Source organism: Xyrauchen texanus, chromosome 16, assembly GCF_025860055.1.
Source record: "Xyrauchen texanus isolate HMW12.3.18 chromosome 16, RBS_HiC_50CHRs, whole genome shotgun sequence".
NCBI classification, from domain to species: Eukaryota; Metazoa; Chordata; class Actinopteri; order Cypriniformes; family Catostomidae; genus Xyrauchen; species Xyrauchen texanus.
This window is the reverse complement of record NC_068291.1, coordinates 30507775-30796132: the sequence shown is the minus strand read 5'-3', so window position 1 is coordinate 30796132 and position 288358 is coordinate 30507775. Positions and strand designations below refer to the sequence as shown.

At 39.3% G+C, this 288358-nt stretch overlaps 5 protein-coding genes across 7 annotated transcripts; 3 read left to right on the top strand and 2 right to left on the bottom strand.

The window, feature by feature from the left end:
* Window positions 1-79781: 79781 nt before the first annotated feature.
* LOC127656852 (sodium/calcium exchanger 1-like) lies at window positions 79782-194115 on the top strand. 2 transcript variants are annotated; one of them, XM_052145368.1, is made up of 7 exons: window positions 79782-79962; window positions 81361-83207; window positions 162788-162900; window positions 168490-168635; window positions 170850-170949; window positions 176332-176607; window positions 185722-194115. In XM_052145368.1, the coding sequence occupies exons 2-7, from the start codon at window positions 81382-81384 to the stop codon at window positions 186096-186098; spliced, it is 2838 nt and encodes a 945-aa protein (XP_052001328.1). In that variant the 5' UTR covers window positions 79782-79962; window positions 81361-81381; the 3' UTR covers window positions 186099-194115. The 2 variants fall into 2 exon arrangements, with proteins under 2 accessions (XP_052001328.1, XP_052001329.1); XM_052145369.1 differs by lacking the exon at window positions 162788-162900 and adding an exon at window positions 162446-162552.
* A 20364-nt stretch (window positions 194116-214479) lies between these two features.
* Window positions 214480-237943, top strand: LOC127656857 (ectodysplasin-A receptor-associated adapter protein-like). 2 transcript variants are annotated; one of them, XM_052145377.1, is made up of 7 exons: window positions 214480-214780; window positions 215472-215674; window positions 222348-222406; window positions 224117-224168; window positions 226080-226150; window positions 232557-232608; window positions 234847-237943. In XM_052145377.1, the coding sequence occupies exons 3-7, from the start codon at window positions 222404-222406 to the stop codon at window positions 235221-235223; spliced, it is 555 nt and encodes a 184-aa protein (XP_052001337.1). In that variant the 5' UTR covers window positions 214480-214780; window positions 215472-215674; window positions 222348-222403; the 3' UTR covers window positions 235224-237943. The 2 variants fall into 2 exon arrangements, with proteins under 2 accessions (XP_052001337.1, XP_052001336.1); XM_052145376.1 differs by lacking the exon at window positions 215472-215674 and having other exon boundaries at window positions 234847-237942.
* Window positions 237944-238124: 181 nt separating this feature from the next.
* Window positions 238125-244901, bottom strand: LOC127656850 (neuroblast differentiation-associated protein AHNAK-like). The gene is made up of 5 exons (XM_052145367.1): window positions 244812-244901; window positions 242407-242468; window positions 242188-242299; window positions 241929-242062; window positions 238125-241829 (listed from the first exon to the last, which is right to left on the bottom strand). Exons 2-5 carry the CDS (start codon window positions 242407-242409, stop codon window positions 238383-238385), a joined length of 3696 nt encoding a protein of 1231 aa, XP_052001327.1. The 5' UTR covers window positions 242410-242468; window positions 244812-244901; the 3' UTR covers window positions 238125-238382.
* An 11372-nt stretch (window positions 244902-256273) lies between these two features.
* Window positions 256274-273121, bottom strand: LOC127656853 (exonuclease 1-like). The gene is made up of 14 exons (XM_052145370.1): window positions 273067-273121; window positions 272502-272667; window positions 272201-272320; window positions 271946-272069; window positions 271525-271662; window positions 266761-266973; window positions 265880-266067; window positions 264621-264723; window positions 264308-264530; window positions 262902-263136; window positions 262125-262677; window positions 259494-259577; window positions 259121-259308; window positions 256274-256482 (listed from the first exon to the last, which is right to left on the bottom strand). The coding sequence occupies exons 2-14, from the start codon at window positions 272660-272662 to the stop codon at window positions 256365-256367; spliced, it is 2448 nt and encodes an 815-aa protein (XP_052001330.1). The 5' UTR covers window positions 272663-272667; window positions 273067-273121; the 3' UTR covers window positions 256274-256364.
* A 1461-nt stretch (window positions 273122-274582) lies between these two features.
* LOC127656856 (protein YIPF4-like) lies at window positions 274583-288090 on the top strand. The gene is made up of 6 exons (XM_052145375.1): window positions 274583-274803; window positions 275025-275178; window positions 283773-283944; window positions 284140-284217; window positions 284308-284421; window positions 287100-288090. The coding sequence occupies exons 1-6, from the start codon at window positions 274746-274748 to the stop codon at window positions 287235-287237; spliced, it is 714 nt and encodes a 237-aa protein (XP_052001335.1). The 5' UTR covers window positions 274583-274745; the 3' UTR covers window positions 287238-288090.
* The last annotated feature ends 268 nt before the right edge of the window (window positions 288091-288358 follow it).

The window sequence follows — 288358 nt, the reverse complement described above, 5'->3', positions numbered from 1 at the left end:
CATGTGTGTGTTTACCCTGAAAACAGCTTTCTGCTGTGCGTGTGTTCTGAGTTTGTGACTTAAATGCCTAAATTGGCACTCTTCCTCCTTTCAGCCAACAAGATTTTTTAACTCTAATGATCCTTTCGCCTGGCACACATCACAGAGTGAGCAAGAGAAACGGCTTTTTGAAAGTGCTGTAAGTTTTTCTAATGTAGAGTTTAATTTTATTCCCTGAGGTCCACTTATAATGTTAGTATAATTTTTCTTTGTGCTGAAACATAAGTCATATTTTAGTTTTTTGTAACCAATTGTGCATCCTCTCTTTGGCCCTTAGAATGGAAAGGTCCGCATTTTACTTCTGCACCTTCATAATGCCCCCAAGTTGAGAGTAGATCATAGAAACATTAATGTGACCAAGTGTAAATGGAATGCGCATACCCAATCAGAAAGCAAACCGATCATAAATAGGCCCTTGTTTCAATAATTTTACATTGACATTCTATGACATTCTTTTTCACTACAAAATTAGAAATATGGGTTTGCGTTTTTTTGGGGTGAATTGTCAGTATTTTACATTATAATTATTACAATATAATATGTAATAATTAATGTTTATTTATAGATATGTGTTGCAAATGCAATTGCAAATCCAGCTTGTGACATTTCCCTATCTTGTCTTCTCCCCCTATCATTTCCGCCGTTCTCTCTAATTTCCTCCAAAAAATTTGTCAAAAAGCAAAAATACTATAGAATGTATCAAAGTCTTAAATATGTTATAAATTAAACAAATGTACATCAAAATGTAAAAAACAAAAAACAATATATATATATATATATATATATATATATATATATATATATATATATATATATATATATATTATTTATTTATTTATTTTTTTTTACATTTTTGTTAGTGTCCACATGTGGTTACATAATGCGCTCATGCAGGACATACAGTACAGCACTCAATAAGACACTGAGGTCACCCCCGCCCCCACACTCACCCACCTCTGATTCAAGGTTTGCAGCTTTCAAACTAGACTGTTGCTTCTGATGTGTTGTGACAGGAAGGCATAGACATGTCTGATCATGACATTTGCTGTGAAAGGCTTCCAGGATGTGGAAGTGTGGCTGCATGACTAATTATCATGAGAAATATGTCCAGAGGAACACAGAATGCAGATATCTGAAATGGATGGTGGTCCAACTCTTGGCTCTACTGGACAGAATGAAAAGCTCTTCAACAAGATGTGTTTTTTTTTTTTACTGTCCTCTCTGACCATCTTAAAATAAGCCTGTGATCTATCTGTCTGTCTGTCTGTCTGTCTGTCAGATAGATAGACAAACAGACATAAAACCTGCTGACTCCACACCTGCTGCGCTGTAGTGTTGTCAGATGTAGTTTGATGGTGGGTGGGGGTTTGCCCTGCAGGCAATTTGTGTTTAATGCCCTGAATAGCTGAAGTACAGGTAGATAAAGGTGTAGTGATATATCAGCCTGATGACAATCTTCACCACGGCTGTGCAATAAAATTATCTTGATGTTTATCTGAAATGAGATGTCCTCGATCAAACCTTTGAGTTGTTTTCTATATTTAGCCTATGTTATATATCTAGAACAGGGGTGTTCATTACATCAATCGTGATAATAAGAGCACCACTGGTTGGTTGATCTAGATGAAATATATAAGATTGACTTTTTATGTCCTTACATCTGTCACTGCGTACTGTTTGACTGACAGGTGGCTAATGTTTGAGCGTAAATGCGGTTCACGAATAAATGATCAAATACACTTTATAATTCCGCAAATGCCCGTCTTGATGAGGCATTAATGTAAACATAAACATAAAAAGTTGTTTATGTCTAGAGTAAATTTGCACAGTGGGACAAAAAGCATATTTGCCTAAAAATGTCAGACTTGAAGTTTCCTGTACATGTAACCGAATAGAGCACTGTCTAGTAGGCTATGTCATAAAAAGGCTATTAATCAAACTACATTAACCAGGAAACGAGAAAAATACTCACTACTTTTGGCTGAATATAGCTTTAAAAGTATTAATGTAATAGAATAAAACAATGACATTTTTAAAAATACAGTTTTTCTCAGTCGCTTTGGTACATTTCTCGAATCATTCTTAACATTTGCAAACCAGTAAGTCGATTTCTCAAAACAATTAGTACAAACACACAATGGATTACCTGCAAAAGCCTGTAACTTGCTTAAAATAAAATAAAAACCACTTGACTTGACTTGAAAATCTTTAGTCCATTCCTCAAAAATAAATCTTTATGTCAATGAACATATCAGTGCCATCAGTGTTATTGTTCACAAAAAAAGATGCTTAGTCGTGTTGTCAATATAAAAATTTACTTTGTTGGTATTTTCTGATGTACACTATGGCTACATTTTTGATGACAATGATTGAAAATGCACAAGGCTGCATTTTTTCTGTATGGCATTTATGGCTTTAAACAGTACAAAGTCACACAATGCTTTATGTGAGATTAGGATTGCAAGAGATTGGACAGGATTCACATTTCAGCTTTTACTTTTGACACTTGAGCAAAGCACTAGATGGCTCCATAGGAAGTGTAATTGTGCTTGAAATCTGTCAACAAATTACTGTGCCATTGCGATTCAAAATGAAAAAACACAAAACTATTTTATAGCACAAAGGAAAAAAAACTATGTAAACATAGAAAAGGTTACCATAGGAAATACTTCTTAGAGAGTTCTGTACAATCAGAATGGTGTGGGGTCCTGATGTTCCAGTCTGTCGGGCCAAAGATTCTCATCTACATCACAGCGGATATCTTCTCTTAAGATAAATAATCTTTTTGTGTGTCTTATCTAGCCTCTGCAGGCGTCAGCTGTGATGTCCTCACATGCTGCATTCATGGCAGCCAGCAGGGTCATTTGAGTATGTGGCTGGTGATCGCAGACCTTCCACCTCCATGCTGAAAAGGACTCCTCAATTGGGTTAAGGAATGGGGAATAGTGTATGATTCCATAATCATCCTGTGGTGGGTCACAAACCATTGCCTGATTGTGTTTGAGTGATGGAAACTCACATTATCCCAAAGTACCACATACTTTGGTAACTCATCATGAACCTAACCTCTCTCATCAACCGGTATGAGATTCCTGTATAGGGTGTCTACATTTAAATGTATTCATTTGGCAGACGCTTTTATCCAAAGCAACTTACAAAAGAGGAAAAAATAAGCGAATCAGGCAGTGGTACAAAAGTGCCATATTACAAAGTTTCACTAGCATCAGAATAGCATTCAAAACAAGTGCAAAATTATTTTTAAAAAATGTGTTAGTGACTATTTAAGTGCTCTTGGAAAAGATGCATTTTAAGTCATTTGTTGAAGACAGAGAGTGAGTCTGCTTCCCAGATGGAGTTGGGGAGGTCATTCCACCAACGTGGTATGATGAAGCTGAAAGTCTGAGAAAGTATTTTAGTGCCTCTTTGTGTTGGTATAACAAAGTGATGTTCCTTAGCCGAGCGCAGGCTTCTAGTGGGTGTGTAGCTCTGCAGAAATGATTTTAGGTATGTTGGAGCAGACCCAGTGACTGTTCTGTATGCCAGCATCAGAGCCTTGAATTTGATACGTGCATCAACTGTTAGCCAGTGGAGAGAGACAAGGAGTGGTGTAAAATGTGCTCTCTTTGGTTCATTAAAGACCAGACGTGCTGCTGCATTCTGGATAATTTGCAGAGGTCTAATTGCACATGCAGGGAGGCCTACAATGAGAGTGTTACAATAGTCCAGTCTAGTTATGACAAGTGACTGAACAAGCAGTTGTGTGGCATGTTCAGATAAGAAGGGTCTTATCTTCCTGATGTTGTAGAGTGTAAATCGACATGATCTTGCGGTCTTTGAGATGTGGTCTGTGAAATTTAGTTTGTTATCAATGGTTACCCCTAGATTTCTGATCGTTTCTGAAGGCGTTACTGTAGTTGAACCCAGCTGCACTGTGATGTTGTGTTTGACAGCAGGGTTGGCTGGAAAGACCAGGAGTCCGGTTTTGTCTTCATCCAGGCTGAGAGGTCTGCCAGGCACTCAGATATTCGAGCAGTCACGGTGGTGTAGTTGGAAAGACAAGTAGAGTTGTGTGTCATCGGCGTAAGAGTGGTATGAGAAACCATGTGCCTGAATGATGGGTCCCAGTGATGTTGTGTATATAGAGAAGAGAAGTGGCCCAAGCATTGATCCCTGAGGTACCCCAGTAAGTAGTTGATGTGGCTTGGATACCTCACCTCTCCAGGTTACCTTGAAGGACCTACCAGAGAGATAGGAGTTAAACCAGTCAAGCACAGTTCCTGTAATACCCAGCAAGGAGAGGGTGGAAAGCAGAATCTGATGGTTGACTGTGTCAAAGGCTGCAGGAAGGTCCAGCAGAATCAGGACAGATGATCTGGATTCAGCTTTCGCCCATCTCAGAGACCCAGTGACACACAGCAGGGCAGTCTCAGTGGAGTGTCCACTTTTGAAGCCTGACTGATTGTCATCCAGCAGTTGTTCTGTGAGAGATAGGCAGATATTTGATTGAAAACTTTCAAGTGTTTTTGCCATGAATGGGATGAGAGAGCCTGGACTGTAGTGTTCTATTTGTGTGGGGTCAAGTGCAGGTTTCTTCAGCTGTGGGGTTACTCGAGCCTGCTTAAATGTAATGGGGAAAGTGCTTGTAAGTAGAGACGTGTTGATTATGTGTGTGAGTGCAGGTAGGATGGACAGTGAGATGGCCTGGAAAGGTGAGAGGGAATGGGGTCAAGGGAACAGGTGGTGGGGTGGTTGGAGAGGAGGAGTTTAAAAACCTCCTTGTTAGTAAGAGGAGAGAATGTAGAGACAGAAGGTGAGGAGACGCTGTGTGTTGTACGGCCCTATAAGGTGGATACGCGTTACCACACCATTCTCTGACAAAGCAGCACACATAGTGATGTTTCCTCCCCGTTGGCCTGGCACATCCACAGTAGCTCTGGGTCCAATGACATTTCGACCACACCTTCTGATTTTGGTCATGTCGAAGCTAGCTTCATCCAGGTATATGAAGATGTTAGGTGGTTCACTTGATTCCAGTTCCATTATACGCTATATCCCAGAAGATGCCAAATTAGATTTATGAGTTATATATATTTTCATTTTAGACAACATTAAGTTACATCAAAAATAAACATATTTCATGTTCTTTTCTACAGCCAAAGCAAATGTATACAGCTCACACTTACTGTAAAATATTTACTGTATGCACATATTTTACCTGTACATACTGGTACTGTATCTCCTTCATTCTGTCACCATTCCTTTCAAATGGTACATGGTACATGTTTCATGCTCATATGGTTTAATTAACACTTAATTTGTGTTCTGCAGAAGAAAGGCACACACATCTGGGATGGCATGAGGGTGAGTAAATGATGAGACAATTTTCATGTTTGGGTGAATTATTCCTTTATTAGCATGATGTTCCAAACAACTTTTCACATGCCTGCTCTACATCCTCTATTGTGCAGGGCATGACTTGCCAAGTGATCCTGCTTATTTAGCATTTCTTTGCATTCCTTGCATTGTTTGAACATGTTTTATGCACAAAAATAACGCTCTGTCGGCATTAAGGGAAATTTAGACCCTACACATAAACTGATTTTAATGTAATTTTTTCATACATTACGATATAAAATGGTGATCAGTGTATTGAAAATACCTTTTTAAACTTTTCATTTGTGTTATCATGTCTCCCTTTTATTTTTTTATAAAAAAAATGAAGAGTTCATCACAGATAAGTGATGTATTTTAATATACATACAGTGTTCGTTATAATGTGGCATAGGTTTTGCGACTCTTGAAAAAGATGGTGTTAAGCAAAGGCTCTTTTATGTGCTTAACACTGCATTAAAACACACATCAATAATCACAATTTCAACAGCATATAAAACGCGGAAGTGATAAAGGATTCGCTGTTTTTCGGAGCTCAGGTAGGGATATAGAAAAATCTACTCATTGTTAAGGTGTGTAAATTCAATGACAAAGTGAAGATTCAGGCATCCAGAGCATGAGAGTTGTTATCAGGACCACGAAGAGAAAAATTGTAATGAAATGGCAAGGTGCTCCAGTTTATATGCCCGCGATGAAACACAAATCTGGGGCGGAGCATCAAGCGCCATCTGCCAATAGATTGGCGAGATTTGAAAAGGGCTTCAGGGAGTGTCACTCCTGGGAGGAGTTCCTATAGTTCCGTCAGCTACTGAAGCAATGTTGAAGTGACCGACTTGAAAGGGAACAAAAGCTACAGAGTTGTAACCTACCAGGAGAGTAGGAGGTGGGGTCAGGCTCTGAAGTTTATGGATGTTTTTCTGTCTCTCCCACATGCACAGACACACTTACAAACACACAAATGCAGTAAAGAACTTGACCACAAACCAGTATAGCTAATGTCACCATTTGATCTGGTGCCCCCCTCATCTGTTATGTGTTTTGTGAAATTGTGTGCATATGTATACCCATTATCATTTTCCCCAGATGTAATTTTCCATGTGTCTCTCCTCTCAAAAGAAGTCAGAGGATTCTGTCCATTCAGCCACTGATTGAACCACCATTGTGACACAAACGAATAAGCGGCTCAATCAACATTACAAAGCAATAGCAGCATAATCTCCTGTTATGGTTAGAAAGTCTATCAGAATGAAATGCATTAATGAATGAATGAGCATGAACTGATAAAATCACAAACTTGTAGACCTCATCAGAGTGGAAATGGCCTGTCTAGCACAGCATCGATGGAGTCTGATCACGAAATTAGAATATAACTCATTCATTAACATAAAAATTTGATTTTACTCTACAGCAGGGCAATTGAACTTCACCAGTGAGTGGGCCAAATGGAATTTTTTTGGGGGGCATTTGGGACAAAACTCTTCTGTCTATAGTTCAACTATCCAGTATAATATTTGTTCACAACATAAATTAAGCATTAGTGTTTATAGCTTTCATTTTTTATTTGTCATGAGAAACATTTCCACCTTACAGGAAATTCAAACAAAATACAATAAAACCAGATGCAGTTAAAAGAATAGTTCCCTCAAAAAAGATAATTCTCTCATCATTTACTCACCCTAGTGCCATCTCAAACTCGCATGACTTTCTTTCCTCAAACAAATAATGCCAAATATGACCTGCGGGCAGCTAGTTGAATAGATCTGCTCTATGGTTCCCCTTCTGTCGCTCTCTCGACGTTGTGTCAGAGAAGCGACACTAGGGGTCACTCTTGAGCACCGAAATATGCCTCTGACTTATGAAAAAAGGTCAATGAGAAGTTGGCAGACAGTATTTGCATACCCCGCCCCCGGACATACGGGTATTTTGGTGGGCAAATATGGTGAGTTCATTCAGAAAATTTCTTCGGAGCCGATGGTAGTGCATGCAGTCTGCTGCGAGTCACACATACCAGTTCCTGCTTTTTCCTCTGACGATTTGCATGCTGTTGGATTGACGGACAGCGTCCTTCTTTCATGGCTGTGCATTGTTGCCCCTGGGCGCTTCAACAGTGCAGACAACTCGAAAGAGTTATTCTATAAAAGAGTGATTTTATTTAAAAGAGTAATTTCCTCTAAAAAGAGTAAAACACAGCGGCGTTGAACGTCCTTTTCAGGACGCGTCTTTTTAAAGACGTTTTTCCATCCCTGTGTAGTTTCTGGATGCGGTTGATTTCTCCCCACCTCTGACGGTCATAAAAGCTGCCTCGTGTACCTGGGCTACGATCACACGCAGGCAGCATTTTATGAATGGTTATGTTCTCAGTGCAAGAACATAGCCATGGCAGCATTGCGGTCGCAGCTTTCTTTTGTAATGAGAGAAAGCCACTTCAGCCACTCCTTCCTACGGGATTGGGGCAGGCGCCGCGGGCGATGAAGATGATCTGGGGATAATGACGGGCTCCGTTTCACCGGGTAAATCCCCTCGAAACCTCCCACTTCCCCGGCACTCTTGCTTGCTTCCCCCGAGCTCGGGATGAGTGTGGTCCGCTTAACGGCCGGCCGTCCGGTCCCTTGAGCTCCCGGACATTGCATGACGACATCACCGCTGCATCGGAGAGTGCTACAGCGGCGTCTGATGCGGATAACTCACCTGGGCTGCCACCTTCGGATCTGCATGCCCAGTCTGAGCCTGACGCATGGAGGTCCGCTATGATTCCCCGGGCTTGATTGGTTCCGCGGGCATGTGTGCCGCTCACAGCCACGCCTCCCCGGTTTCTTTCTTCCCGGACGTGCATGACGAGCTGTGTAAGCTACCCTCGGCAGTGGAACGGTCCCAGACCGCTCTGCCCTGCACGCCATGGCCCCATCCTGCAAGTCCACCGGGCCAAGGCACTTCAAAATGTGCACTTGGGTAGTCCTGTTCTTGATGTGCCACAGGAACTGCACTCGAACAGGCGATGGCCACCCTCGTGGTCCGGAAACGTAACACATGGACTGGACCTGGTCGCAGTACTGGAGGTAGACAAAGCACGCTTTCTCAAACGCTCCCGTATCCCAGCTCCGTCCATTCGGCGACACCATTTGACGACTCCGCCCAGCAGTCCTCAGCGGTGAAGAAACAGACGGAGGCTATTTCACACGTCTTGCCCTGCCACAAACCTGCTGCCACGGGCCATGCCCTGTCTGCTTGCTGAGGGCGTCCTCCTGCGGCTTTCAAGAAAAATAGAAAGTGTTGCTCCGCCTCAACAAACAAGAGTGGGCCCAGCGTCGAGCTCCCCGCAGAAGGTGGACGCCCCTCGTGTCACGGACCCCCTTGAGGACCCGGAAGGCTCCCAGGCTCTCCTGAGATGACCGACCCAGAGACCGAGATGTTAGCTCCAGAGCTGGTAAGACCACTCCGTTCCCCGGTGGGGGGCCGAGAGGAGAATCTTTTGTTGAATTAATTTAATTGGCCGCACCCCCTAACGGGGGCTGTGGTACTCACATTCTCAATAATATAGCTATTTCCTTTTGTCTCTGGGTCAACTGGCCAGCAAATGCCGTTCTCACGGCACTCTGTCGCCAGATTTAAACAGTCCTGGCACACTGGACGCGGACCACCGCCCTCAGCCCCACAACTGTTCCCCGGCCGGCCAGATCTGACGAGTCTAGAGGACGCCTGCACTGGACCTCCTCCTCAGTCACGAACCCGCCCCCTGCCGGGCGTGCGGAGCAAAGTTAGTGCTTTGAGTTTTTTCTCAGCACCAAAGCCTCGGGACGCACCCTTGCCACCCGACACCACACTACCTGCTCCGCCCCGCTGCGAAGCCCCGCCGGATATGTCCAAAATACTTGTCCCCTTAGTTTAGAGTTTAGAGGCGAGGTTTTCACTGCCCAACCCGTCACGCTGGCTGCACCAGACCGTTCAACTCGGTTACTCAATTCAGTTTGCCTAGGCCCCCACCCCCTTCGCGGGCGTCCGTTTTTCCGCAGTACATGGGGAACATGCCAATTCCCTGCGCATGGAAATCACTACTCTTTTACTCAAAGATCCCTCCCACCGAAATGAAGAAGGGTTTCTACAGCCCTTACTTCCCAATTGTACCCAAGAAAGGCAGCGGCTTACGACCGATCTTGGACTTGCGAGTTTTCAAATGCTCACGCTAAAACATATTCTGACTTGCATCCGGCATCTAGATTGGTTCGCAGCAGTAGACCTGAAGGACGCATACTTTCATGTCTCAATTCTGCCGCGACATCGACCCTTCCTACGGTTCGACAGCCAAGCGTATCAGTACAAAGTCCTCCCCTTCGGCCTGTCTCTGTTCCTTCGCGTCTTCACGAAAGTCGCAGAGGCAGCCCTTGCCCCGCTCCAAAAAGCCGGCATTCGCATACTCAATTATCTCGACGACTGGCTCATCCTGGCCCCCTCGCGAGAGTTACTATACCTGTTTGCCTCCTGAGAAACCTCCCACTGCCCGCTCTAGTATGCCCGAACAGAGGCTCCCCTCGGGGCAGACGCACTGGCATACAGCTGGCCCACGTGGCTGCACAAGTACGCATTCCCCCAGTGAGCCTTCTTGCACAGGTGCTGTGCAAGGTCAGGGAGGACGAGGAGTAAGTCACCTTAGTGGCCCCGTACTGGCCCACTCAGACTTGGTTCTCAGACCTCACGCTTCTCGTGACAGCCCCTCCCTGGCGAATTCCCCTGAGGAAGGACCTGCTTTCTCAGGGACGGGGCACGCGCTGGCATCCGCACCCAGACCTCTGGAACCTCCACGTCTGGCCCTTGGACGGGACGTGGAAGATCTAGCCGGTCTACCACCTACTGTCGTAGACACGATCAACCAAGCCAGAGCCCCTTCTACCAGGCATCTTTACGCCCTACAGTGGCGCCTGTTCGCAAATTGGTGTTCTTCCCGGGCTGAAGACCTACAGAGGTACACAGTTAGGTCAGTGCTTTTATTTCTGCAGGAGAGGCTGGAGGGGAGGCTGTCCCCTTCCACCCTTATGGTGTATGTCGCCACCATCGCGGCTCACCACGATACAGTAGACGGCAAGTCTCTGGGTAAGCACAACTTAATTATCAGGTTTCTAAGAGGCGCCCAGAGATTAAATCCCTTCCGGCCAAGCCTGTTTCCCTCCTCCGACACAACGTCAAGAGAGCGACAGAAGGGGAACGTCTAGGTTACGTATGTAACCTCCGTTCCCCGATGGAGGGAACAAGACGTGTCCTCCCCGCGACGTCGCTGAGCCGAGCCACTGTTGTGGCCGGACCATTTCCGGCTCCTCAGAAAAATCCTGAATGAACTCACCGTATTTGCCCGCCTAAATACCCGGATATCCGGGGGTGGGGTATGCAAATACTGTCTGCCAACTTCTCATAGGCCTTTTTTCATGAGTCAGAGGCATATTTCGGCACTCAAGAGAGACCCCTAGTGTCGCTTCTCCGACACAACGTGGTTATATACGTAACCTAGACGTTTTTCTTAATTATATCTTTTTTATATTACATTCTTGATGTTCATAATTCTCTTTTTAATTGACTTTTTCAAAAGCAATGTGGTTCTAAGAATCATTTGTTTTTATTCTAGGTCCCTTTGGACCTGCTGAGGAAAAAGACCTCGGCAGAGCAAAATGTGTTTTACTTAGTGCACAAAATGCAGCAAAAAACGGCAGTTATTTTGGTGGGATCCCGAGACAAAGTTGCCAACATGGATGAAAATTTCATCTGTAATGAAAGATAATCAAACACACACACACACCCAACAAAATAATCACAGTATTCTTTCTTAAAGCTGATTATACCAGAAATGAACAAAAACAAATGAAAAAGGAGAGAAGGAGAATGGATGAAGGGGCGAATACTTTGATTAGATAAAGTTCCACACCTGCTTGAACACTTAGACAAAGGAGCCAATATTACCTTCCACACTCCAGGGGAAACAGTGAGAGACTTATAGAAATAATATTTGCCAAAGCACTATCTTACTTTATTGAATTACTTTCTAAATCTGTCAAGCAGTGTCTTGCAAGGCTGAGTAGGTTTATGTTTTATGAAAGGATTTTATTTCTGTTTTTGTTATGTTATTTTTCCCGAATTTTTTTCTCTTCTTTTCTTTCCTTCTTGATACTTTTTATGAGAAACCTAACGGTAATGCAACATACAGGAAAAAGAAAAAGAAAAAAAAGAACAGTAAACAATATCACAAGAAGAGTCATATCATCAGACATACAAAGAGCACACTAATTCTGCTCTTTGAATTCATCTGTTTCAATAGATTTTAGGACCACTTCTTCCCTACTAAGTAGTTCCAAAACCATGGCTATGTTCGGAATGGAATACCAGTATACTGCTTACTGCATACTGAACAGTATAAACACTATGAAGCCTAAAATTTTCTAAAAATAGTATTTTAAAAAGTAAACAACAAACATTGCAGCCAGTAGTGCACTACAGTACATTACAGTTACCTCACATAACCTCACTACGATGGATGTTTATAAGCAGATGACGCACTTTACATTGTGTGCTTACACTTAGCACTGTACACTTGGCAATCTAGTGTATGAATTTTCAAAGTGTAGTATTGTCTAATAGGAAATTAAATTTCAAAAACACACAATGTGTTGCCACTTATAACTTCAGCATGTTAGTCAAACTCAGTCCAAAACGTACATCTAAAATAAGTACATGTTCACAGTGCGTAGGGTGATTCAACTCAAATTTGTAAGGTGCAGAAGCTTCGCTAGTTGTCACATTCACCATTATTTATGATGGTTTTTCAGAGCAGCTTAACAGCCAGGTAACTCTGCTCCTTCCATACGTTAGGCAAGTCATGACCATTGACTGCATGAAGTGTCCAACATTCCACAATAATTTTTCGGTTGAAGAAGTACATCCTCCGATTACTGGTAGCCCTGCTGAAAAGAACAGCTAAGCTGGCATGCAATTCCCATGCTGGTCTAGGCTGGTCTAGCCCGTTGACCAGCTTAGCCATGCTTTTCACCAGCAAAGCCTAACTGGTTTTATACTGGTATTTTGAAGCTAGTTTAAAAGCCTGGTGGGGATACCAGCACACCAGCATTCCATGCTGGGGAACCAGCACCCAAAACACACTCCAACAAAATGCCATAGAATATTGCAGAAGTATGCAATTTGGGATGTACATTATGTCATCATTTCAGAGCCTATATTCTATCATAGTTGATTGTCTGTACTGAAGGTACGGTTATGTCACAATTATGCCAAAAATGGTCTCAATAATTTGTCAGTCTTCAAACATGTCATGATATTCATAACAGGGAAATGTATGCATTGATAAATAAAAAGACAGATGAATACTGAGCTCTTCATCCAATAAGACACTAGAAAAGCTTGTCTGAATTATTAACATGGAATGATTAACAATAACATATCATCATGCTTCTCATTGCAGTTAAAAATGTTTTCAATGTAATTGTCACACCATGTTTACAACAGATTCTCCAAAACATGGAATTGTAGATCTGTGAGTCTAAACTATACCTGCAGGGTATGTTCATCATCTTCACTGTTAAACTCCTGTTTGTTGTCTGTTGGTCTCTCTAATGAGCAGCAGAACAGAGGATGAGAAAACTGGATGGAGGGTATGACTATTTCAGAACTTCCTTTCCATCACTATGTTTTCTTTCTTTGCTGTAATATTTCACCCAGGTTTATAAGATTAGATGGTCTGAAGCTATATTATGAATAGGTGAAGCTTTTGTAGATTTTGGTTTGTTATAAGGGGCCAGTTCACTAAAGTGTTGTGGCAATTCAGCGTGTATTTCAATGCAAAAACCTATGCCTTATTCATTAACCTTCAGCAATCCAGTTTAACCAGGCACTAAATGTCTGTCTGGTGCTATTAAAGTCACGCTATTAGAGGTTGTGGGAAGCTGGGGGTAAATGGAATTTTATGTCAACGGGAAAAAAAGAAAAGATGTTTGTGTACATTTTCAATAGATCATGGCAGTACTAATTCATCAAATGATGATCAAATGATGGATGATAGGGTTATTACCAGGCATTTATCCAGACAAATGGAGTTGTCTGGCACACTTATGGCATTTTAAATAGCCTTGATCGCAGTGGTCGGGTACTCATAACAGACCTGTAAGATTAGTTATTGCACCATACAAATTGCATTCAACACTACATGATTTGGGTGCTAAAACAATGCAGGCAACCCATGCAAATAAACAGCTAAGCTTATCAACCTTGGGCAACTGAGTATTGCTGTCTGGAAGTATGTACTGTACACCAATGATCCAAAACATTATGACCACCTGCCTAATATACTGTTGGTCCTCCACATGCCACCAAAATAGCACCAACCTGCCGATGCATGGACTCTACAAGACCCCTGAAGGTGTGTTGTGATATCTGGCATCAAGACATTAGCAGCAGATCTTTCAAGTCCAGTAAGTTGCGAGGTGGAGCCACCATGGATTGGACTTGTTGATTCTGCACATCCCACAGATGCTCAACAGGATTTTGTTCTGGGGAATTTGGAGGCCAGGGCAACACCTTGAAATCTTCATCATGTTCCACAAACCATTCCCAAACAACGTGTGCAGTGTGGCAGGGCACATTATCCTGCTGATCAGGGTATACCATTGCCATGAAGGGGTGTACCTTGTCTGCAACAATGTTTAGGTAGGTAGCACGTGTCAAGTTGGTGTCCACATGAATGGTCGGACCCAGTTTTTCCCAGCAGAACATTGCCCAGAACATCACACTCCCTCCACAGTCATCTTCCCACAGTGCATCCTAGTGCTATCACATCCCCAGGTAAACAGTATGCATGCATCCACGTAATGTAAAAGAAAAAGGGACTCATCTGACCAGGCGACCTTCTTCCACTGTTCCAAGGTCCACTTCCGACACTCGCATGCCCATTGTAGGTGCTTTTGATGGTGGACAAGGTTCATCATGGGCACTCTAATTGGTCTGCAGCTACACAGCCCCATATGCAGCAGGGTGCGATGCACTGTGTGTTATGACACATTCCTCCCGTAACCATCATTAAAATGTTCTGTGACTTATGCCACAGTAGACCTTCTGTCGTTTTTTTTTACCAGATGGTATAGCCTTCGTTACCCTCATGCATCGATGAGACTTGAGCGCCCAACACCCTGTTGCAGGTTTGTTGTTTGTCCCCTATTCAGACTACTGTTAGTAGGTACTCACCACTGCTGACTGGGAGCACCCCACTAGTCTTGCTGTTTCAGAAATGCTCTGACCCAGTTGTCTGGCCATAACAATTTGGCCCTCATCAAAGTCAAAGAGAAGAGGGAGCGCGGGGGCTCTTTTTAAATGAAATTTAAATATATGTTGGATATTTTAGACATCGTGATGTTCTTAACCAATTTACTTTAACCAATGTCTTTGTTTTAAATGGATATTTTGATGTGGTAGCCTGTAGGGCTCTTTGAAATAACTGAAATTGTTTGACGAAGTGATATGGAACCATTATGCGGTAAATACCTGGATCTACTTCATAGCCGTGCACTTCCTTGAAAAATAGTTGCACACCTTAGAACGTCCATGAACCAGAATCAGAATCAGAATCAAGCATTCAACAGACCAAAAATTATTTGTTAGTTAAGAGTATAAGTCATGTTTATTTTTCAGCCAGATCTTATGAAGGAATTTATGGCCAGACCATAAAAAAATTATAATTCAATATACAGTATAACCTGTGACTGTTTTAATATGAATAAATGCACAGTATTAAAGGTGGGGTTTTTTTGTTAAGTAACAAAGTGCTAGCAAAGTTGAATACTGATCGCAAATTTGTCCCCCACTAGCTTTCATCTGGATAATCTGGCCTCACAAGAATGTAGTTGAAGAACCCTGTCCTAAGGTCACACTGTCTTTCCAAATGGATCAGATTGCTGCACAGCCTGCACCACCACCCGCCGCTGTTTCCATGAGCACAACACACACTATAGTCACCAATACACAGTGTTGATGATGATTATGATCTGGGCGTTGAAACTTGTATATTTAAAAAAAAAAATACAAATATCTAACTGTTGAAGTGTAAGTCTAGCAAACTTTTTTATGTTTTCAAATTTAAAAGTTGATCAAAGCCTTCTGGAAACATGCAAAGTCAACTTTTAGTCTTATAATTTGGATATACTTAATTCAAGGTCAAGTTGATAGAGGAAAAGTGTATTGAGAAAGAGGGAGAGTGAGAAAAAAAGGTATTGTAGTGGTATATACTGTATTGTAGTTCATAATAGCCAGTGTAACAAAACTTCACACAGTGAGGGAAGGGAGAACACAGGGAACCGGGTTCCTTCAGTCTTAGGTAAGACTTTTTAATTGTCAATTCTTCTGAGCTTATTCGCTCTGTGCACAGGGTGATGCGACGAACGTTCGAAATCTGTGTGGTGGGCGGGGGGACTTCCGGTTTAGGTTACTACCGGTATTTCCGATGTAGATGTTGTGGAAGAGTGAGTGGCAAGCTATCAGTGAGTACCGTATGTAAAATGTTAACAGTAAATAAGAAACGTCTTACATATCAGTATCAAATTGGCAACTCTAAATTACATTGTAGTGTTCCTCGATGCGCCGTTTCATCGAGGTATAATTCTGAAGTTTTCATCGTTTTCCACATCAGCCTGAGGTACGAGCTCAGTGGCTAGTCAAGATAAGACGCGAGAACTTCACTCCTACCGATAACACCCGGGTCTGCAGTCGACATTTTAAGCTAGAAGATTTCATCATAACAACCACAGGATGCCGAAAACTTGTTCAAGGAGCTGTGCCATGTGTTTTTGAGTGGAACAATTTGTGTTTACCAGCGCCAAGGACTGTATTTTTCTCTATGAGCTTCCATATACTGCTTATATATTTTGTAATTTACTATGCTGTTTGTTTTTTGTATCTTGTGATATACCTTTCAGAAAATTGTCTGAAATATTGACAATGTTTACATTTGTCATTTATTATCTTTTACACTGCCAGGAGGAACACAAATACATTAATTCAGACATTTATTATACAAAGACACAAGCTGTCATACTACACTCAACAATAACATGGCTCCTATAATTGTAACATTGTATAGATTTGTAATGATGAACTATGTAAATAAACATTGTGGTGCAACGTTTGACATTTTGTATGAGTTATGAGTTTGTAGATAACTAGTCCACATAACTGCACATAATACAGTACTCAACAGTACTTTAATGCTTCTTTGCACTTCTGGTTGGATGTCAACTGCATTTCATTGGCTCTGTACCTGTACTCTGCTAAATGACAATAAAATTTAATGTAATCTAATAACTACTAACACTGAATTCATAATAACAAAAGGTACCTTGTATAGGTTTGTTGTTTATGTACATACATGTGCATTTCTTAAAGAGAACTATTTACATTGATTTTCACACAAACACATGTTTTGTACAGTCTGATACAGTAATGCAACATTATGATTAAGGCTCTGCCAGCCACACAGGAGCACTCGACCTCATAGAGCTGAACAGGGGTGGAGTCTTCAAGGACAATCTTTTAAAAAACAAAAAAGTGTGTTATAATCAGCAGAGATCACAAACTGATCAGATATCTCAAAGTCAAAAGTGCATTTTGCATTATTTTTCAAGTTAGCTACTATGAGTTAGAGAATGAGGTTACTTTAAGGTTAGTAAGAAAGTAAGTAAGTTAAACACAACACAATATAAACAGCAAAGCAACTGTCTCAACAACCAGCTTCTGGGGTTTCATATAGGAATGGTAGGTCTACTAGAACACTAATAGGGCAAGCAAGTGTCATCACAGTGTTACCTACTTCAAACGTTTGGCTAGCTAGATAGTTGTCTAAGATGTTCAACTTGTTTAGGTAATTATACATTTGTTTGCCAGTTTAACCCATCATTGCCAAATTGAAGCCCCAGAACATAACTGGAACAGAACTGGTTGGATCAGACGAACAACTGAACTGTCTTTCATCCTACTCTGATGGTGTGAGGTTTCTCATGTTTCCTCAAAGATCTATGACAGGTAGCACGGATGCTGACTCTCACTGTCTGTCTTTACTTGATACTGGGGATAACCAAATACTGTCAATACATGTAACTGAACAACACAAGTCATTAGTATATGGGTGATTCTTAGACTATGGGCACCTTTATGTACTTTGTAACCAAAAATGTCATTTTTAAAAATATGACCAAAGTACAATTGATATGGATTGCAAGAGTAGCTTTGTGTAATACTTTTTATATTATAATATTATAATATATTACAATACTTTTTATATTTAGATTATAATATTATTTTTATTTCTAAATTATACTTTTATATTAATTGATTTCATTTAGATGAATGAAAATTCAATTTTGTTGCATCATTTATTGCTTATATTTTTGCCTTGCCATCAGTTGTGTCAGTTAATTACATGCACTGTAACCGTTCATCTGTGAGACAAATCAGTTGTATACATCAAACTCAGCACTACACTAAAAACAGTTGTGGTTATGTTTAATGGCTTTGTGAGTTTACTGAGTGTGATGAGTTTCATTGTTTTTCTAATAAACATCTCCACTGTTTCTCTACATTCACGTTAATTCATTGTCATTTCCACCACCACCCACATTTTTTTAAAATATTTCAAAAGTTCTCATCACACATTAAAAATGTATCCACAATTTACGAGATCATGCTCTACTTAATATAAAAATGCAAGTCATTTATTTTCTAATAAGCTCTTGCCCAAACCAATATTACATTTCAGAGTGTGACAGGTGTACAGTTCACCGTTTGGTCCTTAGGGCAGTTAATTTATCTCATTGACAAATGTATAATTATTGTACATTGTGGAAAAACTGATAAAACTAGTTACAAAAATGATCCTAGACAATTCTTGACTGACATAAGTTATTCTGTTTTTAAATAACAGCATTGAGATGTGGTGGAAATGACATTTCAATGCTGTTATTTAAAAACAGAATAACTCATAACTTCTTAGTTATGAGACTAACACAGTCTCATAAAATCTCTTGTAATCTAAGTTTGTCCTCTTACAGACCTTAAAACTAGACAAATTATTTAAACTTATGAGACTGTGTTACGTGACTTTTGAACAAGTTTTTTTTATTCAACTTCACAAGCCTAAAAGTGCCCCTTGTTGAAGAAACGTACAGCACCTTTAAGAGATAAGCGACCTAAATGTGTCATTGAAGAAGGCCCCATTCCTGTACTTTGCATCAGGCCCTAAAATCACAAAATCCGCCACTGGATCCAACAGTGATCCTGTCACCCTTCGCATAACTCACACTCTCTTTACAAGGCCTTAAATGCATGAGAGCTGACCTACAGGCCCTGAAAGCAGTTAGTGCTATCAAGATTATCTGTGTGTTATTCCAGGACATGACAGATGTCTCTACAGGGCATCTGCTATGATTCACATAAGAGTGTCATAAGACTAAGATAAAATGCTGTAGGATGGAAGTATGAAATTTTGCTCTCTCAGACACAGCATAGTTTATATGCATGTGTGTGGGTGTGTGAAGTAATGTAGCCCTCAAACTGCCCTAACCACGCATGTATCACCCTTCCTTACAGACAATAGGCCCAACCAGTCCACCCTCATGTCAAAAGCTGCTGTGTGTTTGCACACGTGCATTTGAGTGTGAGTATAAGGGTAGGCTAATAAGCGTGTTTTGCAGGTTATCTGTGCAAGAAAGGGACACATCTAATTCACATGTAATTCCATTTCCAGCATTTTAGTGTGCTGTTTAATCAGAAGAGGATGGTTCAGTGATGTTTTTATCAGAGCCAAAGATTTATCTCAGGATATAATATATTAAACTAATAGATAAAGGTTAGTTCACCCAAAAATGAACATTCTCTCATCGTTTACTCAGTCTCCTGTCACCTAAGATGTGTATAACTTTCTTCGACAAAACACAAACAAAGATTTAAAAGAATATTTCAGCTTTGTAAGTCCATACATTGCAAGTGAATGGTGATCAGGCCTTTGAAGCTCCATAAAGGAGATAAATTCAGTACAAAAGTAATTCATACATTTCCAGTGGTTTAATCCATGTTGAAGCAATCCAGTTGGTTTTGGGTGAGAACAGAACAAAATATAACTCATTTTTCACTGTACATCTTGCCAGTCTCTAGGCACGATCTTGATTTCAAGCTTGATTACACTTCCTAGTGCTTGATGCATGCACAGAACGCTAGCAGAGATCGTCTATCCAGAGATAACAACCTTCTCACTTTTACCATGAGCGTAATGGTCAAATAGCGTGTTATAACAGTTAATCACCATTTGCGGAGACCATACAAATGAAAGGGGAGAGCCATAAACTGACACCTTTCTAAAACTGAAATTTTATCATAGTAAACTCCACACATAGTTCATTCCAAAAGAACTGTTTAGTGTAAAACATGTTGACGATTACCAGACATAAAATGTCTGTGGGACCGCTGCATTATGCTATTTTATACTTGCTTGAAGGCTCCCCTATGTAGAAGGGTTCTGCCGTTAGACGGCATACGGAGCGGGATGTGGTCTTGTGTCTGGTAATGGGGAGAGAGGAAGCGGTAAGGGCCATCACCTGGTGATTGTTGATATCAAACCCCTGTGTCTCATTCAGTGATGGCGGAGATGGGCTTCAAAAGGCCGGTGGAGCACCAGAGAGTCAGAGAGAGTCTGAGTCAAATGCACACCCAATGTTAACCGGAGCTGAATGCTACAAAGCTGTTTATTTGGTATTTCTGAGTTTATGTTATCCGTTATCCGGAAGCTGATGAGTGTAATTTAAAGTCCTTGAGGCAGAAGTGTGTCTGAGAATCTGAGAATAAAAGTACATTTACGTGGACTGCAATGCCGATGCTGTTCTCACCCAAAACCAACTGGGTTGCTTCAGAAGAGATTGATTAAACCACCAGTCTTATGGATTATGTTTATGCTGACTGTGATGAAGAGGCGGGTGGAGGACCCTGAATCGGGCTAATCAGCCGGGAGGGGATGAAGATGAGCCAGAGGTGCCAGTTCGAGAGAGAAAGAGAGAGAGAGAGAGAGAGAGAGAGAGCGAGATGCACGCGTCCATGTTGTGTGTGTGTCTGTTTGTCTCATGGTTTATATTTGTTTATATTGAGTTTTGCATTTCATTTACATTTATGCATTTGGCAGAAGCTTTTATCCAAAGCGAATTACAGTGCACTTATTACAGGGACAATCCCCCCAGACCAACCTAGAGATAAGTGCCTTGCTCAAGGACACAATGGTGGATCGAACCAGCGACCTTGTGATTAACTGTTATGTGCTTTAGCCCACTACACCACCACCACTCTACGCATTAACCCTCTGGGGTCTGAGGGTGTTTTGGGCCCTGGAGAAGTTTTGACATGCCTTGACATTTGTGCTTTATCAGTTGCTAAAAACATATTAATGGCTTAAGTCTGATAACACTGTATTCAGCACAAACTGGGCTAAAATAATATGTGACCAACATGTGTGTACATGTTTGTATTTTTGAGAAAATAATGTTTATGCATGGTTTTTGAAAAAAATTAATTTGAAGTCATTGAAATAAGGCCATATAACACATACTAAACATTTGTCCACAAGCCTTGATCTTGATCTTGATCTTGTAGCCTAGCGTTTTTTTAGAAAATGATGTGAAAACCATCCTGATCACACATTCATACAAAACAATATAGTAATCGAACTTAGTAAGATAGTAAAAAGGAGGCATGACCTATAATGAATAATGATTGTAATTCACACCTGAGGAGACAAAGACCCCTCCCCTGGCCCATCACTGAGGAATGTGACAGAAAGAATTAATGATCAAAATCAAGTTTTAAGTTAAAAGAAGTAATCTGACTATACATTTTCTTTACATAAAGACTTTACTTAATTTAAGACCTACACTACCTTTTAAAAGAAGTCTCTTCTGTTCACCAAGACTGCATTTATTTGATCCAAAATACAGTAAAAACATTGATATTTTGAACTATTTTTACAATTTAAAAGAACAGTTGTCTATTTGAATATATTGTAAAATGTATTTGTGATCAAAGCTGAAATTTCAGCATCATTATTGCAGTCTTCAGTGTCACATGATCCTTCAGAAATCATTATAAGTTGGTGATTTTCTAATATGGGCATATTTAAAGTGCATTTTACTCATTTAACCTGAACACATATTTGCAAGCACAAGCTTTGTTGATGATAATGAGGCAGCATAAACACTAGTTAAAATATAATCTAATCATTCATATTATTTTCATATCATATTACATATCATATTTATAACATATAGCATACAATTGAAATACCTGCTTTAGCCGAAACAGCATTTAAATATAACTAAAACTTGCCTATTAGGACATATTTCAAATTTTAATACTCTGAATCCTGGCTGGCAAGTCTGGAAACAGTCTCACTAGTAAAATATGTACATGTTTATATAAAATAGCATGTCAACTAATGAAAACTAAATGACTTACTCGTCCGAAATTGTATCCTCGGCTGGATCAAGTCTCTCTTCAAAATACAAATGTTCATTGGGGTCCCGCTCTTCTTCTGAGGAAAATTGTAACTCTTCGTCACTATCCAGGAGTTTTCTCACCTGTGTATTGTGCTGTCTTTCAAATGCGCAGAAAAGTGAAAGACTTTGTTTTTAAGACACAGTCGGGGGCATTTACCATTTGATTTGATCGTCTCAGCACATTAGCGTATGAATAGCGCGCTCTGCTGGTGGGTGTGATCATATTAGAGATAATAAGCTGAGCCAGTAAAAACTGTACATCACTTTGTTCCATACAAATTACATTGCAGGAGAAGATTTGTTTTAAATATGAATTGTTTTATTTAAAAGTAGACGTTTTAAGCTTTCTATAGACATATGTTTCATGTTTGTGTGATAAGTATTCGTGGAGTTTCAGCAGGGGTGGATTGGCCATCGGGAATACTGGGAACAATCCCGAACGGCCGGTCCATTTCAGGCCGAAGACCGGCCGGTGGTCAAAGAGTTTTTTTTTAATGATACGCGACCGCCTAACCGGCCTCTCAGCTGCAGCGAACGCTGTTTGTGTGTGATTCAGACCGGGCCAGACCAATACTTTCAATCTGAGGGGGATACTGAGCGGCCCTCCCAACTTGGACTGATCCTCGTTTTTCCTGACATCCGATTGGCTCAAACTAGGCACCAATCAAAGGAGTTTACTTTTGGTCATGTTTGGCGGGTTTGTGTGAATGCAACAGATACGAACGGTAAAAATGGCAAAAACAAGGAAAGAAGAGAAAGAAATGGGTGGGGCCGAAAAAATAAGAATTAAAAAGAAAAAATTTTTGGCACAAGAGGCAGCTAAATGCCAAATTAACAGACCTTTTCCATAGTGGAAAGAGTGCTGTGGCAGCCAGAGGTGCAGATGAGGAAGGACCCAGCAGCATGGACAGGACAGGTGCACGATTAGGGATATATTAGTGATTTATTATACACTGAAATTGTTTATATTTGCATTTAAATATAGGCATTTATTACATGGCTTGGTGGAATTCCAATGTAGGAAGAGAGAAGAGGAGGAGCAGGAGAAGAGAGGAGGAGAGAGGAGGAGGAGGTGGAGGAGCAGCAGAAACCAGGAAACAGACAGGTAGAGGGGCAGTGTGCAAGGCTGGGTAGGCAATCATATTAGGCATATCAATCAATCAATCAATCAAAGCTTTATTAAGGACACACACACAAAATAGAAAAATACAGCACAATATTACATATTTACATATAGGATAAAATGCCAATAGTTCCACATACTAGATAATAACCTGACTGAAGCACAGATTGAATTAGAAAATGTATTATTCTTAGTCATATTTATTACTGATGTTCTTCTCATGTTCTTCTCAGCTGCACAATCAGTAAGCAGAGGCAGGGTCCAGCACAGGGGAAACTGAGCCAGGGAGAGTTGAACGTGAGGACACACACAAACAAATCTCTATTTTATGGGACTGCATTGTGGTTTTTGAGTATCTGAGTGGGTATTTGTTAGTATTTGTAACCATTTTATCACTCCGACTGACTGTACACATGACATGCTGGTAGTTAGCAGTATACTAACTATACTGTGGCTTATGTGTTCGAGATTAGGTTTTGCTGACCTGGTTGTGTTCAGTGCAGTGGTGACTTGCTTATACAACCTGAAGAGGCAGGTGTCATCCTAAAATTTCTTGAAGGTCTTCAGTGTAATCTGATTCTCTTTATACCATAAAAACACTATTAGAATTAAAATAACTGCAAAAAATCCTTCTGCTCGTGCACCAAGGGCACTCGCGTAAAAGGCCTCTCCATCTTAAAGTCCCGGGCTGAATTTCAGTCCCAGTACGTCCCTGAGTTTCAGTTCATTTTTGTGACGTGTTTCAGAAATATGCTCGCTGAGACAGAGACTGCTTACAGCTCACCATTTTATTTTATTTATTTTACAAAAGCACAATGTTTTGTTGTTTGTGTGTACACAAATAAAATTAGACCCTTTATAGTCTCTAATGATGTCTTACACTTATCTGTATGCCCCAAAATGACAGAGAATTTTATGTTGTTTCCGCTGTAATGATGAAAAAATCCAGCAGGACGTGGCAGCGTAATATTTTTGGGTTACCTAACCTTTTAACTTAGCTAACAGTGCATTTTACTCAACCTTGATTCAGCTTCAGGCAAAGCCAACATTTATTTTTTTAGGTGTTGTATTTTTTAAGGAATAATTTACCCCAAAATGTAAATTATTTAATCATGAACTCACCCTCATTCCATCAAACTCGTATACAAAAATGCTATATTTTGAAGAATTTCCCCTCTGGTCTTTTCTATATAACAGTTAAAAAATTATAACACAGGAAAAACCCTATAAAAGTAGAAGATAGAACATAGAAGAACCGCAGTGCCTGGATAAGTCTGTCAGCTGAACTCGAAATTGTTAAAGAATCCGTCAGTCTGATTTTTGAATCAGATCAATCTATTCATTGATTCATTCAACTGAATCATTTACAAATCAGTTCACTGGATGGGAAGATTATCATTATCAGTGTGAATATGCCATATTTATCATGTGGAATTTGGAGAACAGTCATTTGGAGAGAAGACATATGCAATATCCCTATGAAAGAATCCGTCAGTCTGATTTATGAATCAGATCAATCTATTAATTGATTCATTCAACTGAATCATTTACAAATCAGTTCACTGGATGGGAAGATTATCATTATCAGTGTGAATATGCCATATTTATCATGTGGAATTTGGAGAGAAGTCATACGCAATATCCCTATGAAAATCCACTGTGGTGAGTCAAGCTGTTAACTCACTAAAATAAACATTTTTCAGCAACCAAGTCATGTGTTCTACTTTCCGTTGGCTGTGTAGAATTAGAACTAGCCAAAACTGATTCGCTAATGAATCACTCTTTTGAATAGATTATTTTTCAATTAATCAGTTTGGCAAAATCATCTGAAGGCAAGAAGGCAAGTTCAGCTCACACAGACCTTTAGGCACCACAATGCCACATGTCTGTACAGCTTCATTCATGCCCAGCATGGCAGCTGATGGATGGATGGATGGATGGGCTGTCATCAAAGTACCTTACTTTGAGGGTTAAGGATCAGTCTTACCTGATCAACCCTGCACTTGCTGTCCTGGTGCACAACATAACTTCCTTGTTACACACCACCACCATAATTACTCAATTATACTTTATGTAAAGATAAATGTTCTGCTTGCAATCATCATTATCATCAACAACTATGTACTTAACACCCATAGGTGTCTAATGCCTTGTTAATATTCTAAATTAACATGTTGACTTGACAACCCAACCCAATTATAGTACTGTTTACAATAGGGACAACAAAAAAAAAGTCATTATATTACTTCAAGTGTCTAACATATCACTATGTGGGATCAAATCTGTGACCTTTACAGTAATCCTAACACTAACATAACATTTCTTTCACAAATTGCTGCATGGTGCAAAAACAATCACTAAAACAAACATTAAAAGTTAATAGAGTATGTGTCATTGTCTTGTTTCTATTTTATTACATTATTTCAGTAGTTTAGTGTTTGTCTTTTATGTCTTGCATCATATTAATTGTCCACACCTGTTCACACCTTTGATTACTGCATTTACTGTAAGTGTTCTTTTTGAGGTCACATGTTTGATATTCCTGCTTACAAGTATAGTTCCAGTTTCCATCCAAAAAGTATTTTGTTGTCAAATACTTGGAAGATGACATACTGTAGTTTATAAAGTATTAAGTATATCATTTGTTTAGCAGATGTACAATTGTCAAGAGAGAAGATCACAATCATAACTGCAAACATTTTGAAAGAAGTAATGTAAGAACGTTGAATCACTGGTGCAATTTATTTGCTTAAAAGGTTCATGTTTGTGTGATATTACAAAACCACATCTGTGTGGAGTCGAGGTTGAAGTTTCCATATTGGCCTACTTTAAATGGTGTTCTATTGCACTTTTCACAAATTTTTTGTGAGTTGAATAAAACACAGAATTATGTCTGTTGTTTGGTTAGTCGTTGTTGGTATTGTTGTTTTGTTGCAGATCTTCTTATAATACTGATATTTTGATAATCTTTTCTTGTTTGTGGAATCCTTGAGGTTTATCTATTTTTGCAGCACATCTCTGCACTTTGCTTTCCTTACTGAGATATTTGTTATTCATCCACACCAGCCTTTGTTCTCTCAATACAGACCCTTAGCCATTACGCTGCCACAGCCTATAGAATTTCTTTCATTTTTGTACTTGTTACAAGGACAGTTCTCTAAAGCAGCCAGAGTTTAAAAGGATTAATTTGAGAAAGAGCACTATTTATGTGTCATCAATATCTGGCACTTCACTTGCCTTTGTATCAGCACCTTGGTTCTGTTTTGAAGTATTCTGTGTCTGTGGGTAAAATTTGTTCCCAGTGTTTGTGGAGCAATATGTTAAGGAAATTTTAGTGAAAATAATATGAAATCTTCATATGTTGAAGTATTCCAAGTGTTTTTTGTTAAAGTGCTTTCATAAATTGTGTGTGTGTGTGTGTGTGTGTGTGTGTGTGTGTGTGTGTGTGTGTGTGTGTGTGTGTGTGTGTGTGTGCGTGTATTTATCACTTTGTGGGGACCAAATGTCCCCATAAGGATAGTAAAACCCGAAATTTTTGACCTTGTGGGGACATTTTGTCGGTCCCCATGAGGAAAACAGCTTATAAATCATACTAAATTATGTTTTTTGAAAATGTAAAAATGCAGAAAGTTTTCTGTGAGGGTTAGGTTTAGGGGTAGGGTTAGGTTTAGGGGATAGAATATAAAGTTTGTACAGTATAAAAACCATTATGTCTATGGAAAGTCCCCATAAAACATGGAAACACAACAAGTGTGTGTGTGTGTGTGTGTGTGAGTATGTCACCCTAAAAATTAACATTTTGTCATCTTAAATTTACCCTCCATTTCTTTCTTCTGTAAAAGAAGAGATTATTGCGTGATTTTTCCCCAAACCACTTGAGTGCAAGTCACGCCCTTATTGAATACTACCATCAGGCTTATCTTACAGTTGGTCGGCATCGGATCCATTCACGATATTTCTGGAGTCCGATCCTTGCACTGTATGGTTGAGATGACCTGTGAAAACATTCCTGAGGGCTTAGTCATGACTGCGGGCCGTGGTTTGCGCTCAAGTGGTTTGGGGAAAAAGTCACGCATAATTTTTTGCTGAAGGAAACATGCATAAATGGGCACCATACAATTTATGCACTTGTATTGACCACAATGAGCTGTGAATTATCAGTTATCGGTATCGGCCCAGTAATTCCATTTAGGTGCATAAATAAAGATTTTATTTTAAAAGTCTGTTACTGACACAAAGCTATAGTATCATACAGCTTCATAAGACTTGGAATGTGTTGTGCAAGTCGAATGGACTGCTTTTATGGTGTCTTTTTGACATGAGGACCAATAAATAATAACAATTTTCCTTTTTGAGGGATTTAACCATTTAAGTATGTTCAGTGACGGAGATGTGTGTCTTCTCAGTGCTTTTGGATAGTTCAGCTCTGTTGGACTGAAGGTGCATTTGAAAATCTCAGCACTTCCTGTACATTCTGTTATCTACCCACAGCATGTAAATCTTATTGCAGCAAAATGAAATTCCGTTAATAACATTCAGTTAATCTGTGCAGATTTGCCTGAAATCCACACCTCTTGAACACGGCCTTAACCCTATACTTAATCTGCTGATGGTGATTTTCTCTTTCAATAATATGTTTGAGAACTGGTAGCACACACACACACACACACACACACACACACACACACACACACTCATATACACGCACAGCTGTCCCTCACTCATTTAACTGTATTGGCTCTGAAATGACTATTGAAGGAACGGATTCTGACAAGCCTATATTGTACATCACTATCGGTCCACACATGCACAGCTGCTGATTTAGTGCTTTTTGCCAGACTTTGTTACCCAGACCCTGTAAAGTCTGTGCCCTGCCTCCAGGACTTACAGTAGAAGCATGTGCAGAGGTCACATGATCTCCTGACCAGCTATGTGTGAGTGTTTGTGTTGTTTATATAAAAGAATCAACCTTTATTTGTCCTGTTATTAAATCTCTCCACTCACGTTCTTTCACTCTATCTCTCTCTCTCTCTCTCTCTCTCTCTCTCTCTCTCTCTCTCTCTCTCTCTCTCTCTCTCTCTCTCTCTGTCTCTGTCTCACTCTCTCTCTCTCTCTCTCTTCAATTGATGTGTTAACACTGTTGTAGGAGGTTGTTAGCTGCGGTAATTAGCACTCACAAAGCAGTGGAGCGTGTTTGCATAAACGCACATAAGCAGATACAGTATACATAAATATCCCATGGTCTCCTGTAATGAACAGGGCAGTGACTTGACTGAGCAGCTGGTCTTACAGTAAATTCTACCAGAAAATTTTTCATTCTATGGTGGGGGTTATTACCTCATTGAAGAAATTAAGTACACAGTCTTCTACCTTTTGTCTTTTTATTGGATTTTTTGCTTTTTCTGGCTTTTTTGGATGAAAAAATTAGTGAAAAAATCCCATAGATGTACATTGAAGTAGGAATCCAACCTATATATAGCAACCAGAATATCAGACTTGGAGACTTGGGGGCTGAGCTTTGTTGACATGGGCCAGTAAGCTACAACCTAGCAACAACCCAGAATGCCCTAGCAACCAACTAACAACCACCACAGAAAGCCCTAGAAATTGCAAAGCAACACACATAAACCACTCAGAACACCTTAGCATAGCTGGACAGCAATAGCCTAATACCCTAACATCATGGCAATGAGTTTTGCATCATCAAACATCACATTTTCTAGTTTCTGTGTTCAACCTTTCCATTACAATAACGATAAATACTTAATGACTCACTTATGCACAGAATAAAGAAAGATCTCACAGTAATTTTGTTTACTGAGAATGGAAACAGCACACTGCCCATTGTGCCATGTTGACAGTAAATTAGATCACATCAGCACACTGAAAGCGGACAATCGCATGTAGTATTGTCTGTTTAGTGTTGTCTGTTTGAATCTAAACAAAGGGGTGTACTGTATTGTAGCCTTGTAGTCTGAATATCAAGAACGTTAAACTTTCAAATGTTATAATAGTTTTAAAAAGCTGCAAGATGTTTGGGATGATGGAAAAAATTCTCAAAGGATATTTATACCAGGGCATCATTTGAAAAATAATGAGTTTGGGAACCGTGAGAGTTTTCAAATTACTTTTAACCTTCAGCTGTGTTTCAAATGTCAGTTCTTACAATGCATTGGAGATGAGAGAAAAGAGGTTCTTTGAAACTCTCCTGTGCACAGCAAGACTGTGACTGTAATTCATTCAGATAACAGATGCCAAAAGGCGATAATAAGCACCCAAGGACCATTATTACCCAGAATGCCAGAGCACAGGGTTTAGAAGAAACATGACGTCTGCCCTAATGGCTGTCAATGTTTCCAGTAAACCCGCACACACTCTCATTTACAGACAAGAAGCTGAAGTTACAAATTTTCTCTTAGAGGGTTATTTTACCCCTAAATTAAAATTGTCATTTACTCACCCTCATGCTGTTCCAAAATTAGCTGACAGACTTGTGGAAGACAAATGGAGATGTTGGACAGATTGTTAGGGACTTACAGCCTCAGTCCCCATTCATGTTTATTGTCTGAAAAAAAGATGCAACAAAATTGATGGTCAGTTTATCTATAACATTCTGTCTTTGTGTTCCACAGAAGAAAGACATAAGGGTTTGGAACAACATGAGGGTGAGTAAATGATGATATAAATTGTATTTTTATGTGAAATATCCCTTTAAGTTCTTTCATATGCTGCCTATACCTAAAGAGGTCAAGAAGATTACATTTGTTTCTTTCACATAGCAGTGTAATCTAACAAAATGTCTCACAAACAGCATGAAATAACAGCTTTCTGTCTCTTGTGTCCTTCCCCTACACTAAGCTTAATTTAATTTATTTAATTATCTGTATTATTATTATTTTCTGCAGAAGTACCTATGGGCCATTTGGTGAATATAAACACTGTACAAAGTCTAATGAAGTGTGCTCTCTCTGAAGTATATCATTTATTTTCATTTCCTCAGCTGAACAGTAGGGTGACGTTTTTCTGTAGAACAGAATAAAATACATCATCGGATTTGCGCCTCTGCTTCCAGGAACGTTCCACTCGATGTAAGTAACATGAATACAATACAACAAAGTACTGCTCTGTCCCTAGGGAGGTAGTTTTGCAGTCACTTTGAGGAAAGTACAGAACACAGTGTTTGAATCATACAGGAAGGATGTAATTTAAACTTAATAATTAAAAGAATGGATGAGACTTTGCCTTTTATAGTGATGTCATAATAAGATTGTTTCAACTCTTATAGCATTTCAGTTTAGTTGTTGAAGTTTTCATTAATAGTACAATTATTCAACTTAAGGAATATATTGAAACATTACATTGCACAGCTAGAAAAGGAAGCAAGATGAAAAAGTAGGCTTACATTTTGCATGATTCAAAATAGAATCCACAAATCGAAGGTGCTCTGGATCAATCTCAAAACTATCAATAAAAACAACAAATCATTAAAACGTCAGACAGATGTCTTGTGCATGTATCTAATGATGTAAGCTATATGTTTGTAAACATGAAGCTAGTTCATGGCATTTTCATTGTGCCATTTTTGCATTGATGGATTAAATAAGGTGAATTAAGTATAATTTGCTCACAGTGGCCCAGACCTTTTTAATACTCGTAGTACTGGTCACCAGTTTGGGCACACTAAATGCTTATGCTTAAATACTTGAAGTTAATTAGTTAGTTAAATATAAGACAGAGGCTATTTGAGATCAATGCTATTTACACTGCAGTCCCACAGACACCCTACATCAACCCTCTACCCCTAACTTTCCAATACATAAAGTAACCATGGGTTACTACAGTAACCATTGTATCACCATTGTATTTTGTGGTAAAATCATAGTAACCACAAAATTAAACATGGTTACTTTATTACCACCATATTACTGTAGTAATGTCATGGGTAATTGCATTAAAACTTACACAAATGTACACAGTGCAAATAGTCCCTCTGTAAATGTAAATTCTGCTTATGTATGCATCTTTTTGAATTATCATAAAAACAATTTTATTTTTATTCAATAGTCCTGTTTTATTATGTCTGACATGTAACAGGTTGATGAATATATATCTTCACACATTTAACACACTTCTGAAGCCTGATAAATGAGGCATATAAAAATGAAAACTACTATCAGACATACAATATGCATCTTTACTGTTAAAATTATTAACCCACATGCAGTAAATAATATTTATCATCATATTCCATGTTCACACTTACTGTAATAACAGCTGTTTTTGATATTACAATCGTTACTTACTGCATTAAAATAAATGCAAAGACATAATTTTAGCAGTATGACATTATTTTCATTCGCATATCCTTTCACAAACAGTAGCCTAAGTGCTGCGATGTTGGAGAAGGTGTCCCTGTTAGGAGTGTAGGTGAAGGCAGACGAGGGACGAGGATCTACTAGCAGCAGGACTTTATTTAAATGAAAGGGCAACATGAAAAAACACAAACAAAGGAAACATCCACGATGGGAAAAAGTAAAACATAAACACGGAAGGCATACAAAGGGTTAACCGGCGGGATAAACATAGACCGAAAGCACGGAAAACAGGCATCCACATACATCAACGATCGACAAGGGAATGGAGAACAAACAGGGTTTATATACACTGGAGACATGATGATGACAAACGACAATCAGGTGAGCACAATGACACAGGGCTGGCAGTGATGAGGGCCAGGGATCATGGGAAGTGTAGTTTTAGACAAAGACAAGTGAAACCCAGGGCAGACAACAAGGGAATCGTGACAGTCCCGTTCTACCTGTTAGACCTTCCATGGGTTTTGTTTATATAAGATAATTGGGTAACACTTTAGATTAAAGCCCTCAATTTACAGTGTAAGTACAACAAATTTACAGCATACACTATTAATACAAAAAGGTAACTACTCATTACGTACTTGTAGGTATAAGGGAACAACATGCAAAGTTTGGGTAATAAAGGGGTAACAACCTGGAAAATTACAAATAATTTATACTGTAAGTATTTTATAACTAAGGGGTAACAATTCTAATATTATGTGGTATATGACCTTATACTACGCTAATGTGTACATACTCTATTATTACAGGATACATGTTTCTTTTTTTTCTTCACTACTGTCATCAGATGGAGTTTTGCTTCCTTGCCATTGTTGCCTTTAGCTTGCTCTTAGGGGGCTTAAATGACTATTAATATTCAGAATATATTATCGAATTCACTGTATTGACACTATCGGATGAGAACACAAAACTTGAACTAATTGAGCTGAATAATTACATTACTGTCTTGAGCTGCTTTATAGCTGAAATTGAAGTATTTTTCATAATTGATGCATTTTGAAACATTACTGTTCTTTTTCTGTTTATTACTGTGAAGCTGCTTTGAAACGATCTGTATGCTATAGTATAAAGCGCTATATAAATAAATGTGATTTCACTTGACTTAAATTGACATGATGGAGATATTAAGTGGTATATGACGTACTATGCTAAACAACAATCATGTGGGACCAATTTAGAAAGAACATACACTGCATACCTTTTTGTAATAATACATAGGTGTATATATATATATATATATATATATATATATATATATATATTTATTAGGGCTGTCAATTTAACGCGTTAATTTAGTGCAATTAATTTTACAAAACATAACGCGTTAAAAAAAGAACGCAATTAATCGCATGCCCCCGGACCATAATAAGGAAGATTCCTGAGAAATGCAAGCTTGTAGTACCTCCTGTTTACTCCAGAGGGCAGTAAGTGAAATTTCAGCTGTATGAGCAACGCACAGTTTATACAGTGAAGAAAACACTTCAGTAGGCAGAACAACACAAAAATGCGTTACGTTCTTGCGTTCAAAACACTCGAAGGAGCGCAAATGCGATCTAAGGGATCTCAAGATGTGTTTTAAGTTTGAGTATATATATACACGTACCATTTACATACCATGTAATATTAGAATAGTTACCCCTTAGTTATGAAATATTTACAGTATAAATTATTTAAAATGTTCCAGGTTATTACCGCTTTATTCCCCAAACTTTGCATATTTTTCCCTTTTACCTACACGTAAGTAATTTATAAGTACACTATTATTACAAAAAGGTATTCTGTAAATTCGGTGTACTTGCACTGTAAATTGCGGGCTGTAATCTAAAGCATTACCGATAATTATTGCAGTAGATCATATTTGGCCTCCTATATGGCATAGCTGTTGAACTTTAGAAATGAAAAGCAACCATTTGCAATCGGGGCTTGTGAGAATTCTTTGTGAAAAGTTCAAATCTACCTACAGCAGCTGTGGCCTAGTTGGGTCTAATAGAGCAGACATGATAACAATGACAGTGAACCCTGAAATATCATGATTTATGTAAAATCCCATTTTCAGCTCAATTTGTGAACTCTGCTCTTTTCTGGGCTGCCAGATGAACCTGGAAGTGGTGAAACGGTGCAATTGTTGGTATACAGTAAATTCATCTATGGCATGAGCTGGGAGTGAGACCATCTGTTTGTACAAACAATAGAAGACGAGTTTTCTGAAAACTATGATTATGTTTGAAATTCCGTTTGGTGATGGTAGTGGTGCTGAAATGACACATTTCACCTTTAAAACAAGAACTCTGTCAGGGCATGCTTGCAATACCTGCTGGGAGCACACCAAGTAGCCAATATGATCACACAGGAAAATGACATGTTGTTTCCGAAAGTTCCAGTACTCTAGGATCAACCACATTATGCCGACATACCAACACGTGCCGCCATCTATCAGACATTTATGCATCTTCTCCAGTGTGTTTACCTTCCCCTGTGGTGTGACTGAATGTGCATTGCATTTGTAGCTTTGGAGACCCGGATTTGGATCCCATAAAACTAGGACGTAATTGCGTTTGCATAATCGGTGATGAGTGCGATTCGGAGGTTATATTTTTCCCTCTAATTTACATTTTTACAACTAAAATATGCCTCTTTACTGTATTATTGCCTGTACAGTTGACAAAAACTCATTTTTGGCATCCCTCCATGGAAATTTCACCCTGGAAAATGGAGCTCAGACATGCCTATATGCCAAACAACAGTTACCGCTTTTGGCCACTGGGGGTAATGTTTTGCTTTTCTGTAAGCACATACTGATTTTAGTTAATGAAATGTCAGCCTATGTCACTGTAAGTTCAGTCTGAATTGGCATAAAACTATTCCCTCTTTCTTCGTTGGTTGCTTTAGTTTTGTTAATGGATTCTGTGCAAGTAAGAATTTGAGTAAACATCCTTTAGTTTAACTACCATGCTGTTCTCTGGAAACGGTGCAGTGAATAGGAAATTAAAATATTGTTTAGACTGATTTAATCACAGCCATCCATATTTCCTTGAAAGTAAAATTATCCCAAATATAATTACATTCAGATAAAATAACCACTGGTATATTCAATTGAGCCTAATATGTATTACATCAAATCACTTCAGTACAGTAAATTATGTGTTTGCCAGTATGTGAGTGAGAGCGATATGATAAGAGGCAATAGAGTGAAAAGGAGGTTTAGAAAGACAGTGAGTAAAAGAGAGGAAAGGGATAATAAGGGAGGACTGATGACTAGGTAAACACAAGAAACCACAAATGGGATAATGTGCTCTTGATCAGAAGAGCAGAAATATTTGTGTGACATTTAAGATCTCATTTCTCCAATTGCAAGTCTAAAGTCTAAACAAACCAAAGCTGGTTTGAGCCTCAGCTGACAGATCTGGACACAAAAAAGAACAAACCACTGTAACGAACCCCGCTCCTCTAGTTCTCCCCGCTTCATCGAGCTCACAGGCTCGCTCCCCGAGCTCACACGCTCACTCCCAATCACCCCCCTCTGGCTCTCATGCACGCTCCCAATCACCAGAGTATTAGTTTCACCTGTACTCGTCCCAATCACCTGGTTATTCGTTTCACCTGCACCGCTCGTTTTCTCCCCTATATATATCACAACCCTTTCGTTTCACTCTTGTTGGTTATTGTTTAGTTTACCCCTTCACTTCCCAGCTCTAGTGTTCCCCTAGCTCCCCTGTCTATTTAACTCGCTTGTTTACCCGTTCTGCTATTCTGACTTCCCCGGCTTCGACCTTACGCTTTCCTCGACCACTCTCTTCTGGATTTGCCCTATTTGTACTTTTGCTTTGCCTGCAATAAACGCAGTTTGACTATACATTGTGACTGTCTTTTCTTGTGCGGGTTACAGAATAACCAACCCTACAGAAGACAGTCACAATGGAATCCATTGAGGATCTCCGCAGCTCGCTAGAGCGGATTTGCATGGCGCTTTCTGCCCAAGGGTCTACCGTTGGGAAACACGACCAAGCGCTCACGGCTCAGGGACAGCAAATACAGGAAATACTGCAAACGGTACTTACCATTTCCGATCAGTTTCAACCTGTTCCACCTGTGTCTGTCCCTGTACCCGTTGATGTTCCCACTGCATTTCCCAGCGCCGTGAGCTTTCAACCCCCCAAGCGGTTTGACGGTTCGTCGGAAGCTTGTCAGGGTTTTTTAATGCAATGTACTGTTTATATGACGTATCACCCCCTTTTAAGCACTGACAGTGAGAGAGTACATTTTTTAATCTCACTGCTCTTGGGTAAGGCAAGGCAATGGGCCACTGCATTGTGGACTGCCGAGAGCCCCCTTTTGAAGTCATATGATCAGTTTTGTCACCAGATTGCCGTGGTTTTTAATCACCCGGCAGCTGGTAGGGATGTAGGCAGCCGCCTCGTGTTTTTGAAACAGGCGTCATGCACAGCCGCTGCCTACGCACTTGATTTCCGCACCCTTGCCGCGGGTAGCGGGTGGAGCGACCCCACTTTGTTGACTGTGTACCGCCTGGGTTTGAATGACCAGCTCCAAATGGAATTGGCATGTCGAGGAGAATCGCTGTCGCTGGAGAACTATATTCAGCTCTCCATCACAGTGGATAACCTGCTTCGCGACCGTGCTTGTCGGAGCCCCTCTGTCGTCCAAGAGTCTGCTACGGGTCTCAACTTCGCCTAAACTTCGTTTCTCCGAGTGCTCTTCCAAATCCGAACCCATGCAACTTGGTGCGCTCCACTAACCCAGGCAGAACGAGGCTAGATGGTTGACACAGAGCCTCTGCCTATTCTGTGGCACCCGGGTCACTGAATTGACTCATGCCCAGCCGGTCCCGGCGTTCCCTCTCAAAAGCCAGGTGAGAACGTCTGTCTTTCTCAACGTTACCCAGAAACAAGTCTGCCTCCCGGTAATGTTGAGTTTTAACAATGTCTCTTTTCTACCCCAGCCCTAGTGGATTCGGGGCAGCGGGAAATTTTTAGATGATGGCTTGGTCCAGAAACTATCCATCCCATTCAGTCCGGTCGTGCCACCTCTCAGAGTTAACTCTCTAGATGGGGCACCCCTCGGTTCGGGTCTCATTTCCTTCCGGACCATGCCATTGTCCCTCCAGGTGGGCTTGTTTCACACAGAGCTCATCCAGTTTTTTATAGTGCACTCACCTAGAGACCCTGTGGTTTTAGGCCACCCCTGGTTAGCGCTTCATGACCCCCACATTTCCTGGTGCACGGGGGAGCTGTTGCGCTGGACCGACCACTGTTTGTCACATTGTATTTCCCTTCCGGTGTCCTCCACCTCCGTAGAGAGCCCCGAAGTGAAGTCTCCTGTCTCCATCCCTCCTGAGTACTCCTCCTACGCTGATGTGTTCGAGAAGACCCAGGTTAGTCTCCCCCCACATCGCAGTGTGGACTGCGCCATCGATCTCCTTCCAGGGTCCCCACTCCCTAAGAGCCGAGTGTACCCCTTAACGCTACCCCGAAACCAAATCCATGGAGGACTACATCGACGAGGCGCACAGTCTAGGCATCATTCGGCCGTCCACCTCCCCGGTGGCATCCGACTTCTTTTTCGTGGGCAAGAAGGACGGCGGGCTTCACCCCTGCATCGATTACCGGGCCCTAAATAAGGCTACGGTGAAGTTCGCCTACCCCCTGCCTCTCATCCAACCATCCCTCGAGCAGGTCAGTAAGGCTAAGATCTTTACTAAGCTCGACCTCAGGAGCGCGTACAACCTTGTACGCATCCGCAAGGGAGACGAGTGGAAGACTGCGTTCATCACCACCAGGGGGCTCTATGAGTACTTGGTGATGCCATACGGCCTCGCCAACTCCCCCTCGGTGTTCCAGTCATTCATGAACGACGTCTTCCGGGACATGCTAGACCTCTTCCTCGTCGTCTACATCGTCGACCTTTTAATTTACTCCTCCACACTCTCTGAACACACCGTTCACGTCTCGAGTGTTACAGAGACTGCGAGAACACGACCTGTTCGTGAAGGCAGAGAAGTGTGCCTTTAACCGCCCCTCTATCTCCTTCTTGGGCTACGGCTTATCTGCTGGAACTATGGAGATGGAGACCGACAAGGTTGCCGCAGTCCTGTCCTGGCCTGTGCCCAGCACGCTCAAAGAACTCCAACGATTCCTGGGTTTCGCCAACTACTACCGCCGTTTTATTAGAAACTTTGGCAAGATTGCCACACCCCTCACGTCCCTGACCCGAGGCAACCCGAAGTTCCTCACTTGGAACACACCCGCCCAGCAGGCCTTCCAGGCCCTAAAGGAGGCCTTTACAACCTCCCCAGTTCTCCAACAACCTGACCCCACTCTGCCGTTCGTGGTAGAGGTGGATGCCTCAGAGGTGGGGGTGGGAGCTGTACTCTCCCAACCACACGGGACTCCCACCAAGCTATACCCTTGCGCTTTCTATTCCCATAAACTGTCCTCCCCCGAACAGAACTACGATGTTGGGAATAGAGAGCTGCTGGCCATCAAGCTAGCCCTGGAGGAGTGGCGTCACTGGTTGGAGGGCTCTAGGTTCCCTTTCATCATTTTCACCGACCATAAGAACCTGGAGTACCTCCACTCAGCCAAGAGGTTGAACCCTCGACAGGCCATGTGGGCGATGTTCTTTACCCGCTTTAACTTTTCTGTCACTTTTCGCCCGGGCTCCCAGAACATCAAGGCTGACGCCCTCTCTCGTCTCTTCAACCATGGCTCAGAACCCCCGGGGTCGGAGACAATCCTCCCCACGTCGTGCGTCGTCGCACCCGTTAGGTGGGAACTGATGGAGGCCATCCTGCAGGCTCAAGGCGACGAGCCCACGCCTCCTCAAACGCCCCCCAACAGGATGTATGTACCCACCATTATTCGCCCCAGCTCATGCAATCGGTTCACACTTCCCTCTGTTCTGGCCACCCGGGGATTACCTGTACTACCGAGCTCCTTGCTAGGAGATTTTGGTGGCCCTCGCTCAAGGACGACGTCCACGACTACGTCCTCTCGTGTCCGGTCTGTGCCCAGTCCAAAACACCTCGTCACCTTCCCGCAGGACTCCTCCAACCGTTACCTATCCCTGACCGACCATGGTCCCACATCGCCATGGACTTTATTACCGACTTGCCCCCCTCCGACGGCCGGACCGAGATCCTTGTGGTAATAGACCGTTTCTCCAAAATGTGCCGCCTGATTCCCCTACCGGGTTACCCAGCGTGACACAACTGGCCGACCACATGATCACCCACATCTTCCGAAACTTTGGTATTCCGAGGAGATCACTCGGATCGGGTACCCAGTTCACGTCTCGCTTCTGGCGGGCCTTCAGTGACAGACTGGGTATCCAACTCAACTTCTCCTCGGGATACCACCCCCAGACCAATGGCCAGACCGAGCGTCTCAACCAGGAGATTGGCAGGTACCTGCGAGCCTACTGCGCCCAGACCCAAGGCAGCTGGCACACCTATTTTTCCTGGGCCGAATACGCCCAGAACAGCCTGGTTAGCTCTTCTACTGGTCTTACCCCTTTCCAGTGCGTCCTGGGCTACCAACCACCCCTTTTCCCGTGGGAAGCGGATCCCAGTGACGTTCCGGCGGTGGATGCCTGGGCCCGAAGATGTGCCCAGGTCTGGAGAGCCACCCATGACCGGATTCAATGCTCCACCCAGACCCAGAAGGCTAAGGCAGACTGCCGACGCCGTCCTGCACCCCTGTTCCATCCGGGCCAAAGGGTTTGGCTCTCGACCCGAGACATCCGCCTCCGTCTCCCATGTAAGAAGCTAAGCCCCAAGTATGTCGGCCCTTTTAAAATTATTAAACGTATTAACCCAGTCACTTACCAATTACTTTTGCCACCCCGCTGCAAAATTTGTCCTGTGTTTCATGTTTCCCTTTTGAAGCCCGTGTTCTATAGCCCCATGTTCCCGCCCACGGCAGCCCAAACACCCCCTCCACCACTCGATGTCGGTGGTCAACCCGCCTATACGGTCCGGGCCTTGCTAGACTCCCGACGTCGGGGTGGCGAGTTGCAGTATCTGGTCGACTGGGAGGGCTACGGACCTGAGGAACAGTCGTGGGTACGATCGAGAGATGTCCTGGACCAGGCTCTCAAGCTAGACTACCATCGCCAACATCCCGATCGTCCCGCACCGCTTCCCAGAGGTCGCGCTCCTCGCAACCGAGCGCGGCCGTCCGGAGTATTATCAGTAGGTTTGATGCATTCTGTGATGTTTTGTGGTGATATTAGTTTGTATTGTCTCACTTATGTTATCTCCTTCATGTTTGATCAAATAAAATGACAGAGAAACATAACATAAAACCAAAATGTCCAATCATGATTAAAAATATATTCATGAAAACTAACAAACTGACATCCTCATGAAAGCAAACTCTCAATCCCTTGATGGTCAGTTTTAGTTATATATTTCCAAACTGCATCCTTTTAATTGTCTTGGCATTGTGCAAATAATCAAGGTATCAATACAGTATATTATTTCTGAAAGTCTATATACCTTCATTGAAATACTTCAGGAATAGTTCCCCAAAAATGAAAATTCTGTATTTCTTTGTGTTGTTTAAAACCCTTATGACTTCACCTGTGGAACACAAAAGGAGATGTTTGGCTGTATCCTAGTCTCAATCACCGTTCACTTTCATTGCATCTTCTGATGACAGAATTTATATTTTTGGGTGAACTATCTCTTAAAATTAAATTGAATATGGTTGTGTGTAGAGTTTTGTGTGAGGAGTGGCCACGCACAAATACACACATTTATCGGCGGACACCCTGCCCTCTGCAAACAGAGACGGAGAAAACAAGATGGAGTGAGAAACAGTGATAGAGAGGGAAGGGGGGAAGGAAGTCACAGGGAGGAAGAGAGAGGGAGAGGGTTGTGATTATGATGCCTGTTGCTGGGATACTGAGTCCTGCGTAGATGGAGTGGATGTAAAATGATGGAGAGGCAGATTGAATGATGTGGGCTGACAGCCACGTGTGTGCAGCTTGTGTGCACACCTGCATATACTGCATGTCTGTTTGTGTATATGTATGCAAGTGTGTGCTTTTGTATTTCTTGCCTTGTCAATGCTGAGTGTGTAGATCTACACTAGGGATAAAGACCAATGATGGCAACCCCTATGGAATAACAAACATCCTCCATACCAGTATTGACCTCTCCTCCTCACACACACACACATACACACACACACACGGAAATGTCCCCTTCAGCACCTGAATCCAGGATTAATCTGCTTTTCACCACATATTAAGCATAAACACTATGGAAAGTGTTTGAGTATGAGGGCAGCTGTCATACAGGTTTACAAATAGCTAAGCACTCTGAATCTCATTGCAATTTGATGTACAGCACCTCTGTGGGAAAAATGGGTCCCTGCTAGATCACAACAGGAGACTGTGGGGTGCGAAAGTCACAAAGAGCAGGCCTATTTTTTCCAAGGGCAGTTATAATTGAGCTACCCCAGGTTTTTACCCCAGGTCGAGCTAAAGTCCTCATTACTCTGTTCAAGTGTACATGTAATAGCCCATGTGTAATCAAATAGCCAAAGAAAAGACGTCAGCTGAGGTTGTGACGTAAATGTTTTCCGGGTCGAAGAAGTCAGCTAGCTTCTAAACAGCAAGACGCACACCGCAGGCTCAACAACATGGAAAACTTTACAGCCACGTGCATTTCTAACATTATTTATGCATTTATTTTGGTGCAGAACAGATTTATCGTGCAAGTCCAGCAGGCTTCTCGATATTTGTGCTCCAGAGACAGGAGAACTCAGAGCCAGATCACTCACACTACTCAATCATTTTTGACCCAGGAAACTCCCAAATGGAGGAATAAATCTCCACAGAATGGGACGACTCCCAAACAGGTCAAGAAAATGAAGAGTTACTGATTTAGTTTTACTGAAATCTAACTTTTAAAGTGCATGCAACTTTTCTATGCATACAGTGTATGTATTGTGATTTTGATTGGCACAGTGCTTTACTGCACATGGTGCATGCATATTACATGTAAAGGTAGATATGAAAGAGAATCTATATTTCTTATCTCTTGATAGGAACATTTCCATGGATTGAGTTTTATATGGATGAGGATAAATTATTTGCATCATTATAATATATTTCCTTCCAAGTGGACAGTTGCGTAATTGATGGTGTGCATGTGCCTGTGTGTGTTTGTGTTTGTGTTTCCACGAATATATGTTAGTGTGACGAGTGTGATGTCTGTATAATGTAGTTTTAATGTCATGGAGTGATCCTGTTGGTCACAGCTCTTTGTCTGGCTGTGATATTGTGACGTTCTGAGAAAGCGCATGGCTCATAAATCTTTTAAATTTAGCAGCAATGTTTCCGCTGAGCATACGTAAGAAAAAGGCTTCTGTTCACTTTCCTGGTTTAAACTGTGCCAGAGGCCTGCAGAGAGAAGACAGCATGATACCACCACAAAAAAAGAAGAAACAGGAAAGAAGAGTGGGAAGAGCAGAAGAAAGAGAACGAGAAACATCCCTCTGTGAATCTATAAAGTTATGAAACCAATCCTAGCATCTGTACACTTCTGTAGTTCTGTTGTTTGGCTCTAGTCATGATAGTAGGGTCCTTTGTTTATCCACAGAATGCTGTTTACACGAGGACAGACACTAAGATCTAGAGAAATCAGTAGAGAAAGCTCCCATTTCAAGTCTTTGTTTTGCATGCTTCATTGTTCTCTGCTAATGAAAGCATAAAAAATAGCATTTTTGTGGTGTAGTGAAAGAGGCACTGGCTCTGTGAATACTGCCTTACAATCTGTTATTTTTATGGTAAAAGAGTTTTTTCATAGAATTTTTACAACAGGAATTTTTTTTAATGATTTCTGACAGACTACAAGCTCCCACCAAAAGATTTGGTGATTTTCAGATCAATAATTTGGTGTGACATTATTCTTGAGATCATCTGGAGATCATGTTCTTTCGTCTAAGCTAGCTTATGGTCTCCATTTTTACCTACCCTTGCACTAGAAACCTATGCATTTTGTAAGATTACAGCACAGTCTTAGTTCAGCACTTGAACATTTCTGAGTCAAGAGTCTTGCTGCATTGATGAAGAGTGAATGCCTAGGAAACACCTAGCTAAGGCTTAACTTAATTTATCCAAAGAGGACATGTCCCTGAATAAACATTCTTGTTGGTCCTGGAACAACATTCATATTAAACAATCAGATTTTAGGGTTAGGTTCAGGCTTAGGGCTGAAGTTAGGTGCTTGAAGAAAATTCCTATCAACCTATCCCTCTGATTTTGGGAAATGGTTAGGTTTCTGAACTGAAGGTCCTGAAAAGCCAATTTAGGACCCATGCTGGCAACTTGTGGTTTTCATCATCGGTCTGGGGTTGGGTATTTATACTAGGAAAGGTTGTGGGTAGGTTTGGAGAGATGGGGCTTGAGTGTGAGGGTGAGGGATAGGATCAGATTAGGGGTTAGGAGTAGGGCTGGGCAATAAAATGATGTCAATATTTTTAAAAAAATATAGATATTTATGATAAATTTTGAGTAATTTTTTATATTTAGCCAATGTTATACATCTAGACGATCGAATCAGGTGTGTGTTGCTAAAAACGAGAGCAGTTTGACAAAGTTATTCACACAACTAGCACAGTCATGAAATTAGCCTGTGAGAAAGTATTAATAGGCAGCCTTGCTGTCATGAAAACTGACAAAGATGCTAGGTAGCTTCTAGCTAGCAGCTAGATATCTGGAAAATATGATATCATTGTGTACCGATCAAGACATTTCTGCAATACAGCTATCGACTGAACACAACAACAACTCCGACATCAACACCATTGCTCTTTATGTATGTACAATTTAGTTAAACTTTGTTCATGATCCATAGCGCTGTCACAGGCAAGAAAGTGTTTCTTCTTCTTGTGATGTTTATTGCTAGTTGACAATAACATGTTTAACAAACATGTGGAATGCAGTTCCACAAATGGTATGAAATGTGTATTGTGAAAAATATTGATATCAAACGATATGAAAAAAAAATACTGTGATATTATTTTGGGCCATATCGCCCAGCCCTAGTTAGGAGTTTGGATTAGGAGAAGGTGTTAGAGTTTAATGGGATTTAGGGTTGGAGGTTTGTTTTCTTAGGATGGGAGTAAATATGTGTCCTAACAAGGTGCGACACTTTGCAAACTCTTTCATGTAGGGCTGCACGATTATGACAAAAATAATTATTATTAATCATTTACCTTGATATTGTAATTGCAATTAATTTAAATTAATAGAATTTACATTAAAATACTTTGTAAAGGGATCAATGGAAAGGAGGAGGCGAGAACCGGCTTGACGATGTAAATAATGGTTTTAATGATAAACTTAAAAGAAGACACAAACACACACATGACGGACATGTCCGTAAACGATCTCTCTCTCCCGCACGATCCCCTGCAGTCAGCCTTTAACCCTCACAGAGGCATAATTAGCCTAATACGGGACCGGGTGTGTAGGATCACGACCCAGCCCCGCCCTCCGCCCTGCCACATTCTTATTTGGGGTGGATCAACTGCATGCCATGTTTTTAATGTTGGCTACACATCCAAAACAAGCTGACAACTGTATTCATGAATTACTTTATTGCTGTTTTATACAATAGGAATAGTAACAACAGGTAACTCAGGAACAGTTACCTAAACGGTCAACTTTATATTAGCCTTCTCAAAAGCATAAAAACAAATCTGTAATTAAAATTTGGAATAAATCATATACAGAAGTGAGTAATGGACATGCCTCTGATTGGTTAAAATGATTAACTACTACAAATACATACATTAAATAAAACATTTTATGGATACGTTTGACGCATCATTGGTAGACAAACATACACTGCTATAATTGACACTTTTAATGATTAGTTAATTGTGGCAGCTGTAAATGAAATCTCGATTAATTATTTGATTAGTTGTGCAGTCGTACTTCCATGTAAATTTAAGCTTTTGTCTTAACAGACTGTGGCAAGTGACAGGACAGGATTATGTTGATCGCTTGATTTCTATTTCTGCCGCGTTGTGCTGGATAGCCCTGCCCACCGTGACAGCTCGATTTTGGACCAATGAGATGCTCATAAATGTTCATTAAACATCAAATATCTTCTGATTGGTTGTGATTATGTGGCTTTGCACAGCAGATATGCATTCTGTGTGGACAGAGAAATTGTTGCTGGAACCTTGAAACATCACGCCTGGTTAGAACACAATGTAAAGGTTAGGTTTAGATAAAAGTCTTTCTAGCAAGTCAGTCAACTGTCAGTCATGTTTGGAACGCTCTTGGGAGGCTATTTCCAGTGATGCTAGTGCAGCTCCTATCTACTTGAATGGGAAAAGACGGAAATCTCCTAAACGGTTGGTCAAGATTACGATCAAAGGATATAGTTCAAATCGGCAATAAAATCATAAATCGTGCTTCTTTACCTCGGATTACACCAAAAAACAACATTTTCTTGGCTTGTATAGCTAATGCACGTGCAAGTTTTCAAGTTGATTGACAGGTGATGCCTGTCTAAATGTCTGATGTCTGTGTCTAAATGGTGATTAGCTCTTTTACGTGCAAGGCAGGAATTCCTTTCTACATCCGTTGTCCATTGGCTGCCATTGGGCATTACAGTTTTCCATTCATTTTAATAGAAGTGGCCCATCTCTACTAACTAATCTCTGGTTTAGACTCAGTTTGGGGTAGAGATTAAAATTGTAAGGGGTGGGGGTAGGAATTGTATTTAGGTCACGTCCTCACTAATAGACTTTCGGTTTAAACTAGTTTCCTCGTCATTTTACAAAGTATGCTATACTTTTTAAAAGTCTCTAGTTTCGATAGAGGAAAATGCCTTTCCAGGCTGTATTAGAGGCCTAAATGTTGCAAAATCAATGCGTTTTCAATAGAAAATGTTTTGCATGGGCCAATAAAGGCTGAAATAAAGGATGCTAATGGTGATTCGGGAACATACTTGGCTAAATCATGAAGACCCACATATGTCTGGGTAACTCAAGGAAAGGGATAAGGGTCAGGGGTAAAGCTTTTTTGTCACACAAAAAGCAATCAGGAGGCCTGTTTACTTGAACTATTAAAACTAATAAAATATTGTAAGCACAAAAGAGAAGTTCAATAAAATAATTAATGTTTGTCCTTCTTCAGAAGAGATGGATAGACATGAAAAAAACAGTCTAGCAAATTTAAAATAATTGATTCAGGCACCAACTCCTAGAGCAGTGACAGAACAGAAAGTGACTCGTTTCGGGAAAACAGGCATCAACCAATACTGGACATGTATTAGCTCAGGGCACAGACAAACACAGAGACACATCCACTCACACAGAGTCTCCATTCATCCCTGTCTCTCATCTCTTCTTCGTGTTGAATCTCACAGGGATTGAGGCTTGAAGTGTCAAAGTTAAAATGATATATGAGTGCTGTGATATAGGAGAGGCCACTAAGATAGTCTGGGAAAGACAGAAATACAGAGAGCAAGCTGGAATAGAGATGTTCAGGTCAAATTTCCCGATTCTCAATATCGCATCAATAATATGCTATAAAACACACTCCTTTAGTCTTTTCAAAAATGTAAATATCAAAGTAAATAAATATAAAAACTAATGCATGGCTCCCTCCAGTGTTTCTCAATTAAGTAAGCACTGCTTCATGTTTTTTTAAGTAGGGCCTTATTTAAATTTGTTTTGTTTTCCCCAAATCCTGTGTTTACATTTTATTTTTTGAATGTAATGTTTTTAAGTTAACCAGGGACTATTTAGTATGTGGTTAGCAGCATTAGAGACTGAAACTGTCATATTTTGTTCTACAACATAAATTACACACCGCCATACCATAGTTTTGAAGCCATTACATGCTTTCAAATTGTAAGTTGCTAACAAGTTGCAACATAAGGACTACAACCAGGATGTGAGTTAAGGATGAGAGTTGTAGTCCTCAAAACCGCAATTTTTTTTGAAATTCCTGAGGGAACCCATGGTGAATCAGCCTTCCATGTTGGCCTAAAAATTGACATCATGACTGAACAGCTCTATAATGTACATGACAGAAATTTTCAGTGACATGCAAACTTTTTTGACTGCCTTTGGCTTTTTCTTTCTCTATTGCTCTGTCTTTCTCTCGGTTGGAGTCTTTCACTCCCTAAAGGTGTTAAATTTTATTGAGTGATATGGTTTACTCACAGTGTCATGGTAACCGTTACCGTGGAGAGGAGAGGAATGGGAGGGGTCATAGTTCTCTGAGAAACAGTGTTTTACTGTACAGAAATATTCACGGGAACCAGGGGCAACCTTATCCAAGGTCACAAACTGACTAACTAAAACGTGCTGTTTGAATGCCTCCGGCATTAACCAGTCACACCTCCAAGTGCTATGAAACACTTACCACAATCTGTATTTCTTGTGTGTAACTTACAAGTGTCTTAATATGCTAAAATCTCAAAGAAATCTGAGAAACAGACCCTTCCATTTACATTAAAACTTTTTTTTTACCATTATTTTCACTAGAATTCAAAATTGTAAATATCAAATAATGGGCCTGTCCCTTCAGAGAAAACTTAGATTTTAATGTTTTGTTTTAAAGATTTGCTGCTGACATGAGCTTTATTTAATTCTGATGGATTGAGCCACATTCGAAGAAATTTGTAAAATGCTGATAAACACACTGATACGGTGCTTTCTTTATTAATGTGTCAAGTTGGTTTGGCAACAATAAGAGTCTACAGACTTATGTTACAGTCTTACTAAGGTGTAACAATTTATTAATCTCACGTTTTGGTTTGATGCAGAATGCCGAATTCATATTTCAATATTCACAATACTTTAAAAAAAGAAAGATTGAATCAAGAAAAGTTAAGATTGAATGTTGTATTAATTGCTTGTGCAAAACAGTTCCTTTCCTTTTATTTGTAAAACTAAACAAAGTACTGTTAATTAAAGTGCAAAATGTTCCATCAGCAATAGACTGAGACTAATAATCAGAATGGGACCTATACCAATGGCAGCGGTAACACTAAAATAGAATAATTAATCAATCTGCTAAACTGAAAATACAGAATTATGTTAAAAACATATGCTTGCACTCTCAATAACTACAACAAATTTTAATCATTTAAATTAATACTGTAAGGTTTAAAAATAGTAATGTCAAATATATTTTATATTTGTTGGTATATAAAATATATTAAAAAAAAAAAAAAAAATTTCATGGCAGTGCATGTTTATCCATTAAAGTAGTGTTGGCCTACTCCAGTAGGTGGTATGTAGGTGCTACTTCATGGATATCTATAAGAATATGTAATGTCCGTAACACATTATTATTGTAATGTCATATAGTGTAATGATGCATTAGGCTTTTGTTGACAACAACCTCTGTTATTCAAACCTTTCGTCGGTCAAAATTGAGAGAGCTAGTTAATCGCTATATATTGAAATACATTTTTTCATATCCACCATGCCTATGGTCATATTTATGTACCGTGATATATTGTGGCAATTATGTATCAATTCTTCTTCTTTCTTTTTTTTTATTCTTATTTTAATCTCTCCTATGTAAAGCACTTTGAATTACCATTGTGTATGAAATGTGCTATATAAATAAACTTGCCTTGCCTTGCCTTGCCTTGTGGCACGATATATTTTTATACCCCTAAGTTTAATGTCTACAGAGTAAGACTTACATTATGTACTATATTACATAGTGAAAGAGTTGTTTATTCCAATACCTATTACTAATTGAAACTACTTCATGAATATTGATGTCTTTTATCATATTGCCACCATTTTATAAAATTCTATGTTCTTTCTTATATGAACCGTATTGCTTTAATAAACATTATTGGTATTGTACACATTTGGTATGTGAGTTTGACTATATTTTTGCAGATGCATATCTTTATGTGTGTGTATGTGTAATGTACATACGTGGCTATAGTTTGTTCTGGAAAATAGAATAAACTGCCTTTGGGTACAACCCTTATTTTAATGGATAGTGCTAGTCTATAGTAAATATAATTACATTTATATAAAAACAATAGAAGTCTATGGTATGTTCTGATACACAGTAGCTAATTAAATTTGTGTGAGTGTACTTAGCTATATACAGTCCAAATCATTCTCCACACCCTGCCAGAGGCCACACACACTCACACACACACACACACACACACACACACACACACACTGGACCTGTCTCTCTCAGTTAAGTGCTTTACACAACTCCTTTGTGTAGCTTCATAATCACGCATATTTAAAGAGCACAGCCTAAGCATTAATGGATCAATAGATTTCCAGAGACAGACCCTGTCGCCTTCACAGTCAGTTAATGGTGGCCACTATTCAAACAGTCGTCTGGAGTCTGAGAGAAGTCAAGGTGAACCCCATCAGACACAGGCTGTGAGTTTAATGTTCTGGTTTGAGCCCGACACACACACACAGACACACTGATAGAAACACAGTGCTCTCAGCTGCACACAGAGATTATAGTTAATGCTCACGCTACTCTACTGTCAGGCCCAGAGGAGGTTGACAGTTGTTTTGATGACAGAGAAGGGAAGAGAGAGAGAAAGAGATAAATGGATGTTGGGAAGGAAGGGATGGATGGATGGAGTGGAGATTAAAAACAAATAGATTTTTGTTTTCCGGATTACACCATGTGTTAGATTTGATACCAGATAAGTGGGTATTTTAACCTCCTGACATATAACCAATGTTATGAGGGGTGTGAGTAGTTCACCCAAAAATTGTTTTCTAAAATATTTACCCGCCTTCGTGTCTCTCATTTAACTTTTTTCCTTGGAACACAAAAGGAGTTATGAAGGTGTTATGTTAGGCAGAATGTTATGGATTGACAGACTTTTTCTTTATCTCTCGCTTTCTTTCCCTCTTTCTTTCTCTCTTTCTTTACTACCTTCCTGAGTTGCGACAATCAGACACCATTTGGAGAGACAGTTTGAGCGATCATGCATGCTCTCAGTTTCACTCCCTCCAACACACGTGCTCTCTGTGTCAATCAAACATGCACTGTCTAAATCTTTCATCAGTCATCATCCCAGCAATATTTTGTTAGAACCCTTATTGAAATCTCATATATATAGGTTTGTCGCAATACCACTAATAACAGCAATAACAGTTTAATATGAAATAATGGCACTGTATCTTCAAGCAGTTGCTTAATAAGTATTTGGAACAAAATGGAAACGACAGTAAACAAAACAAAGACACTAATGATTTCTCACTGGAGTTTTGGAGCTTGTAATGGATATATCTCTCTTTTTTTAACATATCTCTGCTCATGGTGTTTATTGGTTGCTAATAATCTTTGACAGTGATTATATAAATATAGAACTATTCATAAATGTTTTCAATTCAAATAAATGTTAGCATTTAATGTTAACAGTGTGGGGCACTAACATAACTGCAGCATATGACTTTTAAAAGTCTGGCAAAGGGCAATATAAAAGCTATTTTTCCCCCCCTGAAGGACTTGCTGGGGTAAGTCAGGGCTCAGTGCTTGGCCCACTCACTGTGTCCCATCATTCAAGAAAATGGGTTCCCCTTCTGTCACTCACTTGGCGTTGTGTCGATGTAGTGACACTAGTGGTGCTCTTGGGAGCCCCAAACACCTCCAATCTTTGAGAAAAGGCCAATGAGAATTGGCGAGTGCATGCCATATATAAGGAGCTGGAATGCGGCCACTCATTCAGATTTTTTATTCAGAGCCGAGCAGTTGTTTGTCATTGAGCTGAATACCACTGCCAGTCCATTCATCTCTAAACGAAGAAGCGTATCCTGTTGGATATACGGTGCATTCCAGCGGTTTTCTCTCCTTCTGCATGATCACTGCAGAGTATACCCCTGGGCGCTTCGACAGCGCTAAGAGCGTAAATATATTCCTGATAAGAGAGTATATTTTCTCTATTAGAGCAAAACACATTGACTTGAACATCTTTTTAAAGACGCGTCTTTTTAAAGATGCCTTTCCGTCTTTGTGTAGTTCCTGGATGCGGTCGTTATCTCTCTGCCTCCGACAGCCACAGGCGCTGCTTCACATATCTAGGCAGCAATCACGCTGAGGCAGCATTCATGGATGGTTCAAGTTCTCATTGCGAGAGCATGACCATGGCAACATTGCGGTCACGGCCCCCATTCCCCAGCATGCTCGTTTGGCCCGTCGAGCTCCAAGATGAGACCAGCTCGCCTCGTATCCAGCTTAAATCTCAAGGTAGGATGAGTCCTCGATCGCTTCATCGGAGAGCGCGCTGGCGATGTCACACACTGAGGACTCGACTAGGCAGCCACCTTTGGGTCTGCCCGCCCAGTCTGAGGCCGAAGCAGAGCTGACCACCATGCTTGCCCGGGCCGCCGCGAGTGTCGGGTTGGACTGGAACCCTCTAACCTCCCTAGATGATTGGTTCCTGGGTTTGGGGCACCGCTCACAGCTTCACCCCCCATTCCTTTTTTCCCTGAAGTGCATGGCAAACTAACAAGGTCGTGGAGGACACCTTTTTATACCTGAACGCGACATCCCAGTTCGTCTGCTCTCACTACCCTTGACGGCATATACACCAGGCCAAGGCACTGAAAGAGCCTATGTGATGCAGGAGCTGCGCTCGGCGACTGACCTCACCTTCAGGGCCACGAAGGTCATTGCACAAGCACTAGGGTAGGCACTGTCCTCCTTGGTGGTCCAGGATGGCAGGATCTGGTTGACATGAAGGACGCTGACAAGGTTCGCTTTTTCAATGCGCCCATCTCCCAGATTGGCCTATTTGGCAACACCGTCAAGGACTTTTCCCAGCAGTTCTCGGCGGCGAAGAAACAGACTGAGGCAATACAACACATCTTGCCCTAGCATGGCTCAAGATTCCGTGCCCCGTCTGCTCGCCCAGCGTAGAGCCCCCAGCAGGAAGTGGATGCCTCCTTCCTCACGGCCTGTCACTAGTAACCCAAGATAGGTTCCTAAGCACCCCTGAGATGGAATACCCAGGGAGCGAGACATCTGCCAGAACCCTGGAGCTGGTATCCAACCACTCCGTCCCCAGCTGGAGGGCTGGGAGGTAAATCTTGTGTTCCCTTTTGTTTTGTGTTCGCCGCACTCCGAACAGGCTGGGTTACCCACATTTTCAAAGAGTGGTTTCCTCACACCTTGAGTCACAGAGCCAGTGTTTATGACCACCGTTATCATAGCAACTGGACACCGAGCACCTGCAGCCTGGACGCCACGAACGCGGGCCCCCCGCCTTCGTATGCCTTTGCATGCCCGACGACATCACACTCACACCCATGGCCAGACGGTTATGACAAGCTACAAGGATGGTCATGGGGGAGCCTTCCTCCACCATCGTTGACCCCCCCCCCCGATGCCGGTATATGAAGCAAGGTAAGTGCTTCGAGGTTACCCTCAGCGCAGCCACCTCGGGACGAAGTCAAGCTCCTTGATGTGGCGTTTCCTGCTTGCCCCCACCATGAGGCCCCACCCCCAGGTATGTCAGACGCGATTGTCCCCCTTTGTGCCCCTTACCTGGAGTACTGACACTTGGCTAATGCTTCCAACCCATCGTGGTGGCTGGCCAAGACCATCCAATTCGGCTACGCTATTCAATTCTCCAGGTGCCCGCCCCGGTTCGGAGCCCTCCGATTCACCTTGTTGCAGGGTGAGAACGCTGCCTCTCTGCGTCCAGAGATCTTGACCCTTCTGCACAAGGGCGCGATAGAGCTTGTCCCTCCAGCCGAGATGAGGAAAGGGTTATACAGCACTTACTACATCGTGCCAAAGAAAGGCGGTGGTTTGCGGCCAATCTTGGACCTGCGAGTTTTGAACCGAGCCCTGTACAAACTCCCGTTTAAGATGCTGATACGGAAATGCATTTTGCCATGCGTCCGGTATCAAGATTGGTTTGAGGCAGTAGACCTGAAGAATGTGTACTTCACGTCTCGGTTTTATCTCATCACAGACCCTTCCTACGGTTTACTTTCTATGGTCAGGCGTATCAGTACAAGGTCATCCCTTTCGGCCTGTCCTCTCACATCTTCACGAAGGTTGCAGAGGCAGCTCTTACCCCGTTAAAGGAAGTGGGCATCCGCATACTCAACAACCTCGACGACTGGCTGATTCTAGCACACTCTCAAGAGTTGCTGTGCGCACAGAGGGACCTGGTGCTCAGGCACCTCAGTCGTTTAGGGCTTTGGGTCACCTGGGAAAAGAGCAAGCTTTCCCCGGTTCAGAGCATCTCTTTTCTCAGGAAGCACTTAGACTCTGTCTCCATGATAGTGTGCCTCACGAGTGAGTGCATGCAGCCGGTGCTGAACTGCCTGAAGTCATTCAGGCGGAGTACGGGGGTCCCACTTAAAAGGTTTCAAAGGCTCCTGGGGCATATGACGTCCTCGGCAATGGCCACACCGCTCGGGTTGATGTATATGAGACCACTCCAGCACTGACTTCATTCTCGAGTCACAAGAAGGGCACGGCGCCGCAGCACACATAACGTGGCCATCACGCTGATCTGCCACCACTTCTTCAGCCCTTACAGCAAGCTTCTAGGCACGTCGTGGTTACGAAAGATGCTTCCAAGCTACTCTGGGGCGCCATGTGCAATGGGCACGCTGCCGCTGGTTCCTGGACAGGGCCGTGACTGTGTTGGCATATCAACTGCCTCATGTTGTTAGCAGTACTGCTCGCCCTGCGGAGGCTTTTGCCATTGATCCAGGGCAATCGTGTATTGGACCGGCCAGACAACACAGCAACAGTGGTGTATAAAGAACTGCCAAGGCAGCTTACGTCCAAGTCACATACCACAACTCGCCTGCTGCCTCCTCCTCCAGAGTCAGCAGTGTAAGGCTGACATCAAGAGGTCATAAAAGTAAAAGAACTCTGCGAGAACCAAGTCATAAAAACTCTCACACAGAAGAACATCTTCACCTGAGTCAACACATCCTACTGAGCAAGGACAATAAAACACAAATCTCACATCTGACCTCTATCTAACCTCAGGCCAATTTAGGCACAAACATCTGCCCCCCTCATCTACATGCAACAAAATATAATATGTGATGTATACAAATAATCTAACTAGTGGAACATGTTTGGTATCATTTAAAATGTCTCAGTGCGTCTGGTATAGTGCTCTTATTCCCAGGTTTGTAAACTTAATGACAACAAAGTAATAAGGTCTTTGCCAAATGCTTAATAATTCTGGAGGTATGTCCCCAGGACTTCCAAACCTAACCACTCCCAAAATCCCCTTTGTCCATGGTTTGGGTATTTAAGGAGGTGTGACATATTTCTCAGGGTTCTCTGTAGTCAGAGGAGCCCACACAGTTTACTGTGTGTAATTTATATCAGGTTATTGCAATTCGAATTTCTTATGTTTTGATAAAATGTCTAACTTTGACTTATCACTGTCTAATTGGAATTGATGAATTGATTGTTACCTGGTCAATAAATTGTAAACATTTGATTTTATTCTAACTGATTCTGACATTGTGTTTCCCAAACAGATTAAACCATTTGTATGTTACCGCAAGTCTGCGTCAGATTAGTGACGACTAATATTTGGCATCGATTCAAGTGTACTTGGTTTGCAAAGACAAAAATGGAATTTCCGTTTAGAACAGCAAACGCTGCTTGACCAATCTAAATTCGGGTGTCTTTCCTCAGTTTTAATTTGATGTTTCTCCAGATAAGTGTACGTGGGAAACCACGCATGGCCAATCCAAAGCTATTACAAGAGAAGTTTTGTTGGTTACATCTGTAATAGTGGCCGTGACCTCTACTGAAGAAAACGTTAAGTTACATTCAAGTGTATGCAATTCCATGGGGCTACTGAAGTATCTTTGATTGTGTGAACTTGAACGTGACCGATCTCAGGTATATAGCAATTACCTCTGTTTGATGATCCATTACTGGCCGCTTGTGATCGTGAGACCTGCAGTGTAGAGAGAAACACGCGAGGACCTCAAAGCGACATAGTTTCTTAATCTAAATGGGTAAAGTATAATTAAAGGAGTTAAAAGAATAATCAAACATTCGCTCACTTTTAATGATGCTCAGATATCATTAAAACCTTTTTCATTTATGGAGTCAGATGAAATAACGAGATAATACATAAGAGAAATGTATTTCATTTAATATTGTTGTGTTGCGTAACAAGAAAGACAGTAACGTGCAGAGACCTTCACCCGTATTATTGGAGACCGCCATTGGACCGATAAAAGGGCTTACAGCAGCGACTGAAGTGGAGACACTTCGACACTTCATAAAGTGATAAATGTAATCTGATTCTGATTATTGTGATGGGCCATGCCATCAAAATTATAAAAATTTGAATGAATGAGTATAATAATTTGTATAAGACTCATCACTGTTCCATTATAAGAGTTCTTTGTGAGCAGCGATGCAGCCCGCGCCACCATATTGGTTTCTGCAATTGGCCCCGACCGGACCCTGTTTTAAACCAAGGTGTCTTAAAGTCGAGAGAGAGATAGAGAGAGAGAGAGAGAGAGAGAGTACAGTGAGTACAGTGAGTACAGAGTACTGTGAGTACAGTGATTTTCAGACTGATCCTCCAGATGGCTTTAATTTGCCTGTTAATCAGGGTGTGTTATTAAGGCTGTTCTTATAAAAGGCCTGACCTCCACATTGTTATCAGCCATTATAGAGATATAAACCAAAATAGAAGAATGTTCCAGATCCCTTTCCTTCCTCTTTGGGTATGTGGCTGTGTGCTCTGCCCTGTGTTTATGGTTAAACGGTTCTGAGAAGAGTTGTATTATTGCAGTGATTATTATGAAGCATGTAATAATATCATTGCGGTAATTGTGGGAAGTGTGACGGTGTTGCTGTGGTAATAATTTTAAGTGTGATCTTTGCTCTGTGTGTGTGTGTGTGTGTGTGTGTGTGTGTGTGTGTGTGTGTGTGTGTGTGTGTGTGTGTGTGTGTGTGTGTGTGTGTGTGTGTGTGGTTTTATCTTCTCTTTAGATAAACATTGCACAACGTCACAATCACAGTTGAATTCACACACATATGTGACCTGACTGAAAAAATCTTTATAGACATTTCAATACTATCTCTGCATCTATTTTATTATTCATTAGTATAGTCTTCTATACTTGGGTAAATTGTTTAATAAATTAACATGCACCGTGATTTAAAAAGAAAAGTGTATCCTAGATAGATAAATGCTTATATAAAAGGTTTCAAGTAATTAACAAGCAGCTTATCACTGAGGGATTATAACCTGAGGGAGATTTTGCATTACACAGCAGACAATACAGACCACTAGGCTTTTTAGGGTCCTTTAATGAAATATGTTTCGCTCAATAAAACCATTACAGACACAGGAAGAGAAAATAATTGTGGCCTCATTATTAAACCCGATTGATGATTTCTGCTGGGCTTAGAGAGCAATGGAGAAAACATTACAACAGGTCCATGTTGGAGATACACATCGACTCCATTGTGAAAAAGGGCCAGCAGAGGTTGTACTTCCTTCGCCAGCTGAGGAAGTTCAACCTGCCACCGGTCCTACTCAGCAGTCATTGAGTCTGTCCTCTGCACTTCAATAACTGTCTGGTTTGGTGCAGCTACGAAATCAGACATCAGAAGAATACAGAGGACAGTTCGGTCTGCTGAGAGGATTATTGGTTGCCCCCTGCCCCCCCTTCAAGAACTATACACTTCCAGATTGAGGAAAAAGGCTGGTAAAATCACTCTGGACCCCACTCACCCTGCCCACTACCTTTTTGAACTGTTGCCTTCTGGCCGGCGCTTCAGAGCTCTGAACACCAGAACCGTCAGACACAGGAACAGTTTTTTCCCTCAGGCCATCCATCTAATGAACAGTTAAATTGCCCCATTGAGCAATAATTATGTGCAATACACAGTTTCATTTTAATTTATATTATCCAACATATCCACTTCTGCCATTACTTACATTGCTCTGTACATAATATACAGTTTTTTGTTCTTTATATAACAGATTGTATTAGATTTGCACTACGTGTGTGTATGTGGGTATGTATGAAGGTGAGTGTATGTACGTATATGTATAATTATTTATTTTGTGTTCTTTTTTGTTAATTACCTATGTCTTGCTGCTGTTTTTGGTATTGTTTGTATTGTTGTTGACTGGAAGCTCCTGTCACCTAGACAAATTCCTTGTATGTGTAAGCATACTTGGTAATAAATCTGATTCTGATTCTGATTCTGATTCTGATTCTGATGTGATACAGCCAACATATATTAAACCTTAAAGGTGACCAGGCTTTGACTCTATGGCCTGATGGAAACTGTTGACCTTGAGACAAAGTGAAACAATACACACAGAAAAACAGCTGCTGGATGATGCATGTACCACTATTATTAAAGAAATATGATACGGCCCACCCTAGAGTGTGCTCTAAGACATTAATTAGAAACATTATTCCATCGCCATACACACTCTTGCCCCAACCCCACCCACCCACCCACACACACACACACACACACACACACACACACACTTTCCCTCTCTCAGACACTCCATTGAGGCCTTGTGAAATATTACCTAAACAGGTGATTCAGTATTTTCCAGTGAATAGCATAAACTCACAACTTGGCAGGCTTTTTCAAGTGCTGTGGAGGGAACCAGCAGATATCTCCTGAACATGGCAGGTGAGAGTTCATTTCACAAGATTTTATGCTCACACCTTGTCATTTTCATCAGTACATCAATATATGCACTTTGAGTGACTGTGCACTTTAGGAATACACTCACACCATGTCATTTTCCATCAGTACAGCAACATTTGCGGTTTGAGTGACAGCAAATTTTCTGTCTGTGTTCACATGTCCAGTCAGCTGCTGCCAGTCAGGCTGCTTCAAGGCCTAGAGAGAGCAGAAAATAATGTTCAGCATGTTGTGGAGTTCATTTTCATTTTGCGCCACTATTCCTGTAAATGAAAAAACACAGTATTGCTGCAGAAATCTTTTATTTATTTATTTTTGCCACTGGCTTCATTAAAATAAGCTCTGCTCTGTGTCAGTGCAGCAGCTGAGTGCTGACTGTGTGACTTCTGTTTTTGGCTCCTTTGTGATGTCTTTTTCTTAAGCTGCTTGGTTAGTCAGAAAAATCAAAGTTTTAAGATGAACTGCAAATCTGTGGACTGCACTGCTTTGCAGGAAACATTATGGTGTTTAAATGTCTCTATGTGTATACGTAATCAGTGTCTATGTGTTTGTATATGGCAGATGTTTATGCTATTTAAGAAATCAAGAAAGAGCTATGCTGGACAAAAAAACTGCTTAAACCAGCTGCTTTGCTAGTCTTAGTAAGTAAGTAAGTAAGTAAAGTTTATTTATAAAGCGCTTTTCACAGATAAAATCACAAAGTGCTGTACAGGAGGATAAGTAAAAACAAACAGTATAAAATGTATATACATATGTAAGATTAAAGTGACACTAGTAAAAACCCAACAACCAAAAGCCTTATTAAATAAACATGTTTTCAGCGCCTTTTTAAAAGATGCAACAGTGTCTGCCAGACGCATGGACAGGGGCAGGGCGTTCCACAGTCTGGGAGCTACAGACTGAAATGACATGTCCCCTCGGGTCTTATAACGAGTCTTAGGGACTGCAAGCAAGTTCTGGCCAGAGGACCGAAGAGTGCGGTCAGAGGAATACAACTTCAAAAGGTCCAGGATGTAATGTGGGGCCTGACCATTTAAGGCTCTGAAAGTCAGCACTAAAATCTTAAAATCAATCCTGAATTTTACAGGGAGCCAATGGAGATCCATTAAGACTGGTGTTATGTGAGACCTTCGAGGGGCACCTGTTAAAAGTCTAGCAGCAGAATTTTGAACAATTTGCAATTTGTTCAAAGCAGACTTATTCAGACAGATAAAAACAGAGTTGCAGTAGTCAAGTCTTGTTGATACTGAAAGCATGAATTATTATTTCCAGATCTTTGTTTGATAACATTTTGCGAATTTTAGAGATGTTCCTAAGATGATAAAAACAATTTCGGACGAGCTGTTTAGAGTGTGTCTCCAAAGACATGGCCTGGTCAAACACAACCCCCAGGTTTTTGAGGCTGGATTTGACAGAGCTGCCCAGAGAGCCAAGGTGCTGTTTGATCAGCAGGATCTTATGGTCTGGGGCAAAAATCAGAGTTTCAGTCTTGTTTGGGTTTATCTGTAAATAGTTTGTGGCTAGCCAGTCTTTGATGGAGGACACACACTCTAAAAACAGAGACAAACGATGAAACTCAGACTCGTTAAAAGAACAATACAACTGGACATCATCAGCATAGAAATGGTATGATACATCCTTGAAACAACCAATAATTTGACCAAGTGGCAAAATGTACATTAAAAACAAAATAGGACCCAAAACTGAACCTTGTGCCACTCCACAGGACAAATTGGTCACATCAAACTGTACATTGTTCACAGCAACATTAAAGGTTCTGTCATGAATATAGGAAGAGAACCACTGAAGGACAGATCCTGATAGTCCCATCTCATTATGAAGCCGATTGATCAGTATACCGTGATCCACAGTGTCAAAAGCAGAAGTCAAATCAAGAAGTAAAAGTACAGTGTAGCGGCAAGAGTCCGCTGCCATCATCACATCACTAGAGACTTTGATAAGGGCTGTTTCAGTAGAATGTAATTTTCGAGGGTCAAGATTGGGCTTTTTAAGGATTGGATTTACCACAGCGTGTTTGAAGTAGTTGGGGACTGAGCCAGATCTAAGTGACAGATTAATTATTTTTACCACACAAGGGCCGACAATATCAAACAATTTCAATAATAGATTTGTTGGAACAATGTCAGCGGGGCTCGAGGACGGTTTCATATTTCCTGTTATGGTCTTCACATCCTGTAGGCTGACAGGAGTGAAGGACGACCAAGACGACACCGGTGAAAACTCAATAAAACAACCAGGAATGAGTGGAGGATTTACACTGGCCCTAATGTCATGTACTTTGTTTAAAAAAACTTCAAAAGTTGTTACAGTCCTCATGTGTGTACACAGGCACAAGAGGAGCCGGAGGCGCAGTAAGATTTTCAATGGTGTCAAACAAGACTTTTGGATTTTTCTTATTTCCTGATACAAGATTAGAAAAATAAGCTGAGCGAGCCTGCTTTATCAATTCATTTAGATCTAGCATCATGTCTTTTAAATGGAGTCTGTGTACCTCTAATTTAGTGGCTTTCCACAGACGCTCTGTCTTCCGACATTTTCTCTTAAAACTACAAATATTATTATTTATCCATGGAAGAGCCTTCTTCTGTGATCCTGAAATCTTTTTAACAGGTGCTACTATATCCAAGACCGACAGACAGTGGTTTTTAAAACTTTGCAAAAGTGAATCAACATCATCACATTCAATAAATGAGCGAGATTCAAAAGAGGCAGAGAAATCACTAGGTGTTGTCTCAGTAATGATGCGTTTAAACTTTTTTAGCTTGTTTAAACTGGTCTAGCTTGTCTCCCAGCCTGGCCAAGCTGGTCTTCAGCTGGTTTAGCTCAGCCTGAGCATACCAGTAGACCAGTGAACCCCTTTAGGATGAATTAATAAAAAATATTTTATCAGGGTGTGTCAAATAAAGCTACAGTTAATACTATTAGTTAAGTTGGCAGTATTAGTTAAGATGGTTGGTTTCGACAAACCACCACCTCCTGTTAGGGATCAACTGTAACTGTAACCCCTGTTCCCTGATAAAAGTAGAACGAGATGCTCGCTTCATTGCCACACTGGGATGCCCCAGGACTGCTCTTCAGACAAAATACCTGATGATGCACCTGTGACGCATCTATTTATAGCCCTGCTAAAGGTGCATCCAATTGATGTCACCAGCAGAGGCTATAAATTCTAGTCAATTTCATTGACATGTTGCACAAATATTCACAGCTGGTCACACCTAAAACTGTTCCCAAAGCGCTAAATCAACGCAGCATCAAAGTGTAGCTTTTTGACAGGGAACAAAAAACATCATAACTACATCAGTGTAACCACTCAGTCTTGTTTTTGGGCCCTGCAACTATTGCCCCTAGAAATAACCTAGCAAGTTCTGGAGTATTATTAAAGGGATGGTTCACCCACAAATAAAATTATGACTCCAGTGGTTAAATCTATGTCTTCATAAGCAAAATAATAGATGTGCGTGAGAAACAGATCAATATTTATCTCTTATTTTTACTATACTAAAATCTCCACTTTCACATTCTGAAAGTGTAGATTTACCATAAAAAGGACTTAAATATTGATCTGTTTCTAACACAAAGTGATTGCATTGCCTCAAAAGATATATATTAAACCACTGGAATCATATGGATTACGTTTATGTTGCCTTTATGTGACTTTTGGAGCTTTAAAAGTCTAGCCACCACCTTTAACCCTCTGGGGTCTGAGTTTATTTTGGGCCCTGGAGAAGTTTTGACATGCCTTGACATGTGTGCTTTTTTCAGTTGCTTAAAAACATATTAATGGCTAAAGTCTGATAACACTGTATTCAGCACAAACTGGGCTACAATAATATGTGTGCAACATGTGTGTACAGGTTTGTATTTTTTAGAAAATAATGTTTATGCATGGTTTTTGAAATAAATACAATTGTATGTCACTGAAATAAGGCCATATAACAGATACTAAACATTTGTCCACAAGACTTTTGAGAATTGGATCTTGTAGCCTAGAGTTTTTGCTACAAAATTATGTGAAAACCATCCTGATCACTTATTCATACAAAAGAATATAGTAATTTAACTTTTGTAAGACTTAATGTTGAAAGGTAATATGCGTGTTACGAATGAGGCAGCGAAGCAGACGAGGAGAGCGGATCTAAATGCAAGCTCGCTTTATTTAAACAGACAAACCAATAAACACAAAGGAAAACCCTCAGTGGGGAAATAAACATAAAACTGAAAACACGAAGAGAACAACACTGAGAACTCGGGCAGGGAACACATACTAGGCTAACAACAACATTCAACGATAGACAAGGACTGAACCAAAAAACCAGGATATAAATACAAAAACATGGGACAAGGGGCCAATGAACAAACAGAACACAAACTAGATGACAAGGTGATTAACAGAAACCAAAAGGCAAATTAACAAGGGCAGGTGAAAACAATGAACAGTGAACACGAGGGAAAACAAGACTGTGGAGCTACAAAAAGGACAAAAGTGAAAACTATGGAATAACAAAGGGACAAAAATGGAAACAAAGGGGCAACGGTAAAACAAGACAAGACATAACATAGCCCCCCTCTAAGGATCGGATCCCAGACGATCCTAAAAGAAAAAACACCAAAAGACAAAAAGGAACCCACAGAAAACAAAATGATGGCACCGGGGGCACAGAGGGCAGGCAGGAAGTCCAATGGGGCACAGAGGGCAGTCAGGAAGTCCAAGGGGGCACAGAGGGGCAGACAGGCAGTCCAGGGGGCAACGAGGGGCAGACAGGCAGTCCAGGGTGGAACGAGGGGCAGACAGGCAGTCCGGGGGGGCACAGAGGGCAGGCAGGAAGTCCAATGGGGCACAGAGGGCAGACAGGAAGTCCTGGGGGGCACAAAGGGCAAGGACAGGTTCAGGTGGTCTGGGAGGAGGCCACAGGTCAGGGGCCGGGTCAGGAGGCCTGGGAGGAGGCCACAGGTCAGGAACAGGGTCAGGGGCCCTGGGAGGAGGCCACAGGTCAGGGGCCGGGTCAGGAGGCCTGGGAGGAGGCCCTAGAGGCGGTGACCTGGAAGGCTTGGGAGGCAGAGCCGTAGGAGGCTCTGGAGGCGGAGCCATAGGAGGCTCTGGAGGCGGAGCCGTAGGAGGCTCGGGAGGCGGAGCCGTAGGAGGCTCGGGAGGCGGAGCCGTAGGAGGCTCGGGAGGCTCTGAGGGCGGAGCCATAGGAGGCTCGGGAGGCTCTGAGGGCGGAGCCTTAGGAGGCTCGAGAGGCAGAGCTGTAGGAGGCTCTGGAGGCTCAGAGGCCTCAGGGGGTGGAGCCGTGGGAGGCTCAGGAGGCAGAACTGAGGGAGGCTCAGGAGGCGAAGCCCTGGAAAGCTCTGGAGGGGGAGCCGTAGGAGGCTCGGGAGGCAGAGCCGAGGAAAGTGGCGCCGTAGGAGGCTCTAGAGGCGGAGGCCTGGAGGGCTCCGGAGGAGGAGCCGTAGGAGGCTCGAGAGGCAGAGCCGAAGGAGGCTCGGGAGGCTCTGGGAGCGGAGCCGTAGAAGGCTCGGGAGACTTGAGAGGCGGAGCCCTGGAAGGCTCGAGAGGCTTGAGAGGCGGAGCCCTGGAAGGCTCGAGAGGCTTGAGAGACAGAGCCCTGGAAGGCTCGAGAGGCTTGAGAGGCGGAGCCCTGGGAGGCTCGAGAGGCTTGAGAGGCGGAGCCCCGGAAGGCTCGAGAGGCCGAGCTCTGGGAAGCTCGGGAGGCGGAGCTCTGGGAAGCTCGGGAGGCGGAGCTCTGGGAAGCTCGGAGGGCGGAGCTCTGGAAAGCTCGGGTACTGGCACTGGCTCTTGGACGGACACGGCTACTGGCACTGGCTCTTGGACCGTCACGGCTACTGGCACTCGCTCTTGGACGGTCACGGCTACTGACACTGGCTCTTTTTTTTTTGACAGGGAACACAAAACATCATTGTGGAAAAACTTTTTTGTGGAGCTACAAAAGGGACAAAAGTGAAAACTATGGAATAACAAAGGGACAAAAATGGAAAACAAAGGGGCAACGGTAAAACAAGACAAGGTCTTACATAACAATGCGAGGAGGCGTGAATAATCATGAATATGGATTGTAATTTACACCTGAGAGACAAAAGACCCTCCCCTGGGCCTATCAATGAGGGATAGAGAATGAATGTGAGGAGACTCAATGATCAAAATCAAGTTTTAAGTTAAAAGAAGAAATCTGACTATATTTTCTTTACTTAAGACTTTACTTAATTTTAGACCTACCAAGACTGGATTTATTTGATCCAAAATACAGAAACAACATTGATATTCTGAACACTTTTTACAATTTAAAAGAACAGTTTTCTATTTAAATATATTGTAAAAGGTGATTTGTGATCAAAGCTGAATTTTCAACATCATTACTGCAGTCGTCAGTGTCACATGATACTTCAGAAATCATTATAATATGCTGATTTTCTAATATGGGCATATTTAAAGTGCATTTTACTAATTTAACCTGAACACATATTTGCAAGCAGAAAATTTGTTGATGATAATTAGGCATTATAAACACTAGATAAAATATAATCTAAACATAATCTAAATATCATAACATATTACATACCATATTTATATTATACAGCATACAATTTAAATGCCTGCTTTAGCCAAAACAACATTTACATGTAACTAGAACTTGCTTATTAGGACATATTTCAAATGTCAATACTCTGAATCCTGGCTGGCAAGTCTGGAAACAGTCCCTCTAGTAAAATATGTACATGTTTATATAAAATAGCATGTCAACTAATGAAAACTAAGCCTGCTGACAGCTCACCCTTTTTATTTTCTTTATTTTACAAAAGCACAAGATTTTGTTGTTATTGTGAGTGTACACAAATAAAAGTAGACCCTTTATAGTCTCTAGTGATGTCTTACACTTATCTGTATGCCCCAAAATTACGGAGTATTTTATGTTGTTTCCGCTGTAATGACGAGAATATCCAGCTGGACACGCCCGCGTCCGTCGACCCCAGAGGGTTAAAAGGACCTACAGAGCAGATATATTCTTCTAAAAATCTTTGTTTGTGTTCAGTAGAAAAAATACATTTATACACATCTGGGATGGCTTGAAAGTGAGTAAATGATGAGAGAATTTTTATTTTTGGGCAAACTATCCCTTTAAGAGAATTACATCACTTTCTGTAGAGTATTAAACTGATAGACTCTGTCCTTAATCTCAAAGTAAGCAATACTTTTTATTCTTCCTTTTTTTTTACTGTAAAAAGCACACTCCCTTCCTATAAAAGTCTAAGATAATTTCCACATTCGACATTATACTTTCACAGCAGTTTCCATTACTTAAGCTGAAAGCTTATATACAACAGTTTAACAAACAAGAGTTAATTTTGAGTAACTTATGTTTCAGGCAAAATTTGACAAAATATTTTTCCTCTTCTAATGAAATTAGTAAAAAAATAAATAAATAAAAGGCCAAAGCACATCCACACTAATTTTCCATTTCCTACCTCCATAGTTCTCCAAAGTATGCAATAATAGAGAGCGTTTTCAAATGTCTCAGTTTTCAGAAAACGCCATTCCAGTTTGGATGAGAGCCATACACGTAGAAAAATCAATGCGTTTTCATCCAAAAAGAAAGTGTTGATGTGGACATGGCCTAAATATCAGCACTCTTGGAATGCCGCTTGGCTAATCAAATTAGAGAAATGGACTATATGTTTTATACAACTAGATAAAGCTGAAAATGGGAATATTATACGATTTTGTGAAACAACATTAATAGTGAGTGCATTTTTGCAGACTTTTGAATAGCAGATGTCCTGTCCCTGTCCCCTGATGAGAAAGGTGTTGTTTTGATGTTCAGTTGCTCTGTTGTGTGGTCTGGTCAGCATGGTGCTGTTTCTTCTGAAATCGCAGCTGTGGTTCCAAGCTGTGACCCCCCTCATTCGCAGTAAGAGGGAGGCAAATGTCCACGAGGAACCTTTTGATATGTAAGCCCTTCTGAAAGAACAATAATGTCAACAAAGAAAGAGATACTGGCTTAAAAACAGCATTAGTGGTAACTGTTGTTTTTATTGTTCTCACAGCATCTTAGGGAACTAGGGAAGAAGGTTACTTGGGAAAACCTATAATAGGGTAAAGGTTGGCTATTGACCTCCACTGGTCTTGTGTAGAAGAATTGACTGTTGTAAACTGTGAAGGGCTCTATGAAATCGGTTTTATCTTTTTCCAAATTCCGTTTTATTTCGTTCCCAAATTCAGTGTTTTCCATATTGTTGTCTCTGAATTCTGGGTTTTAAAGTTTAATGAAAGGTTATCATAAAAAAAACTATCTAATCTAATTAATTCGTAGAAAATTAATTAAATGAAATCAGACAATTCTTTTTCAACATACCATTGCACAATCTTTTTATTAAATGAAGAGCATCTATACGGATCCTCACACAATTCAAACCCCAAATTCTGAGATTTTTTTTATTTTGTATTATTATTAACAAACAGTTATTATTATGATTATTATTTTGGTCAAATACAGTGCTGCACAGTGGAGCATCACAGTATTAATGACAGCATTGATGAAACTCTTGCTTGAGATATTGCTTAAATATAATGTAATTATTGTTGATATATTATTATTTACACTATTACTACTACTACCTCAATGAATATTACATTTTACTGTACAGAAGTCATACATTTCTGTCAAGTGTTTTCTGTTTCACTCGTCTAGTTATATGGACATTTTATTTTGAAGTTTTATTCCGAATGTTTTTGACAGCTTCACTTCTCACCTCCAGGAAAGCAGCTTGCTATATGGGCTAATGTGCCCATTAAACAGCAAAAGGCTATGAATTAATTATATAAATATATAGTCTGCGTGTGCTACATGCTTCGTAGTGAATAAAGTACTTTTTGCAGCTTAATTTTTCAACTTAAGAAAAGCAGTTCGCTATATGTGCAGTATCCAGTATATAAAAATTATGTTTTTATTTACTGGATTCTGCGATTTCGTCAGTGTTTTCCACTACACAGAAATCATAGGGCCCTAACTATGGCAGGGCAGAGCTGTTGGCTTGCTTATGCTGTGTGTGTGGCTAAGAGCTGTAGAGTTGGTGAAGAGCTGTGTGAATTGTCATTTCTGCTTTCTCAAGCTCTCATTTTACAGCGAGTCCAGCTGGGAGTGTACGTGTATATGCATGAATATGTGCTGGTGTGATTTGTAATATCAGAAGAGCTGGTAGGCTAATTTTCCATTCCTTTGATCCGCTTGGATGCCACCAAGAGCTGGTGAGAACCATCTGGAAAGTACCTGCGTTTACGAGAGAGTGAAAAGAGATGAAATGTCTATGCGGCATGCTTTGAACATCAGTCCCTCCCCACACACATTTTCGAGAGTTTTTTCTTTAATTCTTGGCTAAATTCTTATGGTGTGGGAAGGTATTAGTGAAGTTTGGGTAGGGTTTATGGTTGAAGTGTTCTACTTTCTCTTACACACACACACACTCACACACACACACACACACACACACTCACTTTTCATATGGAAAGTCTCATGGACCTCTTAAAACTTCTCAGAGTCTACAATAAGAGTTTATTTGATTGACAGGGAAAGAAAGCCTACCCATACTCGTATTCATAATCGCTATGCTAATGACAGGGTATTATTATTCACAAGGAGGTAAAAGCGTAGGCTTGAGTCCCTCTCTAAGAGGCTGGTACAGGTTAAGAACAAAAACTTCAGTCTCCATTATAACACTCCTGTTAAGCGATCTATTCAGTGTCACCGCAATTCACATTTCTGCCTGATTCTGAATAATCACAGCACTTACACAATATGTTACAGCCCCAGTCTCTGATTTCTGTTGAAAATCAGCATTTTTCAGTTACAGGTTACCTGACTGCACCATGCTGAACCAAGCTTTACTTCATTATCCATGCTGAAAAGACTGGCTTAGACTAGGATATGTGTCCAGGTTGGTCCAAGCTTGTTTATGCTGGTTTAGTGCTGGTCTAGTTGGTTGGACCACCGTAGTCATGTTGTTGACCAGCAGAAAATGCTGGTCAATCTACATGGTTTTTCTTATGAAGCTAGTTGACAAAGGGAGGCTTGTTGTTTTCAGACTGGTTAAGCTAGTTAAAGGGATAGTTCACCCAAAAATTAAATTCTCTGATCATTTACACACCTACATGCCATTCCAGATGTGCACAGCTTTCTTTCTTCTGTAGAACACAAACAAAGATTTTTAGAAGAATATCCCAACTCTGTCGGTCCTTCAAATGCAAGTGAATGGTGACACCAGTGGTTAAATCCAAATCTTCAGAATGAATGTGATAGGTGTGGGAGAGGAACAGATTAATATTTCCTTTTTTACTATAAAGCCCCACTATTATTATCGTTTTCACATTTTGGAAGTAAAAATTAAAGTAGAGATTTATGGTCCAAACACCTGCACACCAGCATCCAATACACAAAATATGTTGGTGACCAATAATGCTGATCTTTTCAAAATGAATATCATTGTATTTTAGATAAAACTGAAAAATTATCTGCTCTCCATATTTCGACATTTTTCACTCTTCTTTTGCAGGCAAATTTTCTAGGAAATGTGGTTGAGTGCTGTACCTCAGTAAAACTTCTCCCCATATTGTACTAAATGAGAGGGTGTCTGATAATTATGGTTATTATCTTTTAAGTAGCTGAGACCTTTAAAACGTTATTTCATAAATATGAAATAGCAGAGAAATATGTGCTGCAGAGCTGACAGCTCCTGTGTTCCCTCATGCCTACTCAAACACATGCAAATTCACACACACAGACATAAACCAATGGTTTTCAACTTGACATCATTGATAATTAAGTGGTGAGTACCAACATTGTTTACTGTACAAACCAAAATTTGTAATAAAAAATATTGTAAAAAAAAAAAAAAAAGTCCTTAAAATCAAACATTGATTTTTTTTTAAATAAAATTGAAAGATTTCTCAAAATAACTATGAACTGTAAAACTGCAAATGTATAAATTTCGTTCTGTAAATATATATTTTAATAGTATTAGTCATATTACCAAGTGAAAAATTATGAATTTGCATTATAATAACATAGGACATACAGGCTTTGACATATACAGAAATCTATGCATGATATGTTTGTCCTCCCTTTTAAAACTTAATACGTTTATTTTATATCCAATGTACAACAATGTACAATAATATTTTTATGTTGTGTATCTGTCATGTCCATTGTTGTCTTTTGTTTTTGTGTTTTTATGTTGAAGTTTAGTTTAGTTCCTGTTTCCTGTTTGGTTTTTTTAGTCCTTTGTAGTTCCTTTTTATGATTGGTCAAGACTGTATTTGATACGATGAGGACGAAGACAGAGGCAGACGAGGAGGTGGGATCCACGTGCGGTTCTTTATGTAAATCAGAGTGAAGACAAAATCAAACAGGAACAAATGAAAACCTCCACATGGGGAAAACAAAACTAAATCAGGAAAACATCGAGGGTACACGGAACAGGATGAACAAACGGGAAGACAGGCAACGGCGCAAAACATCAACATTCATCAAACATCACAAACAACGACCGACAAAGACTGAACAAACAACCAGGGTTTAAATACAGAATTGAACAAACAAGGGAATGAGGGACAGCTGGGGAAACAATCAGGGGAAAACCAATCATAAAGAGGAACTACAAAGGACTACAAAAACCAAACAGGAAACAGGAACTAAACTAAACTTCAACATAAAAGCATAAAAACAAAAGACAACAGTGGACATGACAGTATCATTTGCATTAAGCATTGTTTTCCCTGCTGTATATGACACTATCAGAACAGATCTGCGACCAATTTTGGGTCACAACCCACAGTTGTGACTGTAGTATTGGACACTGCAACATAATTTTAGAAAAGGATGTCTTTTGCCCCCCTCTTTCTCTCTCTTCATCGCATATTCTTCTCTTTCTCTTCTATTCTTTTCTTCTCTCTTGTATTTTCTTCTCCACTCTTCTCTATTCATTTCTGGTCCCTCCTGCACATGACAGACCACAGCTGGCTTTGAGTCCTGTCCTCATTATCCCATCTATTGGTTTATCTCTGTTTCACACAAATCCACATATGCTTGCATAAACATACACACACTGCAATATTCAATGGCAGTGAGATATGGAAAGATGTTAGGTTGATGCGTTGTCTTCTGTACTGTCCAGAAATATCACTGATTATGCAAGCATTGCTTTCAACCGTTTTGTAGAAAGTATTGTATTTAAGTATTTGAATATTTTAGTTTATATAAATGTCATATTCTCTAGTACCGATAGCCAATGTGTTGGAACATTACTTAAGTAATGCATCACATTATTGTATTACTGACTATCTTACATTGTTACTTTTTTAAATAAAGTAGTGTGTTGTAGAGGTGGGTGATATTAGCAAAAATATATATCATGTATTCTTGACTTTTCTGGTCGATAGCGATATCCTGATATACAAATTTGTATGGAAAAGTGATTTTAAAGCATCCGAAAAATGTAAAAAAGTTCCTTGATATTTAAAATAGGACCTAATGTTGAAAGTACTGGACTTTTCAGCCATCTGAAAAACTTTTTATGCACACAGTAGGAAGGGAGTTTTCATTTAAATTAATGCTGTAATTTGATTAAAATATTTTATCATAATTAAAGTTAATGCTGATTAATCACAGATTAATCTAAATTAATTTATTTCCTTTTTATAAAAGAAAACAAAACAATACAGTATGTGACAATAATGCTTTATTATCAGTTTCCAGACAAAGCCTTCCACATTATAATGATAGAAATGCACAAAATAGCCCCAATTCAAGTAACGTTATAGTATTTGTATAAAAAATAGTATTTGCTTAATAAAAGCAACTTGTCCTTGGTTAAAATTGTGTATATTGTTTTATTGCAAATGCCTGTTAAAACCATCTATCAAATATGATACAACAGGCTTTTGCATTATATCTCTCAAACACCATTACATTAAATTCATGCCAACCACAAAAAAATAACATAAATAAATCACAGAGCTTTGAAAATTCTGACATATACGTTTTATAAAATATATTTAAAGTGTATAATTATATTTCTGTGTATTGATATATATGTAGACTGCTCTGTCATAATAAAGATCCAATTATTTTACATTACACGCTATTATGATGTCATCTAACCATAAGTTCCTGAAACCCAGTGAAAAATGTTTTACAATTTCTCTTTTTAAATGTCAATATAGTGTTTGGTGCATAAAATACATATAATAAATGTTTTTATTGAAAAATGAATATTTTGTTCATATTGTAGGCTATTTGATGTGCTGAATTGAATTGTGATACATTTCCATTCATATTTATAGACCAAGGAGAGGACATTTTCATGGCCAAACTCTTTGAAGACTCTCTGAAAAGCCCAGGGAGTCCTCTAATAATACCCCAAGATTTACCACTGTAGCTTGAATGGGCTAAGAAAAACTTAAATGAAAAATCTCCTACACAAAAAAAAAAAAAAATGTTTTTTTTTTTTGACAATTCTTTAATATGCCAGGCTTTACAGAGTAAAGGTGTCAGTTAAAAAAACTGTGCACTATTTTAGCATAATATTATTAGATAAGACGTGATACTTTTAATGCATTATGCATAATGTTTGCATTTCTGTGTCACAGACAGGCCACAGAGGTCACTCCACCTCTTTGTGTGTGCTGTAGCTCTCATCATTAAATGTGCACTAAAGCTACAGTCGATGTTTGAGTTTCCCTTTGTCAACATATTCAGAAGTCTAGGGAAGCCTTGATGTCATTGTTTTTTACATCACATTTACATCAGTTGAAAGGTCAAGTGTATATGAAATGGTAAAATAGTCACAAAGGGACAAGCAAGATCTCCAAAAAAATAAACATGACTGTGACAGGGCGGAGGGCGTGATTTTACACACCCGGCCCCTTATCAGGCTAATCAAGACTCCGAGAGGGATAAAGGCCGACTGTGGACGGTGGTGCGACAGAGAGGGCAGCTGTCTGTCCTATGTGTGTGTTTGTGTCTTTTGGATTTAGTTCTTTATTAAAAAATATTATTTATATTATCAAGCCGGTTCTCACCTCCTCCTTTCCATTGAACTGCTTTACACTGGAAAGGAGGAGGCGAGAACCTGTAAAAATTATGCAAGTATTTGGGACATACCACAACATCATGAAATTCTACCACTCACATTATTGCATTTGCATGTAAGCACATAGCTATATAACTTAATTTTGCTTTAAGGTTTGTATATTTAAAAACTGTTGTGCCAACTTCAGCTTTGCATTCTTCACCACTAAAAATAGTTGATTGAAACAGAATGTCACAAAGTCCTTCTCTTCTGTTCTGTTGTACAAGAGAAAGTGGTCAATAATAACCAAAAAACAAAGCACTGATGCACCTTTTGAAAATCCATTGGAAATAGTATACCATCAGGGCAACTTTTGACTTAATATTCACAAAGTACTATGATTTGGAATGCAGTAATTGGAATCTTGTATATTATTCAGTCCAGATAGTAGCAAATTGGGATGTAGTGTCTGTGCTTCCTTGAGCAAAATAGCTATGACACGGCTAGCTGTATGTCAGATTTGTGGCTCCAATTCTTTTTACAGATATCACCAGAGTAATGGCAAAATCAACGGTGAAAATTAGCACTTGCCTTTTGGGGAAAGTTGCCTGCATGTACGAATGCATACAGTACTTTTCTCCATACTAATATAAAAGAACAGAACACATTGGGTCCAGTGGATACAAAGCAACCAAACACGCATAAAAATGGTACATGTTTAGAACTACACAGACACTGTACAAGACTTGGCATCAGATTCTGTTTTATGAAGACTTTGAAACTGAAATGAAAAGTGACTTCTTTAGCCTGAAAAGCTTAACACATTTTTTGATCGCAAGGCAGTAGTAAGCCACTATCTACTGTGCCATGACACGAGAGACCCGGATCTCCCACTTCTGTGGGGGGTCATTGCGGTTTTTAAGACTTTAGACATGTAGTCATGATGATCTGACTCAGTAAGTGATCAAAGACATCAGCAGTGATTAATCGTTACTGCTAGTCTTCATGGACCATGTTGGAAGAGAGCCCCATAGTCACAGCAGGGGTTCAAATACAGATGTTAGACACATACACACAAGCCAGTAATTGGAATAATACTAAATACCATGTCTCCACAGCTGATCTGAGCTCAAATTGCTTGCAGCTGAGTACACTCCTGTTGAATTGCTTTGGTTTATGTTGCTGGCTTGTCACTGGGTGTGGGTGAACAAACTCAATCCCACCCCCTTCTTGTAATTCACTTAACAATACTCAAATATTGGCACATATTGAAGCTAACTACAAAATCAGTCATACTTTAAGTGCCAGTGATAAATGTTTTATAAAGTCTTTTGGATGTAAACAGCATGACAAATCATTTTCTTTTTGGACATGTCATAGCACCATAGCTGTTGGTTTCCATTAACTAATTGGTATGTAAACATGGATACACAAAGGGTTGGTAGGGTTACTTTTGAAATGTATTCCACTACAGATTACTGAATACGTGCTGTAAAATGTAATTTGTAACACATTCTGTTAGATTACTCAAGGTCAGTAACAAATTCAAAATACTTTAGATTATTTCTTCAGCACTGATAGACTTTTTCACTTGTTTTGAATATAAAAACGTCTCGGTTACTGAGGTAACCTCATGGAGGGAACGAGACGTTGTGTCAATGAGTTGACACTAGGGGTCAATCCTGCGGAGCCCAGACATCTCTGATCTTGAGAAAAGGCCAATGAGAATTGGCGTGTGGAATTTGCATGCCACTCCCCCGGACATACGGGTATAAAAGGAGTGACGCTGCACATCCACATCAGGTATCGCCCTGAGGAGCTGAGCCAAAGACCTGACGCTTTCAGCAGTTGGTCTCTGACACAACATCTCGTTCCCTCTCGATCTCGTCGTGGTAGATCCTACCCAAGGGGGGAGGAGTTACTACAAACACTGCCACCAAGGGCAGAGGGCCCTCTGTCCAAGGAAGACGCGGTTTACCGGCAGGGAAACCATTTTGCGGGATATACATCACACGGGTTTGCCCAAGGGGACACCCAGCACATGTGGAGCACTTACCTCTCCAAAGACTTGACGGCCGCTAGGCTAGGGAGGAAGAACGTCCAGGGTTCACACTTCCTGCGAAGGCAACTGGGGAAAGAGCGCACGTCAAGGCGCTATGCTCAAGCGATACACCCGGCCAGCTGACCCGAAATGACCTGTTTGTGTCACCTGATAACACACGGGACGAAACTGGCTCAACCCTGAGTTTATAGAACCGCGCAAAGGTGTTAGGTATTGCCCAACCCGCGGCTCTACATATGTCTGCTAGAGAGGCGCTGTGGGACAACGCCCAAGAAGCCACAACGCCCCTGATAAAACGCCCGGAGTGCTGAGTCTAGGGACATCAAAGCACTTACCTGACTCCTTGACGGGGGAGGAAGAATTTTGTCCTTGTGGCTCGCGGAGGCCGTCGGCTCGGGGCCTCTGCTGAAGCGCCCAGGGGTGTGTGCTCACCACATGTATTTTACTGCCATTATTACTGCATTATTGTTAAAATAGGGGGAGAACCGCTGGAAAGTGCTGTAGAACCAACAGCTTGGAGAGATGAATGAAGACGGTAGAGGAATTTAGCTCTGTGACTGCTCTCTCGGCTCCGAAGAAGAAATCTGATGTGGATGTGTAGCGTCACTCCTTTTATACCCGTATGTCCGGGGGAGTGGCATGCAAATTCCACACGCCAATTCTCATTGGCCTTTTCTCAAGATCAGAGATGTCTGGGCTCCGCAGGAGCGAGCCCTAGTGTGAACTCATCGACACAACGTCGAGTGAGTGACAGACAGGGAACTCTGCCAGTACAGTAAGACGAAATACACATTAAAAATCCATTGTCTGAAAAACCTAAATATCTTATACAGTGTTGTTTCTAAAACAAGATCATTTTAATTTATCTAGTTTTAAGGATTTTTTTTATATTTTTACAGGAAAAAAATACAAAAATGATAATCAAGAATACGATTTTTGCCCTAATATCAAAGGTCTTACTAAAAAAAAGGGGGACTATCCTTTTATGGTGACCAGACACTTTATCTAAATAATACACTTTCCCAAATATTTTTATATACATTGTAACCTAAAATCTTGACGTTCATGGATAGATATGTACACACCAAAATGTAATCGGTTTTCTCTTTCTTCCTCTCTGTATCTGTATATCTTTCTCCTGCTCATATACACGTGTCACTGTCCTCCCCAAAGTGAGCAGACTCCAATGTGGTGGCTGCTGTCTTGACCCCTAGCGCTCTGTGCTGGCGACAAAAAGAGCAGCACACAACGCCCCTGAAGGCAAAGCCAAATCCACTGAATCTCAAAATGAAACATGCACACGAGGCTTGCAATTTTATGAAAAGAATAGTTCACCCAAAAATTAAGATTCTGTCATCATCTACTTGTGGCCTCATACTTTTCAAATCTGAATGTACTTTTTCCTTGAAGCACAAAGGTAGCTTTTTAGTTTAATGATCAAGCTGCTCTTTTCCACAGAATGACAGTTAATAGCAATTAGGGCTCTCAAACTCCCAAAAGGAGTCCCAGTCCCTATCAGCTTTTGCTGAATGGAAAGATGTGGCAATGAATGTGCCAACATTTTTGCAAAATAATTTTTTGTGGTTCCTTACATTCGTTCCTTACAAAAGTCAAATTTTCTATCAAACAGTTTCATTTTTTTTTAAATCCCTACCATAAACCTTAAAGCCAAACCTAACCGATAGTGTCATGAAAAGCAAATGTGACACGAAAAATCCAATTGCTGAAGCAGCTAAGTTATTTTGTTCTGACACTTTCGGCTCAAGTGTCTACTCACGTGCTCTTCAAGACTCGTAACTTGGTCCTTAGCATTGCAACTGGAATACTCTATCAGTTGAGCTACCACACAATTTAATCACATTTGAACAAGCTTGTAAATGTAGTTGGTTATGTAATATAAACTTACAAGTCAGTATACAGCAGTGTTTACTAAGACAGTCATTCAACTTGTGATTTTTAAGAAATGGACAAAAAGTCATTGTTAAAAGTAATGGAAACACCTACACTCACACACACACATTTTATTCAGAGTCAACATGTCACCTTCAAAGACAAAGATAGACTGTGTCACATTATGGATGAGTAAGATGAAATAATAAGAGGCTCTTCTGTGGAAAAGAGGAAAAGGTGAGGTAGAAAGAGAGTGAAGAGGACAGCTGAGAGAATGAGAGAGGCACACATAAAATACATGAAACTGAGGTGACAGGAAGTGCCCAGTTATGTGTTATCATAGAGACAGGAAATATTTCTGCCATGTTAGGAGATGATAAGATATGATATTCCATGCCCCTCCCTATTTAATTGTATTTGGTCTTTAAAAGTCTGTCACTCTCTGCTCATCATGGCACTGTTATCAAAGAACACAACTAAGAAAAGCAGTTCTACAATTTCTGCAAATACTGTTTGATTTATTACAGTTTACCAACAAAATGTTATTCAGTAACTGTAATTGAATTCAATAGTTTTCTCCCATTTTTTTTAGCACGAGTAAGCTTTACTTTGGAAGAGATCCCTGTGAGGCCTAAAACAGCTTTATATCATTACAGAATTAGCAGATTTATGTCTCAATATTGTCTCAATTATTTACATTCTGAGTATATTACTTTAAGAATATACCATCTGCATAGATGTGTATTTGTGTGTTTGAGATAATGACTGTTTCATTTTGCCACTTAACATGGTGAGTGTTCTGGGGCATCAGGTTAGCGTACTGAGTGTATCAGGTTAGCGTACTCTTGGAGTAAACTTCTGAAACACCACTGGAGACAGAGAGAGGGCAAATGAGGGACAAGAGAGAGATCATCTACCTCTAGCCAAAATGAACAAAAATTAGGCCACTCTGTACCATACCTGAGCAAAGCAAAATAGCTGCTGCTGCATGTTTAACTCACTGCAAGGAAGTACTATAACTTAGAAAATAAACTTGTGTGTGGCAATGTTTTAAGAATTGAGGCTGAATCACGGTGACACTGTGCTCCTCTGGACTAGAGAAAATGACTAATAGGCTAAAACACACATATGAGCCAAATATAGATGAATGAATCAGATTTTTTTAAACAAAAGATAGCACAAGTGTTTTCTCCGCACCTGTCTGAGTCCACAGAGCAAAATCACTGTGTGTGTGTGTGTGTGTGTGTGTGTGTGTGTGTGTGTGTGTGTGTGTGTGTGTGTGTGTGTGTGTGTGTGTGTGTGTGTAGCTACTTGTAATCTAAACTTTTTTTATGTCACTGTGTGTGTGTGTGTGTGTGTGTGTGTGTGTGTGTGTGTGTGTGTGTGTGTGTGTGTGTGTGTGTGTGTGTGTTGTGTAGCTACTTGTAATCTAAACTTTTTTTATGTAAAAATGCTGAAAGTTTTGTAAGGTTTAGGGGTAGAGTTAGGGGATAGAATCTATAGTTTGTACTGTATAAAAATAAGTATGTCTATAGAGAGCTCTCTAGTCATAAGGATAGCCTCACCAACGCCCGCGCGCGTGCGTGCGTGTGTGTCACAGAAATCAGATAAGCCATCCATTGAAGGTGAAACTTCACCAGTGCCTCAATCAGAGCTCCATGCCTCTCAGATCCGCTGTGGCGCCTCTACTGGCACACTCAGTTACTGCAAGAATTAGGCCATCATATATGCAACTTGCTGTGAAATGTTGCCATTTATTAAAGTGTATTTTAAATGGTCTATTCTTTTGTTTCATATCATACAAAATAATATTACAAATAACAATAAACATTAATACTCTTGATAAATTACTCTGTAAAAATCAGCATTTTAGAAAGACATATTGCACTTGTCATCAGTAAGTAATGGTATGGAAAAATTCAAGAATGGTCACCTTTGTTTAGAATAGGGCCAAGATCAAACAAGGCTTTTTAATAAAATTATGCAATTAGGATGTAAATTCGAAATTAAAGTGTGTGTGTGTATGTGCATACATGTTAACTCCATGCTGTAGAGACCATTTTAAAGACATAAACAATAACAAAGGAATTAAAAAACTACTGCCCATGTCTGGCCTTGAAGCATTTCCGGTAGATGCATTTTGATATCCCAGAACTGTTTAAATAAAATGACTAGCGAGCAGGGGCAGATTTAAGCATGGGCGACCTGTAACCTGGGGCGGCACAGGGCGCACCCCCAGTCAAAAAAAAAACATTCAGGGGGGTGCTGAAGGGGGTTTCACCCCTAGCAAGTTGACAAATAGCAAGTTAAGTTCCTCATTTGTAAGTTGCTTTGGATAAAAGTATATGTTAAATTAATTTATTTGTAAATGACTTCATTCATTATAATGATAGTGATCTGTCTGTAGTAACTTTTAGAGAATGTAAAGAAATACTCTGAAATTAGCCAACTAAACTCCACCCATCAAACTTACTATTATTTGTCAAAAATGTAATTCACCTACCAGCGATAAGATATGTCTCCAGGCTAACAGTTGTTAGTAGTGCACATATACATCCAGCCGTCTCACTTGACTGAAGAGAATCATGCATCTGTTTGTCGTTGCTTTTTCAAAGATCTAAATGCTTTAATTTCCGTTTGTTTCAGGCATCCATGGAGCATCCAGCCACCAAATGGCATAGTCCACATTTTAATAATGACAATCTATTATAATCGTATTGGTGAATATTAACGTTAATCTTGTTAACGTCACTATGAATAAAGAGCCTCCAGCTGTTTTTTTTAATGACATTTTACATTTACATTTATGCATTTGGCAGACGCTTTTATCCAAAGCAACTTACAGTGCACTTATTACAGGGACAATCCACCTGGAGCAACCTGGAGTTAAGTGTCATGCTCAAGGACACGATGGTGGTGGGGATCGAACCAGTGACCTTCTGATTAACATTTATGTACTTTAGCCCACTATGCCACCACCACTCCTCATACATGAGTTTGATAACTAGCTGGAAATGTTTAAGGGACAAAGATTTAACTTCCATAAACCTTTGAAATGGTCTATATTAATGTTTCTTTTGAACCCACAATGTTAACCGCAGTGTTTAAAACATTTCGCTAACCAGCAATCACAAATTCCCACAATAGAGTGTTGAGCAGAGTGCAAGGGTGCGTCTTGAACACTTCCCTATTTCAGCAGTCAGGTTTCAATCACAAAATCCTTCCAGAGTACTAAAATGTTTGCTCACTGAAATCTCCTACGATCACTAGTGACATACTGACACTCCACCGATCTGGACTTTATGGCAGAGTTGCCGGACATAAGCCGCTTCTCGGTGTAAGACATATAAAAAGCACCTAATGGACTCTCAGACTGCAAGAAACAAGATTCTCTGGTCTGATGTAACGAAGATTGAACTGTTTAGCCTTAATTCCAAGTGTTATGTCTGGAGGAAACCAGGCACCGCTCATCACCTGCGCAATACCATCCCAACGGTGAAGAATGGTGGTGGTAGCATCATGCTGTGGGGGTGGTTTTCAGCAGCAGGGACTGGGGGGCTGGTCAGAGTTGAAGGAAATCTAAACGCAGCAAAATACAGAGATATCCAAACCTGATCCAGAGTGCTCAGGACCTCAGACTGGGCCGCAGGTTCACCTTTCAACTGGGCAATGGCCCTAAGCACACAACCAAGACCACGCAAGAGTGGCTTATGGACAACTCTGTGAATGTCCTTGAGTGACCCAATCACTTGAACCCAATCGAACATCTCTGGAGAGCCCTGAAAATGGCTGTCCACTAACAGTTCCCATCCAATCTGACAGAGCTTGAAAGGATATCCCCAAATACAGATGTACAAAACTTGTCGCATCATACCCAAAAAGATTTAAGGCTGTAATCGCTGCTAAAGGTGCTTCAGATTAAAGGTCTGAATACTTATTTCAATATGATATTTCAGTTTTTTCTTTTTAATAAATCTGCAAAGTTATCAAAATTAGTGTAGATTGATGTGAAAAAAATAAATAATTTAAAGCATTTTAGCATAAGGCTGCAATATAACAAAATTTGAAAAAATTAAGGTGAATACTTTCTGAATACACTAGAAAGCCAGCTGGAGAGAGGAAGGAAAATGGGTGTAGAATATACTGTGATTCCTTTTACTACTATAAATGAAACCTAACAGATAGCAACTGTATCACATGGTTGCCATCATAGGTACTGATTGATAATTGATTGAAAATCAGTAAAAGGAACCGATTCGCGTTTGCGTTGAGAGTGAAACAGAGGGCAGAATCGAAGAAAGGGGGAGATACCTTGGGAGCAGAATCCCCCGTTCTCTCTCTCTCTCTCTCTCTCTCTCTCTCTCTCGCGAGGCTCCGCGGCACGCGGGCACACACACGCACGCACGCACTGAACGGAGAGAAGGAAGAATGAGGAAAGACTCGCACGCACATTTCGGCTCTCTCAGATTTGCTGATATAGCATCAGATATTTGATCGGTACGGGTCTGTCTGTGGGGGGAAAACGCGTATGGAAATTGTAGGGTGAATATAATACTCACACACTCTTATCTTTCCAGCATCTCGTTTATAAAAACCCAAACTGATGCGAACTGGGATACTACTGACGGCTTCCGACACGCACTGTCTCCGTTAACACTCATCCTACCTCTATCACCGAGACTGACTGACTTCACTCTCGGACGAAGCACCGTTACGGTAGGAAAGCTGTGTCCAGCTCTTTCATTAAATATTACATGGATTTGCATGAAGCTGTGACTGCATATTTCCATGAGTGTTAATAGTCTGCATAGAAACCGAATATCATTTTCATATAATCATTAAGGACAGTGACCCAATTGATACAGAGGTGCTCTCATTTTACTGACTCGTTCCCGTCCAGTGCTGTGCGGCTGAAGATGATAAAAAAAAACAACCGGCAATCCACCGTGTGCATCCTGGTTTCCCGGTTTCTGATGTGCACGTGAAAGTTGTGTTAAACATGCTACGGTAGCGCGGCGTGGCGATCCACGAGTATATCTTGGGGGGAAAAAAAACCGATGTCTGCACAGTGGCTACGATTATCCAAACAATAATAGAATCCCATTAAGGTATAATGTGTGTGTCCGCATCGCCTGGGATCTGAGATAACAGATGTTTCTCTTATTACTTCTCTTTTTAGTGGATAGGGTAGAGGTGCTGAAAGAGAGCAAGAGATTGCTGAAGATCTACATGAGAGCAGTGCATAATTAAAACGGTTATCAATTTCAGATATTAAAATAATTTCTAAACATTTTGAAGTTAAGAAGATAATGTGACGACATTCAGAAATATGGTAGAATTGTATAAATACATCGTTCTCCATTGAGGCGATGACTCTTGCTGTAACGTGCAAAGGGACGATGACTGAACTGGTGAAATGCGTGCGATTAAATAATTATGAAGGCATATTAATTATGCGTTGGAGGGGTAGTGACATTTGTTTTATATATGAATATTACGTGACTAATGTGTCCAAGCACTGGCAATAGACTGTATCCGTTGAAAAAATAATAGTGACTTCAAATATGTGTGTGTGTGCAGGTACTGGTGGGTGTGTGTCCATGCATGTGTTTTGCACCATGAGCAAGTGTTTCATCTTCTTGCCTCAGGGGCCGATTGCCACCTTAGCTTGATGATGCATCTTGCTGGCATTGTTTGCATTCAGGTTTGCTTGCTTACAGTCAAGCAGCAATGTCCCAAACTGAATCTTATTGGATTGATTTTTGGAGAAGCGGTTATGTTACGCCCAGTGAATAACGCTCTTCAAAGGAGAAACACTGTGCAGATTGTAGGGAGCATCTGGATTTGTTTATCCATTCTGATGAAACAAACTCAACGAATGAATGGATAAACAAGTGGATAAGCAAGTCCAGATGGTCCTGAATTAAAAACTATTTTACCTGACATTTCTGAATGTGAGTTTCAGCAAATAGTGATGAGTCTTGAATTCACTCCATAATAATATAACAATTTCTAAAAAGCTTGGGTAGGCACTTACCTACAGTGTATTGGTTCAATTTCATTAGTTGTCTATTTTTTTCTTCATTCTCCCTTTTTGTCTCTTTATTGCTGCAGAAGTTTGTCACCCATTAAGGAATGATGAGGCACCGTGAGATATCCCCATGCCTCTTGCTGTGCTTTCAGTGTCTAGTCGTCTTGGTGATACTGCTCTGCAGTGTCCACCATGTGACAGCAGAACATGCACAAGACCACAGCCTGGATCATAGTTCTCCTGCCAACAAATCTCTGACCTGTGGTGTTGATGGACCCGTATGTGCCCCAGGAGTCATCCTCCCAGTGTGGAAACCCCAAAACCCTTCCTTTGGGGACAAGGTGGCTCGGGCCACAGTTTACTTTGTGGCACTAGCATACATGTTTCTTGGCGTGTCAATTATTGCTGACCGCTTCATGGCATCCATCGAGGTCATCACCTCTCAGGAGAAGGAGATCACCATTAAGAAACAAAATGGTGAAACGACCACCACAACTGTACGCATCTGGAACGAAACCGTGTCCAACCTCACCCTTATGGCTCTGGGGTCGTCTGCTCCTGAAATTCTACTCTCAGTCATTGAGGTGTGTGGCCATAACTTTGAAGCCGGTGACCTTGGACCCGCTACCATCGTTGGAAGTGCAGCTTTTAACATGTTTGTCATTATCGGAATCTGCGTCTACGTGGTACCCGATGGAGAACATCGCAAAGTAAAGCACCTACGTGTTTTCTTTGTCACCGCCACTTGGAGCATCTTTGCCTACCTGTGGCTATACCTGATCTTGGCTGTTATCTCACCGGGCGTTGTCCAAGTGTGGGAGGGTCTTCTCACTCTTTTCTTCTTTCCCATTTGTGTGCTCTTTGCTTGGGTCGCTGACCGCCGCCTCCTATTTTATAAGTATGTTTACAAGCGCTACCGAGCTGGCAAACACCGTGGCATGATCATTGAGACAGAAGGTGACCGTCCTTTGCCATCCAAGGTGGATATTGAGATGGATGGGAAGATGTTGAACTCTCATGCAGTGGAATTCTTGGATGGAACTCTGGCTTTGGACCTGGAGGATAAGGATTTGGATGAGGAGGAAGTCAGACGTGAAATGGCGAAGATCCTTAAAGAACTGAAGCAGAAACATCCAGATAAAGAGGTGGAGCAGCTGATCGAACTTGCTAATTACCAGGTGCTCAGCCAACAGCAGAAGAGCCGTGCATTCTATCGATGCCAAGCAACCCGTTTAATGACTGGCGCAGGTAACATTCTGAAGAAACACGCAGCAGATCAGGCTCGTAAAGCAGTAAGCATGCACGAAGTACGCAGCGACACTGGAGAGAACGATCCCATTTCTAAGATCTTTTTTGACCCTGGCTCCTACCAGTGCTTGGAAAACTGTGGAACTGTGGCAGTGAATGTGGTTAGACGTGGAGGCGATCTCAACCAGACTGTGTCAGTGGAATTCCGCACAGAAGATGGAACTGCAAACGCAGGCTCAGACTACGAATTCACTGAAGGCATCATTGTTTTCAAGCCAGGCGAGACTCTGAAGGAGATCAGAGTTGGAGTTATTGACGATGACATCTTTGAGGAGGATGAGAACTTCCTTGTCCACCTCAACAATGTTCGAGTGCTTCATGAGGATGCTGAGCCTGAAAACCCTGAAGCTAATCATGTTGAGACCATCGCAACACTTGGTGTGCCCTCCACAGCTACAGTCACCATCTTTGACGATGACCATGCCGGAATCTTCACATTCGAAGAGCCGGTGACCCACATTAGTGAGAGTGTGGGTGTAATGGAAGTGAAGGTCTTGCGTACATCTGGCGCCCGTGGGGTGGTGTCAGTGCCATATAAAACCCTTGAGGGAACTGCGCATGGAGGAGGAGAGGACTTTGAAGATACCCATGGTCTTCTGGAGTTCCAAAATGATGAAATCTTGTAAGTCATAATCTCATATTTACATGAAAATAGTGTGTTAATCTTTTTTGAGTTCCTGTACTGGCAAGTCACTTCAAAAATACTAACTATTAAGAAGAACCACTCCCCAAAATCGGAGTTTCAGTTTGATTGGTATAGTGCATTGTCAAAACAGGAATACAATGCATGAAGATGATAAAGATGATGATGCAATCAATGTTTTTGAATTGTATGTGCCTGATGGAGCTGCATGCTTGATGCTACTGTAAAACAAAATTGCTGTGTGACATCATTGTCGAAAAGCAGCCAATTGAGAATGTTATCAAAAAATCTTCCCAGATCTACTCCTCTTTATCTTCTCCTCTTTTCCATTCTTTCATGTATCTTTCAAATATTTACACTCTCTCCCTTCAGCCTCAAAGCCTATAAATAAATATGTTTATTTATCAATAATTTCATTTATTTACTGCTTGATATGATCTATGTTCGATGTTACGGTAACCTTGCAAAGCATCAAAGCTTTTTTCTTTGCTTTTGACTACAGCCGTTGACTCGCAGTCAAACATTGTATTATTTTTCAAGCTGGAGATGTTTTCGATAGCTTTGCCAAAGCTCTGATTTCTGAATGCATGGGTGAAGCTGATCTCATGCGCATTAGCTTATATGCACAGGTTTCTTGACATTTGAACTTTTGTCAAGCTCATGCTCTTTTACTAGGCGACATAACACAATATCTGCATGGCATGTGTGTTTGTGTTTGCTGACAAGCATTTGCTTGACACAAAAATAATTCTGCTGAAGCCTTAAAGCTGTCTCACATATGTCTCTTGCACCTAAGCAAATGTTATTTATATAGCAAATGATCAAAGGAAGACTACACAAACAGTTCCGCACCTACAAACACCAATTAACAAACAAAAGAAACCAGGATTAGCAAAAAAAAAAATCCCTGTGTATGCCCCACGAAGTCCATCCCAATTGTCTCCCCAAGTTTGCAAAGCACAGTGACCGATTGTAGGAGGGTCTTGTGTATTTTAAGCCGATTCAATGCAGATGTTTATGGTCAGATATTCATGGGCCTGTTGGCCTGTTGCATACTTTCCATAGAGCAAAGCTGTGAGTGTGGATTTTAATAACACTCCTTTAATGAAATGATGAAGGGATGTAGGGGGTGGACTAGGGATGTGCGTGTGCCGAACTGCAGCGAATAGTGGGGCGGCTTTAGTCTTACAGCTCTTATTCAAGAACTCCTGTGGAATGTGATGTCTGTATTTCCTTTGCATCTTAAAAATGTCCAGGATGTATAATTAAAACATTATCTCAGCATTCAGGAATAAAAATGTGGAACAAGGCTGGAATGCAGGGTTACCTCACTGTGCAATACTATGATTTACTACTCTCTCCGAGCCCTTTTTGGAACAGTTTGGACAGCCCAATGAAAGTTATTCACTTCAAAAAAGATGAAGGTTCTCATCATGTTTGACCTCTCTCGGAAACAGTCTGAATGTCAGTGAAAGAAGAATGGATTGCCAAGTTCTTCCTTTCTTGCCAAAATGTTAACATCATAGATGTGGTTGCGGACACAAGCTTTTCTACTTTCCATATGGGATCAACAGACTTTGTTTTCTAGATCTCACACTGTAGATCATGTACACTCAAATTCATGTGGTAAATCTCATTGTAATATATTGTCTTGCCTCTTCGGTCCAATCAGGGTCTTATGGTTGTGTATTACGTGAGGGTTGTTTAGAAGGCCAAGCCAGATCTTGTAGAGCAAGATGAGGTTCTGAAGCATCATTGTGTTGCGATGCCCTTGAAAACATCCAAGATGCAAGGCAGAATGGATTGCTCCTGAAAAAAGAGAGAGAGGGGAAAAAAGAAAAGGGAAATAGAAAATAGATGATCTACATCCCAGAGCCAGAGGCAAATTCATTTCATTGGTGCAGTTTGTAGAAAACACTGAACTTGATTTTGAGCTCCTTGTAGTGTTGCAGGCCTGTAGTTTCTTCACTGTCATTGGACTATTTCTCAGAATAGGTCAGTGGCTACTGAGGATTACTGGCATCGACTGATAAGTCTATGTGTGTTTGTGCATTTTAATCCGATCCCAATTTAAAGCACGTTGTTGGCCAAACCTGAAAATGTAAGATATCGTTAATCACACAACACACACACACACACACATACATACACACATTTCACACATATTGAGTGTGCCGGTACACAGTCAGCTCAAACTGACATTTGAACATTTATGTTAGTGAAATGCCAGGGCACAGGGTGGCAAGTACGGTCATAGAAATGCTTGTACATCTGTCTGTTTCTGTGTGTGCCTGAGGACATACAGTATGTCAATTTGAAGCAGCTATAAATAAAATTGACTACAAAAACTATCCCTTTATAATACTTAAATGGATTATCACCACAAATTTGACATTTATATAATCCTTTACTCACCCTCATGTTGTTCCAAACCATTATAACTTTTTTCTTCAGCTGAACACTAAAGGAGATGTTAGGCAGAATGCTAGCCTCGGCCACCAGTGATGGCTGAGGTTGTCAATCCCTAACATTATGCTTTACATCTCAAAATAGATCAGATGGGTTTGGAACAGCATTAGGATTAGTAAATGGTGACAGAGTTTTCATTTTGGGGTGAGCTAGCCCTTTAAGCTCAGGTAAAGTAGCCCTCTATGTAATGTTTTTGTGACTGCGTGTAAATAAAAGAAAAAAGGTATAAGTTACTGTGACAAATGACATCTACATTTTCATCTGACAACTCAAGCATGAGACTGCCCCTCTGGACAGAGGAGAGTCATAGAATGAGATGGAAAATGAAGGCTAAACATTAGGGAGAGAGAAGTGTGTAGAGAAAATATCATGAGTTTCTGGAGAGACACTAAGTGTGTTTCTAACAGAATGGATATGAGCTGAGAAAATTTAACAACAACATGATCCAGAGAATAAAGTAAAGGGAGAGGTGGTTAAACAAAAAGGAAGAGAGAGGGAGATGTACAAAGAGGGAGAGAAAGAGAGCGAGAGACCATAGGGTCAGGTTTGAAGTGTTAATCTGGTCTCTCTCATTAAAGCCAATAACAGCTGCAGGAAACCGCACAACGAGAACATTTACACAACACACACACACACACACACACACACACACCCCTCCCACACAGTTACACTTCCACAGTCACACACTCATAGACATCCTCATACACACTTATTAGCACTCTATAAAAATGCTACTAAAAGGCAATAACTGTCTCTTAATTGGTAATTGATTCCCATTACTTGATTAAACTTTGCAGGAGAAATATTTGTATATTATTTTCCATAAACTGATGGAGCAAAAAATAAAGCATCCCATTGTACCTTAAAGTGTCGTTAATTAATTTTAAAGCTAAATTTAAAACTGATTACAGCAACTGATTACTGTTTTAACAACTTAAGCCTGTAATATGTTACTGTGTATAATAACACTTTATTAAATATTAATAATGAGTCCCAACATTAGCAAAGATTTTAAATTGGTAGTGTTGTTTTGCTGTTTTTCTTACTCTGTATTTTGGCATCTGTCTCTCTATGTATGACTGCGGAATTAAAAATGGTACATTCTGGGCAGAGACTGTGTGGCTGTAATGTGATGTTTATTAGCAGTGATGTTTCAAGTAGTACATGGACTTCCTTTGCAGGTGGGGAAGGTGTGTGTCTATCAGATATCCTAAACCCTCACTCACCCTGAGAACTGAGTCAACCCTCTCTAATGAACACCCGACTCATTGTCACACTCACTCCTGTCCACTGTCACTTCAGTTAGCCTTATCTCCTTCTTTCTTTCTTTCTTTCTTTCTTTCTTTCTTTCTTTCTTTCTTTCTTTCTTTCTTTCCTTCCTTGCTATGGCAAACATAACTGTTGTGAGTCACACTAGGTGAGTTCAGGCTCACAAGGTAGAGAGAGAAAAAATGGAAAGGTAAGAAGGGAATGAGAAAGGAAAGGAAGAGAAAATTAGAAAAGGAGAGGGCAGCGGAATGTTTTCAGGATTGTTTTGTTGTATTTCAAGCTTCTCTGGCAGACGCTGAGATAATAGGTGGGGATTACTTCTGCCAAAACACTGCTATTACTATTCAATGTAACCAGAGAACACACACATACTGGCGTGTGTATGTGTGGGTTTTTACCCCTTGAGACAAACACTTGAGTCTCTCCTTTCTTTAAACCCAAATTATTACAAAAGAAAATCAGCTAATACAAGCCAAATTCTCCAATCTCATTGGTTAGTTTACATAAGTAGTTTCATAGTTGTTGTACATAATCACACAAATTACACCTCTTTCTCTCTTCTCCTTTCTCTCCTACCTAGGCATTGCCAGCAAGTATTTTATTTAGACATGGGGAAAGAAGTCACTCATTCATTCTGTGACTCTCTCCGGATATAAAGTGTAATGTACGTATATTTTCACACAGTCAATGGGACATATCCTAAAAAAAACTCCTGGTCAGAATGTAAGGGTTCGAGAGAGGGACATGAGAAACTAAATTAGGATCCTGTTCATGGTGAAGAAACCTGTTATAATTTACTCACTGTAATGTTTTTCCAAACCAAATAAGGTTTTATTAGCAATTTGATGCAAATGAATAGTGACTCCGGTTTGTTAAACTTGAAAAAGGATTGAGAAATTCAAGCTTGTAGTACCACCTGTTTACTCCAGAGGGCAGTAAGTGAAATTGCAGCTGTGTGAGCAACACACAGTTTATTACAGTGAACAAAACATGAACTACTCTTCAGCGGACACACAACTTAAACGTGCGTTACGAGCGCAAATGCGAACCAAGGGATCTCAAGATGTGTTTAAAGATTGAGTATTAAACTATATTTAACTTGACATAGTGACCTAAACATTTTACTTTTATGACGCAACACACCCGAGACGTGACACAAGCATGTCTGACGCAGGTCGTATGGTCTTTACCTCACAAATATTTAATTACCAACAAGGTTAAGGAGGTGTCCTTTAAACTGTTACACCGTTTTTACCCAGTCAATCTTTATTTAAGAAACATGCTCCCTGAAATAGATTCACTTGCTCCTTCTGTTATGCTGTAGATTCATCTGCCCCTCATCTTTTTTGGGAATGTGTCCACGCTGTAGTATTTTGGAGAAAATGTTGTTTGTTTGTACGTACCTCTATTTTAACTAGATTTTCTTTGCTTTATAACAACGTTTTATTTGGTTTTCACAGTTTTGATAACTTAAGTTAATATTTTCTGATTAATCTGTTTATTTTTCTTGCCAAGTTTTTTATATATAAGTGTACATTTATGTCTATAAAGCCCCTATTTGTACTTTTTTTGTAAAGACTTGAAATATTATTTAAATAATCTTTGTACCTCCAACAACTCCAAAGCATTGAAAACCATTGCACATGTAATGAAGATAATGTCTTGGCATTATTGTAAAATATATCTGTTGTATTGTGTACTATGTATACCCCTGGCTTGTTTCTATAAATAAATGTCTGATGCAGGTTTACATCGACTGGTGCTTAAAAAAGCCCTCATAATACATTTCCAGCTGATTGACAAATTCACTTGTGAAATGGATTGCTGTCAAATGGATCATTATGCCAATGATTGACTAAGATCAATAATATGGTAGAAAACAATACATTGTATTCTAAAGCCGGTTTTTGAATGGTCTTATCAATGATGAACTCTTCTGCCACAAGAATGTCATGCATTTTAATTATCTGAATATTTTAAAATTTTATAAAAATAGATAATTTTTTAAATATTTAAAGATAACTATGTATAATTATTTAATCATTATATATTGAATTATTATTATATGAGAGGCTTTCTCAGCAAATATTTTTGTATGCGATTAATCACGATTAATTAATCGGGACACCATGTAATTAATTCGATTAATCATTGTAATCAATTGACAGCCCTAATATATATATACTGTATATAATAATCACACATATTGACAACTACACCTCTCTCTCCACTGCCCCTCCCAGAGAGCCCTCCAAAAATACCAGCTATCCACCCCATTTCCCCAGACGAGTCCAATTTCCCCAGTTTTCTAGATGACCCTTCTTCAAAAGCCGCCACGAATGATAAAATATCATCTGCATAATGAAAAAGCTTATGCGCCACACCTCCCACCATCACCCCTGGAAAATCATCCTCCTTTCTTATCGCAGCTGCTAATGGTTCCTGGGCAAGACAGACAACTTAATCCATCCAATAAACGTATTCCCAAACCCATACATTTCCAAAATCATAAAAAGATAATCCCATCCTTCCATATCAAGTGACCGGAGCCTGATCATTCGCCATTGACCAAATGATATTGATGAAACGCCTAATGTTATAAGAAGAGTTACGGCCCTGAAAAACCCCACCTGATCTATCGTATAAGAGATGTTATAACTTTAGTTAATCGGTTAGCCAAAATCTTTGACAATATTTAACGTCTAGCTGGATCAGTAAAATTGGACAGTAACTCGTTTTTATTCATGACATTTATTCATTTGGCAGCTTTTATCCAAAGCGACTTACAAAAGAGGAAAACATAAGCGACTCCTTTTAAGGAGACAGTGGTACAAAAGTGCCATATTACAAAGTTTCACTAGCATCAGAATAGTATTCAAAACATATATAAGTGCAATTTTATGTTTTGTATGTTTTTGTGACTAGTTAAGTACTCTTGGAAAAGATGCATTTTAAGTCGCATTTTGAAGACAGAGAGTGAGTCTGCTTCATGGATGGAGTTGGGAAGGTCATTCCACCAACGTGGTATGACTCTTACATTCGCTTGGATCTTTGTCCTTTTTAAGAATCAGACTGATCCGGGCATGTGTCATGGTTGGCGGAAGCTTTACATTCTTTAATGATTCCGTATATACTTCTAGCAAAAGTGGAGTAAATTTTGTAGCATAAGATCTAAAAAAACTAAGCTGCAAAGACATCTGACCCCTAAATCTTGCACGTAGGCAAGGCCTTATTTACCTCGCCAAGTTCCTCCAAGGTTATCTCAGAATCAAGATAATTTTTTGCTCATTCATCAGTTTAGATAGTTCTAAAGGTTGCACAAAGTTTAGAATATATTCATCAGTAGATGAAGATGTGGAACTATAGTGATCAACATAGAATTCTTTAAAAGCATTATTAATATCAGTGGTTGAGGTACATATTTCACCATCAGCAGCTTTCACTGAGAGAATGGTAAAAAAAAATACTCTCTCTGTTTTATATATCTAGCCAGAGGTTTTCTTGCTTTGTTCCCTGACTCATAGTATGACTGTCTTGACCTGAATAACCAAAACTCCACCTTCCTCGACAAAATAGTATTATCTCTGTATTTCAATCGGGTCAATTCTCTGAGGCAATCAGATGACATTTGGCGCTTCAGCTCTGCCTCTGCACTTATAATATATAAATATATTTAATATTACCTAACTCCACGAGTTCTCGTGCTTTGGATTTTTTAGTGAATGAGACATACTATATGATCTGGCCCCTAAGAACCACTTTAGGTACCTTCCAAGCCACACCCACAGAGGACACTGAGGACCAATTGGTCTCCATTTAAAAATTGATTTCAGCCTTTAACATTAGTTGGAATTCAGTATTTTGCAAAAGGGATACATTAAAGTGCCAACTGTTTGATTTCCTTTTTCCATATGTGGCAACTCATATAAACTCACCAGGGTGTGTCTGAGACTAAAATGTTTCCAATTGAGCAATCAACAACAGGGACTAAAAAAATCTATTCTAGAATAAATCTTTTGGACTGATGAAAAAAATTATAGTCCCTACCAGATGGGTTCTAACATCTCCAAATATATGTAAGACCAAGATTTTTACATATCCTGTGAAGTGTCAGTGATGCTCTAGGTGGCTTACACACTTTTGCTTCACTATGAAGCCCTGATTGTCAACTTTAGGTGTGTAAATATTTGCCAAAATAAGACTTTGCCCCTGAGTTTCTGCTAAAAAAACAATGACTCTTCCTAATTTATCTTTAATCTGTTTGAGATATTTGAATTGTAGATGCTTACTCATGAGTGTAATGACTCCCCTGCTCTTACTTGAGGCAGCACTAAAGAAAATATGTCCACACCACATCTTCCAAAGTTTTTCAGCTTCCTGCGGGGAAAGATGCATTTCTTGAAGAAACACTATATCATATTTCATAAGTTTAAGAAGAGAAATAAACTCGCTTCTTTTATGGGGTGCCCCAACCCATTGACATTCCACGTGGAGAGAGACAATCCACTCATATTAACATTTGACTTTTTGACATATTAGAAAAACTAGGTTGTGTGTCAAAAATAATATGATAAAAACTACATTCCAACATTAGTGCAACAATCAAACCCCAACCTTCCCCCCAAACCAAACAAACAGAAAAAAGAAAAACCTGCACATTAACCCTGCGCACGACAGCACCAACTGGCGTCCTTCCCTCTAAATTCAAACAGTCCATGTATGCCTACGAGAGCCCCCATGACAACGCTGCCATTGGATTGCTCAAATCCAGTGTTTCTATGTACATTTTGTGAGACTGAGTAACACAACAGAAGATAATCTTTAAAGCAAGCTCCAGCCAATAGGCGTAATAAACACAAAGAACGTGTAGATTCATCCACATAACTGTGCCGAAGGAGTGTTACTACACAAAACAAACTCCAGCCGCAAGGCAGAACCAGCACAAAAAGAAACAAAAAAGGTGCTGTTTCCTCGGATGTTTAAGTGAACATTCAGTGAGTCAGGCTCACTTGACTGCAATGTGAGTACCACAAAATAACTTACTCAGTCCATTGTCTTTATGATGGACATTGCTTGCTGGGGACATGTAAATATTTTGCATCAATCCTTAGCATCTATTCTCAATTTGGCCTGGAACATCAGCGACTTTACTTTGATGTAAGATTTTCTTGCATTCCTTGAATCGATCACGTTTCTCTCTTGTCCAATTCGCAATGTATGGGAACAAGAAAATGCTGTGGTTCTTCCAAGCCTTCCTTTACTCCTCGCCTCACAGAACACAAGATCTTTATCGGATGATCTCAGAAATTTGGCCAGAATTGATCGGGGCCTGTCTCCCTCAGCGGATAGCCGAGCTGGAACCCCGTGAGCCGTGAATATAATCATGTGTGACCACTGGGACTTTTCCATATCCTCCAACTTTTCCCAAACGTGCTCCAAATCCACCCTGGTCGCAAGCAGATTAGCAGCTAATTCCCTCTCCGATGACATCAGATAATCGATCCATTTCTCAACATCCCTCAATAAATTTTGTCTCCATGGCAGTGATCGATCAACGTATCACAGCAAGATCCTCCAAGTCAGCACTGACCTCCGTCAGCATTGCCGACAAGTTCAACAATTCTCTCCGAATTTCCCACACTTCTCCAGCCAAATTGAGTCCCTGCTCCGTGGCCTTGTCAGGGGCATCAGCTTTAGCATGTAAGTGTCTTTTAATGTCTCCAGAGCCGAGGAGCCCGAGCCTCGCATGGCGTCACGTGACTCCTCCGCCATGTTTCTTTACATTTCAGTGCAGCATGGTATTCTGAGTTTGTCATAGCATAGAAGGTTCTAAAAACCTAGCCTTTCCACTTTCTCAGCCCCAGAAGTGGTGAGAATGAGTGACGTAGGGGAGGAGGCTCAAGTGGACTGACTAGTTTATTCTTTGTTTGATGTTAGAAAACATTGTTGCAGCACTTTATCAAAACAGTGCGCTCAGTGCGTAAATAATGGCAACATTTTACTTTTTGTGTGAACGATTCCATTACGTGCACATCAGGGGAAAAAATCAAAATTCCACAGAAGTGTTGGATCTGACCCCTTTAAACCCAAAGAGGTGCACACTAAGGCTCATTCAGGAGCTTGTTGAGTGAGTGTGCTTGTGTATGAGAGAGAAAGAGAGTTGCTCTTACAAAAAGTAATCGCTAAGCAACAGATGTGATGGAGTGGCTGCCATTCTACATAGCACAAACAAGAGAAAAGAGAAACAAGGGAAGAGAAAATGGCACTACGAGAGGGAGAGCAGGGGTACAGTATAAATTAGCTGGTGTGGGTGGAAACATTGGCTGCAGGAAAATCTTTCAGCAAGTGGAGACTGAACTCCCTAGATTAGACCAATTTTATACACCTTTACTAGACTTACAGCACACACACTTCAACACAAAATTACTATCATCCTTCCTTTGCATTGGCCTTTTGCCTTTTGCAGTGGAACCTTGAAGCTGCTGATCTTACCCCTGTGACTTTTTCAGTAATCTACAGTGGCCCACAGTCCCCATTTCTCTCTGAACAAATCCAATCTCTGCTAGATGTGGCACTTACCGAGAGGTTTCCAGAGTATGGCTGGTGGAATGTAAGGGTGATCCCTCTGCCTGACACCAGTCATTTGCGGAATGTCACTTCACATTCAGGCCTGGAACGAGCCGAGGAGCATTAATGCTTATTAGCTTTTTGAAAATGAAGTTATTTAAGGTCCCGAGTTCAGTTATAAGCTCAGTTTAAGATTCATGATTTGAAACACAGAAACTATTCATCCACATTAAAGAATACAGGAGAAGAAGATGACCGAGAGATAGAAGAAAAACCTTTAATGTAATTTTTCCATTATATAATACACGATGACTAATGTTAGAATAGCATACTACCATACTAGTACAGTTTTTGCTGTTTGCAGCATGAATATAAATTCAGTTTGGATGTTTTTAGTATTTTCTTTATCCATCAAATACTCAACGATTGGATGCAACTAATTATGCTGGCTTGACAAATCCAACATACTGTTTTACAGACATGTTTTTGGGGTTTTCAAAATCTCTAAGGCGAGACCAAAAACAAAAACCATTTTCAAAAAATCCTCTTAGAGCTTTCAAGTTACATACACCAAACTTGGCACTGTCCTCCAGACTGTTCTGACTTGGCAATCAATAGACCCTTTTCACATATCCGGGTTTGGAATGCGGACGTAAACAATAGCAGGGTAAACTTGTTAACTTGTTAATAGCATTGAATGGGAGACAACAGCAAATATAATTTCTTCTTGCCCGTTTGCTCGAACAGCAAAATAAAAAAATCACTATTCACAAATATACATATTCACTGCTGAATTACAGCAATCAGAAGAGAGAAAGATGCCAAATTTTAAAACTTATAACAGTGTGATATAATGCAAAGTACTGTATAATGTTATAGATTTACACAAAATAATGAACAAAATTCAAGTATTAAAAGGTTTGCTAGATTTACGTACGCTACTAAATAACATGAGTCCTAAACAGACACGACGCAATGCTGCAAAACACTCAATGAACGTTATCTTTTCGTTAACAGAGTTTTTGTCCTAACCAGCCACGACAAGCGACACGGCATTCTATTTTTGGAATGGTTTCTATTTCTGTGATATTACGCAGCCCATTCAACAAATGGATCTAAAATCCTTCTTATAACAGTATATTAAAAGCTAGCATCTTACTAGCCTGTTCAGATCAACCTGTTTTTGGCTGAGAATGTGTCAAACCTACCTAATGTTGTGATAGAGGTCTCGCTCAAACTCTAACTGTCAAAACCCAAGGAATGTTTGTGATTTCGAACTCCAATGAACGGACTGTTGTGGCTGCTCATAATAAACCCAATGAAAAAAACAATATCTGTGAATTATATAATTACAACATTACTTAATTGTGGCACACTCATCTCCCCGGCCTCACTCTGCCCAGACACCGCTCAGACACACCCTGCTCGGCACAGTACTTGATCAGAGAAATTATAGTGAGGATCTTACCAGATATTACAGTGGCCAGTTTTAGCAGCTTCCATGATTTGGCTCTCCTTGTTCATTTTTATTTTCTCATTGTCGGTTGACAAAAAATCTATATCCAAATTGAAAGGCGTGCACCAGACAGAAGAATGGCGTGCATAAGTACGATATTACCAAGAGTTCATGTAGGTCAAAATACATGAGGAGATGCATTGTGAAAATTCAATATCAGCAATCACAGACATCTGCATGGTTAATGCTGCTTGTCTGACTTTAAAAGCTTGAAGTTCGAAGGTTACACATGCCCTAAAGTTCAAACTTTCATTCAAGACTTAGTCAAGCAAACATCACATTTTAACTATCTAGTTTTGTGTGCGTCGTGCGTGCGTGCGTGCGTGCGTGTGTGTATACATACAGTATAAGTATGTGTGTCAGATGACAGGTGATAATCTCCTAATCCTGCTGAGCCATGTTTTGGAGGCCCAACTGTCTCTTGCACACGTCATCTCTTCAGGATACATAATTTCAAAGCCAGTTTATGGAGATGGGCTGAGAGATTATTTTTCTTCATGACACAAAAGACTTCATGGATTGGCTCGGTCCGGTTGCTGGGAGGCAGAGATAATAACACTTGTCCCAGTAATCAGTGCTGTGCACAGAGAGAGAAATCGATCTAATACGCCATTTAAAATAATCAAAGTCTTTTAATCTGATCTATTCCATTTTGTATTAAGTTGGAGGGTAGTTACACGTTTGTCTGTTGGTCGTGTTTCCCTGTGGTCATATTAAAAGTAGTTTTTTGGGGTATTTGTATAGAATATTGTGCTGTATTGTAGGTGCGTGTGTCGATTATGAAGGGCTGTTTGTGTTTTGTGAATACACTAGGGCTGAGCGATATGACAATAATGTGTCAAAAAAAAAAATATACACACACACACACACACACACACACACACACGCCGATCAGCCACAACATTAAAACCACCTGCCTAATATTGTGTAGGTTCCCTTTGAGCTGCCAAAACAGTGCCAACCCAAGATGCTATTCTTCTCACTACATTTGTACAGTGTGGTTATCTGAGTTATCGTAGACTTTGTCAGTTCAAACCAGTCTGGCTATTCTCTGTTGACCTCTCTCACCAACAAGGCGTTTCCATCCGCAGAACTGCCGCTCACTGGATGGTTTTTGTTTTTGGCACCATTCTGAGTAAACTCTAGAGACTGTTGTGTGTGAAAATCCCAGGAGATCAGCAGTGACAGAAATACTCAAACCAGCCCATCTGACAGCAACTATCATCCATGCAGTTAATGTTCACATTAACCATCAGAATGGGGAACATTTTTGATCTCAGTGATCAAAGCCCTGGAGTTTCTTGAGGAAAGTATTGGTCAACAACATTTCAGACCGAAATGTGGCACAATGTGAAATTGAGAATTATGGTAAGGTTGATTTAAAGCTGAGTGTTTTAAAACTTCTAAATAAGGAGAAAATTATATAAAAAGTATTTCACTGACTGGATTTTCCAAGAATAGGCATTACAATATGGTTATTTATTATGTTAACCAACTTTTTTTAGTTTTCCAGAAATAATTACTATATTGCGATATATATTGTTATTGTGATATAAAATTACTCATATCTTGATATAAGATTTTGGTCATATCGCCCATATACACTCACAAACACTAACTCTAAAACTAGACATGTACATAGACTCTCACAAAAGCATCATCCATCTGCATTTTTTGAACACCCACTTAATCATTTAATGAATAAATGAATGAATGTCTAAATGAGTCATGGAAGAAGGAATTAAATGTACCATTGCACTCATATGTGTTTCCATTAATAGAGGGGATGTTTTGTGAATGTTGCAAGGAAGTGATGCTCTCAAGATTGTGTATGAAATGTAACATTTTTACCATCTTGTGTTTGTGGCTTTACATATGTAGCGATACTCTGCGGCTATAATTGTGTGTAGAAGTGAGCTAAATATGAGAAAACCTTCCTTTTGGATTTATGGTTCTCAGCAGCCTGTTACCAAATTATAAGATCATTTCCTATTTTAACAGAACATATTTTGGTCAAATGTGTTTACACAAACTTCTTAAATAAGACATTGGATTCATTCATTTTTATGATTAAACACTAAACACTCAATGTGTTTTTTGCAACTACAAATTGTCATATCAACAAAAATCCAGTAATTACTCTTTCAGGAGCCTTAAGTTAACACAGTGACAGTTCTTGGTTCATTTAGAGTCAGACATGATGAAAATATTGAATTGTGGTTTACTAAGTTTTTGATTCACTAAAAAGAACCATCTGAGAAGAGTTTGAGAAGTAGCGCTGTGTTTTTTGCAGTGTAGATTCAAAGAACCGGCTTGTATAAGTAATTTGTCCGTGAATCGGACTACATTGGTCACACTGTATATTTGGGCCTGTAGATTCAAAAGAGCTGGCTCATAAGAGTAATTTGTTCAGGAATCAGTCTACACTGGTTGCTCTGAATATTTAGCGCTATAGATTCAAAAGAGTGGCTCATACAAATTATTTGTTTGGGAATCGGTCTACACTAGTCACGCTGTATATTTGGTCCTGTAGATTCAAAAGAACTGGCTCATATGAGTCATTCGTTCAGGAATTGGACTACACTGGTCACGCTAAATGTTTTGCACCATTGATTCATAAGAATTGGCTTATATGGTAATTTATCGGGGAATCAGACTACATTGGTCACACTTAATGTTTTCTTGCTGCTGATTTAGTAGCAGTGTTGTAGTGCCACTAAATGGTAGTGCAGGAAACATTGTCAGATTATTTTATCTGTGTGTTTCATTTGCATCTCCGGAAGAATGCACTTTTAAAAAAATGCTAACGAAACCGGAAAAGTCATTAAAATCATTCAGTTCTAGACTTTTTTTCTGAATAAGAACCTAACCCCATTTATAAACAATGTAATAAAGTAAATACCCCCAATTATTTTGAAGGGGTTGAGTTATGAATCAATTGAGTTATTTAAAAACAAGTCTTTATTTAAGATTAAATCCAAGTTATATTCTCATTCAGATGGTTAGGTAACTGTGTGTTTGCATTTGTATTTTTGTGTTCAGTTGGCGAAGAGGATTACAGTATGTGTTGATCCCTTCATTTTACTTCTAGAGGACTCAAGAGGATGTGCTGTGTGTGTGACTGTATTATTCATCCACATCTCTCTCTCTCTTTCTCTCTCTCTCTCTCTCTCTCTCTCTCTCTCTCTCTCTTTTGTGAGCGATAGGTTTAGGGGATAGAATCTATAGTGTGTGTGTGTGTGTGTGTGTGTGTGTGTGTGTGTGTGTGTGTGTGTGTGTGTGTGTGTGTGTGTGTGTGTGTGTGTGTGTGTGTGTGTGTGTGTGTGTGTGTGTGTGTGTGTGTGTGTGTGTGTGGACGGAGACTCTTTTATTGATCAGGGACCAAGAACCTCTTTCACAATGTCATGCTGACTGCTCAAGCCACCTCTTCTACTACTACTACACACACACACCCAAGGGATCTCCATTAAAATTCAAATATACAGTATGACCCAGATATGTCTAAGTATTTCAGCAGGATTGATTCACAAGTTGTCAGATCTCTTTCGGTCTATCCCTTATTTTTAATAATTTCTCATGACATGTCAAATTTCTGAGTTGTAATGTAATGGTAATGGAACAGCAGCACAGTGAAAAACATGACCATCAACTGTCAGTTCACACTGTGTGAACCGTGTGTGTGTTTGTGGGTGGCTCGTAACAGAAGCAAAAACTGCTCTTATAATGCCACTTATTCTGTTGTCTGATAGGTTAACATGAAGACACAGTGATCAGCCTGTCCTTCAGTCAACCCACACACACACTCCCAGTCAGTGAGTGGAAGGGTTGAAACATGCCAGTGCACCACTGTCTGCCATCCTGTTAGTGTCTCTTGGAACCTACTGTCCAGCAGCAGTGTCTGAATGAGTGACAGAGAGAGAGAGAGAGAGAGAGAGAGAGAGAGGGAGGGAGGGTTAGTTGTTACTGGATTCTGGAAGCACTTGCTTTGATGGTGGCTGTTTTTTGTTTTGAAATCGTAAAGAGCTGTTTTAGCTCCACAAAAAATGCCTGCTTTTGTTTCTTTTATTTATTTATTTATTTATTTATTTATTTATTTTTGGAAAATTATAGCAATGCATCTGTTGGTTTACACAGATGAAAATTGTATTGCTCAGAGTCAGAGGTTGCATTTTTTATGGCTCAGGAGACTAAATGGAGTTCTTAGTTATGTTTCTTTTAAAGGAATAGTGCACACTGAAATGAAAATGCTGCCATAATTTACATACGTTCATGTTTTTCCAAATCAGCTTAACTTTCTTCTGTGGAACACAAAAATTTATGTTTAGCAGCATGTTGATGCTGCATTATTTAAATGCCAAAAAAGTAACCCATACGACTTGTGTGCTCTATTCAAAGCCTTTTGAAGCCATATGATAGGTTTGCGTGGGGAATACACCAACATTTTAGTCATTATTCACTGAAAATCTTGCCTTCCGATGTAATTCTCCAATCGCATTCACACTTCTGAATAGACCTTGATGAAAACAATTGCCGTTTTGTGTCACTGACATCAATCTAAGTGCAATCTTAACCTTTTCGTACATATGTTCAAACTGTACTGACTAATATCCCCAGTGTGAGTTATTTAATGTGCGCTGTCACAAAATGTCACATTCTACTTTGCAGCAGATGCACTAGAGGACAGAATGTCATTGTACATTAATAAACAAAGAATGTGATTTTAATGTTTATAATGATTGATTGTGATTGATACTATGTGTGATGCGATCCACATGTGATTGTTTGAATTTTGGTAACATAAAAAATAAAGATATTGGGTGGTTGAAAAAACTGTTTTGAGTTGCTGTTTCAGTACGACAACAGCTTCGGTCCCTCTCTTCTGATCAACGGCAGCGCGGCAGTGCGAACAATGGCGCAAATGCAGATAACACACCAGTTTGATCGCACCTCAGGGACCAGCCAGGGACCAGGTTTTGACTTGTACGTTCAAAGTGGTTAATGCACCAAGATTGAATATGCACATGTGCACATGAGATTTGAGAGCTATGGTGGAAGCAAAGATGTCAGGTTTAAAATGTCTCTAATAGTTCTTCTAATTTCCTGTATAAATACAAATAGACAAATGTTTTACACAAAATGTATGTTCATAGCACTGACCACATGATTTGGTCTTGGAAGAATTTGAGGACAAGTTTGTTGTCTAGGCTTTTTTTGAGACATCCGCCCTTTTCCACCATCAGGCATATCGGTGCTGATTGCTAAACAGTGCCATTCCATACCGATTGAGGCTAGTTGACATGCACAGTAATGGTTTCTTTTTCCATTGTGATCTTGCAAATTCAGAATAGAAATAGATTGACTTGTATGGGCTGAAATATGTGCCACCAGAAACTGAATTTGAACCATTATATTTGAATTTGGATGGCTAAACTTGAATAATTGCATTGAAAAACTGAATTTGAATCACATCATTTGAAATTGTATTGTTTAATTAAAATTGAATTTATTCAAAAACTGAATCTGAATTGTATCATTTGAAATTGAATTTATTCGTTTTTGGAACTGAAGTCCAATAAAATTTGATCCTCACTGAAAATTAAACTCTCTATATATCTTCACATTCACTTCTCACAATTCAGATTCAGTTCTCAAATTCAATTTCAAGTTACTGAGACAGACATCCGGGTAGTTGGAGGATGAAGGAAGAGCAATCGAGCGCAGATCGATAGATAGCGTTCATTGGCGCACAGGACTCCTCTTGGGCCAATCAGCACCAATGTTTTGGAGCACAGTACGTTACCCGCCATGAAACTATGGAATTACGATTGTGTCAATAATAATGAATGTAACTTTATAAAACTGAACGTAACTTTTTCAGAAACTATCAAAAATATTCCATTACAAAAGAAGAAAAACACAATTCAAATGAAAAAAAAATGAACTCAGTCGCATCGAATTTAACAGGCTCTTCAAATATGCTTCATTTTTTGTTAATGTTTTTCAAAGATTCGTTTTGCAAATCGTGGATTCTGAATACATTGCCACAGATTTCAGCTACGCTCGCAGTTTTTCGTTTGCTGTTTTGAGACAAACCTCTCGTGGGGGTGGGCTTAACAGTGATCTACTCTGATTGGATAGTGAGCTTTTGATGGACAGGTGCTCTCTGACCCGGATGTACAGACGTCACTCAGTGGCGCGCATATTGGAAAGCTCTCGCGGTGATTTGTAGTTATGCAATACGTCGTGCTTTGTTGTATTACTTACTAACAATATGTAAATAATATTTGACCTATAATTATATAATTTAATATTATATGAGACCTTCGATCGTCTAATAATCGTCTTCGATCAGTCTGTAAAGATGAGCTTTCAGGAGAGACATGGAGCGGCATCATCTTCCTCTTATTTATTTAAAAAATATATATATATATATGTTTTTTTAATGCAAAGAACAGGAACATACAAAAGAGAAAGCATACGTACATCACATAATATCAACCAAAACAATAAAGAAGACAAAAATAAATAGAAAAAATAATAATAATTAAAAAAAGATAATAATAATAATGTATATAACAATAAAAGAAGAGGTAGGGCATTACATCACACAAAAATGTTCACATGAAGAGATCAAATGCAGTGCAGATTCTAACAGTCCTTATGGCTTTCTTATTAGTAGATACTGAAATCAAATTTAGATAATTTTCTATTTCTTTTAAGAAGACAGAGAAGATAGGTTTACAGTTTAAAAATTTGTATTTGTGAATATAGAATTTGCTTAAGAAAATAATTAAATTAATAACAAAACAGACATTTTCGTTTGTGGGGTCTGAATCAAAATACCCAAATATAATGTTTCTCATATGTATTGAGAAGCCTGGCAAAATCTTACACTTGATAAAAACATCAATTTCATTCCAGAGCTTCTGAGTGTAATGACACGACCAAAATAAATGGTGCTGATTGGCCCAAGAGGAGTCCTGTGCGCCAATGAACGCTATCTATCGATCTGCGCTCGATTGCTCTTCCTTCATCCTCCAACTACCCGGATGTCTGTCTCAGTAACTTGAAATTGAATTTGAGAACTGAATCTGAATTGTGAGAAGTGAATGTGAAGATATATAGAGAGTTTAATTTTCAGTGAGGATCAAATTTTATTGGACTTCAGTTCCAAACGAATAAATTCAATTTCAAATGATACAATTCAGATTCAGTTTTTGAATAAATTCAATTTTAATTAAACAATACAATTTCAAATGATGTGATTCAAATTCAGTTTTTCAATGCAATTATTCAAGTTTAGCCATTCAAATTCAAATATAAATGGTTCAAATTCAGTTTCTGGTGGCACATATTTCAGCCCATAGACTTGACAATGGATCAATCGTGAGTCTACATTTAAAGGAATATTCTGGGTTCAATACAAGTTAAGCTCAATTGACAGCATTTGTGGTATAATATTGATTTCCACAAAAATTTATTTAAACTCATCCCTCTTTTTCTTTAAAAAAATGCAAAAATCTGGGTTCATTGTAAGGACACAATGGAAGTGAATGGGGTCAATCGGTAAACTTTAAAATACTCACTGTTTCAAAAGTATAGCTACAAACAATATGCATGTTAACATTATTTTAATGTGATAAAATCAAAAAATAACATTTTCTGTTTAAAACTCTTACCAATTTTGCAACTTTGTTGCCATGACGATGTAAAGTCAACACCCCTTTAAACCCTAAATTGATTGCAATTTAAACAACTTTACAGCTCAAATTATACATGAGTTTTAACAGACGAATTAATGTAAGTGCTTTTATAAAATTATAAGCTTCACATTTCTGCCTTTAAACCCTCAAAAAATTGTCCCCATTCTCTTCCATTGTAAGTGCCTCACTGTTACCTAAATTTTAGCTTCTTTTAAAGATAATGTGGGACGAGTTGAAATATTTTTTGTGGTAATCAACATTATGCCACAAATGCTGTCGATTGAGCTTAACTTGTATTGTACCTGGAATATTCCATTAATGCCATTGCTATGTAAAATAAACAATTGAGATATTGAAGACATCTCATTTGTGTTCATTCTATGGGTAGATATTTTATGCACAACAAAAGCAGCCCATATCTCTCACTTACAAAAGTTCTCTTGCTTTGCTAGTCAAGTCATTGTCTTACACTTTCACTCTTTTTCTTCAGTCCTGGCTCAGTTGAGGTTGTCCTGCTTCATTTCCCTATTTTCGCTCTGCCCTGGTTCACAAACGTATTTATAGATGTCTCCTCAGGCCCCTTGCAACACACACACACACACACACACTTACACACACGTGTTCCCCTGGTTTTTAACTTAGATGTGCAGTCACCTGATTCAGTAACATGTAAAGCGGTGTTGGGTCTGCTCTTGTCATGCCATGACACGGTCAAGCGACTCCGCACAGAGAGCAGATGTTTGTACGGGTTTAGTTGTTTTGTGCTGGTGATGTTCTACCATACTGTAGTGTTATATAAGAGCTGGACAGGTGCAACCGAGTTTCTTATATTAGAGTGGGAAAGAAAGAGAGCGTGAAAGATAGAGAGGGAGGATAACATGCTGTGCGCAGAAATGCGATAAATGCCAAACAATGTCAGATGGAACGCAAAGTAATTATGAAAGCACAAAGAGCAGAGTGTATGCACTCCACAGGGTGCAGGGGGTGTTTGAGTGTGTCTGTGTGTGTGTGGTAAAGAGAGACCTATCGCTAACATTAAACGCAGGCTGTGCAGAAAATGTTCTAATGTATGATTTGTTTTATTTTTCATTAACGCCTTTGGGGAGTTAAAGTAGGTTATGTGGACAGTTACACAGCCATCCAATCCAAAAAACATAATGTTTCTTGTGTGTGCCTGCAACAATGTCCTGTTTAGGTACATGCATGCAACTTATGAGAAATTACATATAAAACAGGCTAATAATAACTGGGTAAGTGAGTATTTTTTGCGAGAACTGTGGCCTAGAACTTAGCACGCATGCTTTGCCACATTGAGCTATCACTCCTTAAAAAAAAATGCTAAAAACCAGCCTAAGCTAGTTTGCTGGTCTTAGCTGGTCTCCCAAACTGGTCTGTTGGCTAGTGTTTGATGGGTTTTGGGTACCTTTTAGCTAAACCAGCTGGTCACCAGCTTAGCCAGGCTGGGAAACCAAATAGACTAGCTTGGCAAAGCTTGGAGACCAGCTCAAACCAGTTAAGACTAGCAAACCATCTTTGTGGAAATAGAAAATGGGGTGGTTGAGTAGTTTTCAGCTAAAATATTTTTTTAAGTTCTCACTAGTTGCCAGTATCTTTGGATTAGAGTTTTTTTGACTGGTAAGGCATGCTGGGATACCAAAGTTCAGTTTTATCCTCATCCCCTTCCTGGATTACAGGGGCAGGCTAAACATATACAAATTGTGCCGTTGTGATTAACGGCGCAATGAGTAACGTTATTTTTTCCACATTGTCCGATATTACAATCAGTGCGACACACTTTACAAAAGGCGTGGCCATTGTCAATATGGCTTTGAGATATGAAATTAAATTCTTCCGTCCAGCTGTTGTTAAATGTACATGTATATTTAGTTTTTTCACCGGAGCACTACCTAAGTCTTCTCCTCCCATCTTCCAGTGATGCTTAATTCAACTTCCGACATCTACTACCTGCGCAGAAATCAACAGCGCAACTTTGTTGTAGGTTACCAGGTTGAGGTCACAAATGGGTTGAAATTTGTATGATGTGTCGATTGTGTGAATAGGATGTGTTTCATACAAGATCTGGCAACTGGACAACCTTGGAATAATATATTGATGTGATTATTCATATAACGATGTTTGGGCCATTCAAATTAAGGGAGTTTCCCGGGAGGATTAACAAAAGGGAGGGGGCGGGAGATGGGTGTGAAATACAGGAGACTCCCGGAAAAAACAGGAGTGTTGACAGGGATGATAATGGTGTCCAGCTGGTAGGCAGTATGTAAACCTCCTCCCCTAGCAACTGACGCTAGAGGCTGTAGCCTTTAGCCTCCTCGTTTTTCCTCCTGGTACCACAATATTCATGCATGATGCCACGTGATACCACGATATTCATACACAAAATGGTTACAAATACAAGAAAAGCATTTTGCCGAAATTAAATTGTATTCCTCACTACCCCGATATATTGATAAAAGTTTATGGTAAATATTTTTAATATCTGTGATGTGTGGATTTAAAGCCTTACATTTTCTTTCTGTTCATGGTACAGAGTTCTCCTTTATTCCTTTTCAATGCTGTTTAGAATGTTGGGGGCATTTAATGCGATTTTAAACTAGTTTAATCATCCATGTGTTTTCATTGAGCAAATAATCAATGCCGAATCAACGACCCAGCCCACGCTTCTCGAAGTGCTGTTTATGATGCTCTGTGCAGCTGAGAGCTTGAGACCAGTCCACGAGTAAATGCACATCTCTGTGCTTATCTGTCCATTGAGCCTCGAGCCATGCTGACTGATCTGGGTTGAGCTGTTTCCTTTCACGTTTTGAACGTTTGCCGTTTCATATTTCTCACACGCAACAAAAAACTACACCACACAATTAGAGAGTCGACCAACTTTGTAGTCGCACCAGTGCGACCTCTTGCAAAGTTTAAATGGGGCTGGTCCCCACAATGTAGGTCATTTTATGTTTTACTATCCTTTTGGGCACATTTGGTCTCCACAATGTAGATAAAACCTAACACAAACATTCAAGTGCTATTTCACACATGGTCAGGTTAAGCACTCTATATGTTTGTTTAGCGTGTGCTCAGAGAGCTACAGCAGATAGAGAACAGAGTTTAATTGTAAAGAGAGCACTGTTGAATAAATATGACTTCATTTGACCACTGAAACCATCCTAATTGTTCTGAATGGAACATGTTGAGGCTCATAGCAGTCTGACGCCATAACCTGACAAGAACATGAAACCATCATCACCATTAAAACCGAACCATAAAAATTGTCCAGTGATTACTGAGATTGCCAACAGAACACTAACAGAACAGTCTCTAAATATAGAGTGCTAATGAATAAGCTAAACTACACATACTTGGCTATAGTTAAGGAACACATTTGTCCACAAAATTGGGCTAAATCAGAAAAAAAAAACTCTCTTTGAGGTCATTCAGGACATCCTAATTTGGAAAAACTATTAATAAGTTAAGCAAATATTCTTTTTTAAATTCTAAAAAGGCAAAAGGTTGGGGTTAGTCTATAGCAATTATAATTTGCTTTTACATAAAATATAGACGTATATGGTATGTACGCATATAGATAGCTTAGTTCTGTATATGTGTGTGTCAATGGAATTGTGGTTTCTTCAACAAGACAACCCAGCCCTTTTCAGATCTTTAACAAGAATAGCAGTAAAGGAGCTAACAGTTGTTTGGCCCAGCTGCTGTTCATGTCATTTCTAATCATATCAGTGACCTTGAGTTGATAGTGAAGGCACTGACATTCATTGGCTCTACAGCTGCAAACTGCTGATGACAATCAATCATATTATGTCACACAAAATAAGCTTGAATTCCAGGTGTCATCTGCAAATCGTATACCATGGGCTTTGGTTTTGCTGAGCATCATAATAGATGTTAAGTTATTAAATGTGGCTCTGGCTTTTGATGTGAGTGAAGCTCCTTGCTGAAAATACCAATTTACACCAACATGAATTTCCAAGCCGGCTAATGCTTGTTTGATGGTGGCGTGACTGGTGAACCAGCAAAACTTAAATGGTAAAGCCTGGGGGACCAGCAAAGTCTTTCTGATGAAGCTTGCTGACCAAGGTAATCTTGCAAAATTGTATGTGTTCAGATAATTTCTTTAACAATATAATCCTTGAATAAGATGAAGTTAAACTGAAGTTCAAATTCATTAAAATTTTGTTGTGAATTTGTGATTCTGTTTTCTGTCATAGATGGCTTGTGACTCTGATGTGAATTTCTTATATCACATATATTAGAGAGGACAAAGCTATTATAATTTAGTGCAATAGTCTGGTTCCAGAGGTTAAAATCTCTCTTTTCTGTAGGGGAATTGATTTTTAACTGTAATATATAAACCTTTAGAAAAAGACCTGCGTGAGCTCAGTGGTTATTAATTGTTGTATATGTTTCTGTTAAAGCCATCAGTTGGCATTATTTACACTTACATTTGAAAAAGTAATGTTTTGTAGTGCAATTCCCATGATGAACTTCACTACCCATGTGTGGCAGGGCGGAGGGCGGGACCGGGTGTGTAGGATCACGACCCAGCCCCGCCCTCCGCCCTGCCACACCATGATCCTAAATGGAAACAAACCACCAATCAGAGTATTGCACCAAACAAAGCACTCAAAACAAGCTGGTCTTCCTACACTCTACACTCTAACTAAAATCAAATGACATTGTATGACAAACTTATTATCAACAAATTTAAATAAATATTTTTATATTTTTATATTTTATAAAATATTATGAGTTAAAATATATACTTAGCATTTTTGCATCACACTTTTTAAGCAAATTCAACTTAAGGTCATTTTAAGTCAACTTGTTAGATATCCATAAATGTATGATATCATTCAACAACTTCCATCCATCCATCCATCATCAACCGCTTATCCTGTGTACAGGGTCGCGGGGGGCTGGAGCCTATCCCAGCTAACATTGGGCGAAAGGCGGGGGACACCCTGGACAGGTCGCCAGTCCATCGCAGGGCCACACACAGACAGACATACACTCACATCCACACCTAGGGCAATTTTTTTTTTTTTTTTTGGAGACACCAATTAACCTAGCCTGCATGTCTTTTGGATGGTGGGAGGAAGCCGGAGTACCCGGAGAGAACCCACGCAGACACGGGGAGAACATGCAAACTCCACACAGAAAGGCCGGGGCAACCAGGGTTTGAACCCACAACCTTCTTGCTGTGAGGTGACAGTGCTAACCGCTGCACCACCGTGCCGCCATATTCAACAACTTATTTTACTTAAAAAAATTAAACCATAAGGATTTAAAAAAATAATGGCAAGTTGTTTCAAAGTAATATTTAAGCTCAACTTAACTAGAAAACCTATACATATACACATACAGTATAGCCACGCACACACACACAGAAGACTTTTGAGAACTGGATCTTGAGTTTTTGCTACAAAATTATGTGAAAAACATCCTGATCACTCATTCATTTAAAACAATATAGTAATTTAACTTTTGTAAGACACTTTTAGTGTTAGAAAGGTCATATGCGAGGAGGCGTGAACTATCATGAATATGGATGTATTTCACACCTGAGGAGACAAAGACCCATCCCCTGGGCCCATCACTGAGGAATGTGACAGAATAACTTAATGATCAAAATCAAGTTTTAAGTTAAAAGAATAATCTGACTATACATTTTCTTTACATAAAGACTTTACTTAATTTTAGACCTACACTACCTCTTAAAATAAGTCTCTTCTGCTCACCAAGGCTGCATTTATTTTATCCAAAATACAGTAAAAACAGTGATATTGTGAACTATTTTTATAATTTAAAAGAACAGTTTTCTATTTGAATATATTGTAAAATGCAATTTGTGATCAAAGCTGAATTTTCTGCATCATTACTACAGTCTTCAGTGTCACATGATCCTTCTGAAATCGTTAAAATATGCAGATTTTCTAATATGGGCATATTTAAAGTGCATTTTACTCATTTAACCTGAGTACATATTTGCAAACACAAGCTTTGTTGATGATAATGAGGCTGCATAAACACTAGTTAAAATATAATCTAAACATTCATATTATTTTTATATCATATTACATATCATATTAATATCGTACAGCATACAATTTAAATACCTGCTTTAGCCGAAACAACATTTAAATGTAACTAAAACTTGCCTATTAGGATATATTTCAAATTTCAATACTCTGAATCCTGGCTGGACATCTGGAAACAGTCCCACTAGTAAAATGTGTACATGTTTATATAAAATAGCATGTCAACTAATATGTAAGTAAAACTAAATGACTTACTCATCCGAAATTGTTTCCTCGGCTGGATCATTTCTCTCTTCAAAATACAAACGTTCATCAGAGTCCCGCTCTTCTTCTGAGGAAAATGTTAACTCTTCCTTACTATCCAGGAGTTTTCTCGCCTGTGTATCTTGCGATCTTCCAAATGCACAGAAAAGTGAATGACTTTGTTTTTAAGACACAGTTGGGGGCGTTCACCATTTGCATTGATCGTCTTTGTTTCATACAGATTCAACTGCAGGAGAATATTTGTTTTAAATTTGAATTGTTTTATTATTTAAAAGTAGACATTTTAAACTTTCTTGAGACATATGTTTCATGTTTGTGTGATAAGTATTTGCGGAGTTTCAGTTCATTTTTGTGACGTGTTTCAGATATATGCTCGCGAACACAGAGACTGCTGAAAGCTCACCCTTTTTATTTTCTTTATTTTACAAAAGCACAAGGTTTTGTTGTTATTGTGAGTGTATACAAATAAAAGTAGACCCTTTATAGTCTCTAATGATGTCTTACACTTATTTATATGCCCCAAAATTGACGGAGTATTTTATGTTGTTTCTGCTGTAATGATGAAAAATCCAGCAGGACGTGCCGGCGTGGCCGTCAACCCCAGAGGGTTAAACAATTGCATGCACACACACACACACAAAATGAAATATGGGAGACCAAGACTAGATGTCAAATGGGAAAATTGTCACAGGGGCTACAGTACATCTCAGCAACTAAGGTTTTGAGTAAAAATTTCAGGTACACCTTTCATGTGTACCTTTTTTCTTTGTAATAACGGTTGAAATGTTAAATGTAAAATGTAGGGGGCCTGTGTAGCTCAGCGACACCACCACCTACCACCCCTGGAGTTGCGAGTTTGAATCCAGGGTGTGCTGAGTGACTCCAGCCAGGTCTCCTAAGAAACCAACTTGGCCCAGTTGCTAGGGAGGGTAGAGTTATGTTGGGTTAACCTCCTCATGGTCGCTATAATTGGATTCTCGCTCACATGGTGAGTTGTGCGTGGATACCACAGAGAATAGCGTTAGACTCCATAGGCGCTACGTCTACGGATAACACGCTCAACAAGCCACATGATAAGATGCGTGGATTGACGGTCTTAGACAAGGAGGCAACTGAGATTCATCCTCCATTGATGAACCTCTAACCCTGTTCTTCTGCAACAGCTTGAAACCATCATACACACACAAATGCCAGATATTAAATACTATACATGCCCTTCTCTCCAGATCTCTGGAAAGACCAATTTTGAGACACTCTATGAAAAGCAAGTACCTCCAAATCGTTTGTATGAATAAAGTCTGATATGCTTCATTAATCAGACTGATTAATGGATGGCACTAAATCTTACTTCCATTACTGATCTGAGGCCAGACGAGCATCAATGCTTTTGTATAATTACAGGAAAGAGACACAGCGTCTTTTACTGTTCAATAACGCATTAGACTGAAAAAGTGCTTCCATTAATTTTAAGCATTCTCTGGCCAAACTAACTCTGATTAAACCTCAAGAAAATCCAGACATTCATGTCCACCATAACCAGCCATTCATGTTGGTCCAGGTTGGTTTATGCTTGTTTTGTTGCATAGCCATGCTGTTCACCAGCATATCTTAGCTGAGAAATTGGTTAACCAATTTGGTCTTTCTGGTGAAGCTGGTCGGCCAAGAAAGTTTTTCTGGTTAAGCCTTTTGGGGACACCACCATACGAGTATCCCATTCTAGAGTCCAGCATCCAAAACACCACACATGCCTGGTGACCAGCAGGGTATCTTATCTTGATGTTTTCACTAGAAAGATTTGCTTGCATTACTTGTGAAATAACAGGGTTTTTGCAATTTCACCACTTAATACAACAGCAGGCAGAAAAGTATCATTAACTTTATAGCTATCGATTCCTGTAGTTCAATTGCTAATAAAGTGCTATCTTTAGATGGTCTCTATTATCTTGAGTTGGCAGAGCCCTACAATTGCTGCAATGATGTTTATGGGTTTAATGAACATTTTGATCTTAAATCAGATTTTGTCTTTGTACTAGCAGGATTAAATGGGCAATGTGTGATGGAGAGATGCTGATGGAATGAGGTTAATGGAGAAATTGTAGGGTTAAGGTTATGCAATTATTGGTGCAGTTAAGGTCAATATTATGAGTGTGTCTTGAAATTAGAGGTAAGGTTTGGGTCAGGGGTTGTCTTAAGACTGATTTAAATGGCGAACTGGCTTCTTTTAGTTCACCTAAAAATATGAAAAAATTCACTACTATTTTTGTTCTACTAAGGTGTTCGTTAGGTGATGCTCACGCACATCCTTGACCTTGCAATTCTGACCTTGGAGAATTTGTCGAAACGAGCATTGTTTAAAACGTATTCTGGGTGAGGTTTGGATGTGAATTTCCTTTTATATTTGTTTTCCTCAACTAACTAATTTTAAAATGACATTGCATGTTGTATTGCAGTGCCTAGGCACAATCATGATTTCGAGTTCCATTACACTTCCTACTGCTTTACGCATACGCAGAGTGCTAGATGTTATTAGGAAGTGTAATTGAGCTTGAAATCATGATCGTCAAGGAGACTGCTGATTTCAATATTTATAGTAAAAAAGGAGTTATATTTTGGTCTGTTCTCACCCAAAATGTATGGTATCGCATGTATTAAACCACTGGAGTCTTATGGATTACTTTTATGTGGCCCTTTTCATGCTTTTTGTAGCTACAAAATGTTCACTTGCATTGTATGGTTCTACAGAGATATTATTCTTAAAATCTTCATTTGTGTTTTGCAGAAGAAAGAAAGTCATACACATCTGGAATGGCAGAAATTACTTTTGGGGTGGACTATCCCTTTAAGTATTAGCGCAGGCCGTGCTTTGTTTAAGAGAAATAGGTTTCACTTCTACCAATGTATGAATTAGGTTTTAGGGACAGAGATTATGTACGTAGATTTAGGTATGTTAAGGACGGAATTAAGTTAGGGTTTTCATGGTAGTGTTGTCACCCTGGGAACACAAAAAGAGCAACACTTTATAAAGTGAGAGAAATGTGTGTGTGTGTGTGTGTGTGTGTGTGTGTGTGTGTGTGTGTGTGTGTGTGTGTGTGTGTGTGTGTGTGTGTGTGTGTGTGTGTATGTGTGTGTGTGTGTGTGTGTGTGTGTGTGTGGGAAGCTCTGCTTCTTTTATAACTCATTCCCTGCAGGGTGTGGTCAGGACAGGAAAGGACAGCCACACACAAACTGCGCTCCAGGTCTAGTGTCTGTGTGATCTGAATATTGTTGTGACCTTCAGTCACTTAAACAGCTCCGAGTCAAAAAGTCTTCACTGACAAATATCTTTCTCTCTCTCTCTCTCTCGCCTTTATCTCTATCTCATTCTCTCTTTCTCTGTTTGCTGTGGGCAGGTTGCCCAGTCTAGTAAGAGGACAGAGACACTGATAAGTGTGTGTAGGCAGGTTTAAGTGGTTAACGAGGACTTTTTTAGGTTACAAACTGGTAATTACAAGGGTATTATGCTATAAATGTGTTTTATGGGGACATTTCTAGTGTCCCCATAATTTAAATAATTTAAAAACCATTCTAAACAATGTTTTATCGAAAATGTATTGTGAGGGTGAGGTTTAGGGGTTGGGTTAGGGGATAAAATATATAGTTCATACAGTATAAAAATCATTATGTCTATGGAGAGTCCTCATAATGATAGCTGCACCAAAATTAACTTTGATGTGAACATTAACTGAAGCTGCTGACCCATATTTGCATGATTTTAGGCATTGCACTGCTGCCACATGATTGGCTGATTGAATAATCCCATGAATAAGTAGGTGTATAGGTGTTCTTAATAATGTGCTCAGTGAGTGTAGACCTATTTGTTTAGTCCAAGAAAAAAATATTCTCCTCTAAAAAATGTTTCCTTTTTGGTGGACGTTACCAAGCCCTCTTATTTTTAGCCCCTCCCCTCCAACCACTGCACCCATTCTGGTATGTAACACCCACTTTTAACTATCCAATCAATTCCTGATGGATAACATCAAGTCTAGGCCTAAATGTTTTATTATTTAATATTCCAAAATACATCAAATAGCTGAAGAAAACCGGTTGCAAACGCTGTTTCATTTGGACTTTAAATGTCACAAAAATTGTCCTGCTTTTTAAATAAAAGCACATTTTCCCATCTGTGGTTACTGTAGTTGACTCAGTCATCAGACTTTTCTTTCACCCTTGTATTCTTTCTTGGGTGAGAAAATGGCAAAATTATTTTCAACTCTCACAGTAATGAGTGTGAACTGCAGTAAAAGCAGGACGCAGCAGGGGGAACAAGGGAAGAAGAAAATAATCAAAGTAGAAGTGAGGGAAAAAAGAACGAGAGAAGGAGAATTAGCATATCCATCTTCATTTATTAGTGCTGCTGGTGTTAGTGGGTTTAATGGCCTTGAGTCAGCGGATATTTGGCTCCTCTTTAGTCTGTTTGGATGCCGTTTCAGAGAATGAGAGAGATTCTTTAAAGAAACAACACATAGGGAGGAGATAAAGAAATGGGGAGGGAGGGCAAGATAAATGGAGAGAGAGAGTTGGCATGTGACTATTGCCAAAGTTGGAATCGTTGTCGTCGGTTTAGAGATGGTTAACTGATGGTGGTCTTGATCAGTGATAACTATGTTGACAAAGATGGTCCACCAGGTCAAGCTGTGTTTTGGAACATTGCTAATTAGCCGGATTAGCCAAATTGGTCTACCAGCTCTAACCAGGTTGACCAAGATTGTGTACAGGTTTACCTCAACCCCACCAGCTGGTAGTACAGATGGTACTGACTAATCAGCTTGCACCAACTATTGACCAGAAACCATGTAAGAACAGATACAACCAGAAACAAACAGAGTGAGAATTGAGATGGATGGAGGAAAGAAAGAAATAAATGTTGTGGGAGGGCAAGCTAAAAGAAAAGAGAGAGGGCAGTTTGCACTGAGAGAGAAAAGCAAGATTGCCATAAATTTGTCAAAGTTTCAATTGTTTTCATATTCTGCCCCGTCTTTTCCAAATCACCACTTTTAGTGTGTGTAAATATGTGTGATCTTTTGGAGTGCATCACTGCAGCCCTCTGCAATGATGTTAACCAAGACACAACTCACATCCCAGAATCCTCTGCTTAAGCAGCTGTCTTCACTGAGCCCATACACAAACACATGCTCATTTACAGTGTTGGGGGTAACACATTAAAAGTAACATGTGTTACATAATCATATTACTTTTTCAAGTTATGAGTAATGTAACACAACTTTTTTTATTTTAGACAATTAATATTGCAGTTACTTTTTAAATAAAGTAACGCGTTGCTTTTGTACAAATCTACTGTCCCTGTATTGCAAGAAATCAGGAGTAAAAGAGAAGATTTAGTGCATGATGGGCATTGTAGTTCTAGAGAGTGTGAGGCCAGAGACTATTTAGCAGAGATGAGTCACTTATATTTAAATTAATGGGATAAAATGGAGCACCCAACTTAATATGTACTTTATACTTAATATTTGATCTTTACTTAAGTCTTGCCCTAGCTCCACTTATTCCACAATGAGAGTGCTTCTGTATTTACTTATTTAGAATTTTTGCATTATAATTCCCTCAGACTTTGCGATCTACATCACCTGAAGCTGTATGGAAAGTTTAGGGTGCATCTGGACTGTGAGCTGTGTCATTCTTCCTCTCCTCAGTCAGGCGCAAACTGCAGTGCTGCTCTCAAGCATCATCATTAGAGTTTAATGTGATCTCATGTTACGTTAAATGAGATCAAACGACTAATCGACAATGAAACTTTTTATTGACAATTTTTTATTGTCGATGTTGTCGATAAATTCAACTAATAGTTTCAGCCCTACTGTCAATCTTGCTAATTCACATACGCATTTCGTGTTTTAGCGCAATATGAGGTCAAAATTTAGTTGAGTGAAACATGGTTGATTCATGTATTAATACACAGTGAATTAAAAAAATCAGTAAATGTGTTTAGGCAGAGGGATTATAAGACTAGTCTTCCACTAGCCACAATGTGATACACAGTGTGAAATACTTGCTCAATTCGCTGACTTATGCAGCCGAACGGCTCCGTGTTACAGGTCCCTGTAACTGGGAGAATGGGATGAGAAAAGCTGACTCTGGATCCGTCACTCCAAGCAACGTTCTATGATTGTGTATACAGAGAAAATGTCTATGTTTCTAAAAATATTCTAAATTTTTGTTTTATAATAAACAAGTAGTTAGATTCATGAAGCAAACCATTTTTATGAAATTTTGGTAGCATTAAATCGATTCCATTCAAGTTGTATCAAAATGTGCCTTTGAAGTTGTGACATCTGTACGCACCGTGGATCAACTCAAAACAAACACTGAGATGACTCAAGTGAAAAATATGTATTTATTCATCAGACTTATTCCTTGAACATGTTAGGCTAGCATTTCCCACTGAAATTTATCCTGACTTTTAAAAAACATCTTAAGTTGACTCTGGCATTGTCGATGGGCACAGTGCATGATAACATATATGATGCAGGTTCAAGTGTTGGAATTTGCTGCTTTAGGTAAGACAGTGGTTGTGAGCCAATTCAACTGCAGAAGAGATGTAACCCACACCACTGATCTGATCCCATAGTTTAACTGTACCTTTCACAATTGATTCTTTTATTAAATGGGTGTTCAATAAGCCCATGACAAAAACGTTTCCTGGTGCTTTGACCACTGCCATCTTTTGATCAAAAGATGTTCATTAGTGCAAGCTAAAATGGAGCTGTTTGGTTTAGAAATGAACTTAGCTTAGTTGAACTAGTCTGAGTTATACTGATAGGTTCTGAAAGAGGAGTTAAACACTGCCTCTAGCACTCAGTGCATGGAAATTATTTGACATGTAACACTCTGACATGACGCACATGAAGTGGACAGTGTTTAGCGGATTTAGTTGTGCAGTGTGAGACTTTAGTTCATTAATAAAACACTCCCACATTTATTTTTGCTGGTCTATGACACACATGAACTTATAACACACACACACATACATGCCTTGTCTGTCTGGATCCAGAACCAAAGCATTCTGGTGGGTGAGCAGAGAGGACGTTGTAGATATAAAATGCTGTCTGGTTGACAGGAAGTCGGAATGTGAAAGATGTCTGTTGTCCATTCTGTTGCGCTTGTTTTGGCAAGCAGTGAGATGAAAAGCCCCAGCCCTACCTAATAGGAGTCCTATGAATCTAGTCAGTGGTTTATTGATGGTTCAGGGTGAAGTTTCAGGTGGTCATCCAGTTCAAGCAGTGTTTTTGAACATTATGGATAATTGTAACTAGCTCAACCAGCTAGTTTAGTTTGGTTAGTTTAACCATGGTGCTTTATCAGCCCTGGATGAGAAAGATGGTCTATCAGTTCAACCTCTGCCCCACCAGTAAAGAACCGAGTTATTGGCGTACTTATGATTCGGTGTGACGTTTCAGGTGGTCAAGCTGGTCATCCAGTTCATGCTGAGCTCTTGAACATTCACAAGGTCAACCAGTTTAATCAGGTCCCCACCAGTTTAGCCAAGGTGCTCTGCCACCTCTAACTAGATTGACCAAGATGGTCTATCAGGTCACCCTCAGCCCCACAAGCAAGAGCCAAGTCAATGGCACACTGATGATTCAAGATGACGATTTATGTGGTCAAACTGGTCAACCAGTTCAAACTATGTTTTTGAATATTATGATTAACTAAGTTAAGTAGCTCAACCAGATTCCCTCCAGTTTAGCTGAGGTGTTCTACCAGGTCAAGCTTTGTTTTGGAACATATTTAACCAGGTCCACACTACTGTTGCTAAGGTGATCTAACTGCTCCAACCAGCTTTAACCAGATAGTTTACCAGGCCAACCTCAGCCCCACTAGCAGAGAGCCAAGTCAGTGGCATATTGATGATTCAGGTTGAGGTTTCAGTTGATGAAGCTGTTCAACCAGTTCAAACTATGTTTTTTTAACATTATGTTAACTAAGTTAAATAGCTCAAGCAAGCCCCATCAGTTTAGCTAAGGTGGTCTACCTAACCAGGCTGACCAAGATGGTCTACCAGGTTAAGATTAGTTTTAGAATGTTATGGTCAACTAAGTGACAGTGGTGGCTCAGTGGTTGAGATAAAAGCATCTGCCAAATGCATAAAATGTAAAATGTAAATGTAAGTGACCCAGTTCAGCCAGGTCCCCATCAGTTTAGCCAAGGTGGTCTACCAGCTCTAACCAGGTTGACCAAGATGTTCTGCCAGGTCAACCTCACCAAAAAGGCAGCCAGTGGCATACTGATGATCCAAGATGAAGTTGGCCAAACTGGTCAACCAGTTCAAGCAGTTTTTGAACATTTTGGTTAACTAAATTAACCTGCTTTACCAGATCCCCATCAGTTTTGCCTAGGTGGTCAACCAGCATGACAAAGATGATTAACCAGGTGAACCTCTGCCTGACCAGTAAAGAGCAACCTCGGCCTGATCAGTAGCTTACTGATGGTCTGGGGTGAAACTGGACTGAAAGTGTTTTGACCGTGAACAAATAAAGCCACAGTAGTTTGTACAGTACATTTAGAATGTCACAAACATGCACACACACATACTTATTGTACATCACATTGTAAATGCCATGGTCTTGATGGTGAAGCTTTGATGTGTGCATCCCTCCTTCCCTTTTGTCTGCTGTAGTTCTTTTCCAGTCATCCACTTTCTCTCTCTTTCTCTCTTGCTCTCCCTTTCTCTGTCTCTAACAAAGCTCTCATGCTGAGAAGAAAGAATAATGTGAAATGAAAATCACTAAGAAACTCAATCCAGTCAAAGAGGGAAGAGATACTGACACGCTCTCTTTCATTGTGTGTGTGTGCAAATCTAGTTTTTATTTCAACAATTAGCTAAGGTATAATCATGTGTCGTTGTATGTGAGTGTGTTCACTCCAAACTATCACTAACGGATCATTTCTGCTTAAATGTGCATCTGATTATGTTTTTGAAACTCCCATTCATTAAATTTTAAGAAAAGGAGAGAAATTCTCTCTTTTACTCCTATCTCGCTTCCTCTGCAGAGTTATGAATCAAATCTTTATTTTCTGGTCTCAAAGTTAAGCCCTCAGTGGGCACCACAAACCTTAGGTGTCAGACACTGTTTTGGCTTAAGGAGGTCAATAACATTGTTTTTATTAGTTTTCTTTCACTGAAGAATTGAAGTGAGAAACAAGAGAAATTACTTTTCATACCCATGAGAAACATACACATGGCCCATTGGTTTATTTTTAGGCGTGGAGGTCATTCTGCCTGAACCTGCATTAAAATTTAAATTCAAAGTTTAACATTAAATTTTCATTTCAAAATGTGGCACTGAAGACACGTGGACACTCACGGTTAGTTTGTTGTTACTATGCAATAATATTCCAGTGTGCAGAAAGATTTGATTGGTTGCTAAATTTATTCTGTTGTTGTACGATTATTAGATTTGTGATTCAGGGGTTGATTCAATTCGTGCTAGTCACTGAATTAGTTGTTGCTACGGTTTCATGGAAAACCAATGTGAGAGGGAATGGAAAATGTCAGAATACCCGAGGAATGCCCAGACATCCCCACAGTTCTCACAGTTTTTTCTGTATGGCAGCTGAAAAAAAGTATTTGCGCTTCAACTTTGTCTGTTGTTTTTGTGTTGTGATTTTCTCACCTTTTGATTGTGTTTAACTGTTCGGTTAATTTAGATGCTGTTAGAGAAACAAAGCAAGATAGACAAAGAACAGTTATTGTCAACCATGATTTACTGTTGTTCATCGTCTCTCTCTCAAACACAAATGACAAACATTTTTACATTTGTATTGAGCTGCATTTAAATAAAACAGTGCTAAGACAAAACAATGTTCATAATATAAGAAAGAAAAAAACTAAATATACAATGTATTCTTGACAAATAAGGTAAAAAGGATCATGTTAAAGTTACACATAAAGGAAAAAAAACATGACTAAAAAACTAGAAAGAGACAACGTAATGTATGTTGGGGATGCAGACTCAGGTCAGTTCACTCACAGTCCCTCATTCTTTGGCAGACAGACAAATATTGTGCTGCTATCACACAGCAGTCTCTCTCTCTCTCTCTCTCTCTCTCTCTCTCTCTCGTCTGTTTATCTTTCTATGTGTATCTTTCTGTATGTGTGTCTCTCTCTCTCTCTGTGCATTTCTGTCTCTTGCTGGCACAGTTTCTTGTTTTGAAAAACTACATAAACTTCAGCATTTTTTCCATGACTTCAGTCCTTGTGAAACACACATATTCACACACACACACACGCACACACACATAGAGTCCCCCTGTGAAACTTGTCCGGCTGGTCTTATCCAGAGAACACAGATGGAGTGGGGCAATGTTAACTGGACAACCAGATCCCCAGACCCCAGCTGTGTGTGTGTCCTATGGCCAGTGATTTTTATGTCATGACACATGGGTTCCAGTGTCCTCGCAGTGCATGAAGAAAGTGTGTGTATTAGTAATAGAAGAAAGTGTGTTATAGGGTAGTTTTGTACATGTATGTGTGTGTGAATTAAAGTCTCAAGCCACAATTTGAGGTGCTATTGAAGTCTGTATTTGGATTACTTATCCACTTACACACACATATACACTCACTGAGCACTTTATCAGGAACTCTGTGGTCCTAATATAGTTCCCGATGTGGTCTTCTGCTGTTGCAGCCCATTCGCCTCAAGGTTTGACATAAGGTGCATTCTGAGATGGTATTCTACTCACTACAATTGTACAGAGCGGTTATCTGAGTTACCAAACCCTTTCTGTCAGCTTGAACCAGTCTGGCCATTCTCCATTGACCTCTCTCATCAACAAGGTAGAACTGCCATTGACTGGATGTTTTTTGTTTTTGGCACCATTGTGAGTAAATTCAAGAGACTGTTGTGTGCAAAAATCCCAGGAGATCAACAGTTACAGAAGCACTCAAGCAAGCCTGTCTGGCACCAACAATCATACCACGGTCGAAATCACTGAGATCAAAAAAAATTCCCCATTCTGATGGTTGATGTGAACATTGACTGAACCCTTATCTGCCTGATTATATGCATTGCAATGCTGCCTCACAATTGGCTGATTAGATAATCACATGAATAAATAGGTGTAAAGAAACTTTTTATTTATTTATTTAGTAATCATTTTAACCTCCTCAAAAGTAAGTTTGGTCAAATTTAAGTCACTTCTTGCCCCAAAATATAATCTGCACCACCAAGTGTCAGGATTATGTATGTTGTAGTAAAATGGAACTGGCCCATTAGTGACACGAAGTCTGTTTTGTGTCAAAACGACTCGCTCTCACAAAGCAAACACGCAAACTACACAAGTGTGTTTGATCTATTACTACAAGTTTCTCATATTACATATTTGTTGTGTTGGTTTTTGCCAATGCCAATGCCTTCTGCATCTCAAACGGGTGCGTTTGCATTTTTGAGAGTTAAATCATTGCTAACATTCTTTTCAGTGTTCCCCTAGCCAATTGCTTAAAAATAATGTCTTAATGAAACTTGGAAAATGCAAGGGTGAGAGTTAGGTTTGGGGACAAGGGTAGGGTTAAGGGATTGAAAATATTATTAGTTATTAGTCAATGGAAGGCCCCACCATGAAAAAACTAACTTTTGTGTGTTTGTGTTTAAATAGTAAATCCTTGCCAGCTTGATTTCAGTGGTTCCCCAAAACCTACATCAATCCAATCGCACAGCTCACACATTCCAATGCTGGAGGACGTGTTGTAGTGTGTGTGTGTGTGTGTGTGTGTGTGTGTGTGTGTGTCACAGGTTTACCTGATTATTGAATTTAATCAGATGATGTAAAAACAGGAAAGATGCCAAGACTGCTGAAGATTTCTGAGAGATGAGAAAATGAGAAAAATTAGAGAACTGCAGCAGTAGGGGAGATGAACAGATACAGTGTGATGATGAAAAAGAGAGGGAGAATGAAGCATTAAAGCTTGTAGCCAGATGAGAAGCAGGTGTGTGTGTGTGTGTGTGTGTGTGTGTGTGTGTGTGTGTGTGTGTGTGTGTGTGTGTGTGTGTGTGTGTGTGTGTGTGTGTGTGTGTGTGTGTGTGTGTGTGTGTGTGTGTGTGAGTGTGTGTGTGTGTGTGTGTGTGTGTGTGTGTGTGTGTGTGTGTGTGTGTGTGTGTGTGTGTGTGTGTGTGTGTGTGTGTGTGGTTTATGAGGAAACATTTTTAGGTTACAAACTAGTTATTAAAAGGGTATTATGCTATAAATGTGATTTATGAGGACATTTCTAGTGTCCCCATAATTTAAATAGCTTAAAAAACATATTAAACAATTTTTTACTGAAAATGTAAAAATGCAGAAAGTTTTCTGTGAGGGTTAGGTTTAGGGGTTGTGTTAGGTCTAGGGGATAGAATCTGTAGTTTGTACAGTATGAAAACCATTATGTCTATGGAAAGTCCTCATAATGATAGGTAGACCAACGTGTGTGTGTGTGTGTGTGTGTGTGTGTGTGTGTGTGTGTGTGTGTGTGTGTGTGGTCCAATAGCATCTGATGCTGTTTCATCCAGATGGTTGTCTCAGAAATGAAACTCTGCGATGAAAGACCAGCAGAGAAAATACACACACACATGTACACACTCCCACGCAACATAAAAATGGGATCGAGGCATTGCTGTTTCGTTGAAGTCCATATCAGGCAAACTCTCTCTGTGTGTCCGCCAGTTATCTATTTGTAGACTGCTGTTCTTTCCACTCCCTCTAGTCAACTTACAGTATGTATGTCCCTGTTGGGATGTATGTGCGTGTGTACTTATCTATAGTTTAAGGACAAAATTGTCCCCAAAAGTGAGCTAACGCTGACACAGCCTCCCTTTGGGGACATTTGGGGACGTCCTCAATATTCATAAATATTATTATTTGTAAAAATCTATAAAAATGTACATAAGCGCCTTGCAGGTTAGTTTATTTTATATTTGGCTACTGCTAAGAGTGCAGGACTCTCAGCTCTGTTTTACCATATTTAAATCCATTTGCAGATTTTCCCCCACAATCAGCCCTGAAAAATCCATCAATAGCTGGTGTGTGGTGGGCATTCTGGCGCACTATGGCTGCTGTCACATAATCCAGGTGGATGCTGCACATTGGTGGTGGTGTTGGAGATTCCCTCTATACTAAGTAAAGCGCTTTGAGTGCCTAGAAAAGCTCTATATAAATATAAGGAATTATTATTATTATTCATTTAAAAGTGTGCAGGTTTCATGTAGATGAAGTACACAGGGAAAGGAGAGACCTGGGGCAGAGAAATGTTTTATCACAAGCTTGTTATTTGCTGCATGTTTTGAAAACATTTGAATAGTGGACTGTACCCTAGGTTCATTTTTGTTTCAACAATTTATCCTTACCAAGATAAAAAAAAAAATAGATGCAGTTTACAAATGTAAACAATCACACTTAATGCCAAAAATTCACTCAATACTAACATTAAATGGTCAGCATAATGTCTCTCTCTCTCTCTTTCACATTCACTCTGCCAAAAGCCTCTGTAGGCTGTTAATTAAATTAAATTAATGACCCGTTAGCTCAATTATTCATGAAAACCAGAACCCAGAACACAAGTCCATCCAACACACACTGGCACCGACAGAGAGAGGGAGAGAGTTGCAGTGAATCGCCTGCTTGGATTGTCACAGACTGACCGTTATGATTTGTGATACAGAGGAACTTTTGACACTGATTCTGAAGTTTTGTTTATGGATGATAGAATATGTGCTTCAAAGGAAGATATTATTAGATCAGCGCTCGAGAGTAAGAAAAGGCCGGATTTTCGTGAGGTTCGTGAATCACATCTGTTTAAATGAGACACCTGCATATTTGCAGATAGTAATTGATTTTAGTTTTATTGATATTTGTCTTTTTATCATTAGACAAGACAGTTAAAAGTTACAGGGAACTGTTGACTTTATTAGCTCATACGTGTTTGTCGCAGCTTTGATATGCTTTGATATGTTGCACACCGGTCTATTCTAGTAGTAGCGCCATGGCACATACCAAAAAAAGGACTGTAATTGCTCGTTTACATGTCTCAAATGCATCACATGCAAGCAGGTAAGTCTCGGCACCCTCTCTGTGTGTGTGTGTGTGTGTGTGTGTGTGTGTGCGTGCGTGCGTGCGTGCGTGCGTGCGTGCGTGTGTGTCCATAAGGTTAGTAAAACCTGACATTTTTGACGTTGTGGGACAATTTGTCGGTCCCCATGAGGAAAACAGCTTAGGAAAACATACTAAATAATATTTTTTGAAAATTTAAAAATGCAGAAAGTTTTCTGTGAGGGTTAGGTTTAGGGGTAGGGTTAGGTTTAGGGGATAGAATATAAAGTGTGTACAGTATAAAAACTATTATGTCTATGGAAAGTCCCCATAAAACATGAAAACTCAACGTGTGTGTGTGTGTGTGTGTGTGTGTGTGTGTGTGTGTGTGTGTGTGTGTGTGAGAGAGAGAGAGAGAGAGAGAGAGAGAGAGAGAGTGAAAGAGAGAAAGAGTTAATTTCTTGAAGTCATTTTTTCGTCCATTAAAGAGACTGATGTCCCTGTCTCTGCTCTCAAAAAGTCAATTATCCAGAAAAAAGATCCTATTGGCTGTTGCCATGGAGAAAGGGGGCGGCATTACAGCGAATGGCCTGATAGGTTTTCATCTCTGTGAGATTAGTTTTTCAGAGTTTGACTGATCGGTTGATCATATTATTAATGTTTCTTGCTGTGCTTTTGTTGTTGATTTCTGAGAGGTTTAGCTTGAAGGAAACCGAAGAGGAAAGTCCCAGGAGCAGATGACATATACTCACAAATACACACACTATTCTGTTATCATTACAGCTGTCAGAATTAGCACGTTAACACATGCAATTAATTTAAAAAAGTTTAACGCGTACATTTTTCTTAATCGCAATTAACGCATTTACCGTTAATACAGCATTAACACTGGTGTAAAGGGCGGAAACTTTGTAATGTGTCCACCCGGAGTCATTACACTGATGCACACACACCAACACCAGAGCCCTTCTACCAAATTAGCCTAGAAGCCAAGCATAAAATAGCATAATGTGGCAGTCCCATAAACATTCTATTGGCGGTACTGTCTTAACATGCTAGTTGACCGTTACGCTCTCTCCTATGATAGAGCCACGTAGGTTGTTATTTCTGACAGCTCTTCCTTGTCAGTGATAAAATGATGGAGAAAGGAGCTCTTAACATTATTTGATGTAAAAAAAAAACAACAAAAAAAACAAGCACAGATGGGACTTGTGATTGAAATCAAGTATTTTTCAGCCTATGTAAGGCAAGGTTTTAATTACCACAGAAGCACGTCGATTCTTAACTATCAACTATTTTGTTTGCTAGCGCTTTTCATAGTAAGGTCAAAGCGTACAACACTGGCATTGCCGCTTTGACGTGAATCATGAACACAGCTTCACGATTGCTGTAACAAAGTGGATAGCCGAGGTCTACTGACAGAATAATATTGTGGAGAATGAGAGTTTAAGAGATTCAGTGCCCATTGCAATGAATATGCAACCTATGTGGGGATTAGTTCTTTCAATTAGTCAAACCCCAACTTAGACTTTGGGAAACATTTAATGTTACTTGAATTGGTAATATTTTAGTGCGTTGTCTTTATATTGTGGAAGGCTTTGATTGAAAAATGTCAATAAAGCATTATATTGTTACTTATTGTTTATAAAATAAATTAATTTTTAAAAGAAAATAAGTATATATATATATATATATATATATATATATATATATATATAGTCAAACTTTTAAAATCTGCGATTAATTGCTATTAACTACATAAAATGATGCGATTAACTGTGAAACTTTTTTTTTATCAACTGACAGCACTAGTTATCATTCATTCGAAGTTGTTGAACAACTAAATGTCAACGGTGTTCATTTAGAATCAGCAGAAATCAACAGAGATCAATTTGCCCAGATACCCAGAGCAAAGTCTAAATACACATACACACATAGAACAGCTTCCCCCACATACACACACATACACACACACACACATTTACTTATGCCACATCCACACTAATGCGTTTTGTTTGAAAGTGCATTAATTTTGCTACGCTTATATGGTATGCGTCGCTCATCCACACTAGAATAGTGTTATGAAAATGCCCTCCATTACCGCATACTTAACTCAAATTTCAGAGTCAGAACTTTCCATTCAAATTAAGCGAATTAATGTAGATGTGACCTTAGCAATATAGATGTGGGCATATATTTAATTATTTTGTTTTTATATAAATCTGACTACGCCTAATCCTAAAACTGTGTCCTAAACAGGCGTAACGTGACTAAGCAAGTGATAAGCGATCTCTTCCACATTGTTCTGAGGTTTTCTACTAACCAGCTGCGAAAACGATGAGCCAGATATTGCATTTTGTCTGTTGCTTGGTTTCTGTTTCTGTGACATTGCACAGGTTAGCTACCCTACACCAAAATCTCATTGGAACAGAGAAAACACTCCCTCATTGTTCTGATTTGCCAAGATTGTTTTATGTCATGTTGCGCAGGATAGAAAATATAAAAAAAATTTGAAGTAAAAACATCATTTATTTTATTTATGAATCATTTTAAAGGAATAGGTCACACAAAAATGACCAAAATAATTATCATAATTAATTATTCATGAATTATTTCTTCAATCTTTGATAATGTCTTTAAAGGTAGATTTATCTAACATGTGAGGACAATTTTGTTAGCTATAGCTACAGAAACACACACAAATGCACAGACCCGCAGCGTAGCCATGCACAACATACACACATGATTTTACATGACGGCTTCTACTTAACAGTCCAGTACAGTCCCAGCCCTCTAAGAGCTGTCATTCACTACAGCTGGGTCATGATTGGCTCAGAGCTGTCATACAGTGTGACAGCTCCTCCCACTCAGCATCCTCAATGTCATTGGTGCTGTCACACCAACAAGCCATGTGGGAAATATCAGCATCTGAGAAAGTATGAGAGGCAGTCACAGGGGAACATGGTAAAGCAGAATGACGTGCACAAGAGCGATGAACGGATCGCCGTTTTACAGAATGATATTGTGGGGGTTCTCACTCCTTTTTCTTTTTATCCTTCATTCTCTCTTCTCAAATTTGCCATCTGTTTTATATTGACGCCAGCGTCTATGGACTCATTCCTTGTATCTTGTGGGCTCTGTGTGTGTGTGTGTGTGTGTGTGTGTGTGTGTGTGTGTGTGTGTGTGTGTGTGTGTGTGTGTGTGTGTGTGTGTGTGTGTGTGTGTGTGTGTGTGTCTTTAGCGTTGGAAGGCCTTGAGAGAACAGCTGTATCTCTGTCATCCAGTGTAGTGGAACTTTAGAAAGCAAAACTTTAAAGTGACTAACTGCTTGAGGGAATGTGCAACTTGATCAATGACTTCACAAGTAATAGTCACAGAAACACACTCACACAGAGGCAAACACACACACACTAGCTCTAGTGGTTTCAAAACATATTTAGCTGCCACACTGTGTTTCCTAGAGTATACAGCTTAATAATTAATTAAAAATAAAATAATTCTTAGAAAAAATTGTTTTATATTATATTATGTAGTTAATTATTTATTATATATGTACTGTATGTGTGTAAATAAGAGCTGTCTATAAAAAAATTATCTAGACACTCACTATAAATATTCTCAACAGATGCTTAACCCTAAAGCACGTGCACATGAATGAGTGATGTTTGCCACATACAGCCAATGATTGAAGCTTTGAGACAGAGTCAGCACGATTAACTTCTTGCAGAAAATTCAGCAGGATTTACTTATCTGCTGAAGATCAAGACATCAGTACGAAAGTATGAAGAATTTGAATATATACACAGCAAGACGAAACACCGCTGCTGCCACAGAAGATTGAGGTGTCTACTGGAGAGGACATTTTTTTTTAAATACATTGTGTAATAAATAAATATATCTATATTTATTTAAAATATAAAAGCTTTTATATTCATTAAAAAAAAAAGTCATGTCATAATAGCCTACCATATAATTTTAACCAGTATATTTGTTCAGGTGGAAAGACTCATCACACAATAAATGCATGTTTAAAGTGGGACAATCACCTTAACGAACACTTCGGCAAACAGCATTTTTCAGAGGTTCTCAGCATCACACCGCATACAAGTACAGTACATAAAGAAATGCAATTAAACACAATAATACATTTTTAACATGCTGCTAAAATGATACAAGATTCCCCGATCTCTCAAATAAACCATCTAATAATATCTTAATATAGCTTGCTAAGCTGAGCATGTTGCTAAACTAATGCCACATAAATCTTGATAAACATGAAATGACATTGCACACACAACTTTTGGGTATAATAATACATTTGTAATGACACTGAAACAATTTTTTTTATCAATAATTGTACATTTTGAATTAACTATATGTTTATTTATAAACTTGATTCTCTAATCTTGTTTGCCATCTTGGATTCATTCACAATGTATCCTGGGATTGACCTCTCCGCAAAGGATATATGCAATGCTGATTTAGAATTTGGTGAAAACAAGGTATATTAGGAGGCAAAATGATTATGATATCTATCTTTTGGAACGACCTTGAAATCCTATGATTCCTTGAAATGCTGCTCATGAACAGTAGGAAGCTCATTAGGATGTGGAACACAGCACACATATTTACAATAATTTTGTTTTAAATGGAGATATCTTGGATGTGTGTGTGTGTGTGTGTGTGTGTGTGTGTGTGTGTGTGTGTGTGTGTGTGTGTGTGTGTGTGTGTGTTTGTGTGTGTGCATGTGTTTGTGTGTGAGAGAGAGAGAGAGAGTGAGAGAGAGCAAGAGGTGATATACTGGTTTAATTTTATGGGCTCTTTGTGCCTGGAGCTCCATCCTTGGTGTCAGAGAAGAAAAATAAGAATTAAAAATAAAAAAGAAATAAAAAGGTCAAGGCAAAGTAGAAAGAAAGAGAGAGAAATAGGAAAGTGAGCGAAAGGGGGGATAACCCATAGCTACAGCGCACGGATAGAAAGGGCAAGAATGAGAGCATCTCGTTGCTGTTTAATCCCTAATCTGTTTTTCCATATAATCCCATTATACTGAGAATAATCCAGCTGTTTTCCAGATCAGGCTCTGATTAGTCATTGAGCCTGAGCTGTGTTTAAAATGTGGTGTGTATGCCTAGAGCCGCCTTTTCACTGCGTCCAAAAAACGACAGACAATAGACCAGAAGTTATCCATTTCCAGTGTAGAGTAGTACAGGAACTGCTGGGGGTTCCGAACATCTCCGGATGCAACATTTTCACAGAATTAGGCCGTATTCGACTGCTCAAGCTAATGTAATGTATTCATTCAAAACTATGAGCTAAAAACACATCTGTGAATTTCTACTTCTTATTTGCTGAATTATGGTTGTTGTTGTTGTTGTTCATTATTATATCTATAAAACCATATTAGTAAATAATAATAATAATAATAATAAATACTAAGTTAATATTAATCTTCATCCATCACACATACAGTGATCACATGGGTTTAGAATGTCATGAGTAAATGTGGACAGAATTTTCAATTGACACAAGTAGCACTCTCCAACTCACCAACAGTCTCTTCCTCCACTACCATCTTTAGACACACACACATACTCCACAATTCTCTGTGGTATTGTTCATCTCTGCCTGGTTCAATTAAAATGCTGACAGCAGCCACTAAGGAGTGAATTGAATGCTCCAAAAGGTCTTTATACCATGCCGCCAGAGACAGCGAAAGATTGAGAGGGAGAGAGAGGGGGAAAGAATCATCAGAAGGAACTAATGCAAATAGAACGAATGTGTTCCACAATCAGCTTGATCTTCACGTCTTTTCACCCTTTGCACCCACATGCATGCTGATTCTTTTACAACTCTCATTTATAGAGAATTAAATATTACAATCTCTATGATTTGTGACTGTGCAGTAGGGTTCAGATGTCTGAGTCCATCTGTTTTTCGCATAACAATGTAATTTAAAAGGTTGAATTGAAAAATGACCATGAAATTCAGCGTATCAGAGTATTTGGTACTGTATGTACAGATTTCAATTATCCCTAGAGTTTTCAATGTGGACCTTTGAGCCGCACTATACAGTAGGTGTGTGCTTTTGTGTGCACACATGTGTGAAATTCCCTCAATCTTTAGAATTGCTCTGACCTCAGATTAAATGTAGGTTACTGTTTGACCTTTGACCTGACATTAACCTGTCTTGCCTCCAGTTTGGTGGTTCCTCAGCGCAGTCAGTTCTGATAAAAATCTGATAACATCTGTTCGATTTTTCACTCTCAGCTGTAGATTTGTGGTTCATGAGCAGATGAGAGCGGATTTATTTTGATTGGTTGTCAGTGTGTGTGAGTGTGTTGCGGTGTGTTTTAAAAGCACAGGTAGGGTTGTAATGGAAATTAAGCTGTGTCAGCGTTCTGCAATCTGTCTATTGCCTCTCCATTCTTTTGAAATCTTTTCTCGTCCTTTCTCATTGTATCTGTTTATTTTAAGCTACAGTAACAATTTGCATGATCAGATAATTCAGATTATTATTAAAGTAATAGTTAATAAGAGAAGGTGTTTGAAAGAGGAAGGCATGTTTGCACCTGTGCCGATACACACACAGGCAAAACACAAACATGTACATACACTCCTACCTCACAAATTCATGTTTGTGCTTTCATGTGTACCATGATTACAACAGCCTGGTTTTCATCTTTTGGATACCGGTGATGGACCGAAAGACCAACAGACACAGTATTAGTCTTGAAATATCGTTAACCCCAAAATGAAAATTCTGCCATTTAATTATTTTTATAATTGTTTTTTTTTTTTTTTTTGATGCAATTAACAAAAAAAAATTATTCCAATGAAAAATCCAATAAACATAACAGGAAACATGGAATCACATTACATAAACCTAAACCCTTCCCACTGAACATTCCCACCCAACACAAACACACACACACCCCAGTGGCCTGACATAAAACCAATAATGACACACAAAATAAACAATAAATCAACAGACAAGAAAAAATAAGAACACACACACATTCAATATTACCTATCTCCCTCCACCATCTCCCCCTGAGAGCCCTCCACAAAATCCAAACACCTACCCCTTTTTTTATTAAATAATCCCATGTTGCCCAGCCTTCTACAGACCATCCCCTCAAAAGCTGCAAACCCTACCCAACTCTGCTCGAGGGCGCTCCAGCTAATTTCCATCCCCTAAGGATGAATTCCCTTATGATTATGACACCAGCCAGGACCCAACTCTTCATGAACCCGTCTCCTACATCAATGATCATCCCATCACCTAAAACACATAGCCTGGGACAAAATGAAACCTGAGCAGCCAACACCTCACAAATATAATTCTGAACCCTCAACCAAAATCTTGAATCTTTACACACACAAAAAAAACATGGGTTTATGTCCCCATCTTCTGATTGCCATTGCCAGCAGGTAGGTGTGTTTTTGAGACCAAGTCTATACAATCTAGTGGGGGTCCAATAGAATCGATGTAAACTCTTAAATTGTATCAGACGCACTCTTGCATCTCTAGATACAGACTTGATGTTTTTGGAATCCTAGCCCACACTCCCTCCTCTAATACCAAATTGAAATCTTTCTTCCATACTCCTTTTTAAGAGAAGTTGAAGCTCCGTCACCCAGACTCTCAATTATCAGGGAATAATACGCTGATGCCTCATGACCTTTTCCAAAGGCAGTAAAATTCTGCCATTTTTTACTCTCCCTTGTGTTGGGGTTAAATTGAGATTTTGGACCTAACATTATATGGTGTCTCTGGTGCCCTTGGTGACATGTTTTGTTTTGTTTTTTTAATCGAAAGTGCCAGAATGCTATTTCGGACTGTTCTAATCCATTTTAACACCTGCCCTAATGTCATTTTAAACCATTATGACTTTCTTCTATGTAACACAAAATGAGATATTTTCCAAAATGTCCATGCATGAAACTCATTGCAAGGGGCGTTCACCCTGAAAACGTTGAAAAAAAGTTACAAAAAAAACATCCCTTAAAAACAGAGAAACATAGAAAAAAATAAGACGTAAATGTGCTACACGTGCGTTGGTCAACATCTCGCTGATTTTTCAGCATCTCATGCAGGAGCACTGCATTTTTAGGTGCCATGTCCGGTTAAAAAGAACGGCAACTTTTAAAAATGCATCTCGAGACACCTGCATTCTGTTTAATTTGCTGCACTGCATCTACCTTTTTTTAGCTCATAAACATATGATAGCTGTGGAGCACATCGAATAAAAAGGAAAATTCACACACACACACTTATACACACACACACAATGGATTTCATTGGGCCCTACTTCTTAAATTGTATGCCATTTGGGAACCTTTGGCAAACTATTTTAATATGATGTGTAGGGCTGTTGATTTAAGGCGTTGATTCAGTGCAATTAATTATATAAAAAAATTATGTGTTAAAATATTAACACAATTAATCATGCCCCCTGATGTGTATGTAAATACCGTAATAAAAGTACTGATTTTCCCATATTACGAGCAGCAAGTGGGCGGAGAGATCTTCCAATGTTCATTACTTATGTGAAGCAGTTGCAGAAGTGATGTCAGCAAGCAAAATCATTGACATTCTCAAGCTTGAAGTACATCTGTTTTTACGAGCCGCGTGAATAGGCGGCAGCGAGCCTCAACAAACCTCACAAGCAGCACAGCCACAGGATGATATTTGCTCACTCTGAGGAAGCAGAAGCACAACAGTCGGGTGAAACAAAACAGAATACAGGAATCTTGAGTTGGGATTTTCAAAGTTTCCACTACTTTGAACTTCACAGAGCATCCTAAATGTGTGGTGTTTATGACGATGATATGAGATGGTCCAAACGTGTCCATCTGAGGACACATGTAAATAGAGCGACAATTAAAAATAGCGCAGATGGAATGCAAGAATGCGTACTTTGAGAACTGGACACATTGACAAACTTGATGCAAACTGTAGGCTTGTTCAATGATATGAGAAAAAAAAAAACATATTGAGTTCTTAAGTCACTTTCTGGATTGTCTAATCAATGCTTTATTCATCTGCAACAATAAAGCAATTTTTTTCAAGCTTAATTTCAATCCATATTATTTATTTATTATTGATATTATTCATATTATATTTATAAATATTTGAATTATTATGCATTATTTAAATTAATTATCTTTATTTTGGGGGCCAGTCTCAGCAAACAATTATGTATGCGATAAATTTTATTAATGAATAGGCATGTCATATAATCAATTTCGATTAAATAATGTAATCGATTGACAGCCCTAATGATCTGATATGCACTAATTCTAACCTTCTATACAGTACAGAGAGAGTGCAAATTGTTATCCAGTCCAAAACTTTCCACAATGTCACAGCCTACATGACAGCCACACGCAGACCTGCAACCAATTTTAAAGGGCTAAATATGTTTAAACTCACAAGTATAATGCTCGATGGTAAGATAAAAATATTGCACTTATCCCACTTGATGCAGCTAGCAGTGAATTCACCTCATCCCCTCTACCATCCAGTCTGAATGCGAAATAGCTCTGACAGCTGGTTGTGGGGGCGCTTGGAACAACTGCACACTCACAGACTGTTTCCTATCAAACCTGCATCTCTGCAGCCACACGCTGAGCATGTAACTGTACCATCTGTCAGGTTTGTCAAGGATTTGCATCACTTGGGAGGGTATGCTTTTTTTTGGTCACTAATTAATTCAAAAGTAGCTTGTTAGTGTGCTTGATAAATACTATATATTGAGTTATAGTAACATTTGTTACTAAAGCTGTCTTGTTTAGTTATTGAGGCTATTCTATAAATCTGGGTGGTATTAAAGATCTGGTTTAATTATTAATTTGCTCATTAAGGCTGGCTAATACAGCAAAAAATACATCTATACATCCATCCATCTTCAACCGCTTATCCAAATTCAGGTCACGGGGCAGCAGTTCCAGCAGGGGAGCCCAAACTTTCCTATCTCGAGCCACATTAACCAGCACTGACTGGGGGACCCCGAGGCGTTCCCAGGCCAGTGTAAAGATGTAATCTCTCCAACTAGTCCTGGGTCTTCCCCGAGGCCTCCTGCCAGCTGGACATGCATGAAAAACCTCCCTAGGGAGGTGCCCCGGGGGTATCCTCACCAGATGCCCAAACCACCTCAACTGGCTCTTTTCGATGCAAAGGAGCAGCGGCTCTACTCCGAGCTCCTCACGGATGACTGAGCTCCTCACCATATCTCTAAGGAAGAAGCCCGCCACCCTTCTGAGGAAACCCATTTCGGCCGCTTGTACTCGCAACCTAGTTCTTTCGGTCATGACCCAGCCTTCATGACCATAGGTGAGGGTAGGAACAAAAATTGACCGGTAGGTCGAGAGCTTTGCCTTCCGGCTCAACTCTCTTTTCATGACAACGGCGTGATAGAGCGAATGCAATACCGCCCCCGCTGCCCCGATTCTCCAGCCAACCTCCCGCTCCATTGTCCCCTCACTCGTGAACAAGATCCCGAGGTACTTGAACTCGCACTCCATCGGTTTCCTGCTGAGAACCACGGCCTCGTATTTAGAGGTGCTAATTCCATCTCCAGCCCACCGATCCGCACCCCTTCCCCACCCTGACTATGCCTTGATATCCTGTCCATGAATATCACAAACAGGATTGGTGACAAAGCGCAGCCCTGGCGGAGACCACCCCCACATGGAATGAACTCGACTTCATGCCGAGGACCCGGATTCAGCTCTTGCTTTGGATGTACATGGATTGGATCGCCCTAAGAAGGGACCCTCTCACCCCGTACTCCCGCAGAACCTCCCACAGTATCTCCCGGGGGATCCAGTCATACTCCTTCTCCAGATCCACAAAACACATGTAGACTGGATGGGCGTACTCCCAGGCTCCCTCCAGGATTATTGCGAGAGTAAAGATCTGGTCCGTCGTTCCACGGCCAGGATGGAACCCGCATTGTTCCTCTTCAATCCAAGGTCAACAATCGGCCGAATCCTCCTCTCCAGCACCTTGGAGTAAGCTTTACCAGGGAGGCTGAGAAGTGTGATACCCCTGTAGTTGGCACACACTCTCTGGTCCCCCTTTTTGAAGAGGGGAACCACCACCCCGTTCTGCCACTCCTTGGGCACTGTCCCGGACTTCAACGCAATTTTGAAAAGGTGTGTCAATGCAAAAAATACATATATTTTGATATTTTTCAGCTTTTTGATATTTAATATATCTCAGTGTTTATCTTTTTGGTCTGCAATGGCTAAAAATATTTTTTTTTCAATATTTTTTTACCAAAAAGCCATTGTTAACAAGTAAATTCAAAATGTTTAATGCAAGAAGTTAAATATAGTTCTAATCTATTTAAAAATACTCAAGGTATGTTTACCACCGTATTTTGTTCCACTAAATGAATATGAAGAATTGCATTTTATTATTTAATTTATATGCACCAACCAATATAACAATAAATAGTAATAAACAGGAATATTTTGACTAAAACATTTTAATACAATAAAACTGCCAATGCTGTAATTTCAGTAAACATTTTTGAGCAATGACATAAATTAAACTTTGAATCAGTTTTGAATTGATTTACCAAAACTGACAATTTGAACTGATTCAAGTAAATTAACTGATCCAATTAACGCTGATTTTTCAATGGAAGTTTAAAGCAGAGACGCTATTAAAACACTATTTAAATGCTCTCATAATCACAAGTTAAAAGTCAAGGAGAGATCTAATGATTTACTGTCCAAACAAATATCATTGCAGTATTCACGATATTGCATATTTAATGTTGCTGGCAAAACCAATGCAAATATATTGGCAATATTCTATTAATCACATAATATTCAATATATCGCCTATTTGATCGCAATCAAACTAACTGCTTATAAAGGCCAAAAACTCTCAAACAGCTGTGACAGGCAATAAGAAACACAGATGTGTGTGTGTGTGTGTGTGTGTGTGTGTGTGTGTGTGTGTGTGTGTGTGTGTGTGTGTGTGTGTGTGTGTGTGTGTGTGTGTGCATGTGCGAATATGTGTGTGTATGTGTGTGTGTGTGTGTGTGTGTGTGTGTGTGTGTGTGTGTGTGTGTGCGTGTGCGTGTTTCTGATAGGCCAAACTGCTTCTCTCTTCCGCTTGGTTACAGAGGCCACAATTATCCTCTACTCATTTCTCCATCTGTTCCTACAATACACCACATCTCTCCTTCTTTCTGCTTTTTTCTACAGAATAAGCCATTGAAGCAGTATGTAAAGTTTGTAAGATGAAGTGTGTGTGCAGTTTAATCAGTGCATATATGCGTGAGAGATGACAAAGAAAGGACTGCCATATTAGCATGCACACACTATTTTTATATTTTTGCTGACAAAAACTAATAAAAATATGTAAATTAAAATAGCTCTGTTTAGTTGCTTATCATCCTCTATGATAGATGGTGTTTGGGCATATAAATACCTGTGACGAATGCAAAAAGCAAGAGATAGTGCTTTTTGATTTAACAGGGGCATTGGTATAATATTCTATAATTTATGCAGTTTGAAGTGAATATCTAAATTGGTAGCTCTGCATCCGAGATGTTAGCTCTCTTTTCACACATTTTCCTGTTTTTAAGTGCATGCAGTAAAATTAATGTTGAATAAACAAAGAGCCTACAGGTCAACAGTTGTCCAGTATGTCCAGTTAAACAGGAATCTCTTCCAGGGAATTGAACTCATAACATTTTGAACTAATGACCTGTCAAAGCAAATGACCTGTACATATATATAATGATTATTCGTTACCTCTCACTCTTTCTCTGCTGTATATGACCTTTCCTCATATATTAAACAGAAACAATACATGTTATTTTCTAAAACTCCATTTGAATGTACATGAGAGAGACAATGAATAGTAAAGACTATGGCTGAACTGTTGTGCATGTGTGTGGTTTCAGTGGCATCTTGTGAAAAAGAAATTGGGAGGACCTTTGGTCTTATCTGAAAATGACAGAGCAAAAATATGAGAATGATAACTGACCTCTGGTTGACCTTTGACCTGAGACTGGTGGGGAAGCATGAGTGAGATTTGAGAGCTAAGGCGGAGGGGAAGAGTTCAGCTTATATTTCATTTAATATTGGTTTCTTCAGAATAATGTTTATCAATGAATCATGCACAATAAATTCAGAAATGTGCATTTAGAAAGCAAATAGAGTCCATTTAGAGTTCATTCAAGTTTTGGAATTGATAGAGATGCTTGCATGCAAATGCAACTCTTTCAATATGCAATATTATAATGTTGTAGAATGCCAAAATACTGGCTTACTGTCTTAAAACACTCTCAGAATTATGCCAGTGCATGTATGCCAGCCAAGTGCATACTTTTAGTGCATAGTAGAAGTATGTGAATTGGGATGCAGGCATGATCTTGTGGTGGATGTGAGGTGGAAGTGACAGCAGCAGCAACAGAAGCAGAGACTAATGAGTCCTAACGGATGTTTGGCTTTGGACAGCAGGATGGACAGAGGGAGGCACTAATCAGTCCTAAAGGGTTTGTGTGGCAGAGACAAACCTTCTCTCTCTCACTGTGAAAGAAAAGCAGGCAAAATTATTTTCTTAATCTGTTTTTGGTGTTTTTAACAGTAAGATAACTTGCAACTTTCTAAAAGCAAGACAAATTTACCAGAGAAGCAAATTTTCGTGTGATAATCAGTCTTGTTTTCAGAAAATATCATTTTTGTATTTTTTTCAAGCATAAACCTCACTAAATTTCTTTAGATATACTGTATGCTTGAAATGAGGAAAACAATATGCCAAGGGGGTATGAAAAATTCACATCATTCATGATATATTCTCTGAAAACAAGTCTCATTATGGAATGCAATTTTCCTTTAAGATGTTTTGTATTGGAAAACAAGACAAAAAATTGGAATGATTTATTGAGTGTATTCACACACACACACACACAGATATAGTTGCCCTTAACACACACAAAAAAGCTATAGCAGAAGCCAGTGCTTACTTTACAAGTCTTTTATTGAAGTTGGGGGATGTTTGCCTCTGAAAAGCCAACTTGTAACATCTGCCAATCATCAGAAAGAATAACAACTCAAACACCTTGGGAACAGAATGAACACTTAACTTGTCTTCTTCCCTCCTTTTGCCATTTTTCATTCATCTTATGTTTTTCTTTTCTGAAATTGTTTTGTTTTGGCTGAGCGGGTTGTTGCCATGGAGATGACTGGTCTGTGTTAAGTACAGGCTGTTATTTAGGGTTGTTTAAGAACTTCAGCCATGTTTGTGTATACATGTGTATGTGTGTGTTTGGGTGTCCACTTACACTGACGTCCGTGTTTGTGCTGTTCTAGCTGTGGTTGATCAGTGGTAATTGATGTGTAGAATAGCTGTGCAGCCGACCGGCCAGTGTTTATGTAAAACCAAGCCTGAGTTTAGAGTATAAGCATACAAAACGTACAACATTTTTGCCTTTTTTATCATCATCTCTCCTGCTTTAACTTGTTTTAAAATGTGTCCTGAATGCAAATATGTCATATGAATAAGAGATATGCAAAACTACATATTTACAGATTATCTAGGCAGTGTGGGTTGTCTGGATTACTAGTTGAGTCAGTCTTAAAGGGGGTAAAAATCTGTCATTTACTTCCCTCATGTCATTTCAAACACATATGGCTTTCTTCTGAGGAACACAAAGAGACATATTAGCAAAGTCTTAAGCATCCATCTTTGGAATGCTCTCGGGCAGCTATTTTTCTATGTAAAAAAGCAGCATACAAGATCTGCTCCTAAAGTGCATCCGGAAAGTATTCACAGCGCTTCACTTTTTCCACATTTTGTTATGTTACAGCCTTATTCCAAAATGGATTACATTCATTATTTTCCTCAAAATTCTACAAACAATACCCCATAATGACAACATGAAAGAAGTTTGTTTGAAATCTTACAAATGTATTAAAAATAAAAAAACAAAAAAATCACATGTACATAAGTATTCACAGCCTTTGCCATGACACTCAAAATTGAGCTCAGGTGCATCCTGTTTCCACTGATCATCCTTGAGATGTTTCTACAACTTGATTGGAGTCCACCTGTGGTAAATTCAGTTGATTGGACATGATTTGGAAAGGCACACACCTGTCTATATAATGTCCCACAGTTAACAGTGCATGTCAGAGCACAAACTGAGCCATGAAGTCCAAGGAATTGTCTGTAGACCTCCGAGACAGGATTATATCGAGGCTCAGATCTGGGGAAGGGTACAGACCTCCTGGCCAAACTGAGCGATCAGGGGAGAAGGGCCTTAGTCAGGGAGGTGACCAAGAACCCGATGTTCACGCTGACAGAGCTCCAGCATTTCTCTGTGGAGAGAGGAGAACCTTCCATAAGAACAAACATCTCTGCAGCACTCCACCAATCAGGCCTGTATGGTAGAGTGGCCAGAAGGAAGCCACTACTCAGTAAAAGGCACATGACAGCCCATCTGGAGTTTGCCAAAAGGCACCTGGAGGACTCTCAGACAATGAGAAACAAAATGATCTGGTCTGATTAAATAAAAATTGAACTCTTTGGCCTGAATGGCAAGCATAATGTCTGGAGGAAACCAGGCACCGCTCATCACCTGGCCAATACCATCCCTACAGTGAGGCATGGTGGTGGCAGCATCATGCTGTGGGGATGTTTTTCAGCAGCAGGAACTGGGAGACTAGTCAGGATCGAGGGAAAGATAAATGCAGCAATATACAGATACATCCTTGATGAAAACCTGCTCCAGAGCGCTCTGGACCTCAGACTGGGGTGAAGGTTCATCTTCCAACAGGACAATGACCCTAAGCACACAGCCAAGATAACAAAGTAGTGGCTACAGGGCTAAATAGTCTCTGATATTAGGCAGAATGTTAAGGACAGACAGCTTCTCTCACCTTCACTTAAATTGGGCTTCATTTACGAAACACGAGCAGAATGTATTTTTGTGTAAATAGTTCGTAAATCCGGTCTGACGTAAATGTTCGTATTCAGGAAAGTTTTTGTATTTTCAAAACATTAGACAGTATGTACAAGTTTACCTGCTCCCAACCATGTGTAAATCGTGCGTAAGATATCTGAACATGTTGTGTTCTTTCAGACAAACTGCCATGACTAAATTTGATAGAAGTGAAATTAAATAAGTATTGGAAAAAATTATTAATAGTGCAATGAGTGAAATTAAACTTAAAAAAAGAACAAATAATAAAAAATAAATAAAAAGCTCTATCATTTAGATTTCATATTTAAATATAGGCATTGATAAATCCCGTTCAGTTGATGTATGGTCAGTGGTAAAGCCATACATTTTGCATAAACAATTAAATAGGAAACAAAAGAAAATACCCACTCACTGTCGTTTAGCTTTTAAATCTGTAATATCTAACAGCTGTTTCGGTCAAAGCCCTTCCTCAGGCATTCTATAAACTTATTTGAAGAATGTTTCTGGTGCAAGGGAAGTATATCAATGAACAGTCTTGGATTTACTCGAGATGTTTCTCTAATTACTGCGGTCGATTCGCTCAATTGATCCAGAGAAGGTTGTTTGAACAGATTTGGAGGATGTGAAAGGAAGCTCCATTTTACGTGGGAATTACTCCCAATTGTTTCGTATAGTTATGAAATTTTCATGAATGTGGCCCATTGTACTGCAAAAATGTGCAATGAAAGTGACTGGGCAGTCAGTCCCTAACATACTTCCTAACATTTCCATTAGTGTTTTACATAACAAAGAAAGTAATTCAGATTTGAAACAACAAGAGGATGATTAAATGATGACATTTTTTGGTAAACTATTCCTTTAAGGAAGCCCTGTATACTTACACTTGTTTAGGGTTTCCTGAAGGGGCGTTCACATATGATGCAAGATGCGGCACAACTGCCAAAGACGCCCATCTGCATGTGTTCATAGACCGACAGTTGAAAATATTTGTTGTCTGGCAGTAATTGTTTTGAAGTGTTTTGCCGTAGCGGTGACTATTTAAGGTGGATCAATTTAGAGATGCATATTCTCAGAAAAGCTTTTAGTGTGTCGACAGTCCAACTGTTTCTGTTGGCACACTACAGCACAGCATGCTGTCAGCATGCTAAAACCCTCTTGAGACGTTGTGTTTAGGGATATGCAAATCTATATATTTTCAAGATGGACTAGTCCATGGGTTGCCTTAACTAGTTGACTAAATGGTCTTAAGAAAGCCCTGAATAATGAGGCTGATTTTGCACTGACCTGTCCCCAATTGGGCACATTTCTTAGGGAGCATTTAAAGAAGAATAATTGCGTTGAAATTTCAAATGCTAGATGGAGCGCAGCAGAATGGAACTGAATGCACGAGTCACATGATGCATTTTTAAAAGTTGGTTCCCCATCTGTCGCTCACTTCAACGTTGTGTTGAATAAGCGACACTAGTGGTCTCTCTTGAGAGCAATGTGCATCTCTGAACTTGAGAAAAGGCCAGTGAGAAATTTGCAGACAGAATTTGCATGTCCCTCCCCCGGACATATGGGTATTATGGCAGGGATTCATGCGTCTGTCCATTCAGATTTTTTCTTCGGAGCCGAGCTTTTGTGTGATCAGCGAGATGCAGTCACTTACTGTTCCACTCATCTCTATAGAGCGTTTACTGTTGGATCTACGGCGCATATCAGCGGCTTACTTTTTCTCTGCATGGCAGTGCAGCGTTGCCCCTGGGCGCTTCAACAGCCCTTCTAAAAGAGAATATTTCTTAAAAGAGTTTATTTTCTCTAAAAGAGAAGCGCCGTTGAACGTCCTTTTCAGGATGTGTCTTTATAAAGATGCCCTTCCGCCCCTGTGTAGTTCCTGGATGCGGTCGATTTCTCACCGCTCCTGATGGTCACAGACGCTGCCTTGTGTGTCTGGGCAGTGATCACATGAGGCAGCATTTGTGGATGGTTCGTGTTCTCACTACGAGAAACTCACCATGGCAACGTTACAGTCACGGCTTTCCTTCTTAAAGAGGAACGCCACTCCAGCCACCCCCCGTGTCGCTCCTTTTCCCACGGGATTGAGGACGGCCCGGATGGAGGCGATTTGGGATGGCAGCGGCCTCGGTTTTGCCTAGTAGATCCCCACGAACCACCCGCCCCCCGGCACGCTCGTTGACTTCCGTCCAGGCTCAAGGTGAGAGCAGCTCGCCTTACGGTCAGTCTGCTTACTCCCTCAATTCCCCCGAGCTGGATGATGAGTTTGCCCGCTGCATCGGAGAGCGTTCCGGCATCCGCCTTCAGGTGGGCATACCCAGTCTGAGGCTGACGCCAAGATGGCCCCCTTTCGGTGGCGTCCGCTTTACCTCAGTGCACGGCAAAGACGCCAACACCCTGCGTGCAGAGATTGCGACCCTTTTACTCAAAGATGTGATAGAGCCTGTCCCTCCAGCCGAGATGAAGAAGGGTTTCTACAGGCCTTACTTCATCGTACCAAGAAAGGTGGCGGCTTATGACCGATCTTGGAGTTTCCAACCGGGCCTTGCACAAAATCCCATTCAAAATGCTAACGCAAAGACACATTCTAACTTGTGTCCGGCATCAAGATCCACGTCTCTATCTTGCCTCGACACCGGCCCTTCCTATGGTTCGCATTCGATGGCCAAGTGTATCAGTACAAGGTCCTCCCCTTCGGTATGTCCCTGTCCCCGTGCGTCTTCACGAAGGTAGCAGAGGCAGCCCTTGCCCTGCTAAGGGAAGTGGGCATCTGCATACTCAATTACCTCAACGACCTAGCCCACTCTCGAGAGTTATTGTGCTCCCACAAGGACCAGGTACTCAGGCACCTCAGCCGTCTAGGCCTTCAGGTCAGCTGGGAAAAGAGCAAGCTCTTTTCTCGGCATGGAGTTAGACTCAGTCTCAATGACAGCACGCCTCACCAACTAACGCACGTAGTCAGTGCTGAAATGCCTCACCTTGTTCAAGCCAGGCACAGCGGTTCCTCTAAAACAATTCCAAAGGCACCTGGGGCATATGAGACCGCTTCAGCACTGGCTCCAGACTCAAGTCCCGAGATGGGCATGGCGCCGTGGCACACACCGTGTCTTCATCACCCCTGCCTGCCGCCAGACTTTATCCCCTGGACAGACCTCTGTTTTCTGCGGACAGGAGTCCCCCTACAGCAGGTTTCCTGACGCGTTCTGGTCACCACAGACGCCTCCAAACAGGGTTCAGGTGCTGTGTGCAACGGGCACACAGCCGCTGGCTCCTGGAGTTGCTGGCTGTATTCCTTGCCCTGCGTAGGTTTCTCCCACTGATTCAAGGCAAGCACGTCTTGATCCGTTCAGACAGCACTGCGACGGTAGCGTACATAAATCGCCAAGGCGGCGTGCACGCTCGTCATATGTCACAGCTCACCCGCCATCTCCTCCTTTGGAGCCAGCAGTGTCTCAGGTCGCTGCGCGGCACTCACATCCCAGGCAAGCGGACGCGCTGTCACAGCAATGTACTCTCAGCAGACCCACGTCTCCCTTGGGCAGTCCCCACTGCCCCTCGGTCGCCGTATTTGTAGCAAATCCTCCCTTGCAGCAGGTAGGATCTACCACCGCGCCATTCCCACATGTGGCATGAAAACCCATGTGACGTATTCCGCCACTCTTTACCTCCCCCCAGCCTGGGTAAGTGGTGGTCTCCGCCAGAACACCTTACCCGATGCATGTGGTAGCGTTAAGATGCCCCAGCCACTTTGAATCTATGCGAGAAACATAGAGAGAGAAAAGGCGCAGCCTTCTCCCATGCTTGGCACGCCGCTTTGTTCCACTTCCACGTGCCGGGAACCTGCCGGGGTGTTGGGGAAGGGTACGTGCAGTGTGACGCAGTCTGTCGCTTTGGCACCCAACTGCCTGCCTGCACCTGCATCAACAGTGCAGGTACACGATTCAGCGCATGGCGTGATTGAATAGGGACCCCTAGTATCGCTTCTTTAACACAACTTCGAAGTGAGTGACAGACGGGGAACATCTTGGTTACTGTTGTAACCTCAGTTCCCTGCTAGAGGAAACGAGACGTTGTGTCCTCCCAGCCACAATGCTGAACCGAGCCACTGTTATGGCCGAACCTCATTCTCGGCTACTCAGTGAAAAACCTGAATGGACAGACACATGATTCCCTTCCTTTATACCTGTATGTCCGGGGGAGGGACATGCAAATTCTGTCTGTCAATTTCTCATTCAGAGATGCGTGAGGCTCCCAAGAGAGACCCCTAATGTCGCTTCTTCGACACAACGTTGGATGAAGAGTTGACCACTGTGTCCCATTGCTATTATTGACTTTAATGTAATCATAAATGACCTCGCTTATTGACTAATGGGTCCCTAATATAAATGTATGTTCTTAATTTACAAATCCACACACACATACACAAAGAGAAATCTCTAATGTACCATGTTGTGAGGGATGTTCCCTAAAAGGTTGCTGGGTGTGTTTTGCAGTTTTGAGGATTGATTAGATCTTCTGCTGAGCTCTATGAAATCTCCCAAAACGCTTCTTTGACTTCATTTTTTAGCAGAGAACCTTTTCTTTACCTTTATTCTTTTCTTCCTCTTTCAAAGCCTGCTGCTCTGAAGCCTTCCTCCTCCTACAGTTATTAAAGTACCTCACACTCTCTCTCGCTCACTCTCTCTCTCTCTTTCATCCTTTTCTTTTTTTTTCTTTTTTGCCTTGTTCGATGGTCCAGTGCAGCTAGATCAGGGAGCCAGTGAAAAATAAAAGGTGTTGAATAGATCACTTCCCAAGAGTCAAAGTTTGTGAATTACATGACTCCTTAAAATACCTGGAGCTGTCATTCATTCTGTATTGAGAGCATCAGTAGCCCGACACTACTGCAATTTGCCCTTTAAAATTGAGGTTTTGTATACCTTAAAGACAAACTGATTTAAGAACTAGGAAAAAGTGGCCTTTACACAATTAGTATTTCAATCTTTTGATTTATTGAACAATAGCCCATCCTTGACTGTTCATCATCTTTAAACTTACAGTATGAATTAATTAAATGAGAGAAGCAAGAGTGGGGAAAATGCTGTCATGAACTGTTTTAATTTTTCTTTTTTTTTCTTTTTTTAAGGAATATAATATTTAAAAGAATAGTTCACCCAAAAATGAAACACTCACTGTCGTGTCATTCCCAATGCAGTTGACTTTGTCTGCAATGGAACACAAAAGTTATACTGTGTTCCATATACTACGAATGCAGCCCAAAAATGAGAAAACTTGTACCACAAAAGTAGCCAATACAACTATGTTTGAAGTAATCTGAAGCCATAAAATAGCTTTTGGTTAGAAATAGACTAACATTTAAGTTATAATACAGTTATCATATTTAGAAGGTAATATTTTAATTTTAATTATTATACATTTTAATTATTAATTATTTTAATATATTATAAAATCTTACCTTCCACCTTAACTTTCAAATCATATTCGCATATACACATTCGGGCTGAAATGAATAGTTGATGTTATCGACAATGTCAACAAATAAATATTTGTCTACAAACTTTTTTGTTGTCCAATAGTCGTTTGATGTCATTTAACTTAACATGAAATCATACAAAACTCTAATGATGGCACGTGAGAGCAGCACTGCAGCTCGCACCTATCTGAGGAGAGGAAGAATGACACAGCACACAGTCCAAGTGGAGCTGAAGCAAAACTTGTGTGTCAAGCATCTATAAAGGAAACGCCCAGCGTTACATCTTTAATGCAGTTATATTTAATGAAAAATGTATTAAAGTTCAAATAATACGGAAGCGGATAATGTAAATAACTATAAACTCTGAATCTGGTACTTCTCTGAAGCTCCTCTTCTATGAGTTGTGCGAAATGTCCCGATCAAAGAGGGAGTGAATGAAACTGCACCCGGCTGAGGCACACTCTGGCCCGGCGGGGACACTCATCCCTTGAGCACGCACGCTTGCTGCAGCTAGATTATTACGTGATGGCTCGCGACTTATTGAATCATAATATATGTGCCACTGTGAATTTCTTATCATGAAGAAAATTGGCAATATGCAGCTTTATTAATAAGAGACAGTTTTTTTTTTGTGAGATAAATATGGACTGTAGTGAACAAAAAGATGAGTCTTTGTGTGAGAGGGGAGTCTTCGCCCCATTATTACTGCAACACAATACGTTTTAGATTTGTTTTGTTTTGGCTTGTTTTCCAATATAAATATCTAAAACACTGTGCATTTTATTTAGCAGCTATACTGCAAAAGAAAAAATTATCTGAGAATGCTGAACATAATATTAAAAATACAAATGTTTTAAATTATCTAAAAATCCTTTTAAAAAAGATGCATTCACCTGAGAAGCTGCATATAAGATATTTAGACTTGCTTTTAGAGAATAAGTTTTAACCTTAGCGGTTTTTCAAAGCACTTTACACTGTGACTCATTCACCCACACACACACACACCAATGATGGTAGAGCTGCCATGCAAGGCACTAGCCTGCCATTGGGAGCAATTTTGGGTTCAGTGTCTCGCCCATGGACACTTCAGCATGTGGAGTCATGTGGACCAGGAATCGAACCTCCAACCCTGCGATTAGTTGACAACATGCTCTACCACCTGAGCCACAGCCATGGCAGAAGTATAAACTTCTCAAGTAAATGTATTTTTATTAGGGCTGTCAATCGATTACAAATTTTAATCGAATTAATTACATGGTGTCCCGATTAATTAATCGTGATTAATTGCATATACAAATATTTGCTGAGAAAGCCCCTCATATAACAATAATTCAATATATAATGATGAAATAATTATACATAGTTATCTTTAAATATTTAACAATTATATAATTGTTAAATATTTATATATAAAATAAAAAATATTCAGATAATTAAAATTCATTACATTCTTGTGGCAGAAGATTTAATCATTGATGAGACAATACAAAAAGCGGCTTTAGAATACAATGTATTGTTTACTACCATATTATTGAACATAAGTCAATCATTGGCATACAGTTCACAGCAATCCATTTCACAAGTGAATTTGTCAATCAGTTGGAGATTTATTGTTAGGGTTTGTTTAGGGACCCGTCAATTTACACCTGCTTTAGACATTAGTTTTTTTTAGAAACAAGCCAGGGGTATACATAGTACACAATACAACAGCTATATTTTACACTAATGCCAAGACATTATATTCATTACATGTGCAATGGTTTTCAATGCTTTGGAGTTGTTGGCGGTACAAAGATTATTTAAATAATATTTCAAGTCTTTACAAAAAAAGTACAAATAGGGGCTTTATAGACATAAATGTACACTTATATATAAAAAACTTGGCAAGAAAAATAAACAGATTAACCAGAAAATATTAACTTAAGTTATCAAAACTGTGAAAACCAAATAAAACGTTTTTGTAAAGCAAAGAAAATCTAGTTAAAATAGAGGTACGTACAAACAAACAAACTTTTCATCTAAAGCATTACAGGAGCAGCAAAGTGGATTTATTTCAGGGAGCATGTTTCTTAAATAAAGATTGACTGGGTAAAAACGGTGTAACAGTTTAAAGGACACCTCCTTAACCTCGTTGGTAATTAAATATTTGTGAGGTAAAGACCATACGACCTGCGTCAGACATGCTTGTGTAGCGTCTCGGGTGTGTTGCGTTATAAAAATAAAATGTTTAGGTCACTGTGTCGAGTTAAATATAGTTTAATACTCAATCTTTAAACACATCTTGAGATCCCTTAAAGATCGCATTTGTGCTCCATCAAGTGTTTTGAACGCTGTGTGTTGCTCACACAGCTGAAATTTCAGTTACGGCCCTCTGGAGTAAACAGGTGGTACTACAAGCTTGATCTTTAATCGCACATTATTAACGCTTTAAATCGACAGCCCTAATTTTTATTTTTTATTTGCAGTGAATTTCTTTTACAGAATTAAACTTGATAAAAGTATGTTTTTTTTTCCTTTAATTCAGTGAATGCTATTTAGAGGTATTTTTAAAAGATGATTTTGTCCTCTTTATTGTTAGCAAGCACGTATAATACAACCTTTTAAGTCGGGGAACAAGCTGAATAGTCGGTTAAGAGCTAATGAATAATCATTGCAATAATTGCCCGAATAGTCTAATAATCGTTAGGTTAGTTAATTATCAAAATAATCGTTAGTTGCAGCCCTAATGCGCATATACAGTAAATATATTTGGCAACTCATTGTTAGCAAATAATACAAATTTTGGTGATTTCCTTACATAAAGCTATCATGTGACTTCAGAAGGCTTGAATATAGATCACAAGTTGTATGGACTACATTTTCAGTGCTTTGAGCTTTCAATGATTTTTGTAGCCTGAAAGCCCTAGTCCCCAGTGACGGACTGGGAACAAAAATCGGCTTGTGGCAATGTGTTTCACTGTCACCTTCTGCTGGCACCGTTTCGCAGCCAGCCCACCAGGAAAACTCCTGGTTCTCCCGATGGCCAGTCCGCCTCTGCCTATTCCCCGTTCATTTTCGTTATATGGAAAAGTGCACCCTGGATGTTCTACCTTATTTATTCTTTTGCTCAAAGAAAATAATATGGGTTTAGAATGAAACGAGGCTGAAAGCTATTCATGTAATTATTGTCATATTTCAGAGAAATGTGTATGAATGTGCGTGTGTTTGTGCGCACATATAGGCTAGGAGACATGGCTTTTTACAGCCGTCATTGAAATGCAGATCCATTTTTTGTCTTCTTTTCCTGTTATTTTTTATTTTTATTTTTCTGTTATTTGTTAGCTTTGCAGACAACCTTTTGAAATAAAAAAACTGACACAAGCTTTTATAATGCATTTGTGTATTTAAGTGTGTGTATTTCTCTATGAGTAATAGGTGTGTGTGTGTGTGTGTGTGTGTGTGTGTGTGTGTGTGTGTGTGTGTGTGTGTGTGTGTGTGTGTGTGTGTGTGTGTGTGTGTGTTGCTCTATGAGTAATAGCTGTGTGTGAGTGTGTATGTGTATGTGAATGTGGGTGGTACAATAACAGATGCTGACTCTAAAGTGAAATAGTGACTTGAAGAAGGAAAAGAAGAGGAAAGAGTTATTGAAAGATGCCAGTAGGAGAGAGCAATACAGAGAAAGAGGGGGCTATTACAGTAATTTTCCATTGAAAACTTGGAGTGGCAGTGTTTTTAAGTTCCCTGTATGACCTTAGAACCTCAGTTGCCATGACTTCCCCGAACCTTTGGGAAACAAACAGCTCTATGACATCAACAAAGCAGAATGGCATCGGATTGGTTCTGTCTTGCTTAAAGCTCTATTTGATTGAAATTGCTAAACCACACCCCTTGTGAAATTCACGACACAGAAGGTCAGAAGTTCTTATGTTACCAAAAAGACCAATTTTTTGACTCACTGTACCATAGCATTTACTTAAAAACATAGTTCACCCAAAATGAAAATTCTGTTATAATTTACTCGCCCTAATGTTGTTCCAAACCCAACTTCCTTTTCATGCATGGAAAAAAAAACAAGTTATGTAGCAGAATGTCCAACCTGCTGTTTTCTATACAATCAAAGTAAGAGGTGACCACAGATGTTTCTGGTCCTCATCTACATTTATCGTTGTGTTCCACAAAAGAAGAAAGAAATTCAGATACGTTTGGAACAACACGAGGATGAATAAATGATGTCAGAGATTTCATTTTAGGGTGAACAATCTCTTTAATATGAAATTAAGTTTAGAGTGTCAACTCAAAGTTCTGTAACAGCCTTGTTTTGTCCCACTGTTCTTAACAGAGGAAAAGATGGTTAGAGGAGTGATGACCTGATTAGCATAACCTATTAATTATAAATTAAATGCATTAGTCTGCACTGCAGCCTACCATTACTTTGTCATTTAGCAGATATTTTTACCCAAAGCACATTGTAGTACACTAAGTGCAGGGACAGTCCTGGTAGTAAAGCTTCAGTGTGCACGAACTAAGCAGACAAAGCTTTGGAATATACAGTATAGTAAAATTATTTGGGGAAAAAATAGCTTTACCAAAAAGCAGATTGGCTGTTTTTTGGAGACTTCAGAAATGGTAGTCCTTGCCAACAAGACTTTGAAATAGCCCTTATTAATTTTCTGCAGATTGCATCTAAACCAGGCTTTCTTGTACCCACACATCAAAAAGTCAAGCTCTGTCACTGGACAATCCCGTAGAGCAACCTGGAGTGAAGTGTTTTGCTCACAGGGCAAGATTTACAAGAGATTCATTCAGAATCTCTTGTAAATCTGTAGTTCATGAGTCAACTCGACCTGGGTTCAATCCCCTGAGCCTTTTCCAGATCCACCCACCCCAAACGTGATGTCTCACTTTTATGTCACACGGACCACGGTTAAGGGTTTATAAAATGACCACAAGGTTCAGCAGGATCCATAAGCGTTCTTTTGCTTGTTTCTCTTGCTGTCCCTCTCTCTGTTTCTATGTCGTAGCTCTGCCTCTTCTGCTCTGAATCCCTGACCAAGCATAACTTCATTATATGGAGATTTTAATTACCTCGTTGTAGGCTATTTGCATAAACAGTGAGGCGAAGAGTACGCTCTCCCTCTGTGGCTCTTACTATTTGATCTTTGACATCAGTGAGGCTGAAAGCCCATGAGAGGAGGGGCATTGTAAGAGGTCTGTTGACCTCAGCTCTTACATACTCAAGTAGAAAGTAAATAATAGGGATGCAAAAAGCACTGATAGATTTTTGTTGGTGGTGAACTGCACTACTTATTCATTCCTGTGCTATAAATTTGTGTACATGTAGATAGGCTTTGTGTCTGTGTGTGCATATAACATGTTTTTTATCTGAGATTTTTAATCAGAGTGAATCATTTTCTCCCCATCATTTCCTGTCCTTTCTCTACTATAATGCCAATAATAGTGGCAAGAAGGCTACAAAAAAAAACAGATTTGTTTGTTCTGTGAGATGTTGGTTTATTCTTCTATGGTAACACTTATTTCCCCACTGAAGCAGCTTTTCAGGGCAATTGCTTTTATCAGTAGAACAGAACAGGGTACAAACTGTCCTCAGGGTCTCCAGGTCTGTTAGTCGGTTCTTGTTTGTCATTATTATCAGCGCTAATGACTTGTATTTTCTCTTGAGCTGTAGTGCTTGTCTTGCACTCGTCTACCGAATCAAATCCATTTATCTTTCCTTCAGTTCATGCAGTCATTATCTCCTGCGGCAGGGGTGTTACCTCAATGTTTTTCTTATGTTGACATGTCTTGAGGTGAACATTGAGGATCATCTATACAAGCTGCTGGGTGTCTTTGGTATCAACAGGAGCAGCAGGGTGGAACTGGGCCACTGTGACTCGTCTCAAGTGCTGCAGGCTGGAGCTTACAGGCCTCATCTGTTCCCTATCTGCACTGAATTCTTCAGAAATTAGATGGATAATGATGTGGTGGGATGGGACTCTCTTTCCCTTTCTGATTTGTGCACTGTTTGTCTTGAACTCAACCTCTCTGGTTAGCCGAGTCTCTGCTGAGTGCCTAGTATCTTCAGGGGTCTCTATTAAAATAAATAGTTCACCCAAAAAATGGCAATTCTATTGTCATTTAGTCATCCTTATGTCATTCCCAACCCGTATGATTTTTTCATCTTCTGTGGAATCCAAGATCCTCAGTCACCATTCACTTTCATTGTGGGTGACTGAGACATACATTCTGCCTAACATCCTCTTTTAAAGGGTGCAACTATCCCTTTAAAAGTGTGTGTGTGTGGGGGGGGGGGTGGTGAGTCATTATGAATGAATTATGGCCACTGATAGCCTTGTTTACTTGCACGCATCATCTGCGTTGTTTTAGCAACCGAAATACTGAAGGAATTATGCAAATCACGGTATGACACAAACGCCAAAAAATGCTTCTTTTTGAGGTTGGTATTAGAGCAATGTTAATCGTTGCTATAATTAATACATATAAAAAAATCAATAAATGTTAATTATTTTTATTATTAATGCAAAAATACTGGGGTTTTTTTATTTTTTATAAGGTGTAATCGATGATTTACCTAATTTACATAGAAAGGAGGTGTGTTCGCACAGAAAATAATTACAATTAGTGCATGAGCACAGCAATACACTGATAGCTATCAAAATTCAGATTTAAAAAAAATAAAACAACAATGTAAGAAACCTTCGTTTACATGAGATTTACATTTTCTTTGCTTTTGACATCAAATCGTATACAGTCATGCACACATGAGCATGTCAAAGTATACTTCATATAACTGGGCGTGCATACACAGGCGGTTGGCTCATGCGCGCTATGACAGCTATTAGACACCAGACTTTTTCTTCAGGAGTTTAGACCCATACAGATGTCATTATATTCTTTCAGACTCAAGTTATACAAATCCAGGTTTTTCCAGACCTTTTCACACATGCGCTCTTGACTTGCACATCTACTGTTGTTGTTTTTTCCTTCGTCTCCTGACGTTTAGCGGTGATGACATCTAGCACTTCTTCGTGACAGCACCGGCGCAAAATGTAAGTGTTGCCACCTTGTGGACCCACTAATTAGCGCAAAAACTCGTTCAAAGACGTACAGTTAGAAGAATCGCTCGTGCACTGTGCTGATGACGAGATTTGTGTCACACGTCCGTGTCTGACCGAAGTATACTTTGGGCTTTATCCCGATAAAGGAAAACTCTTTAAGACATTTACATGACCTTATAAGTTGTTGGCTTAGTATGCATAATTGGTATAAGATCGTGCATGTACACATGCTCAATGACTTCATTTATGTATGACACAGTGCAATTTCAAAAGTGGTGTGACAGTTTTGTAAATGCTTCCTTGTGTGTATGAGAGAGAAAGATGTGTGGAATATGTAGTAGACAGTAATCCGAGGAAAAGTGGATATCACTGCTCTTCTTCCCAGAAAAGACGTTGAGAGTGAGCGCAGGAATGAGAGATTGCTGTTATTTGACCTCTAATGAATATATGATTACTTTTTTTTTTTGCTAGGATGCTTGCCTTAGTGTGTGTGTGTGTGTGTGTGTGTGTGTGTGCGCGTGCACGCGCGTGTGTTTGTGTGTGTGTGTGTGTGTGTGTGTGCGTGCGTGCGTGTGTGTGTGTGCACGCAATAGAGTCATGTCTCTTGCAAAACATAATTTGAGCCCTCTGAAAATCCATCAACCACCTGATCCAGAGACATCCGATAAGTAAGATCAAACACACGCACACACACATCAGCAACTCTGTATGTATGTAGAGAATGGGAGTCAATTTTGAAGCACTTACTCGTTGCTACGGTGACAGAGCTGATGTATGTGGGATCTTTAGAGGAGGAGAGGTCAAGGGGTCAGCACTGAAAGAAATATCCTTATATTGGCATCCACAAAGCCCAGCAGAGAATAGACTGCACCACTGTGAGTGTGTGTAAGATGCATGAACCTTGTGCTGTTCGTATTAAATAAAGACCATAGACACTACATACTACTTTATCAGTACCCTGACATCACTTTTGCATTCTTTCTTTCTGTCTGTCTGTCTGTCTTCCTTTCTTCTTTTCTTCCGATCTTTTTCTTCTTTTTCTTTCTGTTTATTATTTTGTTTGGTTTATGTTCTGTTTCAAGAAAGGTGAACTTGATTGAAGGCTGTGAAAAACACACACATACACACGCCTCCAGTTCTTGTTCCTTACTGAGAAATAGCCGACTGGGTTGCTGCAGGTCCAGCAGCCCTTGATTTAAGCTATTCTGTCAGAGAAAAGTGCTCTGAGAGATGGAAAGACCAGCACAGGGCTGTAAATGAAAGGAGAGATGATAAAAGACACAATGAAGGTCATGAAAGCAAATTTAGTGTTATTCCTCCACTGGTTCCACTCTGGTGTTCTCCCGTGTGTGCGCATGTTTACAGATACATGCTTGTTGAATGTGTCTCTCCAGATCTCTGCCATGTTGCATTTTGTCTCCGCCCACTCAACTGAAAGCACTGCAGCTCTTTCAGTTAATACATTATTAGTGATTAGCTAAACAAAGCTCATGAATATTAAAATTCTTTTATCACTAAGGAGTTTAAGGAGACCAGAACCACCAAAAGAATACACACACACACATACATATACGCAAACACAAGCGTACATTAGTCTCCTGAGGCACATAGCCAGTTACCATTAATCTAATTAACAGTCTCACTTATGAGCTTCCCATCAAAACTTACCCAAGAGAGGATGACAGAGAAAAAGATAGGCGGGATGAGCCAGATACCAGCAGACAGAAGCAAAAGAGGTTTTGAAGTACTTTTGCTTTTCTGAAATTGGGTCTTCTTGTCATTTCTTGTCTCTTGTGACAGTTTTGACTTGAGAAAATGTGTCAAGAACAAAAATATTTCATTGAGTTTGGATTCACCTTGACCTGAAATACAGAACTCTGAGAGAATAGGAGAAGTGAATAGAACCAAGGAAGGAAAAGTCTGAAGAATCCAAGAAAACTTTATATTGTATCAGACAGAGAAATGCAGATGCAGTTTTGCACTTCTGCCACATAACTTTAAAAATATGGTTTAAATAGTTTTAAATTTATCATAATGAACCATGTAGCTTCAATGCCCAATGTTTGAGACAGTACAATATTAGCTAGCATTGTGTGTTAATTTATGTGACTAATCTTTGGGAATGTGTTCTTCCTGAAGTTTCTGCTTCTGAGGGCACAACCAAATATTGAGCGTGAGCACAAATTGCATGGCCTTCATGTTTCATGGGACTTCTATCATATTTCGGGGTTTGAGCGGAAATACATCATCGAATTCTATGATAGGGGTCTGATCGATCTTGACACACGGGGAAATGTGAAGCAGATGCAATAAAACCATACAAATAAAACACAAATTCTTACTAACAACTCTTAATATCAAATTACAATGATATTAATAGAGTCGTTTTTTAAATATTCACAATTCACGAGTTGAGTCAAGTCTGAAGTCATTTTAGGTCGAGTCTGAAGTCTATTAAAATGTGACTCGATTGCGAGTCTCGAACTCGAGTCCTCATCTCTTCTAAAACTTGTGTATTATTTGAGCTGTAAAGTTGTTTAAATCATCATATTTAAAGTAATTGTTTTAGGGTTTGTTGACATTACGTCGTCATGGTAACAACGTTTTCAAATTGGCTCTAACTTTTCACAGAAAAGGTTAGTGAGTGATTTTATCACTTTAAAATCATGTTAACACAGATATTGTTTATGTCTTGTGGCTATAATTTTGAAATAGGGAGTATTTTAACGTTTATGGATTGGCCACATTCACTTCAATTATAAGTACCTCACTTTAACCCATTTTGATTTTTTCAGAGAAAAGGATGGACGAGTCAAAATTCATTTTTGTGGTAATTGATATTATGCCACAAATGCTGTAGATTTAGATTAACTTGTTTTTATCATATACCTTTAATGTCATAAAATGGTGCATATGGTTCTTTCAAGTAAATCACAGCAGGTATGGTTATTTAATCAAATCTCCTAAGTCTTTCAAATGAAACACATATTGTCTGTCCGTAATAATGCAGTAAAGTAACTCAAGTTAAAAACCCCAAAATGCCATTTTCACCTGGCACCAGACCCCAACATCCCATTTAGCAAAAAGATAAAATCAGCTTTTACATAAAAGACAAAATGAAACCTTTTGCAGTGACCCATAATGTCATAATTGCCATTTTTAAAAGAACAGTTAGCAAATGCAGAAAATGTGTCAGAAATGGGTGATGCTCTATTGTGCCACCTGGCATGTTTTATTAAAGAGCTTGCAAATGTTTTAAACGCCCCCAAATCAGCTCATAATGTCAACAAATTTACATTTTAAAACCACAGAGGCCAGATCTAGCTACTGAAAATCACTTGTAAGAATATGTCTTTGTTTTAAAGCCCTGTTATTTTCATATTTTAAGCACCCCTCTTCTCAGTTTTCCATCCATCCTCTTCCTCTCTCTTTCTCCTTCCATTATTCACCAGCAGGTCTCTGCAGCAAGCTCACATTTCACCCTACTACACCACAATCAATACATGCTCTGTGTGTGTGTGTGCGTGTGCGTGTGCGTGTGCGTGTGTGTGTGTGTGTGTGTGTGTGTGTGTGTGTGTGTGTGTGTGTGTGTGTGTGTGTGTGTGTGTGTGTTTGACGTTGTGGGGAAAATTTGTCAGTCCCCATGAGGAAAACAGCTTATAAATCATACAAAATAATGTTTTTGGAAAATGTAAAAATGCAGAAAGTTTTCTGTGAGGGTTAGGTTTAGGGGTAGGGTTAGGTTTAGGGGATAGAATATAAAGTTTGTACAGTATAAAAACCATTATGTCTATGAAAAGTCCCCATAAAACATGGAAACCCAACGCGTGCTTACGTGCGTGCGTGCGTGCGTGCGTGTGTGTGTGTCTTAAGGTTTGTCACAGATATAAAAATGTATATGTAATAAAGTCTTAAGATGTTTGTATTATACACTTGTAGGCCCAGAGTGCAGTTTAGAACATGTCAAAAGGAGAGATTGCATATGCCTTAATTCATTTATACATTACCGTGATCCTGGTAATGATGGAATGGTTTTCATTTAGCCATTGAGGCACACACACACACACATAAATGCACAAACACACATATACTTCGATTATGATTTTCCAAAGTGTAATGTTTATAAAAAAAAATTATCTCACATACAATCTGTCTCACTTTGTGCTATGGCATGAATAAAGTAAGTATATACCCATCAATTAATTTAGACATAATCACATCCACGTGCACAGACACATACTAAAGTCAGCTCATATTGATTTGCTGTGGCTGAGACGCAATCTGAATTTGAAAGAGATTGCATTAGTTACTTCAACCTCTTTTACTCTCTCCTGTTCTCTCTCGCAATTATGCACACATACAGTGTAATGTGGCCCTTTGTAAAAAGCAGTTGAAAAGTGAAAAGTGGCTTTATTTTGGCTTTACCCGCAGTTGCTAAGCAAAGATCTAATTGCTGGCAAACATTTCTGGCCACTGTAAGTCAAACAGTGCATGTATGTGTGTGTGGTTGGGATTTTGGCATATATATTAAGCTAATAAGCCTGGATCTCATTGCAGTCCAGCTGCACTGACCTAAACCTGGTACTGTGGTGTCTAGCACCAGTCACAGTGCTGATCTTGGATCAGTCCCAGAGGTGCATTCACATCACTGCAGCCACTAACTCACATTAATGCAGCAGCAGCAGGCCATCAGAGATGCGGGCACTGCAGTATGAGAGAGAGAGAGAGAGAGAGAGAGAGAGAGGAGTTTACAACTCTAAGCTCCCTGACTGTCCCACAACTGATTCCATAAAATGTGCCTGTGGATCTCCTAATAGTGTCAGTCAAAAGAAAAAAACTTAGCTGTTTTCCTAAAGAAGTGATAGGTTTATTTATAATATCTATAATGTTGTTTGGGAACAGATGTATCCTCAGTAATGCCCAAATCTACTTCGGGGACTTTCGGGTATGTGCTCAATTAGAAAATCGTGTAATAAATAAAGCAATTTTTTTTTAAATATCCCTAAAATAATTTAGTTTTTAGTAGCTTTATATGCAAATTATATAAGTTAATGCTATGTCCCCATTATCTGAACTGTTGGACATCAGTCAATTGCTTAAACATGCTTTATTAATGTCTTCTTTCGCTATTTAATAGCTTTTAAAGTCCTGTGTGGATTCTAATTTCAGTGTAGTTACAGTTTTCAGTGTCATAAGTATTTAGATCATTAGTTCTGTACAGCAGTACAGCCGCTCTCTAAATGCAGAGTACGCAACCTACGTAGGGCACCAACTCCTGTCGTGGAACACTCGTATTGCCTGAAACCGCCCCTATCAACTATATAGTGCACTATTTCGAGTGTCCACTATTTTATAGGAGTGTCTAAATTCTGAGTGAGAGCCCACTTATTGAATCACCTCATTACACAGAAAAGCCCGCGTAAGAATTAGAGTCAAATCTTACCTCAGCGTGCTGCCTTAAGTTGGAGCTGTGACTTTAATCTTGAAATATCAGCTTGTCTTGGTGTTAAATGAAGGCATTGCATGATGAAACGTTTCTTTTTTGTCACTGTGAGGGGCGAAGAATGTGTTTCACTTTGAAGAGTTTGATGCCGATGCAGTGATTGAGTGACACACAGCACACAGCTGTGTGAACTTCCACTCTCGTAAAAGTCCCATTCAATAATCTTCAATAAATTACACATTAACTCAAATTAAATCTAGTAAGGTAACGTCAGTAACGCCACACATTGTAAAGAAATCAAATTTAAAAAAATTTACTTGAGTGAGAGTAAAAAGTACCCACATTTAAACCTACTCTAAAAGTACATTTATCCATAAAAAATTACTCAAGTAAATGTAACGGAGTAAATGTAACACATTACTACCCACCTCTGCCCACAACTGAATATAAGAATGTCCCTGTGTACATCCTGTATGTTGTCTAAATATAATTTAAGTTATTTTAAACAGGAAGTGGTTTCAATTAATAAACTGTATTAACCATGTAAGTTTTTTAAGGAGCTGTGAGCCAGAGTGAATATGCATAATATTGTTGTCGATGTTGTGGTTGTTGTTGGTGGTGTGTATGTGTGTTTGTGTTTCAGTAGCTCTTCTCTTCAAACTACTGCAGTGCAGATGTGCTAACAAGCATAATATAATATAATGTGTGTGTATGCGTGCATGCGTGTGTGTGTGTGTGTGTGTGTGTGTGTGTGTGTGTGTGTGTGTGTGTGTGTGTGTGTGTGCTTGCACGCGTGCAATGTCCCCCTGTGTCTTTCGTAAGCATGAGCGTGTGTGTGACCTCATTTTGCAATGCTCTGTTTCTGGTCAGACATGAATTGGAGCATCTTTATGTAACTCCCTGTTCAAAGATTTGCAAGACCCTGAGCGTATCCCACAAGCCCCATGCTTGTCTGGCTTGATTTAAATTGTGCTTTGATTTCCTGCAGGCTCGAATTTGAGCTGCTAAAGAGAGACAGGCGTTCTCGGAGGAGAACTTTGTTAGCAGGAGTACACACACACCCACACATGTATTGTAAAGCCACTGTCATCTTTGCCACTGTAACAGAAACAATGGGGGAACAATACTAAGCTGAGTGTACAAGACTTCAAAGTGTTTATATCTTCATGACAGTCACAACAACTGTCCTTGTATGTTTGTTGTGTGTATATGCATATGCAAATCTTGGGAGCGGCGGGTGTGTTCTGTACACCATTGTGTCTCCGCTAGATACAGCTCCATCCTGGTTTCTGACAGTGTTGTTAGCAGGTTATGCTTGTGTTGGGTGGCCACAGTGTGTCTCTTTCAGAGCTTAAAGTGTTGATGTGTAAACTTAAATTCTAATGTGTTGACCATTTGTGAACACATCGCCCGCTATGTGTTGATATTAGCTTTTGGCTGATGAAACCTCTGCCATCTATTCTCAGAGCTTAGGAACACTTCTTATTAACAGCTCATCTAGAACACACACACTCCTACAAAATCATTTTGTTTTCTGTCAGATTCAATAGCCATTGTCTTGTACAATTCTAAATGTGATAATGCATTCGAAATGAGAGAGAGAGAGAGAGAGAGAGAGTGATAGAGATGAGTGTGTAATTAAGTAACATAAAAATGTACAGTAACGACACATGTCAAAGACTCTTAACAAGAGCAAAACATGCAAAGAATGAAAATAAAAACGTCCCTACTTGCCTTTATACACACAGAAACAGGGGCGGATCTAGAAAAATATTTATGGGGTGGCGAGAGGGGGGCAGGAATTTTTGAGGGGTGGCGACATATGGCAGACTTATATATATTTAATTTAATCACGTTTATCACAGTTTGATGAGAAATAACATGTACACACCACAAAAGGGCACAGGCTGCCATTTACAAACTCATACAGACAAACTTAATCTCATGCAATCAATGTCTTGCATTTGAGGTTTTATGTGAAACAGTTCATATTAGGAATAAGTGACCATACAATGTGATCTCACTTAATAGGAAATAGAAGTGTGATTGAAGTAAGGGCATTATCACCGGAAAGGCATTAAGGTAAGACACAGGTGATGACAGGCAGATGTGTGAGAGGGGAAGCAAACGCACGCAGCATTTGTACAAGCATGTGGCGTCATCTCGTGCTGTATTCAGTGCAGTCGGACATTGGAGATTCGCGCTTGTAAATTGTAAAATTGGCCATAACTTTTAATTCTTTGCTGCCAACTGGGGTGGCAGCAGGGGTGGCAAGGTATTCTTTTAGGGTGGCATTTGCCACCTTATGCCACCCCAGTAGATCCACCCCTGCACAGAAACAATATAAGATTTATTTTTTTAAACTTTTTGTGTGCATGTAAAAGCAGTGCCATGACTTATTGATGTAGCGTTAGCGTGCTGGTGTGACCTCAGCTGAACCTAACCCACATTCAGATGAGAAGTGAAGAGGGTAGTTCCCACACACAGCCAAACAACACACACATACATACACATAAACACACACACACACACACACACATACTGCACCTTCCAGTGTGTAAATGTGTATCTGGAAACAATCTGTGATCTCTTGAGGAGCAAAACACTGTGTTTCTGTGACAACCAACAGAATGGAAGGAACATGAAATTGTCTTTGAGAGGTGAGAGAGGCAAAGCTAGAAAAATAGATTGAGAGGAGTGTTTGTTTATTAATCTTCCCTCAAGCATATGCCAACATTTGGATTCTTAACTATTCGTTACATCTCCCTCATTCAATCTCTCCCCACTTTCCTCCTCTTTGTTCTTTCTTTCTGTAGCTCCTGAGTCGTGAGTAATTGCAGATTGACAGTTGTGGACAGTGAGTTTGTGTTTCTGACTCTTGAGTTTGGATTGTGTTCAGCTGGCAATGACTTATCATAGCAATTTTCTACTGAGCGAAATTCAGCAACATTTCAGCAACCTCTCATCACTGATGTTACCTCAGAACTTTATTCATTAGAATGATTCCTTATTCTTTTCTCTATACATAATTTATGTAAAAGTTTTAGTTTAGTTTTTTTAGAAACAAAATTATGCTCTGTGATTATTGTGCACATCGGATTCTAATAAAATGTTACTCTCGAAATAAGGGAATTTTAAGCAAATATAAAAATGCAATGAATGGCATGATTTTGGGTCTCATTTTCCAGTGTTATTGCATTATGCGGGCACTCCCTATGAACTCCAACCATCTCACTGACTGCACCGCGAACCACACTAATAGCAGCATGAAGATTATCCGCTTCTGAAGAGGTTCATGCCAAACTCCAGCGAAAAATATTAGCGAGGATTTTGATAGTGTACACAAAGCACCACGGTTTCATTTTAATTTAACATTGTCATATTGGCAAATGTTCTTGGTCATGGCTGGTTCATACGCACTGTGTTTATGACATGCAGTGACACAGAGGAGGTTATGAGCCGCTTACTCTATTTTTGTGGAGAAGATAGAATGAAGATACATATTTTCAAATACACACAAAATCTCAAAGGTCTTCATATTTGTGAAAAAAGGGCTTGTGGGTTAAATCGGAGAGCCTTAAAATAATGTGTGAAAGTGAAGAATTTAGGGCAGAAATATATTATTATTGCATAGTTTAATATGATATAAAATAATATAATAGCTATTCAAGTTGGCTGGGTTTCATAAACTACAGTGTAAATGTAAAATGGACCAAGACTAAAGTTATTTTTTAAGTATTTGGAAATGTAGTATTTTTCATTTCATTTTATCCCTGTGCAATAAAAAAGTTATTAAAGCCTTAGAGGAAATCATAAATCCCTATTTTATTATTTGATTCCAAGTTAAATATAAATAAATGGCTTCTTAAAGTGTGTAAAGCACACATATACCTTAAAAAGCATGATAATTTATATGGCAATAAATCATAATAATTACAAATCATACTAGTCCATTTTTTATAAAAAAAATGTTTAATTAAATTTGGACGTAAAGACCTAGATTATGCGATTGTAGCTCAGCTTCGTCTAGCATGTATACATGTTAATTAGCCAATAAATGGCCTTGCATTGTACGCATACATGAAAATCAATGGGAGAATCACAAACCTCCACTGCTCATTCCTTTACCATGACAATTCAGATAGATCACGGACTATTGCATTAATCTGTGACGTGTTTCAAGCGTACTACATTTATAGCCAACATTTGAAAGGGATCTTTTTGACAAACTTTGCTTTTATAAATTGTAACTCAATTGTAACTCATTCATTCTGACTGAAGCGGTGAATGCAGACTAGATTTTAATCCTAGCTGCGATAGTTTCCAGTACCCCCGCGAGGGCACTGAGTAATTGCATAAATACTGCTTATGACATGCGGGACACGGGACAAACTACCCTTTTTTTTAACGGTTATCATGCAAAGCCATATCACAATTTTTATCTTAATTCAATCAATTCTGCAGCCTTAATAGGTATAATACCAATGTCTCAGAAGTCAAAGACTGCAGGTTTCAAAGTGCTTCAGATGATTTTTCCTTTTTCTATGTACATTTTTGGTTACGTCTGTAACGTAACTTCATTTACTGATCTAAATTGGGGAGAAAATTTGATGTCTGGACCCTGCAGGGGTTTTTGAATATACATATGAATGGTAATTTGATAAAAAAATGGGTTGATATACTGGTAATAAGAACTTTCTATGAGAAGTTACATTTCACATTAAGACTGCAAATGACACGTCCGTAACACTAGAATTGCTAACAGGTGATGTGTAACCTCAAATATTCTATTAAGCATTGTATCAGATATACTTTGACAGACAGCTGAAGACTGTAGCTTGACTATGCAAAAACCTGCTGTAGCTTGATTACAACTGTGCATGTAAACCTACTGATCTGTTTATTTATAATAATTGAAGAATATACACATTAATGAAAGATGATTAAGGTTAAGAATCCCACTTTGTGTGTCTTCACCGTAATAGACAGCATGCCACAAAGGCTGTTGATAGAGCTTAACATAATTAACATGGAATTTTTCTTTAACCGACTTAAGTTACCCTAGCGTTAACCATGACATCAGGCCAACATGATGTGACCCTTTCTAGTTATTTCAGGCATTGAATGTTCTGGGTCAAATGTGCTCAGGGAGACAGATAAGGTTTTCTGGTAGTGATGCTGTTACATTATGAGGTTTTTATTTCTGTTTGTTAGTGTGTTTACAGTCAGGCTTGGAGAGGCTGCTCTCTCTTGTTTCCATCCTATCATTCTGCTGTTCTGCCTGTGCATGACTGCATGCTGTTTATCTTTCTTCTTTTAACCTTGATCTGTCTTTTCCTCACTCTTTTCCTCCTTTCCTTTCTTCTCTTTTTCTCCCCTTCTCTCCAGCAAAACAATAAAAGTCAGGATAATTGATGACGAAGAATACGAAAAGAACAAGAGCTTCTTCCTGGAGATCGGGGAGCCTCAGTTCGTAGAGGCCAATGAGAAGAGAGGTGGGGGGCGTGGCCTGAGACTGCAGTGGAAATCCACACTCACACACAGTACATACGTCTACTCTCATCCTCTGTATTATCATCGGGATCAACTAGAGGCCAAACTACACTATCGACAGCCCTTCGGACTGGCCCCCCTCCCCAGTGTGTGTGTGTGTGTGTGTGTGCATGTGTGTATGTGTGTGTATCATGCATGTATTATTCCAACCCCCCGCCTGTTGTCTTGTTTCTACAGGAAGACGATAACAATAAGGGTTCTCGATCGAGAGGAATACAATAAGCAATGCAGCTTTTACTTAGAGCTACAGACGCCATTATGGAGGAGGAGAGGATGGACAGTATACAGAGGTTTCTCTCTCTCCTTCTCACAGACTCTCCTTTGCTTTTTACTCTTCTCTCCCTCTGGGAAGATTCTCACACTCTTGCTGCTGGTGTCTGTCTGCTGTCTTACTAATTTAATGATGTTTCTTTGGTTTCGCTCGTGGTACCTACTTACACATATGCACAGAAATAAATGCCCTCACATTAAAGTGGACATGTCCTATATTTTCTATCAGTTTTTTATAAACAAAAGCACAAAACAGTCATAATTTAGGTTTACATGACCATTTTCTAGCTTCTCTCTGACCCTTAGAATTAAACCGTCTGTTTTAAGACTTTTAAAGTAAGACTTTTACTGTATATGCAAATTAACTCTAGCATGTAAAAAGTAATATCAATGCTTACTCGTGGGTTGTAGGTGTGCTGTCAGGTCCAATATAGTCTGCACTGCTCCATCCTTCATTAACATTCTATTTGCATAGTCTCCATTACATTGTAAAAAATTCACAAAACAACTTACATTTTTCTGATATGACCCCTTTAATTTATAGTTATAATCTCTTACACAATCTTTGTGTAGTTCACCAAACTCAGAATACTTCATAAAAATCTTTTTATTTCTACAAGATCATAACAAAAGTTAAATGTTTCATTTTGTTTCATTACAATAACTTATAAATTGAAAGGAAATATCAATACTCACCAGCACATGAGTTCAAATGTTGGGCTGTAAATCACGAGAAGAGATTAGGAGAGCTAAAAGAGAGAGAGAAAGATGCACTCCAGTGCTCAAGATTGTGAGCTGTCTTCAAAGGTGAGGTTGATAGAGTGTGTTTCATCTCACACTTAGATAAACATTTATTTTCCTGGAAGCAATCCCGCTTGGTGTCCCAGCACTCTAGTGTTTTCTGTGTATCAAATGGTTTTTATCATATTTGCATTAAGTTTAGGGTAATCATTTGCTTTAGGTTGACGGTTTGGTTCCTTTTAGAGTTATCATGCTGTGTTTTAGCATGAATAGCCTGAGAAAAAAGAAAGATAATCCAGGGGAGATTGCTAGAGAGAATCCAAAGGTTAAAAAATAGAGAAAAGACAATAATTAAAGAGGGGAACATCAGGTACCTGGACACACACAGATACCATTTTCTCTTGTCTATGTAGATTTGGAATCATCCAGGTTATTTTAGAATGTCTTACAGGCAAAGCTAATCAATGGCAGCTAGACTTGGTTATTAATTGTTTTGATGATGTTTCAGCACTCATCCATTTGGCTTCATCCGTGTTGACAAAAAACTGATTAAGCCACTTGGATGAGTGTCGAAACATCTTCAAAATAATGAATAATCAAGCCCAGTTGCATTGATTAGCTTTGCCTGAAAGACATTCTAAAATAACCTGGATGATTCCAAACCAACATAGACAAGAGAAAATGGTGTCTGTGTGTCTGTGTGTGTGTGTGTGTGTGTGTGTGTGTGTGTGTGTGTGTGTGTGTGTGTGTGTGTGTGTGTGTGTGTGTGTGTGAGCGTGTATTTATCACTTTGTGGGGACCAAATGTCCCCATAAGGATAGTAAAACCCGAAATTTTTGACCTTGTGGGGACATTTTGTCGGTCCCCATGAGGACAACCGCTTATAAATCATACTAAATTATGTTTTTTGAAAATGTAAAAATGCAGAAAGTTTTCTGTGAGGGTTAGGTTTAGGGGTAGGGTTAGGTTTAGGGGATAGAATATAAAGTTTGTACAGTATAAAAACCATTATGTCTATGGAAAGTCCCCATAAAACATGGAAACACAACATGTGTGTGTGTGTGTGTGTGTGTGTGTGTGTGTGTGTGTGTGTGTGTGTGTGTGTGTGTGTGTGTGTGTGTGTGTGTGTGTGTCCAGGTATTCCCTACGTTGTGGGGACCAAATATCCCCACAAGGGTAGTAAAAGCTGAAATTCTTCACGTTGTCGGGACAATAAGTTGGTCCCCATGAGGAAAACAACTTATAATTCATACTAAATTATGTTTTTTGAAAATGTAAAAATGCAGAACATTTTCTGTGAGGGTTAGGTTTAGGGGATAGAATATACATTTTGTACAGTATAAATCCATTAAATCTATGGAGAGTCCTCATAAAACATGAAAACCCAACGTGTGTGTGTGTGTGTGGCGTGCGTGCGTGCAGTACACAAAATAAAACAACAAATTAATTTGGTGACCAATTCTGTTCTTTCTTAAATCATTACATTTGCAGTGGTATGTTACTGTAATGACTAAATAAACACAATTACCCTCATGTCAACTGATTCAAAATGTGGATACACATAGATATTACACTATATTACAATCTTTAGATAGTGTTCTTGAAAAACCATATAGTATTGTCAGGGTTTTAGTCTCATTCTCCTGTTGGAATGTCAGACCTCACAGAATTTCAGCACGTTCATATGATTTGCTGCAGAATTTCAGCATGACACTAATCAAACCTCTCTGACCCAATAATTGCCCCCATCTAATCTGAAGGTCAGTTGAAGATTAGATTACCTTTTACAAGATATCAGCATGATGCTTTCAATGCCATTTGTAACTTTCAGTTCTGCTGCAATGAATAATGCAGTAGCAACTCATTAATTTAAATGTTACCAGCTGTTTTTCAGCCAGTTAGTGTTCAGTCTGTTCCTCTTCAACTGTTCTTCAGTCAGAATTGTTCAGACTGTTCCTCTTCAGCTATTCTTCTGTCTCTTTTTCTTCAGACTGATCCTCTTTGGCTGTTCTTCAGTCAGTTATTGCTCAGACTGATCCTCTTTGGCACTTCTTCAGTCAGTTATTTTTCTAACTGTTCATCTTTGGCTCTTCTTCAGTGAGTTATTGTTCAGTCTGTTACTCTTTAGCTGTTCTTAAGTCTGTTATTGTTGAGACTGTTCCTTTTCAGCTGTTCTTCAGTGAGTTATTTTTCAGACTGTTCCTTTTCAGCTGTTCTTCAGTGAGTTATTTTTCAGACTGTTCCTTTTCAGCTGTTCTTCAGTGAGTTATTTTTCAGACTGTTCCTTTTCAGCTGTTCTTCAGTGAGTTATTTTTCAGAAGTTTCTATTCAGCTGTTCTTCATTGAGTTATTTTTCAGACTGTTCCTTTTCTGCTGTTCTTCAGTGAGTTATTTTTCAGACTGTTCCTTTTCTGCTGTTCTTCAGTGAGTTATTTTTCAGACTGTTCCTTTTCAGCTGTTCTTTAGTGAGTTATTTTTCAGACTGTTCCTTTTCAGCTGTTCTTCAGTGTTATTTTTCAGACTGTTCCTTTTCAGCTGTTCTTCAGTGAGTTATTTTTCAGACTGTTCCTTTTCATCTGTTCTTTAGTGAGTTATTTTTCAGACTGTTCCTTTTCAGCTGTTCTTCAGTGAGTTATTTTTCAGACTGTTCCTTTTCAGCTGTTCTTTAGTGAGTTATTTTTCAGAAGTTTCTATTCAGCTGTTGACTGTTCCTTTTCTGCTGTTCTTCAGTGAGTTATTTTTCAGACTGTTCCTTTTCAGCTGTTCTTTAGTGAGTTATTTTTCAGACTGTTCCTTTTCTGCTGTTCTTCAGTGAGTGATTTTTCAGACTGTTCCTTTTCAGCTGTTCTTCAGTGAGTTATTTTTCAGACTGTTCCTTTTCAGCTGTTCTTTAGTGAGTTATTTTTCAGACTGTTCCTTTTCATCTGTTCTTCAGTGAGTTATTTTTCAGACTGTTCCTTTTCAGCTGTTCTTTAGTGAGTTATTTTTCAGAAGTTTCTATTCAGCTGTTCTTCATTGAGTTATTTTTCAGACTGTTCCTTTTCTGCTGTTCTTCAGTGAGTTATTTTTCAGACTGTTCCTTTTCAGCTGTTCTTTAGTGAGTTATTTTTCAGAAGTTTCTATTCAGCTGTTCTTCATTGAGTTATTTTTCAGACTGTTCCTTTTCTGCTGTTCTTCAGTGAGTTATTTTTCAGACTGTTCCTTTTCAGCTGTTCTTTAGTGAGTTATTTTTCAGACTGTTCCTTTTCTGCTGTTCTTCAGTGAGTTATTTTTCAGACTGTTCCTTTTCAGCTGTTCTTCAATGAGTTATTTTTCAGACAGGAGCAACTTGTTCTGATTTTAAACTGACAGTAAATCTTGTGTGCTGGAATCCTCCACTAATGCCTCAGGGTTCATTTGTAGCTTGAGCTTTACTTATTCCATTAGATTTTTCATTTCATTTATAGAGGCATTTTTGCCTATGAGGCTCTTGTTTGCATTTAGCTTGGGACTGTTATCATCATAACATTGTTTTATTGCTGTTGTCAGCTTGTGAACTGAAAATAAATATGGAATAAAGAAATTGAAAACTGATAGAAAGAGTATGTTTAACCAATTACACACAAGCAAGAGTACTGTTTGTGTTGATTATCACCTTGGCTGTGTTTCTGCCACAGGTAATCTTGCTGATATTTACTACAATGGCAACATTGCAAGTGTGAAACTGCTTAACAGTGAGATATTGCCAGTCTGAAATTCCACAAACACAGACATGCATGCTGTTAAACTAAATATAAGAACTTTTGGAACTACTTCAGAATAGAGGATTCGAACGGTTGTATAAAGGAGGACCAAAAGCAGTTTTAGAATTAGATTTCCACCAAAATCTCCCTGCTGCTGCTCAAAGGATTTAAATTTTCTCCTTTCCAACCCTTCTCCTCTGTCCACAACAGTGTTTGCATGTGTATATACCTTATTCACAGCAGTGTAACGCAGCAGCATATCTGGGTTTTACAGTTATGTAGTGTTTTTGGACCGTTCTACTGACAAAACATTGACAAAATATCTTTCCAAGAAATTTCAGTATTAAAAAAACTCCAGACAACATGAGTTATGGAAAATTAGATTAGCTTTTTGATAGCTTTATAAAGTGCATGTCATTGAAGACATGTTAAGTTTATCCCTCAGACTAATTTTTTATTCCTGTCAAAATTCAAAGATGCCGCTGCTGTGAATAAAATGTATTGGATTGTATACCTCTAATAAAACATTTGTTTTCCTTTCAAAACTTCATTATACCTCTATGGCTTCAGGCTTGAATCTGGTGCTTTTCCTTTGGTCCTCTCATTTCGATGTGTGTGTGTGCATGTGCGTGCGTGCGAGTGCGTGCGTGTGTGTGCGCGTAACTTGGGCGATTGGCTGGGCTAAACCAGTCACATAATCTGGGGTTACACAAATTACTTACCAGAATCCCTGTGGGCCCATTAAAGCTGACACAAATGAAGGAATCATTTTGCCACTGACATATTTCTCATGTACAGGGTGCTTGTGTGTGTGTGTGTGTGTGTGTGTGTGTGTGTGTGTGTGTGTGTGTGTGCGTGTGTGCATGTGCATGCTCTCTTATTTAATATATATTTTGTAAAATGGGCCCAGTTCTCTAAATTGACCAAATATGGCCTAATATACCTTTCAAATATTGGACCCTGCAGAGCCAAATTCTTATGTGCACTGCAGCTGTATTTCAGAACCTGCACACAATCCAGTTTATCCACAAAAACCTATTGATGACAACTGATCCACAAACACATACTTGGTCCAATTGATTAAAACATAAATTGACTGGTTCACCATTTTTTTCCCTGCTCTCTGATTGGTGCTTTTATTTTCAGAGGAGGAGAAAGAGGCGGGGCAGGAAGAGCAGGAACCTCTGACAGGTGAAGAGGAAGAGGAACGTCGCATCGCTGATATGGGGAAGCCAATGCTTGGAGATCACCCCAAACTGGAGATCATCATTGAGGAATCCTATGAATTCAAGGTGTGTGTTATTCTAGCCATATATTAGCTATGTATAGCTTATACAAATACAGGTCACCACAAATCTTAAACACATGTCAGACATGCATCACAATGTAAGCCAAGTTGTGTAAGTTACACAAAAAAAGAAATTCACCACAAATTAATAATTACTTTGCTAAAACTTTTATCAGATTACTAATTTACTGATTACATCAGAAAATGTAATTCCTCCATGTTCATTGACACGTTAAAGAACACATTCTTTAAGCTGTCACAAAACACAAATAGATATACATTTTGTTCATGTTTCAAATGTATTCTACATAGTTATTTTTATTTTAGAAATGTGTAACTTGGGGGCCTAGGTAGCTCAGCGAGTATTGACGCTGACTACCACCCCTTCAGTTGCGAGTTCGAATCCAGGGTGTGCTGAGTGACTCCAGCCAGGTATCCTAAGCATCCAAATTGGCCCAGTTGTTAGCAGTGGGGATTTCTTTAAGACTGCAAGGGAAGCTCAGCTTCCCCTATAATGTCAAAAAAATAATGGTCAAATATGTACTATTGTGTAAACAATTTATTGACTAAAAATGCGTTAGAACACGTTCATCTCGAAGACGAGTTCGTTCAGAATCAGCTACATTACATATAGCAGGTCGGCTGACTCGATTTACTTCTCATACATTCCCGTAGCGTCAGTGCATTTCCCTGTTGAAGCCGAGCGTCCATTGACTTCAATGTGGCTGCTCTGAACAGTTTTTTTCAGTGCTCCGAAAATAGACGGTCATTAAGATAAATGCTGCGATTATGTCCCGCCCACGGACGCTCAGCGTCTCTGGGGGTGAATGAGGAGTGGGCTGGCCCGGACTCCGGGCTTCCGCGTGATGATTGGAGGATCTGTCGAAAGACTGCATCTCCTTTAGATTGACAGCGAATCTGTACTATAAGAAGTCACTGAAGCTATTTTGCGCTCAGTCCCATCGCGGATTTCTCAAGTGTAGTCGAAAGACAAACTGCTGCAACCTATTTCTTTATATTTGTTTGGCGAAATTGCTAGTCAATTTGCATAATACATTTCACACAATTATACACCACATTCCTTGTTTCAGTTTTACCAAGTTTAATATATTTTGTTTTAGAGTGTTCGTTCATTCATTCATTCATTCATACAGTAGGCTAGGCTAGCGTCGTACGGGTGAAACTGCGCACGATGGCAGACGGTGCTAATATTGTCGACCTGATTTTGGCGAAGCCATTTGAAAGTCATCCTTACGAGGAAAAAATTAAAATTAAACAGCAGGGCAGATCAACACCTAAGATTGATTTATTGCAAAAAATAGGGTAAATAAGTTTATAATGTAGGCCGAATTTGAGCTTCCCCTCTTTGGAAGACCAGCAGCCGCCACTGGTTGTTAGGGAGGGTAGAGTCACATGGGGTAACCTCCTCATGGTCACAATTAGTGATTCTCGCTCTCAATGGGGCTTGTGGTTAGTCGTGCGTGAATCACGGAGAGTAGCATGAGCCTCCACGTGCTGGGAGTCTCCGCGGTGTCATGCACAACGAGCCACGTGATAAGATGTGCGGATTGACAGTCTCAGAAGTGGAGGTGACTGAGACTTGTCATCCGCAACACCACAAGGGTCTACTTAGAAGTGGGAATTGGGCATTCCAAATTGGGGATAAAAAAATTATAATAAAAAAAAAAAAAAGAAATGTAATTCAAATAATAAAAAGTAACTTATTTGAAAGTCAGTAACTCTAATTTGAAAAGTAATCTGCTACACTACTTTTTGTACTGAAAAGTAATTCCATTACAGTAATATATTACTTTGGAATTAAATTACACCCAACACTTGAATGTAATTGTGCAGATGCTTCCAAAAAGATACGTTTTCTCATTGTTACTCATAGAAACACACAAGACATCTTCAAGGGAATTTCAAGGAGCTAAACGTTGGCTTCTCATCGGTCGCCTACACACACTTCAGGCACACATATAGCCATCATGCACATTAGCCCACACATACTCACTGTGTGCAGACGATCCCACACACACTTCACAGCAGGTCAGACCAAAGAGCTGTCAAAAGCACTTGACAGGCCGTGTTTCACCTCATCTGAAGTGTGCATATGTGTTTGTGTAGATGGGTGTTTGTGTATTAATGTTTTAATTTGCTAAACAATAATGTCATCTGTTTTCTTTGTGTGCTTTTTTACTCTTTTTCTTCTCTATAGAACACTGTTGATAAGCTGATTAAAAAGACAAACTTGGCTCTTCTGGTTGGCACCAACAGCTGGAGGGACCAGTTCATTGAGGCGATCACAGTCAGTGCTGGTGAGTGTGTGAGCATTTCAGTAAAAAGGACATCACTATTTGTGATTGTGTGGGTATGCACATGTGTATACGTTTACATGCAAGAGAAGAGCCATTACACTTGTTTACCCTACTGTAAAGCGCCCCCTGGTGCTCAGTGTTCTTCTCTGGAACGCCAACTCCACAACCTCACCTATCTCAGATTTCTCACAGCAGCTTCTCTGTGCAAAGTAGAATGGAAAATGTGACAGCAAAAATAAATTAAACCACAGAAAGAAAAAGGTGGAGAAAGAGAAATGTCAGTTTGTGCTCTCTGAAGTAATTAGCACACGCAACATGACCTAAGAAAGAGTGATGATCACAGAGGCTGCCCTCGCTCTGTGTGTGTGTGGATCAGGTGTTGGTGACTTAGTGGTTCACACTTGAACACCTCTCAGTGTGCCAATTTGTGTTCTGGGGCAAAGCAAGGTTAAAAGCCTGTTTCTGTGTGTGTGTGTGTGTGTGTGTGTGTGTGTGTGTGTGTGTGTGTGTGTGTGTGTGTGAGCGTGTATTTATCACTTTGTGGGGACCAAATGTCCCCATAAGGATAGTAAAACCCGAAATGTTTGACCTTGTGGGGACATTTTGTCGGTCCCCATGAGGAAAACAGCTTATAAATCATACTAAATTATGTTTTTTGAAAATGTAAAAATGCAGAATGTTTTCTGTGAGGGTTAGGTTTAGGGGTAGGGTTAGGTTTAGGGTATAGAATATAAAGTTTGTACAGTATAAAAACCATTATGTCTATGGAAAGTCCCCATAAAACATGGAAACACAACGTGTGTGTGTGTGTGTGTGTGTGTGTGTGTGTGTGTGTGTGTGCTGTCAGAACTGACCTGTAATCACTTGCACAGTGCTATAGACAGTCAGGCATGGACTGCTGTCAGACCAGCCACGGTAGTTACAATGAGCCTTCATGACTTTTCTTACATTATCTAGTTTCTTTAGTGTTTCAAACAGCCAAGTTTTGTGGGTGGTTGCCAGGATGTTGCTAAAAAATGTTGTTCTGAGTGGTTGCTTGTGGTTCTGGTGTCTTAAAATGGGTTGGGCCGCTCCTTCTATTTAAGTATATGGAATTATTCTTTTTTGTCTTTTTTTTTTTTCCATCAGATGAAAATTTTGTAAAAAAGTCCCATTTTAACTGTAAAAGCACACCCCTCCTCAACATGCCTCTAGATTTGAATAATCATTCACGTCCATAGCTCAAATTGTGCGGGACATGTTACGCTTTGTTTAATATTTAGTAATAGGTTGTTCAATTATCTTACCCTAATTATGAGCAAAGGTTAGTGATGCTTGCCTTAACAAGCACCACTAATTATTGTGCTTTATGTTTTCTCTGAATACTCTGTAATTAAAATGCACCTAAGCTCGGATGGCTGGGCCCGTGAGAAAAAATAATAATGATCAAAATATTTATAACAGTCTTGACCAACACAAAATAGATATAGTTTGAAAGCTTAGGAGCTCTACTTTCCAATGCGCATGCATAGGTGTTCTGAACAAGTACTTTGAAGTTGACAGACAAATCAGAAGATTTCCGTTTTTATTTTTATTTTTTTAATAACAGATAAAAATATAGTGAGTAATAGCTAAGTATATATGTCTTTGACAGTTATGTTAGTGTTGCTTAAATGCCTCATTTTTAAACATAAAATATCACATACCATTACTTAGATGAGGCGATTATCTTTCAAATTTGCCCACACACAAGGTAATCAGATGCATAGATCATTAGATAATCCACAAGAAGTACAATGTGGCATATGGCCACCAGGAGATGGTGGCAAGTAAATGACATAAACTCAGTGATGCAGACTCATTGAGCCAAAAGGCATGCTATGCAAACTTTTGGTCATTGATATTTTTGCATGTGCAATAAGTTCTTATGTAAAAAGATTATGTTTTGTTTGTTTCGAGAGGCTTTTGGACAGGCGGAGAAATGTTTGGACACTAGGATAAATTATTTTTGTAATGTTATAACTTTTGATTGCTTTGTCGTATCAACACAAAATGTTTTCAGATACAATTGACATGATTGGGGAGAATTTTTTTTTTCAGAACCACCTTATTTACACCCAGAGATAAATAATGTAAAATAAGAAAAATAAGAAAAAAGTAATTTTTTGGCAATTTAGTTTTTCAGCAGTTTCTGAGGCTGAGTATCAGAATGTATCATAATCTATATCATTATTATAAAACTGCATCAAATCATTTTTTTTTTTTTCTTCTTCATTTTTTTTTTTTTTTTTTGTAAGCTTTTAATTTTGGGGATGCCTCTAAAACAGGAAATCTTAAAAAACACTATCAGAGCTTAAGGGGTTAAATATTCTAAGTGAAAGCAGAACAGATTCAGAAATCATCTGATGACAGATGGAAAACTAGAAGAAATTTTTTTTTTATTTTTATCTAATGCCATTGAGGACAGAGCAGAGATTTTCCATTACTTTTTATCATGACACACAGATGCACACAGGTACACAATCATGCACACATACAGAGACAGAGAGGAAAGGTCTGCAACTAATGGCTGTAAATTGAAGAGTTTAATGTTTAAAAGCTTTGCTAAATGTCAGACTCTGTAGCACACCAAGAGGACTTATATCTGGAAGATAGGGAGAGAGTAAACACAGCACACAGTGTGTGTGTTATGTACTTAAAACTCTTAAAAAAGAAAGAAAAAGGCATTCTTTTAGGGGTATGGTTAGTCTATAGTCATTAGAATTTGATAAGGTATAGAAGACTAATGTATGTTCTCATTTAGATAGCTAAGTAAATGTGTGGAAATGTGTGTGGATATGATTTTAATCGATTTATCATTTTTATCATGCTAGCTTTTCCTCATAGAGACGCAGTTTAAGACTGAGATTAAGATATTGAATCTGATCATCTGGCATTTGCCTTTCACTCTCAGAGAGATTTATGAACATCCTGTAACATCTAATTACACTTTAAAGGAACAGCTTCACCTGTCAGAGAGCTTTGTGTGTGTGGGCGTGTGTAAGCTATTCTCTTTAAGCTTTGAAAGAAACACAGCACCAAAAGAATCTCAAACAGATTAGATCCTCTGTCACTGAATGCACACACACACACACACACACACACATATGTGTGCCTGTGTGTTCTACATATTGATAAAAGCCTTTCATTTTTATGCCAGAGGGTAAGAGCCTTTGTGTGTGTGAAAACTTCAGAAGATATACTTGACTGTTGATTATGCGAAAGAACAAGATTTTTCTTTTATTGTATGTGGCTTTTAGTTACAAATAGATTTGAATTTTTCTGAAGAAAATCTAAATGGTGCTTGGTCCAACTCACTGCCATAAAGCTATGGTGTTGTGTGGGTGGATGCCAGGTTGTTGTTATGTGGTTGCTAAGATGTTCTAAATTAGTGATTTTTAGTGCATTAACATGTAGAGTTCTGGGCGGTTGTTAGGTTGTTGCTTACTTGCCCAACTCAAATGAGCCCAGCCCAAGTATTTATGATATTCTAAGTATTTAGATATTGCTCCGGTTCTTCGGGAACATTGCACACCTGATGGATTATTAAAGGAATATTCCAGGTTCATTACAAATTAAGCCCAATCGACAGCATTTGTGGCAAAAATAATAATAATAATAATAATTTCGACTCATTCCTCCTTTAAAAAAAGCAAAAATCTGTTTTTCATTGAACACTTACAATTGAAGTGAATGGGGCCAACCTGTAAACATTAAAATACTTACTTTTTCAAAATGATTGCCACAAAATGTAAACAATATGAGTTTTAACATGATTTTAGTGTGATAAAATGACTTGTTCTTCTTTTCTGTGTGAAATTCTATTCAATTTTATAACTTTGTTGCCATGACAACGTAACACCGTAAACTGTAAAACCCTAAAACGACTGTAAAAACGACAGCTTATAAAATTATAAGCTTCAAATTTCTGTTTAAACTCTCAAAACATTGGCTCCGCTCTCTTCCACTTTAAATGCCTCACTGTAACATCGATTTATGCTTTTTTATTTTTTGTTCTTTTTTTTTTTTGAAGGAGAAACCAGTCAAAATACATTTTTGTGGGAATCAGCATTATGCTACAAATGCTGTCTTTTGAAATTAACTTGTATTAAATCCGGAATATTCCTTTAAAGTAACAGCACACCTCTCCTAAACAACCCGAACAATTTGAAGTATCATTCATGTTTGTACCACAATCAATGAGGGACGAGTTAGATGACAAAGTTTAATACATAGGGTAAGGGATTTTTTCAAATCCCTAGTAAAAGTAATAGCAATGCTTGCCTTAACATGTTGCACTACTAAAATCACATTAGGTACACCTGTACACCTACTTATTCATGCGATTATATAATCAGCCAATTGTTTGGCAGCAGTGCAATTCATAAAATCTTGCAGATACATGTCAGGAGCTTCAGTTGATTTTCACATCAACCATCAGAATGGGGGAAAATGTAATCTTAGTGATTTCAAGCATGGCATGATTTTTAGTGCCAGATGGGCTGGTTTGAATATTTCTGTATCTGGAGATTGACTGGGATTTTCATGCAAAACTGTCTCAGAATTTATTCTGAATGGTGCCAAAAGCAAAAAAAAATCTGGCGAGTGGCAGTTTTGCGCTTGTTGTTGCAAAAGGTCAATGGAGAATGGCCAGACTTGTTCAAGCTACAGAAAGGCTACGGTAACTAAGATAACCACTCTGTACATTTGTAGTGAGCAGAATAGCATCTCAGAATAGCACAACACATCGAAAATTGAGGTGGATGGGCTACAACAGCAGAAGACCACGCAGGGTTTTACTTTTGTCAGACACTTCTGATGTTTTTGGGACTATTCTCTAGAGACTGATGGTTGATATGTACATTAACTGAAGCTCCTGACATGTATCTGCATGATATTATGCATTGCACTGTTGCCACATGATTGGCTGATTAGAATATTGCATGAATAAGTATGTGTACAGGTGTACTTAATAAAGTGATCGGTGAGTGTATATTTCATTAAACACTTCCACCATCAGGCCGAATAGTTCTGAGCACAATAAGAGTGACAGTTTCAGTAGCATTTCTACTTGAATACATTTCGGTACAACCTGGATTTCTCAGTACATTTAGCTAACCATACTTGGCCATGCTGGTGGAACGGCTTTAGTGGCATTGCGACTCGCGATTGGACACATGCCCAGTCAGTCCATTCTAATCCTGATTTTGCAGAACCACTGTGGAAAAAGAAACCATAACCATGCCAACAAGCCTGGATCTGTATGGAAATATACAATTTCATGAGAACTGTTTTGCCCGATGGTGGAAAAGCCCCTTTAATTTGCCACTCTTTCCTTTCTTGATCCCCTTTATTTTCCTTCAGGTGAGGATGATGATGATGAAGAATGTGGAGAGGAAAAGCTCCCATCCTGTTTCGATTATGTCATGCATTTCCTTACCGTCTTCTGGAAAGTTATTTTCGCCTTCGTCCCGCCCACCGATTACTGGAACGGATGGGCATGCTTTGTGGTGTCAATCCTCATGATTGGCCTTCTGACAGCATTCATCGGAGACCTGGCATCCCACTTCGGCTGCACTGTCGGACTCAAAGACTCGGTCACTGCAGTGGTGTTTGTGGCTCTAGGCACTTCAGTTCCAGGTGAGAGACAGAGGCCCTTTTTACACCTGCTAAACATCCATCTGGTGATCATTGCTGTTTATAATTGATATTATTTTAAAGTATGTCAAAAATCATGCGATCTGATTTCAAGGGGAGGTTCTTTGATTTCATGACTGCATACATCACTCAATACATCAGTATATTACTGCATGTTGATGTTGATTTTAATCATGCTGCAAATAACACTTTGCATAATGCTTTTATTTAGGTAGAGTACCTGTATTAAACTAACAAACTTAAGATATGCATGCTTCCCTTGATTACATTTATTAATTGAATACATTATCTTTTGTCTAAAGTGAATTATCTTCATAATTATTCATAATTATACCAAAGATACTCTTTGAATTCTGCATATGTATGTGCTTTTCCTAAATTTTTGACCAAATGGTTATTTTCTTTCAGTTTAAAGGGATATTTCACACAAAAATTTTAATTCTCTCATCATTATTATAAAGAATTATACTTACTCTCCCTCTTACATCCCCAGATGTAAAGATTTATAGTGAATAAGGACTTAAGGTTAAGTGTGTATCACACCCAAAGCGATCGTATCGCTTCAGAAGACTTGGATTAAACCACTTGAGATGGTTGGATCACTTTTATGCGGCATTTATGTCCTTTTTGGAGCTTGAAACTTTTGGAGACTTTGACTTACGTTGTATGCACAAAAATACATTATACATACTTCAAAATATCTTAATTTGTGTTCCGCGAAAGAAAGAAAGTCATACAAGTTTGAGACGGCATGAGAATAAATGATGAGTTAATTATAATTTTTGGGTGAACTATCCCTTTAAAACCCATGTTTAATGGTTAATGTGAATAGGCGGTCCTTCACTGTTGTCCAGGACACAGCAGAATACGATCACATGTGTTTATGACTACCAATAAACTGTGGTATGAGTGAAGTGATCAAAAAATTATTTGGACCCTGTTTGCACATGTATTTAACAAATTACTTGAAACAGATGTTAATACTAGGTGTAAATGGGATCAGAGATTAGAAAAGAGGAAAATGGATGATGAAAATGCACAAATATGTCTGCTTTTTGCGAGTTTTGTGTTTCAGCCACCCATGTGTGTACATTTACATAAGTAATTTATCACAGAATGAGGATGTCCAAGGCTGTGTGTGTGTGTGCGTGCATGCGTGCGTGTGTGTGTGCGCGCGTGTGTGTGTGTGTGTGTGTGTGTGTGTGTGTGTGTGTGTGTGTGTGTGTGTGTGTATTTGCAGGTTTATGATTATGATATATCATATAATTATGTGGAGTAAAGATCCTTGCTACATTGCGCCCCATGTATTACCCTCATCAGAACTGTTATTTAAAATAGTAGAATGAAACACACACACTTTTACGCCCAGGAGAGATTTCCTCTCTCTCTCTCTCTCACGCACAAACACGTTAAATAGATTCAGTTTGCTGGAAAGGCTATGTAACATGTTTAGTATTCCAGACACACTGAACTGCTCATAGAGAAAACGCTGAGAGCAGAAAACAGAAGCATTCCCATCTCTCTCTCTCTCTCTCTCTCTCTCTCTCCTCTCTCTCTCTCTCTCTCTAAAGCTCTTTCCTTCTTTCATTCTTTTCATTTTCTCCATTACTTTCTATTGTCTCCTCTCTCTAATCTTTATTACTGTCCAATTTCCTTTCTTTCTTTCTCTTTCTTTCTTTCCATCTGTCTGTCTGTCTGTCTGTCTTCAAAAAAGGTTTTCAAACAGGCTTCCCTGTAGTAAACTGATGGAACAATTGTGCAGTGATGGTATTAAGTCGTAATACCATTTATTTCATACATACATGGGACTCCAAACGGTACATTTCCAAAAAACATGGTAAAACCATGGTCATTTTTGGGAAGTTTCTGTTAGTGTCAAACAGGGTTTAACCTTAGGTCATTAAATTAATCATTTTTGAAAGCACCACAGTGTTTACATTTTGTGAGGGGAATCAGACTACAGATTTATCACTTTTTGTTGTCTCTGCATGTGAAGTTGGCATTGTAGAAAATAATTAACATTGAAAAAATTACACATTTCAACTGTACATATTTCAGTCTTTCACATCCAGCACTTAGCAAACATTCTCATACCCATATTAAAAAAAAAATAAAAAAACTTGGTTCAACTTCCAGTATGCCTGGCCACAAAATCGTCTTACTGTCGTAACCTCCGTTCTCTGACGGAGGGAACAAGATGTTGTGTCAATGTAGTGACACTACGGTTCTCTCTTGAGAGCCTCGGTTACCTCTTATCCTTGAGGAAAGGCCAATGAGAATTGGCGAACAGAATTTGCATGCCCCTCCCCCGGACATACGGGTATAAAAGGAGGGAAGCGTGCATTTGTTCAGACAGGTTTTGAGCTGAGGAGCCGAGAGTAAGATCCTGGCCATTTCAGTGGCTAATACAGTGTTGTGGCAAGAGGGACACAACGTCTAGTTCCCTCCATCAGGGAATGGAGGTTATGACAGTAACCAAGACATTCCACTTCTGTCACTCATCGACGTTGTGTCGATGTAGTGACACTAGGGGTCCCTATCTAAAAACGGCACAACACTGAACCATATTACGTAGACTGCTGAAGCAGGTGCAAGAAAGCTGCTGCATGCAAAGATAGTAGGTGAATCAGACTGCACGTAACCTTCACCAATGCCCCAAATTACATCATGTAGTTCCCCACATCCCTGAGGTGGGGAAACGACGTAACTAGCATGGGAGCATTTTATCTCCATAGAGTGTTAGATGCGGCTGGGGCCATCTAACGCTAAAACACGCATCTGGGAAGGTGTTCTTTTTGTAGGTCCTGCCTCGATGGGGAGGAGCTCTACAAACACTGCAACCGGGGGTCAGAGGGAACTCTGCCCAAGGGAGACGCGGGTCAGCTGACAGGGGGACCATACCGCGGAAAATACATCTCAGGAGGTTACCAGAGTTATCAGGACCTGTGGAGCACCTGGTCCAGTACAGGCAACTCGGAGCCTGCAGTGGGTCTGACTCCAAACTCCTCCACTGAATTCAGAGCCAGAGGGCTAGGGAGGAATGACATCCTGGGTCCATGACTTGTGGACTTGACTGGGGGAGTAGAGCGCACGTCTTCACCTCAGGAGAGGGGAAAGGCGCTATGCCCAAGTGATACACCCGGCCAGCTGTTCCATATTACCGAATTCTACGTGTTCGGACCTGACAAAACACGGGATGAGACCGGCTCAACCCGGAGATTGTAAAATCTCACGAAGGTATTGGATGTTTCCCAGCCCGCCGCACTGCAGATTTCTGCTAGAGAGGTGCCATTGGCCAGTGTAGAGTGTGCTCGAACCCGCAAGGGGACGAGCCAACACACAATTGCGTCCACGATCCAGTGGGCAAACCTCTGTTTGGAGACAGCGTTCCCTTTCCGCTGTCCACCAAAGCAGACAAAGAGCTGCTCAGAGCATCTAAAGCTCTGCGTGTGATACAAATAGGTGCACAAAGCATGCACCGGACACAGCAACGCTAAGGCTGAGTCTGCCTCCTCCCATGGCAGTGCTTGTAGGTTCACTACCTGATCCCTGAAAGCGGTCATAGGAACCTTTGGCATGTAGCCCGGTAGGGGTGTCAGGATGACATGAGAATCTGCCAGACCGAACTCCAGGCAAGTGTCACAGACAGAGAACGCTTGCAGGTCACCAACCCTCTTGATGGAAGTGAGCGCAATCAGGAGGGCCATCTTCAAGGAGAGAGCCTTTAGTTCAACTGACTCTAGTGGCTCAAACGGGGCTCACTGAAGGCCTAAGAGGACCATGGAGAGATCCCATGAGAGGAACAGGCATGGCCTAGGAGGGTTCAGCCTCCGGGCGCCTCTAAGGAACCTGATGATCAGGTCGTGCTTCCCTAATGACTTACCGTCCACTGCGTCACGGTGAGCCGCTATGGCGGCTACATAAACCTTCAAGGTGGAGGGGGACAGCCGCCCCTCCAGCCTCTCCTGCAGGAATGAGAGCACTGACCTGACTGCAAACCTCTGTGGGTCTTCAGATCGGGAAGAACACCAATTTCCAAATAAGCACCACTTTAGGGCATAAAGCTGAATACACAGAATATGTTTCTGCATCAGCATCTTGAACGATAATCTGTGTAAGGCCCGGTTCAGAACTCGCAGGTCCAAGATTGGCCGCAACCCGCCACCTTTCTTGGGTACGATGAAGTAGGGGCTGTAGAACCCCTTCTCCATCTCGGCTGGAGGGACAGGCTCTATTGTGTCCTTGCTCAGAAGGGTTGCGACGTTTCGCCCTGCACCTAGGTGAAGTGGATGCTGCTGAAGCGGGGCGGGCACCTGGCGAACTGAATCGCGTAGCCGAGTCGGATGGTCCTTGCCAGCCACGTACCTGGAGACAGAAGGGCATCTTTAAAAAGACGTTCAGTGTCAATGTGTACTCTTTTAGAGAAATATATACTATTTTAGAGGGCTGTCGAAGTGCCCAGGGATGCAGTCTGCACTGGCGTGCAGAAGAAAAGGAAAGCTGCTGAAAATACGCTGTATCTCCGACAGCGTATGCTCTTATAGAGGTGAGTGGAATAGCAGTGGGTTAACTCAGCTCGCAGAAACACAACCGCTCAGCTCCATAGAAAAAATCTGTCTGAACAGATGCACACTTCCCTCCTTTTTCCGGGGGAGGGGCTTTCAAATTCTGTTCGCCAATTCTCATTGGCCTTTTCTCAAAGATAAGAGGTAACCAAGGCTCTCAAGAGCTTTTTTTTTTTTTTCAACCAAGCTTTTTTGGTTGTTTTCAATAAACTTCCAAACCGTTACCCTGAAAGGTTTACTATCACATCTATTGATTGTCTTTTCTACTGTTGTTTCATTACGATTCTGCTTCTGAGCTCAGTTTGACAAAATGACAAATGCCAAACAATGCAAACTGAACAGTGCCATACACTTACAGTAGCAATTGTGTCAATTGAACAGTTAGCAAATCTGTTCTGAGAGATGAAAATCAGTAAGACTAAAAAGGACTGAAACATCCAATTAACCAAGTGCTCAGCCACAAACCAGGCAAATAAAATGTACCCTGACTGATAAGGCAGTGTTCACTATGCTTTTGGATGCTGTTTGATTCAGCAAACAGTTAGCATATCTTGAATAATTAATTGGCTCAATTAATTTGAAAATTGTAAGGCTTTGTAGGCACTCGATGATTTGCACACAGCCTCTGAATGAAGTATGTATTGGTGTGAAACGTTTCCTAAATTCTGACTGAATGAACCCCAGTCCAAGCTATTGTAACCTGAGAAACGTTCCTTATCCTTGGTAAATATCAGTGTAAAACATGGCTTCTCGTGGCTTATTTCTTTACTGTTGTGAGTTTTCCCTCCTTGGACTAAATATTGTGTTGTCCACTGTGTATATCCCAACACAATGTGTAAATAGTGCTGTATATCTCTATAATGGCCGTTGCAGACATACATTGGCTATTTGCAAAATCTCAGCGACATTTATACGTGTAAAAGTGCTTATTTAAACTATCTGTGTGGCAGTCCAAATTTGAATCTATGTCAATGTGCAAATGTTAGCTGTTCAATAACAGTTTCAAAGTCTGTAACAATCTGGAACACAGATCCGATTTAACTTCGTAATGATTAACTGCTCCCGAGCGTCTTTCTTGGATAGAGTATTCATTGCCATCACACCCACATTAGCGGCAGTTGTCATCCGTGCGCTGCCAGGCTCTTTGGCAAGACTTTACACCAGACTGGGTGTTAGCTGAGACTTAACTGAGAATTTCCATGGTAATACCATGGAAACGGTTCCTTCCATGCTGTTGTTTACAACAACACAACAGGACAGTGAAGAATAACGAGAAGGAAAATGTTATTTCAGAGCTTTATTGTAACCCAACTTTTACTTTAATATTGCACCATTTCTGTGACTCCTGAGCAATAGCTTACCCAAAAAGAAAATTCTGTCAAAATGTACTCAATGTTGTTTGAAATTGGAATGACTTACATGAACAAGAAAAGAATCAAAAGTCACTGTGACTCGTGCATCAAATTCCCAGTGAGTCACTATCAGCAGCACTATCACTGACTATTTTTTATACTTTTGTGGGCTTTTTTAAGATTAAAAGTCAGTAACTGTTAACTGCAAAGACCGGGATATACATAATATTTTCTCCTTTTGTGTTTTCAAACAATGTAGAACTGTTTGTTTGTTTTTTTAATCATATTTTTTTGACTAAATGTTTTATGATATAAATTTATGGAATACTTTTCGTTCAAGGGTCACTGCAAGAATACCAATACTTGAATATGAATTTGTATATTTTAAAGTGCATATCTGCAGGAGAGACCTTTAAATGAGAAAAATGGCTCTCTGAGACCACAGGCAGCAAAAAGTAATATCAAAATATTCAGAGCAGTCCAGAAGGGTTATGCGTTATAGACTACATTAGCATAACGAAAGGGAGAGAAAGGGAGAGGGAGGGATAGAAAGAGAGAAAGATTAAGAAACAGCGAGGAAGAGAATTAGAGAGGGAATATATGCCTCAAGGATTATTTAAGAGGCTTTTTCCAGACAGAACTAGCATAAGTACCCTCCTGCCAAATGCACAATCAGCATCCTCGTGGCTTCTTAGCTGTCTGCAATAGATCAGCCTGTTAGCAAGCAGCTGTCTCTGTGCGAGAGAGAAACCACACTGTTTAAATAGCAGAGAGCCCTCTGATTTCAACTCTAATCTGAGGTTAACCATGCTTTTATTACAAAATTACACATCCTTACCAAAAAAGGAGGCCTGAGTTAGAGAGAAAGAGAAGATGGGTTCTGTGTGGGATTGCGTATGTGTGGTTTTATTTCGCTATACTATGGGGACAAAATTGTCCCCAGATGTTAACTAAATCTGACAAACCTCTCTTTAGGGATGTCCCAGGACATCCTCAATTGGAAAACATTATTCAAAGAAAAAGTAAATAATGTCTGAAGTACAGTAATTATAATTATCTTAAGATAAAAGAAGTCTGTGGTATTTCGTCATTTAGGGATGTGTGTGTTTGGGGACAAAATTGTCCCCCAAAATAGAGCTAAATCTGACAAAATCTTGCTTTTGGGAAATTCGGGGAAGTTCTCAATTGGAAAATCAGTTCATAAATGTTTTTCTAAAAGTCTAAAATTGCAAATGGTTTACTTTTTGCAAGTAAGGGATAAGTGTAGGCATGGAATGGCCATCAGCCACCTGACGCAAAAACCACTTATAAGTGATGAATATTTTTTTGTTTTTATATATATATATATATATAAATTTGCTGATAAAATTAGGTGGTTGTGATTTAATTAGTCGCATTAGGGGGCTTGCTGGTTATTGGCTGAGGCTCCCATAGCACAAAATAGTGTGACAAACCACTAATCACAGCAAACAAATATCCCCACATACTGTTCGAGTAGCCCTCTACACCAGCTGTGTTAAAAACACCACCAGTGGAAGAAATCAATATGACCTGCACACTGCTGCATTCGGCTCTCACGGTCTCCAGTATGCACGCAAACTCACACTTTTTATTGGAAACTGGATCTGTCGTAGCCTGTGACATTGTCACAGGGCAACCCAATCCTTTTCCCCAACTCAATCCAATAGTGACAACATGAACAGATACAAGGAAATTGTTAAAAAGTTTTTTTTTAAAAGCATTTTTCAGTAGTTACAAAGTCTTTACTGAATTATTGATATGCTATGATAGATTTGATGCTGGCGGAGTTGATAATGCTCGGTTTTAGATCGATAATTCAGACTGCATTAGGTGACATTTAGTCCAGACTGGCATGTGGCTTAAAATGAGTTTGACCCCCCACTCTACTAAATTTCACTGTTAAAATGTTGTTTCTCCTGTACCAGAAAACATGTGATCAGTATGTCTCAACTCCTCCGCTATCCCAAAGATTCTCAATCGGGGTGCATGCACACAAAATATTTCGATTTATCTATTATCGATTTTAGCCAATTGCCCAGTTAATTTTGAGGATATATTTAAATATTAAGAATATATTTATTTGAAAAGACATAATTTTATAGATTGTTATCTATGTTTGTTGTACTTTCTATGCTGATCAGTGAAATTAATCCCATTAACTAATGTCATAGGTCAGATGTAAGGGAGCTGGGATACATTTTAAAGTTAGGAACAACAGAAATACACACCAAAGGAACAAATCACTTTCCAAAGATTTGTATTATTCTTAAAAGTAATGTAAACTGCTTTTTTAGATGCATTACAGTTTTTTTCTAAATATCTTTTGCGTTTATGTGGTGACCTTGATGAGTGCGTGACTGCCAGCCTGAAATTTGCCCTAGTCCGGCCCTGGTTTAGTCTATAGTAACTTTGCATAAAAACAACAGAATGTATCTCCACATTTAGAAATAAACGTGTATGTTGTGTATTCTTGTGTTCTACAAATACTTCTTAAGGATATTTTTTCTTTTTGGGCAAACTGACTTCTTTTAGTCAGTGTCAAAATTATGGCAAAATGCTCTGGCTTTTTAGTTCTGCTAAGGTGTTTGTTTGATACAATTTTTCCTGTTTGTGCACATCCGTGAAATTCCAGACCCAGGAGAATTCAGCTAGGTGAAGAGCATTGATGATTGGGTAAAATTAATCGTGGGTGTGGTTTGGATATGATATTCTTTATTTATTTATTTATTTACTTTCCTCAACGAACTAATTTTAAAATAGTATAAACACAAGCTTAGATCATAGAAGGTACTTTAGTTTGTTCAATGGTGGCGGTTGAGGAGATTCCCCCTATACTATGTAAAGCGCTTTGAGTGCCTAGAAAACGCGCTATATAAATGTAAGGAATTATTATTGTTATTATTCAATAGAGATAAGTTCAGCTACTTCCAATGTATAAATTAGACTTTAAAATATCTCCTTTTAGAGATATACAATAACTAAAGTTGTAAATATCCTTAAAGTTATAATATGAAAAGATTTATGAAAAGGTTTATAAATTATAATGTATGATTACTGTAACTATCTGCAAAAAGTATTTTGTACTATATACTGAAACAACTCTTTTCCCTTTTCTCCACTACCTCCATTTCTTTTTCCTGTCCTCCTCTTCCTCTCAGATACCTTTGCCAGCAAAGTGGCCGCGATACAGGACCAGTACGCTGACGCGTCCATTGGAAACGTGACGGGGAGCAACGCCGTAAACGTCTTCTTGGGCATTGGAGTGGCCTGGTCCATCGCCGCCATCTATCACAACTCCAAGGGCCACGAGTTTAGGGTGGAGCCGGGTAACTTGGCCTTCTCTGTCACCCTCTTTACCATTTTCGCCTTCATCTGCGTGGCGGTGCTAATGTACCGCCGCCGGCCCGACATCGGTGGCGAGCTTGGGGGTCCACGGACTGCTAAAGTGCTGACCACCATGCTTTTTGTCAGCCTCTGGCTCCTCTACATCCTGTTCTCCTCTCTGGAGGCTTATTGCCACATCAAGGGCTTCTAAACACACATACACACTCACACATAAACATACACTCAGAACTACACACCTCCACACAGTGACATACATGTTCATGCATTCTGGGGAAAATACATGAAGACCACAGAGCAGGTAAAGACTAATGACTGCAGAGAAAGTTAAACACGGCAGACTCTGTTTCAGGTTTATGTGGATAATCATTTCCGCAAACCATCTGTCAGTTCTTCTGTTGTCTGCACACGCCACTCCTACAATCATCTTCCTCTGTTTATTGTGTGTGCTGAATGATTGCATCTGACTGGACGATCTTTTGCTTATTTAAAGGGCCGTGACCACAGTGTTTAAACATCAACAAATAAGACTAATGAAAGCTAATATTGCTACCTTTAACTACTGTAGTTGTGCATTTTAAATCTAAACTAGTGTAAAAGCCAAGTGGGGAAAATAGCAGCCACTTGGCTGTGGGGAAACTGTGGAATCTGTAAACTCCATTCATTGTTCCATGGAACTCTGGGTTATGTAATTTAGTGTTATAGGCTGTGTGTGTTATAGGTTTGTTGCCTTTATGGGAATATTGGTTTAGTTGTTTTTCCTGGGTGACAGAGATGCATACTGCCCTACAAACCAAAACACAGTAACTACACCAACACTGAAACTGAGAAAAATTACTTTAAAAGTTTTTGGATCGTAAAGCCAAATATGTATTATGAAAGTCTTGCTCTGTTTTCTGAATAGCTGAGCCAAACCTATCTGAGAAGGTCATAGTGTAAGAGCCCACATTTCAGTCATAACTACATTTTGACTAAATTTGTAGTTATTGCATTTTGGTTTCGCAAAGGATAATGCTCCTAGAAATTTTAAACAGACAAAATTTCATACCTTTTTGGGGTTTACAGATTATGATCACATTTGTAGTTGTTTGACCTGTAATCAGAGTGGTCCTAACCAAAAGTGGTCAGCTGCTGCCTTGGATATCCTCCGAAACAGCTTAATGATGTTGTCATGAGCAGCTCTATGTACTGTAACTAGCTTTTGTGAAGGCCAGTTTTTTCAAGGTTCAAGTTCATTTCCTACATTTTCAACAAAAGTTAGTTCAGAAAGGAATCAGTTATACAATAAGGAGTGTGTAGTGTAGACAGCTATATTCTCCTCCAGCTTTAGAGTCCAGTGGTGCACTAGTGCAAGACTTTGATTGAAGAGCTTTGATTTTACATTCTTAAAGATCGTAAAGTGCTATTGAAAGAGCTCAGCACTAAGGGACCCCTGCTGAAAAGACAAGCTTTGACCAACATAAATTTCAATGTTGGTCAAAGCTAGTTAATGCTGCTTAGTGCTGGTCAACCAGGCTGGTAGTTGGTTCGTTTTGGACAACCATGCTGGTTTATGCTGGTTATTATTGCAGGGAATGGTTAGTGTTGGTCAACTAGTCTGGTTAATGTTTAATGCTGGACAAACATGCTGGTTATTCCTGATTAGTGCTGGTCAACCAGTCTGAATAATGGTTAATGCTGATCAGCCAGACTGGTTTATCCTGGTTAGTGCTGGTCAACCAGGCTGCTTAATTGTTAGTGCTGGACAGACCTAATATAGGAAGGTTCTGTAGTATGGTCCCAGCATCCTAAACACAACATATACTGGGGACCAGCAATGTTGGTCTTTTCAGGAGGAACATCCTTGATTTTTAAATAATTCAAACAATTTAATGACATACTGCAGTTTGTTATAGATTAGATTATTAATTTATTTAATCAATTTTCAGATGGAACGTGTAAATTCAATTAAGTGAAATTTGTCAGTGACATGCTTTTGCCAACATCACATCAAGAGTTTACTATTATGACTGTTACTTTCCGTCCAAACAAACACACATTCATGAACACACACTGCAACCACATAAACTGAACAGCAAAAACAATGTCCATACTAGACATACTTACATTCTTACACATGCAAGCATTAGAAATTGATGGAAACATACACACTCACTCATCTATGTGGAGTTTACGAGGGCACAATCTCCCTCCAACCCTGCTGAGATTGCTTCTTTGTACTTTGTAGATTTGCTGCATACAGAGCTGTAAGGTAAATATCGTACAGTAGCCATGGATTTAGGAACAGCCATTTTAGACATAGGCCAGTTTTAAAATCAGAAATTCTAGAACCGATCTAAATTTGTCTCTAAACATCTTTAGAATAGCATGGTTTAAGCATTTAAACAAAAAAAATTATAAGCTCAAAGTTTTCAGGGAAGCTTGGTTTGAATTTTTGAAACCACAAATTTTCACTCTCCTGTCCAAATTTAGATTTTAGCCATTCAGACCGAATGTGTTCTAGCACTAAAAAAAGCTACATGCAGTGTAATGAAAGTGCCGTATATGGACGCAAAAACATGTTTGGTGTGAATGGCCCCTTTGTCAGTGAGTAAAAACGTAATAAACTGAGCACAGTAGATCTGACAGAAATATTTTGGATTCCATCTATTGTGTAGTTTGCTCCAAATTTGCCAAAGGGGAAATCTTTCCAATTTTCTTATGGAGAACTGCAGTGCCACATAGCCCCTGAAGTGGGTTTTGTATTTCAAATCTTAAATTTTTTTTACCCACACCAAAAATATTCTTGCAAGGAAAAAAGAGGCCTTGGTGACATTTCTTATGGGTGTTTGTACCTTTTTCGAGAGGTCCAGCCTACACCTCTTTTACTGCGCTTGAGCACCAACTATCCTTGTTATGAAGGAAGTGTCTTAAGAGTTTTTAAAAGGAATTTTGGGAATTGAAATGCGTAGGGGTTTGTAGTTTCTGTTGCTTAATTTTGAAAGAGAAGGAAAAAATGTACTAGAATGGCTGGTTATTCTTTTTTGTTTTATGTTTTTAATTAAATGAAAAATATGGTACCAGCTCCAGAGTACTTTGAAATGAAAATGATGACCGTCACAAAGATGGCCCACAGTTTCTTGCTAATTCCAAGCTCCACCAGAGGGACACTACCAACAATAAATAAAAAAACAATCAATACGATATGACACACAGACTTTTTCTCTAGAAGCCTAATTTAACCAGTAAACAAAAGAGATGTAGTTGGAAGGAACTGAGGTTTGGTGAAACCATGTGAAATACAGCCATACTCTGTTCTGCCAATAAGACTTTCATGGACTCTCGCCAAGCCAGAGGTGTGTCTACACTCATGGGCGTGTCTGCCGTATGAGGCGTTCAAACTGTACATTGTCTCTATGGTTTATACTCTATGTGTATTTGCTTTGGCAGAGCAGGCGTCAATAAATTTGTGTATGTATGTCTGCGCTCTACAGTCACCACTTGAGGGTATGCCTGAAAAACTGGGCGAGACTGCATTGGACCCGCCTTCTGTGAAACCTAACCCCCTCCCATGCCCCACCCCAATGTTTTGCCATGTCCATTTTTGGAATGTTAATGTGCTTCGTGTTGACAATGCATGGATGCTAACCTGTCTGTATATAGTATGCAGAATTCCCTTCATTAATGTAGTTGACTGACATTTGAAAGCTGTATAAATAATCAGAATATAATTTGTTTGTTTGCTTGATTATTTCGGTTTTCTTGTAAGTTTCATTTTGTGTTTTTCTTTTTTTAACTTGCACATGTATATTAAAAAGGCAGTATCTGTCGTTTGGTATAGGAGCACATGTACAAACTAAGGAAGCAATATATCAAAGTCCTTTGCTTGGTTGTTGCTGTGGTTGTATTATTTAACAGTAAAAAATATTTTGTCACTAAACAGTTCAGATATGTTTGTATATACTGTACAGTAGAATGAAGACAGAGTCGCTGCTCTGGCATTATCACAGAGAGAATACAATGTATTTATTTGAGACCTTTATGATCTTAATGACAAATATTGCCTTTTGGATTGATTGTTGCATATCGCTTGTTTTGTTCTAGTTTTTTGCTGAGCAGTGTGTGCGAATGTGTATGTGTTTGCCTGGTCTGGAGCAGTATCTGATATTGGTAAGAATTAAAGGAATTGTTCACCCAAAAAAAGAAAATTATGTAATTATTTACTCAGTCCTACGTTGTTCCAAACCTATAAACATTAGACATTTCTTGCGTTGAATTCAAAAGGTGCATTTTTGGTGTCCTGTGGTTGACAATCTCTAAAATAACCCCCCTAAAAGTCATATGATGTCTTTTTGTGAGGAACAGGTTGTAATTTAGGTCCATACAAAGCTTGGAATATACAGTGATGGGAAAAAGTATTTGCCCCTTTACTGATTTCTTCTATTTTTGTGTATTTTTCTGAATCAAACGAGATATATCATAAAACTAAGGCAACCTGAGTAAACACAAAATGCTGTTTTTTTTATTGAAGCAAAAAAGTTATCCAACACCTATATCAGCCATGTTAAAAACGAACTGTCCCCTTAAACTTAATAGCTGGTTGTGCCACCTTTAGCAGCAACATGTGCAGCCAAACACTTCCGCCAACTGGATATCAGTCTTTCACAACACTGTGGTGGAATTCTGGCCCACTCTTCTTTGCAGAACTGCTTTAGTTCAGCCACATTGTAGGATTATAGAGCATGAACTGCCCCTTCAAGGTCCCGCCACAGCATCTCAATCGGGTTCAAATCAGGACTTTGACTAGTTCACTCCAAAACTTTAATTTGGCATCTTTTGAGCCATTCAGAGGTGGACTTACTCCTATGCTTTGGATCATTGTCTTGCTGCATAATCCAGTTGCATATGAGCTTCAACTCACAGATTGATGACCGGACGTTCTCCTTTAGGATTTTCAGGTAGAGAGAAGATTTCATGTTTCCCTCAGTTATTGCATATTATGGCCCTTTTTCTAGACTTCTGTATTTAATTTATGCCAGATGTAATGGGACCCCTGTCTTCCAAACAGTTCCACTTTTGACTCCTCAGTTCACAGAACATTCTCCCAAAATGTTTGAGGATCATCAAGGAGTGTTTTGGCAAAAATCAGACGAGCCTTAATGTTCTTCTGGGTTAGCGGTGGTTTTCGCCTCACCACACTCCCATGGATGGCATTTTGTCTTTCAGATAGTGGAGTCATGAACCTTTATTGATGCAAGAGAGGCCTGCTGTTCCTTGGATGTTGTCCTTGGCTTTGTTATTTCCTGGATCAGTCGTCGCTGTGCTCTTAGAGGAATTTTGGAAGGTCGGCCACTGCTGGGAATGTTCACAACTTTCCATTTGGAGATGATGGCACTCGCTGTGGTTATTTGGAGTCCCAGAGCCTTTGAAAAAGCTTTGTAACCCTTCCTAGACTGATGTATATTAATCACCTTTTTCCTCATCATTTCTGGAATTTCTTTAGACCTTGGCATAGTGTGCTACTGGGTGAGACCTTTTAGCCAACTTCATGCTGCTTAAAAAGTTCTATTTAGGTGTTGATTTGAGTAAACAGGGCTGGCATTAATCAGGTCTGGGTGTGTCTAGTCCAGCTGAACCCCTTTATGAAAGCAGTTTCAGAGATTTGGGGATTTAGTAACTAAGAGGGTAAAACATTTTTCACAAAGGCCTAGTTGGTATTGGATACATTTTTTGCTTCAATAAATACCATTATCATTTAAAATCTGTATTTTGTGTTTACTCAGATTGTATTTGAATTTTTGAAACAATTTAATATGAGATATCATACCCAAAAACAGAAGGAATCAGGATGGGGGCAAACACTTTTTCACAGCACTGTAAGACACAAGTCTCATAAACTAATTTTAAAATACTTTTAAGGTGTTTTTGGAGCTTAAAGTCCTCAGTACCCATTTACTTTCATTATACACCAATCAGCCACAACATTAAAACCACCTGCCTAATATTGTGTATATCCCCCTTGTGCTGCCAAAACAGCGCCAACGCGCATCTCAGAAATTACATTCTGAGATGCTATTCTTCTCACCACATTTGTATAGATTGGTTATTTGAGTTACCGTAGACTTTGTCAGTTCGAACCAGTCTGGCCAGTCTGGTGCCAGATGGCTGGGTTGAGTATTTCTGTAACTGCTGATCTCCTGGGATTTTCACACACAACAGTCTCTAGAGTTTACTCAGAATGGTGCCAAAAATAAAAAAAACATCCAGTGAGCAGCAGTTCTGTGGACGGAAATGCTTTGTTGATGAGAGAGGTCAACAGAGAATGGCCAGACTCTGTACAATTGTGGTGAGAAGAATTTAATCTCAGAATGCTATCCTGAGATGTGGGTTGGCACTGTTGGACCTACACAATATTAGGCAGGTGGTTTTAATGTCAGTGGCTGATCAGTGTATGGACAAGAGCATCTAGGCTCTTCAAAAATTTAAAGTCATACCGGTTGGAATATCATGAGATTAAGTAAATAACAGCAGAATTATAATTTTTGGGTGAACTAATCTTTTAAAGCAGTGGTTCCCAAACTTTTTACAGTGGCATATGGGCTGATGAAAAAAGATAATTCTGTGACGCACAACGCATGAGTAAAGGCATTTTTGTAACCGCAAAAGATAGGGATATTTTGCATATTTATTTGACCTTTATGTCACAACCATTTTGGTGTTTCTACACTAGGGGGCACACAATATTTTTTTGCCAGTGATAAATGCATGAACTGGGTTTGAATGTTATTTTAGATTGTGATGAATTTGAAAGAACGGTAAATCTCAGAATCGTATTTACTTACCCCCATTGTCACCTCACGTACCCCAGTTTGGGAAACACTGCTTTAAAGGAACAAATTATCCGTTATGTATCTGCTCCGTGTCTGTAAACCATCTTGCAAAGCTCTGTGAACCATCTGGAAAATGTCTGTAAAACATTAGGAGAATGTGTATGAAACACCAGGGTAATGTTTGCCTTGTATGTGTCTTACATTCCTCTACCCCCACTCTCTTCCTCAATGCTCAGATGGACTGTAACTTTTCAGAGGTTTAATACTGATCTTTGATAATATTATTTCCTCCTCCCCTCTCTTTCTTTCTCTCTCTCCCCTATCTCTCCAATCCACAGCCTCACTAACATGTTGCATTAATGTGTCCAGTACTGAAATTGCGTGGGCTGTGTTTTGAAAACAAATGCAGCAGTGTATGTGTAAAGACATTCCTGAAATTCCTGAAAAGTGCATATATGTTTGTATATGACTACATTGTACTTATTTACAATGTGTAAATTTATAACATTTATAAAGGTTTGCAAAACCATTTGAACAACATGGCAAATATCTCATGCCAATGCAGGACTGAATGTATTGTGTGTTAACGTAGCTGGTCTAAATGAAGGAGGTTTTATTATCTTATCGGTCTTGTCCAGATCGAGGGGCTGAAATCATGGTGTGTGTACAATCACTGTAAGCTAACGCTGAGAGTCATGTTAATGCAAAGTGTGTGTGTGGCTTTGTGGCATAGTGTGTCTTACACTGTCTTCTGTCATATAGGCTTATTAAAGGTGTACCTTTTTACCTCCTAACTCTCTCTCTCTCTCTCTCTCTCTCTCTCTCTCTCTCGCTCTCTGTCTCTCCCTCCTACCTATCGCTCTTGCACTTTTTGCTTTGTTTCACACTTTGTTTTGTTTTGATCGTTAGGTTGTTAGCTTGTTTTAATTTAAAAAATCTGAATAATTGAATATGATAATTTTTTTTGTTCTGATTTTGTGTGTGTGTGTGTGTGTTGCACTCAATCTAATAAGATGAACGTCCACTAACTGTGATTGCTCCCTTAGTACACCTCTAAACAGAAAATAAAGTTTGGGATATCCTGTTTAGAGCCAAAAGGCTGTGGTGTGTCCCTTTTTTATTACATTTCTCAAGCACACACATTCACCTTGCTGATAACCAGTATAACATCGGTGTCACCAGTAAGATTATACAGAACCACTGAAGTTATACAGTGTACATCACACAGAGACCACATGAAATGAAAGTTAGTTTTGTGGCTTTTTATTCATGTCTGTTAGCTTTGATGTTGTATAGTGTTGGGTAGATTACTTCTGAAATGTATTCTAGTACTGATTCACAATGAAAACAAATCAAAATCGTGATAATTTACATTACACTTCTTTGAAATGTATTGATTATTATTATTATTATTGATTATTATAAATATTAAGTGTATAATGTGCCAATTAACACTCTGAATTAACATTAAAGGAATATTCCATGTTCAATACAAGTTAAGTTCAGTCAACAGCATTTGTGGCATAATGTTGATTACCACAAAAATGTATTTCAACTCGTCCCTTCTTTTCTTTTAAATAACCAAAAATCAAGTACAATAAGGCACTTACAATGGAAGTGCATTGGGCCAATATTTGGAGAGTTTAAAGGCAGTCATTTAGAATATAGTTTTATAAAAAGCAATTACACTTATTCCTCTGTTAAAATTCTGTATTATCTGAGCTGTAAAGTTGTTTAAATCATACATTTTTTGGTTGTTTTAGGGTTTACGCTGTTACGTTGTTATGGCAACAAAGTTTCAAAGTCGGATGTATTTTATCGCACTAAAATCATGTTAACACACATATTGCGGATTGGCCCCATTCACTTCCATTGTAAGTGCACTGTAATACTAATGATGTTATTAATATTATTTGATAAAGTTCTCATAATGTTAGAAGAAAACATTCTTAGTGCAGCATTGTTTGTATGCTCTTTAAAGTAGATACTTCTTAAACACTAGTTATTGTCGTTGGCTGCAACTAGTAATATAATCAATATGTAATCATTTATTCATAAAAAGTAACTGTAATCTCATTATGTACATTTTAAAATTAAATTTAATTACAAGTACTCAGTTTTTGTTATGTGGTTAGTAATGAGCTTACTCCCCAACACTGTCTGATGTTGATATACACATTTAAAATGTTAAAAAATTATATTTCTTCCAGGAAAACGGGCCAAAAATACTGATGACTCATGTTGCACTGTTGCGTTTTAGTCCAATCAAATGCTCTCTAGAATGAGAATGTCCCTCCCCAGCAACTGTCCAGTGAGTAGCAGATTATGGCTTTGATGTAACTAAAGCCTATTGGTTATTTGTTTTTTAACAAATAGTGCAATATTTCCCACCCAAATTTCAGCTAAGGACAGAAAACCATAGCATGGGGTGCTGCATGGGGGTATTAATATAAAGACAAGTAGTAGCCTAATATAAAGCACTAACCACTATAAAAAAAAAATGTCAGTAAAATATACAAACTTTAACCACTTATTTATACATTTCAATGTATAAACATTTATTAAAACATTTCTATGAACATATTTAGATTTATGATCATAAAATATATAACATATAAAAACAATCCTTGTTAAAACAGAGTTTCTGAAAAAATAGCATAAAAAGAGTATATTAAATTATTAGATAGCATTATTATGCTATTATCTTTTAGAAATGATGTTGTTGTTCATCATTTTAGGGACTGTTATTAATTGTTTGTGATCGAGACACAAAGATCATGCAGTGGGGAAATCCCCAACACTATGCCTGGATTATTTTAATACATTCTTTCCTGTCTTCCTTTTGCAAACATTATTATTGCACTGTTAATGCCTTTCAGTATAATTTTTTCTTCTCACATTTTTGTAGAGTAAGTTTCAATCAAAATAATTTCATTACTGGTATAATCTTAATTTTCTTGTCGTCTTCATTATGGTTGAAATACAAATACCCCTAAACATTTTCGTCATTACTTTCATTAACAAGAGCAACACAGAATATGATGGTTTCTAAATAATAAATGAACTGTCAATCATTTTTAATGCATACACCGTTTTGACAGCACTTGGGTGGGCTTGAATGCCCACAGGGGGTGCTGCAGCTCCCACAGCACCCCTACTTCACGTGGCTATGCAGAAAACATTTTTCAAACTATTTTACTGGGTCTTTTCATTGTGTTTCTGTAGCTGATGTAAGTGATTTTAGCCATTCTAGAATTTCCCCAAGCTGAGCCATTGGATTAGCCCCTCCCCCTTTTTCCAAAACTCCACACTCCAAAGATACAAAATGAGCTTTTGAGACCAACACAAACAGAATTGGCTGTAAAAAAAAAAAAAAAAACAGCAGCAAAATAGCACCTTCAATTGACAACTGTTATGAGCAACAAGGCATAAAAATAGCATTAAGCCTCAATAATTCACTGCAACTACAATACCCTGAGAACTTGCAAAATGATTGACAGGCAGAAAGCATCATTTTCTTTGGCTCGCAGATACATTTTTGTTTGCTGTTTACAGAATCTAGAGCTGTCACAGAGACTGGTGAGATATCTCAGGACACGTATTTCATTAATATCTTTCTAGGAGTCGGAACATTTTTCAAAAAGTCACAGATTTGATTACCAGGGAAAATGTCATTTATTCATTCTGGACACACAGTGTGTTTGTGTGTACTGAAGAGTACATGACTCTTAAAAATAATGTAGAGATTTCACAACATTAAAAATACATTAAAAATTGCTCTCTCCTTTTTAGTCCGTTGTTCTTTCAGTTCTGAGAGAGTCATTATAGAAAACCACGGGCCAGTCCATGAATTTAATCATTGGCTTTGACTGTAGGCTTGTGAAAGAAAAAAGAAAAAAAACACTAATAATACTGTCTGTGATTCAGTGTCCATTTTTTACTTCAGGTAATGAATTTTAGTGAGACTGAAGCTGAACTTGGACTCACCTTGTCCATGAAAAACCGCATTCAAAGCCAGATGGGATTCAAAGGTCTCTCACTTTATCTGATTTCTCCCATCCCACTGATTACAGAAACATTACATTGAACAAAACATCAAATCACAGAGAAGCCACCAAGGTCTTTCTGACCAACTGCAATTGTAAGTAGGCACAGACTTTCTGTTTTCACATTCAGTAATGGAAAATGAGACCAATAACTCAGATATTGTACTGAATAGGTACCAGGGTTTGGAGGGTTACTTTTGAATACATGTTGTAAAATGTAATTTGTAACGTATTCTGTTAGATTACTCAAGGTCAGTAACGAATTCAAAATACTTTGGATTACTTTTTCAGCATTGGTAGATTTTTTCACTTGTTTTGACTATAAAAACTAAACATACACATGCTAAAAATACATTCTCTGAAAAACCTAAATATCTTATGCAGTGTTGTTTCTAAAAAAATGATAAATCTAACGTCTAGGTTACGTATGTAACCTCCGTTCCCCGATGGAGGGAACGAGACGTTGTGTCAGAGAAGCGACACTAGGGGTCTCTCTTGAGCGCCGATATTCACCTCTGAACTATGAAAAAAAGGCCAATGAGAGTTGGCACCCAGTATTTGCATGTCCCGCCCCCGGACATACGGGTATTTAAGTGGCGCAAATACGGGAGTTCATTCAGGATTTTTCTGAGGAGCCGGAAATGGTCCGGCCACAACAGTGGCTCGGCTCAGCGACGTGGCAGGGGAGACACAACGCCTCGCTTCCTCCATCGGGGAACGGAGGTTACATACGTAACCTAGACGTTCCCCATCTGTCGCTCTCTCCACGTTGTGTCAGAGAAGCGACACTAGGGGTCCACTTATAAAAGTGCCATGCGTTGAGCCGTGTACGTGAACTGCTGATACAGGAGCGAGCAGGTATTCTTACGTGCAGGACGACCAACTGTATCAGGCTGCACGTACCCTTCCCCAATGCCCCATTTAAGCCATCAGGATTCCTTATCGTTAGGGGGGAACAAGGTGCTGGCCGCCAACCTGGGAACGGGCCAAGCCTGGCCGGGCCTCTTTTCTCTCTATGTTTCTCGCATAGAGCAACTAAGGCCGGGGCCCTTACACGCATTGAGGGAAGGGGGTCTTAGCCCTTATTCAGGGCGGAGAATACCCTACGGAGGCCATGCCTACCCGAGAGGGGAGGCAAGTTTAAGTGGCAAAACCATCAGAGGCCTGACTTAGGGCCTATGTGGAAAAGTTGGTGTGGTGGTGGATCCAGCCTCATAGAGGGGGGAACATACAGCACGGCAACCGAGGCAGCCGTGACTGCCTAAGGGAAACACGGGAGTCCACTCACCAGAGGGGACAGAACCGTGGTGTTACACACAGGGGGAGTCCGAAGGAGGCCTTACCTGTGGAGCACCTATACCAGTACAGGGTAGCTTGCGGTACCCGCAGTGGCTTGGGTCGGCGAGTTCCTCCGCTGAACTGTGACCCACGAGGGCTAGGGAGGAATCAACCAGTGTCCCAAACCTGAGATCTCCTGGGAATGAAGGCACACTGTTTCCCTGGTTAGGGGAAGGGCTCTAGGTGCAAGCGATTCACCCGGTCAGATCGTGGGCGTGCAACCGAAGTTCTCACGGGCTCGGTACCTGAGAAAACACGGACGATACTGACTCAACTCGGAGATTGTAGAATCTCGCAAAAAGTGTTAGGTGTTGCCCAGCCTGCTGCTCTACAAATGTCTGCTAGGGCAGTGCCCCTAGCCAGTGCCCATGAGGACGCAACACTCCTGGTGGAGTGAGCTCGGACCCGCAAGGGGGGGGCACGGCCTGGGTGTGATAAGCCAGGGAAATGGCGTCGACAACCCAGTGGGCGAGTCTCTGCTTGGAGACAGCATTCCCTTTCTGCTGTCCCCCAAAGCAGACGAAGAGCTTCTCAGAGCCTCTGGTGCTCTGTGTGCGGTCCAGATGAATACGTAAAGCACGTACTTGACACAGCAGTGAAAGGGCTGGGTCTGCCTCCTCCCGGGGCAGCACTTGCAGGTTCACCACCTGATCCCTGAAGGGTGTGGTAGGAACCTTGGGCACATAGCCCGGTCGCGGGCTTAGGATCACGAAAGTGTCTGCTGGACCGAAATTCAGGCAAGCATCGCTAACAGAGAACGCATGCAGGTCCCCGACCCTCTTGATGGAAGCGAGCGCGATCAGCAGGGCGGTCTTGAGAGAGAGGGCCCTGAGTCCAACTGAGTCAAGCGGCTCGGAGGGGGGTCTCTGGAGTCCCGTAAGGACAACCGAGAGATCCCAGGAGGGGAACAGGTTAGGCCGGGAGGGAGTTATCCTCCGGGCACCTTTTAGGAACCTGATGATTAAGTCGTGCTTACCAAGAGACTTGCCGTCTACCGTGTCGTGGTGGGCGCGATAAGCGCAACATACACCTTGAGGGTGGAGGGGACAGCCTCCTCTCCAGCCTCTCCTGAAGAAACACGAGCACTGACATAACTGTGCACTTCTGCGGGTCTTCGGCTCGGAAGAACACCAGTCCATGAACAGACGCCACTTTAGAGTGTAAAGATGCCTGGTAGAGGGGCTCTGGCTTGATTGATTGTATCTATGATGGTCGATGGTAGGCCGGCTAGATCTTCCGCGATCCCGGCCCAAGGGCCAGACGTGGAGGTTCCAGAGGTCTGGGTGCGGGTGCCAAAGCGTGCCTCGCCCCTGAGAAAGAAGGTCCTTCCTCAGGGGAATTCGCCAGGGAGGGGCTGTCGTGAGGAGCGTGAGGTCCGAAAACCAAGTCCGGGTGGGCCAGTAAGGGGCTACCAGAATGACTTGCTCCTCGTCCTCCCTGACCTTGCATAGCACCTGTGCAAGAAGGCTCACTGGGGGAAATGCGTACTTGCGCAGCCCCGCAGGCCAGCTGTGTGCCAACGCGTCTGCCCCGAGGGGAGACTCTGTCCGGGCATACCAGAGCGGGCAGTGGGAGGTTTCTTGGGAGGCAAACAGGTCTACCTGAGCCTTGCCGAACCGGTCCCAAATCAGCTGGACCGACTGGAGGTGGAGCCTCCACTCTCCGCCAGGCAAGCTTTGTCTTGACAGCGCGTCCGCTATCACATTGAGGTTGCCGGGGATGTGAGTGGTGCGCAGTGACTTGAGTCGCTGCTGACTCCAAAGGAGGAGACAATGGGCGAGCTGTGACATGTGGAGGGAGCGTACTCCGCCTTGGCGGTTTATGTAGGCTACGACCGTGGTGCTGTCTGTCCTGACTAGGACGTGTTTGTTCCGAATTAACGGGAGAAACTTCTGCAGGGCCAGAAAAACAGCCAGCAGCTCTAGGCAGTTGATGTGCCAGCGCAGCGGGCCTCGGTTCCACCGGCCTGCGGCTGCGCGCCCATTGCACACGGCGCCCCAACTCAATTTGAAGGCGTTGGTTGTGACCAGAACACGTCGGGACCTGCTGCAAGGGTACTCCTGCCCTTAGAAAGTGGGACCACGGCGCCTGGCTTGAAGGAAGCGAGGCATTTCAGCACTGACTGAGAACGCTCGTTGGAGAGACGTGCTGTCATTGAGACTGAGTCTAACTCCAGACTGAGAAAAGAGATGCTCTGGACCGGGGAGAGCTTGCTCTTTTCCCAGTTGACCTGAAGCCCCAAACGGCTGAGGTGGCTGAGCACCTGGTCTCTGTGTGCGCATAGTAACTCTCAGGAGTGGGCCAGTATGAGCCAGTCGTCGAGGTAATTGAGTATGCGTATGCCGGCTTCTCGGAGCGGGGCAAGAGCTGCCTCTGCGACTTTCGTGAAGACGCGAGGGGACAGAGACAGGCTGAAGGGGAGGACTTTGTACTGATATGCCAGGCCGTCGAACGCGAACCGTAGGAAGGGTCGATGTCGAGGGCGAATTGAGACGTGGAAGTACGCGTCCTTCAGGTCTACCGCTGCGAACCAATCTAGATGCCGGACGCCAGATAGAATTTGTTTCTGGGTGAGCATTTTGAACGGGAGTTTGGACAAGGTCCAATTGAAAACTCGCAGGTCCAAGATCGGTCGTAAGCCGCCACCTTTCTTGGGTACAACGAAGTAAGGGCTGTAGAAACCCTTCTTTGTTTCGGTTGGAGGGACAGGCTCTATCGCGTCCTTTAAAAGAAGGGAGGTGATTTCTTCGCGCAGGGAATGGGCATGTTGGCTGTGTACTGCGGAAAAATGTACGCCCACGAAGGGGGGACGGAGACCTGGCAAACTGAATTGCGTAACCGAGTCGAATGGTCCGGTGCAGGCAGCGTGACGGGTTGGGCAGTGAAAGGCATGCCTCTAAACTCCGTGCTAGGGGCACCAAGAGGACGAGTTTTTTGGACATACCCAGCGGGGCTTCGCAGCGGTGCGGAACAGGTAACGCGGCGTCGGGAGGCAACGTGGCATCCCGAGGCTCTGGTGCTGAGAATAAACTCAAAGCACTTACCTTGCTCCGCGCATCCGGCAGGGGGCGGGTTCGTGACTGAGGAGGAGGTCTGATGCTGGCGTCCTCTGGACTCGTCTGAACCGGCCGGCCGGGGAACAGTCGTGGGGCTGAAGGCGGGGACACCGCGTCCATGGAGCCGGGACTGTTGAGGCCTGAAAGCAGAGTGCCGTGAGAACGGCATTTGCGGGCCAGGTGACCCCAGAGACAACAAAGAAATAGCTCTATAGGGTGTAAAGAATTTAACAAAAAATTCTCCTCCCGGCCCTCCACCAGGGAACGGAGTGGTCTTACCAGCTCCGGAGCTAACGTCTCGGTCTCTGGGTCTGCCATCTCAGGAGCGCCTGGAAGCCTTCTGGGTCCTCAAGGGGGTCCGTGAGACGAGCTGGGCCCACTCACTTGTTAGTTGAGGCGGAGCACCACTTTCTTTCTTTCTTGAAAGCCACAGGAGGACGCCCTTAGGGAGCAGACAGGGCATGGCCCCTGGCGGCAGGTTTGCAGCAGGGAAGGATGCTTTTTTTTTGCTTGAAAATAGCCTTCGTCTGTTTCTTCACCACTGAGGACTGCTGGGTGAAGTCGTCAACTGGTGTCGCCGAATGGACGGAGCTGGGAGACAGGGGCATTTGAGAAAGCGTGCTTTGTCTTCCTCCCATACTGCCTGTCCATCGTTGCGTTTCTGGACCACGGAGTGGCCATCGCCTGTTTGAGTGCAGTTCCTGCAGCACGTCAAGAACAGGACCACCCAAGTGCAGATTTTGAAGTGCCCTGGCCCGGTGGACTTGCAGGAGGGGGCCATGGCATGCAGGGGGGAGCGGTCTGGGACCGCTCTACCACCGAGGGTAGCGAGAGCGGAGGAGCGAGGAAGCTGGGCTTGCTCAGCTCGTCATGCACGTCCGGGAAGGAATCCGGGGGGGGGGGCGCGGCTGTGAGCGGCGCACATGCCCGTGGAACCAATTAAGCCCGGGGAAGCATAGCGGACCTTCTTGCATCAGGCTCAGACTGGGCGGATACCCGAAGGTGGCAGCCCAGGCGAGTTATCCGCATCCGACGCCGCTGTTACGCTCTCTGATGCAGCGGTGATGTCATCATCCAATGCCGGGGAGCTCGAGGGACCGGACGGTAGGCTGTTAAGCGGACCGCACTAATCCCGAGCTCGGGGGAAGCAGGCAAGCGTGCCGGGGAGGTGGGAGGTTTTCGAGGGGATTTACCCGGCGAAAGCGTCCTGTTATTCTCCCCAGATCGTTCTCCATCACCTGCGGCGCCTGCCTCAATCCCGTAGGAAGGAGGCGAGGCGCGGTGGCGGCTGAAATGGCTCTCTCTCACTACAAGAGAAAGCAGAGATTGCAACGCTGCCGTGGTTATGTTCTCACACTAAAAACATAACCCATTGGAGAGAATGCTCATCCCGAGCTCGGACGGAAACAAGCAAGCGTGCCGGGGAGGCGGGGGGTTTCGAGGGGGTTCACCCGGCGAAACGGAGCCCGTCACTTTCCCCAGATCGTTTTCATCGCCCGCGGCGCCTGCCTCAATCCCGTAGGAAGGAGGCGAGGCGTGGGGGGGCGGCTGAAGAGGCTTTTTCTCACTACAAGAAAAAGCCTACGACCGCAATGCTGTCATGGCTATGTTCTCGTACTGAAAACATAGACCATTCATAAAAACGCTGCCTGTGTGTGATCGCAACCCAGGAATGCAAGGCAGTTTTTATGGCCGTCAGAGGTGGGGAGAATCAACGCATCCAGAAACTACACAGAGGCGGAAAATCGTCTTTAAAAAGACGCGTCCTGAGAAGGACGTTCAACGCCGCTGTGTTTTGCTCTTTTAGAGCGAAATTCACTCTTTTAGAATAACTCTTTCGAGTTGTCTGCGCTGTCGAGCGCCAGGGCAAGAATGCACAGCCGTGCACGAATGAGAAAGCCGCTGTTATGCGCCGTCAGATCCAACAGCATGCAGAGCGTCAGAGGATTAAACAGGAACTTGGTGTGTAACTAGCAGCAGCCTGCATGCATGACCATCGGCTCCAAAGAAATTTTCTGAATGAACTCCCGTATTTGCGCAGCTTAAATACCCGTATGTCCGGGGGCGGGACATGCAAATACTGGGTGCCAACTCTCATTGGCCTTTTTTCATAGTTCAGAGGTGAATATCGGCGCTCAAGAGAGACCCCTAGTGTCGCTTCTCTGACACAATGTAAAGAGAGCGACAGAAGGGGAACTGATGTTGTTTTAAGGATTTTTACAGGAAAACAATTCAAAAATTGTTTTTTAGTTTTTCCACTCAACAACATCAAAATAATATCTATTTCCTCCTTGATCATTGTTGTTCATACACTCAGCACCACATGTTTCTACCCTAATGACTCATTAATGTCTCTTCAGCTGTCACAGAAACATAAATAGACGAGCGTAATTCATTTTTTAAATGTTCAAAATAAATAAATGATTATTTTATAAATGTGTAACCCAAGAAATGTACATAAGATAATTACAGTCAGTAACTGTAATCTGATTACACTCTTTTAAAATGTATGCATTACACTACTATTTTTTTTTTATTATTATTTAAATGTAATTTGAATACAATAAGTAATTACTCTGTAATTAGATTGCACCCAATACTGTTCAGGTCTGATTCTACTATGTCTTCGCTTGCAGATTCTTAAATGATTAATTCACCCAAAATGTTAATTGCTATATTCTTTTCATAATTAAATCTATATTCACTCACTGAGCACTTTAATAGGAACACCTGTACACCTATTATTCATGCGATTATCTAATCAGCCAATCATGTGGCAGCAGTGTAATGCATAAAATCACGCACATACTGGTCAAGAGCTTCAGTTAATCTTCGCATCAAATATCAGAATGTGCAAAAACAAAATGTGTTCTCAGTGATTTCGGCCGTGGTATGATTGTTGGTGCCAGAATGGTACCAAAAACAAAACAACATCCAGTGAACGGCAGTTCTGTGGACAGAAATGCCTTGTTGATGAGAGAGGTCAACAGAGAATGGCCAGACTGGTTCGAACTGACAGAAAAGCAACAGTCACTCAGATAACCACTCTGTACAATTGTAGTGCGCAGAATAGCATCTCAGAATGCACAACACGTCAAACCTTGAGGGGGAGGGCTACAACAGCAGAAGACCACGTCAGGCACTTGATTAGGACCATAGTGTTCCTAATAAAGTACTAACTGAGTGTAATTGTATGATGCTTTTGCTTTCTTTTTGAAGCTTGAAATCTCTAGTCCCCATTTATTGCACTGACATGAGAAAGAGTGACCAGTACATTCTTTAAAATGAATCATTTTGTGTTCCACTGAAGAAAGAAAGCATTACAGGTTTGGAAAAACATATGGGTGAATAAATGTTGACAGAATTTTCATTTTTGTGTGAACTATCCTTTTAACAAAATATAGCTCAACTCAGTGCTGTAAATATTGAAAGCCTTAACAGTGCATTTGGCCTCATGTGAATACTGAGTAGTTGCTAAGGATGTGCACTGCATTCAGATCTGCTTTAGTTTGTGTGAAATGCACTACAGTGTAACGTATGTGACAGGAGGACGTGATTAAAGACTATATAATTCAAATAGATCCATCAATCACCTAACTCACACAGTCACATATAGCCTAATGTCATCTTGTTTCTGCACATATATGTGTGAGTGCATTTGGGTAGTTGATACTTAAGGACTCTTAACTGATCACAAGTTGATGTGACAAATTAATTTTTTAAAAATACAAATATTTGATGTAGTCACTCAATAAAAAATAAGGTCTAAGGTCAAGCCGCATGCATCATAATTAGAAAGGTACAGGTGAAATTCTGTCTACTATAGTTTTAGGAGTGTAGCATGTCAAACTGCAAGTTTGTCAACTTACCAAAATTATTTTATGTCAGCCCATGTGTGCAAAACAGCCTTTAGCGAAAGTCATTTTGGAAACGCAATGTTTGATGTTTAGTTGAATGTTCCATGAGATATAAAATGCAGATTGAATATTCATAAAGAAATAGACTCCCTAAATGCTTTTCATTATAGTTAATTATCGACTGAATGCACTGATGACAGAATCAGACATAATCAGCATCCAGCATCAATTTATTACATTCTCCATCTCTCTCTCTCTCTCTCTCTCTCTCTCTCTCTCTCGTTTATTATCTGGTTTCTGTAAAGATGTTTTCCACTATATAGTTTGGTATTTGAATTAATCAGCAGAGATGTTGTTCAGTAATAACAGCCATCATTCAGTTCTGCGTAACTGCTTGAATGTGCGCATTTCTAAACAAATATCATTCAGATGGGACCATCCTAGAAAGCATAAAGAGTTTTAAATGTCATCTAAATGCCAGCCAGTGGTCTCTGAGCACTTTAGTGAGTGTTTGAATGCACCATACAATGTTAGAGGGCTTGTCGTAGTGACTTGTGTTCAACTCAGTAAATGTTTGCAGCAAATATTAATCATAGTCATACAGAACACTTCACTCATCCTAAATAGCCTAAAACAGCAGTAATGTTGCTGTGTGTTATGCAGTGTTGTTGTGTTCTTAAGCATTTTTTGCGTTCAAGGTTAAGAGAGGATGAGTGTTCATTGAGTGTTTTAAGAGTTATTAAACAAGCTTGTCCTCTTTCTGGCAATTATACAGCGTGTTATTGAGACACTTTTATGTAGGCTATGGAGGGACCTCAAAGGGATTTTTAATTGGAAATGGAAGTAATAGTAACAATGTGTCCTTATCCACTTATGCTAATAACAGCAAATTTTTATGGGGATGTCTCAGCTCTGAGCCTCTGTCTTAAACTGCTTGAAAATGCAACAATTTCGTACTCTTACTCTCAACACCCCCATTTCTAATTTTCTTTTTCATGTTTGTAAATGTCTAAACAGCCAATAATCCTGCCTAAATCACATGAGAAAAACTGATACTCTTATAAAAGTGGTTTAAATACATAAATGGCACTGCCAAATCTACTCTGAGTGTCTTTTGTTATTTACCAAAGCTAATTTAAAACTGGATACGGAATTCAATTCATGTAAATTATAAGTTGCATTGATGTCAGCTCCTCTCCTACCTGCTGCATATTCAACAGAGAGGAAGAAACGGAGTCGCCCATAGGCTACCGACAGCAAAGAAACTTATTCTATAGGCTAGATTATGCCTATGTCTATTTTTACAGGCTGTATGCAGTATGTGCAAAGCCAAAGCACAATGAAATAAGGCAACTTGTGATTTCGGGGGTTTACATAGGCTATTGTCCAGTTTCATATTTGTCAGTCAACTTTTCAAAATTCATTCGGGGCTACACTCAAAACATTCGGGGCTGAAGCCCCGGCAAAATCGGCTGCCGCCGCCTCTGGCGAGAACCACTAATCGTGACCAAGAGGAGGAAATCCCATGTGACTCTACCCTCCCTAGCAAACAGGCCAATTTGGTTGCTTAGGAGACTTGGCTGGAGTCACTCAGCACACCCTGGATTCGAACTTGTGACTCCAGGTGTGGTAGTCAAAGAATAAAATTATTAAGAAAACAGAAATGAATAGGACATGATTGGAGATCTGTTCATTTTTCATCAGTAATTAGCCCTGCAGATGAAGTGCTAAATTTCATTACCACATGATTAACACTAGCCCCTTGCTTTTCATTTAAGATCCCCCTCTTCTCGAACCCTCTGTTGTTTAACGGACCATATCAGGAATGAAAACAGGACAGTGCAAGGCTGTATATCAAGCCAAGACCTGCCATTTTAAACAATGGACCATTTAGTACAAAGCGAGCAGCTAATTATTCTGGTTGCTGCTTTCCAAGAAGTGTATTAATGATCTCTTTCTACATGGATACATCTAATACTTCATCCCAATGAAGTGAAGCCAACATTAACATTTACAAGGAATGAGGGAGGAAAGAGATGGAATATCCAAACTATGTCACAAAAAGAACTCAGTGAGAATCACAGACGTTAGTGCTGAGATCATCTCTGTTTCTCTCGCTTTATCCCTTGGCAAATAAGCAGCAATAAGAATTAGAAGGCAGAGGGAGAGTTTTCTATACTGGTCAGAAGCCTGGACCAGTAAAATGTTATTGGTTTCCTTGGAGATGCTGATATTACAGTCCAATTCTGTCACTTATAACCCTGCCATGTCATCTATAAATATAACACTGTTGAGCACTGTCCCTACATATAGAAACACTGTTCTGCTTTGTCATTATTCTACATATAAAACACTATTCACTATTCGCTGTCCTTTTCTGAATAAAAAATCCTTCAGCCATTCGGCATAACACAGCAGCCTGTTTCAGCATATCACAGCCCAATCGGCCCAGTTTCGCGGCCGGCCCACCAGGAAAAGTTACGGTTCGCCCTATGGCCAGTCTGCCCCTTAGTGTTCAAACCAATCACCCTAACCTCATTTATAAACCACCCATGTTTAATTAGGTTTTGGTTAAAAAGTCAGTCTGATGGATTTATCTAGCCTAATCAAACTTAATTCTCCTCTAGGTGCACTGGTTAAAATGTTATTCGTAAAGATAATACCCTAATCAAACCAGAGCTCTAAAAAATAAATCCCTCTGTGTCTCTGAGTAGAAAAGCTTATGTGGAGAATTTGTATTTTTTTATTGAAATGTTTTTCAGACAGTGTGCTTATAGTGACCCTTAGTGGTGACATTCTGAAACGCACATACTAAAATACCCTACCCACTAGATTACACATACTCATCATTATGTTGAGTCATCATTATGTTGGGTTATTACAGGGACTATTTAGCTCTGAGAGGGAGCACTTGTTTTCAAAATAATGGCAGAAAGTAGAATGCCCAATATGGAGGATGTAGAAAAAGTTCCGCCTTACAGGTAAAAGAGCCAAACAACTTTTTGATACACCTGTCAATCAACTTAAGAACATGCATGTGCATTAGTCAGACCAGCTTGAAATTTTTGTTTTTAGGGTGATCTGAGAAAAGAAGCACAATTATTCATCGTTGTCAGATTTTTCTACTATTGGGGGTCCCCAAATATTTTTATTTTAGTAAAGATAAAAATGGCAAATACTATTTTATTTATACAGTTAGGATACGGTAAATTTGGTGAATTATTTACAGTAATCAGAGTGAAAATTGCTGCTTGCGAATGCAGAAAATTATTGGGGCGCACGGCGCGAGTTACAATTGATCTAACACCCAAAGTTATGAACTTATTATTGCGGCCTATCATCAGAATTAAAACTCCCTAAAGTATATTTCCTCATATACCAAATACTTTTAAAAGAGGCGCATTAAAAGTGCCTTTTTTGACTCTCACGTGCAGCACTGTCCTCTCCCTCCCTCTCTTTCAAGTGTACGCAGAGGCCGAGATATACCACGTGAAGAGTTTATTGCTTGTTTTTTATGTGTCAGAATTGCAGGCAGTGTTTTGAATAATGACAGATTAATCTCGCGCTCACGGAAGATTCTGATAAAAATAGCGAGTCAAATTAAAATGTGCGAATCCATAAAATGTGCGATAACAGTAAACAGCATGTCAGCGTCCTCGTCTAACTCAACGAGATAGCCTAAGCTAAATCTAAATATATATATATATATATATATATATATATATATATGTATATATATATGTGGATGCATGTATATGTCTATCTTAGCTTAGACTATCTGGGCGAATAGGCGTAGGACTACCTGGACAGGTCGCCAGGCCATCGCAGATATATATATATATATATATATATATATATATATATATATATATATATATATATATATATATATATATATATATATTAAACAAAGTATTACAAAAATTACAAATGAATGCCTCTTTGCACAACTGCTGGATGATCACGTGCACCAAATTTACAGTATTCTGTTTCTAACGCAGATGCGCTGGCTTTCGCGTGGACAAGTGCTTGTGGGTTTCATTTTCTTGGATCTTCAATAGTCATGAAAGTTCTATAACATCATAACCACGCACTTCAAGACTGTAAAAACGTATTAAAATGGCATAGCTTGTGGATGCTATACAGGTCCTTCTCAAACAATTAGCATATTGTGATAAAGTTCATTATTTTCCATAATGTAATGATAAAAATTTAACTTTCATATATTTTAGATTCATTGCACACCAACTGAAATATTACAGGTCTTTTATTGTTTTAATACTGATGATTTTGGCATACAGCTCATGAAAACCCAAAATTCCTATCTCAAAAAATTAGCATATCATGAAAAGGGTCTCTAAACGAGCTATTAACCTAATCATCTGAATCAACTAATTAACTCTAAACACCTGCAAAAGATTCCTGAGGCTTTTAAAAACTCCCAGCCTGTTTCATTACTCAAAACCGCAATCATGGGTAAGACTGCCGACCTGACTGCTGTCCAGAAGGCCATCACTGACACCCTCAAGCAAGAGGGTAAGACACAGAAAGAAATTTCTGAACAAATAGGCTGTTCCCAGAGTGCTGTATCAAGGCACCTCAGTGGGAAGTCTGTGGGAAGGAAAAAGTGTGGCAAAAACGCTGCACAACGAGAAGAGGTGACCGGACCCTGAGGTAGATTGTGGAGAAGGACCGATTCCAGACCTTGGGGACCTGCGGAAGCAGTGGACTGAGTCTGGAGTAGAAACATCCAGAGCCACTGTGCACAGGCACCAGAAACAGCGGCAGAAGCGCCTGACCTGGGCTACAGAGAAGCAGCACTGGACTGTTGCTCAGTGGTCCAAAGTACTTTTTTCGGATGAAAGCAAATTTTGCATGTTATTCGAAATCAAGGTGCCAGAGTCTGGAGGAAGACTGGGGAGAAGGAAATGCCAAAATGCCTGAAGTCCAGTGTCAAGTACCCACAGTCAGTGATGGTCTGGGGTGCCATGTCAGCTGCTGGTGTTGGTCCACTGTGTTTTATCAAGGGCAGGGTCAATGCAGCTAGCTATCAGGAGATTTTGGAGCACTTCATGCTTCCATCTGCTGAAAAGCTTTATGGAGATGAAGATTTCATTTTTCAGCACGACCTGGCACCTGCTCACAGTGCCAAAACCACTGGTAAATGGTTTACTGACCATGGTATTACTGTGCTCAATTGGCCTGCCAACTCTCCTGACCTGAACCCCATAGAGAATCTGTGGGATATTGTGAAGAGAAAGTTGAGAGACGCAAGACCCAACACTCTGGATGAGCTTAAGGCCGCTATCGAAGCATCCTGGGCCTCCATAACACCTCAGCAGTGCCACAGGCTGATTGCCTCCATGCCACGCTGCATTGAAGCAGTCATTTCTGCAAAAGGATTCCCGACCAAGTATTGAGTGCATAACTGAACATAATTATTTGAAGGTTGACTTTTTTTGTATTAAAAACACTTCTTTTATTGGTCGGATGAAATACGCTAATTTCATGAGCTGTATGCCAAAATCATCAGTATTAAAACAATAAAAGACCTGAAATATTTCAGTTGGTGTGCAATGAATCTAAAATATATGAAAGTTAAATTTTTATCATTACATTATGGAAAATAATGAACTTTATCACAATATGCTAATTTTTTGAGAAGGACCTGTATAACGAGACCATCAAGCATCTGCATGGCTCTGCGCCAATACCGGAAGAAATGTCAACCACTAGAAATGCATCAAGTATCATGTCTATTGCGGTTATGCAAAATCCGTGGCAATACACGTTCCCAAAAATCATTGTATTTTAATCATAATGTTGCATTTCTTACGGCCATCGATGATAGTGCTCTCTCGCACGCGCACATGAGCAAACACATAGAGCGCAATGAGAGAGAGTGTGCATCCGTGGTGGTGAAATACTGTATGTGTAGACTTATGGGGCTTCAAGGTAAAATGTTTGGGAACCACTGGTCTGGTGCATATTTTCATAGAAAACAATAAAAAATTAAATAAAAAAAGCATAGGCTACACAGATGCATAATTGCTTTGTGGTATTTTATGTCATATAAATTAAATTAACATAACTTATAACTTTCATGAATAACCCATTAAGCATTATAGCATTATACAACGCTTAATAGACAGTTTAAACTGAAAGGGGTTGGGACCACCCATAAGACTGGAATTTAATTTACACAGAACCAGATCACATCTAAACAGAACCAGATCACCATCAGAGCCATCATTGATAGGGGCTGAGGTGGGTAAGATTTGGCATATTTTAATTTTCTTCCCATATACAATAACCGTGAGAATAGGCTTTTGTCCCATTAGCCATGGATATGTTTGTGCTAAGTAGCATCAATCTTAAAACACTTTAAGAAGCGTCGACTTCTTGGACAATAGGTGTTGAGAGTGTCACAGACTTATGGGCTATATTAACCTCCAACTTAAACAAGCACATACAGTGATAACAGAGACAAATTGTACATTTCCAAACAAAAAATGGCCAACCAGTTCCATTAAAATGTTTACTCTGGATTCAGAATTATGTGAACAAATCACAGAAAAGTGTTTGTTCTTAAATTGTGGTTTTGCTTACAGAAAAATAAAACAAATACTATATTTTAAACTGTAAAGAGTGAAAGTGAGTTAATGTTCAATTAGAAAAGAACTCTATGTGTTCCACTCATTATCATTTACTATCATTCCAGGCGTTCTATAGCGCAGCATGCTCCCTAACCCTAGGGGGTGCCCGGACTCTGACGTGAGAACCGTTGCAACTGGAGCATTCAGTCTGATTTGTGAACTAGTTGGAGCGGTTCATTGCTTAGGAGAGTTAGGAAAAGCAGATATCACAGTTCTAGGATCACATTACCCCCAGTTATTGGCTAATTTTATTTGTGATTTGAGTGAAAGGGGTTTAAGTCATTTTAGAGTCTCTAGTGTTCATTCCACCAGGAAATTGCCGTGTTATGTACACCTAGCCACATAAAAATCATTTTACAAAAATGTAGTTATTGTAACATGATTCTTTGACCAGGTTGTGAATACCACTGTGGGAGAAATATGACAGTCATCAGAGACGGTAAAAAGGCGACTTAACAAAACAATCGAACATCTTAACTCACACAATCTTCTCTCTTGATTTCATTCTAGCTAGCAAAATGGTTACTTTTTAATTTTTAATACTTAAGTGCAATTTAATGGGAATACTTTTTTTACTTTCACTCAAGTATGTTTTTGGCTAGATACTTAGAGAATTTTAATTGAGTAAAAATGTCACTCGGTATCCATACTTTCACTTAATTATAATTTCTGATGACTTTTTACACCCCTGTTTTCATGTCAGCCAAAGTTCAGTTGAGATGTGCTAAAAGTGGGCTAAAAGTGTTCCGGTGGCGGATTTAAGCACTGTATACAACATGGGCAGCCGCCTGGGGGCAGCATTTTTTTTTTCTGCATAATAGAAACAAATGTTCTTCTATTTTAAAAGGCCTATAACATAAAAAAAAAATCAAGAGCTGCTACATGTAAAAGGACTATAGTAGCAAACAGATTAACCTGTTTTCAATTTTCTATCCCTTAAGATATTTGTGTCTCTATTAAATGTAGTAAAGGAACCACAGTTTAAAGCTAGGTCAGATCTTTTTTTCTTTCTTTTTTCTCCCCTTTTCGCCCCAATTTGGAATGCCCAATTCCCAATTTGCGCTAAGTCCTCGTGGTGGCATAGTGACTCTCATAGAGGACAAATCTCATATGCCTCCGCTTCTGAGACCGTCAATCCGCGCACCTTATCACATGGCTTGTTGAACGCATTATCGCAGAGATGTTGCACGTGTGGACACTTCATGCTATTCACCGCATTATCCATGCACAACTCACCACGCGCTCCACGGAGAGTGTAAATCACACATAATAGCGACCATGAGGCAGTTACCCCATGTGACTCTATCCTCCCTAGCAACCGGGCCAATTTGGTTGCTTAGGAGACCTGGCTGGAGTCACTCAGCATGCCCTGGATTTGAACCTGGAACTACCCAGGCCCCTTAAGCTAGGTTGGATTATTTAACATCTTTTGGAAGAAATTGTTCTTTTGATAGAAAATCACTCATAAAATCTGCATTTATGTATCATTTTTATTCTTGGTTATTACACATTACATTACACAATTAAGTTTAAACAAGATTGAACTTCATAATGACTTTCATCAATTTACATATAACATATACAGTATTCAGGGTTTTTCCTACATAGTGAATTACTAGGCGGCCGCCTCCATCAAATTTCGTGCCGCCTCCGGCTGCCTACAAAACTCTGATGGGTGTCTTCGTGGAAAACACTGACAAAAGATGCACTCGGTGGATTGTCATTTGTAACTACAAATCTCGGCAATAATAATCAAATAATTCGGTTGTTGAATAGTCACTTGATGTCATTTAACATAACTTGAGATCATATAAAACTATAATGATGACACACGAGATGAGAGTAGCACTGCAGCTCGAGCGTCTGATAGAAACACAGATCACAGCTAGGCGATATATCTTTATTTCATCCTTAATTAAAGTTCAAATAATACGGAAGCGTGACATGTAAATAAACACAAACTCCAAAACTGTCATTCTCTGTCATAGCTGCTTCAACCAGTTGCGGAAGTGACCCAATCTGAGCGGGAGTCGAGACAGGGAGAGATTTAAAGTTCCTCATGCTGATGTGCACTCTAAAACGGAGACACTCGTCTCTCACTCCCACTGTCTGCAGCTTGCAACGTCATCATCATGAGATCATCATGATAATATCAATCATATATATATATATATATATATATTGGTTTTGGATAGACAAGATTGACAAATGCTTACCAATAATACTCTTATGACTAAAATGTTTACAGTGTTCAGTGACTAAAATGTCAATGACTAAACGTTACTAAAATATGACTACAATGTCAACAGTTTTCATTGACTAAAACTACATTAAAAAGCCCAGACTTTGTCCACTAAAACTTGACCAAAAAAAAATAGGATGAGGTTGACTAAATATGATAAAAAAAAATAAAAGGACATTTGACACAGGTTTAAGACTAAAACTAAATTAAAAATCATCTGATAAAATTAACACTAGTATTCCGTTGCCAGGTCATTATTAGTGTATTTACGCAGAGCCAACATTTAGCCTACATGTTTTTTACGTCACTTTTTTGATCAGTATGGTACCACCTCTGCCTCATTTTAAGCCAGGTAAAACCTGAGTATTTTAATGCATGTCAACCGGTTGCATTATAGCATTAAATATGTTTGTTGATAAATTAATGATAGTGAGAATTACTGTGGCTTGGAGGAGGGCGGGGCCGGGTCGGGTCGTGATGCTGCACACCCTGTATTCTTCTTGCTCATGTGCAGAGGTGAGAACATATTATTAATGACGTTCATTTTCCTTGCGTGGGTCAGATCCGCCCTCCTCTAGTTGTCTTTCCTCAAGTCACTGATGTGCATGTCAGTGTGGAAAGAAAACATTTATCCGAACTTGGCTGTCATTCTAAATTGGAGAAAATTGGATTTAGCTGTTTTGCAGGTGTCTGTGTTCACTTGGTCTGCCAGGGCATCAGTACGCAGAGAAGTGCACAGCTGAAGTAAAGGAGAGCCGCCGATTTCAGTCACATTTCCAACCATTGTGAATAGGACAGCATCGATATTCTCATATGTTCGGAACGATCTTTGTAACCATGACGAGTTTGAAGGCGTTTACCGATCCGTTTGGTAAGTAAATCTGTTGAACTTATGTTAATAAATTAAAATTCAATTTTGCTATCTTTTCCGGGGGAAATGTGCTGTATGTAGGCCTATACATAGTGTATGCATACCTAGGCACGAGCGTTACAATGATGGAAGTTTCTGTTTCTTTTGTTTCCGAAGTACAGAGTGTTCTGAAGTAGCCTATCATGTTTTCAGTTTTACTGAATGATGATGATAAAACGACCACAGATTAACATTATTTGGTCAAATTTAGATTTTAAAATGTGTTGTGTTGTTTTGTTTCGAAAGTAGACAAAGGAGCAACATGAAATGGTATCTAACTATTAATGCTCATATATAGGCTAACTTCAAATTACATGATAGCCTTGTTTAGCAAGTGCCATTTTTGAGATCCAGGTGGACTTTCACTTGCCATCAATTGTGTTTACAAACGCATGGATGCAGTTTTTCTTCCTTGTTCTTTAGTTGCATTAAATAAACTTGCTGTGTTTCTATATCAAAATACTTTTTGTGATTTCCTTCAAAGTATGTAGGCCTAGAGGTCACAGAGATTTTATTGCAGTGTTTTTCTTTTCTTTTTCTTCTTTTGCGAGTTACTTTTGTTAGTATATGGGTGGCCATGCAGGAGAATAACTTTACAGAGGGCTTTTGCCCTGCAGGATTATTATGATGTGGTTTACACTTTCTCTTCAAGTGCATCCTGAGCAAGCAGCTACATGTTCTCTGCATTCCCTTGCTGAGCTGAACCAGTCTTGAATGGATTCGGGCAGCACAGGTCTGGATTTGTCTACAGCACTGAATGGGACTGTGGCAGTGCAGCAGTACCAGTCCTATCCCATTTGGCACTCTAGGCAAGACCCTCCAGTAACCCCCCCTCTCCACTCAAATTATTAGAGAGTATGTATTACTTTTACACAAAAAAGAAAAACTAAAGTAAACTCAAACTAGCAAAACATTAATTATAACAATGTTGGGAAGATGCAAGTGTATATTTCAGTGCTTATTAAGTAGGCATCATAAATGGGTATCACTTTAATGTGAGGAATAACTTTAATGTAAAGTGCACGTAAACCAAGTCAAGTGGTCTAAGATGTAAAAAAGGCACAGTGCCCTAAAGGCACATTTATTTATTTTCATCATTAGTCTGGGCAAAACAGCACCAAATCATTCATTTCTTGTGATTTTAGGAGCATCACTATATATATAGTAGCCTATACAGTATATTGTGTAGCATTCATTTCACATTTTACAGCACAGGGCTCTAGAGTGCGACAAAATTTGTAAGGGTGCGACTAACTGTTTTCCTTGGTCGCACCGGTGCACCTAACGTCCTCGCACGCATCCGCTGCTTCTCGGCGAACTTTTTTTTTTTTTCCCCGCGAACTAAGCGTTTGTTCTCCTAGACAGAACTCACTCATGGTTGGATCATATTGTGGTCTAAACCAATCAGAGACAGAGATGGAGCGGGTCTTTGCCTCTGATTGGCTGTGGTCCAGATATTCATGTAGGCTCCGTGCTGTGTGATTGAAATTGCGACCGGAGCAAAAGAGAATCAGTTACGGCAATCAGCATCAGCAAAAAAAAACAAAAAAAAAAAAACGCAGAAGTCGAATAATGAAAAGAAAAATAGACCCATACAGAGATTTTTCTGTAAGAAAAGTAGGCCTGTTCCTCCCTACACTCTACCCGGTCAATGCTCCGACAACAGCCCAGAAACGGAGCTACTTCAGCCAGTCTCCCCAGTCCCTGGTAAGATGCCAAGTCCTGGTCCTTCGTCAGAGATTGCATCCGACTCAGAGACGGAGGTAGAGCCTAACGTTACCGGGCCCGAGATAGAGACTCAAAATAAAAAGGGAAAAACATATATATTTCGTAAAGACTGGTTAGACCAGTTTCCCTGGTTAAGGTTTAATAAGAAAGAGAACATAATGCACTGCATTTATTGTAAAGAATGTGGCCAGAGCATGGCAGGGAACAGTGCATTTGTAAGTGGATCAACAACGTTTCGAATCGAAACGCTGAAAAAGCACAATATTAAAAAAAAACACACTTCATGCCGCGATAAGTGTGTGACTAAAGTGGCTCCTCTTCCGGCTGCATTTCAGCGACAGGCAGCAGCTATCAGGTCCTCAGAACAATCAGAGATGATAATAAAATTCAACGTCGCCTATAACTTCGCAAAGGGAAGTGTTGAAATGTTTTATTTTGCTTAAATTTTTTTAGTTTGGAAGCTCAGTGAAGCACTTTAAACATTTTTTTTTAATTTTTTTTAAAAGATTTTTATTTTTATATGCAGCATAATTGTGCTTCAAATAAAAAAAGTATTTACCTACACCTTATTCTTGTTTAAAATCATTTACATAATATATGAATATGTATGGAGCGTGATAAAAAGGTAACCTTGAAATTGTGCCGTTAAAGGCGACGCAAACCGAGGAAAAATTTGGGTGCACCTAAATTTTGTGCTGGTGCACCTAAATAAAAAAGTTAGGCGCACTAGTGCAACCAAGGCAAAAAGTTAATCTGGAGCCCTGCAGCACAAGATGGTTCCTCAAAGTTACTTTACTCAAAAGCCTGCTGTGGTATGTTAAAACCTTGGTATTTTTTATAATAAGCCTATATTATGGTATTTATATGGAAGGCTACCCCAAAGAACATGTCCAAAAACATGGTATTGGTTTGGTTTTGGTCATTTTAAGCGCTTTTATGTAGTGTGAGTGCAGATTATTCTCTGTTCACTCTTAAATTTTTATCCAGGGACATTAGTTCATCCCTCTGCCACTGTAAAGAGTGAACCCACAGCATGACTTTTAAACAGTAACATTTCATGCTATACTTATTTATCTTTTAAAGAGCAGAAATTAAGTTTTAATTTTACACTGGTTTCTCACCCATGGACTTATATTTTGTATATTTTTCTGGTTAACACTCTTTTCTGGTTTGAAGCTTGAACCAGAGTTTGAGAAGGCAGCGTGTTGCTTATTTTTCCCCAGCTGTGGTCGGTTTACTTCTCTTCTGACTGCCTGTATTTGGTCACTTTTTCTGTTGATGGGATTTCTATAAATGTAGGCTACACACACACACACACACACAAATGGTAACCACATTACTAAGCTATTTCCATGGAAGACATCTCAAGTATAATCTCAGCCTCAAATGGCATGAACATGGACCACCCACAGTCCTCACGCCGTCTGATGCACGTAGCATACAAAACTGTAAAACACTTTTTAGATCAACTCGATATAAAGGGCAAATCTGATCGACTGGTTTGGTGGAAGATACGCAGGTAGATGGACACAGGATGTTTTTTTAAGTTCATCTGGAGGTCGAGCTGTGTATTCGTTGATAGAATGAGTGCTTTTGAGGACAAAATAGTCACAGAATTTTCCCAAGTTTGCCAGGTTAGTGACATCAGATCTTTTTAAAGATATTCAAAGTTTCACTGTGATTGGTCACTTTACATATCACTTTTCCGCAAGTAAACTTTGATCCACAATAAAATTTTGAACTTCAGCATTTGAATGCAATTCCATTAAAAAAAATCAGTCACAATCCATGAATGATAGAGTTGTGCCAAACAATCAATATATCGCTTTTTTCACAGTATTATATTGATACTTTATATCTATGTAACAATATGTTTATTTAGCTATTTGTGCATTTTGATGCCCCACATTTTACTAAGGATTAAGCAGGTTGTCTAAATAAGTGCACACTCTGAAGCAGAGGGGTCTTGATTCACCCTGAAGGGTTTTATGTTGCCATAACAACCGGCTGACTGTACATTATCCTGCTTATTACAAGGCTACTAACCAAATAAAAAAAAAATTATTGTGTTATTATGTGAGAAGAAAGAAAGCGTTCTGGTGGTGTTTATTTAGCTTTTTGTTTAAATTATCCAGATTGCGGGTGGCTAGTGAATAAGTTGCACCTATTTGTGCCCAAATACTACACACAAAAGATGTGTAACTGTTTAGTGAATTCGCTTAGTAAATGTTTAAAAGACTACTCCAGGTTAACTACATGTTATCATTATTTGTGACAATGTTGATCACCCCAAATAAATTATTTTGCCTTGCCCATGCTGTTATTTGTTTTAAAAAAAAAAGCAAAATTGTAGGTTCAGTGAAGTTAAGTGAATAGTTAGTAAGTGAAGTGAACAGTTATGAAGTTAGTAAAGAAATGGAGGGACGTTGACATTTTTTCTTGTATTAGATTTCTTGTAGATTTCTGATAATCATAATTATGCCACAAATGCTGTCGATTGAGCTTCACTTGTATTGAACCCGGATTATTCCTTTTATATTGTATAGGATACTATTTTTAGTTGACTAATTTTAGCTTGAAATATGTAAAACAAAATATAAAAAATAATCATGATCTGGCCCTGAATGTTATATTTATGGTTTTATATTAGTGTTATATTATGGTTTATCTCTGACACAAACAATAAGCATGCTACTGCTTGTCCTACTCTCGCAGTGTTGGCATGTAAATGCTCTGGTTAAGTGTAAAGTCTTCTAAAATGTACTAGTACAAATAGAAGGGAAACAGAGAAGAAATGTCACTGTTTGACATTTCCATTTTGACACCAAAAACACAGCTCTTGAAAGTTTGTGATTGTTTTCACTGTTTAGTTTATGATTGGTTTTCTGTAGCAAAATATCTCACTGTAACATTATTTCACTGCATTGTTTCTCCTTTGCAAAAGCTGTGCGCCATCGAAAGGATTTCCCCCCTTCGCTTCAATAAACTATGCTTTTATTTTGGGAAAAAGAGGTACTTAAGAGTATGAATTTATATACATATAATTCTTTAAAAATATAACAGTAAAAAACATTGCACTCACCTGTAGCTTACATAGAAATGTACTGACAGCACTAGGGTAATGCACAGACAAGGTCATCACATTTTTATAATTTCAACAAGTGGTAAATTGGCTTTTTATAAAATGCACTCTCCCCATTTTCATATATTTAATGCACATTAAATATCTGACAAGCATCCGACTTTCCCATACTGCTTCTCAATTCCTTTCCACCATAAAAACATGGATCGTTGTCCTCTGGTGTGCATGACTCCAACAAAAACTGAGTAGAATTCAATAAGAATCAAAATATTACAAGGATTGGTAGTGCTACACTTCGCTTTGCTTGAAAGCACACCAAGATGCCATGAAGTTTCCTCTTCCAACACCTCAACAACAGACATCCACAGCACCACCCCAGTGGACTAAATTATAACTGAGATTTGGTGAGAGATCCAGAGGGAAAGTACAGTATAATGTACAATTCACAGTTGCGCTTTGATTTTTGGCGTGAATGACAATGAGGCTTGAGGGGGATAGACTTGCAGTCCCTTCATTGGTTTGTACTGTTGTTTAAAGTGTTTTGGATCATTCTGCTGATGAAACATTTAAAAACAAACATCTTTCCAAAAAAATTCAGTAGACAAACTCATGAGTTGTGAACAAGTACATTTTATCTAGAGGATTTATACAGCTTTAAACACAGATGCTATTTTAGAGACTGTAAGTCTACTGTGAATAAGGTATATTCAGCATTGCCCACAGCAGGCAAATATGCAAAGGAAAATCATTTTGTGATATTCGTGTAGCCTAGTGTTTTTAGAACAAGTCGCAGAACAAGTTCTTGATCAGAGGATTACCCTTGCACGTCCCTACTCCAAACATATATTGATCCAGTTTTACAGTATTGGTAGTAATTCAAGAACTTTCTCAGTGGTACAGAGCCATTGATTCAAGAAAGAATGCATAAACAGAGGCAGGCACTGACTCACACACATATACACATGCTCATACTCTCATACATCCTTCCTCTCACAGTTCCTCAGTAATTTTGACTTGACTCCACTCTGTTTCTTTCTGATATGTGTTGTTTCCTTAATTGTCATACGGCTGCTAAGGAAGTTCTGTATTTGTAATCTGCTTATAGATTGCATCTGATACCCTTTATAAAACACTACTATGAAGTAGTATTTAACAAAGTCACTTTGTGACTTCAAAACTAATAACAGCTGATTTTTTATCTTTTAATCTTGGGCTTCCAAACTCATCAGTTAAATTTCAGGGCCTAGGAAAATGTGTATATTTATACGTGTGTGTGTGTGTGTGTGTGTGTGTGTGTGTGTGTGTGTGTATGTATATATATATATATATATATATATATATATATATATATATATATATATATATATATATATTAGTGCATTCAGAAAGTATTCAGACCCCTTAATTTTTTTTCACATTATGTTGCAGCCTTATGCTAAAATGCTTTAAATTATTATTTTTTTCACATCAATCTACACTCCATACCCCATAATGACAAAGCAAAACCCAGTTTTTTTAAACTTTACAAATGTACTTTACAAAAGAAAAAAAACTGAAATATCACATTGACAAGCATTCAGACCCTTTGCTCTGACACTTGAAATTTAGCTCTGGTACATCCCATTTATCTGAATCATCTTTGATATGTTTCTACACTTTGATTGGAGTCCACCTGTGGCAAATTCAACTGACATGATTTGCAAAGGCACAAGGTCTATATAAGGTCTCACAGCTGAAAATGCATATCAGAGCAAAAACCAAGGAACTGCCTGCAGAGCTGAGAGACAGGATTGTGTTGAGGCACAGATCTGGGGAAGGCTACACATTTTATTTGGCTATATTGAAGGTTCCCAAGAGCACAGTGGTCTCCATAATTCTTAAATTAAAGAAGTTTGAAACAACCAGGACTCTTCCTAGAAGGGACTTGGTAAGAGAGGTGACCAAGAACCTGATGGTCACTCTGGTTGAGCTCCAGAGATCATGTGTGGAGATTGGAGAAATTTTCAGAAGGACATCTGTAACACTCCATCTATCTGGGTTTTATGGCAGAGTGGCCAGACAGAAGCCTCTCCTCAGTGTAAAAAAGCACCTAAAGGACTCTCAGACTGAGAGAAACAAGATTCTCTGGTCTGATGAAAGAAGATTGAACTGATGAAACCAGGCACCGCTCATCACCTGCGCAATACCATCACATTGGCGAAGCATGGTGGTGGTAGCATCATGCTGTGGGGGTGGTTTTCAGCAGCAGGGACTGGGGGCTGGTCAGGGTTGAAGGAAAGCTGAACGCAGAAAAATACAGAGATATCTTTAATGAAAACCTGCTCCAGAGTGCTCAGGACCTCAGACTGCGCCGAAGGTTCACCTTCCAACAGGACAATGACCCTAAGCACACAGCCAAGACAATGCAAGAGTGGCTTATGGACAACTCTGTGAATGTCCTTGATGGCCCAGCCAGAGCCTGGACTTGAACCCAATCGAACATCTCTGGAGAGACCTGAATCGAACATCTCTGGAGAGTTCCCATCCAACCTACTGACCAAATCTACCTATTGGTATAAATAAAGTAACCTGAACCTGACAGAGCTTGAGAGGACCTGCAGAGAAGAATGGCAGAATATCCCCAAATCCCCAAATCATTAATTTGCATTTGCAAATGAACATGATGTAGTGTTTTCCCTCATGATTTCTAATACACTGCTTCACTTGTGTCTTTTACAGGGAGAGTGTCCTCTGAACCAGTGGAGGACACGGACCCCAGCAGCTTCGTTACAGAGATGGTATGGTGTGTTTTAATCTTTCCAAAACAAATAGCAGTTTTTTTTTCACTCATAGCTGAAGGTTTTGGATAAATAACCAAAGGTGTCATTTACGGGTGGGACAAGTGTCTCTGCCACTTTTTGCCTTTGCCAATTTTTTCCCAACCACTTTTTGAAAAAGCTTTTGTCAGGTAAGTGTCTAGTGCCTAGAGTTTACATTTCATTCTTGTGTATTATAATAAGTGGCGATCCAGCATTGGAGTCTGTTATTTTTAATATTATAATGAGTGCTTGTTGCGGCTGTTATCAGTGGCGTTAAGTGACAGCGGGCAGCAATGTTCTCTCGTGCATCCAGATGCAAGCTTTACTCACTCGACTGTACCGCAGCTCACGCTCCTTTCCAGTTAACTTGTGAAACAAAATGCAAACAGATGTGTCCCCGCTCATGTTAAACAGCCACAGATGTACAGATGCAATATTTATTTATTAAATAAAAAAGTTGCATTAGAACGCCTTGTACTAGAGATGAAAACAGTACCACAAGACCATTGGTGATTCTGGCTTAATCATACTAATCCATGTACACCGATGAGTCAAAACATTATGACCACCTGCCTAATATGATGTTGGTCTTCCATGTGCTGCCAAAATAGCACCGACCCGCCGAGGCATGGACTCTACAAGACCCCTGAAGGTGTCCTGTGGTATCTGGCACCAAGACATTAGCAGCAAATCCTTCATGTCCTGTAAGTTGTGAGGTGGAGCCGCAGTGGATTGGACTTGTTTGTCCTGCACATCCCACAGATCCTCAAGCGGATTGAGATCTGGGGAATTTGGAGGCCAGGGCAACACTTTGAACTCTTCATCATGTTCCTCAAACAATTCCCTACCAGTGTGTGCAGTGTGGCAGGGCGCATTATCCTGCTGAAAGAGGCCACTGCCATTAGGGGATACCCTTGCCATGAAGGAGTGTACCTGGTCTGCAACAATGTTTAGGTATACGGCACGTGTCAAGTTGACATTCACATGAATGGCCAGACCCAGGGTTTCCCAGCAGAACATTGCCCAGAACATCACACTAGCCTTGCCGGTCCAGAGATATGAGTGGTCATAATGTTTAGGCTCATCAGTGTATTATCCACTGATGAACAAAATCCCAGTACTGACCATATTAGATGCACGGATCAATTTATCAAATTAACAATGTAAAAAGATATTTATTGGAGCGCTTTAATTGGTCATCACAAATTATTATTGAAAATTAATATTCATGAATGTCACCACTTCGAGCCACCACAACCCCTCCACCTCCCACACCTCCGTGTTTTTGCTTGTGCTTTATGACACACTACATTAGTTGTAAACATTGTAGCCTTTAATACTGTGATCAAACATCACAGATTATGTAGGTTAGTCATGATTTCATTCATGGTATGAAAATAGATATAAGGCTTTATTATTATTTCTTGTGGATGGGGGAGCAGGCTTTGAAACACATACTCTTACTCTTACATTATCCACTCATCTGAAAGTTTAATTTCTCCCTTTTGCCACACTGTACGCCCCATCTCTATTAAAATCTGCCCTAACATGTAGAAATAGAAACAAAGGTGTATTGTTTTCCTTTAATAGAGCTGTATTCGTGTCTTTCTCTGATATATATGTTTATAATGTGAAGTTTGAACTTTGCTAAGTCTTTATTGTTGTTTCTTCTGTCTGCTCTTGTTTCAGTCACTGAGGTCGAACTATCCTGTTCAGGTCACTGATCCACAAGATATGAGAGGTATTTTATTGTTTATTTAGATTGTTGCTGTTTATATTGGTAGTGACAGATGTCTATAGTGTTTATAGTTGTTTTCACCCAGATGATGTTTTACAACTTGTATGTTATTAATTCATAAGACTTATAGAGGTGTTCAGTCATGATGTAAATTTATAGGCTGGGTTGGGCAGTTAATTTGCTATCGGTTTCCTGTGAAATTCCGCAATGTTTTTTTTAGAATACTGTTTTTTTAATTATGAGTAAAATAAGATGTGTGGTTAATGCTAAGAAGAGACTTTTCAGTTTTGTTCTATAACATAAATTACACACAATCCTACTTTAAATGTACATTTTGGAACCACTGCTTTTTTTAAAAAGCAAGTTGCTAACAAGTTGCTACATAGGACCGCAGTACAATAGTAAAACTCACATCCAAAACATGAACTTCAAGTAGTGTTAACCACAGACCTAATTTAATTCTTAAATCAAAAACAGCTATTGGTCAATTTCAGCAGCACTTAGATGATGAGGGAAAACCCTCCAAAATGCTTTGAAACCTGCAGACTTTGACGTCCGAGACATCGGTATGATATCCTTTAAGGTTGTATGATGGATTGAAATAAGATTGAAATTGCCATATGGCCTTGCATGATTACTAAACCTGTGAAGACCAGTCTTGCCAAGCTACCTTGGAAGAATGACCTCAAAAGAACAGGAGGACTCTGAGATGTGCTGCGATCTATCTGTTGCGCAGTTGCCCGTCCCAGTACATTTGTAACCAGTGAGCGAGCTACTTGTTTTGTCACACACCTGTGACAGCATTATTATCATCACACCAGTGAGGTTTAGCAGGACTAGTGACACATTAAAATAATAAAGTCTTATAACACACATTTCCTCCATGTGTTTATTACTTTATAATGCCCAACAAAACCAAAAATGTTGCCGCAGTATGACGACTCTATCGAGACGTCAGACTTTCACGAGCTTTCAGCAGGAAACTCTTGAGGGAAAACACAACGATAATTGTCCTTCTTCTGCCACCGTAGTACCGCTATGATTTCTGGGATTTCAAATAGGCTTGCCCACAAGTCACCATCCGATTCATCCTCGATATTTGGCAGTGGATGTTGATGATGTTGAACGAGTCGACAAGAACGTGAAAACACATAAGAATGCACATTGAGAAACAGCCATAGTCTGCATTGAACGCTTCAGACAGGACTGAATGCTTCAGAATCATCGCGGTAAAAGAATGAGCAGTGGATGTTTGAGATTGATGTTGATAACTTAACTTCTAAAACGTTATGGACATGACACAGCACTGAAATCATACATGTGTTTATTATCATTTCTATTTAATTACATATAATTATTTTTAACATAAATTAAATATGGCTGATTGAAAATGTTGTTTTCGAAATGGAGCGGACCTCGTGAGGTGAATAAATATTCAGCAATATAATACAGTAAAATATTGACCTAAATGAACAATTTAAAAGGGGTTTGTTCCATTACTTAAAATGTAATTTTCTATGGTACCGTTGACATATCTGTGGCATTGCCCTATTCTGAAAATCCATTGGAAATTCTACACAAAACACATGGCTCGAAAATGCTAATTCTCTTCTGGGTTTTAATACTACAATCTGATCAGCTCCTTTGATTCGTTTTTCTATTTATCTCTCTAAAATACATGTTTTTGATAAGTTGGGTCTGTTAGGTCAGTTTACTTTGCACTGAACATTTATTTCCAGTCTGCTTAGTATGTAATCAATGTTGATGATCTCAGTTTACGTATTGAGAATGGTGACCTTTTGGCCAGCCTCCACACTTTCCATATAATCATATTCAATAAGACATGGCAGCATAAAGTGTTCATAAAAGATCAGTAAATTTTTTCATAGAAATGTGACCCCTGATTCTGTACAGATCCTGTGACCCTGAAGCTCAGCTCAGTTCCCCCTGGTTACTTGACTCCACTGGCAGACAGGATACAACAGGTGAGTCATCAAGTTATATTTTATTAATCTGAGATCATTCATTTCTTTGCATCTTCAGTGAGACGGAGAAATGAAATGGGCCTGGACTTTCTAATGTCATGTGCTGATGTCACATAACTATTTCCGACAACATTATTTTATTTATAGTTACAAAGCATATGCTGTATGTTCTAGCGATTCTTGAGCAGTAGTGAGATTCGGGGTGTGTAGGATATATGGGTTTTTAGTTTTTCCCCTTTAAGCATTTGACAAGTTAGATCTCGCTGCATTTTCATTAGGGGCGTGGATTCACATTTACTGCTCTATTAACTTTATTTAAAGGGTTATGAAACCCCCTGTTTCAGCACAGTTGATTTCCCATCACAGTTTAAAAAATGTCAGGGAAATTGGGCGTGGTTTGCAGCAGAGGAAGGGCAGAAGTGGGAAGAGGACACTCTGGTTATTTTATTTCTGTTGTTTAATAAAAGAAATGCCAAGCTGTACTCTATATTGAAAATATGTTAAAGCTTTTTGCATTTGTACCGTAATTTCCGGACTATAAGCCGCAACTTTTTTCCCACGCTTTGAACCTCGCGGCTTAAACAATGACACGGCTAATATATGGATTTTTCCCGCTTTCAAAGTTTATTTAAAAAAAAAAAACATTCTGTGACGTGCTCAGTTTTTTGGCGGCATGAAGCTTTCATTAGACTAATGAAATTGCCGAACGGGTTAAGGTCAAACAACTTTTTTGTTTACTGTTTAGATTAAATCGAGCGCGCTCAAACTTCCCATCATTCTGATTACGGTAGTCATTTTGTCACCCTCATCATGGCAAAGACACAGAGAAATGCATATGATGCAGCTTTCAAGTTGAAGGCGATTGATCTGGCTGTTGGAAAAGGAAATAGAGCTGCTGCACGGGAGCTTGGTCTTAATGAGTCGATGATAAGACATTGGAAACAGCAGCAAAAAGACAACTAAAGCTGAGGCTATTCTGAGTCTATTCAACTCCGACACCGAAGGAGATGACTTCAGTGGTTTCAGTGCACAGGAGGAGGAAGTTAGTGACCAATGACTTTCTTGGTATGCTACTGTTTACTGCTAATTTTGTATTTTTTGTTACAAGCCGTGTTTAGTTAAAGCCTATTTATTTTTGTTACAAGCCGTGTTTCGTTAAAGCCTGTGTAGAGTTAATTTGTTTCAATGTACCGGTAGGCACCTGTGGCTTATAGACATGTGCGGCTTATTTATGTTCAAAATAATATTTGTTTTAAAATTCAGTGGGTGCGGCTTATATTCAGGTGCGCTCAATAGTCCGGAAATTACGGTAATAACAATTGAGACCTCCAAAACACTGATTCACAAATATAAGTGCCTTAAAAACTGAAAGAAAAAGAAATTCTCATGAGTTCTCTTAACATGTACTGTAAATCAGTGGTTTTCAAACCCTGGGTCGCGAGAATTAATAAATGGGTCGCCAGTGATTTAAAATTAAAAAAATAAAAATAATAATAATTATTTCGTTTTTTAATAATATTAATAATAATAGCTTTGATTAGAAGTACACAAAAAAAAAAACATTCAAATTCATGCAAAATAAATAATCCACATGTCGGCTGACCGACCTACTCGTAGCCCTAGGCAACACAAAACAAAACAAAAAACCTTGTGCGCAGTGTTGTTGATATGCAGCCATTTTATTTTATATTCCCATGAGATGATGAAAATATTCGGTACCGTGAAATTAGTAGCCCGTAATGAATTTATTTTATGCTGAACATGAGCAAACCAAAGTCAAAAACCATTTATGATTTTTTCACAAGAAAAAGAGGGTCAGAGACCGAGACCCCTTTAAATGAAGCAGCAGAAAACGCGGTCAACCATCAAACCCTGCCGCGAACAGCGGAGATCAGCAGGGAAGATAATGAAGGCGATGCATGTCAACAGAGTAGCAGTACTTTCCCAGCAAAGAAAAAGCAGAAACCCGGAGTAAGGCCATATAAAGATCATTTTTTGAAGTTTGGGTTTGTCAACTGTTCGGACGCAGTCCATGCAGCAATACCAATGTGCGTAATATGCAGTGAAAAGTTGGCAAAATATGATAATAAAATAGTCAACTAATATAAAAATCACACTACTCTGTTAAAATAGTCAGTAGTAGGCCTACAATTCGTAGCCTACTATTCAGCGTAAGCACGCATGCAGCTCCACGTGATGTTTCCAAGCACATTTTTGCGCATGTGAAAAGGATGATTTTTTTCCTGTTGATATTGCAACGTGATTCTAATGAGAGAGTTGCGTGAGCATAATGCCCCTTACTTTTACTTTCGCTTTAAATTATTTCGTTTTGGCTTGTTTAAAGTTATTATTATTTTTTAATTCTTGTTCTGTTCTGTATATAATGAATATTACATTTAAAGAGTTTGTTGTGGAATATGTTTTGTGTATTTTTTAAGCATGCACCAAACGATAGGCTATTAATTGGTTAACATTCCTGTATGTAGGCCTATTGCTTGATATTTCAGAATCGACTTTGCGTTCCAATCGCGTCAAGGATCAGCAAGTGCACGTGCATCATCAAAAGTGGTTAAAAAAAGTGCTTTTTGTTCTGCGCACAAGCCTATGGGTCGCGTCAAAAAAATTAAAAAAAAAGGGTCCCTCTTGAAAAAGTTTGAAAACCACTGCTGTAAATGATATTCACTGCCTTGCATCCCCTTTAAAAAAAAAAACTCTCTGATCTTACGTGGATTGTCTTCATAATATTGCAATATTTCATATTTTTATATATTTTTTTATATCTCTAATATAATATATATTGCAGCATTTCTGCCTTTTGTATCACTTTTTTAAATAAACTGTATGTATCTTAAGTGTTTTTCTTTGGCAAATATAAGTTATATCAATATTACAGTATTTCTGTGACTTGCAGTGCCCTCTGTTACTTTGTATACCAAAAACTTCTTTGTATACCAAAGAATGGGGTCCTTGCCCCATTCTTGCCATTGCAAAGCCTTTCTACCAAGCTGCCCGGAGAAGTAAAGACACATCCTGTTATCTCGCGCATGCGTTAATGTGGACAAAAGTTTCCTGTGTGTTCAGTTCTGACATTTACCTGAACGCTGCCGCAATTTTTTGGTTGAACCCTAAATTGTGCATTAATAAGTCCCCTTTCTGCTATACAGAATGGATTGAGAAGGGTGTTGCTTCTCTGGGTGACCTGTATGAAAATGGAGAGTTGAGATCCTTCAAAAATATAATACAGCGGTTTGGGATTCCCAGTTATCAATTCTTTAGGTGCTTACAGCTGCGCCATCTGCTCTGTACAACCTTTGGGTGTAGTACGCAGCCCCGTAAAGCGGCAGACACTCTTGAAATGGTACTTGCTGCTTTTAGAAATGGTCACGAAGCTTCAGCGTACTCTTCCTGGCTAATTCAGGGTCTAGGGGACGGGGTTTTACCATCTCTTAAGAAGTTATGGGAGAAAGCCTTGAATTTAGTACTGGAAGATGGAGAATGGGTTAGGATTTTTAAAAAGGTCAAGTCTATTTGTAGGGATACAAGGGTACACCTCATTCAATTTAAGATTCTGCATTGTTTTTATTGGACTCCCTCTAGATAGGCTTGGCCTCAAAGACACACATACATGGTGGTGCCAGTTAGAGGATGGTGACATAGCCCATGTTTTTTTGGTTCTGTACTAAGATTCAAGAGTTTTGGTAGAGGGTTCAGAATTTGATCTGTGAGGTCTTGAGCTCTCTGATTTTATTTTGCCCCTGAGTTGTGTTAATATAATAAACAAACATATAAAAAATGTAGTGCTTACCAGCCTGATGATCAGGCAGGTAATTCTTAGGGGATGGAAGTTGGGATTCACATAATTGATAAAAGTTAATTCTGTGTATTCTTGTGCTCATGAGTATGGAATCAATAAAAAATGTTAATGACAAAGAAGACATGGATTAAAACACTGGAGTCTTATGGATGCCAAAGGAAGCTGAACACCTGGGCTTTTAGCACATACAGGTTCAAGCTGGGTCCCTCACAAGTGTTATGCAAGTTTATTTTCATGCTCAATACAATTTTAATTTATACTACGTCATTTATTACATTGTATTTATGCCACATCACATTGTAGTGACAATGTATTTTAAAAGCAAGATGATTGAGATTTACTATTAATTATGCTTTTTATAGACCGCAAATAACTAAATAAAGAGTGAAAAGTAAAAAAATAAAATATTAATCAATGCTAACTCTGTCTTCTATCTGTTAACATCTCAGAAAATGTAGTTTAGTGATCGATCTTTAATGTGTGTAACTTTTGTAACACGTGTGTAAGGCAGGGTGCCAATGTGTTTGCATTCAAAGGCAAAGAGCAAATGTATGATCTTTGAGAAAATCAACAAATTAACTTTCTCACAATTAGCAACTCTTCCTGAGGCACCACACCCCACTGAGCGAACACTGCAAATTCACACCTCATTGTTGCCCTTCCACATCTGTCCCATTCTCTCCTCTCTCCCCCTCACCCATTCCCCTTCAGCTCAGAATCACCTAAGCTCTGTATGTAACAAAAGTCTATACCTGATGTATGCAAATAATGTAACTAGTGTAACATGTCATTTAAAATGTCTCAGTGCATCTGGTATAGTGCTCTTATTTCCAGGTTTGTAAAACTTAATGACAACAAAGTTATAAGGTTTTTGCCAAATGCTTTATAATTCTGGAGGTCTGTCCCCATCCCTGCTTGTATGTTAATGAGGTATGTCCACAGGACTTCCAAACCTAACCACTCCCAAAATTCCCTTTGTTCATGGTTTGGGTATTTAAGGAGATGTGACACATTGTTCATGGTTCTCGGTAGTCAGACGATCCCGCACAGTTTACTGTGTGTAATTTATATCAGTTGATTGCAATTTGAATTTCTTTGGTTTTGATAAAATGTCTAAATTTGACTTATCACTGTCTAATTGGAATTGATGAATTGATTATGTTACCTGGTCAATAAATTGTAAACATTTGATTTTATTCTGACTGACTCTGACATTGTTTTCCTCGAACAGATTAAATGATTTGTATGTTACTGCAAGTCTGCGTCAGATTAGTGACAACTAATATTTGGCATCAATTCAAGTGTACTTGGTTTGCAAAGAATTGTCGTTTAGAACAGCAAATGCTGCTTGACCAATCTAAATTCGGGTGTGTCTTACCTCTGTTTTAATTTGATGTTTCTCCAGATAAGTGTACGTGGGAAACCACGCATGGCCAATCCAAAGCTATTACAAGAGAAGTTATGTTGATCAACTTACATCTGTAATAGTGGCCGTGACCTCTACTGAAGAAAACATTAAGTTAAATTCAAGTGTATGCAATTCCATGGGGCTATACTGAAGTATCTTTGATTGTGTGAACGTGAACGTGACCGATCTCAGGTATATAGCAATTACCTCTGTTTGATGATCCAATACTGGCCGCGGTGTAGAGAAAAACACTCGAGGACCTCAAAGCAACATAGTTTCCTAATCTGAACGGGTAAAATATAATTAAAGGAGTTAAAAGGAATAATCAAACATTCGCTCACTTTTAATGATGCTCAGATATCATTAAAACCTTTTTCATATATGGAGTCAGATGAAATAACGAGGTAATACATAATAGAAAATGTATTTAATTTAATCTTGTTGTGTTGCGTACAAGGAAAGACAGTAACGCATAGAGACCTTCACCCGTATTATTGGAGACCACCATTGGACCGATAAACGGGCTTACACGTGTAACAGAAAAGTTTAATAAAACTGTAAACTTAGGCAATCACATTTTTTATATCCACTGTACTTTTAAATAAAATGTGTATTGTAAATTACATTAAATGGAGCTTCTCACTCTCTGTGGTCATTCAAATCCCAGGGCATTTCTCCAAAAGAGTAGGTGTGGAACACCTGGCCAGATTTGCTCATTGGCCTCTATCAGTCATGGCTTCCTAATAATCCCCTATATACCTGTATATGAATTGGCTACATCATTGTACTATCCTCTACATCAATAGCTGATGTTTGGTGGGCATTCTGGCGCACTATGGCTGCCGTCGCATCATCCAGGTGGATGCTGCACACTGGTGGTGTTTGAGGAGATTCGTCCTATAATATGTATAGCACATTGAGTGCCTAGAAAAGCTCTATATTAATGTGAAGAAGTATTATTAGTATCCCTAATAACAACATTTAGAATTTAGTTATTCCAAACAGTCTATTTTAAAAATCATTGTTTTCAGTTTTCGGCCCAGTGTGTCGGCCAAGAATTTTCATTTGGGGGCATCTTTACTACATTTTAATGTTATGTTGAATTTAACTTTGTTGAATGCGTTGAACATTTTCTTTAACCTGAATAATTCTTGACCTTTCACATCTTTCCTTTTTTCACACAGCCTGTGGAAAATGATGGGAAGAAATTTATTCCATCTGCTTCTGTTTCATCAGGTATGTGTCATTATCCCTTAAAGCCACTTTTAAACACTACCTTTACACAGTTGTCATCACATGTTGGAAATAATTAGGGCTGTTTCGGTACAATCAAACATCAATATATCTCAAATAGGGCTGTCGATTAATTTTACAAAAAATAACGTGTTAAAATATTTTACGCAATTATTTTATTTAAAATATTGCATGCCCACGGACCATAATAAGGAAGATTCCTGAGAAATGCAAGCTTGTAGTACCACCTGTTTATTCCAGAGGGCAGTAAGTGAAATTTCAGCGGTATGAGCAACGCACAGTTTATACAGTGAAGAAAACACTTCAGTAGGCAGAACAACACAAACATGCGTTACGTTCTTGCGTTCAAAACACTCGAAGAAGCGCAAATGCGATCTAAGGGATCTCAAGGTGTGTTTTAAGTTTGAGTATTAAACTATATTTAACTTGACACAGTGACCTAAACATTTTATGTTTATGACGCAAAACACCTGAGACATCTGACGTAGGTGTAAATTGACTGGGCCCTTAAACAAGTCCTCATAATAAATCTCCAACTGATTGACAAATTCACTTGTGAAATGGATTGCTGTGAACTGTATGCCAATGATTGACTTATGTTCAATAATATGGTAGTAAACAATACATTGTATTCTAAAGCTGCTTTTTGTATTGTCTCATCAATGATTAACTCTTCTGCTACAAAAATGTAATGAATTTTAATTATCCTCTATATTTTTATATATAGAACGATTTTATATTTATATATATATATAATTTTTAAATATTTAAAGATAACTATGTATAATTATATATTGATATAAATATGTATAATCATTATATATTGAGTTATTGTTATATGAGGGGCTTTCTTAGCAAAAATTTGTAAATGCGGTTAATTAATCGGGACACCATGTAATTAATTTGATTAAAAATTTTAATCGATTGACAGCCCTAATCTCAATGCATCACGATATTCTATCAATGATTTAGATCCATTTATAGATATTTATATTAAACTATTTATGTATTCATATCATGTCAAACATTTCAATAAAGAAGAAGGTCATCAAGTGCAAACTCAGCGTGGTGTTCCTCGGTGTAGTCAGAGGCGCTCTGAGGCGTGAGAGAGAGATTGAAAGTGAGCCTGTTTCTCTTGCCACCCTCTGGGCCTCTCTCATGAGTTTGGCACTAGGGCTGGGCAAAAAATATAGATTTGCTGTTTTAAAAGATTAAAAGTTAGGTTTGACTCGTTCTGTGTAATTTGTGTCCAAAGACGAGATCCACGCAATCCATTTGTCATTGAATAATGTCTCTTTTATTACCCTTCCTGTTCTTTACAGTCAGTATTGACAAAAGAAACATTTAATTATAATCACACAGAGCACAGACTCTGTCTTGTAATTCGATTAGTTACTGATTTTAAATTGAAGTAATTACTTATAAGTAGATTACTTGTGCTAAAGTAAAATATTAATTCAAATGCTTGTCTGTTAGCATTTCTGTGATAGCTGAAGTGTGTGTGACAATGTATGAGGAAAAATAGACATTAACAATAACTTTTTGGAAAGTGATTTAGAAAGTAACTTAAAAGTAAAATTAGTAATGTGATTACTTTTTAGATGAAGTAATCAGTAAAATAATCTGAATAGATTTATAGAGAAGTTTTTAGTGATTTGTGGTGGATTACATCTTGAGTAACGTACCCAACACTGATCGATATATCAAATCGTGACATGAATCGCAAAACATATCGTATCTTGAGAAGGCTGGCGAAACCCAGCCCTAGACACAATGCTATATGGATGCATCAGTATTAACATTTTGGATGTTATTAATAGCCAATATGCAAAATATTTTTTTTGTTATTGCCAATAACCAATATCGTGGTTCTGTTTGTTTGTTTTTCACATTAAAATTTACATCTAGAATTTTACTATTTCAAATGAAATCAGTGGTCAGAAAATTATTACGTACAGAAAGCAAGATGATGCCTGATACCTCATGCTGTCATAGAAAAAAAATTATTGTCTGAATTGGCTTCCAGTATTGGTCTAATCAGATACATGTAGATAATTTTACCACTATGGTCACCAATGTATTGTGCATCCCTAATATATTATTGATGATATGATATGTGAAATTTTGCCTGTGCCTCAATGTAGTATTATTATACACATTTATTTTGGATATTTGAAGACTGTCATAATGTTTGCTTTGCCCACCCCCACCCCCACATAGACTTTAGCAAAGACCTTACATCCTGTAAGGAGTGCTTGTGTTCCGCCCCTCCTCCCAAAATCAGTGACTTGATGAACGACGAAGATCTTCTGTACACACTGAGGCTGAAGCTGGACCCGACTCACTGCATTGTAAAAAACTGGAAGAACTTTGCGAGTCGTTGGGGGATGAGTTACGATGAGCTTACACTTTTAGAGCAGCGCACACACGGATCCACCTACCACAGCCCCACTCAAGAATTCCTATTGCGCTACAACCAGAAACCCGTCAAGGAACTCACCGAACTCTGCCAGATCTACCAGCGCATTGACGTGCTAAGATTGCTCCAGAGATGGATGGAAAACGACTGGCCCTTGCGCTGGCAGAAGGCCAATTAACAGGGGCTCAGTGAAAACAATTACTGGACTTCAACGTCTTCATAGAATCTTAAAGAAATGACTTCAGGGATGGATGGCAAGTCAGAACACACACACTGCTAAACAGTGGTGCCTGGATATTGTTTACATGTTTGTAAATGGTTGTGATACCTTTATCGACACAGCGGTTGCATTGGCTCAATTTATCGCTCCAGATTTCAGCATTTTTATAATGTCACATCCTTGAAACACAGGTAATAGCTATGTGGTTGGAAGGAGTTATCAACAAATATAGCAGTGTCCTCCCTGCGCTGAAAAGACCAAGTGTGCTCTAGTGTGAACAATCTGGAAATTATTTATCGCTCTGGTCTTTTATGACACGTGTGGCATTTAATTTATATTTAAATACAAATAGTCATCTCATCTTTACTTGTGGTGCTGCAGTGTTTGTTAGGGTTGTTTTATGAAGTGTTTTAAGTCCTTACATTAGTTACATTTGTTTATGTATGTGTCACTGCTCTCGAGATCCAAATTAGTTTTGAGACCGTTTCTCATTATTAGTGTTGCCTTCCTGCCATCCTATAACAACCTGTGAATGAATCACAATGGAGCGGTTGTTTCATTTCTGGAAGAGAGATTACAGGGATTCTCAAAACTGAAAGGTTAATACCAAGGACATATTAGTGCTAAATGAATTTTAGCATTTTGTTTCTCATTGTAACATCCTAAAATATATTTTATCCCAAGATAAAAGGAGATTAGAGGTAGTTTTGATAAACGTGATTGACTTAATTAGATTTTTCATCATTTCCCAGACAGTATTAATGCATTGTCATTTTGCAGTCGATTGTCAGTTGAGTATACAAAATCAAATTACCCAGAATGCCATTTTAAGTAAAGTAACAGAATTAATAAGGTATACAAATGTATTTCTGGATTAGACACTTGGCATTGGTTTGAGTTAATATAATCATGAAGGTCTAAGCTACAAAAAGATCTGTGCAGGAAACTTTGTCTGTATATTGGGCCAAATTCATAAAATAGAAATGGATATATATATATTTTTTATAAATGATCGAATGCAGCAATTTCTTTAATAATGGTTTTGCAAACTACTTAATTCATTCTGCTTGTGTTTCATTGTGTGGTGCGGGCTCTTTAGGAGGCCAGTTAACCAAGGTTCAGCATTTTGGAAAACATAATGTCATACTGTATGTAATGTAAAAAATTGTATCCATATAAAGGGGTAGTTTCATCATTTACTCACACTCATGCCATCCCAAATGTGTATGACTTTCTTTCTTCTGCTGAACACAAATATTTTTAGAAGAATATATCTTCTCTGTAGGTCCATATAATGCAGATGACTGGTGGCCAGAACTTTGAAGGTCCACAAAGCATATAAAGGCAGCATATAAGTAAAAAATCCATATATTTAGAAGCAGTATGATAGGTATGGATGAGAAACAGATCAATATTTAAGTCTCTTTTCACTATAAATCCTCCTTCTTGTCCAGTATGTGGTGGTGTGCACAAAGAATGCAAAATCACCCCCCAAAAAAGTGGAATGTGGAACTGAAAGTGGAGATTTAAAAAATAACTTAAATATTGATCTGTTTTTCACCTACACCTATCATATTTCTCAGAAGACATGGATTTAACCACTGGAGTCAGATGGATTAATTTTATGCTGCTTTTATGTGCTTTTTGGACCCTTTGAGTTCTGGTCACCATTCACTTGCATTGCATGGACCTACAGAGCTGAGATATTCTTCTAAAATCTTTGTGTTCAGCAGAAGAAAGTCATACTCATATGGGATGGCAAGAGGGTGAGTAACTGATGAGAGAATTTACATTTGTAGGTGAACTATCCCTTTAAATTCCCCTTTCCATAGCTCACTGAGCACTTACATTTACTATAATGTTTGGTTTGAATGGCACTTAAATTTTATTTTTTGTTTTGAGTCTAAGGAAGATTCACCATGGATTTCTCTAGTTTCGTTGTGACAGGAGCAGTAAACATGCATTATAACTGCACAGAACTATTGATATGAAACTTGATCTGACTTCCTTAAATAGTACAACTCTGGGCTGTTTTGATGATCAATACATATTTTAAAGTTTCACAATGCAGGGGGTTGGTGGTCACAGTAACACATATGTGAAGTTGGAACATTTATGGTTGAATGCCATTTTTCTAGTGTAGGTGTATGTTGTAAGAACCTCTTCTGAACTTTAGTTTTTAGTTTGTTTGGTGTTTTACATGTACTCTATTCCTCTTTTGATTCCCTTTGAAACTACAGAAAGCCATATTTGTTTGTTGTGCATCACTGGCTCTCTGTGTTTAAAAATAAAACTTTTAAACCACAGTATTTTAATATTTGTTATAAATATCTATATTTTTCATTAACAATAGGTTATGAACTACTGACACTTGTATTGTTATGCAATAGTGAAAGACTAAGTGAAACTGTTATACTGTTATATGTAGATGTTATACTGCTTTACATTAGTTTTTTATGATAATCTTTTTGAGTACAGTTCATAATTAGGCTAAACATCTTAACAATGTGACAGCAATTAAAACATTGTGAACTTTGAAATGAATTAGCCATTGCCTTATTCATATCATAATCTTTATTACAATATGATATTAGTGCCTCTGAAAATATGTAAGAGTACAAATGCTTCTTGAGAACATTAAAACAGAAAACAAGCACAACATAAATGTGATATTTAATAGGCATAATATTACGACTTTATCGTAATTTCTTTCATTTTACTCATTTGCAATACTGATGAATATATATATATATATATATATATATATATATATATATATATATATATATAATGGAATGGAAAAGTGTAAACAAAAGACTATATTAGATATTAATACATGTAAACAGTGGAAATAAATTCAGAAAAACAGTTCCTTCATGTTATTGTAATTTTTTGGAGAAGACAATACAATCATTACACATGAGAAGAGAACTTTATACATAACTAAATCCATACAAAAATAATCTCTGTCATTTTCTGTAATGCTTCTTTAACAAAACTCATTCTTCAGTTAAAGCTGTACTTATACATATTAATTTACATGTGCATTAACTATATGAAGATGGAGGTGCTATTGTTAATAGTGATCTAACAAGATTGTTGTTAGGTCTTAAGACTTCAATCTGTTAGCAAGCCAAGCATGTTGTTTAAGCCGAGGGAAATCTTGGCATTTTCATCATCCTCGTTGCTAGTAGAATCTACCACTGGATAGTCCATATCAGCATCAGAAGATGTACGTAAATCGGGGCTTGTGGTACGTGCATTGGACGACCTCAGCTTTTCCAGGATGTTTACAGTGGATGTCTGTCCATTCACCCCAGCAGATGGAGAATATTTTTTCACATTTGCCTTGATTGATGGGGCAGAGACAATAGGGTCTGTGATTGCTTTTATAGGGTCAGTGCTGAGGTCAACCGCTCCAGTGCGTTCTTGCAAGATGCTGTCAATGTTGCTGTTAGGCAAGCTGTGCATCTTGAACACTGGCATATCTGTGGGCAGTTTTGCTTCTAAAGCGCTACCATCTACCTCTGCTGCCTTAACATTTATATCTCCATCTTTTGATTCAACAGATCTTCCCCAATTGAAGGGCCACTTGATCTTGCGTTTGGTGCCCTCAGCTTCAGCGTTGATGCCTGGAACATCAATGTCACCTCCAGTGTGTAGACTGATATCTGCATCAGGGGTACTAACCCCAGGAGCAGATAAGCTCAGATCTGGTCGACTTACATCAGCAGATAGGTCAACATTAGGAGATTTGACTTTTGGGCCAGACGCTTTAAGTGTTGTAAATTTCAGGTTTCCTTTGGGAGCATTAATGTCAAAATCTGCTGTAGGGAGCTTTACATCAGCATTTGGAATGTTGACATTTTTAGAAACTGTGGGAGCTGAGAGGCTGAGATTGGGAGATTCTGCATTTAAATCAATCCCAGGAGTCTTTACGTTTGGAGCAAAAAGGTCAGCTTTTGGTTTCTTAATTGTGATGAAATTCAGCTTTCCAGATGGAGCATTGACATCCAGTGAATTAATACCTACATTGGGAGCGCTGACTTCAGCTTTTGGTAAAATTGCTTTTACATCAGGCACACTGACCTCCGCTTTGGGATTTAGGTCAATGTTAGGGGTGTTTAGTCCTTGAAGTTTGGGAACTGACACACCTACGTCTGTGTTAGCATCTAATTCAGGCCCTTTCACTTTTGGCCCAGACAGATTCCATTTTGCGATGTTAAAATGTGGCATCTTAATATTGCTAGATGGAGTGTCAACATCTGGGACTTTTAGGTCTGCATTTGGACCTTCAAGCTCTGCTTTTGGCAAGTTTAGTTCTACATTTGGGTTGGAGAGATTGAGATTTGATGTTTTTATACTTCCACCGATGGTCGCAGTCTGCGCTTTTAAGTCAGCTTTTGGCAAATCAATGTTTAATGATGGAGCAGAAATGTCACTTCTCAGACTAAGATCAGATGCTTTCACATCTACATCAGGGCTTTTGAATTCGGCTTTGGGCACGTTAACATCTACATCAGGTGAATCTATTTTTTTCAGTGTTTTCACCCGAGGTCCAGAAAGGCCAAATGTGGGCATTTTAAAGTTAGGTGACTTGACCCTGCTTGAGGGAGTATTGATGTCTACTTTGGGTGCATTTAAGTCTGTCTCTGGTGCTGTTGCTTGGAGGTCTACATTTGGAGATTTTATATTAGCATCTGGAAAGCTCAGATCCACATCTGGAGCACTAACTTTGCCATCAATTTTGGGTGCTGCGAGACTGAGATCTGGAGCTTTAAGGTCTAGGTCAGGCACTTGGATATTGGCTTTAGGTGGTTTCACATTGACTTCAGGAACTGAGACGTTAACATTTGGTGCCTTCACCTGTGCATTGAGGTCTACATCTGTCCCTTTTACTTTTGGCCCAGATAGGTTTATTTTAGGTATTTTAAACTTAGGAAACTTGACTGTACTGGAGGGGGCACCGATGTCTACTTTGGGTGCATTTAAGTCAATCTCTGGTGCTGTTGCTTGGAGATCTACATTTGGAGATTTGATTTTACCATCTGGAAAGTTCAGATCCATATCTGGAGCATTAATTTTGCTTTCAATTTTGGGTGCTAAGAGACTGAGATCTGGAGCTTTCAGGTCTAGGTCAGGCCCTTGGAGATTGGCTTTAGGTGGTTTCACATTGACTTCAGGGACTGAGACCTCAAGATTTGGTGCCTTCATCTGTGCATCGAGGTCTACATCTGTCCCTTTCACTTTTGTCCCAGATATTTTAGGCATTTTGAAGTAAGGCTTTTTAACATTTGCAGATGGAGCTGCCATGTCAACATCTGGTGTCTGCATATCAATGGCTGGACTTTTAATGTCTAGGTCTGGTGAACTGATATCACCCATCATTTTTGGTACAGAGAGATTGAGATCTGGTTCCTTGACATCTAGATTTAGACCATCCAGTTCAGCTTTTGGCAGATTCACATCAACACCAGGAGTTGATACGTCCAAGTCTGGACTTTTCATCTTTGTTTTATGTAAGTTGAAATTTGGCTTTTTAAGAGTAAAAAACCTAGCCTTTACAGATGGAGCCTGAATGTCTGCATTGGGTGCTTTTATATCAACACCAGGAGCCTTTATTTCTGCCCTTGGTAAAGTCACATCTGCGTCTGGGGAGGTGAGACTCAAATTAGGTGTTGAGACACTGGCATCTAAGCCAGCCTCCGGGGTTTTAACCTTGTGCCCAAATGTGGGTTTCTTAAATGTTGGCCACTTTATTTTGCCTGAAGGAGCATCTAAATCAGGAGTTTTCATTTCTACATCTGGAGCTTGAAGATTGGCACTTGGTAGATCAATGTCAACATTCGGTGCTCTGACATCTGCATTCACCCTTGGAGCAGAAAGCTCAAGGTTTGGCGCATTTAGATTTGCATCAACCTCTGCTACTTTTACCTTTGCTGTTTTTTTATTTATTTTGGGCAGTCTGAACTTGCCAGATGGAGCCTCGATATTTGCTTTTGGTGTTTCAATGTCCAGATCTGGGCCACTGAGCTTAGGTTTTGGCAAAGTCAAGTCTACATCAGGGGTTTTGAGCTCTCCATTAATCTTTGGGGAGGACAGACCCAGATCAGGTGTTTTTAGGTCAGCGTTTATGTCTGGGGCAGATACATTTACATCACCACCAAACTTTGGTTTTTTACCATGGAGACTGAAGTTGGGAATATTAAACTTGGGAGTTTTGGTCTTCAATTCAGGTTTGTCTACATTAACAGAAACATCTGGAGTGTTTAGTCTTGGGGTGGAGACACTGACATTAGGTGCTTCGACTCTTCCAGCTGTACCGGCCCCTTTGAGTTTTGGCAGAGATGTGTCAAAAGTTGGCATTCTGAACTCTGGGGAGCTGAAGTTAGGTGTGGATTTCTTTAGATCGATATTTGGAATTTCTCCATTTACTCTGGAGGCTGTGATGCCACCCTCTAGGCTTGGGGCATTTAGCTGTCCATTTAACCTATTGACCTGAACAGCTGGTGCTTGAAGTCCTTCCTGTGCAAGCGCACTGTTCAAGCGAAGATCACCAAGTGACTAGAGAAGAAGAAGAGGGGGATGAAGACCAGGTGAGATAAGGTGAAAAAAAATATTTCTAATGATTTTCTCTTTTATTTCATTCATGAGTTTGCTCACCAGGCCAGCTTTCAGATCTTTTGAAGTCTTCAGCTCAAGGTTCTTGTCGTAGGGCTCAATGATTTTGATCAGTTTCAGCACATCGTCTTTATTGAGGTGGTCAAGATGAATAGTGGCAGAAACAAGCTGATCCCCTGCAAAAATAATAAAATAGACTGAGAATTAGGTACATTAAAGGAATCATTCACCCAAACATGAAAAGCACATAGGGTATATTCAACACATAGGGTAAATGCACTTATTGAATTGAGTTCTTTACCTTCTTTTAGATTAATTGCAGGATTTTTAATTCCTGTGACTACGACCCCTCCTTTATCGGTGTCCTCCAAAATCACACTCTCCGAGAGGGCACAAATCTGAGTTTGTCCATTCTGCAAACAGGTTAAAAGTGACTTACTACCATTCAATAGAGTACTATGTTCTATTTATAATCTCATATATGCACAATATTGTATGCATTTTTCACAAGGTCACCAACCATCTTGTCTTAGCTTCTTTAAATACAGCTGAACAAGTCAAGAAAACCAGTTCTTAGGAAATCTGTCAAAACAAAAAGGAGGACTTTTAACAATCTTTCATCATTAATGTGTCATGTGGGTATTTACTTTTAGAATAATATGAATAACAGGCCCATGGATTTAAAGCCATTTAACAAAGAATTTTATTTCAGTATTTTCAGGAACAAAAAAAGGAAGTACAGTGACTAATCAGAATTCAAATTTGAGGCTAAAGCCAGTTTCAGACCAGAGAAATCCCTGTAGCTTCAAAAGTAAGTCTTAACATACAGTCGCCATGACACCTCTCCTCCATAAATGGACATACATGTGCATGTGTGCGTGCGGTTACTTACTCGCTTCCTGTTAAACCCTTTCCCACACTCTTTCATACACTTGTTACATCTATATTGCATCATCTTCAGAAGTAAATTATAGTGATTAGGAGTAAAGCTTAAAAGTTGCAATGCGCAACACAATTTTAAATAATGAATTGGTTGATAGTTGTGTTGTTACCATCTGATCAAGGTGTTTTGAATCTTTTGAATCTCAGTTAAATAACCAATCACAGCTTTTTGGAAAAGAGAAAGAGGAAGTGGTAGAGAAAAGTCAGGAACCTCCTTCAGTTTTTCCAAGACAGAGATGCAATAGGCTGTAAATTCAGTTCCAATTAATCATTCATTCACCAAGCCCAAGTCTTTACTGGGTGTTTGTCATAAGAACAAGTAAATAAGATAAGAACATATTAATTCATGTGGTATGCATTTCTGAATCACTGCTAGGAAACAAAATATAATAAAAACAGTATAACCAACAAAAAGGTCTTTCATAATGCTTACTTTCACTTTAAATGTCAAAGGTCTGCTACCTGCTGTGTCATTTGTGTACAATTATAATATGACATCATGACAGATTTACCAAATAATCAAAAGTGGAATGTGTTCACCAGACCATTCATATTCAAAAATAGGCTTGAGGTCCAAAATCCATTGAGAAAAATGTCATTCAAACTACATTCCACTTCAATGTTTTGGATCATACATATTGAATTGACACGCCCGATAAATACTTGTCATTATAAATTGATGCAGGACTTCCTTGTTTGCATTTATTTTAGAATATTCACATCAAGGAAAAGTTACAGATGAGAAAATAGCTAAATTTAGGCCCTGATTATTTCAAGCAATCAAATTTTAGGTCTTTTTAATAATTTAATAATAATTAATAGTATAATAGAAATTAGTGGCAATCCTACTCACAATCTCGCATCAAATTTTGTGAAAAGATGTAGTACGAAGGTTTGGTACTATATTTAAAGAATTAGACAGAGGAACCTTGCCTATGTGCAAACTAGCATCTTTGGGACCAACTAACAAACAGCAAAGCAGCTTTCCACGAGCCTCTAATTCCAATTTAACAAGCGGTTTAAGATTCTTTTAAGATGGTATCTAACAGCCTGTGTATGTTTTTTTTACGTGTGGTTTGTATCTATGGAATGCTTGTGGAATGGATGGACTGTGAAGAATGAGCAGAACCTGTCTATATTCAGATGAAAGATGAGGAGATAAACACCAGGTTGTGCGGCATCTCTCTCCTCTCTCTCTCTCCCTCATGACTTGTACTACACATAACTAATATTGGTATTATATTCATGCTGTTTTGCCAGAGGGGAACAATCAACAATTCATTTTATTATTACAAATCAGCATTGTGTTCTGAAGATCTGCTCAGTAAAGCTGTGAGATTAGTCAGGGATAAGAATCATCTGATGTTTTAGCTGACTCCACCACCATAACTTCATTCCATCTCTGCCACAAACGACCCATAAGTTCCCTAAAATCTTGCTTGCAGCTGTAAATTCTTAATGTGGCTACTGTCATAAACTTTTTTCCTTTCACTGTCTGCTAGTCTTTATAATTATAGTGCATAATCGGAGAGTCCCGAGAGTTTTAGCTCAGCAAAACATCACAATATTCCTCTTGTTCACATGTTAATTTGTGATTGTTTTAAATTCTCAACAAATAATCACAGTACAACCTCTTTAGATCAACAATCAGGTCAGAGTCTACAGTCAACGCAAATATTTAAAGACAAAAAGGAAGTCTCCGCATGATCAGTTAGTGCAATCTACCTAAAACTAGACCAGTTTCACAATATTTTGTTCCATGAATATATTTTGATCTTTTGACTCAACAAAACTGTGCCAGAAAACAATTATTTGCACCAGTCAAGCAGAGACACATAATGTGAAACAATGGTACTGCAAAAAAATTGAACTATTACTTAAATTGCACTACATGATACATCTGAAGTGCGTTTAGCTAATTACAATGCTTTCTTTTTGAATATGAGCTGTACTGATCTTTAAAGCTGAGAGTGGCCCACTTACCCAATGCAGTTCATGTATCTGTAGCTGTTGATCTTGATACCTCTAAACTCCAGGTGAATATGACTTATGCCTCACGCATGCTCTTAGCCATGGGGTTTGTCACATAAATGTAAGCAGAGCCACCAAACAGGTTCTACAGCAACACGCACTGAAACTACAGAAAGATAGCAAGGAGCTTGTGTGTAGTTTTGTGGCAGAATGAAGTAACATTACATTTTTATGAACTGACATAATAGATAACAGTTCTGCTTATGTTTGATTCAGTGCTGGTGAGACATTTGAGAGTTTATGTCCAAAAAGTTCTAAAACAGTTTTAAATTCAAACTGAATTTTTAAACTGAGACTTTTTTACTTAGACCAGACAAGAGTTAATTAAAAAACAGGATCATTATCATTACATATTCTTTCCCTGTCAGAGTGATACTGAAATGAGGGTTCTGCTATGTAGTTGCCTGTTATGATTAAAAAAGAAAAGTGAGGCATATAGAGAAATTATAAATATAATGTTTCTTGAACAATCCTGCACTTGTTGATTTGTTTTCATCTCATTACGTTCTCAGATTTTACCTGTAAAGTTCGAAGAAAGGGAATATTAATAAAACTCCTTAGAAGCATAACAAAAACATATCCTCTGAAAAACTAAAGTGTGTTTTGTCAACAGTGAAGGGTTTCGATCATAGAGAGTTGTGTTGGCAAGGGTTTGGCCTCACAGTCTTGTTCCACATTCCCTTAGGTATTTTCTATGATGCATATGAATGCATAACATTGCAGGAAGGTTTAAGCCGGTTGTGTTATGATTGCAATTCAGGGACTTGATTATTTTTCAATGGTACAGGGGGCAAAGTCAACCAATGTATTCTCAGACACCTTAGGGTATGCAACATTAATGAAATACAGTACAAACAAACCCAGATTTAGAGATGTTTTGGAAATGTTGGTTTGCATTTCTAGGCAAAGTTATTTGATCAAATCAACACTCAAATCTCCAACTGGGAACTGCTGTCTTCTTGACTAGTACTGAAAGTTTGAGAAAAAATGAAAACTATGAAACCAGCTGAGAAAATATTTATGCAATGCACTCTTTGTTTAGAAATGAGGCATTCATGCATATTTAAGGCTATATTCTAATCGTTTTTGTCTGCTTCTCATCAATTGTTTTACATCCAAATTTCTAAGTAATAAGTAGTCTGTTTAGAAAACTCTGGAAAGTTATATTAGTAGTTGGGCGTTGGGCTCCAGAAATGGAGGCCTCCAACTGCTTTACTAGATCTGCATTCAATTCACTTACTGTTGTATGTATCTACAGTATTTGTCTTTTTGTCTGATTGTCAGTACTTTTTGCTGCAAATCAAAGCTTTTAATGTTGTTATTAGCCTCAGAGCTGATTGGTTTGGTTCGTGGCTCAGAACACTTTTATAAAGGATTTTTTGAATGAATGATTTTGATGCTGGTCCCTATGGGATGTTGGTGTTCTGGTGCCCTTGCTTCTTAACTAGCTTAATCACCAAGCCTCCCCTAGTTAAACAGGTCTGCTAGCTAGACCAGCATCAAACCAGCATAAACCAACTTGGACAGGCATAGAAATACAGATGGCCTTTTCAGCAGGGCTAAACATCTCAGGCACAATACAGTACATAGAATACTGTACAAATTTCAAAGCTGCATGTATGTAGTGTTATGGAAAGGTAGAGTCATTCATTTCTTTAAACATTTTGAATGTATTTATTACTCACTATTTGTTAATTTAACGTACACTCATAAACCATGCAATCATTAAAAAATATATATTGTATATAAAACGTTGTTATGCAACACTTTTTTGCTGCTGTCTCCTTAAGATGAATCACTCATTTTGTATGCTTCCTCATTTTGTAAGTCAATTTGGATAAAAGTGTCTGCTAAATGAATAAATGTAAATGTGTTTGTCATTTTAATTTATTAAAAACAGAATCCCTAGAGTGTCAGATCAAATCCTGTTGCCTATTTACGTTGAAGCAATTTGCATTCTTAAAGGGAGTCAAATCATTGTAAACAGAGCACAAATCCAAGAGACACACATCATCAAACCTCATTGGCTTTTATATGTCTCGCAACCAAATATCATGATGTCATGACAACAACCAATGAGGTTTGATGTAATTGATGTGTTTCCATAATGGATTTTTCCTTTGTTTGCATGTGTTAATCAATGATTTATGATGCTGAACACTGACCTTTGAACAATGTGCAGCATCAATCTGTTCAATGTCCAAATTGAATGTATGGCTTCAGAACATTTAGAAAATGGCGCACAAGTCACATGGACAATTTCTGGGTGCTGTCATTAGCTTTAAAGTGAGCCATTACAACTGCTATTGTATTGAAATCAGTGAAATAAACATTCTTTCAAGAATGTTTGGAGCGACGTGAGTTTGGAGCGACATGAGTGTGAGTAAATAATTTTGGGGTTAACAATTCCTTTAAAGCCAGGAATTCAAGTGTTAAATTTTAAAAAATAGAAATGTCAATACATCCTCTCTGAAAACATCTCTTACATGACTGGACACAAACACACAACCACTCATCCTCACAATAGAGTGTTTGCTGGAATTTGTCCACAGAGACAATGTTTAACTTAGAAACTATACTGTGCCTTTGTAAATGTTTTGACTTTACAACCCTGTACAAATATAAAACTGCATGAATAGAATGAGATTGTAGAGATTGTAGGTAAACAATTCAAGGCGCCAGTAATGTGTTTGATTTGGTGTTAGTCAGCAGCGCTTTTATCAACAGTGTAAATGAACTTAATGTTTTCCAGTTTAACTGTGTACACAGCAAAGCACCCCTTGAATGGACTGTCTTGAACAGCCACAGATATATTACAGAACCTCAACTGAAAGTGTTTGAGAGACGAAAGCACCTCATCTGGTTACACTCAACTAATTCATAAAGATTAACTGTGGCACTGAGCTTGTGCAGTTGTTGCTACATGTCTACAGTAAGAGCAGTATTTTAGCCTTAAGTAAGGACTTTGGAGTTGAGTCTTTGACTTTTATTCATTCACATTACATATTAGTGTCTGGGCATCAGGTATGAACTTGTCTCCATCATAGTGTCTATGTAATAAAACAACCTGCAAAGAAAGAAACTTCTCCAGTCGTAGACGTGTTAAGGACTTGCCACTAAATAAAGGTATACTTTCCCCGAAAATTACAATTCTGTCATCATTTACTCATCATCACGTTGTTCCAAACCCATTTTACTTCTTTTGTGGAACACAAAAGGAGATGTTAGGGATATGTTAGCCACAGACATCAATTATTTTCATTGTAAGGAGAAAGATTAAAAAGTAAGTCAACTTGAGGGCAAATAAGTTACAGAATTTTCTTTTTTGGGTGAACCATCCTTTTGGGGAAGCGTGTTGAACTATATAGAGGTGGGTTGCAAAAATGCTGGACAGAATGTTGATTGCAGACAAAGACACAGGTGTCTGAATGAGTACAGCTAACTCAAGATCAACACAAAAAGAACATTTTACTCAGTTTGGTCTTCTATGTTGTAAGTTAGATTCTTTGGGGATTTGTGTTGGCTGTCTCACTATGGCACTATGTGATAGTACGAAATGTAGTTGAGCAATTGCAGTGTTTGCATTATGAAGACACATTTTTCACATTGCACACAGCTCCATTGGTAAAGTACTCCATGTTTCAGATGCCTTTGATCTGGTTGTTACAAACTCACATTGTTTAAAGAAACACTAACTAATGATTAAGGTGAAAAAAATGCCACAAATAGTTCATGCCACAAGATAACAAGCTTATTTAAAAAATTGTTTATAAAATTCTTAAATGTTCTCATTGTTGCATGTAGCAGTTAGCAACATATCAAAACTGCTTTTGTTTTCATGTGTGACATCACAATCAGTGAGTCAAATCAAATGAATGATACAGTCACAGATACAATTTTGTTTAAAACTTCTGAGAGTACATTCCTGGTGAACAATGTTGTTAAGGTGGTCCGCTAGCTAGACCAGCATCAAACCAGCATAAACCACCTTGGACCGGCATAGAAATACGGCTGGCCTTTTCAGCAGGGCTAAACATCTCTGGCTCAATACAGTACATCAGATACAAATATGTGGGTGAAATGTCTACAGAGTGGCACCAAAAGCAAGTTGTACTTTAGTTGTAAATGATGTAACATGCATAGGAATGCATATGTTGTAACCTCTGATATTATTGAATTCATCATGGTTTATGTGAACCTATGCTCTTCTTTTGGTAAGAAAGTGTCTGCCAGGAACATAAACAAATCAGTATTTTTCTAACAGCTCTCACACAACCAAAGCGATATAATATAGGCACTGTGATTTTAGCACGTTTACACTGAACGCCCTTTTAATTATAACTCTTGTTACCAGACTGTCCCACACTGCCTAAACCAATTTAGTAAGCAGCTAGCTTATGATTCACTGCAAAGTGATACAGAGGAGGACAAAATCTATATATGCTAACAGTTTTAAATAACACAGAAGAGAGGAAATATTTAAAGGTTATCTAACCACAGATACACATCTCCAGATGCAGAAAGACAGAGCACTGGGTCAGGGTCAAAGTAAGGTCAGGTATAGTAGACTTCCTGTGTTGTAGATTGGGATTTAAAGTCATGTTCATGTCATCTTGAAAATAAGATGTGTAGGCATTCCAAATTGTATCATTGTTCATTCATATATTTCTGTTGTTCAGAGTTTCCATCAGTACATTTACATGCGCAGTTATAATCGAGCTATAGTCAACACAGTTGAGTTACAGACTTTTCCTGTCTAAGTATACATAACACAGTGCTTATTGAATATTTAAAGGTAGGACTCAGCTTTGGAGAAGTCAGGATTACATGTTGCTTGGCATTTCTTTGCACAAATCCAAGGCCAATTATGGTCCAATTAATGTGTTTACATACTGGACAAAGCCGAGCTAAAATCTCATTATCTTTGTCTGTTTTAGGTCTCATTAACTAGCCTCTTCAACCCAATTCTGCTGCTATTAGGTATAATAGGTGGGTGACAAGTGATTTTGCCAAGTAGGACATGTTTCAGGATGAACATCTTTTGCCTGACCTCGATCCTAACCATTAACCCCTAAAATCAGATGGAAATTGGTGACCATGATTTAGCACATGGTCCTGCATCAATATCCTTGTTGGTCCAGGAACAACATTCTTTTTAATCATCAGGTTTTAGGGCTAAATTCAGGATTAATGTTAGATTTAGGTTTAGAGGCTTGTACACCATTCTTATCAAACTTATGGTTATGGTTGTTCCATGAACACATCCAAATTGGCAAAATCATGGTGACCAGTGAAATTATATGTTTATTAGAATGTTGTTGAAGAGCCTAACATCAACCCTTAATCATACCCCTAAAATCTAATCTGATAGGAATGTTAATCCAGAAACGTCCAGTTTGTTCAAATATGGTCAGTTAGCGCCAACTTCAGGGTGTCATCACTTTATACCTCTATACACATGTTCTGGACACATGTCTGTCATTCCAGTTAGTTTTAAGTCTTTCCTATAACATATAATGTCATAACATATATTGTCATTTAATCATCTGTTGCTAGTGCTGCACAGTATCATTTGAAACTAAGGTGTGGCATACATTTCAGATGAATGCCACCACTCCACATTCTCCTGCGGGTATTCGTACCTCAGAAACATTGCACAGTTAAATCCAAAGAGGGACCAGCACCCTGAAAAGACCCCTGTTCTTATGTAGATATACAGTGGACAGGGTTTATAAATGGTAAGGTTGTAGTTTCAAAACCTGCTGTGGGGAACCTATAAACTAGTTACAAGAGAGTTCTACTGAAAGGTTCAATCAATGATTTGCCCTGTAGCAATTTGTTAATTTGTGAGAAGATTGAAAAAACAGTAGGTGTACTTTAAACCACAACCAAGAGTGAAAAATTAATTGTTCATATACCTGTTAAGCTAGCGACATTGGATATGTTTTGTTTAGTAGGCTTGTCCTCTAACATTCCATCAACATTCCATCAAATCTGACATAAGCTCTTTATTTTTTTACATGTACATGTGGTGTTTGACGCATGAGAACAACGCAAATTTTATTTTATAGAACAGAAAGTTCTGACCGAAATCATTTTTGCACCTATGGAACTATAGTTCCTCATAGCTCCTACTCCAGAGTAGGTACTTTTGGGAGCATATAGGGCCTGTGGGATGTGCTGCAGCCTGGGATTGGTCAAAATAATGCACAAAGCATTGAGTGAGGAGTTGACAGCTGCCATTTGTAAACAAACTTGCAGCTCCTTGCCTGCTACAAAGAGGACTAAACTAACATAAAACCAACAGAGTATCCAAAGAGAATCACCCGTTTCATGCATTTGCGTGTTTATATTTAAGGGGTGTGCATAGCTGGTGCGTAATTTATGGGAGACACACTGCAAGTTTTCATTGCATCTGTTTTTTTATTTAGTATTTCAGAACAGTCATTTATGTGGAGTCAGAAAATATTTTATTTTAAAAGATAGTGTTGATAAATAGATTAATATTCCATTTTCAACATGTTGCCCTGCTGAGTTCGGCGCCTTGTCTGATCGTCTGAGTGGTAGTCTGACCGCCTTGTCACACAGCAACTTTTAAATAGCTGTCAATTTGGGCTGGGTGGTTTTTCCGATTAATTTGAATTTGCGTTTTGACACTATTTTTGTTTTGAAAATCGAGATTTTGCAAAAAATATCGCAAATACTATAGTTAGATACATTGTAAATCCATGAAAGGCTGAATAAGGAAGAGAAAAATCATTCATAGCGCTTGTCTTAATGCCGCTCTCAAAATGAGCTGCATGTGTGTGGCAAGCTCCAAATACTGTAAACTTGACAAGTTAACAACACTGAGACTGATATAAAAGACAGCGGTAATATTCCCAGTAGGACTGTACACAGTGTGATTGTAGCTCAGCTTCAACCATCATGCAGGTATACACCGTCTTAAGCAGCGTTCACACTGCCAGTTACTTTGTCGCTGCATGTCAACAGTGGCTGGCGGTTAGGTCGCTAGTTGTGTGTATGGAGAGTCTAAACAGCACTGTTTCTTTACACTTAATATTATTATTAAAATATTAGGATCACCTGAGCTCTACCATCTTCTATCGTATTGGCTGTCGCTCACTAAAGTCACACTTCATTTGCGTTAAGTTAAACATTTCTGAACATTGTCACATCGCTGGACACGCACACATCCGGTCGCCAATGGTCGCCATCGCTCTTGTTGCCGGAAGTCACCAACTCTCAATGAAAATGAATGAGATGAGGTCGTTGTGTCGCTGCATGTTGCTGGCAGTGTGAACGCAGCTTAAAGACCATAACTGGCCTCGGGTGCGCATGTTGATGAACGGTGTCATTTAGTTTCTTTTTACCCATAATAAAGTGTTAGTTACGTGACAGTTATGGGCGCTAAATTTCAAATTATATGGATAGGCTATATATGGGAGAATCAAACATATGCGGCTGCTTTTGACAAGATGATTCAGATAGATCGCCAATTATTGATTTGTTCTGCGACATGTTTCAACTGGTAAATTATTTTATATTGCTGCGCTGCTCAGCGTGAACCGATAGAGGGCGTGTCTCTATCTGCTGGGGTTTATACACAAAACATTTTACACAATGAGTACTTTCTAGATAAACTTGATAATTTATAGATATTGATGTCTAGATAAATCTCTAGTTAGACTTGTTTAGATCAAATGAATACCTTCACTGGCTAAGAAATATTTTGCCGTTTTCTTATTCTATTATTTCGAAACATCTGACATCCAACATTTATTGGATTTTAATTAAATTTACATTTACACTCTGTAGACAACTTCCCCCTGTGGTGCATTTGTAAATTTTCTTGCGCACCTTTGTTTCCTATAATGAAAAGAACGAATGTGGATTTCACTAAGCAGGTTGCCTTGCATTATAATAAAGAACACACAATTTGAATCATGTTGTACCAGCCGAAATGCAAAGTCTTGCAACAGTTGGATGTCACTGTGTTGGTTGATTTTATTTCTTTTTTTTTAGTCCCACAGCAACCCTACACCTATGCCTATTAAACAATAAAAAATGAAAGGTTTGCAAAATTATTACATATACCACAAATTAAAAGTTATAGCATATGTTATAGGCTAACCGCTTAGCTTGTGAGCAAACTGGAGGAAACAGCAGATAATTTTTTTATCTCAGGGGGGCTGGGTAGCTCAGCGAGCAAAGATGCTGACTACCACACCTGGAGTTGCAAGTTCAAATCCAGGGCGTGCTGAGTGACTCCAGCCAGGTCTCCTAAGCAACCAAATTGGCCTGGTTGCTAGGGAGGGTGGAGTCACATGGGTTAATCTGGTGATTGCAATAATGTGGTTCGCTCTTGGTGGGGCACATGGTGAGTTGTGTGTGGATGCCGCGGAGAATAGCGTGAAGCCTCCACACGCACTATGTTTCCGTGGTAACGCGCTCAAGCCACGTGATAAGATGCGTGGATTGACAGTCTCGGACGCAGAGGCAACTAAGATTCACTACGCCACCCAGATTGAGACAAGTCACTACAACACCATGAGGACTTAGAGCGCATTGGGAACTGGGCATTTCAAATTGGGGAGAAAATAACAAAAATAAATGTTTAATCTCACCTTTTATATATTCGGTTTAATAATATGATATGTGACATTTAGTTTAAGTTGTTCTTTGTCAAATTTTCAGTTAAGAAAACAGGAATCATATAATAAATGCAAAGGATAAAAAATTATATATATATATATATATATATTTATTTTTTATTTATATATATACACTCACCTAAAGGATTATTAGGAACACCATACTAATACTGTGTTTGACCCCTTTCGCCTTCAGAACTGCCTTAATTCTACGTGGCATTGATTCAACAAGGTGCTGAAAGCATTCTTTAGAAATGTTGGCCCATATTGATAGGATAGCATCTTGCAGTTGATGGAGATTTGTGGGATGCACATCCAGGGCACGAAGCTCCCGTTCCACCACATCCCAAAGATGCTCTATTGGGTTGAGATCTGGTGACTGTGGGGGCCATTTTAGTACAGTGAACTCATTGTCATGTTCAAGAAACCAATTTGAAATGATTCGAGCTTTGTGACATGGTGCATTATCCTGCCTCAAGGTTGTGCGTGTTGTGGCTTCACAAATGCTTTGCTGCATACCTCGGTTGTAACGAGTGGTTATTTCAGGCAAAGTTGCTCTTCTATCAGCTTGAATCAGTCGGCCCATTCTCCTCTGACCTCTAGCATCAACAAGGCATTTTCGCCCACAGGACTGCCACATACTGGATGTTTTTCCCTTTTCACACCATTCTTTGTAAACCCTAGAAATGGTTGTGCGTGAAAATCCCAGTAACTGAGCAGATTGTGAAATACTCAGACCGCCCGTCTGGCACCAACAACCATGCCACGCTCAAAATTGCTTAAATCACCTTTCTTTCCCATTCTGACATTCAGTTTGGAGTTCAGGAGATTGTCTTGACCAGGACCACACCCCTAAATGCATTGAAGCAACTGCCATGTGATTGGTTGATTAGATAATTGCATTAATGAGAAATTGAACAGGTGTTCCTAATAATCCTTTAGGTGAGTGTATATATATATATATATTAGCCAATAGAACTGCTTTATGATCCAAGTTACTTGAAGTGGGTACGTCATGTAGTTGGGTGTTCCGTGTAGTCTTGCCAGACGCACAGATACATTTGGGCTTTTTACCACCATATAGGGTGTAGTTCCCTGATAGTCCCAACATCTAACAGCAAGGTACCACAGACTATGATGATGCATTTCCGCCTTATGTAGCATCGTATATCTAGCAAACTTTTTTTTTAAATACATACAAAAATATTTAGTGTAAATGTATAATGTGGAATTCTTTTTAAAAACGAGTTGCCACAGCTGACACAGGTTTCTCATACAGCTGCTGATGGAGTGACAGAAAATTTGGCTACTTTCATCTAACTGCTGAAATCCACTGCTCTCTATTTTTAATTTTCATTTGGAAAGCTGTGAAAGCATAATAGTGGATATTTTCTTTTACTGTTGTAGCTGTGTAAACAAAAATTATATTTGCTGTGGTCTCCCATTCACTGCTATTCAAATTTATCTTGCTATCATTTTACTTTTGCATTCCAAACCCATATTTGTGAAAAGGGTCCATTCCTGACCCCCTTGGTCACTTTCATTCTAATCCTGACTTTAGAGCACCGCAATGGATAACTAAACTGTAAGCATATCAACAAGTCTGGATCGGTTTAGTGCAGTCACTGTTCAGACAGATGATGGAAATGCACCTCATCTTACCTACTAGATGTTGCTTCAGATAATATCAACTCTGTATATTAAACTGGGATAGAAGAAACTATTTTAACACTGAAAAGGTTTCATACTTCAGCTTTAAAGGGGACATGAAATTTCTTTAGTTTTATCTTCCCTGAGGTTCACTGATAATGTTAGTAAAGTTCTTTTTTTTGCATTAAAACTTTTGTATTGCATAAAATTTTTTAGTAATAAATGATTATTTTCCACCGTTTTTGGTCCTCTGTCTGAAATGCTCGGTTTCGAAAGTTTGCGTCGACAGCCTCAAGCTGTTGCATCATGTCAACGGATGCCCAGTGCAAACAGGATGTCAGCACTATAAACTATCACACAGTCATGACATATGAAATATTCATGAATTGAATGGTTTACTCAAGGTTTTTGCAATTGCATCAAAATGTTTCAACTGCACCATCCTTCAATAACAGTTCCTTTGCAAAGATTGAATCATATTGTATGAGCCGAACATACATTCCACTCTAAAATACACTGAAGTTACCAGTTTCCATAATCATTCCTTCATGTTTTCATACACAAATAACTAAAAATAGCACGATACAGTATGTATATAAAACAAGTGGTCAAAGACGTCTGTCTGTGCATGTTTATGTAGAAACATTTATTAATACAGACAGGCACACAAAGGTGTCTTGTGCAAGTCCATTTAGGATGAATCTCCCATGACAGGCCCCATCTCTCTCCACTTCAACTGTGCAACGATGGAAAAATAGGCATTGCATATGCATATGCATATGTATTTGGTCCTTTTGACAAGTTCCACAAATTTCAAATGAGCTGTTTTTAAAGCTTGGTTTATATAAATGCTCTTTTTCTATTAAGGAGGAAGTTTCAGTTCTGAAACTGAAAGGTTTTTATCGTACAATGACCCCTTATATGTCAAAAGATCAAGTAGATTTTGATTCCTCAAAGCCCCTTTAAGATTAAAATCACAACTGCATTACAGTGCAGCACATATTAGAAAACAAATGTAGACACAAGATAGAGAATAGTGAATTTATTGATTCAAATAAAAGAAAATTCATAATTATACTAAAAACTTTTATTAGATTTATTGTACAAAAAACATGAACATACACAATATGTTACAATGACTATGGCTGGTAACCATTTTGTAACTCTTAATGAAACAATGGCTTTAATAAAAGGTTACATGTCATTTTGTGTTGATAAGAATCTCTTTATCTGATTCAGCAGCCGTTTCTGTCATCACATTCTCTTTGACTGGTGACATTGGCTCTCCTTTCCTGCAAGTGCTTAGCTTTGGATTGTCCCTGAAACAAACACATTTAATATATTTAAAAGAATTGCTTGTAGCCATAAAATAAGGCAAATTATTTTTCGAAAAAGTAAAAAGTTAGTTTAACACTTTTAAGGACTAACAGACCCAAAAATAAATGTGTATATAACTCTAAATTTCATGTCATTCCAAACCTGTATGATATACTTTCTTTTGTAGAAAACAAAAGGGGATATTTTGAAGATTGTACAATGTAAGCCTAGAGTGACCAGGGCCTTCAGACTTGGCGAATTAAGGCACATGGCACATAATGTCATTGCCGCTAAACAACATTCATTCTGGAAATTGATCGCAAAGCATAATGAATAATTATGTATTTTTCTGCATGTTCCTCACACTAAGGTATTAATATGGCTACTTAAGAGTACAAAAGTCATAAAGAGCTTGACAGAGTCTTGTCACTAAACAAGTTTACATGCACTTAAGAAAACGGTTTATTCCAGGGTTTTTGCAAAAACGCACCGTTCTGAAACGTCATGTAAATGAGAATGCCAATTTTCTACACCATTTAAAGGAATAATTCACCCAAAACGTAAATGATAACCAAATTGAAGAGTTTTAGGATTTCATTTCAGGCCTCCTCCTCCTTTAAATAATGCAAGTGAATATACTCCCATTTTTTGACGGTCCAAAATGCATATTTAGGGCCAAAATCCAAAAATGCTGACTCAAGTCGACAAATAAAGTTCATCTGAACCCAAACAATTAATTATTTTTAGAAACAAAACAATACTTGTATAATTTTTAACTACAAATGTTCACTTCCGTACATCTCTATGTGTGGCCTGAGGGTGAGTAAATATTTTTGGATGTACTATTCCTTTAAGGAATTGAGAGAAAGCAGTTTAACACACCTGGGTTTCTCCCAGAGAACGTGGCTTATGTGGTCATGTAAACACATAAGTGCCGTTCTTACAGGTTGAGGAGTACGCATGTGCGTGACCAAACCGGATAACAAGCATCATAAGATGGAGCCATATATCATATCAGTCAACAAAGTGGAAAGAATTCAACATTTCTGGGAGAGCAGTGTAAAAAGCACATACACTATAAACTATACCCATTTATACATACTAATGTCAAATATTGACTGTCCCTCACGTCCGTGTATAAGCACTCCTACATTTGGGGAATCCCAGAGTTTTATCTAAGAAAAACCCACTATTGCAGTGCAATTCTCCAGCAGATCATGATGGAATGTTAAGGGAACAAACATAGCAACAACTCTGGAATATCTGGAAGTAAAGCGAAGCAACAGAGAATAAAATAGCAAAGTCTTCCTCGGATTCTATTTTTATTATGTACACAAGCATCGTGGGGACATTACGTTTGCTGTAGAGAAAGCTGTTTACTGACCGAGCCGCATACATATTGGAGTAAAGAGTATGCCGGTTACACAGTGCATGTAAAAATGAACGCCATTTTCTTGCAATAAGCTGTTTTCTGGGGTCCATGTAAGCATAGACACTGTATTCTCTCACTGTATAGAAAAAGAGCAGTGGGAACATTCTTCAAAATGTATCTTTTTGTGTTCCACAAAAGAAAGAAAATATAGATTTGAAATTACACTGGGGTGAGTAAATGACAATTTTATTTTAGGTTAACTATTCCTTTAAAACTCAGGATGACATAATGACATTAACCTAAAAGCAAACTAACAATTTTGCTCCAGTAAGCAACGCACCATGACAGAAAGTAAGGAATGAGAGAGGCAACCATCAAATACTGTACTTCCCTAGTTTCACCCCAGCCCTTAAACTTACTTGTCCATGTTGAATTCACATGTCAATTAGACTCCTCCCCTTTTACCATCCTTTTAAACCTGCACTGACTCAAGCGCTCAATATTCAACTTTAAGGGCATCTCCCAAGCATTGCATAATAAGAATATATATCCTTTCAAATTCAGAACCAGACATCACCCTTCTCTGAATTACTACAATCACTCTCCCTTAACTTAAGCAATCAGTTACACCTCTGTTATGCAGGTATAGTAACCACACCACTCCCATTACGTCAATCTTTTTGAGTTGACAGGTTTATGACACCACCCATGCTGGGCACAGTTGGTACCGACAGCCATAAAGACACTACAATATAGGTTTACTTGAACAGTAGGAAAGTTAAATCTTTTATTTGCATGTCAGGGCTTAACAAAAAGAATGGCCCGCTGGCCCAGGGCCAGTATATCAAACTGCCACTTTCCTCAATTAGCCAGTGAGGATGTTGCACTACATCATATGTTCGTTAATCAAGTGTCATTATGCCTTGCGAACTTAAAACTTTTGCTTTGCATTGTTTTTGTAAATCCGGCTAATTTAATAGTCACCATGGTAATGTTATCTAGCTGAAGAATGACTTCTGATAGTCTTGGATAGTCAGAGTGGGTTAAAACTTATGAACAAATCAGTATTATTCAGCACCACAAAAATCATTTTTAAATAAGTGTGTTATGAATGTATTGTTCTCATATTATATTATACATTTTTCTAACATATATGTTGATAAACATAATATGCATTATTTTTAATGGATAGGCCAGGGAAAAAAATCTTTACTGTTAAGCACTGCATACTTTCTCTGTCGTGAAGAGAAACACCCAGAATGACTTACTTCTTGAAGCTGAAGGCCTCCCAGAGGCCGCTGATGGTGGCTTGCAAGCCAGGACTGTTCTCATTGTTGACTGCATTTTTTTTCCCACTCTGCTTCTTTCTCAGTCCGCTGGGTCTTGCGGGGGCAGAGGTCTCAATTTTACCACCTTTACCCTGCCCACAAGGCTGCTTCCGGGACAACCCTGAAACCTAAAGAACAAGTTGAGGAAATCAGACTGAGGGTGGGGGTGTGGGGAAAGAGCAATAAAAGAATTAATATCAGAATGTCATATCAATGTTTCGTTTTCCTCCCCCGAACATATGGTGTAAGGGAAAGGAAATACAGATTCTGTGGTTTTGGTTATATTAAGACAATCATGATAAGACAGACGTGCCTTTGCTCTATTAAGAGCAGGTTTGAACTTGTCTGTGGGAGAACTGCTAGGGCTGTTGGAGCACTCTGACTCTCTCTCCTTCTCCTTCAAAGACGAAAAATAAAGAGAAAAGGTAATTAAAACAAACTGAAGAGTAATGTATTACCAAAAGCTAGATTTTTTTTAGGGGTGCTTTCTAATGCAAAACTCACCTCCATGATGCTAAGATGCTGTGGGTGGCACCAGGGCATCACTGTGTGGTTGCCAAGGTGTTCGGTTTGTTTGTTAGCATATTGCTTTGCAGTTACTAAGATGTTCTGGTTGTTTGCTTATTGGCCCAAGTCAAAAGAGCCTAGCCCTAGTCTATGATATTTTGGTCCATGGATATGGCTTGGGTCCCTCTTTTAATAAAAATCTATGGTGTGCTTCAGAACGTTTTATGGTCTGCCCAACAAAAATCCTGAATCTCATCATTTAGAAACATACCAGCACATGTCTCCTTAACAAGCCTGACTTTTTGTTTTATGTATTTAAGTAAGATAATACCTAATAGTTTCATACTTGCCTTGCAAGCACCGCTAATGAAAATAGACCGAAGAATAATATTATTACTAGGGCTGTCGATTTAACGCGTTAATTCAGTGCGATTAATGTTATAAAAAATAACTCGTTAAAAAAAAAACTTGTGCAATTAATCGCAATGCCCCCATATAAGGAAAATTCCTGAGAAATGCAAGCTTGTAGTACCACCTGTTTACTCCAGAGGGCAGTAAGTGAAACTTCAGCTGTGTGCAATGCGCAGTTTATACAGTGAAGAAAACAATCTTCAGCAGGAACACAAACATGTGTTACGTTCTTGCGTTCAAAACACTTGAGAGCGCAAATCCGAACTAAGGGATCTCACGATGTGTTTAAAGATTGAGTATTAAACTATATTTAACTTGACACAGTGAACTAAAAATGTTATGTTTATGATGTGACGCACCGAGACGCTACACAAGCATGTCTGACGCAGGTGTTCATCGACGGGTCCTTAACCCTTGTGCATCCTTGTGGACATTTTTGGCTTTTTCAGTTTTGTTTTTTTGATAACTTTGTCTGTGTTAATGCTAACTGCATAAAATTTTCCACAGGTGTGAATTTTTATTGGAATTTTAATATTTCACCCTATTTTCTTTAAAAAAATATTTTTTGCACTAGTTACACAAAATACTCCCTCTTAGCGTCGTTTTGAACAAAAATGGCACATTGAAACCCATTAAAACTGCGATTTTTAATCCCAGTGCCATTTAACTACAAAATTATGCAATCTTGTTTAACATGCTTTCATTATGTTGGCAAGGCTTCAAAATTTACATTTTAAATATTTTTTACCAGATCGTGCCATTTTTTCAGGTTTGGCATATCATCGCTTTTGTTGTTGTTTTCTGCTGTTTTTGGCTTATGCATATTATAGAGCCAATTAGATACATTATGAATATAATTGTGTGAGTGTGTTGGTATGGATTTCAGAGTGTGGTTTGTATGTGTCTGAGGCTCTAATAATAAAAATAAAAAAAATTCTGTTTAGCATTTATTAAATTGAAAATAATTATAATTATTATATTTTTTATAAAAAACAACAGTGGCATTATGTAAACAAACCGGCGTTTAAAGTGTTAAAATTCTGAAAATAAATGAATGTTTGGTAACTATGATTAGAACTGATTCTGGTTAAAATATAAGTCAGTGAAAGTAGAAAAAATATTATTCTATAATATTTTTATGACACTTTTTGACATGGCCATTTTTGTCCATTATGGACCTAAGTGGTAGCTTTTTTTTAAATCTGATACTGCATAAAAAATATGAAAGCATCAAAATGAATGTTGTTGTTAATCATTGACATATCCGAGGCTCTAATAATCAAAGAAAAAAATTCTGCTTAGCATCTATTAAATTGAAAATAATTACGATTTTTCATTTTTTCCTAAAAAAACAACAGTGGCATTATGTAAACAAACCAGCGTTTAAAGGGTTAAAATTCTAAAAATGAATGAATGTTTGGTCATTATGATTAGAGCTGATGCTGGTTAAAAAAATTATGTCAGTGAAAGTGGAAAAAAATATAAATTATAATATTTTTATGACAGTTTTTGGACATGGCCACTTTTGTCCATAATGAACCTATGTGTAACTTTTTTTAATTGATGCACAAGGGTTAAACAAGCCCTCATAATAAATCTCCAACTGATTGACAAATTCACTTGTGAAATGGATTGCTGTGAACTGTATGCCAATGATTGACTTATGTAAAATAATATGGTAGTAAACAATACATTGTATTCTAAAGCCGCTTTTTGTATTGTCTCATCAATGATTAACTCTTCTGCTACAAAAATGTAATGAATTTTTATTATCTGAATATTTTTTATTTTACATATAAATATTTAACAATTATATAATTGTTAAATATTTAAAGATAACTATGTATAATTATTTCATCATTATATATTTAATTATTGTTAAATGAGGGGCTTTCTCAGCAAATATTTGTATATACGATTAATTAATCGGGACATCATGTTATTAATTCGATTAAAAATTTTAAATCGATTGACAGCCCTAATTATTACCAAACAATAAAAAAAAAAATTTGGGACATTTACTCACTTTATCAGATGTGTCATCTGTCAGTTGGCAGCTAGTAAAGAACACTTCCACATCAGCAGGAGTGCTGCTGGACTGAGAGAAATAGGCACTGTCCTGAGATGGAGGAGAACTGGGAGATTTCTCAGGATCCTCACTGCCCTCTACAGGAGAAGATAAGAAAGACAGCTTCCCAGATTCTGCCCAGGTGAATGCCTTCTTTCGGTGGAACTGCTGCAAAGTGGACAATCCTGATGGGGTGGAGGATGATCCCAGTCTGTCTGTGGTGGAGGTGGGTGGATTTGAAGTAATTTTATTGAGTTCTCTGGTGTTTCCTGACCAGGTGAAAAGCCCCAGACCCTGACTAGCAGGCCTGGGGGAGTGGGAGGGTGATGCAGGGGGGCTGGATGACTCATCTTTAGCCTGTTCTGCCTCTGTGTTGGGCTCCTGACATAATGATGGTGTTTCACTAGATTCGGAAAGACACATCTCTATACACTCTTCAGGTGGAGATAAACCTTGTTTTAATGTGGCTTCCTGTGTCTGTATCACACTTGATTCACCATGGCTGAAGAACCTGAAGGAGATTCAGAAAAAGGGTTAAAATGGGATTTTGGAGATGGGGAAACCCTAAAATATGGTTTTGGTGCCTTGTAACAAATTAGTCTAAAACATTAGCAAAGATAAAGATATCATCTTAAATTTAAAAGAGAAAATTAAAAGTTAAACAGTATAGGAATAAATTAACTTCAGAGCTACAGCATACATTCCTATAGTACATTTCCCATCATGCTCTTTTACCTGCTGCGTGTGCCCTGTTCTCCAGTGCCATCCTCCGATTGGTTCCTCCACTGCAGCAATGTTGCAAAGCGGTTTCGAGGCTGGGGCTGAACGGTTGTGATGCTACACCTGTTATCCTTTGGAACACTGGATTCTGTGACATCCAGTCGGTCAGTGGCATGTGAAGTTTCAGTACAGTGTCTCTTTACACTTGCTGAGTACTGCCCTAATAGGTCATCCACGGAGAGACTGGAGTCTAACCAAAGACAGAATATTTCTAAATATAATTAAGTATTTACTTTTAACATACATAAATACATACATACATACATACACTCTAAAAACAATGTCCATAATTTTAATGATAAAAGACTGTAAAAATGCTACAGTAGAAAAGAAAAAGGTTAATTGGTTAAAAGGTCAACTTAAAATATACAGTAAAACATTATCATAAATGTAACAAAATACATGTAATTTTACAGTAAAATGTTGTAAAAAATTGTTTGAGATGTAAAAATTATAATTTTACTGTATAATTAACATAAAAAAATTATTTCATGTTTAACAAGAGAGTATGTGTACTTTTTACGGTAAATTATTGTTAAAATTACTGTAAAAAACAGTAATCGGGCATTCCCAGAATTCCCGATCACATTTTATTATATTTTATGGGATTAGTTATGTTTCTTCTAATATCAGTTATGTACTTTGGGGTGTTCCATGTTATATGTAGTTTAAAATAATGCAATTAATATGAACTAATTTCACGTTAACCTGATGGTGTTTTGCGTTTGTGTGAGTGACACTGTGCACACAGTCTCTACATGTTTAATGGTCATTGATCCTGGAAGGGCCACTGTTGATTGTCATCATGTGCCTCTCTGCAATTACTACAGTGTTTAACAATACATTATAAAGTGAAAAGAAGAATTTTACAGTTCCATAATGTTAGTGTATAATGTTTATATTACTTAATAATATAAATGGTAATGAACTGTAAAATTTTCAGGCATCAAAATTACATCCCGTAAAGCCTGAAACATTGTCACCGTAATTTTTACGGTAAATGTTTGGCAACCACAACTGCCAGTAATTTACGGTAAAGTTTACAGATTTTGTTTTTTTTATAATGTAGATCCTAAGAAAACAAGGTCATGATTCTGGAGACATGGGACAAAAATGTCCCAGCAACATTTCCATCCTGAAATTAATTAAGAGTAGAATGGTCTTAACATAAATGTAGCATTTCACTTGATCCTCTCTTTATCAAGAATATTACATTACATTATTCCTATCTACCCCTAAAACCACCTCAGTCCTCAGACTATAACTGAATACCTCATAGAGAACAAATCTACATTTGTATCTTTAAACACCCATCAGTACGTTTCTCATGATTCACCTTCATGACATCTAGGCCTGCTTACCTTCACGGGGTCTTTTCACCTGTGACTCTCTCTGAGACAGTTTCAGACTCTGCACGCTGACAACCCTCTCTTTGCCCCGGGTGGGAGGGGGTCTTTTGGTGGTGGCAGGACTCTGTGGCTGGGTGTTGCCTGGTTCATAATTCTTGCTCCAAATACTTGTCCGCAATGGGCCACTGCTGTCACATTTGTTATTCCAGCTACTACTGCGAGCAGCTTTAGGGGGCTGGAGGTAAGAGTCAAGAGAGGTAAATGCTATTTTGCTGTGATATCAAGCATATGGTTCAAATACAGATAAAGGGAAATTTGCAATTACCTGAGTTTGAGGCACATCAGGATTAAAGTCATCTATCCTTTGCATTGTGTTAATGTCCAGATTCCCAAGAGCCATTTCCATACCTTTCACATCTCCTACATTACTGCATTTGAAGTTCAGGTGGTGAAAGCTTTATAACAAGTAAATTAACTCTAAATGTGATGCGTGTGATTTTCCGATGTTAATACTTTATTCTAACTCACCTTAATATCAAACAACTATAACCATTTTTCAGCCAATTCCCTAAATATATCAAGCCTTTGGCACTATCAAAATATTGCTCTGTTTGTTTGAGCATCCCAACATAGCAACATTGGGCTCATCCAATTGGGTAAGTTTGGTATTGGACCATCTGTTTTAACAAAAGAGTGAATCAGTGCCCGCTCACTTTTTAAGCCGCCTGGGTTCCGGAATAATTTTTCCCATAAATATGTTTCCATAGCCTTTTCATAAGATCATTCATAAAAAGGGTTTTAAACTATGAACCAAACCAACCAGCTCCGAGGTAAAATCACAACATTACAAAATAAAATTAAAATCTGACAAAAAGACAAAGGTAAAATAATTTGTGTACTTACTGTCTTTCACAAGTGTACAAAATACAATCCCATGAAGCATTGCAAATGATGCAAACAAATCTAATTATGGACAGTTATAAAATTATTGATTTTAGGTTGTTGATTATAAGTATAGAAGCAATATATTTTAAATGTACTGCCAAATATTCAGATACACACACACACACACACACACACACACACATATATATATAGTTTGAGGGTTTAGTGTGATGCATCTTGGAAGTGGGCAGTAGCTACTTGACTTGTTTGGCGGGCTTTGTTTGCTGTGGTTCTCTGAATGGTGGATCTTTCTCTGCTGGAACATGGGTAGTGTAGTTGTTCACCAGGAATTCCGCTATTAAACATGATTTTTATACATGAGGTTGGTATAATGCAGACTAATGGCTTCAAAAAAAGTCATATCATTCATGAACAACCTTGGAGCTCATGGTATGTCGGTCTTTAAAAGTTAAGTAACTTTTGTAAATCCATTTGTCTATGGCCACAAGACTGTTACGCTCCATTCCATTTGGTGATGCAAGAAATTTTACCCTTTACCTTTTAATTTAGAAAGAAGTTAAAAACAGCTCCATCTGTATCAGTAAGGCAAGATTTACAATTAACTAACATTAATAAAACTACGAAAATAACAAGGTGAGCAATCCCTGTTTGATTGCTCGCTGATGATGTAAAGGATACGTTCCAGCATAACTGAGGGAAGCAGGGTCAATGTGATCCGGGTAAGGGTTCAACGGAACCACCTTCCTCCTCAAGGGGTCAAAGACAAGCTGGTACAGAAATGTGTTGTTGGCTTTCGTGAAACCCTGAATGTACTCATCTGCCACAGAAATATCCATCTTCAGGTACTGACCCATCTTCTTTATTACCTGCAAGACAAGTTCAGCAAACTCTTGTTATGCTGCATCGCACATAATATATGTAAAGGATTGCTGGAAGGATGTCTCATTAAAACATTTTACAAATGTACAGATTGGACAAGAATGAAGTGCATATGTGTTTTCCCGTTCTCTGAATACAAAAATCATGCTGAAAGTTTGAGGCCTTTATCTCAGCTTATTACACAGGCCTCTGGAATACGCCATTCTGATCAATGGCGCCATCTAGCGTTCTGTTATTTCTGGCATACCACCATGCTCCTCATGCATACATAATTTTTTTTGTATAAAATCATATTAGGCCGGTCATCTGGGCATTGCGAGTTATCTTCCTTTCGAGCAATCACTTTGCAATCTCTACAAGTAAGCTAATAAAATAAGTTCAATGCAAATTAGTATTTTATGTCAATTTATTAATTCAAGTAAGTCGCCATGTAATAAGTGGGATAATGTAATACCTCAGCTTCGCATTGGGGTCCTGCTCAATCTGTCTGGGTATATTTTGCAATAACAACCGGCTGACTGTACATTATCCCTTACATTAATGAAAAGTGCTGTGTGTCCTGTCTAACCAAAATCAGAGCGAGAGGGACTTTATTAAATGTCAGATTCAAAACAACAGTCAAAAGGTGAGAACCAGAAATGGCTGTGTGTACATCAAACGATTCACGTTTATCTTCTCACCATCAAAATATCTGGGTTATTTGCCATCTTGAGCAGCTTGCATGCCTTTCCCAGGCCAATGCCATACAGAGATGGAAGGTAGTCGCAGCCAGAGAGGATGCACATGTAACGAAACTTCTCCTCTGTGAAGACGTTGCCTAGCATCTTGCAGCGGCCCAGATGACACTTGTCAATCTCCAGGCCATTACCCTGTTTATCCATCTTTAAAATCACCTGCAATAAAAGATAACAAATAAAATGTCCAGCTGTGCATAAAGCAGAATCTAAATGTAATTACAAGCTCTGATACTCTTTGTGTATCTCCGTTTGTGGTTCCATCAAACTGGTTTATTTTGTGTTTTAAACAGTACTCAACAACACCCTGCAGTTCGCTGCCAGACAAAAAAAGTTGCATCTTCTAAGATTTAGTTGGACCGTCTTTAGCTTTGCTTAATCGTGCATTCGTCGTGGCAATTTCGACAACCTTATGAAACGTCACAATATTTATTTCTGTCCAGAGTTGCATTCATTTTTGGCCAAGAACTTGTATTGATGACAGGAGTCAAACCAGTCCATAAATTCTTCTCCAGCACATCCCAAAAACTTTCAATGGGGTTAATGTGGTGGCCAATTCATGTGTGAAAATGATTCCTCACGCTCCCTGAACCACTCTTTCGGAATTTGAGCCAGATTAATCTTGGCATTGTTGTCCTGGAATATGCCTGTGCCGTCAGGGAAGAAAAATCTATTGATGTCATTCAATACATTCAGGAAGTCAGTGGAATTCATTTTATTGCTGCATAACATTGCTGAGCCTAGACAAGGCCAATCCGGTAAAAAGAAGAAGTGGTTTAACGATGTATATTTTAAGATATTTAGATCACAATGAGGGTGAATATTCACAAACCATAGACCAGCAGAGGCTTAACAAGGTCCTTGTTTCTGACTGTATTACACATGTAATTATTTTGATTTATTTTGCTTGATAAAGTATAACCCTCTGTTAATATAATATGATTTTTTTTTTTTCAGATTAACATTTTATTGGTTGCTCCTTCACCCATAACACATAACATAACACAATAAAACATTAATGTACAGAGTCAACACAGATAAAAGAAATACAAATATATATATATATATATATATATATATATATATAAATAAAATAATAAAAATAAATACATTTAAAACTATACTACTCTCTCCACAGCCCCTCCCCGAGAGCCCTCCAAAAATATCAAATAACAGCCCCATTTTTTATTTATTTTTTCAAACAACTCCAGGTTGCCTAGCCTTCTATGCGACACCTCCTCAAATACCGCCACCCTTCAGTGCCCAATACGTCACACATAAAACCAAACCAAATTTCTTGGATCTTAACACACCACCAAAAACAAATGGGTTATCTCCCCATCTTCTGATAGACATTGCCATTGTGGTGTGATATTACAAATTATATGAATAAAAATTAATTAATCCTCAACTAAGTTTGTTTTTCTCAGTAGTGCTTTACTCATGTGAAATCTCATGCTTTGACTAGGGGGAAATATAATCATTTACAAAAACATCAGTACTGTGTGTGTTCTCAATGATGTTTCGTCGCCTTGCGGATGGCTCTAAAACCTCAGCTGAGTAACGGAGCAACTGTCCCAAATAGTCCTCAGGTGATTGTGCTCTCGAATCGCTTGTTGCTATATTTCTCACTTGTAAATTACTGTATAATTGCTGGATGTAAATACTCTGCACACAGAGAAAGCCTTACTCAACGGTATAGCAGTACTCGGCCATTCTGCAAGCTTCAAATCGTATGTTTTTACACTTTTGGATTTCATTATTGGAGATAATTTTTATACTTTTACAAAATAAAATCACATTTGTTGTGATAAATCGCTTTACTTTAGAATGAATAGTAGTTTGCTATAACTCGGAACACTTTCACGTTAGCTGGATACCATACCGGAAATTAGACCCCTGAGATTTCACCAGAAATACGAAGGCTACTTTACGTGCATGGAGTCCACTGAAGAAATTTTTGTGGCGTTCTTGTTTCCACACAGCGGTTTAGTCCCAATCCTGTAAATTCTCATTGCATTGTGCATGTGGAAATCCTCTTGCTCTTACTTTCACTATTAAACATAGCCGTGAGTTCTAATGCTGATTTTTTTACAATGTGACTTCAAGCGTTTTAGTGATCATGACCATTCAAAATTTTTATCCGACCACATTTCTTCCACGACGCTGACAGTTCACCACTATCCTTCCAAGTTTTAATAATATATTCGACAGTTCTTAACCCAATTCCAGTGATTTCCGCAATCTCCTTAGTTGTTTTCTTGCTTGATGCAGGCCAATAATTTGCCCCTTCTGAAACACAGTAACACCTTTTCCATGACCACGGGATTCGTCTTCCAACATTGTTGTTTAAGAAATGAGAAACTTCATATGGTCGAATGGGATGATCTTTTTAAGATTTTGGAATTGTTTGGGAGTAAGTTTATTGGATGGATTTAATTACTTTATAGACACCCATTAGCGGCAGTACAAAAAAATTGATTAATTTCAGATTACTTTACTCTGGATGGGGCACCCGGCAGGGATGCCCTCTTTCCCCATTATTGTTCTGTCTTGTCCTGGAACCATTAGGAGCCGCGATAAGAAAGGAGGATGATTTTCCAGCTGTAGTGGTGGGAGGTGTGGCGCATAAGCTTTTGCTTTACGCAGATTATATTTTATTATTCGTCTCCGACCCCACTAGATCTATGCCTTGCCTCCACAGAATTATTAATACATTTTCTAAGTTCTCAGGATACAGAGTCAATTGGTCGAAGTCTGAAGCTTTGGCTCTGACAGCATACTGAAGAGTAACAGCTATTAGCAGGGCACCTTCCAGTGGCCCAGTCAAAGCATTAAATATTTGGGCATTTGATAGCAAAGCGAAGTCATTCATTTGGAATGGTAAGCGTCCCAGATTACATTTCAATAAATTACATAGGCTTATTGACAAAGGTGGGCTGGGCCTACCCAAGATTTTGTTTTATTATTATGAATTCAGTCTCAGACATTTGGCCCATTGGTCACTTCCAATGGGTTGGGGCCTCTCCCTGGTTTTGTATTGAACAGGACATTCTTACTCCTATTTCGCCATTGCAAAGCCTTTCTATCAAACTAATCGGAGAAATTACAACCCGTTATCTCGCATTTGCATGCGGTATGGACAAAAGTGTCCAGATTGTTTAACTCTGACATTTATGTTGCCTCGAGCATATGGAAGAACATCAAATTATGTATTAATAAGTCCTCTTTCTGCTGGTAAGTGTGGATTGTGAGGGAGGTTAATACACTCAGTGACCTATATGAGAGTGGAGTTTTTAGATCTTTTAAAAATTTGGTTCAACAGTTTGGGATTCCCAGATCTCAGTTTTATAGGCATTTACAACTGCGCCACCTGCTCTGTCCTATTTTTGGGAGTAGCTTACATCCCCCTAAAGTGGCAGATACTCTGGGAATGGTAATTACTGCTTTTGGAAAAGGTCATGAAGCATCAGTGTATTACTCCCTGCTAATTCAGAGTCAGGGGGATGGAACTTCTGTCAAGAGATTATGGGAGAAAGATTTCAACGTGGTATTGGAGGAGGGAGTGTGGGCTAGGATTAAAAAAAAAACGTCAAGTATGCATCTTGAGATGCAAGGGTGCGCCTTACGCAATTCAAGATTTTACATAGATTTTATTGGACCCCCTCTAGATTGTATAGGCTTGGTCTTAAAGACACACCCACCTACTGCAGATGCCAGTTGGAGGATGGAGACACGGCCATGTTTTCTGGTGGTGTATTGAGATCCAGGAATTCTGGTTGACGGTTCAGAGTTTTGTGTGTGACGTGTTGGGCACTTGGGTTTCGTTTTGCCCCAGACGCTGTGTTTTGGGTGAAGGGGCTGTGGAATCATTGATGTGGAGAATAGTCACATAGAGAATTGGGTTCTGACCAGTGTGATGATCGCCAGGCAGATTATTTTGAGGGATTGAAGGTCAGCTGGTGCGCCCCATTTCGGGAGTGTTGCACGGAGATGGGGATGGTTGCAGCTTTTGAAGAGGTGTCATTTGGAAGATGGGGTAACTTGGATTTGTTTGCTGGGAAATGAGCAATTATTTAGAGTTTTTGGAGGGCTCTCGTGGTGGGGCGTGGAGGGAGTAGTATAGTTTTAATTGAGTATGATATATATATTTTTTTTTTGTGTGTTTATATGTGTGACCACGGTAATGTTTGTTAGGGGTCAGGCAGGGTTTACATGTTGATTGTATATATGCGCTTCTGCTTTTCTTTATTATCGTAAGAATTAAAAAAAAAAAAAAATTACAAAAAATAAATGAGAAGCTACACACTGCATCAGTTACGAGTTAAAAGAATTGTTGCCAGCTGAAACATATTTATCATTGCAACAATGATCCAATCATAGGCTCTTAAGTATTTGCTTATTTTAATCCAAATGGTGACTTTTGTTTTTTTGGACAGGCAGTGTATTTACAGAATGAAAGTAATAAGCAGCTGTCATGGCTGGCAGAGCAAAGTCAGAACCACCCAGTGATTCAGGGGTTAAGTCAAATCAAGCATGACATAAGAAAATCTTTATTAAATATCTGCAAGGTTCAGAAAATGTGTTAGCTGTTGTCAAATAACTTTTCCAAATTTCAGGTGGTCAACAGCCAGTCTACAAGAAATGGCAAGTATACTAATATATACATATATATATATATAAGATTGGTCAATTGAAAACAAAAGGTACCTTTTTGCATCCAAACGCCAACAGGTCCGAGTCCTCTGTGATCACTGCCTGGGCAATACCAGATTTGTTAAGGAAAGCTAACTGGGCATCAGCTTCATATGGAGCGACCACACAGTCCACTCCACGTGTCCTGGCAGCCTAAAAACATGATGCAAAAATATGCAAATGAAAATTAGGGAGATTCGAATGAAGAGAAACCCACTGAAGCAGAAAGTAAGCACATAGAACAAAAGTAGAAAATACTGATTAATAAATTTTTTATATTGTATGATAATTACACCCTCCACTCATTCCTTAACACTCATTAGTACAATAACAGTATTTGTTATTTGACTGATTCCACTTTGAGAGACAGAGATGCACATTAATATCCAGTCCTACGGATATCATGATAACGCACCATAAGATGCAATGATCAAACCTTGATGACATCATGAGCCATGGATGGGGTGACGTTAACACAGCGAGTGAAACAGTCTCTGGCTTCTGATAGCTTTCCCTCCCGCAATAGCTGTTTGCCTTTCTGCAGATTTGCCTGTCGACGCCTGTTAGTAACAACATACAAGATATATTCCCAGTCCCAATCGATGTCATTCTAAATTTACAATACAATTTATGTATTCCCATGACAATGTCACAATTTCTAACACACACTTCTCTTGAAAAAAGTTCTTACTCTCGCCGGGTCCTCTCCACTTCCTGTTTGGAAGGCAAGTTACGTCCGTCAAACACTAATATGGGCTTAACACCGAAAGAAAGAAGCATATCCACAAACTTCATACAGAAGGTCACATATCTGAGTGAAACACACAGGAAGACAAAATGTGAGGATAAAAAAAATGCTCATTCAACAGAACATAAACATGTACAATGTGTGATTCTGGAATTATGCTGGAGTTTACTGAACTGCTGAAATCTAACAGAGTGGCTGTAATGTCATATATAAATATTGCATTCAAATAATTGATACAACTTACTGATCTGTAGGTTCCCCTTTCGCAAGTTTCTCTGCACACGAAAATGCCCCTTTATGGAGCCAGCAATATGTGTCCACTGCCACTGTCTGCCCCCGATACTTCTTCACATTTATGGGTTCTGAAGCATCTCTGATAAACTGCAACAGGCCTTGAATTCCCATTATGTCTGTTTGGAAGAGTTTATTGTTGAAGCTATCTGTGTGACCATTGGTATTATGGTTAGAGGGATATTACGTGAATGCATGCAGTAGGCTACACAGGATCCACTGCACAACAACAATAAATCTTCAAATGTCAACAGATTCACTTATCATCCGCAGAAAAGACGAAAGTAACAGAGATAAACATACATATATACACTATAACTACTGGATTGCAGCCGTTTCTGAGAAGTACATTTAATCTGCGTTACTTCATCTGTCTGCACGAGACTTTAACCGCCAAAATCATCCTAAACAAACCAAACTAACAACTCAAACAAACTAAAGCGACAAAACCACAACGAATAACATTGTAGTTTGTAACTTATTCATACACAGGATAAAAAAAAGTAGTAATCGCTTACCGGGAGCTTTTGGACGTGTTGTAGAGCCCGAAATTTGATTTTAACCGGGTTCGACTTTAGCGGCAAAAACGTGACGTCACGTCAACGCAGGCTGACTCAAACAGCCAATCACAGAGCCGAACTGAGAAAGAGACGGGACAAGAAAGTGGTGCAAAAATATTTTTTATTCCTGCTTAATTACCAAGACTGTATTGGTAATTAAAAAAAGACCCTAAATATGTTAAATAAATAAAAAATGTTGTTGCTTTTTTGCCCATCCAAAAATCATAAATGTATGATTATCTCATATGTTTATGAAGTTTACTATAACAGGGTATATATTTATTTGTGTATTACAACATAAAAGGGTACTATATTCATATAACCACTAGTTTCCATCAACCTTTCGCGCTATTTTATTATCGACAAAGTGAAAATGCGAAGAAAACAAAAGTGTAATTGCGACATTTGCCACCTTATGCCCGTTTCCATTAAATTGCCTTTTATCGATAAAAAATGATGTGCATGATGACGTCATACCTAAAAAACACTTTGTCGCATAAGATTTTGTTTAGCGCAAAATAAATTTGCCCTGAAGCCGTTTCCATTCAGAAATGTGTGTTTATCGCTAATTCGCCTCCCAGATGTCCATAGGCCTATTTATTCCCGAGGTTTTGGTAAAATGGGGAGATTATTGAGAAAATTCATTGAAATTAGACAGCTTTACTGTCATTTTAATTTCACAAATAAAACCAATCAGAAGAGGAGGAATTGCAATCAAAAAGGACCAGTTGCACTTCTGATGGGCATCTAATCCTTCATCTAAACAAAAGCATCGCCCAACACAACAGCATTAGGCTATATCCCGCATAATCCTCCATCAACTTTAAACGACCAATTTAAAAGTGGTGGTGGCGTAGTGGGCTAAAGCATATAACTCGCAGGTTGTCCAATAATCGCAGGGTTAGCGGTTCGATTCCTAGCCCACATGCCGAAGACGAAGTGTCCTTGGGCAAGACACTTAACCCCAAGCGCTGCTGTCATTTGTGTGTGTGTGGGAGAAAGAGAATGAGAATGAGGCACTGTGTAAGGTTAATAAAGGCACTATACAAGTGCAGACCATTTACCACAAAAGTAGAGACAAGATGCTGTAGATACCCAATATGTGTTTGACACCCATTCAGTGTTCTAGATCTCAGATTATATTATTTTCTAACCGTGATAGATAGATAGATAGATAGATAGATAGATAGATAGATAGATAGATAGATAGAAATGTACAGACACAATACACGCAGATATGTACACACAGACATGTACTTCAATGGTGACGCAAATAGCTGAAGAAGAACTAGGTTGAAGAAGAACTAGGTTATAGGTGAGAACAGATTTAATGGGATCATATGTGTAATCCTATTCTTGCTTAAATGGTCGCTGCTGGTGCTTTATTTGTGTGTGACGTCGATTCTCCGTTCTTGCGCTGGGTGGAGCGCGAGCCTGCCCGTTTTGATCCACTCCAGGATTTGACGTGTCGTCTGTTTTTTTGCACTTCCTGCTTCCTCCATGACTGTTTAGAAGCAGCTGTCCCGTCTGAAAGCTGATCGATAGGAATCGTTAAACGTGGCAATGGTGTGAAGGTACGCGATCGGTGGCGTGGTGTGTGATTCTGAGTGAAGTCTGAGCTGTGATCACTGTCAGCCATGCAGTTCTCTCCCACTAACGGAGATTTTACCTTCGTCTCATCGACAGAAGCTGAAGGTACAATAGTTCAAGGCCCGAAAGCAGCCAAACATCTCTGATCTGACATATTAATCTGATTGATGTTAAAAGGCTATTGGTTGGCATTGGAGGTTATTTAGTGTTTGTATGATGGACGCATGCAGTATGTTTTAGTATGGCGTATGAATAACATGGGAGTTGTTGTATAAAGTCAAAAGGGATGCTTTGGTCAAGCATCTAAAACAAATTATTTTCCTCAGAGCTCAGCGGTACCATAGATGCTCCAGATATCACACTGAATATGGGCCCTGATTCCACCAAGGATTCCCATGCCACCGCCTTCCTGAGGCAGAGGGGTTATGGTTGGTTGCTGGAGGTGGAAGAAGATGATTCAGAGGACTCTAAACCACTCCTGTAAGTGTCTCTGCCTCAGCTAAATATTTTCACAAATATTACAAGTCTTTCAGCTACTTATGAGTATAAAGTGCTCTCAGTTCCATTTAAAGGGGATAGTTTACCCCAAAATGAAATTTCTCTCATAATTTACTTCGGGCTGCAACTAATGATTATTTTGATAATGGATTAATCGAAACATTATTTAACTATTCCGTGATTATTGCAATGATTAATCATTAGCTCAGACTATTCAACTTGTGCCTGACTTAAAAGGTTGTATTAAATGTGCTTACAAACAACAAAAAATGACATTGACTGAAATAAAGGCAAAAAATATGTTTATTAAGTTTCATTTAGCAAAGAAATTCACTGCAAATAATCCTAATGTTATTAAGCATGCACCGATACCACATTTTCTCTTCCTATCCGATTCCGATATCAGAAATCTTAGTATTGCCCGATCCGATACCAGTGTTGTTTTTTGCATAATCAGTTTAGAATATCTTTACATTATTGTGTGGAAATAATTGGGAGTACTCTTTGATAGGTAAAGAAACGCAAACCTCTAACTATACATTATTTCAATATAAATGTATTGTTTATTAAGAAACGCTTTATTATTAACTCGTATACTGGATAATGTAGCAGCAAAATTATCAGAAATTCCAGTATGTCATCAGTAGAAATGCATTTTTGTATTTTTATTTATTTATTTTTCCAAACAATTTTCAACTTGTATCTGGACTAAAAGATTCAGATCTCAATATAGTTGTAAGAAAACAGCTCACTTTTCATTCACACAGTTATTTTTTTGGAACCCATTCAACTTAAATATTATTATCATTTGTAAACAAATAATATATTATAATGGTAATATATCTCAGTCGTACACCTTTAACTTTTAAACCCTCACGCTTTTATTTTTACATTCTAAACTCTCCAAGCGGTCCTGTGTGTGTCTTTTTGTAGGCATGTTCACAGTAGTTTAATCCACTTCTTATTCAAATTCTGGTAAAATGCACCTCCAGTGCCATTTTAAATGCATATTATAAGTGAACCGAACTATTGAGCATCTACATCTGAGATGTCGCTCAAATATTGCGCAACGCGTGAAGGCTAACAATAGCTGCGAGTGTGTGTGTGTGTGTGTGTGTGTGTGTGTGTGTGTGTGTGTGTGTGTGTGTGTGTGTGTAAACAGAGCAGCGGATTTCCAAAAGTGTCCAATACCTCCCACATGTAGGACAAACCCAAAACAATGTAGGACAAACCCAAAACCACATGAGACTACACCGACTAAATAACATGCCTATATAAAGTGCACGTGCAAGAAGTACGGGACAGTACAATAAATGACTAACAATGAACAGGACAATTGCACAGTAAGAGACAGTGCAGCGCCGACCAGTACACAGTAGTGCAAAAGATGACAGTTTCTAAAAATGCCAAATGTAAACATAACATACTATGAGATAGTGTTCTATGCACATAGCAGTTATTGAGGTAGCAGCCAGGTATAAAGTGACAGTAATTAAAGTGTGTGTGCGTGTGTGTGTCAGACCAGTCTCTGAGTATTGAGGAGTCTGATGGCTTGGGGGAAGAAGCTGTTACACAGTCTGGCCGTGAGGGCCCGAATGCTTCGGTACCTCTTGCCAGACGGCAGGAGGGTAAAGAGTTTGTGTGAGGGGTGTGTGGGGTCGTCCACAATGCTGGTTGCTTTGCAGATGCAGTGTTTTTTGTAAATGTCTTTGATGGAGGGAAGAGAGACCCCGATGATCTTCTCAGCTGTCTTCACTATCCTCTGCAGGGCTTTGTGGTCCGAAACCAAACCAGGCAGTGATGCAGCTGCTCAGGATGCTCTCAATAGTCCCTCTATAGAATGTAGTGAGGATGGGGGTTGGGAGATGTGCTTTCCTCAGCCTTCGAAGAAAGTAGAGATGCTGCTGGGCTTTCTTGGTAATAGAGCTGGTGTTGAGGGACCAGGTGAGGTTCTCCGCCAGGTGAACACCAAGGAATTTGGTGCTCTTGACGATCTCCACAGAGGAGCTGTCGATGTTCAGCGGAGAGAGGTCACTCTGTGCTCTCCTAAAGTCAACAAACATCTCTTTTGTTTTGTCCACATTCAGAGACGGGTTGTTGGCTCTACACCAGTCCGTTAGCCACTGCACCTAATCTCTGTATGCTGACTCGTCGTTCTTGCTGATCAGACCCACCACGGTCGTGTCATCGGCGAACTTAATGATGTGGTTCGAGCTGTGCATTGCTGCACAGTCGTGAGTCAGCAGAGTGAACAGCAGTGGGCTGAGCACACAGCCCTGGGGGGCCTCAGTGCTCAGTGTGGTGGTGGTGGTGGTGGTGGAGATGCTGTTCCTGATCTGGACTGACTGAGGTCTCCCAGTCAGGAAGTCCAGGATCTAGTTGCAGATGGAGGTGTCCAGGCCCAGCAGGTTCAGCTTTCCAATCAGGTGCTGGGGAATGATTGTGTTGAATGCTGAGCTGAAGTCTGTGAACAGCATTCGAACATATGAGTCCTTTTTATCTAGGTGGGTGAGGGCCAGATGGAGGGTGGTGGCGATGGCATCGTCTGTTGAACGGTTTGGACGATACGCAAACTGCAGTGGGTCTAGTGAGGGGGGGCAGCTGGGTCTTAATGTGCCTCATAACGAGCCTCTCGAAGCACTTCATGATGATGGGTGTGAGTGCTACGGGACGGTATTCGTTGAGGCAGGACACTGAAGACTTCTTTGGCATGGGGACGATGGTGGTGGCCTTGAAGCACGTTGGAACGATGGCGCTACTCAGAGAGATGTTGAAGATGTCGGTAAGAACATCTGCCAGCTGGTCTGCACATCTTCTGAGCACTCTGCCAGGAATGTTGTCTGGTCTGAGTGGTGGTGGTGTAGTGGTCTAAGCACATAACTGGTAATCTGGTAATCAGAAGGACACTGGTTCAAACCCCACAGCCACCACCATTGTGTCCTTGAGCAAGGCTTAACTCCAGGTGGTTCCGGGGGGATTGTCCCTGTAATAAGTGCTCTGTAAGTCGCTTTGGATAAAAGCGTCTGCCAAATGCATAAATGTAAATGTAATGGTCCAGCAGCCTTCCGTGGGTTGACTCTTCGTAGAGTTTTCCTCACATCAGCCGTGGTAAGACAGAGCACCTGGTCGTTGGGAGGAGGGGTGGTCTTCCTCGCCACCACGTCGTTCTGCACTTCAAACCGATCGTAGAAGTCGTTCAGCACATCTGGAAGGGAGGCATCTTTATCACAGGCAACTGATGTTGTCCTGTAGTTGGTGATGGCCTGGATGCCCTGCCACATTCGCTGCAAGTCACTGCTGTCCTGGAAGTGACTGTGGATTCTCTGGGCGTGTGCGCGCTTTGCCTCTCTGATGGCCCGGGATAGTTTGGCCCTCGCTGTTCTTAGGGCTGCCTTGTCACCTGCTCTGAAGGCGGAGTCCCCATCCAAACATGATATAGGATTACAACACATGTTTCTGTTAGTAGTAGTCACTTAAAATAGATTTTCTAAATGTTTCCTCATTGACCCAAGTTAAAAGTAATTTCTGCACCACTGCTAACGTAACTTTACACTATGCGTCATCTTATTTTGTTATTTGGCCATTTTATATTTTCTGTTTACTTTAACGGCCTTATATGTGTGAGAAAATGGCGTTAACATGTGTTACGGTCTGTAAATCGTTTCAATTATATTCCTTGCCCCACTGAGATTTAAATCAGATTGCAATAGTTTTATTTATTCCTGTTAGAAAACGAATGTTACTTTAAGATGAGTGGGATGGAGAGAGGAGGAGAGGTGGAATGTGGTGGGAGGGGAGGGAAAGAAGGAGGGGGAGAGAGATTGTGTGTATGTGGTAAATTGTCTGTGTATTACTGATAAAGAATGCACAAGTTTTAGTTATTCCTGTTAGAAAAACATTTGTTACTCAAATTGCACAAATTTTACTGTAAAATGTTTTTATGTTGGACTGCTAAACTCGAGGTTGCACAATGTTTTGATTTTCCTCCTGAAAGTTACTTGAATTTTACATTTTGTTTTATTTTGCTGTTGGATTGCTAAATGTAGATTGCACTTTCATTTTACTCAAATTGAACAAGTTCTTACTTAAAATCACTGCAAAATAAAATTTAAGTAATCTACATTTAGCAATCCAACAACAAAATAAATGAAACAAAATGTAAAATTCAAGTCACTTTCAGGAGGAATATCAAAACATTGTGCAAAGTCAAGTTTAGCAGTCCAACATATAATCTCTCCAAAATCTCTGCAGAATAATGCCCTACAGTGCGCACTTTGTTTCTTGTACATTTGTTTGTGTTTAAGAGAAGATAATTGATTAAAATATTGAAATATTAATGAGATGAGTTTTTAATATTTATTTTGGGTTAATTAATTGTTATATTAATCAAGAAATAATAATGAAAAAATCTGCAAATTAGTCGTTAGATTAATCGACTAATCGAAAAAATTATCGTTAGATTAATCGATAAAAAAAATAATCGTTAGGTGCAGCCCTAAATTGCTTACACATTTCTCGCCATGGAAATAGCCATAGCAGCTGGCATGGCGTTAAAAACAAACAAACATAGCAGCGCCATTCACTGACATGCTGGAGCTGCGAATGCATTTTATATATTTACTTATTAAATACAGCCTTTTGTGATTCACAGAGCTATCACACATCTTCAAATGGCTTTGAATAAAATGCAGAAGTCATACAAACTGCTTTAATTGTGTTTTTATGGTTCTTTTGTGTAATTTTTTTGAGCTTGACTGTAACGAACATGACTAACACGCAGTATCAGATTTGGATCGGGCTTGTCGGAGCAATGTCTAAAAGCTTCTGTATCAGAGCCTATACCGATCCAGGTATCGGTGCATCCCTAATTGTTATCAAGTGTTTTTGTCTTGGTTTCCATTTTAAAATTGTCTAAAAATCCTTTAAAACAAGACAAATTTTCTTTAGAAGCAACATATAAGATATTTAGACTTGCTTTAATAGAATGTCTAAAAGTGTATTTTGTATAGAAGTGTATTTTTTAACTTGGTTATACTTCTGCAAGTACAGTAAAGACCAAATATGCTTATATTCAAGATCTATTCTCTAAAAGCAAGTCTAAATATCTTATATGCCGCTTCTCATGTGAATGCATCTCTTTTTTTTAATAAGATTTTTAGATATTTTAAAATAATTGTATTTTTAATATTATATTCAACATTCTCAGATAACAATTTTTTCTTCTGCAGAATAGTTGCTAAAGAAAATGTATGTTGTTTTAAAGGAGTTTTAGATATTTATAGTGGAAAATAAGTCAAAAGAAAAACACATCAAAAATGTAATTTGGTAGTGTATAGTGGGTGAAGACTACCCTCTCTCACCTTTTTGTTCACTTCTATCCATCTTTAACTATCAAAAAAGCAAACTCTCTCTTATCAATAAAGCTGCATATTGCCAATTTTCTTCACGATAAGAAATGCTTAGTGACATATATTATGATTCGATAAATTGCGAGCCATCACGTTATAATCTAGCTGCAGCAAGCGTGCACACTCGAGGGATGAGCGTCTCCGTGCCAGATTGTGCCTCAGGCGGTGCAGTTTCAATCTCTCCCCCTTAGATCGGGACACTTCGCAACTCATAGAAGAGGCAATGACCACACAGAGAAGTGCCAGTTTTAGAGTTTGTTGTTATTTACATGATCGGCTTCCATATTATTTGAACTTTAATAAAGCTATAACGCATTAAATATAACTGCATTTAAGATGTACAGCGGGGTTTCCTTTTCCTTCCCCCTCCCCCGCTGGTCTCTGTTCACATTATATTTTTTGGGTCCGAACCGCGGTACAAATATGATATCAATGTGAGTACAAGTGGCAGCAGTTTACTACTGTAACTAAGCAACAACTCAAGAAGACACAGCTTCGCTGTGTTATTAAAGTATTAATCTCTTTGGATTTACCACCAAAGCTTTACATGCACAAAACAACAATTATGTTTGTCTGCCACGGATGCTTTGAATGTGCAATGTTGTGAAGAATATTAGCATTTGTTTGCCATGAGCCAGAGGAATGCATTGCAAGATTGAAGAATGTGAGCTGCTCTCTGAAGTGGATTTATTTGAACACAAGCTGTTATGAGAAATTGAGCCTGCAAAGAATCGAATTATCAGGGTTCACTGGTACGATTGGGTTCATATTAGCAGCGAACCGCACCGGAGTTCACATGAACCGTACACCAGACCACCTTCTCAAGTGGACTCTGGTGCGGTTTGCGGATGCACACCTGGAAAATAGCGTCCACACCGCCCAAACGAACCGAACTTTGACATCATTCAAACTAGGGATGCACCGATCCGATACCTGGATCGCATCGGCTCCGATACTGAAGCTTTTAGACAGATCGGGTATCGGTCCGACGAGCCCGATTCAAATCCGATATTGTGTGTTAGTCATGTTTGTTACTGTCAAGCTCAAAAAATGACTAAAGAACCATTAAAACACAATTAAAGCAGTTTATATGACTGGATTTTATTCAAAGCCACTTGAATACGTGCGATAGATCTGCGAATCACAAAAGGCTGTGTTTTTAATAATTAAATATATAAAATGAACGCGCAGCTCCAGCGCATCAGTGAATGTCACTGCTCCGTTTACACACACACTCGCGGCTATTTTTAGCCTTCAGATGGTGCGCAATATTTGTGCGCTACTCACGAACAACATCTCAGATGTAGCTGCTCATTAGTTCGGTTCACTTATAATATGCATTTAGAATGGCAACGGAGGTGCATTTCACCAGAATTTGTATGAGCAAATTAAACTACTGTAAACTTGCCTACAAACAGACACACTTACAGGACTTCCTGGAGAGTTCATAATGTCAAAATAAAAGTCTGAGGGTTTAAAGTTAAAGGTGCACAATTGAGATATATTACTATTATAATATATTGTTTGTTTACAAATTATAATAATATTTAAGTTGAATGGGTTCCAAAAAAATAACTGTGTGAATGAAAAATTCGCTGATTTCTTAAAACTAAATTGAGCAAAAAAAGAGATCTGAATCCTATAAAGTCCAGATACAAGTTGAAAATCTTTTGCAAAAAAAAAAAAAAAAAAAACTGCTGCTTTTCTACTGATGACATACTGGAATTTCTGTTAATTTTGCTGCTACATTATCCAGCATACAAGTTAACAATTACGTTTTCAAATACATTTATATTGAAATATTGTGTAGTTAGAGGTTTGTGTTTATTTACATATTAAAGAGTACTCCCAATTATTTCCACACAATAATGTAAAGATATTCTAAACTGACTATTCAAAAAAAACAACACTGGTCGACTACTGAGATTTCTGATATCGGAAGAGAAAAAGTGGTATCGGTGCATCCTTAATTTGAACTTGGGTGCACACCAAAAGTGCTAGTGTGAAAGCACCCTTATACCACAACAAGAGTGTGTTATTTATTTAGTATTTTTGCATTATTATTCCCTCATACTTTGCGATCTACATCACCTGAAGTTGTTTGGAAAGTTTAGAGTGAGTCTGGACTGTGAGCTGTGTAATTCTTCCTCTCCTCAGTCAGGCATGAGCTGCAGTGCTGCTCTTGCGTGTCATAATTTTTTTTATTTTCAACATTGTCGATAACGTTGTTTAATCGCTTAAACCATAAATGTACTCATCCTCATGTCATCCCAGATGTGAGTGATGTTCTTTCTTCTGCTGAACACAAAGATTTTTTTTAAATATTTCAGCTCTGGAGGTCCATACAATGCAAGTGAATGGTGATCAGGCCTTTTGAAGCTCCAAAAATCAGATAAAGTCAACAACGGTAATCCATCAGACTAGAGTTGTTTATTGTCTTCAGAAGCATTTCACATTGTTTTGGGTGAGAACATACTAAAACATAACTCCTTTTTCAATATACATCTTGGCAGCAGTCACTTTGGCAATCATGATTTTAAAATGGATTACTCCTCCTATAGCGCCCTCTAGCATTCCGTCCATGCATAAAGCTCTAAGTGTAATTGAACTTGAAATCATGATCATGCCTTTAGACTTAAATGGCAAGATGTATAGTGAAAAGAGTTATACATTTTGGTCTGTCAGAATATAAGTGTTATATATTTCAGATCGCTTCAGAAGACATTGATTAAACCACTGGAGTTGTATGTTTATTCAGACTTTATCTTCTTTTTGGAGCTTCAAATGCCTGAACACCAGTCACTTTTATTGGACCTAAAGAGCTAAGATATTATTCTAAAAATCGTTGTTTGTGTTTAGCAGAAGAAAGTAAGTCACGCTCCTTTGAAATGGTATGAGGGTGAGTAAATGATGAGTGTATTTTCATTTTGGGGTGAACTGTTCCTTTAACACATTGACCATGTTTAAATGTAGCTGTTCCTTAGACTTCAGCATAGAAAATGTAAAAAAGTTGGCAGATTCCATCTGGACTTGCTCATATGTGATGATTTCTGATGCCTGATGTCACATTTGCTTTCAGAGATGCTGGTTGTAGTTAATGGGTTTTACCACGTTGCAGAGGAGCTTCAATTAATTCTCTAAAATTTCAAAACCTTGATTGTTGTGCAGGGAGGAGTTGGACATTGATGTGAAGGACATCTACTACAAGATTAGGTGTGTGTTGATGCCCATGCCCTCACTGGGATTTAACAGACAGGTGGTGAGGGACAACCCTGACTTCTGGGGCCCACTGGCTGTTGTCCTGCTTTTTTCCATGATCTCCATCTATGGACAGTTCAGGGTAAGGAAATGAGCTATATCTTGTTTCTTGTTGATTGTGAAATTTTTATGTATACAATATCCAAAGGCATTTGTTAATTATTTGATCATTACGGATTACTTTAATAGTCTGTTTATAAACTATTACAATCTAGAGTAACTTTGCCAAACATGGATGATTTGTATGTATCTCAAGTGTCCTGTATTGATTTATCAGGTTGTTTCCTGGATTATTACGATTTGGATATTTGGATCTTTGACGATTTTCCTCCTCGCAAGAGTCCTGGGTGGAGAGGTATTTATACTTTACACTTAACGTGTCAGACAACAATTGTGTTTTGTGAGCTGAAAGTGATGCATCTGGTCAACTCATGGTTTTTACTAGGTGTCTTATGGACAAGTCCTTGGAGTGATTGGATATTCTTTGCTTCCACTCATTGTAATAGCTCCACTTCTCCTGGTCATTGGGGGCTTTGAAGTCGTCTCTACACTTATAAAGGTGAGAATATGTTGAAAAACAAGGAAAGTATACAGTGCCTTGCAAAAGTATTCTGACCACTGGCCAATTATCTCATATTACTGAATTACAAATGGCACACTGAAATTTCATTCTGTTTGATATTTTATTTTAAAACGCTGGAACTCAAAATCAATTACTGTTATGTGACATTGGATTTATGTTGGGGAAATATAAAAAAAAAAATGAAATATTTTGCTTGCCTAAGTATTCAACCCCTGCCAGGTTAAATCCATTGTTGAAGGATCATTGGCTAGCCTGTGAATCTGAAGGAAAATGAAGACCAAAGAGCATTCCACATAAGTTCAAATGTTTGAATATCCCAGTGAGCACAGTTGGATCAATAATCAGGAAGTGGAAGCTGCACCACACCACCCAGGCACTGCCAAGAAAAGGAGACTTGTGAGAGAAGCTGTAGAGAGGCCAACAATCACTTTGAAGGAGCTACATAGTTCAGTGGCTGGGAGTGGAGTAATGGTGCACCAGTCAACCATATAAAGAGCACTGCATAATGCTGGGCTGTATGGGAGGATGGCAAGAATGAAGCTTTTACTCAAAGTACCATCTGAAAGCATGTCTGGAATTTGCCAGAAAGCACGTGAGTGACCCAACTGCAATGTGGGAGAAGGTTTTGCGGTCAAATAAGACCAAGATGGCCAAAAATCAAAGCACTATGTGTGGCGCAAACCTAACAATTCTTATGCTTCAAGACACACCATCCCTACAGTGAAGTATGATGTTGGCAGCATCATGCTGTGGGGATGCTTATCAGCAGGGACTGGGAATTTTGTTAGTATTATAGGAAGAATGGATGGAGCAAAATATAGGGAAATATTGCAAGAGAACCGGCTTCAGTCCGCTAAAAAACTGAAGCTTGGGAGGAAATTCACCTTTCAGCATGACAATGATCCAAAGCGCAAGGCCAATGCAACACTGGAGTGGCTCAAGGATAAATGTCTTACAGTGGCCCAGTCAAAGTCCTGATTTCAATCCTATTGAGAATCTGTGGCACTATTTGAAAATTGCAGTCCACAAGCATCACACAACCAACCTGAACAACCTGGAGCAAATCTGCAGAGAAGAAAGGGCCAAAATCACTTGGTGTGCAAAGCTGGTACATATGTACCCCCAAAAGTCTTAATGCAGTTAATGCAGCAAAAGCTGGCTCGACTAAATATTAATGTGTGGGGGTTGAACACTTATGCAAGCAAGATATTTCAGTTTTTTATTTTTCATAAAAATATTTCCCAACAAAAAAAACAATGTCACCTTACAATAATTGATTTTGAATTCCAATGTTTTAAAATATATACAGTGAGTACAACCCACACATTTTTGTAAATATTTGATTATATTTTTTCATATGACAACATTGAAGAAATGACACTTTGCTACAATGAAAGTAGTGAGTGTACAGCTTTTATAACAGTGTAAATTTGCTCTCCCCTCAAAATAACTCAACACACAGCCATTAATGTCTAAACCGCTGGCAACAAAAGTGAGTACACCCCTAAGTGAAAATGTCCGAATTGGGCCCAATTAGCCATTTTCTCTCCCCGGTGTCATGTGACTCTTTAGTGTTACTAGGTCTCAGGTGTGAATGGGGAGCAGGTGTGTTCAGTTTGGTGTCATCGCTCTCACACTCCCTCATACTGGTCGCTGGAAGTTCAACATGGCACCTCATGGCAAAGAACTCTGAAAAAATAATTGTTGCTCTACATAAAGATGGCCTAGGCTATAAGAAGATTGCCAAGACCCTGACACTGAGCTGCAGCACGGTGGCCAAGACCATACAGTGGTTTAACAGGACAGGTTACACTCAGAACAGGCCTCGCCATGGTCGACCAAAGAAGTTGAGTGCACGTGCTCAGCGTCATATCTAGAGGTACAGAGGTCTTTGGGAAATAGACGTATGAGTGCTGCCAGCATTGCTGCAGAGGTTGAAGGGGTGGGGGGTTAGCCTGTCAGTGCTTAGACCATACACCGCACACTGCTTCAAATTGGTCTGCATGGCTGTCGTCCCAGAAGGAAGCCTCTTCTAAAGATGATGCCCGAGAAAGCCTGCAAACAGTTTGCTGAGAACAAGCAGACTAAGGACATGGATTACTGGAAGCATGTCCTGTGGTCTGATGAGACCAAGATAAACTTATTTGGTTCAGATGGTGTCAAGCGTGTGTGGTGGAAACCAGGTGAGGAGTACAAAGACAAGTGTGTCTTGCCTACCGTCAAGCATGGTGGTGGGAGTGTCATGGTCTGGGGCTGCTTGAGTGCTGCTGGCACTGGGGAGCTACAGTTCATTGAGGGAACAATGAATGCCAAGATGTACTGTGACATACTGAAGCAGAGCACGATCCCCTCCCTTTGGAGACTGGGCCGCAGAGTAGTATTCCAGCATGATAACGACCCCAAACTCACCTTCAAGACGACCACTGCCTTGCTAAAGAAGCTGAGGGTGAAGGTGATGGACTGGTTTACTACTTTATATTGTAGCAAAGTGTCATTTCTTCAGTTTTGTTACATGAAAAGATATAATCAAATATTTACAAAAATGTGTGTGTGTGTGTGTGTGTGTGTGTGTGTGTGTGTGTGTATGTATGTATGTATGTATGTAAAATGAAAATACGGTTATCACATTCATTCTACTTTTTTTTTTTTTTAAGCTTTTTGGAGTCTTCTGGGCTGCATATAGTGCTGCATCCTTACTCGTGGGTGATGAATTCAAAACAAAGAAACCCCTCCTCATATATCCCATCTTACTTTTGTACATCTACTTCCTGTCCCTGTATACTGGAGTCTGATATGACCACAGGATTTGATTGGATCACTGCTTGGACATTGACAAAGAACACTGTGGAGCGGTACCCAGCAGGGCAATTCCATGAAGACCAACAAGGAGTTTGTAGGGTTTTTTTTATTTTCTACCCTGTTTATAGTCCTATATGCTTTTGGGATTGAGGTTTACAGACAGTATATTTAACTGCCTCCATTTATTTTGTGCACAATAAAAAGCTACATCTTGTACTGTGGAAACCCTGCTTTGAGAGATTTCTCTGCCACAGAAATCTAAAGCCCTTGTTTTACATGAAATTTAGAAACTCCAAAAGGAAAATAAAAATGAGAACAAGCAAGGTGTTTTTTTTTCAACTTTTAAATTGTTAGACTCTTGTAGGCTTGACGGTTATGTAACAGACATTTTCTTTGTGTCACCAAATCTAATGGTGCAAACATTTATAACCAGCTGAAGGTATTCAGTACTCTTGACCCAGTGCTTTTTCTAACCGTTCACAAAATCATTCATCTTATCAGTTCTAATTTTTAATTTATGAAATCCATTTGGAAAAGAGAGAGAAAAAAAAAAATATATATATATATATATATATATATTAGGCAGTACAATTTGCATTTAAAACGTCTGCTAAGTATGGGTGCCTTGAATTTGTTGTTTTATATGTCTGTGGTGTATTTTATTTATGTACAAGTAGCCAAAAAGGAAAGGAATTGTTATTTGTAGAACATGCAATTCAAAACAACTTTATACCTGCTGATGTGTACACAGCAGAAAAATGTTAGTTTAGCTCTAATTGAGTCTGGAAATTGTAATAATATTCATACATCCTAAATCAAATTAAAAGCTATTGACTCTGTAATTAATTTGTTTTGTGTGTTCATCCGTTGACTCTAATCTATAATTCATACAATATTGTCAATGTAGTACTCATTGTAACATTTGGTTAATTTTTGCAACGGCAGATGCTTTTACCATAAGTAAAATAACTGAACAGTCAGTCCCTGGGGAAACCTACTTTAAATTAAGGACACAATGGTGATGAAACAGTTTTCATCAGAAGGTAAAAGAAATGTAATGTTATGAGATAATCTTGGCATAAATTGCTAAATTTCTCTTTAAGAATTAATTAAG

What these genes read in the sequence shown, in the direction of transcription:
- LOC127656850 (XM_052145367.1), bottom strand. An exon ending in TGCAATTAATCTAAAAGAAG is followed by an intron (nt 242,063 to 242,187) that starts GTAAAGAACTCA and finishes TTATTTTTGCAG; the next exon opens with GGGATCAGCTTGTTTCTGCC. An exon ending in AAGATCTGAAAGCTGGCCTG is followed by an intron (nt 241,830 to 241,928) that starts GTGAGCAAACTC and finishes CTTCTTCTCTAG; the next exon opens with TCACTTGGTGATCTTCGCTT.
- LOC127656857 (XM_052145376.1), top strand. Translation starts at nt 214,723, where the DNA reads ATGTTCGGAACGATCTTTGTAACCATGACGAGTTTGAAGGCGTTTACC. An exon ending in TGGCAGACAGGATACAACAG is followed by an intron (nt 226,151 to 232,556) that starts GTGAGTCATCAA and finishes TTTTTCACACAG; the next exon opens with CCTGTGGAAAATGATGGGAA. An exon ending in ATCTGCTTCTGTTTCATCAG is followed by an intron (nt 232,609 to 234,846) that starts GTATGTGTCATT and finishes ACCCCCACATAG; the next exon opens with ACTTTAGCAAAGACCTTACA.
- LOC127656852 (XM_052145368.1), top strand. Translation starts at nt 81,382, where the DNA reads ATGATGAGGCACCGTGAGATATCCCCATGCCTCTTGCTGTGCTTTCAG. An exon ending in AGGATGGACAGTATACAGAG is followed by an intron (nt 162,901 to 168,489) that starts GTTTCTCTCTCT and finishes TTTTATTTTCAG; the next exon opens with AGGAGGAGAAAGAGGCGGGG. An exon ending in GGCGATCACAGTCAGTGCTG is followed by an intron (nt 170,950 to 176,331) that starts GTGAGTGTGTGA and finishes ATTTTCCTTCAG; the next exon opens with GTGAGGATGATGATGATGAA.
- LOC127656853 (XM_052145370.1), bottom strand. Translation starts at nt 272,662, where the DNA reads ATGGGAATTCAAGGCCTGTTGCAGTTTATCAGAGATGCTTCAGAACCC. An exon ending in TGGCTCATGATGTCATCAAG is followed by an intron (nt 271,663 to 271,945) that starts GTTTGATCATTG and finishes TCATGTTTTTAG; the next exon opens with GCTGCCAGGACACGTGGAGT. An exon ending in ATAACCCAGATATTTTGATG is followed by an intron (nt 266,068 to 266,760) that starts GTGAGAAGATAA and finishes CTTGTCTTGCAG; the next exon opens with GTAATAAAGAAGATGGGTCA.
- LOC127656856 (XM_052145375.1), top strand. Translation starts at nt 274,746, where the DNA reads ATGCAGTTCTCTCCCACTAACGGAGATTTTACCTTCGTCTCATCGACA. An exon ending in CCATCTATGGACAGTTCAGG is followed by an intron (nt 283,945 to 284,139) that starts GTAAGGAAATGA and finishes TTGATTTATCAG; the next exon opens with GTTGTTTCCTGGATTATTAC. An exon ending in CAAGAGTCCTGGGTGGAGAG is followed by an intron (nt 284,218 to 284,307) that starts GTATTTATACTT and finishes GGTTTTTACTAG; the next exon opens with GTGTCTTATGGACAAGTCCT.